Below are 288,358 nucleotides of genomic sequence, written 5' to 3' on the forward strand. Positions count from 1 at the left end.
ATTCTCAAAATTGTTTCAGTCTGGATGATAAAGTATATAGTCACCCTACTTAGGGTGGCTTCTTTTTCTCAGTGGCATTGGAGGTGAGATGCAGCCACAGGGTTAGGAAGAATGAAAGGTATGAAGCAATAGCCATGGAAATGGGAGAGTGAACAGACCAGAGCGAAAAAAGGCTGTAGGATAATATTGCAGGCCCAATGGACTTGGAACTTTGGTTTTCTAGAAGCACCACTGTATATCTGTCACTGAACAAGAGCCCTCTAACACCTGTATTAATGTGCCTGTTCACAGGTGAGGGGCTTTCCAGGTGGCACTAGTGGTAAAGAACCTTCCTGCCTGCCTGCTGATGCAGAGACGTGGGTTTGATCCCCGAGTTAGGAAGATCCCCTGGAGGAGGGACTGGCAACCCACTCCAGTATTCTTGCCTGGAGAATCCCCAAGGACAGAGGAGCCTGGCGGGCTACAGTCCATGGAATTGAACAGAGTTGTACACGACTGAAGCAACGTAGCATGCACACAACATCACAGATGAGAAAGCTGACTCAGAGAGGTCATATAATTTGCTCAAGGTCATAGTAATAAGAGGTAGAGCTTGGGATCCAATTCAAGTCCTTTGGATCGCAAAATCTGTCAATTTAACTATAAGCCACCTTGTATTGTCATGAAACTTTTTGAGATTCCAGGGAGCATGAAGCACTTCCTGTGTTCTTGACTGCCATCCTGTATTGTGTGACCTTTCTTAATTTATGATATGAAATGTTATTGCTTTGATTATGTACATGTACTGCTTTACATACCAAGTCTCCAAGCTTTTTGAAAAATACTCCTTTTTGCTTCTTGCATAAGTTTGGAAACAAAGCTAGGAGACTGAAGACCTTAGGCTATAACTACTACTTTGCATCCTCAGCTGAAGTGTCATGATACACTGGCATGGCCCATTATGAGGAAGAGTCACTAGTGGTATGTTACTAATAATAATCATTCAGGAGTGTTTGCATATTAATTTTTTTTAAAGGGCTACAGGATATTCAGAGTCATCTTTGCATTTGTATGATGGGGCAGAGGGGAGCCATGACCTCTATGATTCCATAAACAGAGACACATTTTCTCCTTCCAACATTTATTTTAGAGTGGATTGAGAAACACTTTCTGTTTTCAGACTGCTGTTTGAATGCAAAGCAGGAGGGGAATGGAAGAGGCAGGGAACTGATCTGGATTCTTTGAAATGTTTAAGGAAAAAACCCTGGGACTTTGGAGCTTCACTCATGGTTTATATTGCTAAAGATGGATTCCCTATCAAGTTTGTGTTAGAAGGCATTTTGGCTTTTGGAGTAAATATTTACTTGAACCTTTGATTATGCAAAGGTAAGATAAAATCCTATTCTGGAATGCTGGATTTGATATGACAGAAATCCAAACTGCTCCACAAAGCAATGACCACTGTGTTTTCTGTGGTCACAATAGCATTTCTGAAAGATTATTATGGGGTTAACTGGCTTGAATTTTCCAGGGAAGCTAGAACAAAGATGGGGAGTGAGAAGAGTGATAGAGTCCTAGAAATTTAGTTTAGAGCTGGGGAATGACTGATGGGTTTTAGGAGTCATATTTCCTTCTTTTTTTTTTTTTTTTTTTTTTGCACTGTAATTACCTGTTTCCACAAACTTTTCATATATCTGACAGGGTTTCACTGGCTAGGCAATATTCTAGGTGTTTAAGATACATCAGTGAAAAAACAGATTCCAGATAGAGGATTGCTTATATCATAGTAGAATTCCTTCAGTGATGTATTTTGAAGAATAAAACCTTGTGTCAACTGTGTTTTGGAGAAAGGAAGATAGTGTCTAGTTTTGAATGAGGTTGAACAGAGATAAGTTTGCCAGCCGGGGGAGTAATTATGAGATGGTGGAATGGACAAAAATGGTGGGGAAGCCTGGCATAGACAATACCAGGAGAATATAAATTCTCTGCGAATTCCCAGGACTTGAAAGGGGTTTGGACTTTGTGTAGCCACACATAGTGGAGACCCAGACTGTAAATAATTAGGTTTTAAAGGAGGGAGAATCCAAGTAGCTTGTGGGCTTCTGTGTTATACCTATTATCACATGGATTTAATTCTCAAATTGTCAACTATATTACCTGGAGTAGGAGAAAAAGAGTGGCATCAGAAATGTTATACAGGACATTAAACTTAAATCTCATATATGTTCATCACATTAATGAATGCCATTATCTCTTATGAATGCCCACTGTGGAAGAAAGGTTGAGAATCACTTGTGCATCTGTCACCAGGAACACACATATTAACATGGAGCAAAAGTGACTTGTTAATATGGTTTATTGAAAGTAACATAGACATCCTCTGTTTAAAAGAATCCTAGATTAAGTTTCTCATTTGCTATTGCCAGATCAACACAAGGATTTTCTCCCTGTAAATATTTCTTCCACTTACCCTATAAGGTCATAGAACAATTTTGGTTAACCTGGAAAGTGGCAGAGTAGAAAGATGTGTGCTCGTCTTCTCCTGTGAGAACTCCAAAACTGCAACTCTCTGCTGAACAACCATTGACTGGAAATGTTGGGTCCCACCAAAAAAAGATACCCCACATCCAAGGGCAAAGGAGAAGCCCCAGCAAGACAATAGGAGGGGAGAAATCACATTTAGAATCAAACCCCTTACCTGCTAGAGACGCTCAGAGGGCTTAAACAAACCTTGTGCAAACCAGGACCCAGAGACCCCACAGAGACTGAGCCAGAACTGTGTTTGAGTGTCTCCTGTGAAAGTATGGATCAGCAGTAGCCTGCCACAGGGGCAGGAGCTCTGGGTGCAGTAGACCTGGGTATGGCATAAGCTCTCTTGGAAGAGGATACCATTAACCCCACCATAGAGCCACCAAACTTACACAGGACTGGGGAAACAGACTCTTGGAGGGCACAAACAGAACATTGTGTGTATCAGGACCCAGGAGAAAGCAGCAGTGACCCCACAAGAGACTGACCCAGACTTGCCTGTGAGTGTCCAGGAGTCTCCGGGGGAGGTGTGGGTCAGCAGTGGCCTGCTGCAGGGCTGGTGGCACTGAGTGCAGCACTGTTTGCATGGGACCTTTTGAAGGAGGTCACCATTATCTTCATTACCTCCACCATAGTTGGCCTCAGGTCAAACAACAGGGAGGGAAGACAGCCCCGCCCATCAACAAAAAATTGGATTAAAGATTTACTGAGCATGGCTCTGTCCATCAGAACAAGACCCAGTTTCTCCCTCAGTCAGTCTCTCCCATCAGGAAGCCTCCATAAGCCTCTTATCCTTATCCATCAGAGTGCAGACACAACAAAAACCACAATCACAGAAAACTAACCAAACTGATCACATGGATCACAGCCTTGTCTAACTCAGTGAAACCAGGAGCCATGCCGTGTAGGGTCACCCAAGATGGACGGGTCATGGTGGAGAGTTCTGACAAAATGTGGTTCACTGGCGAAGGGAATGGCAAACCACTTCAGTATTCTTGCCTTGAGAACCCCATGAACAGTATGAAAAGGCAAAATGATAGGACACTAAAAGGTGAACTCCCCAGGTCGGTAGGTGCCCAATATGCTACTGGAGATCAGTGGAGAAATAACTCCAGAAAGAATGAAGAGATGGAGCCAAAGCAAAAACAACACCCAGTTGTGGATGTGACTGGTGATAGAAGCAAGGTCCGATGCTGTAAAGAGCAATATTGCATAGGAACATGGAATGTTAGGTCCATGAATCAAGGTAAATTGGACTTCCCTGGTGACTCAGATGGTTAAGTGTCTGCCTACGATGCAGGAGACCCAGGTTTGATCCTTGGGTCGGGAAGATCCCCTGGAGAAGGAAATGGCAACCCACTCCTGTATTCTTGTCTGGAAAATCCCATGGACAGAGAAGCCTGGTTGGCTAGTGTCCATGGGGTCATAAAGAGTTGGACACGACTGAGTGATTTCACTATCTATGTATCTAAACAGGAAATGGAGAGAGTGAACATCATCATTTAGGAATCAGTGAACTAAAATAGACTCGAAGGGGTGAATTTAACTCAGATGACCATTATATCTACTACTGTGGGCAAGAATCCCTTAGAAGAAATAGAGTAGCCATCATAGTTAACAAAAGAGTCTGAAATGCAGTACTTGGATGCAATCTTAAAAACAACAGAATGATCTCTGTTCATTTCCAAAGCAAATCATTCAATATCACAGTAATCCAAGTCTATTCCCTGACCAGTAATGTTGAAGAAGCTTAAGTTGAATGGGTCTATGAAGACCTACAAGAACTTCTAGAACTAACACCCCCCAAAAATGTCCTTTTCATTATAGGGGAATGGAATGCAAAAGTAGGAGGCCAAGAGATACCCGGAGTAAGAGGTAAATTTGGCCTCAGAGTACAAAACAAAGCAGGTAAAAGGCTAACAGAATGCACTGGTCATAGCAAACACCCTCTTCCAACAATGCAAGAGAAGACTCTACACATGGACATCACCAGATGGTCAATACTGAAATCAGATTGATTCTATTCTTTGCAGCCAAAGATGGAGAAGCTCTACAGTCAGAAAACACAATATTGGGAGCTGACCTCTTGGCTCAGATCATGAAGTCCTTATTGCCAAATTCAGACTTAAATTGAAGAAAGTAGGGAAAACCACTAGATTATTCAGATTAGATCAGATCAGTCGCTCAGTCGTGTCCGACTCTTTGCGACCCCATGAATCACAGCACGCCAGGCCTCCCTGTCCATCACCATCTCCTGGAGTTCACCCAAACTCACATCCATTGAGTCAGTGATGCCATCCAGCCATCTCATCCTCTGTCGTCCCCTTCTCCTCCTGCCCCCAATCCCTCCCAGCATCAGAGTCTTTTCCAATGAGTCAACTCTTCGCATGTGGTGGCCAAAGTACTGGAGTTTCAGCTTTAGCATCAGTCCTTCCAAAGAAATCCCAGGGCTGATCTCCTTCAGAATGGACTGGTTGGATCTCCTTGCAGTCCAAGGGACTCTCAAGAGTCTTCTCCAACACCACAGTTCAAAAGCATCAATTCTTCGGTGCTCAGATTTCTTCACAGTCCAACTCTCACATCCATACATGACCACAGGAAAAACCATAGCCTTGACTAGATTATTCAGGTGTGACCTAAATCAAAGCCCTTATGATTATACAGTAGAAGTAAAAAATAGATTCAAGGGATTAGATCTGATAGAGTACCTGAAGAACTATGGACAGAGGTTCATGACATTGTACAAGAGGCAGTGAACAAGACCATCCCCAAGAAAAAGAAATGCAAAAAGGGAAAATGGTTGTCTGAGAAGACCTTACAAATAGCTAAGAAAAGAATAGAAGCAAAAGGCAAAGGAGAAAAAGAAAGATATACCCATTTGAATGGAGAGTTCCAGAGAATAGCAAGGAGAGATAAGAAAGCCTTCCTCAGTGATCAATGCAAAGAAATAGAGGAAAAAAACAGAATGGGAAAGACTAGGGGTCTCTTCAAGAAAATTAGAGATACCAAGGGAATATTTCATGCAAAGATGGGCACAATAAGGGACAGAAATGGTATGGACCTAACAGAGGCAGAATATCTTAAGAAGATTTGGCAAGAATACACAGAACTATACAAAAAAGATCTTGATGACCCAGATAACCACGATGGTGTGATCACTCACCTAGAGCCAGATATCCTGGGATGCCAAGTCAAACAGGCCTTAGGAAGTATCACTACAAACAAAGCTAGTGGAGGTGATAGGATTCCAGTTGAGCTATTTCTTTCTAAAAGATGATGCTGTGAAATTGCTGCGCTCAGTATGCCAGCAAATTTTGCAAATTCAGCAGTGGCCACAGGACTGGAAAAGGTCAGTTTTCATTCCAGTCCCAAAGAAAGGCAATGCCAAAGAATGTTCAAACTACCACACAATTGTGCCATCTCACACGCTAGTAAAGTAATGCTCAAAATTCTGCAAGCCAGGCTTCAGCAATACGTAAAGTGTGAACTTTCAGATGTTCAAACGTGATTTAGAAAAGGCAGAGGAACCAAAGATCAAATTGCCAACATTCATTGGATCGTCCAAACAGCTCAAGAGTTCCAGAAAAACATCTATTTCTGCTTTATTGACTATGCCAAAGCCTTTGACTGTGTGGATCACAATAAACTGCTAAAAATTCTTCAAGAGATGGGAATACCAGACCACCTGACCTGCCTCCTGAGAAATCTGTATGCAGGTCAAGAAGCAACAGTTAGAACAGGACATGGAACAACAGACTGGTTCCAAATGGAAAAAGAGTACGTCAGGGCTGTATATTTTCACCCTGCTATTTAACTTATATGCAGAGTACATCATGCGAAATCCTGGGCTGGATGAAGCACAAACTGTAATCAAGATTGCTGGGAAAAATATCAATAACCTCAGATATGCAGATGACACCACCCTTATGGCAGAAAGTGAAGAAGAACTAAAGAGCCTCTTGATGAAAGTGAAAGAGTAGAGTGAAAAAGTTGGCTTAAAGCTCAACTTTCAGAAAACGAAGGTCATGGCATCCGGTCCCATCACTTCATGGCAAATAGATGGGGAAACAATGGAAACAGTGTCAGACTTTATTTTTTTGGGCTCCAAAATCACTGCAGATGGTGACTGCAGCCATGAAATTAAAAGATGCTTGCTCCTTGGAAGAAAAGTTATGACCAACCTAGACAGCATATTAAAAAGCAGAGACATTATTTTACCAACAAAGGTCCACCTAGTCAAAGCTATGTTTTTTCTAGTAGTCATGTAGGGATGTGAGAGATGGACTGTAAAGAAAACTGAGCCCCATAGAATTGATGCTTTTGAACTGTGATGTTGGAGAAGACTCTTGAGAGTCCCTTGGACTGCAAGGAGATCCAACCAGTCCATCCTAAAGGAAATCAGTCCTGAATACTCATTGGAAAGACTGATGCTGAAGCTGAAAGTCCAATACTTTGGCTACCTGATGCAAAGAACTGACTCATTGGAAAAGACCCTGATGCTGGGAAAGATTGAAGGTGGGAGAAGAAGGGGACGACAGAGGATGAGATGGTTGGATGGTATCACCAACTCAATGGACATGAGTTTGAGTAAACACTGGGAGTTGGTGATGGACAGGGAGGCCTGGCCTGCTGCAGTCCTTGGGGTCACAAAGAGTCAGACACGACTGAACAACTGAACTGAACTGAATTTTGGTTATTATGGTGCTTTTCTATTCATCCTTCTATTTTCTTTCTCGAGTTTTTTCTACTAATGGAATTATATTCATTGTATTGCAGGTACATCAGTAAGTAATGCCTTTTTGTGTTCTCTGGTTACATTTATCATGTTATGATGTGCTTCTAAATTCAGTTTCGGCTTATATTTTATAGTATGTGATGCACTTGTTTGGTTTCCTAACCATACAGAACACCAAACAGACTTTTTATTCAACTTCATGCTTATGGAGTTATTGACCTAAAACAGTTATTGACTTTCTGGGTAGTATTAATGAGATAAGGAGAACATATAAGAACAAAATAAAAACACTTCAACTTTAAGTCATATATAAATAAATTTTCTTTGTTCCATGTGAAACTCCTCCTGAGCTTCATCTTTGTCTTGAATATCTCATGACCTTTAAAAATTCCTCATCAAATGCTTAAAATTAGTTGGTAAAGTCTGCTATTCTAGGTACATTAATACCCTTCTCCAGAGACATCCACATCCTAATTTCCAGAAGCTATGAATACATTGTTACAAAACAAAGGGAAATTAAGTTTGCTTATTAACTGGATTTAAAATAGAGAGATTATCTTGGATTGTCTGGATAGGCCCAAAATGATCACAAGTGTCCTTAAAAATGGAAGAAGGAAGCAGAAGAGCAGTCAGAGGGAAATGCATTTACGGACAAAAGGCACAGGGAGATGCAACGTGGCTGGCTTTGATAATGCAAGGAGAGAACCATGAGCCAAGAAGTGCTGGTGGCCTCTAGCCTCTAAAAGCTGGAAAGAGCAAGGAAAGGGATTCTCCTCTAGGGCTTTCAGAAAGGATGGCAGTCCTGCCAATACCCTTGATTTTTGGCTTCTGACTTCCAAAATGATGAAATTACACATCCTCCAAATGATGAAATATTTTAAACGACTAAGTTTATGCTATTTTGTTAGAGCAGCAATGGAAAGCTGATATACCTGCCATTTGCAAGGTTGTGATATTCATATTTTGGTTGCCTCATCTTTCTCTTTGTACCTCTCTGCTTCTTTAATAACATGAGAAGCATGGATAACACTGAGTGGATCAATTTGGGAGAATTGACATCTTTACTACATTAATTGAATCCTCCAATTAATGATCATGGTATGTCTATCCAGTTTTTTTTAAGTTCTTTGCTTTCTTTAATCAACATTTGTAGTTTTCAGCATAGGGTCTGAATCCCTTTTGTTACACTCATAACCTGTATTTCTTTTTTTTTTTAACTTATTATAAATCATAGTTTTAAAAAATTATTTTCCACTTTTTCATTGTTAGTATATATAAGTATGAGTAATATTTGTCCATTGACTGTACACTGCAACTTTGCTAAAGTCACTTACCAGTACTAGGAGTTTATTTCCCCCTTCTGTTAGATTACTAGAGATTTTCTAAATGGACAATCGTGTTTTCTGTAAATATAAAAATTTTTATTTCTTCCTTTCCAATCTATATACATTCTGTTTTTTTTCCTTGCCTTGTTGCATTGGCCAGGTCTTCCAGTGTGTTAATGAATACGAGTGGTGAGAGTCGTATCTTTGCCTTGTTCCTATTTTAGGGAAAACATTCAATCTTGTACAATTAAATATGGTTCTAGTGGTAATAAATTGAGGCAGTTGCCTTTGCATTTTAGTTTGCTGAGAAATTTTAAAAAAAAATCACGAATGAGTATTGAATTCTGTCAAACACTTTCAGAATCAGTTGATATAATTTTACATTTTCTTTTTCCTATAGATTGTTAATATGGTGGTTTGCATTGGTTGAATTTTGATATTGAAGCAGCATTGGGTTCTTGGGGTAAGCTCAACTTACTTGTGATACATTATCCTTTGTATATATTGCTGCATTCAAATTGCTAACATTTTATTGAGGATTTTTGCATCTATGTTATAAGGGTTATTAGTTTATAGTTTTCTTGTATTGTCTTTGTCTGGTCTGGTATGGAAATAGTGCTGGACTCAAAATCAGTTGGAAAGTGTTCCTTAATCTTCTAACTTTTGGAAGAGTTTGTGTAGAATTTTTGTTATTCGTTCAATGTTTTGGTGAAGTTTACCAGTGAAACAATCTGGCCCTATGGATTTCTTTACTTGAAATGTTTATATCTCTATGCTTAATTTCCTTAATACTTATGATACTATTCCAGTTTTCCATTTCATCTTGGATGAATTTAGATAGTTTGTGGTTTTGGAGCAGTCTATTTCACCTAGGTTTTCAAATTTATATGCATAGATCTCTGGCTGGTATCCCTAAATTTCCTTTCAGTGTTTGAAGAATCTGTCATGACATTTTCTCTTTCACTCCTATTTTCAAAACCCTTGCTTCCCTGTTTGGATCTGGCCTCTGTGTGTTTTATTCAGTGGCAAGTCTGATAAATAGGATCTGACTCTTAGTTCTTAGAGTCTTTCCTATGCTTACTAGGGTTAGATTGATGCATATACGACTTGGGTGTGAGCCCAGGAGTTCGTGGCCAACTTTATAGAGCTGCTTTCTGAATTCCTTCCTCTGTGATTTCCCTGTTTCTCTCCAGTTCCTCAAGGCACGCTTTTTCAGTCCTGTTGCCAGAAAGCTGGAAGTTGATTTACTCTGCTATGCCAGGTATTTTTCATGACTCCTCCAGTGTTTGTGGGTTGGTGGTTGAAAGATAGAGAGCAAAACAGTAAAGGTTTACCCTACCCTCTTAGTTCCTAGGACCATAGCTCTTGCAAGTGGGGAGGAGTTTCTCTCCCACCTTCAGAGTTTTAGATGACACCTTACTCAGGTCTCAAGCCTAAACTAAAGAGTTTTTCCAGGTATTATTTCTATTTTCACTGATACTTACTTCTGGGTTTTAGGCTGTTTGGAGTTGAGGCCAGGGGATACCAGTGGAAGAGGAAGGTAAATGCATTGCTGTATCAGTGGTATTTCAATCTTGTCCCCTTTCCTACCACAACTGCTCTGAGTCTTCAGATAGCTGCCCATGCCATCTGTCTAGGTTCTTAGCTACATTTAGGGACAGAGACAGGATAGAATGTGTTTGTTCTATCTTACTCCAAACAGGAACTCAATAGAATATTTTTATTAGATTGGAAGGTAATGCACTTGGAACTGATGATGAACCTTTGCAGTTGGTCACTAGTTCTCTGTTTTGATGGTGGTGATGATGAGGGGTTCTATGAAAATCAAAGTCAAATAGCTTCTTCTTCATAATATCACCCAGAGTTGCCTCAGCTCTCAAACTCATTTTCCTCTTCCCCTATTCTCTCTCCTGCCTCCCTATTCTGGCCTCCTTTAAAGTTACATATTAAAGGATTGGTGTCCTTTTCGACTCAGGGACACAGTTTACCATAAGCTTCTGTGTCACATTAGTGGCATCTGATCATCATAGAATTCTACCCCCATTGGCCTATTTTTCCAGTCTGATGGCTTCATTTGTTGCATTTGCTAATTTTGTCATCATTTTCAAGTGACATCTGTAGTAAAGTTGAAGACCATTGCTTATAAGATTTCTTGGATAAAGTGTGAGAATCCTTATATACTTATAGCTACACTTTAAGGTGTTAAAATTTTTGTTTTAGGTTTTTAGCTAACCAAAGTAGGAGCATACTGAAATGGTGAGAGTTCGTACTGCTCTAAAGCACACAGAAAGATGATTACATGTAATTTGCTGGAATCCTCCTTGTGTTTGTCACCAGTAAATCTCCTGTAAGCAGTTTAGTTGTTCACACACTGAAAAGTATGTGGATTAGGGAGAGTAAAAGTCTGTGTGGGAATTTATAAAGATCAGGAGCATTGGCTGGCCCAGTTGAATCCAATTTTCTCTTCTTTACGATCAGCTTAGAATCAGACTATTATTGCTGAAATGGATGATTATTGCTGAAATTAGACTGTTAGTTTAATGTATGAAAAACTCCAATTAAATGGCTTGTTCCAGGTCACACAGCTGGTAGATGCCAAGACCAGGCATAAGGTATAGGTCTTCTGACTTCCAGCCAATTGTATCATGTGTATAAAGCCATTCTACAGAACTCACCATTGATGGGGATGGCGTTCAGGGCGTCAGAGGCACACAGATGTAAGAGGCATGTAGGAAGTTGATGTCATTTTGAATCCTACATCCCGACTTTAGTTCTGGTTTGAAGTGATTGAATTCCTTTGTTCGCTCTGTATACATTCAGCTTAAAGGTCTGGAGAGGGCTAAAGATCAGGGTGTTTGTGACTCTGCACTTTGGCCCCTCAGCAGGACACTATCACAGGCTTTTGCTTTGGGAACGTGCTTGGTTGTATCATCCACGACAACAGTAACAAACATTCACTGAGAGCAGGTGTACCAAGCACCAGATGGAGCACTGATTATAAAAGAGGTAAGCCAGGTTCATTCTCTGCCCTCAGTGACTTCAGTGCAGTGTGGGCTGCGTCTGAAGAACTTGGCCTGAGCTAAAAAGTATGATTGGAGGCCAACCTTTTTTCTTCTTTACTTTTTAAATTCTATTTTGTATTCATTATTCTTTTAAAATAAGAGATATGCTTTTAAACTCTGTTTAATCTTGCTTTTGCCTTTGAACTCTCTGAGGCATCTACTGGAGAAGGAAATGGCAACCCACTCCAGTATTCTTGCCTGGAGAATTCCTTGGACAGAGGAGCCTGGTGGGTCACAGCCCATAGGGTTCCAAAGAGTTGGACATGGCTGAAGCAACTTTGCATGAGGCATCTACGATGAATAAAGAACCCAGAGCTATTGGAGAATAGATTTTCCACACTGCCTCATTAAAGGGATGACCATAGTTTTATTTTTATTTTTTTCTGGTTTCTTCAACATCCCTGGCAACCTCAGACCTTGGAGTGCCACTGTCTCATGTTCTTGTCCTCAATCATGCCAGAATCTAAAGGGTGCTAGATATTTCTAGACCCAGCTCATCTCTGGCTTTGTTTTCTCATCACCTGCTCTGACCTTGTGTGGCTGGGCTATATTCTCCACGGCATTTGCCCTGTTCTGAGCCATGTTCTCTGGCTTACCATTCTTTGTCAGCACTGATATCTTGATGGACTCACCCTGTTACACCACAGAACAAGTTAACAGGATACACCTACATTCTTGCTAAATAAACTATGTGCTAAACACGGTATTATTTTTTAAAAAGAAAGAAAAACAGAGAAATTTGTTGCAATGTAGGCTTCTTTGGAAAAAGAGATGGAGTGGGTAAAGGCACAGTTCATACTAGGAACTCAAGCTAGTTTTTGCTCTGCTTTGCACTTCAGTTGGCAGCAGTCCATGGGGTCGCTAGGAGTCGGACAGGACTGAGCGACTTCACTTTCACTTTTCACTTTCATGCATTGGAGAAGGAAATGGCAACCCACTCCAGTGTTCTTGCCTGGAGAATCCCAGGGACGGGGGAGCCTGGTGGGTTGCCGTCTCTGGGGTCGCACAGAGTCACACACGACTGAAGCGACTTAGCAGCAGCAGCCCAGCAGCACTTCAATTACAGTCAATATTGCATTCAATATTTTCAAAGTGATGATGGCTAATGAGGGCAAAGAAGCACAGTGGCTCCTAGGGATTTTATTTGTATCCATGACCCGACGTCTTTGGCCTTTTCATGTATTTTATGCCTTCAAGGATTTAAACGAATACCTAAGAGAAAATGCAGCTCTTGTCACACAATATGTAAAATAGTATTTTTATTTAGAAGTAATATAATTGATGATTATGCTAAATAATTATCAGAGCCACTTCAAGACAAACCACTTACATTGGTTTCTGCAATCTAGGTTAGGCATCTTTCAGAGTTACTGGCAACCCACTCCAGTGTTCTTGTCTGGAGAATCCTACGGATGGGGGAGCCTGGTGGGCTGCCGTCTATGGGGTCGCACAGAGTCAGACACAATTGAAGCGACTTAGCGGCAGCAGCAGCAGAAGCAGCAGCAGCAGCAGAGTTACTAGTCTTTGTAGTGCTTTGCTGAGACTGGAAGTCCGTGTTTACCTGGAGACCTTCAGATTGACTTCCCATTCTTTAAGGGGGAATCCAAAAGTCTACAGGCCACAGCTCCAGATCTGAGAGCTCTTTCAAGGAGTTTGGTGAGGAGTGATTAAAGCAAAATGCCTAGACTTTTTCAGGACTTACAGATCCAAGTCCTGGGATTTTTTGCAGCCACTTAGACTAAAGAGGATTTCGAGACGTATTTCTGGACACACATACTGTTCTATGTAGACTCTGAACATGTAAATGAGAGTCAGCCTAAAGTCATTGGCTTATACCTTCAAATATTCAGGGAAAGGTGTGGTAAGAATAATGGTCTGAGGGAGTCCAAATGCCAACCAACACAATCAGAATAATTAAAAAAAATTAATAAACAATTTCTAAAAATGACTGATTTTATTAGCTATTTTAATCACCATATCTGTTTACTCATTATAATATCCCTTGGAGGTACTCTTATTTTCTCCATTTTACAGGTGAGCAAATACAAATATTGTTAATTGCCCAAGATCTCATGGATAGAAAATGGAATTTTTCTTTCTGTCAAATGCAAACTGTTTGAACGGTTCAAGGTAGCAAAAGAGGACATTACTATTTAAAATTATCTTGCTCTTGCTAAGGTAATGATATTCAATCATAGTTTTAGATCTAGAAGATGACCTCTGATTTTATGGTAGGTAATCAGAAACCCCAAAAGGCCCATTTGTCCAAGATCATGGAAGTAATAAGAGGCAGAGCTGAATAAAACTCAATCTTTCGATGACCAAGGCCAAGTTCTTCCATGAACCTTTTGATACTAGAATTCACAATGTTAGAAAGGTTGACTTGGCTGCCTGCATTCAGAGTAACCAGGGATCTGCTACCATCTAGTGGTCAACTGAGTAATTAGTGGTTTTCAAAAAGTTTCAGGGACTTCCTGGTGGTGGAGTGACTTGTGATCTCAGTATAGGGGCCCTGAGTTCGATCCTGATCAGGGAACTAAATTCCACATGCCACAAGTAAGAGTTCACAGGTCCCAACTAAAGATCTCATGTGCTGCAGTAAAGACTGACGATTCCACATGCCGCAACTAAGACGGGGCACAGCCAAATAAATAAAAATAAATATTAAAAAAAGTTTCAGATACTGGGCATAGAATAGCATCAAACTCATATGATGTATACTGTTGTCAGAGAATATGAAGTGAATAAGGAATTGTAGAGGTTATACAGTCCATTGTTAGCATTTTACATATGCGAGTTTGAGAAGGTTGAATGAAATCTCCGAGGTCATGCAGTATGATGGTGGCAAAACTGAGATAAAACTCGGGTCTCTTTCCTTTCAATTTAGTGTTCTTTTTCTCTGGCATTCCAACAGTGGGAAAAAAGGGGTCTTTTCAGTTCACAGAATACAGAATAAAGTACTTGCCTGAAGTATTGTGAGGTTTTCAGTATATGTAATAAATTCAACTTCCCATTCTGGCAGTCCTTTCTTAGTTATATTAACAGAAGGGCAAAGTGGTATATGTAATATGGATATTCATCTATATCTCCATAACTGTATATTTGATGGCTATGTCTGTAACTCCTTCTATATAATCTTTTTTTTTTTTTTTCTAATGCTAGCACTAGAATAAGTTTCCATTTCTTGGTCCCTTGATAACTTATAATAGCCTAGAAATATGCTGGATGGAAGTAGACTGCTGGCAATTATTTTTGAAAGTTACTAAAATAAAAAAAGGTTAATAGAGTACATGTAATAGAGTACACAGCATATATTATATAAAATACAACTTCGGCTGTTACAGTCAGAGCAGTAGAGGAGTTATGTAACGAGTTTCAATGATGCTTGTTTCAAAACAGATTATGCTTTCTACTTTTGATAAATTAATTTTGCCTATTGGAAAGCATTCAAAATCTACCATGATAAACTTTTAAATATTTAAGAACTGGCTTGGAGAGGGCAATGGCAACCCACTTGCCTGCAAAATCCCATGGATGGAGGAGCCTGGTAGGCTACAGTCGTGGGGTTGCAAAGAGTCGGACCGACTGAGCGACTTCACTTTCATTTTCTTTTTCACTTGTTGAATCTATGGTTGAACTAGACAATAACTTATAATAGTGGATTCTTCTCTCTTTGTCACACTTGCTGGTTTGTTTCTTCAATTCTTTTACCTCAGACAATGTATTGAGTGTCTGGAGGAGTTTAGAACTGTTTATTTGGTGTTGCTTTCTGAAAACATAGTGGAGCTAGGAGAAAAACACAGGCTTCTACCAGGAAAAACCATTTCTAGGATTTTGGGGGATTATCTTGGCTATGTGACATTTGAGAGATTTAACAAAAAATTTTGCATCTCTTTTAACTTCTTCAAGCCATTCTCATAGGTGGAAGCCATTACCAAATGTCTTCTTTGTTATCACCTTCAATTCTGCAGTATGCTTGACACATTAAAAAAATTCCACCACATTTTCATCAATTTTATAACAATAGCAGTAAGAGAGAGAGAAAGGTGGAGGGGAAACAGGACAGGAGGGAGTGAGGAAGGGAAGGAGGTAAAACAAAAGCTTTGGACCCAGATAAAACATATTAAATGAGCCTGGCTGTTAGAATATATAGGTAGATAATGCCTTTCTGACCAAACCATGAGTAATTTTTTTCTACCATAACCCAGGGCATAACTTAGAGAATTTGCTCTTCCTTAAGTACCATGCCCAATGGGAAGAGACAGTGGTACACAAGTTGAGTACAAGGGCTCTGAGTCAGATTGCCCAGCTGTGAATCCCAGCTCCACTTTGCTATGGCCAAGGCATTTGGGTAACTCGATGACCTGTGAGCCATGCTGTGCAGAGCTACCTGAGATGGATGGGCCATAGTGAAGAGTTCTGACAAAATGTAGTCCACTGGAGGAGGAAATGGCAAACCACTCCAATGTTATTGCCAGGAGAACCCCATGAACATGAAAAGGCAAAAAGATAAGACACCAGAAGATGATCCCCCCCAGGTCAGAAGGTATTCAATATGCTACTAGGGAGGAGCGGAGGGCAAGTACTAACAGCTCCAGAAAGAATGAAGCTGCTGAACCAAAGTGGAAGCAACACTTGGTTGTGAATGTGTCTGGTGGTGAAAGTAAACTCTGATGCTGTAAAGAACAATGTTGCATATAAACCTGGAATGTTAGGCCCATGAATCAAGGTAAACTGGATGTGTTCATGTAGGACATGGCAAGAGTAGACATCGATATCTTAGGAATCAGTGAACTAAAATGGAGGGAAATGGGCAAATTTAATTCAGATGACATTGCATTTCCTACTGTGGACAAGAATCCCTTAGAAGGAATGGAGTAGCCCTCATAGTCAACAAAACAGTCCAAAATGCAGTACTTGGATGCAATCTCAAAAATGACAGAATAATCTCTGTTTATTTGCAAGGCAAACCATTCAACATCATAGTAATCCAAGTATGCCCCAACCTCTAATGCTGAAGAAGCTGAAGTTGAATGGTTCTAGGAAGACATCCAAGACTTTTTAGAACTAACACCGAAAAAAGATGCCCTTTTCATCACAGGGGATTGGAATACAGAAGTAGGAAGTTGAGAGGTACCTGGAAAAAAGGGCAAGTTAGGCCTTAGAATACAACATGAAGCGGGGCAAAGGCTAACAGAGTTTTGTCAAGAGAACACATTGGTCATAGCAAACACCCTTTTCCAACAACCTGAGAGACAGCTTTACATATGGACATCACCAAATGGTCAATACTGAAATCAAATTGATTATGGTCAATACCGAAATCAGATTAATTATGTTCTTTGCAGCTGAAGATGGAGAAGCCCTATATAGACAGCAAAAACAAGACCTGAAGCTGACTGTGGCTCAGATCATGAGTTCCTTATTGCAAAATTCAGGCTTAAATTAAAGAAAGTAGGGAAAACCACGAGACCATTTAGATATGTCCTAAATTAAACCCTTATGATTATACAGTATAAGTGATGAATAGATTCAGGGATTAGATATGGTAGACAGAGTGCCTGAAGAACTATGGACAGAGGTTTGTAACATTATACAGGAGGTGATGACCAAAACCATCCTAAAGAAAAAGAAATGCAAAAGCGGTTGTCCGAAGAGTCTTTACCAATAGCTGAGAAAAGAAGAGAAGCAAAAGGCAAAGGAGAAAGGGAAAGATATACCCAACTGAATGGAGAGTTCCAGAGAATAGCAAGGAGAAATAAGAAAGCCTTCCTCAGTGATCAATGCAAAGAAATAGAGGAAAAAGACAGAAAGGGAAAGACTAGAGATCTCTTCAAGAAAATTGGAAATATCAAGGGAATATTTGATGCAAGGATGGGCATGGTAAAGGACAGAAATAGTAAAGATCTAACAGAAGCAAAAGAGTTAAGAAGAAGTGGCAAAATACACAGAAGAATATACAAAAAGATCTTAATGATCCAGATAACCATGATGGTGTGATCACTCACCTAGAGCCAGACATCCTGGAGTGTGAAGTCAAGTGGGCCTTAGGAAGCAACACTACCAACAAAACTAGTGGAGGTGATGGAATTCCAGCTGAGCTATTTTAAATCCTGAAATATGGTGCTGTTAAAGTGCTGAATTCAATATGTCAGCAAATTTGGAAAACTCAGCAGTGGCTACAGGACGGGAAAAGGTCAGCTTTCATCCCAGTCCCAAAGAAAGGCAATGCCAAAGAATGTTCAAACTACCATACAATTGCACTTATTTCACATACTAGCAAGGTTATTCTCAAAATCCTTCAAGCTAGGCTTCAGTTGTATGTGAACTGAGAAATTCCAGATGTACAAGCTGGGTTTTGAAGAGGCAAAAGAATAAGAAATCAAATTGCCAACATTCATTGGATCATGGAGAAAGGAATGGAGTTTCAGCAAAATATCTACTTCTGCTTCATTGACTATTCAAAAGCCTCTGACTGTGTGGATCATAAACTATGGAAAATTCTTAAATAGATGGGAAAACCAGACCACTTTATCTGCCTCCTGAGAAACCTATATACAAGTCAAGAAGCAACAGTTAAAACTGGACATACAACTGACTGGTTCAAAAAATTTGGAAGGAGTACAACAAGGCTGTATATTGTCACCCTGCTTATTTAACTTATATGCAGAGTATATTATGTGAAATGCCAGACTGGATGAATCCCAAGCTGGAATCAAGGTTGCTAGGAAATACATCAACAACCTCAGATATGTAGCTAGTACCACTTTAATGGCAGAAAGTGAGGAGGAACAAAAGAGTCTCTTGATGAGGGTGAAAGAGGAGAGTGATAAGACCAGCTTGAAACTCAACATTAAAAAAACTAAGATCATGGCGTCCAGTCCCATTACTTCTTGTCAAATAGAAGGGGAAGAAGTGGAAGCAGTGACATCTCATCTGTCTCCTCTGCAATCTGTATGCAGGTCAGGAAGCAACAGTTAGAACTGGACATGGAACAACAGACTGGTTCTAAATTGGGAAAGGAGAATGTCAAGGTTGTATATAGTCACCCTGCTTATTTAACTTATATGCAGAGTACATTTTGCAAAATGCCAAGCTGGATAAAGCACAAGCTGGAATCAAGATTTCCGGGAAAAATATCAATAACCTCAGATATGCAGATGACACCACCCTTATGGCAGAAAGCAAAGAAGTAAATAGCCTCTTGCTGAAAGGGAAAGAGAAGAATGAAAAAGTCAGCTTAAAACTCAACATTGAGAAAACTAAGATCGTGGCATCTGATTTCATCACTTCATGGCAAATAAGTGGGGAAACAATGAAAACAGTGAGAGACTTTATTTTCTTGGGCTCCAAAATCACTGCAGATGGTGACTGCAGCCATAAAATTAAAAAGACACTTGCTTCATAGAAGAAAAGCTATGACCAATCTAGACAGCATATTAAAAAACAGAGACATTACTTTACCATCAAAGTTCCATCTAGTCAAAGCTATGGTTTTTTCAGTAGTCATGTATGGATTTGAGAGTTGGACTATAAAGAAAGCTGAACGTTGAAGAATTGATGCTTTTAAACTGTGGTGTTGGAGAAGACCCTTGAGAGTCACTTGGATTGCAAGGAGATCCAACCAGTCCATCCTAAAGGAATCAGTCCTGAATATTCATTGGAAGGACTGATGCTGAAGCTGTTGCTCCAGTACTTTGGCCACTTGATGTGAAGAACTGACTCATTGGAAAAGACCCTGATGCTGGGAAAGATTGAAGGTGGGAGGAGAAGGGGACTACGGAGGATGAAATTGTTGGATGGCATCGCCAACTCGATGGACATGAATTTGAGTAAGTTTGAGAGTTGGGGATGGACAGGGAGGCCTGGCTTGATGCAGTCCATGACGTCACAAAGAGTGAGACACGAATGAGCGACTGAACTGAACTGAGTGACAGATTTTCTTTCCTTTGGCTCCAGAATCACTGTGGACAGTGACTTCAGCCATGAAATTAAAAGACACTTGTTTCTTGAAAGGAAAGCTATGATAAACCTAGACAGCATATTAAAAAGCACAGACATCCCTTTGCTAACAAAGGTCCATATAGTCAAAGCTATAGTTTTTCCAGTAGTCATGTACTAATGTTGGAGAAGGCAATGGCAACCCACTCCAGTAGCCTGGTGGGCTGCAGTCCACGGGGTCTCAAAGAGTCAGACACAACTGAGCGACTTTACTTCACTCACTTCATACTTTATCACTGGAGAAGGGAATGGCAACCCACTCCAGTATTCTTGCCTGGGGAATCCCATGGACAGAGGACCCTGGCAGGCCATGGTCCATGGGGTCGCAGAGAGCTAGCTGGACATGACTGAAGTGACTGAGCATGCACGCATGTACTGATGTGGGAGTTGGACCATAAAGAAGGCTGAGTGCTGAAGAATTGATAGTTTCAATTTGTGGTGCTGGAGGAGACTCTTGAGAGCCCCTCGGAGAGCAAGGAGATCAAACCAGTCGATCCTAAGGAAATCAACCCTGAATATTCATTGGAAGGACTTGATGTGAAGAGTCAACTAATTGGAAAAGACACCTGATGCTGGGGAAGATTGAGGGTAGTAGGAGAAGGGAGTGGCAGAGAATGAGATCATTAGATAGCATCACTGACTCAATGGATACGAATTTGAGAAAACTCCAAGAGACAGCATAAGACAGAGGAACCCGGTGTGCTGCAGTCCATGGGGCTGCAGAGAGTCAGACTCGACTTAGTGACTGAACAACAACAGCCTTCACCCCGGTGGTGCAGTGGTAAAGAATCCTGTCAGTGCAGGAAATGCAGGAGATGTGGTTTTGATCCCTGGATTGGGAAGATTCCTGGAGTAAGAAATGGCAGTCTACTCCAGTGTTCTTGCCTGGAACATCCCATAGATAGAGGACCCTGGTGGGCTCCAGTCCAAGGGGCAAAGAGTTGGATGCAACTGAATGACTGAGCACACGCACACACACAGCCTTTACCCAGTCACTTAATTTCTCTGTGTGTCAGTTTTATCATTTATAAAATTTGCATAATTATTGAACCTATCTCATAGAGGTATCTGTGTGTTTGTGTGTGTAATTTTGGGATAGTGCTGATAAAGTGTTGTGAACAATGCCTGGCACATAGTAAACATAATTTTCAGCTATTGAAATAATCCTTCCTAATGGACCCTAGTTAGAGATCTTAAGTAACCTAAGCCCAGGCTTAGCTCAATGGGATCATGAATCAGGTAACATTTCTCTTGAACCAATCCCCATCCTAACCATTTAGAACTAATTCTGCTTCTTGGAGAAGAGTTCTTCAAGGCCTTGTAAAGAACAGGGTTTTCTCTGAATGTGTTGGATCTGACTCTGCTCTGCACTGTGTGGGGGCCATGCTACCACAGCAGGACCCAAATCAGTCTAATGCTGGGGGAAACATTATCTTTTTTCTTACTATACTTGTTAGAATTTTGTTGGCATCACAAGAGTAAGTGACAATGCAGGTTACTTTTCAACAGCATACAGACAATGCTAAGTTCTGGCTTAGTCCTTGGCTAACTGATTCCTGGGCAAGAGACTATAGGCACTACTGGTCCCTGGGAAGGAGCTCTTAATGACAGGTTGGGCCTCTGCCATGAAGACCTGAGTACTGGAGCCCTGGATGACTTACACTGTAGAATTCCTTAGGAAGCCACGTAGTATCCTTCTCTCTCTCAACTGTTGTCACAGACCATGGGAGAGGTCTTGGGAAAAGCCACAGACAGCGTGGACCTGAACAGTATCTAAAGTATGGGAGTGAACTCATCTGAGATTTCAGACTTCATTTCCATATCTGAGTTAGAATATATTTTCCTTCTTGTTGGGCCTCAAGGGCAGAAATTTAGTTAATAATGTTACTCACATGCAGTTAATACATGTTATCTTCTATGGTTCATGGAAGGCTCATCTCTTGTCCAATTTATCCCCATTCCTCATATCCCACTTCCCTTTGCCTATAAGTAACCATTCCATGTACTTCCTACAGATAATTTCATTGTGCCTGTTCTTATTAAATACAAAATTTTGTTTTGCATGTATGCATTTTTAATTTATGTAGATAGTAATGTGTAAAAAAGTCATTGTGTTTCTTTTAATTTTTGGTCAGCACTGTGACTTTAAGGACCACTCATATCTCCAAATGTATATCTTCTGATGTTTTAACATCTGTATAATATTCCATGGTATGCATCCCTCATGTTCTACCTGTTTATTCTTCCAGGCTAGGGCTGGATATGCAGTTTTTGTTTGACTCTGTTTCCACAAAAGCATCCTTCTACATGTTCTCCTATGCACCTTTGTGAGATCTACCTATTTCTTTTTATCTATCTATCCATCATCTAGTATGTATCTATCTATCCACCTACCTATCATCCATCTCCTAGTGTGGAATGTGGAGTCAGAATTTGTACCTGTATTTAAGTGACTAAAGGCTTCTTAGAACATGTACACCAGACTGCGCTCCAGCCAGCAGAACACCGAGGGTTCTTTTATCTACTAATAAGAAACTCCAAAGCTGGCATTATCCAGATTTCCAAGTTCATTGAATCTCACAGAGGCAAAGTGATATCTCACTAATGTTTTAATTAGCATTTCTCTGATAACGCATGAGTGTGATTATCTCTTTATATGCTCACAAGCTTTCCCGGCTTCCTCACTGATAAGCTGAACTTTTATTAATAGCCTTTATATTTTAGAAGGGTTTTAGATTTAGAGAAAATTGACCCAATAATACAGAGTGCCCATATTCCCTCCCCACCTCGATAGTTTCTCCTAACAATATTTTACATTAGTGTGTTACATTTGTTACAATTAACAAACTACAGTTTATTCAGATTTCCTTAGTTTTTACCTAATATACTTTTCCTTGCCCAGGATCCCATTCAGGGCACCACATTACACTCAGTCTTCATGTCTCCTTAGGCTCCTCTTGGCTGTGATAGTTTCTCAAACTTTTCTAGTTTTTGATGACCTTGACAGTTTTGAGGAGTACTGGCCCAAGATATTTTGTAAATGTTCCTTTGTTGGGACTTATGTGATATTTTTCTCATGAACTGTGGATTTTTAGGAGGAAGACACCAGAAGTAGAATTTTGTTTTCATTCCATCACATCAAGTGTACATACTATCTACATGATTTATCACTGTTGATGTTGACTTTGATCATCTGGCTAAAGAGAATTTTTCAGGCTTCTCGACTGTGAAGTTTATTTTTCCCCCTTCCTTTTCCATATTGTGCTTTTTGGAAGGAAGTCACTAGGCAAAGTCTACACTTAAAGAATGGAGAGTTATGCTCCCTCTTCCTTTAAGGAGGAATATCTTCATAATTTATTTAAAATGCTTTTGCAGGGGAGTTTTATTTCTTCTCTCTCATTTGTTAGTTTATGTAATCATTTATTTATATTAGAATGAACTAGTTTATAGACATTTAGTTTACACTTTGGGTTATAATCCAATACCAGTGTATCTATTTTGTTTCAGATATAACCACTGGAAACTCTTTACATTGGTTCCTGTGTCCCTTTGACTTTACCCCAATTTTTGTGGGTCTTTTCCTTTTTTTGTTTTTTTTTTTTAGCATTTTCATTCTTCCTGGCATTACAAGAGTCTCTACGTTCATTTTCAATACTTCCTCCCTTAGTCCTAGAACAGCCATTTCTCCAAAAACTGTTAGATCCCTTTGTTGGAGAATGGTATTAGAAACCAAAATCTGAGTGTTGGGTGTGTTCATTGCTCCTAGACTATTGTTTCCTTTAGGCCTTCTCAGAGCAAACAAACATAGGAGTTTATACTACCCCCTGTACAGACACACATGTATAAATATTTCTGTGTGTAACCATCTGTTGTTGTTTAGTTGCTAAATCATGTCTGACTCTTTGCAACCCCCTAGACTGTAGTCCTACAGGCTCCCCTGTCCATGGGATTTCCCAGGCAAGAATACTGGAGTGGGTTGCCATTTCTTTCTCCAGGGGATCTTCCCAACTCAGGGATCAAACTTGCGTCTCCTGCATTGGCAGGTAGATTCTTTACTGCTGAGCCACCCGTGTGTGAGCTTAGTTGCTCAGTTATGTCCGATTCTTTGTGACCCCATGGACCCCATGTGTAGCCCACCAGTCTTCTCTGTGGGATTCTCCAGGCCAGAATACTGGAGTGGGTAGCCTTTCCCTTCTCCAGCGGATCTTCCCAACCCAGGGATTGAACCCAGGTCTCCTACATTGCAGATGGATTCTTTATAATCTGAGGCACCAGGGAAGTCCCTAAATTAAACATGTGTCCTACTGGTATCTTCAACTCTAATCCAACACTCATCATTTCAGCTTCCTCCTCATTTGCTTGTAAACTTTCACTCCAATGGTGAGAAACCTCATTCCTGCTAACCTCCATCTACTTATTTAATTGTTCACTTTCAGAACACCTGTATTGCAGTATCAGAATTGTTAACTCATTGGTATATCCCCATGGGAAATAACTTTATCAATGCAACTACAGTGCTTATGTGAAATTCCTTTTGCCTTTAGTCCTAAAGACTTCATTAATTCTAAAGTTATGTAGGTGAGTATCTTTTCCCCTTATCCTTTAAAGTGGAGTTGTTTCATACACGTGTAATACAGTCAGATTCTCTAGTCACAGTCCTTATTCTTTCTCATGATCCTTGACCTCCTAAGTGATGACTTTAGAATTGTATATGTTATGGTTCATTATTTGTATTTTACAGTTTTATGAGTTTTGAAAAATATATTAATACATCATTTATTCACCACCACAGTATCACACAGTAAAACACTTTCACCACCCTAAAATTTCCCTGTGCTTCAACTATTCAATTGATGTATTTTTATTCTCTGTGGATTTTGTCATATTTTCTAGATTTTAATGCCTTTTTGGTTATAATTTAATTTAATAATTTAATGATTTTTTTGATGGTAGATCATTTTTAAAGTCTTTATTGAATCTGTTAAAATATTACTTCTGTTTTATGTTTTGGTTTTTTGACCATGAGGCATGTGGGATCTTACCTCCCTGACCAGGGATTGAACCTGCAACTCCTGCCCTGGAAGGCGAAGTCTTAACCACTGGATCACTGGGGAAATCCTCACCTTGTTGGTTTTAGATTTGCAGATATATTATTCATCTGCATATGTCTGTGAAATTTATCCTTTGTTGAACAGAACTCCTTAACACTGATGTAGTAAAATACATCAGTATTTTGCCTATGATTTGTTTTTTTGAATCTTTATTAGGTAGTTCCTGACCCCATTTTACAAATATATTTCCCTACATTTTTATTGACTCCAGAGAATTATCTTTTACTTTAAAGCCTTTAGACCATTTGCATGCAGTCTATCTTTGTGTGTCTAATTGGTAGGGTTTCAATTCAATTTTTCCTACACAACTTAAAAATTCTAAGCCATTTACAAAACAATCCAACTTTTTCACATGGATTTCTGGTGTCATTACCATCATGTTTTAGGTTTCCATATACATCCTGGATTCCTATTTTATTCTTTTTAACTCTTTGTATGTTATTACACTGTTAATTATTTGTATGGTTTTGTACTATGTCTTTGGAGAAGGCAACGGCAACCCACTCCAGTACTCTTGCCAGGACAATCCCATGGATGGAGGAGCCTCGTGGGCTGCAGTCCGTGGGGTCGCTGAGGGTTGGACACGACTGAGCGACTTCACTTTCACTTTCATGCATTGGAGAAGGAAATGGCAACCCACTCCAGTGTTCTTGCCTGGAGAATCCCAGGGATGGGGGAGTCTGGTGGGCTGCCGTCTATGGGGTTGCACATGACTGAAGTGACTTAGCAGCAGCAGCAGCAGCACTATGTCTTAACATCTGGTTATGCACATTCCCATGCACTACGCTTTAGTTTTTAGACTTCTTTGTTGTAGACTTTATATTTCTACATCCATTTTCTTTTTTTAATATCATTTTCTCTAATATTTATTTTTGGCTGCACTGGGCCTTCCTTGCGAATATGGGCTAATCTCGTTGCGGTGCCTGGACTTCTCATTGTGGTGCCTGGACTTCTCAGTGTGGTGGCTTCTCTTGTTGCAGAACATGGGCTCTAGGTGTATGGTCTCCAGTGGTTGCAGCATGTGGGCCCTAGAGTGCACAGCTTCAGTAGTTGTGGTGCTCAGGCTTAGTTGCTTTGGGATCTTCCCAGACCAGGGATTGAACCCATATCCCCTGCTTTGGCATGTGGATTCTTTACCACTGGGCCATCAGGGAAGTCCACCATTTTCAAATAAGGATTTGGAATGACTGATAAAAAATTCATTGGGAATTTTAATGGTGATTGCATTTAATTTATAGATAAATTTGAAGAGAATTGATATTTTTATGATAGCAAGTCATTGACTCTGGGAGCATAGACTGTCTTTTCATTCATTCAGGCTTTCTTTTATGATATTCTTAGAGTTTTAAACTTTTCTGAGTGCATGAGCTGAGTTTAGAAGCTTTCCTCTGGCTTTCTCTGCCCAGGGTTGAAACCATTACAATTCAACCTCCCTCTCCTCTCTGTCCCCAAGTTCAAGATAGCCTTTAGGGGATCCTCCAGCCTTCAGACTCTCCAGGATTCTCATAATTATCATTATGGTTGTTAGTCCCTCAAATCATTTTCATTTTCTTTCACAATTTCCAGGCTTGATTCTGGAAGAGAGAGAGCCAGTAGCTTGCTTTAAGTCACCATCCTGATAAGCCTGGGTGTAACTTGTTGTTAAACCTGTTTGGATGAGACAGCTGGAAACTGCTTTTAGGTGGTGGGGGAGAAAGGGAAGAAATCATTTAATTGACTCATTTTAGTACCTGCAAAATACAGAGTGGACCCAAAACTGCAGGCCCAGGTGTAAGAATCCAAATGGAGGCCCACATAGCATATGTCCAAATATTTAAAAGTTTGAAATTAAGCTAACAAACTGTTAAATAAATAAAATATGTTCTATCCTCCTAGTTTGGCAAATATGTCTTCATAACAACCTGAACATCCGGGTTTAAGTTTAAAATCCTTAGAGTCCTCTGAACTCTATGATTGAACTTGGCAGAAGGCAGAAAGCCAGCCTCCAGCCCATGACCTGTCACTGTTTCCTTGCCAGGTCCAATCTGTCCAGGTCTCTGATGATCTCATTTACACGCATGTTCAGTCCTCAGCCCACGTGTCTGAACCCTGTCCACATCTTCTGCAAACAACTCCCTCTTGGCCCGCTGACAGTGCGGTCAGCCTGCAGAAGATGCCTGTGTAGGTGCTGGAATTTTGCAAGTCATTCTGCACCCTGTGTCCTAGAGCAAGGTCTGGAAGGAGGAAAAATGGATTCTTGGGTGTGCATGTCCCTTTGGCCCTGTGAATGGCTGGCCCCATGGGGAGGGTCCAGGCTAGACGAAGGACAGATACATTGAAAAGTGTCAAATATATATAAAGTATTATTATCACTGTGATTTGAACACTGGAAACCCTGTGGAGAGTTGAGTAAAAAGGAGAATTAAGTAACAAGTACAAAAGAAAGTCCAGAGCTGGTTATTGATGACCTTGGAAGACATATTCTGTCTCATTTCTGTTTATCCAGAGCCTGATTGTAGGTGTGGCAGCATGACTTATTTTAATTACTATTTTTGGTGTGTCATCTTCCTACCTATCACTAAGGTAAACAAACTAACAAAATAAAACCAAACAATTTATGGTGATTTTTCAACTAAAGGCTGATGATTGATCTATCATTCTCATTGTCCTTCTGAACTTCAATTGCCAGCTGGAATTTTCAGGAAAGATGACTTGGCTGGTGAGATGCAAGAGAAGAAAAGACAGATAGCATGCTTCTTGCATGGGCAAGGGGTATTACAAGGTAACCTGCCCTTGAGCTGACTTAATTGCAGAGAGCAGCATCACCTTCAAGAAACTGAAAAGAAAGAGAAAGTGTTAGTTGCTCAGTCATGTCAACTCTTTGCGACCCCATGGACTGTAAACTGCCAGGCTCCTCTGTCCATGGGATTCTCCAGGCAAGAATACTGGAGTGGGTTGCCATTTCTTTCTTCAGGGGATCTTCATGACCTGGGGATCGAACCCAGGTCTCCTGCATTACAGGCAGATTCTTTACCATCTGAGCCACCAGGGAAGCCTTCAAGAACCTGTGCTGATGCTCAGATGTGGAGACTCGCCACTGACCAACCCTTACCTCTGCGATTTCCTTTCTTTTGGGGATGTCATTTACTCTCTAGTTTATGGGTATAGATGCCGATCTTTCCTCTAGAGTGGAAATTCCTCTGACAGTGGGGAATGTCCTTTGTAAATGCTGGCCAGATGCTCAATAAATGTTTATTTAAAAAGTAATATATTCTGCAAAATGTAGCCTGGGTAGATCTGATTTCCTTGTGGAAATGGGATAAAGAGAAATATAAATACAGGCTTTTCCACTTTTTAACTTGATAATTATGGTTGAGAATACCCTTTGGGATATCCTTTGGAATTGTCAGTGTATATCTAACTACCAATTTCAGTGTCAATAAGATATGTATATAGGTTAAGAGTATAGAATCTGGAGTCAAACTATGTGGATTCAAATTCTAACACTGTAAACTAGTCGCCGACCTTGAGAGCAGTTATTTAACCACTCTGTGCCTCAGTTTCTCCATCTGTAAAATGCGGATAATAGTGGTTCCTAGCTCATGGAGGTCAATGAAACTAACAGTGGTTTTAAATATCTACAAATTATGTGATACTCATTCAATTAAAAAAAAAAATGCTATTTCACCTTCCCTGGTAACCGAATGAGTCTTTTCACTGACTGTAGAATAGAATGTGGTAGCAAGGATGCTGCCTGATTCCTGAGGATCGATTACATGTGCCATCATATCTCGGGAAACTCACTATGAGAACTTTCAGCCCCCTGGTGCGAAGTCTGGCTCCGTGGAGGCTGCCAGGTGCTGCTGTGCTCAGCCGCTCAGTTGTGTCTGACTCTTTGCAACCCTATGGACCATACCCGCCAGGCTCCTTTGTTCATGGGGTTTTCCAGGCAAGAATACTGGAGTGGGTTGCCATTTCCTCCTCCAGGGGAACTTCCCCACCCAGGGATCAAGCCCCCATCTCCTGTGTCTCCTGCATTGGCAGGCAGATTCTTTACCACTAGCGCCACCGTGTGGAGAATACCTGAATAGACCACCTAGAGAGAGAGGCCCAAGGAGTTCCACTATTCAGACTCCAGCTGTTGGATTCCTTTCAGCCCAGGCTAGTTTATATGAATGAAAAACTTGCAAGATGGCCCCAGCCCCAACCACTGCCTGACTGTCACTGTCTGAGAAACTCTGGGTCCAGTCAAACCCCAGATTTGTAAGCATTAATAATGATTGCTATTGTTTTAAGCTGCTTTTTCAGGGTGGCATGTTACTAAGCAATAGAGAAGTGGCACAATTACAAAGCAGTATGTGCCCTAACTGATTTAAGGAAGGTGCTAAGTAAATTTTGTTACTGTTAGATCAGTGTTCGTGATCACTGTTAGATCACCGTTGTTAGCTTGATATTAGTGCATTCATTATCTGTAAACTGGATGTATTAGGACCTGGATTATCTGCTGCATGTGACTATGATGAAGACTGGATGAGGTAATGTAGGAAAGTCCTTTGAAAAGCAATACAGTATGTAAAGAGTGAAGTTTTGTTTTTTGTTTTTTACTATTTTTAACATCTTTTAACCAATCTTGGTGGGAGTTTAATATTGAGAAGATATACTTTATCAATAATGCTATCTTGTAAGAGACAAAATGGGTCAATTTTTTCCCTAAAATTTAAAAAATTTGAGGGAACAAAATGAAAAATCTAGATGAATCATTTGGTGTGTGTGCACAAAGTGGCCAAACTGACACAGTTAAAATCTCTGAGACTAAAAGTTGAAAGTTTTGCATGTCTTTAACTTGCTTCCAAGCTTTTCATGTTGTTCTATAAAGAGCTGTAGCACAAAGTAAGCTCATTCCAGGTGATGGTTGTTCGGTTGCTAAGTCCCATCTGACTCTCTGTGACCCCACGGACTTCAGCATGCCAGGCCTCTCTGTCCTTCACTGTCTCTAGGAGTTTGCTCAAATTCATGTCCATTGAGTCAGTGACGCTATCTAACTATCTCATCCTCGACCGCCCTCTTCTCTTTTTGCCTTCAATCTTTCCCAGCCTCAGAGTCTTTTCCAATGAGTCAGTTCTTTGCATCAGGTGGCCAAAGTATTGCAGCTTCAACTTCAGCATCAGTCCTTCCAATGAATATTCAGGACTGATTTTATGTACTGTTAATATCAATTTTATTAGTATCTGATTTTAGGATAGATTTCAGCACAGTCATCTGAATTTATACCTGTCGTCCACACGGTGGCAGTAAAGATTTTGATTTGAAATGGACAAGCCCTCCTGAGACTTTTCAGGGTGCAATATACAAGGGATATGAAGATCCATGCTTTTGATATTAAAAGGGGCTTCCCAAGTAGTGTAGTGGTAAAGAATCCACCTGCCAATGCAGGAGATGAAAGAGAAACAGTTTCGATTCCTGGATCGGGAAGATGGCAATCCATTCCAGTATTCTTGCCTGGAAAGTGAGGACACAGAAACATGATCGACTGATAGAAACTTTCTTACTGGGGTAGAAGCAATAAAGGAATCCCAGCCCCCTGACCTATGGATGAGTAAGTAGGTCCTATCTCTAATTGTAAACCAGAACTTGCCAAAAAAGGCTAAAGTCGTGAAACTAAGAGCTTTGTGATGATGGGTGTCATGGAAAGAACAATTAGGTATTCTTTTGGCCTAATGAGAAGAAGAGTATTTTAGGTCCTGGAAAAAATGGACAAGATAGAAATCGCCTCTGGGAGAGGTCATCTTTTTTTCTTTTTTTGGTTGTTCTGGGTCTTCTTTTCCACTCTCAGGCTTTTTCTACTTATGCGGAATGGGTTTCTCATTGTGGTGGCTTCTCTTTTTGCAGAGCACAGGCTCTAGGTGTGAGACCCTTAGCAGTTGCAGCACACGGGCTTAGGTGCTTTATGGTATGTGGAATCTTCCCAGACCAGGGATCAATCCCGTGTCCCCTGCATTGGCAGGCAGATTCCTATCCATTGTACTACCAGCAAAGCCCTGAAAGGTCATCTTTTGACTTGACTCTCTATGACTGGATTTTCTACAACGGGAGACAAAAATTTCATTCCATACTCAACAGAATTTTTGAAATGCAGTGGCAGATTGAGATAAAGCAGCATTGGAAATTTTCCCTTCTCCAGTACAATCACTTAGCCAAGAGAGGCCCAACAGGTTGGTCTCTGAGGCTTTCCTTTTCCTAATTGGGGAAGGTGCCATGCTGCTGGAGTAGGACTTGCAAGCTTGGTAGCACCATGGCTTCTATCAAGACTGATTAAATCTGAATCTCTGAGAGGGGGCCCTGGGCACTGTTCTGTTTCATTATTTTTCCCCTTCGAAATGCTTTAGATGATTCTAATGTGTAGCTTTGCTTGAGAATCACTTGGTCTATAGGATGGATGGGGGTGAGACTTCTGTGGTGGGGTTGTTGTGAAGTCACTCAGGCATGTCCAGCTCTTTGCCACCCCATGGACTACAGCATGCCAGGCTTCCCTGTACTTCACTATCTGGTGGGGAGAGGTACATAAAAGGGAACTCAGAGACCTAAAACTGAAACTCCAATACTTTGCTGAAACTTGAATACCTTGGCCACCTGATGCGAAGAACTGACTTATTGGAAAAGACCCTGATGCTGGGAAAGATTGAAGGTGGGAGGAGAAGGGGACGACAGAGGATGAGATGGTTGGATGGCATCACCGACTCAACAGACATGAGTTTGAGCAAACTCCGGGAGTTGGTGATGGACAGGGAAGCCTGGCGTGCTGCAGTCCAGGGGTCGCAAAGAGTCAGACATGACTGAGCGGCTGAACTGAACTGAGAGGCCTAAAAGAACAACCTTCTAAGCCTTCTTGTTTATTGTTAGCTGCCTGTTGGTGCATGCTCAGTCGTGTCCAACTCTTTACAACCCCATGGACTGTAGCCCACCAGGCTCCTCTGTCCATGGGATTTCCCAGGTGAGAATACTGGAATGGGTTGCCATTTCCTCCTCCAGGGGAATCTTCCCGACCCAGGGATCGAACCTGAATATCCTGCATTTGCCAGCAAATTCTTTACCACTTGAGCTACTTGGGAAGTCTTTATTGTTAGCTATTTATCACCAAATGGAAATAAACAGTTAAGTTGATTTAATTCTTGCTTCCATAGAGTGTATGACTGTTGAATCAAATGACATAATTAGATAGCTTTTTCCTTGTTATGTTTTTATATTCTAATCTCCACATAAAGCACCTTGGGCTTCCCTGATAGCTCAGTTGGTAAATAATCTGCCTGCAATGCAGCAGACCCTCTTTTAATTCCTGAGCGGGGAAGATCCCTGGAGAAGGGATAGGCTAAACTCACCAGTGTTCTTGGGCTTCCCTTGTGGCTCAGCTGATAAAGAATCTGCCTGCAATGCGGGAGATCTGGGTTTGATCCCTGGGTTGTGAAGGTCTCCTGGAGAAGGGAAAGGCAACCCACTCCAGTATTGTGGCCTGGAGAGTCCCATGGACTGATAGTCCATGGGGTCGAAAAGAGTAGGACACGACTAAGAGACTCTCACTCACTGATTGCATGAGGCCCGCACACATTATCAAGGGTAATCTTTTTTACTTAAAGTCAGCTGGTGGGAGAGTTCATCACATCTACAAAATACCTATAGAAACATCTAGACTAATGTTTGACTAAACAAATAGGCACTATAGTCTAGACAAGTTGACACCTAAAATTTAACCATCACACAAGCCTTCTGTTATTGCTGCTGCTCTTTACAAAGTTTAAAGTCTTTCAAACTGCAGGACTAATGTTCTGTGTTTTCCTGCCTAAAGTATCCCACAGGCAATTCTTAAACCCTTGCCTGAGAACCATTACCGCTAATGGTCTGCACAGGATTCCTGTACTAACACATTATTGACTGGGGTGGGGGGTGATTTTTGTAGAAACTAGTGCCTGTGGTGTTAATACATCTCAGGTCAAGAAGGTGTCAATACCTCACCTGGAAATTCTTGAGAAACAAAAGTGCTTCAGTGAAAGTCGCTCAGTCGTGTCCGACTCTTTGCGACCCCATGGACTATCAATCAACCGCAGGTCTTAAAAGCAAAGACAGATTTCTCAGGGGAGAATTCCACCTTAAGAGGGCAACACACGTGAGTTTCTAGACCGTTGGCTTGCCTCACGGACTTTGGACTTGCCAGCTCCAGGACTGTGTGAGTCAGTTTTAATCATAAATCAGTCTATCTCCTATTAGTTTTATTTCCTTGGAGAATGCCCGGCTGATAGTTTGTGAACTTCATGCTCAGAAACAAAGCATTGTTTGGTTTGTTTCTCTCATGATGATCAGTGTTTTTGAAGGAAGGTGATTTGGAAGGTATAAAAAGTTGAGGCCTACTTATATTATAGACATTAACCAGTAAAATCAGCCATGGTTGATCGTAGGTGGAAATTCAGAAGTGTTCCTAATATTGGGAAGCACTTGGGATATAAGCATAAATTATGGCAAGTCTTCTCAAAGGCCTGTTTTTTCCTACCAAATGGAACAAATACAGGCATAATTATATCTATAGAGTCTAAACTTGGAAACTCTTGTACAAAAATGATGGACTATCTGGGTCCATGATTCTTAATATTAAAAAATGGGGAAAGGTGTTGAGAGTTTGCTAGAAAATATATACAGGGGAACCATAAAAACACTACTTCAACCAATCATGTAATATTTACTTGAATACTTAGTGGTAAAAAGATGCCCATTTCTACCTGGTCGGGCATAAAAATACTTCGCCTAAAGGGACCAGTTTGTAAGCAGTTCGCGAATAATTTGTAAATGCAACTTCTCAAATAAGAGCAGAGCAGTATTTTTCAAAATTATTTTCAGATTTTTGAATTTTTGAATAAGTCTGGGTCATATTTGAAGGAAAAGAGGTCAGTGGTTGAATGTAGACAGAATAAATTTTATATTGTAAGTTGTGGTTCTTCATGGGACAAATATTGTATTGTAATTCCAAAACTAATTGGATCAGGGAATATATTCTTCAGGTAGACCCATGAATCTTGCATGGCATGTTGGAAATAGAATTTAAGTTTTATTATTTTTTTAATACTAACTCTGCTTGCTACCTTGGGCTGCTCACCCACCTTTATGGAGTCTCATTTCTCTCATGTTGTTTGTTTTGTTGAACTCATTTATGGAGTCTCATTCTTCTCATTCTTTATATCAGTGCTATTTTCTTCTCAGAGTTTGTTTTGAAGCTACAAGCTAATTTTAGAAGTGAAAAAATAACTTTAAAAAGTAAAAAATACTGCCTATGTATGTAGTGGGTAGGTTTTTTTTTTTTTTAATTTTTATTTCATGGCATCATCTAAACAACTTCCCTGTTTGAGGTTAATTTCTCCTTTTGGAATCTGTGTGAGGTAGAACTCCACATTCTACTGTAGGAGCCAGAAGGGGCAGGCATTTGCTGTCTCAGTTCATAGGCACCTGATCTTCCTCTAGCTAATGCAGTGCAGCCTGCTGGGACTTAGTATCTCGAGAGGGGACCAGGGATGGTTTTGGTTACTATGACTCCAGTTATATTTGCTATAACATATGCTTCATCTGTACCATAAAACTCTACATCTACCATGAGATGAATTCCAATTCCTTGAAGCAGTTAACTATAAATATAGAAGACTTTCCTTGGCTTGTATTGGTTTCCAAGGAGTCTTTATTCTGAAAATATGATCTTTTTTTCAAAGCAAAATCTGTTAGAACACTTTCAGTTTCCCTGGGCAAAGTAAGCATGTAGAAAGAATATCATATAGGGTATATATGGTAAATGGAATTAAGCAGAAATTATTATTTTTAGAACTTTGACTTAATCAATTGCTCCAAGGAGTTTTCTTTAGCAACAATAAACTTGTTTAGGTCACAAAGTTTTTTTTTTTTTTTGCAAGGCAGATACTGCCTAACTAAAGCTGTACGTACAGCTTATGGCTAGAAGCAAGAAAGTATCCACAGGAGGTTATATTTTCTTTAATTAAAAACACATTTTTTTTTCTTTAAGAAGTGAGCTATTCCAGGCTCTTTATGGTAGAAGGCTATTAACTTTTTCTTAATGGTACATATTAAGACTGAGATGCAATCAAGCCACGGAGCTCAGTGTGCTGGGAACTGTAAAGTGGATGCTTCTGCTGTGAATCTTTTAGAAGGCCACTGTAGATCTAGAAGAAAGCAAGGGCTGGTGGGCTGGAGTTGCCTCCTATCGTGTCTTTGTGGAGGTCAGAGAAACAGTGCTGGAGACTGACACTGTATCATCAGGCAAAGTAGCATTTATGGTTTGCATTATATTTCAATTTATTTTGGTAACAAATCATCATGCTTAACATCAGACGAGGATATTGTAGCTGAAAACAAGCAGGGAGTATCCTAGCTGTGTCCCCAGGAGCTCTGGTGTTGCTGAGTTTAGGCCAGCAGTTGTCATTCCCAGAGTGCTTCCAGCTTGAGGTCTGTGAGAACCATGGAAATACATATTAGGAAAACAGAGCTAATGGATACCAATCATCTTCCAGTTCAACAGATGCACATAAAGTCAGGTTATTATGTATAGACGTAAACTTGTCTAGTGTGACCTGTATATCCTCTATGGCCCACTTGATGGGTCTTGAGTAAATGTTAAGAAATTCCCAAGACCTCAATATAAAGCCATCACTGTTTGGCTAAGTACATCATACAGTGTTTTTTTTTTTTTTTTTTTTTAATTTGAACTAATTTATGTATGTAATTTTCTGATGTATGAATATGAATAATCACTGTCAGAGGGAAAAGTAGCAGCAGCCAATGGCACATGAGGCCCCTCAGTCATGGGGCTGAGATAAAAATTCAGTAGTTATTTTAATAACTCACTGAGTGTGATGTTTAGTTAATAAATTGTTTCCAACTCTGTGACCCCATGAACTATAGCCTGCCAGGCTCCTCTGTCCACAGGATTTCCCAGGCAAGAATACTGGAGTGGGTTGCCATTTCCTTCTCCAGGGGATCTTCCCCACCCAGGGATTGAACCTGCATCTCCTGCATTTCAGGCAAATTCTTTACCAGTGAGTCACCATTGATATGAGTTTTTATCCAATCACCTTTTACTTTGTAATTAGGCAAGAGTGTCTCCTCCATGTCTATTTTCTTTTCCTAGACACTACAGCAGAGTTGTATCATAATTCTCTGCATGGTGCAAGAAATGCCATCTTTCATTGTCCTCAGTGAGTGTGTGCCTTGGAAGGAGGATGAGAAGGGAGGCCCCTCTGTGCTCCTTTCTCACATTTCTCTCATTGTGTCAGCACCGGACGTTGCTGAGTGTCATTCTAGTTGTAGTTTCCCTCCCCCCGGATTTTGCAGCATGAGCCGACTCCTTTACCAGTTGGCAACCCAAGGCACACTAATTGTTCCCAAAACTGGAGGGAAAAGATAACTGACTTTTTGGGACTTATTAAAAGACAGCAAATCCCTCTCCAATGGGGCATGCAAATGTGATCACAGTCCATTTGGAGGCTTGAAGAAACTGACTAAGGGGACCAATAACTGTCAGGATGATGAGTCAAGTTTATAAAGACTTTAGTTAAGATAAAATAGCATCAAACTATCGAGTGGAAGACATGAATTGTACATGTACCTAAGGAGAAGAACACCTTGAGACAAAAGCTTCAGCTTCTACATGTTTTTCAGGTTTCTAGAGAGGAGTAGGTTCTTACTGAAAAATACATAGCCAGCCAAAGTTAAACAGTTTTAGGAACTGCTTTGCACTAAATAACATGCCACCGCTGTCACCCAGAGCATACTTGTTTTAGTAAGAAAAACTGTAGAAGGAAATGGATGTGTTCTAGAAGAAATTGACTAAGGGGACCGATAACTGTCAAGATGACAAGTCAGGTTTAAAACATGAAGAAAAGGCTGGTCTATGGGGAGGGAGAGAGATCTGACAAGTGCTCACTACTTGGTTTGGAATCAAAGTTGAGTGCTGGATTCAGAGCAGCTCACAATGGGAACTGTTGTTTTTGGGCAATGCTGGTGATAGTTGAATGTCTCCTGGTGGCTCAGTGGTAAAGAATTTGCCTGCACTGCAAGAGACATGGGCTTGATTCCTGGATGGGGAAGATCCCCTGGAGAAGGAAATGGCAACCCACTCCAGTATCCTTACCCTGGAAATCCTAAGGACAGAGGAGCTTGGCAGGCTATAGCCTGTGGGGTTGCAAAGAGCTGGACTTAGCAACTAACAACAACTATTGTCCTACAGAGTTACAGAATTCTCCCTGAAACCCAAGAACCACAATCTGCTGGCTGTGTTCTGGAAACTAATAGAACTTTTAGAGTGTGGCATCATTATTTTTAGACATCAAGTGCTCTAGTCTCACAACCTTATGAGCAAGTTATAATTTGCTCTTTCAAGGCCACATAACTGCTCCTAATATAACCCTATATAATTGCAGATTGTGATTATAATAAATATGCATTAAGTAAATAGAGCCCGAAAGAATCAATACACGTTGTGGAAGCAAATGAAGGAACATGTGAGTGATTTTTTTTTTTTTTTTTAGGGCTTCCTTCTATATGATCAAATGGTAGCTGGGTGGCCAGTTGGATGACACAGAAATCGTAGGGCTAATCAAAGGCAATAATAGAAAAAATACTAGTATGAGAGAAATGATTGAAAAATTTTTTTGTAGACTATCGAGTTAATGACTAGAACCAGAGTAATCAGTATACTAGAACCTTCATCAATCTGTCACTGAAAAAACTTACCCTGTTGATTTAGCTAGCATTAAGTGTATTTTGGAAAGTTGTCAGGTTAAAAAAACACAAAACTCTTAATTCTTCAAATTAGGGTTCCCTCTCTTTTCCTTAGAATACCCTCTTTTTCAATTTGTGCTCCCGGAGACTGAAAGAATGTGAATATACATGAGACACCAAGAAAATGCACTGTGTTCTTACAGAAAAATAATTCAGTTAAAACAAACTCAAAGGCAAAGCTTTCATATACAATAGCTAGAGGTACCTTGAAGGGTGGGAGTTGAGGTGGCTGTTGTGTACTGGGATTTTTAACTCTATTGAGATTACGTGTGGGTTGAAATAAAGGGATACTGCTGCTGCTGCTGCTAAATCGCTTCAGTCGTGTCCAACTCTGTGCGACCCCATAGACGGCAGCCCACCAGGCTCCCCCGTCCCTGGGATTCTCCAGGCAAGAACACTGGAGTGGGTTGCCATTTCCTTCTCCAATGCATGAAAGTGGAAAGTGAAAACTGAAAGTGAAGTCGCTCAGTTGTGTCCAACTCTTCGCGACCCCATGGACTGCAGCCCACCAGGCTCCTCCATCCATGGGATTTTCCAGGCAAGAGTACTGGAGGGGGTGCCATTGCCTTCTCCAAAAGGGATACTGGATTAATTTAAATGAGGGAAAAAGATTAGTTTAGCAGCAATAGAGACCATATACTATTTTTAACTCTAGAATATTTACACTCAGGTAACCTGGATTTTTCTTTTTTTTCATTGAGGTATAAGTGAAATTGAGTTGATTGATTCAATGGACATGAATTTGAGCAAACTCCAGGAGATAGTGAGGGGTAATGAAGGATGGTATGCTGCCGTGCACGGACTGCAAAGAGTTGGACATGACTGAGCGACTGAACAATGTAAGTGACATAACACATTAGTTTCAGGTATGGCTTTTAGCCTTTTTCTCAGAAATTATTCAGTGAACTTACTTTCCCTTTAGGACATAATATTCATATGCTAGAGCACAAAGAATATATAGAGAGGGAAACTTGCTTTAGTTTCGATTCATATTTTAGACAAAGAATGTTGCCTGCTATTCTAGGAAACAATAAATATTGCCCACCATCAGACACTTTAGCTGTGCTAACGGTGTGCCCTGAAAAGGATTTAGAATGGAGAATAACCGAAAACTTTCAGTGTTTTGGATTCCAGCCATTGGTCATGGAGAGTTAAGATGTATATCTAAAGGGAAAACTTCAATGATCCCAGATTGTTGCATCTTCTCATACAATAGAGAGAACTAAAATCATTAACTTGAGATGTCTATTCTTTGTAAATAGCAGTCATCTTTGATGTTCTACTATATATTTGCTTTTTCAGCAAAAAAAAAAAAAAGCCTATGCCTATATATTCTGGCTCTTCCCTTACCCCTTCAGAGAAGTTCCTTTTAGCTATCTGAGAGGCTATCTTCCTGGACTATAGTCCTTAGTAAAGTCCCCAAATAAAACATAACTCACAACTTTGTCAGGTCGTGTGTTTTTCTTTAGTCAACAGTTTTATCAGCAGTAGAAGCAACAGCAGTAACTTTTGCTAGTATTTATGCTACTATTTGCTAGGACTTACATAATACATCATCATTTCAGTTAATCATTACGACAAGGCTGAAAGGTACATATTACACTTTTCTTCTTATGGAAAATGGAACTTAGCTTTAGGGATTGTAACTTGCTCAAGTTTACAAAGACAGAATTCTAAACCAGATTGGATGAGTCCAAAAATGAGTTCCCTTGATTAATCTCATTGCACCACCTCTCAGAATGTTAATTTTCTTTTTTGCTTTTTCTAATGATTCAAATTGTTGAGAGTTGGAAGCTTGGATTTCATTAGTTGATGGCTTTTCCTTCCATAAGCATTTTAGGAAACAGTGTCAGGAAATCAGAAAAATTAAAATTTTATATAATTGAAAAGCCTCAGTTTAATTAAGATCTGAGATAAACCATTGTTTTTAGCCATTTTAAAAAAGTCTAAGAAGCAATATCTTTAAAATGAATACAATTAAATTTGAAGAGAAAATGTGTTTTGTAAAAATGCAGAGTTAAGGTCACCTCAGTTTAAGGTATTGGGTTCTATCTAAATTATTTTATACTCAATATCTTCATCAGACATTTTTTTAATGGTTGAGAATGTACTATCTGAAAAAGGCAAGTGGCAGTATTTCAACAGTGTTGCTTTAGCTTGAGGAATGTCGTTTTCCTCCTGAGAATACTGCCATGTTATTGAAGACTTGATGGATTCTGTCTTCAAACTCAGCTTTTTCTGCTGAATGCATCAAGACCCCTGATCTCTATGAGGTCATTATCTTAGTTGTGGGGTTATAATGGATAAAGTAATGGGCTGGGGACTAGGACTCTAGTCCTAAATATGTCAGAAGTTGGTTGTATATTCTTGTTTAAGTTCCTTGACTTCTCCATATGCTTAATATTCTCATCTATAAAATGAGTTTGACTAGATAATTGTTAGAATAAATAATTTGAACAAATAGTCTCCTTCCTATTATGATTAAAAAAATATATAGTACAAAGCTAGGTTCTTGGCTGCCTTTAACAACTATACTTACTTAAGATGGTACACATGCATCAGGACTGTAGGGTATTAATTTCAGCATCAATCTGAAATGAAAAATATTATTTAAATCATGGAGTATTTTGTTGCAAGATAACATCATTCAGAAGGAATAAAAATTTTTTGAACCTTGCTTATATGAAATGATTCTTGTCAAAATACAGTTTTATATTAAATTCTTAATTGACCATCCTTCATATTTATTTGGAGAAGGCAATGGCACCCCACCCCAGTACTCTTGCCTGGAAAATCCCATGGATGGAGGAGCCTGGTAGGCTGCAGTCCATGGGGTCGCTGAGGGTCGGACACGACTTCACTTTCACTTTTCACTTTCATGCATTGGAGAAGGAAATGGCAACCCAACTCCAGTGCTCTTGCCTGGAGAATCCCAGGGACGGGGGAGCCTGGTGGCCTGCCGTCTATGGGGTCGCACAGAGTCGGACAGGACTGACGCGACTTAGCATAGCATGCTGCTGCTGCTAAGTCGCGTCAGTCGCCATGCTGCTGCTGCTAAGTAGGGTCAGTCGTGTCTGACTCTGTGCGACCCCATAGACGGCAGGCCACCAGGCTCCCCCGTCCCTGGGATTCTCCAGGCAAGAGCACTGGAGTGGGTTGTCATTTCCTTCTCCAATGCATGAAAGTGAAAAGTGAAAGTGAAGTCGTGCCCGACCCTCAGCGACCCCATGGACTGCAGCCTACCAGGCTCCTCCATCCATGGGATTTTCCAGGCAAGAGTACTGGGGTGGGGTGCCATTGCCTTCTCGGAGCAGCAGCATATTTATTTAGTTTTATATTACAGTATTCCAGGAAAAAAGACAAGAAACAATGACATGAGTTAATAGGTGCTAATTATTGGGTGTGCACAGAATATTAATTCATAGCAGATGAGCTTGGGTGTCAGGGAAGGATTCCCAGGGGAGCTGATGTTTAATTTGAATCCTGAAGCTTGTGGAAGGATTGAGCCAGTTATAGTGTGTGAATAGGGCAATCTGGGTTGAGTTAGTAGGTGCAAAAGCCTTGAGGTAAGAGCAAGTTTTATGTACTTAGGAAACTGCAAGTAGTTTAGGAGAGCCAAAGCAATAAGTCACGACCAGTTTGGAGAAGAAACCAACGGTCCAAATTCTTTTGATTAGAAAAAAAAAATTGGACATAATTTAGAAGTGATGGAGAGCAATTAAAATGTATTTACTATTTTGTGCATCACAAAGGTTATTTTGACCTCAGTATAGAGAGGGGATTGGGTGTGAGACACTGGAGGAAAACTAGAGATGAGAGACCAATGGGCAGCTTGTAATCTAGATATAATGTTGCCTAAATTGTGCTGTGCTTAGTTGCTCAGTTGTGTCTGACTCTTTGCGACCCTATGGACTGTAGTCCACTAGGCTCCACTGTCTATAGGGATTCTCCAGGCGAGAATACTGGAGTGGGTTGCCATGCCTGCCTCCAGGGGATCTTCCCAATCCAGGGATCAAACCTAGGTCTTCCACATTGCAGGCAGATTCTTTACCCTCTGAGCTATCAGGGAAGCCATTGAGTATGAGTTTTTATCCAGTCATTTTCTACTTTGTAATTAGGCAAATGTGTCTCCCCCTTGTCTATTTTTCTTTTCTGAGACACTACAGCAGAGTTGTATCATAATTCTCTTTGCATGGTGCAAGAAATGCCATCTTTCATTGTCCTCACTAAGTACTGATAATATAGAAGAAGGTATTTACTGAGAGATATTGAAGAGTTAGAACTCATAGGATTTGGAACTGAGTTGAATGTATGTAGAAGTCAAAGATTACTGTTTCTATTTTAGACAATGGGTGAATGGCGATGGTATTTATAAATGTAGGGAAATAGGAGTATTTTAGGGGAAGACTTTGGGCATGTTGAGTTTGAATTTCTTGTGAGATGAGAGCCCCCATGGACAGTTGGATGAAAATCTTGGTCCTGAGGGGAGAGATTCTGCCTGGAGGTGGAGGTTTGAATATTAAATACATGTCCAAGGACAAGAACGCTCAGGGAAAACGTAATGTCATGAAAATTGAAGATCAAGGAAAAAAGTCTGGAAGAAAAGAAGTTTAAATTGTAGGTAGAAGAAGGGGACAAATAGGAGAAAAAGGTAGAATATCATAAGATGAGAATTGTTGCAAGAAGAAAGAAATCATTGTGGGTATCAAGTGTTTTACAGAGAAGGCCGGTAAGGACTGAAAAACTGTTAGATTTACCAAGAAATTTTCAATGTGACTTTGTCATTAGTGGTATAGTAGCTTCGGATACCATACTGCAAAGGGTAGAGGAATTCATAGGAGGTGTGATGAATCAGAGCGTATACTATTCTTTCAAGAATCTTGGCTTTAAGGGAAGGAGAAAGAAAAGTAGCTAGGGAGTAGTGTCTGAATTACCTTATTTAAGATCAGGAGATAAAAAACTTTAAATTAGAATCATTCAAAAGGTATTGTTGAAACAGAAGCGTATAACTAGTGAAAAAAGAGTCCAAGGAACTGGGATGAATGGAATTCAGAGTGATACTATTAACCTGGTATCAATTTTACTATTTTAACAATCATTTTGGACTTCCAGTCAGTAATTAATAGTTTTCTGGTATTGATAATTTATTTTCACCATTATTAGGTAAATTAGGGCTAAATTCTGACAATCTCATGGAATAACAGACTCATGTGAAATAAACTTATGGTTTTTTCTAACATCATCTAACCTCCATATATCTACTCAACCCACTCATAAAAGGGGAATTAAAATGGTACACAACATTTTAGAATTGCTTTAGATCACTCCACAAATACATACATGTAAAGCTATTAATATTCTGCTTAACAAATAGTAATGGCTTAATAAATGATAGCTTTGACATTGAGGATTATAAAAACTACTTATACTGAGAGATTAACACTTTTCCTGAAGTGTGAGAGAAAAGGAAAGAGGAGGCAGAAGGGGAAAGGGATGGGAAGAGAAGAATTGGTCTCCTCTTTGCCCAGCTGTTCATGAAGATTTGAAATTGATTTTTTTAAAAAATTTTAATGATCAAATCCAGTATATGACAGTGGCTTTCTGAAAACTTGGGAAATCTGTTGGGACATCTTAGGCATAATATAGTGATGAGTTTTCAGAAGCTATATTATCAGGTCATGAATAGGAATGACCTGCTTGAATGATGGAGAGAAAAAATCAAGCCTAATTTTGCAACTGTAAGTTTTTCTGCAGTCAATGGGCCTCTATAGAATAAAAAGGAATGACTTCTGAGAGTTGTGATAAAGCTGAAAGAAAGCTACACTGACTGTTCTATTTCTTGGTCATTTCAAGATCAAGGTGAGGGAGTAGATAGAGGTAGATGACATAATTAAACACTAATTTAGTATGGTTCAGAGGCCCTTTCTGCCACTCCTCTAGCCACTGTGCCATGCATGTGTAGAATGGCAGATAGAGGTGGATCCTTGGATATAAATGACTCAGTGTGCATGTAATGCACAGGCACCGCTTTTAAGGAGAAAACTTTCAGGCAAATATAGGACAAGGAGATTTGATGATAAACTGTAATCCAAATTATAGGGTGAGTGGGACAAATACTTACACTAAGCATTGAGAATTAAAGTCTGTTCTAACAGATTTTGCCTTAACTTGAAGTCAGAGGTAAGCTCATTTACCTAGCTATGATATTAACATTAATGTAGAGACCATCAAAAGGCTAACAGAAATACCAGAGAGTCTAACCTCCCAGGGCTCTAAAAAATCATTTATCCATGAGTTGCTCAACTTCATTCATCTCACTGTCCTTTAGCAATTTCTGAAAGTTTGGCTATTCAGCTGCAGCACTGCTATAAATTTACTGATTATAAAGCAAGAAAATAGAACATCACAAAACTGTGTTCTCACCATGGTTGTTGAAAATATGAAAAAAAAGTCTTAAAATGGCAATGTATTATAATTAAATATACTGAGAAGCAAGTTAAAGAAATGAAAAGGAACAGGCTTGAAGGAAGTATGTGCTTCATGCATACAGCTCTAGTTGCCTTGTACAAGGTCAAAAAGGAAAGTGGGTGTGGATGAAGAGGTAAAGGGACAGGGGAGAATGTAAAAAAAAAAAAAGGAGTTAGGCTTTTTTCTTTTTTTTTTCTTAGTGACTGAATGAGACCCTCATAGCAAATTCTCCTGGTAGAAAATAGCTTCTAGGAAAGGTAATTTTTTTTTACTTCGGGTAAAGGCAACCTAAATTCAATTGTCGTATTACCCAAAGTCAGTTGTTAGTAAAGGAAGAAAAACTGTTGGATTTAGTTTCTTTATGATAGATGTTTTAATGCCAGTAACGATCAAAATTTCCTAATAATCCACGTTTTTTAGAACCTTGTTTTGAACTTTAATGAAAGATGAACATGATATGTTTCTCAGCAGAATTTTAAGAATAGGCTTCTTTTTATTTTATTGTACCCTTTTCATTCCAGAATTCTGGCTTTACAAATTATTACTAGGAAGATTGACAGATAGGTTTGGGATTTGAAGAGTATGCATTGAAACTGGAGGAGAAATTATAATTTCCAAGGGTATTGAGCACAAAAATGATTAATGTGATGTAGCTCAACTTGTTAAATTGATAAGGTAAAAAGGCTCAGATGGTGAAGAATCTGCCTGCAATGCAGGAGATCCAGTTAGATCCCTGGGTGGGAAAGATCCCCTGGGGGAGGAAATGGCAACCCACTCTAGTGTTCTTGTCTGGAAGATTCCATGGACAGAGGAGCCTAGCGGGCTACAGTCCATGGGGTCACACAGAGTCGGACACAACTGAGCAACTAACACACCACACACACACACAGAATAATAAAAAATAAAACCACCAAAATATGTAAAAGAATTAGTATGTATAACCAAGACTTAAATACAAACAAAACTTTTCACAGCCTAACTTTCAGAAAACCAGTTGAAATATAAAAGAACCTCTACCAGAGAACTGAGAAAATAACATTTTCTAGTTGGTAAAGAAAGCCAGACCAGACTCAGCAGAAATTATGAGGGGAATATCATGTTTTAGAGAAAAAAAATGTTATCATAAATCAAGCTACTAGGCAGTGAAATAGGCTGCCTCTAGGAGAAAACAAATTTCAGATATTTAAATGGAGGCCGAATGACCTCTGGCAGGGATGAACTGAGTGAAAAATTACACTAAACGACCTTTATAGTTTTCTTCATATAAACATTTCATTTCTTATTAAGTTATTAGGTATCTTCAGATGTGCTCTACTAGTATAATAATAGAAAAATGAAGTGAAAGTGTTAGTCACTCAGTTGTATCTGACTCTGCCACCCCATGGACTGTAACTTGCCAGGCTCCTCTGTCCATGGAATTCTCCAGGCAAGAATACTGGAGTGGGTAGCCATTCCCTTCTCCAGGGGATCTTCTTGATCCATAAAATTAAATCAGGCTTTGTTGCTTTCATGGTTTAATTGCATACAAATTCATATAAATTCTTAAAAAATCCTTTAATTTATAGAAAAAGACTTCTAATTGACCTGAAATCCCTGGCATAAGTAGTATTAACTTTAACACTATAGTAAAATTATTTTTATGTATAGACACAGAAATGATGGGTCCAAAACGGGCCATAAGTATTTCCTTCCCAATTGACTACAAAATAAACAATAGTATAATCCAGTCAAAAGGAATACAACTTAATATCATGAACTTTAGAAAGGTGAGCCAAGGAAGAATCTGTTTTAGCATGGCATAGAGCTGTTCTTAACCCTGCCTCTATATTCCAGAAATATAACAGGTGAGACATCAAAATCCTTGGAATTGGCATTACTACTTCTGAATTAGCCATAAAGTGAAATGAAATGACCTCCTTATCTTTTTTGACTATTCTAATATAGCATTCTGAAATGACTGCTGGAAAATAAAGAGTCAAATGGAGGATATGAACAAATAGGATACCTGCATCTGAAAAGACCAACAAGACATTTCCCATGAATAGGACAGGCAATCAATAACAAATGAGCAATTATGACCATACAGGTTCTTCATACTATGCAGTGATAAGTAGTACATTAAATTTTCTTACCTCTGAATTGCAGTAGAGAGGAGGTGAGTTTACAGAACAGCACTTGGAGGCAAAGTCTGAACGCTTGGCAATCAGCTCTTGGAGATCTGTCTCCGTGGCATCAGGAAATTTTCCTCTTAGTCGCTCTGCCAGTCTGAAAGGCCAATTTTATGTAAAGTTGTAATAGATGTACTCTATAATCATGTCCAGTGCAAAATGGTAGCCACTTCAGATCTTTTGCAACAGCAACAACAAAAAAGGAAAATACTGACCCTTAAGAAAACTTAGTATCTGTGGAATGATTTTTGATGCCTCAGTTGAAGAATAGGAAGTGAAATCTATGTCTTTTTAGATCATGAAAGTAAACATACAACCTGCTGCTGAATTTGAATTCCTATTATTTCCCTTTCATTCACTCAGTTACATCAATCACATGGATGACCTCCTCCTCTTTGCTCCCTAATCTTTCATCTTCTCTCCAGTTCTAGATTTCAAACTCCTCAAAGAGTACGTCCCTTATAGGACTTTGTCACCTTAATGTACTTTCTCTCATATATAATCTCTTCTGTTTGCCTACTAATCAACTAGCTATGCTGGAAGGCACAACAAGGTCTTTGTGTTTTTTAAGCCCTGCTTTTTATGAACTCTCCATCTCCATTTAAGATGGTGCTAGGATCTGACTTTGCTGATTCCCTCCTGGTTTGAATGGTCCCTCCCAGTTTAAATTAACTCTCTCTTCTCATAATGGATAACTCAGCCTGGTTTATGACTTTTCCAAGAAATATTGATACTTGCCAGCCCAGTAGTGGGCATTGGGACATAATGGAGACCCAAGTTTATCTAGAGTTGGGATTAGTATAATGGATGCTGGGAAAGGACAGAAGGGTGAGGGGGATTAGCTTGGTTATTAAAGAGTTATTGAAAATAGTAGGTCCCAGCTGGGAGGGAAAGGAAGTCAGACTAGATGCAACTCAGAGGATAGGGAGAAAATGAGGGTGCATGGGATTTTAAAAAGCTAGATTCAGTAGTTTCAATCTTCTCTACTTTCAAAATCCCAAATATCAATTCCACTGCATTAACACTTCTAATGTACTGAGATTATATAAATTATCACAGAATTATCCCATGTAACCCCAGAGTTCAAAACAAAACTGTTGACAGGGAATATAATTTTGTATTATCCATAATATTCTATGCCACTTCCATAATTTATTAATTATATAATCTCCTGATAAATGGGAAACAACCATTTTGAATTTAAGGCTTTCACATTTATTTTTCTTTTAGACTTTGTTAAGGTCTACATAGGGGTCACTGAAGGTTTCCTCCTTTTGGGATTCTTTAAAAGGTTTTTTTTTGTGAGGTTGTATTTGTGCTTATTTGAGGGCTGTGTTGTTGATGGTTTGAAATAGATCTAAGAAATTTGCTTAATGAAATTGAGAATGACATAATCTCACAGAGATATTTTCTAGGAAGCCAGTAAAACTTTTGTTATGACCTGTTATTTTAGTATTAACGGCTATTTATAAAGACATGCTTCCTTCTTTGACTTGAGAAAAACGGCTATTGTACCTTATTGATTAACATTTCTGTTTCCAGTTTATAGAGAATATATACCGGTAATGGATGACACTGTATTTGATTGAAAGTTTGGGTTGTCTTATCAGACAATATGCCATGAAGTTAGATAATATTTTTCAGCAGTTTTAGTTTCTCAGTTATGTATAGCAACAACTACAGATAACTTTATGGTAAGAGTGTTGATATGAGTTAATTATATATTTTTTAAATCATGTCCTTGTGGATCTTGGAATTTATGTTTCTGTGACTGTGTTCTAACTGACCTCTCATCTGATATACATGACATCTCCCCAGAAAAGAACTGTTTTTTCTTATATAGGTATTAGATTGACTATTCTTTACAACTCTTAAATTGCATATCCTCTTTTAACTGCTCACTTAACACATCTGAAGTCTTCAACCCTGCTTCAAATCACAATACCAGGCTATTATTATTGATAAATTTGAAGGAATCAGTCAGAACAAGACCCTTACTTTTTCTTGTACTCAGTAAATGTGTTTTCTGAATAATCGGCACATAGTTCTTGTCCTTTTTGAATGAAAGATGATAATTCCCTTGTCAATTGAGGGCCCTGTAAGAAAATAATGATTACATAACAATTACTTGTCTTGAAACGCTCTTCAGAGAGATGTTAAATCAGAATTCCAGGCAATGTATCAATGTAAGTGTCTAACCTATGGACACCTTATCTTTGACAAAGGAGGCAAGAATATACAAAGGAGAAGAGACAATCTCTAATAAGTGGTGCTGGGAAAACTGGTCAACTGCTTGTAAAAGAATGAAACTAGAACACTTTCTAACACCATACACAAAAATAAACTCAAAATGGATTAAAGATCTAAACGTAAGACCAGAAACTATAAACCTCCTAGAGGAAAACATAGGCAAAACACTCTCTGACATAAATCACAGCAGGATCCTCTATGACCCACCTCCTAGAGTAATGGAAATAAAGGCAAAAATAAACAAATGGGACCTAATTAAACTTAAAAGCTTTTGCACAATGAAAGAAACTATTAGCAAGGTGAAAAGACAGCCTTCAGAATGGGAGAAAATAATAGCAAATGAAGGAATTGACAAAGAATTAATCTCAAAAATATACAAGCAACTCCTGCAGCTCAATTCCAGAAAAATAAACGACCCAATCAAAAAATGGGTCAAACAACTAAACAGACATTTCTCCAAAGAAGACATACAGACGGCTAACAAAAACATGAAAAGATGCTCAACATCACTCATTATCAGAGAAATGCAAATCAAAACCACAGTGAGGTACCATTTCATGTCAGTCAGAATGGCTGCTATCAAAAAGTTTACAAACAATAAATGCTGGAGAGGGTGTAGAGAAAAGGGAACCCTCTTACGCTGTTGGCGGGAATGCAAACTAGTATAGCCACTATGGAGAACAGTGTGGAGATTCCTTGAAAAACTGGAAATAGAACTGCCATACGACCCAGCAATCCCACTGCTGGGCATACACACTGAGGAAACCAGAGGTGAAAGAGACACGTGTACCCCAATGTTCATCGCAGCACTGTTTACAATAGCCAGGACATGGAAGCAACCTAGATGTCCATCGGCAGATGAATGGATAAAAAAGCTGTGGTACATATACACACATGATGGAATATTACTCAGCCATTAAAAAGAATGCATTTGAATCAGTCCTAATGAGGTAGATGAAACTGGAGCCTATCATACAGAGTAAAGTAAGTTAGAAAGAAAAACACCACTATAGAATATTAACGCATATATATGGAATTTAGAAAGATGGTAACGATGACCCTATAATGCGAGACAGCAAGAGACACAGATGTAAAGAACAGTCTTTTGGACTCTGTGGGAGAAGGCGAGGGTGGGATGATTTGAGAGGGTAGTGTTGAAACGTGTATATTATCCTATGTGAAGTGGGTCGCCGGTCCAGGTTCGATGCATACGACAGGGTGCTCAGGGCTGGTGCACTGGGATGACCCTGAGGGTTGGGATGAGGAGGGAGGTGGGAGGGGGCTTCTGGATGAGGAACACATGTGCGCCCATGACTGATTCATGTCGATGTATGGCAAAGACCACTACAATATTGTAAAGTAATTAGCTTCCAATTAAAATAAATAAATTAATTAAAAAATTATGAGTGTCTATTATCTACATTGGATATTGGATAACATTTTCTACATAAGGCCAGATTGTAAACATTTCAAGCTGTGGAAGTGTCATACAGTCTCTGCTGTAACTAATCAACTGCCAACATGGCACAAAAGCAACTGTGAACAATGAGCAGGACTGTCTTATGATGAAACGTTATGAACACTGAAGTTGGAGTTTTATGTAATTTTCATGTATAATGAAATACTATTTTTAAACCATTTAAAAGTGTAAGCCTATTCTTAGATCACAGGCACCAGGGCAGACTTGCTTTGTTAACCCTTGAGCTATACCAACATAAATATAGAAAATTGTACCTTTGCATTTAAACAGGCAGTAGAAGATTCAGAGTGGCAGCATTCATCAAGGCTTTTCAGAGTTGACTCAAGTATTTTAGTGAGGAATACTTCTGGAATCTGAGTCTTCCTGCTTAGTTCAAATATATACCTGGCAGAAGAGAGAAAGGAGATAACACTCTTTAACATGGGTAGATTTGCATATATACGTCATGTTCGGAAATTTAATATCTATTATCTGGCTTAGTTAAAAATAAAAGATTGAACTAAAAATGACTCCAACACATTTTAAGTTAAAATTCTCATTGAAATACAAGTTATTGATAGTTGCTTTGAAGCTATTGTGACTAGTTAAATTAAAATTCGATATGTACCAAATATACATTTGTTTATAAATTTATGCATTAACAGATCTATCAATACTTAAAATATATATGGAACTGCATTTGTGCAAAGATAATACAATAAATCCAATATAATGCATCAAGTGGGTACCTTAATGTGAAAGCTTTTCTGTGAAAGTAATTTGTGTAAACGCTTCCATTGTCTCATCCCAATATTTATGTATTTTTAAAAATGATGAGTATTTAGACAAATGTAAATTAGAGTTTCAGTCCAAGTTCAGTCTAAATTCTAATCTCTAATATGAGTAATTGATTTTTTGGGCCTGTTAATTCAAACTGAGATATTTTGAGGCCTTAAGTATGCACATACTTGTAGCGTATGCAACTCAATGTAGCCCATGGTGTATCTCAATTCTTAGTGGGAGGAAAACAGATAAAGGCTTACCATCTCTTTCAGTTTTAATTTCTTTTGTCACTTAATGCTAGTGAATGTCAATATTGTCAAATTAAATCAACCCTACTTACTGATCCAGCACCTTGGTGTTTCCTTTATCACACACGTCTTTGTTAATGGGCAACTTGACATCTGGCAGTTCAGGGTTTGGGGAAGCTGGCATGAAGTAAGTGCACACAAATATCTCCATGGGCGTTTTTTCTTGACAACAGTCCTTAAATTTCGAATTTTTAGTGGATAAGTTGTCACAGAGTTTTACTGCGTATTCAGGAAGCTACAAGAGAAATTGTGTTTGTGCATTGTTAGTTTCTAGTTAGTCTCATTAAAAATAAGGAAAGCTTAAAAAAGTCAGCATGAATGCTCTTACAAGGTACTGCTGCTGCTGCTGCTGCTAAGTCACTTCAGTCGTGTCTGACTCTGTGTGACCCCAGAGACGGCAGCCCACCAGGCTCCCCCGTCCCTGGGATTCTCCAGGCAAGAACACTGGAGTGGGTTGCCATTTCCTTCTCCAGTGCATGAAAGTGAAAGGTGAAAGTGAAGTCACTCAGTCGTGTCTGACTCTTAGCGACCCCATGGACTGCAGCCTACCAGGCTCCTCCGTCCATGGGATTTTCCAGGCAAGAGTACTGGAGTGGGGTGCCATTGCCTTCTCCGTTTACAAGGTACAGCGGTAGACTATTCGTGAAGTGCAATTTGTCAATATGTTATTGTTGTTCAATCGCTGTGTCTGACTCTTTTGTGACCCTATGGACTGTAGCCTGCCTGGTTCTTCTGTCCACGGGATTTTTCAGGGAAGAAGACTGGAGTAGGTTGCCATTTTCTCCTCCAGGGGATCTTCCCAACCAGAGATTGAACCCACACCTCCTGCACTGGCAGGCAGATTCTTAACCACTGAGCCAGTAGGGAAGCCCTTGTCAGTATGTACTAAAAGCCATGAAGTATAACAGTATGATTTCCAAGAATTTACTCTCAGAACATAATTATGAATGAAGGGAAGATCTAGCTAAAAACGATTAAGGGCAGCACTGCTTACCATGTTAAACTGAAACACCCTAAATCCAATAAAAGGGAACTAGTTTAAAACATGGGATATCTAGGTAGCTAAATGTCTCTGAAGAAGGAAATGGCAACCCACATCAGTATTCTTCCCTGGAAAATCCCACGGACAGAGGAAGCCTGGCGGGGTACAGTCCATGGAATCTCAAGAGTCGGACATGACTTAGCGACTAAACCACCACCACCCAGATAGCTAAATGTAGTATATGCAGTAGATATAAACAGTAAAGTCCCACTTAGCCATTATAAGTCAGGTTATAGAGAAACACCTATCACTGAGATGTATCCTTAAAGAAAGACCGGATGTCAAAATATCTGTTTCTAAAGAGGTCCACAGACATGGAGTGACTTCTATCTAAAGTAACAGTACAAATTTGTATGTACTTGAATGGATGATATAAATGAAAAATGGTGAAAAAGTTGGATGACTATCAAATTTTAACAAGTATAACAAAACATTAGAAGCTTTTAATAATGAGTTCAGATATAATAGAACAGGTGAATGATATAACAGGTGATGATGAAATATTCTCTATCTGTATTGTCCAATACTGAGCACTTGAAATGAGGCTAGTGTTTTCAAAGAACTGAAGTTTAATTTAAATGTAACCATCTATGGCTAGTGGATATGCTCTGGGCTCTGTAGGTAGAGTAAGGTCTTCGGAATCAGAATCTTGGCTTTGTGTGGACTTTGCCACTTACTAGTTGTAGGACTTCAGTTTATTATTCCTTGATAATCTTGTTTCCTCATCTGTAAAATTGAGTTAACAGTGTATTTAAATTTCATAGGACACATAGGAGAATTCACTGAGATGATGCATGTAGAAAGCGGCTTAGGAGAGTGCCGGCCATTCAGTAAGTGGTCTACGATGATGAAGATTTTCTTACCTCCTTGATGCAGTCCTCAGAGACAGAGTCACAGCACTTGGAGAGGATTGTTGTAATATCTTCAGCAAGTGGCAAAACATCTTCCAGATGTGCAGTAGGCACTTTCTGGGCAAATTTGATGAGATGGCTGAACAGTTAAAAATGAATGATTAGTTTACCTATATTTTCAGTTTTCTTGGTTTCATTATGAACATGGTCTGGAGGAGTAATACCCAAGTTTTACTTCTTTGTCCTCAACATTTGCATAGAGCATATCTGTCATGTAGCAGATCCTTTGTGCAAAAGTCACTATTGAAAATTCAGCCATTCCCAATGAATCTCTTCATGTTTTCAGTACTGATAAAGAGCTTCTCTTCTGGCCAGATTTTTGTAGCTGAAGCAAGCCTTTAAAATGTTAGATCTAGGGACATCCCTAGTGGTCCAATGGCTAAGACTCTGTGCTCCCAGTGGTTCTGGGTTCAATCTGTGGTCAGGGAGCTTCATGCCACAATGAAAAGATGCTGCACACCACAACTAAGAGCTGGCCAATAAATACAGCCAAATAAATACATTTTAAAAATTAAAATGTTAGACCTAAAATGGTCTAAAGTAAAGAAATGTCTAACATCTATTCATAAGGCCAATGTTGTGTTTTGTGGCCCCTCCTAGTCTTTAGAATTGTTCATAAATTTACTTAGAAACTACAGATAAAAGAAATAATGAAGACTTGTAGCCCTAGATCACAAGTTAATGTTGATGTATTACCCTGAAGTATATTACAAGGTTTACAAGGTATATTGTAAGGGATTTTACTCTGCTATACTATTTACCTATTTGCCTTTTCCACTTTCTATATCAGGAATAGGTTCTATATCTTTCTTTTAAAATTATGGCAAAAAACATAAAAAATTAAATTGGCTATCTTAGCCATTTTTAACTGTATAATTCAGTAATGTTAAGTATATTTGCTTTTATGTAACAGTACCATAGTATTTTTTATTACTGTTGCTTTGTAATATCTTTGAAGTCCTTTGATATTCCATAAGAATTTTAGGGTGCATTTTTATTTCAGCAAAAAAAAAAAAAAAAAGCCAATGGGTATTGACAGAAATTGCATTGAATCTGTAGATTGCTTTGGATATTGTGGCTATTTTTACAGTTAATTCTTCTAATCCATAAGAATGGAATTTTTTCTATTGTAGCTTTGATTTCTTTTAGTGATGTTTTCATTAAATATTCTTTTGAAATATAATTCTAACTGTATGGCATTCTCTCATATGGATACATTATAATTGATTTAAACATGCTCTATTCTAGGCATATTAGGAAATGTTTTTCCTATTTAAAAAAATGTGGCAGCAATATTTTTAGCTAAACTTTTGTTCACACTCAGCTCTTCAGAGTAAATTTCTACACACTAATGCAAGTATAAGTTTATGATATATAAATTATATCTTATATATTATTTATGTTATATATTTAAGATATATAAAGCCATTTATATATGTACATCTTTATAGGATGTTTTATTCTATGAATTACTGTGCTCTACACACCTAATACTCTTAACACAGAAAAACTAAAGGGAATTTCAAAAGAAAACACAATTTAGTTTTTCAGTAGTTCTAATGGAAGATTATCTTTAAAGAATTCAAGAAAGTAGCTTCTATGCCCTTTGGGGGAACCTTAAGATCTGGTGCCAGCATGAGTTATTTCATTATCATTAGAGGAAAGAATTTGTGAATCAGAGTAAGAAGAATTAAAGAGACTGTAAATACTAAAGATATAAAGCTGGCAAATATAGATGTCTGATAAGCTATGAGAGAATTGTAAACATAGAAACTGTCAAAATTAAAGTGTGACTTTAACAAAGCCATACAAAAATCAAAGTGAAGGTTAGAACAAAGTAAATAATTAAAATAAATTCATGGAGCTTAAGAGATATATAAAAAGAATTCAGGAAGTTTTCTTCCCAAGGAAAAAATGGGCAAAGCAAGTAATGGGTGGTGAATAAGAAAATGATTGATTTTGCTTGTGTGTTTGCAATATACAGCATTATGAATATTGAGGAAATAATTTCTAGTGGTCTACCAGTCTTATGATGAGTATATGGAAAATGTTGATTAAAAGCAAATTAGGTTTTATAATAGTCTTGTTCCTTTGGTTCATGTTCTGTGTAGAGAAAATAAAAAGTAGCTGAGTACTATTTTTGAGGATTGTAGAAACTTAACACTATAGTTTGTATTTTCTATTGCAAACATTTTCTTACAGACTTCTAATACAGATTGATAGCACAGAAATAGCTACACATACTGATTGTGCTTAATTTTTACCTGAGCCTTGACTTCTCCTTCCCATAAACAACGTATTGTGAGCAGATTCTGTTTGTCATAATGGTGAGAAGTGAAAAATGTTTAAGCTGAAGTCTCTAGAAAATAAATGACAAATATTTCATTAGATGGTCAGGATACATTGAAAGCAGTGTGCAGAGTAGCAGAAAAAAGGGACATTCTGACTCCTTTAATGACTAGAAAACTGAATTCTGACCAAAGGAACATTTCCCCCAGAGTTGCTTATGTGTGTTTTTCCATTAACAAAATTAAAAAGAGGCATTTAAAAAATATTTTCAGATTCCAGAATCTGAATCTAACATTATTTAAAAGGAATGGCATTAATAGAAGAAAAAAGTACATTAGCTCTGTGATGAAATGACACCTACCTCTTTCAAAAAGCATACTGTTGGGTTTGGTGAAGTACAGCAGGACCCTACCATAGAGAGATAACTCTTGGTATAACCGACTAAAAGTGTCAGAGGAGCTTGTCCATAATTAATGGAATATTCATACATAAATCTGTAGGGGAAAAATAGTAGGATTAATGAAAATATTTGTGGGAAACAAATCACTTTTTCAAAAGTGTTTTGATGGGGAAAAAAAAAGGATGCATGTTACTTTACAGTTTTAATATCTAAAAAGCACCCGGGATATAGAGCAGGGGTTATAATACTAGTCACTTTTTTTTTAATTGTATGATTTTATTTGGAGAAGGTAATGGCACTCCACTCCAGGACTCTTGCCTGGAGAATCCCATGGACGGAGGAGCCTGGTAGGCTACAGTCCATGGAGTCGCTAAGAGTTGGACATGACTAAGCGACTTCACTTTCACTTTTCACTTTCATGCATTGGAGAAGGAAATGGCAACCCACTCCAGTATTCTTGCCTGGAGAATCCCACAGACTGGTTGGAACTCAAATCTGCAAGTCAAGAAAAATTAAGTAAATGAAAAAAGAATGTGGCAAAAAATGTGCTCCAGGTACAACAAACCAACTTTTTTCTTCAAGAAAGAAAATGTGGTCACTACTTGAATTTTAAAAAGGAAACAAAGCACATAAACAAAGCACATAAAAAAGTTACTGTACATGAAATGAGACAGTCTAATTTTTTACCTTCTATCACACATGTTCCTATAAAATAAGGGATGAGGCTAAATTCCTTCCAGATAGACAGTTGAGAACAGCAACAGATTAACTATCCAGAAGGGCCAAGTCTCAAGTATTTCTCCTTGGCTGCCCAGTCTGATCCATTCTGAAGGGTTTTAAGTTCATGAGAAACTGGCTACATGATCAGGTTATAAATGGATATTAAGGCAATTTACTTATCACCATCTTAAGACATTCGGGATTGTCTTGAATAAGTGGTTCAGCTTGTACTGTTTTACTTAAGAAATTCTTTGATATAAGAGGAAACCTGACTTTAGCAAGGATGTCAACCATAAAAGGTTATTTCAACCATCTGACTGTAGCATATAAACCTGACCCTCTCTCCGACAGAGGGTCCTGGTTGAGGAGATGTGTAACTTGCTTGACAAGTTGTAGAAATTCATCAGTTTTAGAAACATCAGTAAAATGCTGATGAATAAAGTCATCTGCAGTTGCTTTCCATTCAGGACAGTCTAGACACTCTGCTAATACAGTTATGTCAAGACAGTTTGAAGCATCAATTTGTTTTTCCAAAAAATCAACACACATTTGCTTCACAGGTTCAATCTGGTATTAGTTTGCTGCATCTAACAAGGACTGAACACTGTTGCTATTCACTGAAATTCTAGCGGTATAAGCGAATTCCACAAGTTGTTCAATAATGTCAGGTTCGGCATCTTTGAGTTCCATTTGAAAGGACTTTGATTCAAGCATGTTAGTTGTGAACTCTAGGTTAAAAAAAATGACTGGCTGCAGCAAGACAACACGATGAGCAGGTATCTTTCTTTCCTGGACCGTAAGGATCACATCACACAGTATTTTCTGTTTCTGCATGTTATTCATGACACCCATGAAACTTGCCAACAATTTGGCTTCCTCTCCAGTAGCAAGTTTCTTCTTGGTCGTCTTCTTGCTGCTCTTCTCCACCCCAGAGGCTGCCACTCTCCCTCCGTCAGCGCGGTTCACGCCCGGGACTCGCCGGGCTCGGCGAGAAGTTGCACACTCCAGGCACGCTGGGGCTTGTGTTCACCAAACACCAAGGCTGGGACGGTAGCTGCAGCACTCTGCTTTGGAACGCGCGGGCAGTGCCACTGCCGTAAGGCAGGGCCGGACAACCCGCTCAGAAGCTCGCTGTAAGGCAATGTAGTCTCTGGGCTGTGTCTCCAGCAGAACTGGAGCTGGAAGGAGGTTCCTGTGGCACTATATACTAGTCACTTTTAATCAATATTTTCCTTAAAAAAATCTTTCCTAAATTTCCATGTAGATTACTTGAGAGAGGTCATTTGTCCCTTTATTCATTTAGCTTCTACCATATGCATGGCCTGGGGTGGCTGCTTATTAACGTTAATGAAACAAACTAAAATGAATGTAATGCAATTACCTTTCATTATCTGTTTAGTTTAGATAATTGTTATGTATTGGCTTGTTTATTTGTTGAAATTCATTTTTAGGAGTATAAGCCCCTAAGGGTCTAAAGAGACTCTCAAATCCTGGGCAAAATCTTCTCTGACAATTTACAGGCATCGGCAAACCAACCAATTTTTATAAAATTATCACCTTGACTTATTTCTAAAGCCAGTTTTAATGACATTTCTTTTGACTTCTCTCTGTGTGGGTGTGTGTGTGTATTCTATTATCACAAATAAATATTTTCAATTTTTCATTTATATGGTCTTCTAAGTCTAAAGAATCAACATTTAACCTCCTCAAGAATATTAAACAATGAGAAGAGAAATGTAATATGTTTGCTTATGGGGTGCAATATGTATCTTGTTCACAGCTGTTTCTGGGGATGTACTGTAGGAATGAGAAAAAGCTATTTATTTCTTATGCTCTAAAAATGAAAGTGAAAGTGAAGTCGTTCAGTTGTGTCCGACTCTTTGCGACCCCATGGACTGTAGCCTACCAGGCTCCTCCATCTATGGGATTCTCCAGGCAACAGTACTGGAGTGGGTTGCCATTTCCTTCTCCAGGGGATCTTCCCAACCCAGGGATTGAACCCAGAGTCTCCTGCATTGCAGGCAGATGCTTTACCCTCTGAGCCACCAGGGAAGTCTTATGCTCTTTTGCACAGCAATAAAATCCTATCGGATGGAGTATGCAAAGATTCCTAACATAAGAGTGATCATAATAGCTGCTGTTAAATATTTGAAAATGTCACAAGGATGGGGGTGTTCCAGGTGATTCCGCTTCAGATACTAGAACTAGGCTGACAGAAGGTGGGGGTTTGGGAAAGTTGCTTTCATCTTCATCTGAGAAAAGGCATTTATAATAATCAGCACTGACAAAGATGGGCTGTCTTGGGTTACAGCCAGTGTTCTGTTATTGGAAATTGTCTGGGTTATGGTATGGTATAAAAAGTGTCTGTACACAGTAGGGAGTTAGCTTAAACATGTTTGTTATTTTGTACCCTGAAGTTTTACATGTGATGAAAGCTGCTTACCGATCAGCAAACTCCTTGGGATCTTTCCTGAATGCCTCACAGATCTCGTCATTTGTTGGCTCTACGTAAGTTGGAAATTCTTGTGGCTGGTGCTTCAGGGCAGCCATACAGAGCTTCTTTTCAAGGCCCTCGTGGGTGCAGCACTCAGGAGTTCCGGGGTGCACTGGGAATGGAGAGTTGCTTTCACAGGACTTGTCAGACAATGCTGAAGTCTAGGATGAGAAAAGAAAAACAAGTAAACTCACATACATACAATTTCTAGGCTTGTAGTTCTCCACCTGGTATAGCATCTTAGCTCTAAATTTGAAAACTCTCATTGGAAACAAAGTTGTCTATGACAAGTTGCATAATTCTAGTTACAGGCAAGTACAGAGTCTTATGTTAAGACTCAGAGTAGGACCTAAAGAAAACCTTCATTAATGAGTGGATGGTGTGTGACTACAGCCTTTAGAGGTTGGATCCTCTAGTTTAGTGTTTCTCCATGGGGATATTAACATCTCTGAAGATGAGGGAGGTCCTTTTAAAAAACTCCATTGATTCTGATATGATCTGCCATCTGCATTCTGTTCTAAATACTATGCTGAGAATGGTTACCTCCCTCTGCTTTCCTCCCTTCCCTTTGTAACTTGAACACACTCTTAATTCTTGACTGCCTTGGTCTTCAACATTGATCTGTGTTCTTGAACACAGTGGTTCTTGAACCTGCTTTTGCATCATATCACAGATTGTATAAAAATTGGAACTGCCTAGGCTGCATAACACAGAAATTCTGATTCAGTAGGTCAAAGATGAGGCCTGAGGTTCTGTTTTTTCCCCAAGCCCCAAAGTTTATTTTCCTGTGTATCATAGCTGAAGCAGTGCTACAACTTAATTTACTGCCTCAACAATGGTAGACTGATTCATGTGGGCAGATTAAGCCCATGGTAATACCACCAAACAATTGTATCAACAAACTGTTCTTTTTGGGAAGAATTTGATATCTGGAATAATTTGATGCATGGAATAGAAATAGTCATCATGGAAAAAATTATTTGAGGATTTACATGGGAAAAAGACTTTGACATCTTTACACTTACTTTATAAGTTATCTTTTTAGGACAAAACTTCTGAAGATCTTTCCTGTCAGTGAAGGGAACCAATGTGATATTAGTTTTGTAAACCAGAAGTAAACAGTGAAACTTTCACCATTTCTTTGTCTGGCAACTTCCCTATTTTTCCTTTATTACTTTCTTCCAAATAAGAAAAGTTTACAAAGAAAGTAACATATTTATAGAAGAAAATTGCTTTGAACAACAGGAGAAAGAAAATGTAATCCAAAAAACATTAATGCCATTTCTGTACTTAGGATCTGTCTCTAACAATATTGGAGCCCATCTTTGGTCAATGGATGGGTTAGCAAATATATAAAATAAAATGGAAATTAAAAATGTGCTCTGTTTTGATTACAATTTGTAGCTTGCTTGTTTATTTTAACATAGTGCAGAAGGTAGGGTTGAAATAATGTGCTTTTGTGGTTTATGGGAGAAAATGTTAAAATTCTTAGAAAGTAGATAAGGGCCAAATAAAGCAATTAATGGGTAAGAGTCACTGTGTAGAATATATTCTAATCAGATCTTTGGAACATTGCTTCTGTTGGCTAACTGCCACAGCTTTGAACAGGGAGATATTTGCCTGTAGAGGCATTTATCAAGATGCAGTTAAATGCCATTTTTATTTGGCCTGATGACAGTACCAGTAAATTGCTAGAAACACATGTAGTCCCACCTCTTTTAGCTACTGTCTATATTTTGAAAACTGCCATTTCAGCATTTTAAATTTCTGCAGATATACTCTAATGGAGAACATGCAGAACTTATTTGTGTATATATAGGGCAATTTTTGAACCTCAAAATAGTTTGAAACCAGTGCTAAGTTTTTCCAGGGCAGCTGGTACCAGTCTTGGCGTGATACAGGTATGCGTATTGGTAGGCTTCTAAGATATACAGAATGTTAGAATTATTTCAGGAGGTTCATGAACTACACCCCAGTTTTCTCATTTGAAACTTGTAGGACCAACGGGCAAAATTGATTCACTATACTAGAATAAATTTTAGTTCTGAGATAATAGGTTTCAATTTCCCCTAAACTTGGAGTAGGTGGGTTGGTGTCTAAGATTTCCCCAAGATATGATGTAAAGGCCTATTTCGACTGTGTTCTATGGGCCACAACAGATGAGGCCAACCACATATCCCTACCCTGTTGTCATAGCAGTTAGGATCGGCCCCTTCTGCACAGCAGGTTACTGTTAAGGAAACAACTTCGTTCACAAGATGGCTGATCTGTTCAAAGGTGCCACTGGGAAATTTTCTGCTGTATAGGACCATTGACCTGAGGAGAAAAATGAACATACTCAGAATTTTTAAAAGTCTTCATGTTTGTGCATATTTTAATATGAAGTCTCTTCCGTTGTCTTCTTAGTGGAATTTTGCACACATGTTCTTGACCAATAAAAATAGGACATTGACTTTAAAAATAGGTTCACTTAGAACAAAACCTCATCTTGTAAAGCAGTAGAAGATGGAGTTGAGGGGTTCCATCAAACCAGCCTCATGTTCTTTGCTCTCTCAAGCTTCTCTGAATGAACCTGTTCTTGCCCTTGTTATGCTGTTTGCCATGTACTGCTGCCTTTTAATTCACCTTAGAAAACTATGCTTGCTCTCAACTCATTGGTAAACTTATAACAAATTCTCAGACCATGGTAGTGGTAGGTCAGCTTGAATCTTTGGATGGCCTCCATATGCCTAACGTCTCTGCCTACTTTGACCCTGGGACTCTATCCTCTTAATCTCAGTGGAGCTCAGGTTAGCCCCTGAAGCTGAATTGAAGTTACCTCACACTGAGCTTCATTCTAGGTCAGGTAACCAGGAAGAGTGAATGAATTCATCATACTTACAAAGATGTGAAGTCATCTCTTCCCAGGCTGGCAAGTTCCTTGCAGACTTTATCTTTCTCATAATCTCGGCCTAACAATCAGAAATAGAAAAATTGAATCTTTCCTCTTTAAATGAATGGTCCATTAAATGTGTATATACAAAGGGACATGATTCATTGATACAAAACTAGCATTTTCTTAATATCTTTGTACAGCTTCATTTTGGGGGTGCCTTCCTGTTTCTCACAATGGATCAGAATTTGATAACATACTATTTGATGGCATTCTATAAACTTTAATGACAATTAAGTTAAGAAAAAGAATGAAATAATACTTAGAGTAGGTGAATCAAAATATATATGCTAACTAGTAAATTGGAAGTGTTCTTTTTGATATTAGGTCACTCAGTCATGTCTGACTCTTTGCGACCCCCTGGACTGCAGCATGCCAGGCCTCCCTGTCCTTCACTATCTCCTGGAGCTTGCTCAAACCCATGTCCATTGGGTTGATGATGCCATTCAACCATCTCATCCTCTGTCGTCCCCTTCTCCTCCCGCCTTCATTCTTTTCCAGCATCAGGATCTTTTCTAATGAGTCAGCTCTTCACATCAGGTGACCAAAGTATTGGAGCTTCAGCTTCAACATCAGTCCTTCCAATGAATATTCAGGGTTGATTTCTTTTAGGATGGACTGGTTGGATCTCCTTGCAGTCCAAGGGACTCTCAAGAGTCTTCTCCAACACCACAGTTCCAAAGCATGAATTCTTCAGCATTCAGCCTTTTTTATGATAATGTTAAAAGAAAAGCTTTTTATCCCTCCCTCTTTTCTTTGCTTCAGATTCATCCAAGGGCTCAAATGAACCAAGAAGAAAATAAATGGAGAGCATGTCTACATTCCAAAGTGAAGCACTGGGCAGAGGCATGCAGGCCTTTCAGGGAGGGGTGTGAGACCTGGTGTTGCCACTCTTGCTTCATTCACACCTCCAGACTCTCTAACAGAAGGCTGGGTAAGCTGAGGGAAAAATTGGAAATTAGGCAAAATAATTTTTTGGGAAAGTTGTCAGTCCATGTGATGAGTTCAGGAGAGTGGTAAGAGAGCACTTCTCTTCACTTCAAGAATCGTAAGAGGGGCTTCAAAGAACACATTCAGACCTTGATAGGTGATCCTTGGAAGATGCGGTGGCATGGTCAGGTATCTGATTCAGCCTTGAGAAAACTGTACATTTAGAAGGGCAGGTTAAGTGGCCTGGGGCAACAGAGGTTGGGCTGTGAGTGGGAGACTCTGCTGTGGCCTGTGTACCTGATGCTGATTGGGCAGGAGAGCAAAACTGGCCTGGAATCATCCTATCTCTTTTTTTTTTTTTTTTGGAGTGGGGAGACATTTATGTAGAAGGCAGTAGGCTACCAAGAGTAGGATGCCTTTGTGCAGATGCAGACAATTTGAAAATCAAAGGGCCAGAGGGAGCTCTTAAGTTGCCAGATGATGCGAGTGATCACCAGGGATGATGGGGAAAGAGATCTCCGAAGAACCCACAAAAAGAATGTGTTAACTCTGAACATCTGTAACCAGAGAAAGGAACGCTACCTCACCAAGCTGCCCACTGAGTGAGATTTGTTGCTGCTTATCTTTCCTGCTGGCTTCTTTTTTCCTTGTGTTAGCCCTGGAGGAACTAAAAGCAGCCTAGAGAGTAGGATGAAGGAGAAGAGAACAGGCAGAGGAATGTATATGATCCCCTTTGCCACTAAAGGCAACAAGACTGAAATAAAAATGACCTGGGGGAATCAAACTTCCCACTTTAAATGAATTTACAATTTTTAAAAAATTTATTTTTAATTGAAGGGTAAGTGCTTTACAATATTGGTTTGGGTTCTGCCATATGTCAACATGAATCAGCCATAGGTATACGTATGTCCCCTCCCTCTTGAACCTCCCTCCCACCTTTCACCCTTTCCTACTCCTTGATGGATGAATGAATAAAGCTGTGGTACATATATCCCATGGAATACTACTCATCCGTAAAAAGGAACACATTTGAATTTACAAATTTTTGATGATTAAACTAACCAGAAATTTCCATGACTGTTATAAGGTGGTTATTTTGAGGTTTAAAAGGACCATAAGACCTTATTTGTGTGATCAGAAAAATAAAAGCCCTACTTTCAAGTCCCTCGACATGGTTGGGAAGAGCTTGTTCCCACAGGGAATGAGTACTTTGTTGATGGTGAGACCCATGTTTTCAACATACCTATTATATACACAGTAGGAGAACACAGGAAAGGCAGTCAGTATTTGTCCCTGATTCATCGTTCATTCAAGTAAGTCTAGGAAATTTCCCAATATTTTGATACTATATTTAAAAAATTAAGTATATAAATGGCCCAGTTCCTATTATAAATTGTTTTGATGTTGAATAACTCATCCTTCTGGATTTAAATATTGGGAAATCCATCTTGGGTGATATGATGGCAACTACTGGCGTGCCTTTTACCACCTAGATGGCCTTGCCTCAACTCCATGGAAGAATAAATATATATAACACAGGGTAGAAATTCTTCTTATTTTTAAATTGGAATATAGTTGATTTACAATGATGTGTTAGTTTCAGGTGTACACAAAGTAAATCAGTTATACATCTATTTACTCTATTTTTAGATCATTTTCCCATATAGGCCATTACAGAGTATTGAGTTCTCTGTGCTATACAGTAAGTTCTTATTAGTTATCTATTTTACATCATATATTGCTTATATGTAGGCATTCTTGTTTTATGATTTGGAGTGGAGGTGGTAGTGGTTGGATACTGACCAGGGAAGATTGTTTTTTTCCCTTTTAAAAAATCTCTCTTTAGGATTTGTTTGAATTACTGGTGAAAATGCCTGATTTCGGTGAAAACTGCTCATAGAGGAAACTGTTGTACCCTAAGTCTTTCAGGTGAACTGTTTAAAGTATATATCCAAGATGAGAAGTCAGAATTGAGGGACAAAAGCTTTCTTAAGTGTCATTTTGTAATAAGGGATTAACTCAATACCATCAACATGACAAAGTGGATAAAACCCTACATAATCAAATATCACATTATCTTGGAAACTAGGATGAGACAGTAGGATTGACAACAGCTTTTTGTACTCTATTGACTATCTGAGAACCTTCATGTCTAGTACATTTCCTGTAATTTATTAACTCATTTACAAGGTTGGATATTGTCAGTTTCAAAAGGTCAAAATAAAGCAGGAATTTTCTTTTAATCATTAATGGTATCTGGTGGGACTGAAGATTAGGGCACAGAGGGAAAGATTTTAAGATACAGCTATCCTCCTGTAAGGACAGAACAGGTAGTATGAGGATGTCAGCGACATTTGTTACTTCTGGGTAGAGCTGAGAGAAATGGTGGACAGTAGATTTTAGTTCAGTGTGAGAGAATTTTATAGCTGTGGCTAATTAATAACTGAAATGATGAACAGCTTTTTGAAGCAAGTTTGTTTTGTCCTAGAAATATTCAAATAGAGTTTAAATAACAGTATATTGGGGGCTTCCTTGATAACTTTGTGGGTAAATAATCCACCTGCAATGCAGGAAACACAGGAGACTCAGGTTCGATCCCTGGGTTGGGAAGATCCCCTGGAGGAGGAAATGGCAACCCACTCCAGTATTCTTGCCTGAAAAATCCCATGGATAGAGGAGCCAGGTGGGCTACAGTTCATGGGGTCACAAAGAGTCGGACCCAACCAAGTGACCAAGTATGTGTGCATACATACATTATAGATTCCTGGATTTAGTACACAATTGTATCCTCATGATCTTCCAGGTCACTTCTAAAAGTTACAAAGTCACCCTTTTTGAAATAGTAAGAGCAAGAAATTATATAGAATCTTTTTTCCAAAGCTTATCGTTTGAAGCTACTCAAAAACATAGCTGGAATAAGAACTCATTTATTCTCAATGCAAATGGGCTAACTTTAATAAACTCTTCCTATAAAACTTCAGAGGTCACTTTTATTTTATTGTGACCAGTCAACAAAATGCAAAATGAGAGCCTGCATTAAGTGGGGACACCTCTGAATATTTAAGGAACTATTTTGTTTCTAGCTTTCCAGGTTTCTCACTTCACTAAGGAAGCAGAGTTTCACTCAGTGTGTTGAGAATGTGATTGTATGTGAATGTAGTGCAAGAGGACATTACTGTTTAAACAGTCGTTTAAACAGCTTTAATTAAATCAACTGTGCCTGTACAGAAGCACATTGAAATCCATGTGTATTTTTAGTTGGAATGATAACTATTATTAGTTAGAATGACAGAAAACTGAGAAGCTAGATCAACTACACAAGACTTAAAATGGTTTTGGAAGCATGTTTTCTTGGAATATTCAGCCTTGGGCAAGACAGAAGCAAGGGAAAAAGCCCAAAAGAGGCACTGAAGAAATTTAGAATTAAAATATAAGATAAAACTGTTCTTACAAAAGTAGCCCGTAGAGGAAGCTGTTATACCGTGTATCTTTTAGGTGGATTACTTTAAATATTTCTGACCAGAAAAAATTCATTTATTCAAAGAGAAGATCTGGAGCTTAACTGGCTAAGTGAGTATGCTAATCACTTTTTCATCTTCTAAAAAGTAACAAATACTGAAGTTAATTTGAAATGCAATTTATTAGAAATCGATTCCTTATTCCATGGAATACTGCATAATGTTTTCACAGCAGTTGAGCTCACTTTGATTCATATGATTAAACCCTATATCAAGTGAATTTCAAATGACATACTCTGTTCTTTCATGTGTCATGTGGCTGGGAAGAGGACAGTGTGGACTTTGAGGCAGCTTTGGTAAATATTGGCATAATCCTGGTTGACACTGGAAAATCATTTTCACATCCTGGTTCCTCAGCACTCAATGTTTACAAATGTCCTTAACGGAATTGCTTTTTGCAGTAGCATGCCCCCTTTCTATCTGTATTGCAAAACATTTTGGTAACTTGTGCCTCATTCTGGGATTCTGAAAACATTTAGTTTACTTTTGAGAAATCTTTACTGCTTCATGCATCTCTCACTTCTTGCAACACAGCTGACAGTACTTGTTCATACATGGGACAGACATGTCTTGAGGACTTACTCTGTGCCAGGCATTGGGTTCAGTACTAAATATACAATAAAGAGCAAAATAGACATGACCTTGCCCTTGTGGAACTTTTACTCTAGTGGGGATAGACAACATGATACTTACTGTGGTGATACAAACTTTAGGGTATTTTGAATGTTTTAACTATTGTTATAATCTTTCTCTAAAACCATATTGATCCTCTAGAGAAGCTGTATAGCAGTAGCTATGGTTAGAGCCTAAATAATACTAAATTGAATTAAAAAAAAAAAAACAAGCAGGATGCTAAGAACTGTCTTAAGTTGCTATTTTCCTGTTATGTTCTGGAGAATCATGGGCTTCCAGAGCTGTTGGGTATTTACATTTTTGCAGTTTTATTTGTTTGACATTTTTATTTCCATCCTGCACTGACAGACTCATCTATGTCAGAAAAGGTCAGTATACTCATGCTTTTATTTTATTCTTTTAGACTTAAAGAATAAGGTTTGTACTATTCGTTTGGACCAGTAGGGCTAGATATTCAGAGTAGTGGTTTTAGTTGAGAGATTAAACATTGTTGGGCTAATTTAGGAAGTTGCCCTGTTAATCGAAACTAAAGGAAAAAAAAAATCACAAAAAACTGAGATGTCACTAAAAACACTGTCAATGAAGAAGTGGTAATCAAATTAGTACTTTTATTTCATTTTTTCCCCAGTTTTCCTGGGGGGGGGGCTAATTTCCATTGACATTTTAAATCATTGTTATCTAACCCATTGATCTGGTTTCATACTGGTATCTGCTGGCAGGTATGTGGTTTTGAGTTTAAGTCAATGGGCAGAAATTAAATTCTTTTTAATATTGAGTTCTTTTTAATATAGAGTTCTACATGACTTCTACTGACTAATCTAAAAGAAATTAACTGTACCTCTTAGGCTGCCATCAATGGAACATTTCAGATGTTGAAAATTCACGAATAGTAGAAGATAGGATAGCAATGGGTCAGTTGCCCAGATATTACAATTGCAGTAGAGGATGGCCTCATAGACTCACTCAAATGTGATGTCTTTGGGTTCAACATGGGTGGTAGCCCATATAGATGCTACACTCACCAAAGTCCCAAAGGAGGCATTCTTCCTCCATGCATCTCATTTCACCTCTCCTTCGCTTCACAAATTGAGCACCTTGTCATCTACAAAGCCTTTTGCAGAGGTGAAGATAAAGGAGCAAGTTTCCTTCTCCCACCTTTGGCATGAGTGACAGTGTTGTCTTTGGTATCCTGACTTGGAAACTTAGAATGCATTACAGGTCTTGGTTTTTAAAACAGCATAAGAATAAATAACATGATAAAGCACCATATAAGAAATTTGAAAGCCACCAATACTTAAGGAACTGAGGTCTGATAGATAAGAATAAGACCACAACACCAATAGCAACAATGGTGATCATTGCCATAGAAGACATTGAAACAAAACATATGAACTCCTAGAATGGAAGACAGCCTTTAGAAAGACTTGTGGAAGGAACTACCACTTGAAGTGGACCACGAATGATGGGCAGGATGTTAACAGGGATAAATGAATTGGGAGAGGAATTTTAAGTAGAGAGAACAACATGAAAAAAATATATGAAGTTAGAAAATCAGTCATATCTGGAGAATGAATAATCCAATAAAACTGAAGTGAGGGACTTAAATACTAGAAAAGGTGATCACCAAAGTTTTACTTATTTTTTTAAGGTAATTGGGTATTTATTGAAATAACATTCATGTACAGGCATGAACAACTTGGAGTTGTATTCAAGGAAGAGTAATTTTAGAATCTAAGTGAAACAGTACCTTGTTATTGAGGCTGTTCTATGAAATATGTTGATCTATGTAAAAATATATAGCACATCTCCTGCCCAATATGGACTGCCAGGGCATCAAACCAGTAAATCCTAAAGGAAATCAACCCTGAATATTCATTGGAAGGACTGATGCTGATGCTGAAGCTGAAGCTACAATACTTTGGCCACCTAATGCAAAAAGCCGACACATTGGAAAAGATCCTGATGCTGGGAAAGATTGAAGGCAGGAGGAGAAGCGGGCAACAGAGATTGAGATAGTTGGATGGCATCACCGACTCAATGAATATGACTTTGAGCAAACTCTTGGAGATAGTGAAGGGCAAGAGAGGCCTGGCATGCTGCAGTCCATGGGGTTGCAAAGAGTCGGAGATAACTGAGCAACTGAACCATAACAACAAAACGTGGTTAAAACTCAATGAATGTTAGCAGTTCTTCTCATGGTAAAAATCTACTGACAGTACATAGTAGGAAATAGAATTTATATGCCTTGTGATCAGGATCCCATGTAACTTGCTGCAGTCCTTCTCTCGGGTGGTAGGCTACATTACTTTCTGGTCAGAGGAAAATGGTAGAGAAGGTTAAACCCAAACTCCTAGGAATCAGGGAATTGAGTTAACATGTATCCCAGTTACCTCCTGGCCAACTCCCCCTGGATCTGGTCAATAAAACTGTAATCTATCAAAAGTGAGATGATTTCACTCATTGACTCTTTCCTTTGGGAAGTCCCAGCCTGTCACAGGGCCCGGAAACCTACAGTGCTGTATTTCTATTGCTATGGTAATAAATTCCCACACATTTAATGGCTTACACTTACTACCTAATATTTCGGTTGGGTAGTCTGACACAGATCTCACGGGGCTAAAATCAAGGTGTCAGCAGGGCTCTGTTCTTCTGGAGGCTCTAGTTTAGTTCAGTTGCTCAGTTGTGTCCGACTCTTTGCAACCCCATGGACTGCAGCATGCCAGGCTTCCCTGTCCATCACCAACTCCCAGAGCTTGGTCAAACTCATGTCTATCGAGTCAGTGATGCCATCCAACCATCTCATCCTCTGTCGTCCCCTTTTCCTCCTGCCCTCAATCTTTCCCAGCATCAGGGTCTTTTCAAATGAGTCAGTTCTTCACATCAGGTGGCCAAAGTATTGGAGTTTCAGTGTCAGCATCAGTCCTTTCAATGAATATTCAGGGTTGATTTCCTTTAGGATGGACTGGTTGGATCTCCTTGCAGTCCAATGGACCCTCAAGAGTCTTCTCCAACACTACACTTCAAAAGCATCAATTCTTCAGTGCTCAGCTTTCTTTATGGTCCAACACTCACATCCATACATGACTACTGGAAAAACCATAGCTTTGACTAGATGAACCTTTGTCAGCAAAGTAATGTCTCTGCTTTTTAATATGCTATCTAGGTTGGTCATAGCTTTTCTTCCAAGGAGCAAGCATCTTTTAATTTCATGGCTGTAGTCACCATCTACAAATAATTTTGGAGCTCCCCAAAATAAAGTCTGTCACTGTTTCCATTGTTTCCCCATCTATCTGCCATGAAGTGATGGGACCGGATGTCATGATCTTAGTTTTCTGACTGCTGAGTTTTAAGCCATCTTTTTCACTCTCTTCTTTCACCAAGAGTCTCTTTAGTTCTTCTTCGCTTTCTGCCATAAGGGTGGTGTCATCTGCATGTCTGAAGTTATTGATATTTCTCCCAGCAGTCTTGATTCCAGCTTGTACTTCATCCATCCTGGCATTTCACACAATGTACTCTGCATATAAGTTAAATAAGCAGGGTGACAATATACAGCCTTGACATGCTCCTTTCCTGATTTGGAACCAGTCTGTTGTTCCGTGTCCAGTTCTGTCACTTCTTTTTTTTTTTTAATTTTATTTTATTTTTAAACTTTACATATTGTATTAGTTTTGCCAAATATCAAAATGAATCCGCCACAGTTCTGTCACTTCTTGACCTGCCTACAGATTTCTCAGGAGGCAGGTCAGGTGGTCTGGTATTCCCACCTCTTTAAGAATTCTCTGTGCTTTGGAGGCTCTAGGGGAGAATCCATTTCCTTGCCTGCTCCAGTCTCTAGATACCTAGGCTTCTGGGCTCAAGAGCTCCTTCCTCCATTTTCAAAACTGGCAACTTTGTACCTCTCTGTGCCTTTTCTCCTTAGCACATCTTCCTCTGACTGATTCTCTTCTGCTTCTCTCTTGTGATTGCATTGGCCCTACTCAGGTAATACTTTCTGTATTTTTCTGTTTTAAGAACAGCTGAACCTGCAACCTTAATTCCCCTTTGTGACGTAAGCTAGAGTTTTTTCAGGTTCCAGGCATTCTGACATTGACATTTTTGGAGGACTCTCTTTCTGCCTACCATACATGTTAATATTTAAGCCTGAGATTGTACCCACCATTAGGTGACTCCAAATAGAGACCAGAATTGGTGTGGATTCATATAAGACAGTCTGATTCCTAGAATCCCACTAGCTGGCTATGCATGTTCACCCCTATTGTTTCATTGTTGTTTTTCATTTGGTAAGTTGTGTCCAACTCTTTGTGACCCCCATGGACTATAGCACTCCAGGCTCCTCTGTCCTCAACTATCTCCTGGAGTTTGCTCAAATTTATGTCCAGTCCATCAGTATCATTTCATTAGCTGCTGGGAACCACCACAGGAGATCCCACCCATGACAAAGGTCATGCGGAGAGAACCTGACAGGCAAAGGCAGATCAGGCCTCAAGGGACCCCCTGGATCTGCTCCAGCATCTACCCCAAAACCAGAATCTGTCTGTCTTACTATTTTGTGCCTTTCACCAACTCTTCTGACATTAACAGGGGGCTATCCCTGACCACCTTTCTCTTGAAAAAGTCAACTTAGGGCTTTAGTTAATAAGTCTCCTGGGAATGAAAGGAATATTTCTATTTTAACCCCTCTGTTGGCATTCTAGCTTGCCTGACAGGTTTATCCATACTCTTGCAATTAACACACATGATTGTTCACAACTCCCCAACCTTGAAAGGCACAGGAAGCCAAAACATTCTAAAAGTCCTTTAAGGGATGAAAAATTATTAGAATAGATAGTACTGGTAACTGCTACTGCCGCTAAGTCACTTCAGTCGTGTCCGACTCTGTGCGACCCCATGGACCGCAGCCTACCAGGCTTCCCTGTCCCTGGGACTCTCCAGGCAAGAACGCTGGAGTGGGCTGCCATTTCCTTCTCCAACGCATGAAAGTGAAAAGTGAAAGTCAAGTCGCTCAGTCGTGTCCGACTCTTAGTGACCCTATGGACTGCAGCCCACCAGGCTCCTCTGAGTACTGGTAAAGGGCTTCATTATTGGGCCAATGCTTGCTGCCAAGTACCCATATCCCTTATCCATTGTGCATCTGGGAGTGCTTTAGTTAACATAGTTGGAATGTAAGAAAAACAAGTAGCAGCCTTGGAATTAACCACATCAGACCTCTGAGCTAAGTGTTTCTTTCTTTGTTGTAACTCACTGCACCTTTGCTCCGTGAGAATGTAACTCTGTTTAGCACTTTCTGAGGCTGACATAGATTAGAAATATAAAGAAAAAACACTTCAAGGGAAAATAAGTTTTCTGGTTGAGCAGCCTTTATCAAAAAAGGGTCATAAAATGTCCACAGGCCTCCAAGGCCAGAAGATAATGTACACAACATTGTTTATGGGAAAGGTATGCAGAAAAAATCCTGGTTTTGATAAAGACGTAATGTTTGGGCTGACTCTGTATGACTTTGCATCTTTAATTTCTCTCTATGTACAACTCAAGGTATAAAAGTTCCTTTTGAAAATAGGGCCTCGCTCACCGAAGCTTGGTCTCCCCATGTCATTCTTTTTTTCTTTTCTCTCCTTTTCTCTCTCTGTTCTTCTTTCAGGATGCCTCCTTGGAACACAGGATCTTTATTGGTTTTCTGTGTAAACCAGGGAAGATCAAGCCTCTTTCTCTTCCCTTTTTACTTTCCTTATCGCCTATGCCATCATCCTGAGGGTACCCCTGGATCCTGCTGGGGCTGGACGCCAGCAATTAACCTCTCAGTAGTGATTCTACTTTGGATATAATTCAGTTTTGAATTCTACTTACCACATTATGCCAAATTTTGCACTGTTTTTAAGTTTGAATTGTTTGGGGAAGTGATGGGAGGTAGGGTTTTGATTAGGGAAGCCTACAATAGCTGGATGAAGGGGAGCAAGAACCTGCACAAGGAGAGTATAAGGAAATGGAACTGTACTGGTAAAGAAGCTGCCTGCCAATACAGGAGATGTAAGAGATGCGGGTTTGATCCCTGGGTTGGGAAGATCCCCTGGAGGAGGGCATGGCAACCTACTCCAGTGTTCTTGCCTGGAGAATCCCATGGACAGAGAAACCTGGTGGGCTACAGTCCATTGAGTCACAAAGAGTTGGACATGACTGGGAAGCAACTTAGCATGCAGATAGGAGTGTTCTCAGGTGTTAAGAACTAGAGCTATGCAGAGGGCAAGGGCTACAGACAAAAGGGAACACTGAAGAGGCTCTGTGCAAGGCTGATGTGTTTCAGGGCTAAAATATTAGAATATAGAAGTGATTGAGTATAGATTAACAAATGGATAGAATAAAATCCAACAATGCTCTATAAGACTGAACATAGATGGCTTAGAGGTGATAGTGCCCTAAAAATAGGGAAGTTTAGAAGACAGAGCTGGTTTCATGGGATAGGGATGAACTGAGGTTTGGATCAGTTGTGGATGACCTTGGAGAACAGAATGAATTTAACTTACTTCCCTCTAAATCAGTGGTAATAACTGGTTCTCTTTTATACTTGTCCCAAGATTAGTTAAAGACTGTTTCAGCTTTGTGTCTCATGAGAGGCAGAGAAGCAATGATTGTGAGCATTGCCTTTGTAAACCCAATGAATTAATGTAAAATTCCGATTCTGCCAATTACTAGCTCAGTTATTTTGGATAAGTTACTTAGCCACTCTTCTCCTCAATTTTCCCATTTATAAAATGGGTATAATAGTACTGAGCTCATCATGGTGTTGAAAGGATGAAGTGAATGTATCTAAAAGATTTTAAAAGAATATATCTAAAAGATTTAAGCTGGCACATTGTAAATTATTAGCTATTTTATTCAGTGCATAAAATCTAGTGTCAGTGCTTTATAATGAAAATAACAAGAGACTTAAAATTTACTCCTTCCAGGATATCTGTGATGTGTCTTAGTTGACATTTCTTGTTGTTGCTGTTTAGTCTCTAAATCATTTCTGACTCTTTTACTATCCCATGGACTGTAGCCCACAGGCTCCTTTGTCCATGGAGTTCTCCAGGCAAGAATACTGGTTTGGGAGACCATGTCCTTCTCCAGGGGATCTTCCTGGCCCAGGGATTAAGCCTACATCTCCTGCATTGGCAGGTGGATTCTTTACCACTGAGCCATCAGGAAAGCCTCTTAATTTTCCTTAAATACTCAAAACTGTCTTATGAGGTAGGTACTCTAATAAACTTAATTTTGCGATTTTACACACAAAAAAGTCTACTAACTGTACTATGTGGCAAGTACTGTTCTAAAACTGAGGATTCCAGCCGGGAACAAAAAGTCCTTGATTTCATGGAATTTGCCTTTTACATCTTACTTTCATTACAAAAAAAATAAATGAACAGCGGGTGATAATATGACGAGTGCTAAAAACAAAAGCAAAATGAGACTAAGATGGGGTAAGGGAATAGAGAAAAATGTAGTAGGTGCTATTGGTAGGTAGGTTGGTCAGGGAGGCCTTCTCTATATGTGAACTTGGAGCAGACAGAGGGGGATCCATACGAAGTGACCATAGATACTAGAGGGAGGCCAAGCAGTTCCTTTTTAATGATTTCAACTTCTTCCTATAGAGATCAACCTTGTGACCTTTTAACGTGTGTGTACACACCCCCATAGCCCAGCTGTGACGGTGAGTGCATACCTGACATTGGACTTGACAGCAATGAAGCATAACTTGGCTATTGATTTCCACGGAGGTTAGCATTGCTTTCGATGATCGAGTTTAGATTCTTCTCTGACTTCAGTTCTTCCTCCTTTCCCTTATCATCTAAGCCTCTTTAAGCTTTTACTTGGGCTGCTTTGTGAACTTAGATCAGGTCCTATTTGTTCCTAGCCTAGGACATTTGCGCCTGGCTTCCTTCTGCTTGAAACATACTTCTGGATATTTACACAGCCGTCTTCTTTTCATCATGTAGATCTCAAATCCTGTGTCATCTCCTCAGTCACCATTATGTTTGCTTTGCAGAGATAATATATAGACATATCTGGGAAATTAGAATATCTATTTGCTCTAAATTACTTCTCTTTAGCATTCAGTATAGCTATGTTCCTTAATCAAACTTAGGACAACTTTGATTTTCACATGGCTACTGAAGAAGTGGTGGTCAACTTGTAGAAAAGAGAAACAGAATGATTCAGCAGTGGATAAACCATGTTGTTTAACCATATTGTCTGAGGACTGTTCTGACAGCTAACTGGGAGAAAGGAAAATACAGCTTACCCAGCAACCTGAGGGAAATTTACTTTCTTCTTGCTGTTTGATATCATGTTTAATAAAATTGACTTCCCTGGTGGCTCAGACAGTAAAGCATCTGCCTGCAGTGTGGGAGACCTGGGTTCAATTCCTGGGTCAGGAAGATCTCCTAAGAGAAGGGAATGGCAACCCACTGCATGATTCTTTGGATTTCTCTGGTGGTTTAGACGGTAAAGCATCTGCCTACAATGTGGGAGACCCAGGTTCGAGCCCTGGGTTGGGAAGATCCCTTGGAGAAGGAAATGGCAATCCACTCCAGTACTATTGCCTGGAAAATCCCATGGACAGAGGAGCCTGGTAGGCTACAGTCTATGGGGTCGCAAAGAGTCAGACATGACTGAGCGACTTCACTTTCACTTTAATAAAATTATGCTGAGAATGAAATGCTTAAAGCAAAAGGAAAATGTTCTTGCCAACAGCGCTTATAAACAGCAGTGGTTTATTTCTTGTAGCGTTATTTCTGTGGTGATTGTGAGGCTGTGTCAGTAGCCTTCTTGCCTGTTTCTTAGAAGAGGGAAAGATACAATTTGGGTTAGTGCTTTTATCGAGTTTTGAATACAGAAGCCAAGTGGAGGCAATTGGTGGACATAATTTTCTTGTCATTCACAGGGTAGCTAAAGAGGATATTATATCATTTAGATTTAGCATATTTGGTAAGCCCTTCTCTCACAAGATGTATACAAGGGCTTATGAACTGAATCCTCAGTACCATTTGATATTCGAGTATGGGCCTGACTGGAGCTAATGTTTATACTGTATACATTTTAGAGCTGATGTTTTCCAGAGACTGTTTCTACAGGATATAGGCATTTTAGGAAAGAGCCCATATGTCTGGGAAACTCTGGCTTAAATCTTCTTGTTTTGTTGTCCTATGAGTTCTGAGAAATCAAAAACATTGATCATAAACCAGCCAAGAAGGACTAATGTATGGCTTATTTCTTAAATATATTTGGATATAGAAACTTATTTATAAAATGAGTGTTGAGGGACATACACTTTGGAAAAGGGGTTCTTTTCTGGGTGGGTGATCAGTCAACTCTCAAGAACTAGACAGAACTGTAACCTAACCAATCCTCCAGCATCCAAAATTCCTTTCAATTACTTTAATATGTGCACTTCCTGCCAGGAGTGAGCACACCTCGCTTTCAGGTAAATCAGTGACTTGGTATTTGGGTCATGCTCAGGTGTTATAGAACCAAGGACTGATGGCTCAGAACTGCAGTCACCAAATATTGGACATTTATTAGGTAATTGTATTTTATGTCTCAGGTGTCATCCTCTGAGCTATGGCACATTGTTAACCAAGTTCATTGTGAAGTTCAGTTCAAGGGAGCTGGCTTGAAGCTTTTAGCATCCGTTACATCACGGGCTGAGAGAATGCTAAAGGATGTCAAAAAAGAGGTCGCCAAATACTGGTATTCTCCAAAGCACTATAACTGTTTGAAGTTAATCCAGTGTACACTTACTGAGTCAGTAGAACAAAATGGCACATTCTGGCATTCACATGTAGTCCCAGAACTTAACCATTACTGGAGTTTCTGTGTTGTGAAGATCCAGATCTGAAACTAGTTCAGGAGGACTTTCCACGCTCAGATCTGCCCCAGGGAAACCCTGGGAAAAGCAATAGGCTTTCAGGGTTCCTTGGGACCTGGGCTATTCAGAGGTCTTGTAACAGACATGAATAAGACAAAATTTAAAAATAATTTGAATGAGAAATGAAGATTATTTTCTTAAAAAGTGAATGTAAAAGAATAAGAAAGGCAGGAGTAAGATTATTCTTGTCACAGTTAATAACTGATTCCTGGGGTACACACATTTTATTCCACTGGTTAAATGTTGTTCATATGAATTCTAATATATGACTTGGGTAAAGCTGTTAACTGGCAGCACTACATGAAAATTTTAACTTTTCAAAGCAGGATGAATGCAGATTCCTTTTATAAGCATTAAAGAATCACCCAGAAAGTAAACTGAGACAGATTATGAATTTTGCAGCTTGGGAACTTGCCACAAAGTTGTATATTGCTCAAAGATGAAGACACTAGTTGATAAATGAACTCAATGAGAAATATAGCTCAAGGATCTTAATAGTCATATTTCATAGCTGTTAAGTTCTTTTTTTCTTTTATTTTTTTAAAATTTAAATTTATTTATTTTAATTGGAGGCTAATTACTTTACAATATTATATTGGTTCTGCCACACATCAACACTGGGATGACCCAGAGGGATGGTACGGAGAGGGAGGTGGGAGGGGGGGTTCAGGATGGGGAACACGTGTTAAGTTCTTTTATGTGAGATATTTTAGAAACTATAAAGTGGTTTCAAATATTACATATAGAGGATTCCTTGAAGAAGTTAAAAAAAAACTCACTTGACTTCATGCATCATTGATATGGTACATCGTGCTCTCAATGGCAGTGAAAAACAAAGCTTAGTGATGGATCACAGCCTCCCTCTGCATTCTCTTCTAACAAATAAAAACATTCTAATTTTGAATCATTTTCTTAGATCTTGGTTATTAAGAAAGTAGGGAAAGATAAATGACAAATCATATAGCTTTTCTTTCTTTCATGAGATTCTTCTTGGCTATTCTATTAGAAAACTGTAAGTCACATCTGAGTTTAAGGTTAACCCACTTTTATTCTTCCCTTTCTCCCTCTTTTAAATGGTAACAAAATTAAACTAGTGAAAGTTCTTGCAAATGGTCACAGCACTGGAAATCTTACCTCTCTCTAGAGCATTCACAAAGGCTACAGCAAGGAGGAAAACCAGGATCCTCTTCATTTTTCTGCCACCACGTCCTGTATCACCTCCTTCTCCTGCAGGTTACCCAGTTGAAAAAAATGGCAGCCCAAAGTAACCAATTCCCTTTTACTAAAATTCCAGGCTATGCACTAATCAATTATTAATCTCTGCGCAGATGCAAGGGCAGTCATCCTTGGGCCACAAGAGATAAAGTATCATCAATCAAAGCAAATAGACAAGCTGGAGAAAATGTAGTGGAAAATCTAGGAGAGTTCAATCATTAACTTTGTCAAACTGCAAAAGAATCAAGATATATATAGATACCCCCCACCCCTGCCATTGCTGCTTTTCACTGAAGCTTATCTAGTGTATTTATGGGTACATTTTCCCTCCCTCTTTATGTGTTGTCTTTGAACATTCCCTACTCTTCTCATGTGTACAAATGGAAACTTGAGGTCTCTCTTTGTTTAAACCTACTTCAAGTAAAGAGTATCTTAAAATAGTGCTGACTAGATGTTTAAGTAATAAGTGGGAAAAGTGAGAACCCAATTTATCACAATTGCTCAAATCCATAATCTTAACGCTATGAATTTTATTGAGGATGATAGGATGGTACTTTATATTTATGTGCTATATTACACATATATTTCGAAAGCACTGAGATACATATTGAAATAACCCTTGAAGTGAGGTAGATAATAACTGAGGAGGTTAAATGGTTTGCCCTAAATCACAGTGGCAAAGCTTGGATTCCTTAGAGCTAATTTAAAGTTCTTGTTACTAATACTATACAACTAGTATATTTTAGGATAACATAACGAGAGTTCATTATTGGCCTTGTAAATGCAGAATCCACTATCTTCATTTTGCAGGTAACAGAACTAAACCTCCAGCTCTGTGACTTGCCCAGAGAGGCACAGGCAGTTACTGTTCATGCCATCATTGGAATCAGGTCAGCGTTTGGTTCTTGCAATAGTCCTCTTTTCAGGAAATGGGGTCAGATAAGGTTTGGGTGGACTTCCCTGGTGGCTCAGACTGTAAAAGCATCTGCCTACAATGTGGGAAACCCGGGTTCGATCCCTGGGTTGGGAAGATCCCCTGGAGAAGGCAATGGCAACCCACTCCAGTATTCTTGCCTGGAAAATTCCATGGACAGAGGAGCCTGGCAGGCTGCAGTCCATGGGGTTGCAAAAAGTCGGATATGACTGAGCGACTTCACTTCACTTCACTTCAAGGTTTGGGTACACCAGCTCTGGAATAAAATCCCTACTCAGCTCTCATTTGGCTGTATAACCTTGGGAAATCATTTTGTCTCTCTAAGCCTTACCTCTCACCTATGTACGTAGTGATAACTCTTAGCACTTTTGTTACAAGAGTGTTGTGAGTTTAATAAAATGATGTGCAGTAATAACCATACCAACAAACACAAGTAGCATGCATTAATGCTGAAGTGAAGGTGCTCAGTCGTGTCCGACTCTTTGTGACCCCACGGACTGCAGCCTGCCAGGTTCCTCTGTCCATGGGATTTTCCAGCAAGAATACTGGAGTGGGGTGCCATTGCCTTCTCCAGGGGATCTTCCTAACCCAGGGATTGAACCCGGGTCTCCCACATTGTAGGCAGATGCTTTTACCATATGAGCCACCAGGGAAGTCTGTTAACCACTTAGCATTAATGTTAACCACTGCTATTATTCTAGCTATTCTCTTCAATGGCTCTCTAAATTTATAATAACTGAGAAGGCTAATGAAACTAATGTGGCCTGGAACTCAGTAGAAAATCTTAAAGCCAGCTTATATCCTGGACTTAGGACCATCACAGATAAGTAGTAGAGAATTTTGATACCAACTTAGTAACTAAGGATGAACTGCATGGGTATATTTCATGAAAATCTCAAACTGCATAACTAGTTACATTTTTAGTCAGCTTCTCCATCTATATTGAAAATTGTGGAGTGTTAAGTTCAGAAAAGGGAATCCAGAAAGTTCAGAAAATGGAAAAGATAACTAAGCAAGATTAAAGTTGAGATATCTCAATAAAGCCAATGGAAATCCACGTTCTAGAGGATACTGAAAGATACTCATTAAATATTTCTAGAGGCCAGATGGGAAGATTGTCTTACTGGTCAATGAACAATTATATGCTTTTCAAAGATCGACCGCCTGCCTACCACAAGTCTTCTAAACTTTTCCCTTGGCTAAACTCTTCATTTCATGGCTTCCAGTCCCATAACTTTATGGCAAATAGAAGGGAAAAATGTGAAAACAGTGACAGATTTTATTTTCTTGGGCTTCAAAATCACTGCAGATGGTAATTGCAGCTGTGAAGTTAAAAGACACTTGCTCCTTGGAAGGAAAACTATTACAAACGTAGACAACATATTAAAAAGCAGAGATATCCCTTTGCCAACAAAAGTCCATATGGTCAAAGCTATGGTTTGACTAGTTATGTATGGATGTGACCATAGTTATGTATGGATGTGACAGTTGAACCATAAAAAATGCTGGGCACTGAAGAACTGATGCTTTAGAATTGTGGTGATGGAGAAAACTCTTGAGAGTCCCTTGGACTGCAAGGAGATCAAACCAGTCTATCCTAAAGGAAATCAGTCCTGAATATTCATTGGAAGGACTGATACTGAAGCTGAAGTTCCAATATTTTGACCACCTGGTGCAAAGAGCTGGCTCACTGGATAAAATCCTGATCCTGGGGAAGATTGAGGGCAGGAGGAGAAGGGGTCGACAGAGGATGAGATGGTTGGATAGCATCACTGACTCAAGGGACTTGAATTTGAGCAAAATCTGGGAGACAGGTAAATCTGGCCTGTTGCAGTCTATGGGATTGCAAAGAGTCAGATATGACTAGTGACTAAACAACAACAAACTCAGTTTATTTTGCAAGTTAATTTACAAGTGTGTTTTTGTCTTACTATAGATTATTTGGAAACAGAAAATAAACAAGTACCGAAGCACTTAAAAATAATTAAGAGGGACTTCCTTTCTAGTTCAGTGGCTGGGACTCTGTGCTCCCTATGCAGGAAGTCTGGGTTCAATCCCTGGTCAAGGAACTATGTCCCACATGCAAAGAACTGGTGCAGCCAAAGTAAATAAATATTTTTTTAAAAAATTACTAAGAATCCTAGAACTCAGAATGACTATTAACATAGTTTCCATTTTTAGGATAATATCCATGTCAAGCGTGACTGCCTCAGTGGTAAAGAATCTGCCTGTAAATGAAGGAGACACGGGTTTGATCCCTGGATTGGGAAGATCCCACATGTAGCAAAGCAATTAAGCCCATGCACTACATTTATTGAACCAGTACTCTGCAGCAAGAGAAGTCACTGCAATGAGAAACCCATGTACCACTAGAGAGTACCCCGCACTCTCTGCAACTAGAGAAAAGACTGAGCAGCAATGAAGATCCAGCATAGCCAGTAAATAAATAATTTTTAAAAAGATAATACACATATCTACTTTTATAGAGTTTTTTATTTAACAGTATTTCATCTTCTGATGAGTTTACTCAAAGGTACATTAGGTTGTTTCCCATTTATGTTGTTACAAGATAAGATCAGCCTGTCATTTCATTTTAAAAAATTTATAACTTTATCTCTGCTTTTGCAATAATATCTACCACTTTTGTCTAATGATAAACTACATGGAGCAAGAGTTGCAAAACCCCATTTAGGTGTCCTCTTGAGAAATCTCTACGCAAGCTGCCAAATACATTCTCTTGTCTAAGTTTATTTTTCCAACTGAAAATTGGCACTCATGTGCTAATAGAAAAATACATGAAACTTTTCTCAGTCTTATTTATATAACTCTCCTTAATTCTTTTAAATGGTGATGGCTTATGGTGATTCTGCTGGGAAGAAATAATTGGCTTCAATGAGACATTTCAAGTTGCCATGACTACTCTATTAATTGAGGGCTGGGGGAGGATAAAAAAGACCAAGTGAAATCTTCTGCCACTGTTGCAGCAACTCAAAATCATAATAAAAATTATTATTAAAGAATTATTTATTAAATATTTAAGCAGTAGAATTTCAGAGGAATTTTTTGCCCATTAAGAATAGAATATACAAGAGTTGAAATAAATTGTTGTATGCATGACATTGATGTAATATTATAACCAGTTAAAAAGCCTATTTGAAGAAATCTCCTGCCTCTTTATCTTAACACTGGCTTAAGAAGAAATGTAAGTTTTTCCCTAAACAGAGCTAGTTCTAGGCAAAATTGTGAGTTAAAGCCCATCTTTAGTTCTTTTGCTATCATATTTTCTTTTTTTAGTGAACTCTTAGATCTTATGCACTTAACTAAAGAGAATTTTTAACATTTTATGCTGTGATAGTCTGCTTAAAACTCTCACATTATAGTATTCCAGAAGAAATGAACTTCTTCAAATTTATTTCATTTGCAAGGAAGTTTTCATGTGGATTCTCTTAATACTGTTGAAGTGCATTGTCACTATTTTTCCCTGATAAATGACCTGATGAAATGGATGTTGGTCAAGTGATGTCCTTAAAGCTAATGTGCAGAGTTGGCACAGAGCACAGTCTTGATTGCAGGGTACTCTTAAAACCCAACCATCTTGCTTTTTTCAACTCCCATGAGAAATTCCAATACCCTGATAAGTCCCTTCTTTAAGCTTACTCAAGCAGTATTTATTTGCAATTAAAAGCATCTTAACTAACATACTTTTAGACCAATCTTTCCTCTGTTGCTGTCATTATTTATCTGAAATGCAAAGCGATCCATGCTATTGCTTTCCCTACTTAAAACGCTTCAGCTAAATGCCTGTGTTTAAAGTTGGTGACTTCATCCTACTTACCTCTGTAGGGTACTTTTCACATATTAAAATTTAATGCAGCTGACCTGCTTGTGGTTCATGGAACACATTGTGCTGCTGGGCTCCCAAAGGTCTTGTTCACAGCCTTTTCCTTGGACGACTCCCCTATGGCATTTTGTGTGTTTGCTTTTAATAGAAGAAGGTTTTCACTTATTTATTTAACATATGTTTAATTGACACCACTCTGCACCGGCTGTTATGCAAATAGTTGGTGTTACAGTGGCATACACACCTACCTGGTCCTCATGAACCTTCTAACCCAGCTAGGAAGGCAGATGATAAAAACAACAAATGGAGAGTGTGTGAAGGATGGAAGGGGGCTGCAGAGAGACCAGTCTGAAGGCTGCTTTGAAGTTCAGTCGAGGAATGACAGTGGCTCAGCCTATGGTACTGGCAATGGACGAAGAGACTCTACTTAGAAGACAGAATTAGGGGGTGATAGCTAGAAGTTGTGGAGAAGGAAATGGCAACCCATTCCAGTGTTCTTGCCTGGAGAATCCCAGAGACGGGGGAGCCCGGTGGGCTGCCGTCTCTGGGGTCGCGCAGAGTCGGACACTACTGAAGCGAAAGCAGCAGCAGCAGCAGCTGGAAGTTGGGAGGGAGGAGTCACAGGTGATTCCCCAGGTTTCTGGCTTAAGCAGGTGGGTGAGTATTAGTGCCATGTTCCGGGCTAGAACACACTGGAGGAGACACATAGTTTGGGGGAAGGTGTGTTAGGGAGAATTTTAATTAGGTGCATGAATATTACAATTGGTTCTCTGTACCTGCAGGTTCCACATCCTTGGATTCAACCAACCTTGAGTTGAAAACATTAGAAAAAAATTCCAAGAAACAAAACTTGAATTTGCTGTATATGGCAACTATTTACACAGCATTTGTGATGTATTTACAACTCTTGACATAGCATTGCACAGTGTTTACAGCTATTTAAATAGCATTTACACTTCATTAAAAGATTTGAAGTATACCAGAGGGTATGTGTAGTTCATATGCAAGTACTGTACCATCTTATATAAGGGACTTGAGCATCCTTGGATTTTAGTTTCTCTGGAGATTGTGGAACCAATGCCCTCAGGATATTGAGGGATGACTACTACCCTTGAGTGCAGAAGAGACCTGAATTTCCAGGCTATACTGAGGCCTCCTTTTCTGAACTGTGTTTTTTGTTTTTTGTTTTTTTCAAAGTATTTTATGTTTTCTTGAGTTTTAAAAATAACTTTATTGATTTATATTTTAGTTTTGGCTGTGCTGTGTTTTTGTTGCCGTGTGGGCTCTTCTCTAGTTGTGATGTGTGAGTGTGTCACTGCGGTGACTCTCCTGGTGCAGAGTACGGCCTCTAGAGTGTGGGGCTTCAGCAGTTGCGTCTCCTGGGCTTCAGAGCATAGGCTCATAGGCTCAGTAGTTATGGCTCACGGGCCTAGCTGCTCCACAGCATGTGGGGTCTTCCTGAGCCAAGAATTGAAGCCTTGACCCCTGCATTGGCAGGCGGGTTCTTTACCACTTGGGATGCCCCTGAGCTGAACTCTTATTCTAGCTGAAACTTGTTCATCTAGGTATTCCCAACAGTTTGCACAAAACCTCAACATGATAAATCCTGAGTAATAATCTGCTTAATGGAGGAATTTATATATCTAGTGAGTTTGTCAATCCTGTTTTAAAAATTTAAGACTATGATAGAAGTCTCTCTCTCTATATATGTATATTTGCTCATTGAAATCCAGGTAAAATTTGAACAAATAATTGTTTTGATGAAAAAGCTAGTTCATTTATAATTTTACTTTGGTTTTTATGCAAATCTGTGAATGATTTTTGTACTTAAAACAAAGAGGCTATTACATAAATATTTTCAACAGAGTGCAGAAGTTAGAAAGTTTCACAAACATAAATGGTTTATTAAACAAGATGGCTTCATTTATTTTAAGAGGAAAATTTGAGCTGACATTAGAGAAAATTGTGCTTTCCTATGGCTCCATCTACCAAGACAACAGAGTTTAAGAGGTCTTATGTGATAAACTGGCAAATCATCAGTTTCCCAAGAACATTTTCATGAAGAAATACACAACACTAAAAAGAGCCATAGATATTTAAAAGAAATGCTTGTTCAGACTAGAAGAAAACTATTTTATATTCAGCTTAGAAAGACACAGAAAGAATGAAAAAGAAAATAGAGGAATTCGGGAACAAGGTATATCTGAGCTTTCATCAATAACCTTAGACAAACAGCTCCATCTTTCTGTCTCTGTTGTTTGATGGAATGAAATGCTCCATAGTCACCCTTGTTATAACTAATAAACTGTCAGCTAAGTATTCTCAGTACTGTTGGGGAAAAAAATGTCTAGTTTCAGTTAAAAAGAAATTACTTTATAGCAATTTCTTCAACTATTTTTGACTCTGAAACCAAGTAATCTGTGAAAACAGGACTGGATATTAAAACTGAAGTTATTTTCTAGATCATTGCCAATGGTGGTATATTTTTTGTATCACTTATAGAGAAAAAGACAGAGGTTGATAAAGACAAAATGAGACAATGGGGAAAATAAACTATGAAAGAAAATGAGAATGTGAAAATGAGTCTTCTTATAGTAAAATATCTTCTATGTGTAGTAACAGATTGTTGTGTCCCAAATGAACATATTTCTCTTCCGCATTTTAAAATACTTTCTCAGAATAGAATAGGAACCACAAAGATAGAATGTGTTAATATTCATAGCCTATGTGAAACTTCATTAAGAGTTTCTCATAATGCTGTTTCCTATGTATTCTCTAATAAGCAGGACTCTAAAGAAGGAAGACTGGCAATTTAAATAAAAAGTGATATTTAAATCAGATTATATGGGTTTGAAGTTTTCAGGGACATACTATGACACTAGTTAATATTAGATTATCAAACAGAATCTACCTGGGGGGAGTTGTACTATTTTGGTTTTCATGAATTTCTATTCAAGTGAATCTAGAAAGTCAAGAATTAGTGAAATTAATTGTGATAGGCAGAACAATTCCCCGCAGGCCTCTCTGAGCCCTCTGTACCCCAGCTCCCAAATGCCCATATCATAATCCCTGAAAGTTGTGAACATTATGCTCTGTAGCAAGGGGAAATTAAATTGCTAATTGGATTTCTATAAAATATGAAACTTTTCCTGTATTATCCTGGTAGGCCCAGTATAATCACAAGGCTCTCTTAAATGTGAAAGAATAAGGCAGAAAATTGGAATCAGAGAAAGATATGAGGTGGAAAGCAGAGATGGAAGTGATATGATTACTGACTTTGAAGATAGAAAGGGGCCAAGAGATGCAGGCAGCCTCTAGAAGCTTGAAAGTGCAAGAAAACAGGGGTGTTAAGATTTTCAAATTTTGAGGATTTTTCCATTTTTTCTTGTATTCCTGTACTGTAGTTTTTTGAATTTTTAAACTATGTTATTATATACATATAGAGTTTTGTTATCTTTCTAATACACTTCCCCTTTTACTCCTCTTTATGTAATAGTTTGTCTTGAAGTCTCTTTTGTCTAATATTAATGTAGCCAAGACAGCTTTGTTATACTTTTTACATAGTATATCTTTTTCCATGTTTTTATTTTGAAACTATTTGTGTCTTTGTAAAGTAAATCTGTTGATAAAGGCATATATAGGTGCATCTTTCCAACTAAGACTTATCTCTTTATGTTTAATGTTATTGAAATAATTGAATATATCATCTTGTTTTATGTGCTTGAATGTTTTCCATTCTTCTCTTCCATATTTTGTTCCTTTGTTCTTTTCTTGCCTCTTTTGTATCAGCTTATTAATCTTATTAATAATCTTCTTAATTTTTGGCAACTTCTTAGCTTTTATTTTTTATTAATTGCTCTAGGACTAATAATACTCATCTTTAATCAAAGTTTACTGGGTTTATATCTGAAACTTTCCACTTTCTATTTCACCCTTCTCACTTTACATCTGATAGTTTTCATTTCCTACTTTCCACCTCGTATTTTTATTCCCATTTCACGCATTTTAGAAGCTTAGACAGTATAAAACCATTTATACACCTCATCCTTTGTACATTGTTATACTTTGTATTTATTTGTTTTATAAACCTTTCTTTCAAAGCTATTCTTTTTGCCTTATATATAAGTCTCTGGTGTTTTTTTTTTTTCCTTCCAGTTGCTTTCAAGATTAGCACTTCACTTTTGGTTTTCAATATTTATCCTCTCATGTGCATGGTGTGGTTTCTTCCCTATGTATCTTGATAAGGATTTATAGACCTTCTTGTTTCTGTAATTCAGTATTTTTCATCAAATTTGTGAAAGGTTCACATATTATTTTTGAAGGACATTTCTGCTTCATTCTCATCCTCTTTAGCACTATAATTGTATGTGCTCCCAGTGGTGTTTTAGACTATTTGATATTATCTCCCATCCCTGAGCTTCTACTCTGCTTCTCTAACCTTTGCTATCTCTGCTAGTCAGTTTGGAAAATTACTATTTATTAGTCTCAAGTTCATTACTCTTGTATCTCCAATCTCATTCAATAAATTTAGCATTTTTCAGTTTTAGAATTTCTCTTTGGTTTTCTTGTTTCTATTTTGCTGCTGAGTTTGTTTACTCAAGACCATATTTGCTTTTAATTCTTTAAACATGTTATCCTTTAAATCTTTCTCCATATTAATAAAAGCTGCTTTGTGTGCAGACTTTGTCTACTAAATATTATGTTTGAGCCATATTACCTGTTTATAGTATAAAACTGAGTGACTTTGGGGACTTCCCTGGTGGCTCAGATGGTAAACTGTCTGTCTACAATGCGAGAGACCTGGGTTCGATCCCTGGGTTGGGAAGATTCCCTGGAAAAGGAAATGGCAACCCACTCTAGTACTCTTGCCTTGAAAATCCCATGGATGGAGGAGCTTGGTGCAGGCTACTGTCCATGGGGTCGCAAAGAGTCGGGCACGACTGAGAGACTTCATTTTCTAAACAACCAACACCCTAATCTTAGAACATTTTCATTACCCCAAGGGGAAGCTCTATAGTTTCCCTTTTGGTATGATAGTATGAGGAGCTTTATGAACTTACTCCCCAGAGAGACTGGTAGAAGTCTCTGGAAATAGTTTTAAGGGCACAGAGCAAATGAAACTTAATCAAGAAAATCAACTAAAGTTAGTAAGAAAAGTGACAATCTGTGGTATCTGAGCTAAGACCTACTCACTCCCAGCTCCAGCTCAGCAAGACAAGTATAACTCAGTACTCAAGGGTCCCTCTCACCCCAACTTCCAGTTAGAGGTCTGTCTTCTTGAGAGGGTAGGATGCCAGCATTTCTCCTCCGACCTTTGCCTACACTGGAGCTTAATTCCAGGCAAGTTCAGCCCCAAAGTAGATGCTCTTTTTCCTTTCATACCCCACTTGTGGGATGTAGACTCCACCGTGGACCTGGCATTACTGACTGCTCTTGCTTCAGCTTATGGGCAGGAGCTCTAAGACAAGAGAGGCAAGCCAAGGAGGAGCTGGGATTGATGCCTACTCCCTCCACTGGGTGCTCAACTCAGCTGACACTCTGCACTTCTATTTTGCTATTAATTTCCAAGAAAAAAGTATGAGGATAATTTTCCATGATCTTAAATTTGGCAGTGGATTCTTATATAGGACTCCAGAAGGATGAACCACAAAAGAAAACATAGATAAATGGACTTTGTCAAAATTAGTATCCTTTTGAAGTGTGATTTTCTTTTCTTTTCTTTTTTATTAAGAAAGTGAAAAGACAACCCACAGAGTAGGAAAAAAAATATTTACAAGTCATATCTGTTGAGCGTCTTGTATCCAGGGAATTCCACAGTGGTCCAGTGGTTAGGACTCAGTGCTTTCACTGCTGAGGACCTGGCTTCAATCCCTGGTCAGGGAACTAAGATCCCACACGCTACACGGCAAGGCTAGAAAACAAAAAGTCTTTGTATCCAAAATACATACAGAACTCTTACAACTCAACAACAATGACAATCCAATTACAAATGGTAAAGGATCTGATTAGACATCTCTCCAAGGACGGTATACGCATGGCTACTAAGCGCACGAAAGGTGCTTAACCTAACTAGTCATCAGGGAAATGTATATCAAAACAGACATAAGGCACCACTTCATACCCACAAGAATGACTATATTCTCAGTCAGATAATAATGTGTTCTTGAGGATGTAGGGAAATCTTCACCTTCATAAACTGCTTGTGGGGGTGTGAAATGATGCATCCACTTTGAAAAATCATCTGTAAGTTCCTTAAATGGGTAAGCTTAGTTATTGTTTGAGCCAGCAATTCTTCTCCTAGATTTCTACCCAAGAGAAACAAAGCCATATGTCCATATGAAAATATAAATGAATGTTAGTAGTACCATTCATAATAGCCAAATAGTGGAAAAACTCCAGTCCATCAGCCTATGAATGGGTAAACAAAATGTGGTGTATCTTTACAGAATACTAAGTGTAGATACATGCTTAATATGGACAAACCTGAAAACCATTATGCTAAGTGAAAGAAGAAAGTCATGAAAGATAACATGTGATGTGATTCTGTTTATATTAAATATTCAGAATAGGCAAGTCTATGGAAACATAATAGATTAGTGGTTGTCTAGGTTTGGGGGAATAGGAGAAGGCAATGGCACCCCACTCCAGTACTCTTGCCTGGGAAATCCCATGGACAGAGGAGCCTGGTAGGCTGCAGTCCATGGGGTTGCTAAGAGTCAGACACGACTGAGTGACTTCACTTTCACTTTTCACTTTCATGCATTGGAGAAGGAAATGGCAACCCACTCCAGTGTTCTTGCCTGGAGAATCCCAGGGACGCAGAGCCTGGTGGGCTGCCGTCTATGGGGTTACACAGAGTCGGACATGACTGAAGTGACTTAGCAGCAGCAGCAGCAGGTTTGGGGGAATAGGGGATTGGTGTGGTGATAGCTAAAGGCATTTCTTTTGAGGTGATGAAAATGTTTTAAAATTAATTATGTGATGATTGTGTGTATCTGTGAACATAGGTAACACTTTAAATGAGTGAATTATATAATATGTGAATTATTTCAATAAAGCAGAAATTACTTAAAAAAAAAATGCTTAACTTATTAGCAAACCTCATGTATCTTTGCCCTGTGAATGCATAGCCCAGTCTTCGGTGTAGATCCTATGGGGAAGCTGTGTCCTCTTGAGTATATTTTCTCCCCCTGCACACATTCTTCTCCTCTGGTATCCTACCCTGAAAATTCCACTTGTTTAAGCTGCCCTAAATTCTAGTCTCTGCCTCCCCAGGTCCTTGTGCTCTGCTTTTGGATTTCAACTTTGTACACTGAAGTCAAGACATTTTCCACAAAGAGAGGATCAAGTTTACCTTGGGGCTCACCTTTGTAAGGTTCCTTACTTAAGGGGATCTCAAACTAATCTATTGTCCAATGTCTGAAAGCAGGTACTTCAATAATGTTTTATTACAGCATGAACTCTAGTGTGGTACTTGACTTTCCTGTTATTGCTTTATACCCATAAGAGAAAATACTCTAAATGTGTAGATACAATTACATTCACCTAAAATATAAAATTTAAATGTTAATGATAATGAATAATTACTTAAGTACTTTACTAGCACATTCCAAAAATTTTAAATTACTAGACTTTAGTTTTTAAACTTTCTGTAACTTCTCGACTTTCCTGTAACTTCATGTAATTTTCCTTTTTATCTATTCTGAAAGTCTATTTTAATTCTAAGATGGAAATTAGTCTTAGTTCTGGAAATATCAAGTGTTTGAAAAAACCAACCTAAATGTTCTGTAATATTGTGGAAGTGAACAAAATAACTTTGTGAACTAACTGACTTTAGTATAGTCTTAAATAATGTCTTTCTTTGCTTTGCTTGAACAGCTGTCTTGACTCTAAGTATTGGATATAAGCCTTTAGTCTAATACCTTCATATATTCACCATCTTAAATATTTTTATTAACTATTCCAATGAACATTTCATTAATAGTCTTAGTTTCCCCAGTGTTTATTTGAAGTTTAAGCTTAATATTATGTTTTTACACACATATATATGTGTGTATGCATATATTTCAATAATATATATATAAATATGTATAAATAATAATATATATATGTAAATAATATGGCTTTCCAGGTGGCTCAGTGGTAAAGAATCTGCCTTCCAAGTAGGAGACCTGGGTTCGATCCCTGGGTGGGAAAAATCCCCTGGAGTAGGAAATGGCAACTCACTCCGATATTCTTGCCTGGAACATCCCATGGATAGAGGAGCCTCATGGGCTACAGTCTTGGGGTCACAAAGGATCAGACATGACTTAGCGACTACACAGGCACACATGTATTTTATATATATATATATATATATTTTTTTTTTTTTTTTGACATTTACCTTCCAGGAGTATTCACATGCAAAGTCATTAGGTGAAGTCAAGATGATCTTTCACAAGAAAATAAGACCCTTAGGATGGAGAAACTAATTAGTATCTGTAGTTTTTGTGATATAAATAGATTAGTATTTGTTGAATCTTAAACTCAACATTCAAAAAATTAAGATCAGGGCATCCAGTCCAGTCCCATCACTTCATGCAAATAGATGGGGAAACAATAGAAACAGTGAGAGACTATTTTCTTGGGCTCCAAAATCACTGCAGATGGTGAATGCAGCCATGAAATTAAAAGATGCTTGCTCCTTGGAAGAAAAGCTATGACCAAACTAGACAACATATTAAAAAGCAGAGACATTACTTTGCCAACAAAGGTTTATCTATTCAAAGCTATGGTTTTTCCAGTAGTCATGTATGGATGTGAGAGTTGGACCATAAAGCTGAGTGCCAAAGAATTGATGCTTTTGAACTGTGGTGTTGGAGAAGACTCTTGAGAGTCCCTTGGACTGCAAGGATCCAACCAGTCCATCCTAAAGGAAATCAGTCCTGAATATTCATTGGAAAGACTGATGCTGAAGCTGAAGCTCCAATACTTTGGCCACCTGATGCTAAGAACTGACTCACTGGATAAGACTCTGATGCTGGGAAAGATTGAAGGCTAGAGGAGAAGGGGATGACAAGATGAGATGGTTGGATAGAATCACCAACTTGATTGACATGAGTTTGAGCAAGTTCAGGGAGATGGTAGTGGACAGAGAAGTCTGGCGTGCTGCAGTCCATGAGGGTCACAAAGAGTCAGACATTACTGAGAGACTGAACTGATGTTAATAGGAAATTAAAAAAAAATTAAACCATACAAAATTGTCAAATTGTTTTTACATTGCCCTTCTCATTCTCGATATCTCAGAGTTTAATTAGTTCTTTTCAGACATCATTTTGATTGAATTAATTGGATAACAGTCAAATTGCTGCTTGATTCAGTCAAACCACTATTTGAAACGCTTAAATCTGTGACGAGGACAGAAAGGGGTCTGATGAACTCAGTTTGATATCATACTCAAACTCTAACTGGGATGGAGATAAAAAGTACTAGCAAAGAAAAGTTGTTTTCTGGTAACAGAAAAAATCTGATTCTTTTTTTTTTTAAATTAATTAATTATTTATTTATTTTTAAATTATTTGTTTATTTATTTATTTTTAAATTTTATTTTATTTTTAAAATTTACAATATTGTATTAGTTTTGCCAAATATTGAAACGAATCCGCCACAGGTATACATGTGTTCCCCATCCTGAACCCTCCTCCCTCCTCCCACCCCATACCATCCCTCTGGGTCATCCCATTGCACCAGCCCCAAGCATCCAGTATCGTGCATCGAACCTGGACTGGCGACTCGTTTCATACATGATATTATTCATGTTTCAATGCCATTCTCCCAAATCTTCCCACCCTCCCCCTCACCCACAGAGTCCATAAGACTGTTCTATACATCAGTGTCTCTTTTGCTGTCTCATATACAGGGTTATTGTTACCATCTTTCTAAATCTGATTCTTATTCTGTATCTAATCCAGTGTCTTTTTAAAAAATGAAGTCTCTGACTACCTACTAGAAAGTTCACTCTAACTTCAAATGTGAAAACTTTAAACAGGAGCTTACTGTGTGATGAAAATTTTACCTATTTCTCTATTTCCTGTTTTAAAATACTGCCATGTGAATTCTGTATGAAGATTCACTCTGAAAAATGAGTCCAGTTAAATGTAATAGGGTACAGTACAGTCTAAACAGTGGCTATTTCTGTTATTCTATTTATTTTTTGTCCTCTTGCTTCAGATATCTGTGATTCTACTGAATTCTCACAAAGAAAATTTGGTGTAAAGTCACAGCTCTTAAAAAGTCTTTTTGAAAACAGAAATGAATATAGATATGTGCTATGTGAGCAATATCACAGGCACTTCAGTACTGCTTTACAATTCTTAAGCATTAGATGAAACAACTCTTTTTTTTTTTTTGTGGGGGGGTGTTGCTAAAAGCAGAAAAACAAAGCGATAACCAATGATTACCACTTTCTTTTATTATATTTTCTCCTCATCTCTTGTATTGCCTTCATGATATATCACCTAACATGTACACAAACACTTAAGGATTTAAATTAGGCTTTCCAAGGTTATCTGAAAGAAGGGTGGTGGTTGTTCTTACATATGTATTGGTATACCGAATATTATAAATTTTATAAATAAGAAACCTGAAATTCTAATTACGAAGATTAACATTTTATAGTATAATTGGAGACATGGTAAGGATTATTTTCAAGGAAAAATTTCCTTTTCATTATCAACTCATGTTTTGGGTCATTCTTAAATTTACACTAAGGTCTATTTATAGAATTTATTGAATTACTCCAAATTCAATAAAATATATTGGTATTTAAATAAAATTCTCACTGAACTACTAAAAACTTCCCAGTGCTCTCTGGACACTTAATAGTAATATCTCTCTTTCTGTCCTATAGCTCTTGTGGCCTGTATGTGCTCTGCAACATGGACTGGCTAGATTAATTAATACGAGTGGTTTTCCCAGTCTTTTTGGTGGGAGAGGATCAATGTTATAACAAATAGTCAGTAGGTCCCTATGTATTTTATTAAAAAACATTACCATGGAGTGAGCTTAACATTTGCTATGCACCATGCTGAATGCTTTACATGGATTTCCTCATTTAGTCTTTATGATAACACATAAAATGCATATCATCACCTCTTTATAGATGAGAAATCTGAGCCTTGGATATTTCTAGAAGGTAACTTAGAATCTGAATTGAAATCAAGCATTTTGATCCAGAGCTACCCCTAAGCCAGCACTCTACTATCAGCAAGAACATATATTTTCCATGCTACTCTTTTTCAGTTATATTCAGTACTCTTTTGGCTATTGAAATGCAATTTTATTTAAAAGAACTAAATTAAGAATAGTATTTGGGTCTTTTTTCCATCGCTAAGTTGTGTCTGACTTTGCAACCCCATAGACTGCAGCACACTAGGCTTCCCTGTCCTTCACTATCACCCAGAGTTTGCTCAAACTCATGTCCATTGAGTTGGTGATGCTATCTAACTGTCTCATCTTTTGACACCCCCTTCTCCTCCTGCCCTCAATCTTTCCCATCATCAGGGTCTTTTCCAGTGAGTTGGCTCTTCACATCAGGTAGTCAAAGTATTAGAGCTTTAGCTTCAGCGTCAGTCCTTCCAGTGAATATTCAGGACTGATATCCTTTAGGATTGACAGGTTTCATCTCCTTGCAGTCCAAGGGACTCTCAAGAGTCTTCTCCAAGACCACAGTTTGAAAGCACAGTTCTTCAGCACTCAGCCTTCTTTCTGGTCCAAATGTCACATCCGTACGTGACTACTGGAATAAACCCTAGCTTGACTGTATAGACCGTTGTTGCCAAAGGGTTGGGAGGCTTTTGTCCTTTCTTTTTTCTTTTGGGCAGAGAAGTCTTTGGTACATTTTGAGTTAACTTTTGCACATGATGTTAGATAAAGCTCTGACTTAGTTCTGTTGCACGTGGATATCCAGTTTTCCCAGTACCATTTATTGAAAAGACTGTGTTTTTCCCATCGAATAGTCTCAGCACCCTTGTTGGAAATCTTTTGACCAAACCTGTGAGGGTTTATTTCAGGGCTGTCTTTTCTGTTGCATTGGTCCATATGTTTGTCTGTAAGCCAAAACCACTGTTTTGATCACTGTAGCTTTGCAGTAAGTTTTGAAGTCAGAGTGTGTGTTATTCATCTTTGTTCTTTTTCAAGATTGTTTTGGCTATTCTGGATCCCTTGCAATTCCATGTAAATTTTACAACGTTTTTCTGCAAAAAGAATCATTGGGATTTTGGTAGGGTGTACACTGATTCTTTAGATCACCGAGGATAGTGTTGGGGTTTCCCTGGTGACTCAGATAGTAAAAAATCCACCTGCAGTACAGGAGACCCAGGTTTGACCCCTGGGTGGGGAAGATCCCCTGGAAAAGGGAATGGCTACCCACTCCAGTACTCTTGACTAGAGAATCCCATGGACGAAGGAGCCTGGTGGGCTATAGTCCATGGGGTCACAAACAGTCAGACACAACTGAGGGTGGGCTATAGACCATGGGGTCACAAACAGTCAGACACAACTGAGTGACTAACACACTATACTTGAAAAAGTTGGGAGCCATAAAATTAGAAGCTTGCAATATTGATTTTGGGGTCCTTGGCTTAGGACTTGAGCCTATTAAGTACTAGTCTGTAAAAATTCTTAATGGCTATAGTTTCACCATCGTTATAGTCACTTAGTCATGTCTGACACTTTGCAACTCTGTGAACTGCAATTTCACCATAACGCCATTTTTTATGCATTAGGGTTTCTCTGCTACATTTGCATGGGAGACCTGCAAAACCTCTCCTGTCATTCTGATGAATGTTCAAAGCTGGCAGTATGTGAGTTATGACTGTACTGCAGAAAGATTTATGGTCTGCTGAAAGACTTACTTTCGGTTTTAGGTTCGGAGGATTTATTGACAAAACCACTCTACACTTAGTAAGGAAGAAACAAGGCAGTTTATTATGTTAATAGTAAGTTACAGTATGAGGACGAGTAATATTATATACATAGTTATCACCGAATTGGGAAAACGGTTCCCAATACACAAGTAGTTATGTGTTATTGTTTAGTTACTAAGTTGTGTCCAACTCTTGTGTAACCCCATGGACTGGGGCCCACCAGGCTCCTCTGTCCAGGAGACTTCCCAGGCAGGGACACTGAAGTGGGTTGTCATTTCCTTTTCCAGGGGATCTTCCCAACCCAGGGATTGAACCTCATCTCCTACATTGACAGGCAGATTCTTTACCACTGAACCATCTGGGAAGCCTGCACATGGTATAGCAAGAAGCAAATGCATATACATCACCAACCTGGAGAAACACATCCAGACTCAACCAGTGCTAGGAGATACCTTGATAGCAATCTGGAGTTCCCATTTGGAAGACCCCAGGAGTGTATCTGTCCCACTGGTGAAACCTCAGAATGCCTTCCAAAGGAGTACTGCTTTTATTGCCAACTCTAAGCCAATAATCAGCTTATGTGTAAAGATGCAGCTGTGGCTAGTATTATAAATGCTTATGTTTCTAATCATAAATCTCAGAATGTTCTCTGATCCCTGGGAACTGGCCAGATTCTCAAGGCTCAGGAAGCTTCTCAACTTACTACCTTCCTTACCTGTAAGTTCCCAAGACCTACTTTAGCTGTTTCTGCTGGTCACTGGGTACCTGGCATATAACTCCTTTCAGGGTCTCTGTTCAGTCAAAGGCCTATTGTTACCTCTGAAACCTAAACAAGACTATGTCTATTAACATTAATTCCCCCAACAATCACCCTATGAGATAAGCCTAGACAGTAGAGGTAGGAGTTTATAGATAAATGCTACTCTTTTTAATCAACAGGCAGAGAATTTTGAGGTTCAAAATGGTTCCTTTGAGGGAACCATTCTAGAGTGTGAGCACATCCCTAAATAAAATGCCCATATACAAACTTTGTCTCGGTCTTTGCTCATAGGGGAAACGCAGGCAAAGATATTTGGTAATATTATAGCTCTAGTAGTACTTTTCTAACAAACCTTAAGATGGGATTCTGGAAGTGATTATTATTTGTTGGTCACAGTGATCAGACCCCATTGCTGGTTGTTGTCCAGTCACCAGGTTGTGTTTGACTCTCTGCGACCCTATGAACTGCAGCACGCCAGGCTTCCCTGTCCTTCACTATAACATTCCTGAGTTTGCTCAAACTCATGTCCATTGAGTCAGTGATACCATCCAACCATCTCATCCTCTGCCTGGTGGTAGTATACCCCTTGGCATGTAGCAGTATCAGTATGGTGAGGACTTCTGTGATTAAGAAGTACAGCAGATAGTAAATCATTGATTTATACAGTAACAGTATGGACTAATATTGGGCCAATAACTGTGGAGTTGGCTGGGTTATGTTAACTGTTGAAAAACTTTGAAAAATAAATCAGACTGTTTGGCTCCCTATCAATTCAAACCATGCTCTGAAATTCAGAGAGCCTTCATGGCAGTGTTTAGAGCTGTAACTCCTGCAGTCATTGTACAATCACTATCTTGCCCCAGGGCTATGTTAACTTTCTTGTTCTTTGTAACATTATAGTCTGAAGACCATGAATTTCTTGAGCTGCAGAATATCATACTAGTTCACTGATTTATTGCCATCAAACTAATTGGACACATTCAATAGGAATCCGGTTGTACTCTGATATCTCAGTAGGACACATGAGTTGTAGAGGGTGAGAGAAATTCCAAGAAGGTTCAGGGGTCTCTCATATAGGTAAAATGTTTAGATGTCCTGTGAAAAATGGGACTCTGCATTGGGTAATCTTCTTTTGGATTTTGGAACAGGCACATAAAGTACTTTGGGAATACTTCTCTCACCCATTTAGGAGTGACTTGAAAGTTGGCTGTGTTTGAATGGGGCCAGAGCATGAATTGAGTTTGAAAAGAGCGGCTTACCAGCACATCACTAGTTTGGGCTTGTCCTTCAGAACACATCATGTGCACTTGTTGACTAAAAAAGATGAAAAAAGTAAGTTGAGAATTAAGTTTTATTTGGGGGCAAAACAAGAACTGCAGCATGGGAGACAGCACCTCATATAGCTCTGAGAGACTGCTCCAAAGAGGCAGGGGGAAAAGTAAGATATATATAAGATTTTGGTGAAGGGGGATTTCAATGCAATCAAGTGCTTACTTTACAAAAGGCTTTCTGCTAGTCACAAGGAGCTGATGTCACCATGAAGGGATTTAGTGCTTTTCTGGATATGAGGAGATGCAAAGATTGGCATCATGAAATCAGTTCCTGAAAGTATCTAACTATCAGTGAAACCATGAGCCATGCTGTGTAGGTGACTGGTGATGGAAGTAAAGTCCAATGCTGTAAGAATGATATTGTGTAGGAATCTGGAATGTTAGGTCCATGAATCAAGGCAAATTGGAAGTGGTCAAATAGGTGGTGGCAAGAGTGAGCATCGACATTTTAGGTATCAGCAAACTAAAGTGGACTGGAATGGGTGAATTTAACTCAGATGACGATTATATTTACTACTCTGGGCAAGAATCCCTTAGAAGAAATGGAGTAGCCCTCATGGTAACAATAGAGTCTGAAATGCAGTACTTGGGTGCAATCTCAAAAATGACAGGATGATCTCTGTTCATTTCCAAGGCAAACCATTCAGTATCACAGCAAACTAAGTCTATGCCCCAACCAGTGATGCTGAAGAAGTTGAACAGTTCTATGAAGACCTCCAAGACCTTCTAGAACTAACACCCAAAAAAGATGTCCTTTTCATTAAAGGGGACTGGAATGCAAAAGTAGGAAGTCAAGAAACACCTGGAGTAACAGGCAAATTTGGCCTTGGAGTACAGAATGAAGCAGAGCAAAGACTAACAGAGTTTTGCCTTTGAGAAAAAGGCACTGGTCATAGCAAACACCTTCTTCCAACAACACAAGAGAAGATGCTACACATGGACATCACCAGATGGTCAATGCCAAAATCTGATTATATTCTTTGCAGTCAGAGAAGGAGAAGCTCTATACAGGTCAGCAAAAACAAGACCAGGAGCTGACTGTGGCTCAGATTATGAACTCAGACTGAAATTGAAGAAAGTAGGGAAAACCACTAGACCATTCAGATATAACCTAAATCAAATCCCTTATGATTATACAGTGGAAGTGAGACATAGATTCAAGGGGTTAGATCTGATAGAGTGCCTGAAGAAATTTGGATGGAGGTTTGTGACATTGTACAGGAGGCAGTGATCAAGACCATCTCCAAGAAAAAGAAATACAAAAGGGCAAAATGGTAGTCTGAGGAGGCCTTACAAATTGCTGTGAAAAGGAGAGAAGCAAAAGGCAAAGGAGAAAAGGAAAGATATACCCATTTAAATGCAAAGTTCCAAAGAATAACAAGGAGAGATAAGAAAGCCTTCCTCAGTGATCAATGCAAAGAAATAGAGGAAAACAACAGAATGGGAAGATTAGAGATCTCTTTAAGAAAATTAGAGATACCAAGGAATTATTTCATGCAAATATGGGCATAATAAAGGACAGAAATGGTCTGGACCTAACAGAAGCAGAAGATATTAAGAAAAGGTGGCAAGAATACACAAAAGAACTGTACAAAAAAGACCGTCATGACCCAGATAACCATGATGGTGTGATCACTCATCTAGAGCCATATATCCTGGAATGTGAAGGCAAGTGGGCCTTAGGAAGCATCACTATGAACAAAATTGATGGAGGTGATGGAATTCCAGTTGAGCTATTTCAAATACTATAAGATGATGCTGTGAAAGTGCTGCATTCAATATGTCAGCAAATTTGGAAAACTCAGCAGTGATCACAGGACTGGAAAAGGTCAGTTTTCATTCCAATCCCAAAGAAAGGCAATGCCAAAGAATCTTCAAACTACCGCACGATTGCACTCATGTCATATACTTGCAAGTTCAGTTCAGTCACAGTTGTGTCTGACTCTTTGCAACCCCATGAATCGCAGCACACCAGGCCTCCCTGTCAATCACCAACTCCTGGAGTTCACTCAAACTCATGTCCATCAAGTTGGTGATGCCATCCAGCCATCTCATCCTCTGTCGTCCCCTTCTCCTCCTGCCTCCAATCCCTCCCAGCATCAGGGTCTTTTCCAATGAGTCAACTCTTCACATGAGGTGGCCAAAGTATTGGAGTTTCAGCTTCAGCATCAGTCCTTCCAATGAACACCCAGGACTGATCTTCTTTAGGATGGACTGGTTGGATCTCCTTGCAGTCCAAGGGACTCTCAAGAGTCTTCTCCAACACCACAGTTCAAAAGCATCAATTCTTCAGTGCTCAGCTTTCTTTACAGTCCAACTCTCACATCCATACATGACCACTGGAAAAACCATAGCCTTGACTAGACAGACCTTTGTTGGCAAAGTAATGTCTCTGCTTTTGAATATGCTATCTAGGTTGGTCATAACTTTCCTTCCAAGGAGTAAGCGTCTTTTAATTTCATGGCTGCAGTCACCATCTGCAGTGATTTTGGAGCCTCAAAAAATAAAGTCCGCCACTGTTTCCATTGTTTCCCCATCTATTTCCCATGAAGTGATGAGACAAGATGCCATGATCTTCGTTTTCTGAATGTTGAGCTTTAAGCCAAAATTTTCACTCTTCTCTTTCACTTTCATCAAGAGGCTTTTTAGTTCCTCTTCACTTTCTGCCATAAAGGTGGTGTCATCTGCATGTCTGAGGTTATTGATATTTCTCCCGGCAATCTTGACTCCAGCTTGTGCTTCTTCCAGCCCAGCATTTTCTCATGATGTACTCTGCATAGAAGTTAAATAAGCAGGGTGACAATATGCAGCCTTGACGTATTCCTTTTCCTATTTGGAACCATTCTGTTGTTCCATGTCCAGTTCTAACTGTTGCTTCCTGAACTGCATATAGGTTTCTCAAGAGTAATGCTCAAAATTCTCCAGCCCAGGCTTCAACAGTATGTGATCTTCCAGATGTTTAAGCTGGATTTAGAAAAGGCAGAGGTACCAGAGATCAAATTGCCAAATTTCGTTGGATCAGCAAAAAAGCAAGAGAATTCCAGAGAAACATCTGTTGTCCCTTGGTCAGCAAGGGGATCAAACCAGTCCATCCTAAAGGAAATCAGTGCTGAATATTCATTGGAAGTACTGATGCTGAAGCTGAAACTACAGTACTTTGGCTACCTGGTGCAAAAACCTGACTCATCGGAAAAGACCCTGATGCTGGGAAAGATTGAAGGTGGGAGGAGAAGGGAACAACAGAGGATGAGCTGGTTGGATGGCATCATCAACTCGATGGACGTGAGTTTGAGTAAGCTCCAGTAGTTGGTATGCAGTGACAGATGGCAAATGCCCTTGTTGTTGGTCAGTCACTGGCAAATGCTCTTCACAAGTGCCAATTTGTAGTTGACACACTGAAACACTGGTTTACCTAGTGTGAGACATGGTGCTGTTTCCTCAGTAACTAGAACATATGGACATGCATGTCCTACTCTTTGCGACCCTATGGATCATAGCTGCCAGGCTCCTCTGTCCATGGGATTCTCCAGGCAAGAACACTGGAGTGGGTTGCCTTGCCCGCCTCCAGGGGATCTTCCTGACCCAGAACACATGGGAATAGGAACCTATGTTTACAGAGAGAATCCCTGTCACCTCTCCAAGTGAACTTCTTTAGGAATTTGTGCTTCCTCTATTCCTGGAATTTGCTGAAATAGAGGGAAAGTATTTCTTATCATGGAATTACTTCTGCCAGAGATAAGAATTCAAATGGCTTGAAGCTCCATTACTATCCATCATTTAACTCCTAATTCTTTTGAACCGTTAGACAAATATGAGTTGCTATGCAGCTGGGGATAATTGCCCTTGATTACCTGTGATGGTGCTGTTAACAGTGGGCACAAGGAGTACATCAGAATCCAGGAAACTATCCTGGTGCTTCTATGCCCAGCATGACTATAGATGGGTAATTGCAGCAACCATGGTTAAACCACAGAAAAGTGACTCAAGGCTCTGACTTCTCACAGAGATCTATAAAATCCCAGTAAGAAAGAAATCTAGAGCTATTGAGTCACTGCCCAAGAATTATGGAAATCTACAGTGCGAGGTGGAGGAGAGAAATCATAAATACTTGGGATAGTCTTGGGATGAGTGGCAGCAGTGGGAACTTTGGTTTGTTCCTCTGTGACATATTGGATTAAATATGAACAGAAGCATAGAGCAGAGTGGTACAAGTTTTAGACTGCATGAGGTGATCCTTGTGCTCTGCTCTCAATGTCTCAGTCTACCTTCCTATTCCAAATATTGCAATGGGAGTCCACTGCTTGACAGCAACTTGTCTCAGCTGGATGGTTTATCTCTTGCTTTTTGCCCTGGTGTTTTTCTACATATCAGTATAGAACATTGGTAAGAAACAGCTCAACCATTTCATACACCAACCAGGGAGTGTAAGAGAGTTATTACTCGGGGGTGATTCTTGGCTAATGAAATTGGAAGAAGGTGTATATGTGTGCTTAGTCGCTGTCGTGTCCAACTCTTTGTGACCCCATGGCCTGTAGCCTGCCGGGCTCCTCGGTCCATGAGGATTCTCCAGGCAAGAATGCTGGAGTGGGTTGCCATTCCCTCCTCCAGGGGATCTTCCCAACCCAGGGATCGAACCCAGGTGTCCCACATTGCAGGCAGATTCTTTACCAACTGAGCCACAGTAAACACTCAGCTGGGCAATTGGGTTCCATTCTACAAGGCTCCTGTGAGGCATCCCAGAATGACAGAGAATCAGCTTGCTAACACATCTCAGAACTGCCTTTCTTTCCTTCCCTGTATTCTTCCTAGTCTCATCCTATTTCTTGGATTACTTTACAAACTAAATGATTTACAGGCATGCACTTTACTTAGGTTCTTCTTCTTTTTTTTTTTTTTTTTTTTTTGCTGGAGATGGGGGTAGGGAGGATAATACAGCCTGAGACATAATTAGCTCCTTGAAGTAAGGAATGGTTATGTGATGTCATTGGCCATGCTTGGAAGCACTTGGATCCTTTATGCAATTAATCATCCCTGCTCTTTCTTAGCTGTGGTAATTGTATAAACTTGTGTTTACATGAAACCATCTGAAATGTGGAGCCACTGTAAGGAAGCCACTCTGCAAGAGTGAAAATTGAACGTTTGTTTAGTTATGCCATAAATCTTTTGGAGTTTATTAGTGAAGCATAACCTAGCTGATGCTGGCTAGTTAGGGTTTAAACAATGAGTGAAACAGGGAACAAAAGTATGAATATCTCCTTTCCTCACCCTTTGCTCACCCCTAGGAAAGAGGGATCTAAATTTTAATTCTTCTGTTATGAGTTAGTCCAAACATGTTGAGAGGTACAGAGAATTACCTAGTTAAAATCCATATACATGTCACATAAAAAGTTATAATCAGGGAGAAGTGTTTTGTTCTCCCATCTTTGAGGTAAACAGCATCATTTTTTTTTTGCATTTTTTTTTACTTCTGTGAATATTAATATTTTTATTCTGAATGATTCACTGAGTAATATTGTTTTGCATGCTTCTGTACTTAAATACTATCAATACTGCAGGCTACTTTGTGCAACATGACTTTTGTTCCTGCAAAAACAATGCTTTGGGGATTCCTGAGTTGACATTAGTAACTCTACTTCATTTTTGTAGCTATGTAACAGTTAAAGGGATATGCCATATTTTATTTACCCATCCTTCTGTCAAGAGATATTTAGGTTGTTTACAGAATTGAGTGGAAGCTTAAGCTATTCTTATATATATATTTTTATTTTCCCCCCAGAGAAAGTAAAGAGCTTTGTAGTTTATGTCCGTTAAGGAGGGTTAAACTATTAATATTTACCTCTGTAAGAGCTGGTCACATGACCTACTGGGGCAGAGGCCAAAGTACTGTTGAAGGCTGGGTTTTCAGGAGGTGAGGAAGAGAAAACGGTCTGATAAGAACCATTAAAAGTCTTTCAGAGTTAACTGGTTTGTGGGGTTTGAAAATGGTTGTATGTTTTAGGAGAACCCTAGGCTGAATATCAAGGGAAGCTCTTTTCTGTTATTTTCATAATGTACAAGCCATATATTTAGAAGGTTCAGAACTCTAAGAGCCATCTGTCAAATGGGTTTGTAACAGTGTTTTTATTTTACAGTTAAGATAGATTAAATAATCATCCAGCATTATTTCCACTGAATTCTCATGGCTCTGTTTTAAGGTCTCTTTGAACTGTATTAATGATTTTAGCATAAATGGAAATTCCTAACCCCCTTTGCCAGTCTTAGAACAGTAGAATAGAAATAAATTTGTATTTCATCAAACTTTGTGGACATGGCCTGGCCAGTAATCCTCAGGACATGACCAGTTTTATGTCCACTTTGTCTGAAATGATTTCTGTGACATCCTTTTTTTTTTTTTCCCACTTATCTAGGACACTTAAGGTGGACTTCATTTGCTTAATAATGTATTTGATAAGGGAGAAAACATAGAGATAGTCCCATGATACAGTGCAAAATATAAAGACTGGAGACTACCTCATGTACTTTCTACCTCTTTTTGGTAAATCTACATAAATGATCTCCTGGGAGTGAAAAGTAAGGCTTATTAGAATCAACACACTTGTTACCAAATCTGTAAGTTCATAGATGAAGCTATTTGTCACATGGTGAATGGTCAAGAAACCTGCATTTCCTGCCCCATAGTATTCTCCTGAATTTCTGGACACTGAGGAATTACTTTTTTTTCTTTACATACAAGGTAAATGTAAGTAAACAGAACAGTAATATCTTTTGTACAGTAAGGAAAGGGAGAAGGTGATTATAATCATCGTGGTGATTATAACAGAGGAGGTAGAAAGGGCTAGAAAATATCAGTGAATATTTTCCCTCAGAAACTGAGAAAAATTCTCAGATTATATGGGAAATTGAATTGTGCTTCCCTGAATATTTGGTTGTTAAAACTCTAATGAAGAAACTTTTCAAGAGACTGTACAGAGGACAGCTTTCATATTAATTGTTTGGCTAAGAGAAAGACAGCCATTTAGGTGTTAACAGAAAGTACTCTTTTTCATTTTATTTTTTTAAAGAGAAGAAAATATGTGTTTAATTTGATTGCATTTATTTCACACATTTCATGAAGACTTGTTTACCCTCTGTCTCTAAAGAGGCATTACAAATAATTGAAGAGAGTGATCCAGCAAATGGAGTTATTAAAAATTTTATTGTATGTCCCACATTTTGTCATGTAAACTATTCAGGTGAAATATTTTTAGTTTTACTTCTTATTCTGGAGTACTAAGGGTTGATTGAAATTCAACAAAACTTGATTGTAAAAGGGATATCTAAAAGCCCAACAGAGTTAAAGTCTCAGCTTCAGATGGAAGGTGCAGGTATCAAGAGAAAGGAATAATGCTCTAGACTTTCTTAGATCTATCACTGCCTAACTGCAGATTTCCTTCCATTTTCTGTGTGTGTGTGTGTGTGTGTGTGTTAGTCACTCAATCATGTCCGACTCTTTGTGACCCCATGAACTGTAGCCCACCAGACTCTTCTGTCCATGGAATTCTCCAGGCAAGAATACTGGAATGGGTTGCCATTCCCTTCTCCAAGGGATCTTTCCAACCCAGGGATTGAACCAAGGTCTCCTGCATTGCAGACAGATTCTTTGCCATCTGAGCCACCAGGGAAACCCCAACCTTCCCAAATCTATACCTACAATTTTATACATAAACAGTTCTTTCCAGAATCTTGGAAGTCATGAAAGACAAACATGCTAGTTATGGAGGTAGTTTTATTCAAATTATTTCAATAAAGTGTATGTTTGTTAATGAGTAATGTTCAAGAGAAATTACACCAGATGGAATTAAACAGGCAGAAAAGACTTTTAGACTATTGTGGTAGGGAATAGAGATTGAACTCGAGTCCACTGAGACAAGAAATGGGAGTTTTTTTTTTTTTATTGTGATAAAAGTCACATAATATAAAACATACTGTTTAAATCACATTTAACTCTACAGTTCGCTTAGTGTACAGGCAGTAAGTATATTCACATTGTGATGTAACTCTCACCATCATCCATCTCCCAATTTCTCACTTTTCTAAACTGAAACTCTGTCCCCATTAAACACTAAGTCCCTGTTCCCCTTTCCCATCGCTGCCCAATGTGCCCCCTGCCCCAACTCTAGCCCTGGCAGCCACGAATATACTTTCTGACTCTATGAATTTGACTATTCTAGGTACCTCATATAACTGGAATCAAACAGTATTTTTCCACTAAAAGATGGGAGGTGTTTTTTTTTTTTTTAACACTGGAGTGACATTAGTAGAAAAGGACTGTGGAAGAGCTTAGAAGGAGGTTGATGAATGTGATCAGATCAACTCTTTACAAATTGGCACTTACCAAAGTTAGGCTCCTACTTCCCACAGAGACTGGGAGATAAAGGCACTATCTTTCTTGATGGTTACATTTCAAGGGGATGACTGACCACCAGGTCATTGAAAAAGATTTTCTAGGTCATGAAGTTAGCAAGAGGCTGCAGGAAAGTTTATAGTTCAAATGAGCACAGAAAGGTCTTACAATTGAAAGTTTTGTAAAATAAATGCCCTGAGAAAAAGGAAATCAGAGGCCTATAGTTGGGAATAAAAATGTCTAAACTTAGTCAATTTGAGGGTCAACTTGACCAGAAAAGTCTCAAAGAAGAGGGATAAAACTTGGGGTTTTATATAACAACAAACTCACGGAGGAAGAGTAGAGGTGGGTTTAATTGAGGAAAGGAATCAATACATCTAAGAACCATTTCTCAGGACACACAAAGATGAGGGAATTTTTTAACCGTCACTTTCTAAACCATCCTATTGAGAAAGCCCAGGGGTCAGGTCAAATTCAACATTGTCAAACCAATACAAGATCCTCATTCATCAAAAGTGGGTGGTTCTCTTTATAATACTGCTTTCTAGGCCAGAGATTTTTTAGCAGGATTTCAATCATAGTGGTAACCTTATTGATTGACATGTTACAGAGTCAGTCTAATCTAGGAAAAATATTTTGTTCTCAAATTATTTTATTAATTAAAATACCATCAATTTTACTGCAAGGCACAAAAAGTTCTTCTGTTTATGATATTTTCTCTGCTTTTTAACTGTTAAGTCATTTTCATTATTGGCTCTTTTCTGTTTGTTACAATTCTCTGCTTATTCCTCAGAATACTAATCTTTCAAATTTGTGCTCTACAGATTGCAAAGCTTTTTGTTTATATTATCTCATTTGATAATGACATCAACACCCTGTGAAATAGCCAACAGCAGAAATCTGCAAATTTTTCCTGAAAATAACCAGATAATGTATATTGTAGGATTTACACGCTATAATGTCTCTGAGACAGCAGCTATTCAACTCTGCTTTTGTTGGATGAAAATAGCCAAAGACAAAATGTAAATGAACGAACACAATTGTGTTTCAATAGTTGTTCATGGACATTAACATTTGAGTTTAATATATCTTTTCCTGTGTCATATTATTTTTGTGGTAGTTTTCAATTATCCTTAACCTGTGAGCCATATAAAAACAGGTGACAGGCCAGATTGGGCCTCAGGACTGTAGTCTGCTGACCAGTGGCTTGCTGCTGCTGCTGCTGCTAAGTTGCTTCAGTCGTGTCCGACTCTGTGCGACCCCATAGACGGCAGCCCAACAGGCTCCCCCGTCCCTGGGATTCTCCAGGCAAGAACACTGGAGTGGGTTGCCATTTCCTTCTCCAATGTATGAAAGTGAAAAGTGAAAGTGAAGTCGCTCAGTCTTGTCTGACTTAGCGACCCCACGGACTGCAGCCTACCAGGCTCCTCCATCCATGGGATTTTCCAGGCAAGAGTACTGGAATGGGGTGCCAGTGGCTTAGAGGGTAATATATTATGAAGGCTTGAAAATCATCTCTACTACTTAATAACACAGGGCTTCCCAGCTGGTACGGTGGTAAACGATCTGCCTGCCAATGTAGGAGACACAAGAGATGCTGGCTTGATCCTTGGGTTGGGAATATTCCCTGGAGAAGGAAAATGCAACCCACTTCAGGATTCTTACCTGCAAAATTCTGTGGACAGAGGAGTCTGGTGGGCTACAGTACATGGTGTCACAAAGAGTCAGACGTGACTGAGCACTTACTAACACTGAAGTCTTGGGTAATTTTTATTTTGAGCTGTCATTATTAGAATAACTTCATAGTTCTACTCTGAGAGTGAAGTTAAATGAGATGTAAAGTTTCTGTTATCAGTAGGTTCTCAAGTGGTTTTTCTCTTTATGATACCAGATAAGGAATTTACAAGGACTTCCCTAATAGCTCAGTTGGTAAAGAATCCACCTGCAATTCAGGAGACCCTAGTTCTATTCCTGGGTTGGGAAGATTCACTGGAGAAGGGACAGGATACCCACTCCAGTGCTCTTGGGCTTCCCTTGTAGCTCAGCTGGTAAAGAATCACCTGCAATGTGGGAGACCTGGGTTTGATTCCCGGGTCGGGAAGATCCCCTGGGGAAGGGAAAGGCTATCCACTCCAGTATTCTGGTGTGGAGAATTCCATGGACTGTATAGTCTATGGGGTCTCAAAGAGTTGGACACGACTAAGTGACTTTCACTTTCAAGGAATCTACATCTCAGAAGTTGTGATCTGCCTAGGATCATAGTGGTGAATTTCAAGAGAAATGAGACTTTCAAGTCTTTCAAAATTCTGAACAAGGGGACTTCCCTGGTGGTTCAGTGCTGTGCTCCCGCTGCGGGGGTGCAGCTTTGATCCCTGGTAGAGGAACTAAGATCCACACACTGTGAGACATGCCCCCCCAAACAAACAAACAAACAAAAAACTCTGACCAAGTTTCCTTCCTTTCGGATGGCAATTGTGTACAATAGACCTCTTTCCTATTGGAGAGAGGGTCTTTTCAGACGTGACCTATATAACTTGCTTTCTTCCATGCCCTCTATTTTCTTCAGTACTCAGTTCTTAGTAAATATTCTAAATGAAAAGATTAAAAAAAAATCTAAGCAAATACCACAAAACTTAGAAATAGGGCTTGTAAATTCAACCACTGTTCCCCTAGACTTCTACTCCCTAGAGACCACCAGGTTGCTTGGCGTAAAAAGACTCATTTGTATCACTTCACATTGTGCTTTTTGTTTTATAAGACTTGAGGATTCTCCTCTGGGTTTTATAATGGACAGCTGGCAGTGGAAAATTTGAAAGGATTCAGGCAAATATCATAGTAGAGTGTGAAATGACACATTGTATTTAAAAATACTAGCTCAATTTCTTTTAGCAAACTTTTCACTAAAATATGAAAAAGCAGTTGGTTACATCCACTCTGCAACTCAATGTAATGTCAAACAGGGCTAGATGTATAACCTAGTGTTGAGTATATTCTCACTTTTTTTGCTCAAGTCCAGATGATTTAATTGGTTTTATTGACTTCAGCCATGAAATTAAAAGACGCTTACTCCTTGGGAGGAAAGTTATGACCAACCTAGATAGCATATTCAAAAGCAGAGACATTACTTTGCCAATAAAGGTCTATCTAGTCAAGGCTATGGTTTTTCCTGTGGTCATGTATGGGTGTGAGAGTTGGACTGTGAAGAAGTATGAGTGCCGAAGAATTGATGCTTTTGAACTGTGGTGTTGTAGAAGACCTTGAGAGTCCCTTGGACTGCAAGGAGATCCAACCAGTCCATTCTGAAGGAGATCAGCCCTGGGATTTCTTTGGAGGGAATGATGCTGAAGAGTTGACTCATTGGAAAAGACTCTGATGCTGGGAGGGATTGGGGGCAAGAGGAAAAGGGGACGACAGAGGATGAGATGGCTGGATGGTATCACTGACTCGATGGATGTGAGTCTGAGTGAACTCCAGGAGTTGGTGATGGACAGGGAGGCCTGGTGTGCTGCGATTCATGGGGTCGCAAAGAGTTGGACACGACTGAGCGACTGATCTGATCTGATCTGATTGCAGAAATATCTGATGAGTAAATATTCAGAACTGAATAGCAATATTTGGTGTTTATAGAAAGAAATTGAAACTGAGTATGGTTTTGATTGTTACCCTTATAGCTTAGTCAGTAAAGAAAAAGAATCTGCCTGCAGTGGAGGAAACCTGAATTCGATTCCTGGGTCAGCAAGATCCCCTGGAGAAGGAAATGGCAAACCACACCAGTATTCTTGCCTGGAGAATCCCATGGACAGAGGAGTCTGGTGAGTTACAGTCCATGGAGTCCCAAGAGTTGGACATGACTTAAGAATTAAATCACCACCACCACCATTGCTGAATTCTTGTGAGAATGAAATGTTAGCATGAATGTTGATAGCTTATTTCCCATACTTTCCTCCCTTTCCCCTCTCTTTGGTCCAGATTGAACTCTCATAAATGGCAGGAGAATATGGGCTGAGATACTGCAGATACAGATTAGCTGAGTCTAGCTTCTTTATTGGAGAAGGCAATGGCACCCCACTCCAGTACTCTTGCCTGGAAAATCCCATGGATGGAGGAGCCTGGTAGGCTGCAGACCATGGTGTCGCGAAGAGTCGGACACGACTGAGCGACTTCACTTTCACTTTTCCCTTTCATGCATTGGAGAAGGAAATGGCTACCCACTCCAGTGTTCTTGCCTGGAGAATCCCAGGGACGGGGGAGCCTGGTGGGCTCTATGGGTACGGCCCCATACCCCGTCTATGGGGTCGCACAGAGTCAGACATGACTGAAGCAACTTAGCAGCAGTAGCAGCAGCAGTTTCTTTATAGGAGTAAAAATGATCATTTCTATTTACAACCAATCCAGATTTGGATGGCAATTCTAAAATTGGTTCCCCAGTGTATGTCCTATGAATACTAATTTAGCCAAAGATTATTAGGTGTTACATGAACAATGTGCTCTGAGGTCACTTGTATGAAAGGAATCATGGTTTAAATAAGTTAAATACATATGCTCTTAAAACTTATAATATGTGTTTGTGAATTTCTAGGACAAAAGCATCACAGGTAAATTCCTGTTTATAGGAATTGATATTTGGAAGGGCCATCAGGATGGTGCTATGCTCAAGACAATTTTTAGAAGGTGATTAAGAGCATGTACATCTCATTTTCTGGTATTTTATTATAGACAAAATTAAACTTGTACTTATTCAAGTACATATGCATGCTCTCTCTGTGTGTGCGTGTGTGTGTGTGATTGGAGAGGCAGCCCTACCAACTCTCAGTTTAAGAGGTGTTTGGGGTCCTTTGTAACACTTGTTGAGCAGTACCACTATTGTCTTGTCTTTGCTTTGAATCATGGTTTTTCTGCTTTTAATAGCACTGACTCCTTTTTAAGTCCTTGTGCTAAGAGTAATCTTTCAGATTCAGTGTATCCTAAGATGGTGGAATCCAAATATCAACCCAAATGCATGTCATTTCTCCCCAGTTATATTCTGTTCTGAATTTTAATTTGTAGTTAAGATGTAGTCAGTATTTCAAATATTTAAAATCTATCAGAACCTTTAATGCAAAGGAAGTGTCTCACAGATGTTTCATGTGTGTTTGGAAAAAAATATATGTTCTTTATGGATTGTTATGTTCCATGTATAACCATTCTGTGAAAATTTTATTTATCTATTTTTTAATTTTTAATTTTATTTTTTAACTTTATATCTTTACTGTTTTCATCTTCTGTCAATGAAATCAATTGGTTAAAATTCTTCCTAGCTTTGCTTTATAGAATTTGAATCTCTATTATAAATTTATAACCATATATTCCTGATAAAACTTCTTTGAAACACACTGAACTTTTTACTTATAAGAAAGCTTTGGTTAAAATATTTCACCTGATATTGATATAGCTTTAATGTTTTCCTGGTATATATTTCTCTATTAACCTACTTACAAATTTTCTTTGTTCTTATGTCACATTTAAACAATATATTGCTGGACTTTTTGACTAGTATTACATTTAACAGCCGAGTTTAATCCATATTCAAGTAACTGTGGTTTTTTATAATTAAAATGTAATTTTAGTTTTACTTGTTTTCTATTTGGCTTATCATTTTTTTCTGTTTATACCCTATTTTTATAACAACTTATTGAGGTATAATTGCGATACAATAAGCTGAACATATTTGAACTGGTGTAATTAGGTAAGTATTAACTTCTGTATGTGTACTTAATATTGAAATTATAAACTTTTTTTTTTCCAAAAATCTTTGCCAGCTCTTTTGTAATCTTTTCCTCTTGCTCCTTCCTCCACACTCTTTCTTCATGCAACCAACTGATATAATTTCTATAACCATAGATTAATAGGGACTTTCTAGATTTTATATACATGGAATTACTCAGTATGTCCTTTCTTTGTCTAACTTCTTTCACTGAGCACAATTAATTTGAGATACATCCATATTGCATTAGTTTATCGCATTTTAATGCTGATCAGTATTTCATTGTGTGGATATACCAAAGCCTTTTCATTCCTCTACCTTTTGATAGACATTCAGGTTTGTCTTAAGTTTTGAACTATTGCAAATGAAGTGATTATGAATATTCATGTACAAATCTTGGTATGAATATAGATTTAGTTTTTGTTTGGGAAATACCTAAAAGTGTAATGGTTGCAACATATAGTGCCTGTATGTTTAACTTTTTTTTTTTAAATTTTATTTTATTTTTAAACTTAACATAACTGTATTAGATTTGCCAAATATCAAAATGAATCCGCCACAGGTATACATGTGTTCCCCATCCTGAACCCTCCTCCCTCCTCCCTCCCCATTCCATCCCTCTGGGTCGTCCCAGTGCACCAGCCCCAAGCATCCAGTATCATGCATTGAACCTGGACTGGCAACTCATTTCATACATGATATTTTACATGTTTCAATGCCATTCTCCCAAATCTTCCCACCCTCTCCCTCTCCCACAGAGTCCATAAGACTGTTCTATACATCAGTGTCTCTTTTGCTGTCTCGTACACAGGGTTATTGTTACCATCTTTCTAAATTCCATATATATGCGTTAGTATACTGTATTGGTGTTTTTCTTTCTGGCTTACTTCACTCTGTATAATAGGCTCCAGTTTCATCCACCTCATTAGAACTGATTCAAATGTATTCTTTTTAATGGCTGAATAATACTCCATTGTGTATATGTACCACTGCTTTCTTATCCATTCATCTGCTGATGGACATCTAGGTTGCTTCCATGTCCTGGCTATTATAAACAGTGCTGCGATGAACATTGGGGTACTCGTGTCTCTTTCCCTTCTGGTTTTCTCAGTGTGTATGCCCAGCAGTGGGATTGCTGGATCATAAGGCATGTCTATTTCCAGTTTTTTAAGGAATCTCCACACTGTTCTCCATAGTGGCTGTACTAGTTTGCATTCCCACCAACAGTGTAAGAGGGTTCCCTTTTCTCCACACCCTCTCCAGCATTTATTACTTGTAGACTTTTGGATCGCAGCCATTCTGACTGGTGTGAAATGGTACCTCATAGTGGTTTTGATTTGCATTTCTCTGATAATGAGTGATGTTGAGCATCTTTTCATGTGTTTGTTAGCCATCTGGATGTCTTCTTTGGAGAAATGTCTATTTAGTTCTTTGGCCCATTTTTTGATTGGGTCATTTATTTTTCTGGAGTTGAGCTGTAGGAGTTGCTTGTATATTCTCGAGATTAGTTGTTTGTCAGTTGCTTCACTTGCTATTATCTTCTCCCATTCTGAAGGCTGTCTTTTCACCTTGCTAATAGTTTCCTTTGATGTGCAGAAGCTTTTAAGGTTAATTAGGTCCCATTTGTTTATTTTTGCTTTTATTTCCAATATTCTGGGAGGTGGGTCATAGAGGATCCTGCTGTGATGTATGTCAGAGAGTGTTTTGCCTATGTTCTCCTCTAGGAGTTTTATAGTTTCTGGTCTTACGTTGAGATCTTTAATCCATTTTGAGTTTATTTTTGTGTATGGTGTTAGAAAGTGTTCTAGTTTCATTCTTTTACAAGTGGTTGACCAGAGTTCCCAGCACCACTTGTTAAAGAGATTGTCTTTAATCCATTGTATATTCTTGCCTCCTTTGTCGAAGATAAGGTATCCATATGTGTGTGGATTTATCTCTGGGCTTTCTATTTTGTTCCATTGATCTATATTTCTGTCTTTGTGCCAGTACCATACTGTCTTGATAACTGTGGCTTTGTAGTAGAGCCTGAAGTCAGGTAGGTTGATTCCTCCAGTTCCATTCTTCTTTCTCAAGATCGCTTTGGCTATTCGAGGTTTTTTTGTATTTCCATACAAATTGTGAAATTATTTGTTCTAGCTCTGTGAAGAATGCTGTTGGTAGCTTGATAGGGATTGCATTGAATCTATAGATTGCTTTGGGTAGTATACTCATTTTCACTACATTGATTCTTCCAATCCATGAACATGGTATATTTCTCCATCTGTTAGTGTCCTCTTTGATTTCTTTCACCAGTGTTTTATAGTTTTCTATATATAGGTCTTTAGATTCTTTAGGTAGATATATTCCTAAGTATTTTATTCTTTCTGTTGCAATGGTGAATGGAATTGTTTACTTAATTTCTCTTTCTGTTTTCTCATTATTAGTGTATAGGAATGCAAGGGATTTCTGTGTGTTGATTTTATATCCTGCAACTTTACTATAGTCATTGATTAGTTCTAGTAATTTTCTGGTGGAGTCTTTAGGGTTTTCTATGTAGAGGATCATGTCATCTGCAAACAGTGAGAGCTTTACTTCTTCTTTTCCAATTTGGATTCCTTTTATTTCTTTTTCTGCTCTGATTGCTGTGGCCAAAACTTCCAAAACTATGTTGAATAGTAATGGTGAAAGTGGGCACCCTTGTCTTGTTCCTGACTTTAGAGGAAATGCTTTCAATTTTTCACCATTGAGGATAATGTTTGCTGTGGGTTTGTCATATATAGCTTTGATTATGTTGAGGTATGTTCCTTCTATTCCTGCTTTCTGCAGAGTTTTGATCATAAATGGATGTTGAATTTTGTCAAAGGCTTTCTCTGCATCTATTGAGATAATCATATGGTTTTTATTTTTCAATTTGTTAATGTGGTGTATTACATTGATTGATTTGCAGATATTGAAGAATCCTTGCATCCCTGGGATAAAGCCCACTTGGTCATGCTGTATGATCTTTTTAATGTGTTGTTGGATTCTGATTGCTAGAATTTTGTTAAGGATTTTTGCATCTATGTTCATCAGTGATATTGGCCTGTAGTTTTCTTTTTTTGTGGGATCTTTGTCAGGTTTTGGTATTAGGGTGATGGTGGCCTCATAGAATGAGTTTGGAAGTTTACCATCCTCTGCAATTTTCTGGAAGAGTTTGAGCAGGATAGGTGTTAGCTCTTCTCTAAATTTTTGGTAGAATTCAGCTGTGAAACCGTCTGGACCTGGGCTTTTGTTTGCTGGAAGATTTTTTATTACAGTTTCAATTTCTGTGCTTGTGATGGGTCTGTTAAGATTTTCTATTTCTTCCTGGTCGAGTTTTGGAAAGTTGTACTTTTCTAAGAATTTGTCCAGTTCTTCCACGTTGTCCATTTTATTGGCATATAATTGTTGATAGTAGTCTCTTATGATCCTTTGTATTTCTGTGTTGTCTGTTGTGATCTCTCCATTTTCATTTCTAATTTTATTGATTTGATTTTTCTCCCTTTGTTTCTTGATGAGTCTGGCTAATGGTTTGTCAATTTTATTTATCCTTTCAAAGAACCAGCTTTTGGTTTTGTTGATTTTTGCTATGATCTCTTTTGTTTCTTTAGCGTTTATTTTTGCTCTAATTTTTAAGATTTCTTTCCTTCTACTAACCCTGGGGTTCTTCATTTCTTCCTTTTCTAGTTGCTTTAGGTGTAGAGTTAGGTTATTTATTTGACTTTTTTCTTGTTTCTTGAGGTGTGCCTGTATTGCTATGAACTTTCCCCTTAGGACTGCTTTTACCGTGTCCCACAAGTTTTGGGTTGTTGTGTTTTCATTTTCATTCGTGTCTATGCAAATTTTGATTTCTTTTTTGATTTCTTCTGTGATTTGTTGGTTATTCAGCAGCGTGTTGTTCAGCCTCCATATGTTGGAATTTTTAATAGTTTTTCTCCTGTAATTGAGATCTAATCTTACTGCATTGTGGTCAGAAAAGATGCTTGGAATGATTTCTATTTTTTTGAATTTACCAAGGCTAGCTTTATGGCCCAGAATGTGATCTATCCTGGAGAAGGTTCCATGTGCGCTTGAGAAGAAGGTGAAATTCATTGTTTTGGGATGAAATGTCCTATAGATATCAATTAGGTCTAACTGGTCTATTGTATCGTTTAAAGTTTGTGTTTCCTTGTTAATTTTCTGTTTAGTTGATCTATCCATAGGTGTGAGTGGGGTATTAAAGTCTCCCACTATTATTGTGTTATTGTTAATTTCTTCTTTCATACTTGTTAGCATTTGTCTTACATACTGCGGTGCTCCCGTGTTGGGTGCATATATATTTATAATTGTTATATCTTCTTCTTGGATTGATCCTTTGATCATTATGTAGTGACCATCTTTGTCTCTTTTCACAGCCTTTGTTTTAAAGTCTATTTTTTCTGATATGAGTATTGCTACTCCTGCTTTCTTTTGGTCCCTATTCGCATGGAAAATCTTTTTCCAGCCCTTCACTTTCAGTCTGTATGTGTCCCCTGTTTTGAGGTGGGTCTCTTGTAGACAACATATGCAGGGGTCTTGTTTTTGTATCCATTCAGCCAGTCTTTGTCTTTTGGTTGGGGCATTCAACCCATTTACGTTTAAGGTAATTACTGATAAGTATGACCCCGTTGCCATTTACTTTATTGTTTTGGGTTCGAATTTATACACAATTTTTGTGTTTCCTGTCTAGAGAATATCCTTTAGTATTTGTTGGAGAGCTGGTTTGGTGGTGCAGAATTCTCTCAGCTTTTGCTTGTCTGAAAAGCTTTTGATTTCTCCTTCATACTTGAATGAGATCCTTGCTGGGTACAATAATCTGGGCTGTAGGTTATTTTCTTTCATCATTTTAAGTATGTCTTGCCATTCCCTCCTGGCTTGAAGAGTTTCTATTGAAAGATCAGCTGTTATCCTTATGGGAATTCCCTTGTGTGTTATTTGTTGTTTTTCCCTTGCTGCTTTTAATATTTGTTCTTTGTGTTTGATCTTTGTTAATTTGATTACTATGTGTCTTGGGGTGTTTCGCCTTGGGTTTATCCTGTTTGGGACTCTCTGGGTTTCTTGGACTTGGGTGATTATTTCCTTCCCCATTTTAGGGAAGTTTTCAACTATTATCTCCTCAAGTATTTTCTCATGGTCTTTCTTTTTGTCTTCTTCTTCTGGGACCCCTATGATTCGAATGTTGTAGCGTTTAATATTGTCCTGGAGGTCTCTGAGATTGTCCTCATTTCTTTTAATTCGTTTTTCTTTTATCCTCTCTGATTCATTTATTTCTACCATTCTATCTTCTAATTCACTAATCCTATTTTCTGCCTCTGTTATTCTACTATTTGTTGCCTCCAGAGTGTTTTTAATTTCACTTATTGCATTATTCATTATATATTGACTCTTTTTTATTTCTTCTAAGTCCTTGTTAAACCTTTCTTGCATCTTCTCAATCCTTGCCTCCAGGCTATTTATCTGTGATTCCATTTTAATTTCAAGATTTTGGATCAATTTCACTATCATTATTCGGAATTCTTTATCAGGTAGATTCCCTATCTCTTCCTCTTTTGTTTGGTTTGGTGGGCATTTATCCTGTTCCTTTATCTGCTGGCTATTCCTCTGTCTCTTCATCTTGTTTAAATTGCTGAGTTTGGGGTGTCCTTTCTGTATTCTGGCAGTTTGTGGAGTTCTCTTTATTGTGGTGTTTCCTCGCTGTGTGTGGGTTTGTACAGGTGGCTTGTCAAGGTTTCCTGGTTAGGGAAGCTTGTGTCGATGTTCTGGTGGATGGAGCTGTATTTCTTCTCTCTGGAGTGTAATGAAATGTCCAGTAATGAGTTATGAGATGTCTATGGTTTTGGGGTGACTTTGGGAAGCCTGTATCTTGAAGCTCAGGGCTGTGTTCCTTTGTTGCTGGAGAATTTGCTTGGTATGTCTTTCCCTGGAACTTGTTGGCCCTTGTGTGGTGCTTGGTTTCAGTGTCGGTATGGAGGCGTTTGATGAGCTCCTGTCAATTAATGTTCCTTGGAGTCAGGAGTTCCCTGGAGTCAGGGTTTGGACTTAAGCCTCCTACTTCCAGTTATCGGTCTTAATTTTACAGTAGTTTCAAAACTTCTCCTTCTATACAGCACCACTGATAAAACATCTACGTTAAAGATGAAAAGTTTCTCTACTGTGAGGGTCACTCAGAGAGGTTCACAGCATTACATGGAGAAGAGAAGAGGGAGGAGGGAGTTAGAGGTGACCCAAATGAGATGAGGTGGAATCAATAGTGGAGAGAGTGGGCTAGCCAGTAGTCACTTCCTTATGTGCACTCCACAACTGGACCGCTCAGAGATGTTCACGGAGTTATACAGGGAAGAGAAGAAGGAGGCAGGAGACAGAGGTGGCCAGAAGGATAAAAGGGGGAAATGAAAAGGAGGGAGACAGATCCAGCCAGTAATCAGTTCCTTAAGTGTTCTCCACCATCTGGAACACACAGAAATTCACAGAGTTGGGTAGAGTAGAGAGGGGTTAGGGAGGAGATACAGGTGACCTGGTGGAGAAAATGGAGAGTCCAAAGGGAGAGAGAGCAGTCAAGCCAGTAATCTCGTACACTAGTGAAAAATGGGTCCTGAAGATTGGGTTCTTAAAGGTATAAAATTGGTAACAAATACATAAAAACAAAAATTAGAAATCTAGAGTAGGGTTTGGAATTTCAAAAATGCGATGTTAATGAAAAGAAGAAGGAAAAGAAAGAGAGAAAAAACGAACAAAGAAAAACAAACAAGGTCGTGAAAGTAATAAAGAAACTACAGGTACAAAATTGATAACTAATACCAAAAAGCAAAAATTAAAAATCTAGAGTAGAGTTTGGAATTTCAAAAATACAACGTTAAAAAAAAAAAAAAGAAGAAGAAGAAAAATAAAGAGAGAAAACAAACAAACCAACAAAACAATGTCGCAAAAATTATAAAGAAAATACAGGTACAAAATTGATATCAAATACCAAAAAGCATAAATTAAAAATCTTGAGTAGAGTTTGGAATTGCAGATATACGATGTTATATAAAAGAAGAAGAGAAAGAAACAGAGGAAAAAAAAAGTCACAGAAATTATGAAAAAAACTATAGGTACAAAATTGATAACATATATCAAAAGGCTAAAATCAAAAAATCTAGAGTAGAGTTTGGAATTTCAAAAATACAATGTTAAAGAAAAGAAGAAAAAGAAAAAAGAAAAAAAAAAAACCACGGTCAAAGAATTATAAAATATATATATGAAGTTTGCTGAAGAAGAAAAAAAAAATAGGGTCTTTTTTTTTTTTTTTTTGCAAAGTAATAGTTATAAAAGTGAAAATTAAAGGACAATAGAGGACTTAAAAAAATTTTTTTTTTAATTAAAAAAAAAAAAGAAAGAAAGATTGATCGTAAAAATAGTAAAAATATATCTAGGTCTTTCTCTGGTTTTGTTGTGAGTATTGTGGGTTCAGTTCATTTTTGGCAGCTCCTTAGTCCGACTTATATTTCTCAAGATCTATAGGCCCCTTCCTATGTAATCCGTAGTAACCACAGGGTTTTAATCTATGGCCTGTAGCTTCCAAGGCGTTTCCCTCTGTTATAGCTTCTTCTGTTTGCTGGTCTCTTCAGTGTCTGGTTCCCGCCCTGACACAAAGGGGATGGTTGAGGACACTATTTTTTTTTTTTTTTAATTTAGGCTCACTTGTTCAGCCGCGCTGTGGGGAGGGAGGGAGGGATGCTGCAAACAGATAACACTGGCATGCGCTCGTAGTGCCTCAGCCACACTGGGTCTGCCCCCGCTCACGGCACGTGTAGCCTCCCTGCCCACATTGCTCGGGCTCTAGGTTGTTCCGCCGGGAACAATCAGAGGCCGGCCCTGGGCTGAGCTCCCAGGTCCAAGCCGCTCAGGTTCAGGCACTCGGGTAGTCCTCAGAGGCGCAGACTCGGTTGGGCCTGCGTTTTGTGTTCTTCCCAGATCCGAGCAGCTCAGGTGATGAGGTGTTTGGCAGGCGCCAATGCTGCGACTTATCGCCTCCCCGTCACTCGGTTATCTGGGTGTAAAACCGGCGCACCTTCTCAGGCAGATGTTTACCGTCCAGACCCCCAAGAAGTTTTAGTTAGCAAAGAAGCCTGCTTACAGTTTTATAGATAGTGTCTCTCTGGGGCTGCGATGTCCCCCTTCTGGCTCTGGCTGCCTGTCACCGGAGGGGGAAGGTCTGCAGCCGGCTATCTCTGTTCAGTCCTTTGTTCTGTGCGCGGGCCTGGCGGTGTCTTAGGTTAGGGCTGGCTTTTTGCGTGGTAGATATCCCACAGTCTGGTTTGCTAGCCCAAATTATTTCGCTCAGATAGCGCTCAGGACATTCGGCCTGATTCTTACTCTAAGGGACACAGCCCGCGCCGCACTTCCCTGCCCAGCCCCCGCTTGCTAATGCCGTGTGCAGGCGTCTGCGCTGCTTCTCCGCTGGGGGAGTTCCCGTAGGGCTCACAATCCGCGATTTTTAATTGTTTATTTTTTTCCCCTCCCTTTTATGTTGCCCTCTGTGCTTCCAAAGCTCAGCACAGATTCGGCAGTGAGAGGGTTTCCTGGTGTTTGGAAACTTCTCTCTTTTTAAGACTCCCTTCCCGGGACGGAACTCCCTCTTTTGTCTCTTTTTTTGTCTTTTATATTTTTTCCTACCTCCTTTCGAAGAGTTGGGCTGCTTTTCTGGGTGCCTGATGTCCTCTGCCGGCATTCAGAAGTTGTTTTGTGGAATTTACTCGACGTTTAAATGCTCTTTTGATGAATTTGTGGGGGAGAAAGTGTTCTCCCCGTCCTACTCCTCCGCCATCTTGGCTCCTCCTCTCCTGTATGTTTAACTTTTGAACAAACTGCCGAACTGCCTTTCAATGGTTGTACCATTTTCTATTTCCATCAGCGCTGTGTGAGAGTTCCTGCTGGTCTACATTAGCACCAGTATTTGTATAGCTAGTCTTTTAAATTTTACATTCTAATAGTCATATGTGATATCTCATTGTGGATTTATTTTGGATTCCCCTAAAGATTGAGATTGCTGTATTTTCATGGGCTTATTTGATACCTGTATCTTTTCTTTGAAATGTCTGCTCAAATATTTACCTTATTCAAGATAACAAAGGTTTTCGGTTAAGTGATAGAGTTTTAGGTTTTACATTTAATTCTGTGATTAGGGTCAACTTTTACGTCACATAAATTGAAGGTGTTTTTACACGTTTCCTATCAAATTGTTCAGAGCAATATGTAACACTATTTGTTTCCCATTCAGTTGCCTTTGCACTTTCTATGTTCATGGCAAAAGCTGTCTTGGTTTCTAGTTCTCCAGCTTTGAAAGAAAACAAAGTTGATTTGGCTATTCTGGTTCCTTTGCATTTCTATTTTAATTTTATAGTTAATTTCTTTAAAAAATTCTCAGATTGGTGTTGAGGTTGCATATAACCTATAGCTATAGGAGGACTTGATAGTCTTAACTGTATTGTGTATTCCACTCCATAAACATGAAATATCTTTTTTTAAAGCAATTTTCCAATTATTCTAATGTTTTATGCTTTTCAGTGTATAGGTCTTATATTTTAATAGATTTATCTTTATTTCATATTTCCATTCAACTGTTAACGGCATTGCCATTAATTTCAATGCCTGATCATTATAGCAAATTAAAATGGATTTAAAAAATTGACTTTATCCTACAAAGTTGCTAAACTCACTTATTAGTTCTAGTAGCATTTTCAATATTCTATGAGTTTTTCTATATAGATAATCATGCTGTCTGCAAATATGATCTTACTTCTTCCTTACCATGTCTGAAAGCCTTTTATTTATTGCCTTGTAATTTACGGGATCTATAAAATTTTCTCTAAAATAATTTTCATCTTTATCAAGATCTTCAACTGATTCTTGGGTGCACCTGTATTAGAGAATCTTTGCCTCATCCAGCCAGTCATTCTGAACTGTTGCTGTGCACCAAAATCCTCTGGAGGTTTTAAAAATATACTAGTTCCTAGGCACTCTCTTTTCATACTGTTTCTGGAGTTCTCATATTTTCATACTGTTTAGTTTCATACTATTCATGGGGAAAGATTGAAGGCAGGAGGAGAAGGGGACAACAGAGGATGAGATGATTGGATGGTATAGCCAACTTGATGGACATGAGTTTGAGCAAGCTTTGGCAGTTGGTGATGGACAGGGAAGCCGGGTGTGCTGCAGTCTATGGAGTGACTGAACTGAACTGAAACCCCCTCTAGAGAGATTTTGATTTAAACAAGTGGGTTTGGGACCTGGGCATCTTTATTTTAGGTCTTTCAAATAATTCAAATGTGTAGCTAGAAATAAGAACCATCATGTTGGGTAAAGTCTGAAGACATGAAGCTGAGGCTGGAATATGCTGTCATGGTCTCAAAGGATTTGTACACAGGTGCCAAATCTGAAATGTCATAGTATCCTAGTGAATAAGTAAGATCTTACTGCTGATTTTAAGCTAGGGTTTTTCTTTTAATCCTATAATGTTTGCGTGTGAGTGGCTCAGGACTCAGAGATCTATCTTTATACCAGCGAATGTCAAAGCTCTTACTCACTCTAAGACAGAAATAAATGTACATAGATTTATGTCAGTGAACACAATTCCCAACTGTTTGAAGTTTCCTTTTCTCTCTTTTTAATATTTTTCTTGACTGAATATATTCCCTTTATGTACTGAATTTTTAAAGCTGTATTCATGAAAAGATTTGATCCTGAAAAAGGCTTATTTCTTTGATGTTATTTTTACTTTTTATCAAATAAACATCTCAAAAAGCAGGAAGATCAGGAACTTATAAAGTATTAGGTGTTTTCTTGGTGTCTGTGATATCATATTATACAGCATCTGTAGACAGTTTCTGAAGTGAAGTGAAGTTACTCAGTCATGTCCAACTCTTTGCGACCCCATGGACTGTAGCCTACCAGGCTTCTCTGTCCATGGGATTTTCCAGGCAAGGGTACTAGAGTGGGTTGCCATTTCCTTCTCCAGGGGATCTTTCTGACCTAGGAATCAAGCCCGGGTCTCCTGCATTGCAGGCAAACACTGTACCCTCTGAGCCACCAGGGAAGTCCCCCCAAATTCATATTGAAATACTAACCCCCAAGATGATGGTCATAAGGAGTGGAGCCTTTGGGAGATAATAAGGGCAATAGCATTACGCCCTTGTAAAACTCACCAGAGAGCTTGTTTTCCCTCTCTCCATGTGAAGACACAATGAGAAGCTTGCAGTCTATAACCCAGAAGAGGGCTATCACCAGAACCTGATTTTCAACTTTCAACCTCCAGAACTGAGAGAAATCTGTTGTTTATAAGCCATCTGCTGCTGCTGCTGCTAAGTCGCTTCAGTCGTGTCCAACTCTGGGCGACCCCATAGACGGCAGCCCACCAGGCTCTGCCGTCCCTGGGATTCTCCAGGCAAGAACACTGGAGTGGGTTGCCATGTCCTTCTCCAATGCATGAAAGGGAAAAGTGAAAGTGAAGTCGCTCAGTCGTGTCTGACTCTTAGCGACCCCATGGACTGCAGCCTACCAGGCTCCTCCGTCCATGGATTTTCCAGGCAAGAGTACTGGAGTGGGGTGCCATTGCCTTCCCCGTTATAAGCCATCATAATTTGTTATAGTACCCAAAAAGGTCAAGACAGCATCCATCTACTTTAATTACATGTATGACCATCTCTTCATTCACATACTGTATTTATACACACTGTATATTTAGCCTTGAAGGATTATTAACTAGATACATGAATCTCAGTTTCTTCTGGGCTCTGTGGTAGCCTGATTATTTACCTCTGAACTTCATGGTCTGTGGTGTAGCTTACTTCAGTACAGAGCTCTCACATCTGGCAGCTTTAGCTGTCATCAACCTGTGTTTTGATTATGACTCACATTCTGAAATGTCTTTTGCAGTGTTCTTGTTTAAGAGATAAGCAGAAAAAAAAGTTCAATTTTTTTTTTCATCTTGAAGATGTCAATTGCTATGCATAAACCAGCCCAGTTGAGTTAAATTTTTTTTGTGCAGTGACTCCATTGTCTTTGAAACAATTGTACTTTAGAAACAACTGGATTCCAGATCATCCAACTCTGCTAGTTGGAAGGAATGTTGACAAGTAGGCAGCACTGATGAAATGGTTTCACAAAAAAAATGCATTTCACAAAATAAAAGCTGAAAGCATTCCATGTAGGACTTCATTTATGCAATTGCAATTTGAAAAAGATGTCCATTAGCAAAAGGTCACTCTGTTGTCAGAAAATAAAATATAGCAAAATCTCAGATAAAGATTGTAATGACAGAACTGTAAATGATCAATGTGAGTTTCAAAGGAGAATTTGGCACTGTGATATTCAATGATCTTGCAGGCACAAAATTATATTTTTACTTGACTGCTTCAAAGAGATAGGGGTAAGCTTTTTTTCTGTTTTCTGAAGACTTAATTTTATTGTTCTACTTCCTTTTGCAATTTGCATCTTATGCAATCTTCAAAGTTTGATTCCATTAGACAATTTGAGAAAAGAATAAAAGATGTTACCATTTATGTTTTAGATTATGTTTCATTTATTCACCTATGATTCTTTTTCAGTTCAGACTTGTTTCTTTTTCAGTTCAGTTCAGTTCAGTCGTTCAGTCTGACTCTTTGCGACTCCATGAACTGCAGCACGCCAGGCCTCCCTGTCCATCACCAACTCCCGGAGTCCACCCAAACCCATGTCCACAGAGTTGGTGATGCCATCCAGCCATCTCATCCTCTGTCATCCCTTTATCCTCCTGTCCTCAATCTTTCCCAGCATCAGGGTGTTTTCAAATGAGTCAGCTCTTCGCATCAGGTGGCCAAAGTATTGGAGTTTCAGCTTCAACCTCAGTCCTTCCAATGAACACCCAGGACTTATCTCCTTTAGGATGGACTGGTTGGATCTCCTTGCAGTCCAAGGGTCTCTCAAGAGTCTTTTCCAACACCACAGTTCAAAAGCATCAATTCTTCAGCATTCAGCTTTCTTAATAGTCCAACTCTCACATCCATACCTGACTACTGGAAAAACCATAGCCTTGACTAGACGGACCTTTGTTGGCAAAGTAATGTCTCTGCTTTTGAATATGCTATCTAGGTTGGTCATAAGGAGTAAGCTTCTTTTAATTTCATGGCTGCAATCACTATCTGCAGTGATTTTGGAAACCAGAAAACCAAAGTCAGCCACTGTTTCCACTGTTTCCCCTTCTATTTGCCATGAAGTGATGGAACTGGATGCCATGATCTTAGTTTTCTGAAAGTTGAGCTTTAAGCCAACTTTTTCACTCTCCTCTTTCACTTTTATCAAGAGGCCCTTTAGTTCCTCTTCACTTTCTGCCATAAGAGTGGTGTCATCTGCATATCTGAGGTTATTGATATTTCTCCTGGCAGTCTTGATTCCAGCTTGTGCTTCATCCAGCCCAGTGTTTCTCATGATGTACTCTGCATATAAGTTAAATAAGCAGGGTGACAATATACAGCCTTGACATCCTCCTTTTCCTATTTGGAACCAGTCTGTTGTTTCATGTCCAGTTCTAACTGTTGCTTCCTGTCCTGTATACAAGTTTCTAAAGAGGCAGGTGAGGTGGTCTGGTAGTCCTATCTCCTTCAGAATTTTCCACAGTTTATTGTGATCCACACAGTCAAAGGCTTTGTCATAGTCAATAAAGCAGAAGTAGATGTTTTTCTGTAATTCTCATGCTTTTTTGATGATCCAGCGAATGTTGGCAATTTGATATCTGTTTCCTCTGCCTTTTCTAAAACCAGCTTGAACATCTGGAAGTTCATGGTTCATGTATTGCTGAAGCCTGGCTTGGAGAGTTTTTCTTTTTTGTGTGTTATTTTTGTCTGGTTTTGGTATCAGGGTGATGGTGGCCTTGTAGAAGGAGTTTGGAAGTGTTCCTTCCTCTGCAATATTTTGAGAGTTTTAGAATGATAGGCATTAGCTGTTCTCTAAATGTTTGATAGAATTCTTCTGTGAAGCCATCCAGTCCTGGGCTTTTGTTTTTTGGGAGATTTTTGATCACAGCTTCAATTTTAGTGCCTGTAATTGTGTTGTTTATGATTTTTATTTCTTCCTGGTTCAGTCTTGGGAGATTGAACTTTTCTAAGAATCTGTCCATTTCTTCCAGTTTATCCATTTTACTGCTATGTCATTGCTCATAATAGTCTCTTTGTATTTCTGCATCATCTGTTGCAACCTCTCCTTTTTCATTTCTAATTTTGTTGATTTGATACTTCTCTCTTTTTTTCTTGATGAGTCTGGCTAAAGACTTGTCAATTTTGTTTATCTTCTCAAAGAAGCAGCTTTTAGTTTTATTAATCTTTACTATTGTATCTTTCATTTCTTTTTCATTTATTTCTGCTCAGATCTTTATGATTTCTTTCCTTCTGCTAATTTTTTTTTTGTTTGTTCTTTTTCCAGTTGCTTTAGGTGTAAAGCCAGGTTGTCTATTTGACGTTTTTCTTGTTCCTTGAGGTAGGATTGCATTGCTACAAACCTCCTTCCCAGAACTGCCCCTGCTGCATCTCACAGGTTTTGAGTTTTCATGTTTACATTGTAATTTGTTTCTGGAAATTTTTTCATTTCCCTTTTAATTTCTTCAGTAACCTGTTGGTTATTTAGAAACGTATTGCTTAATCTCCTTGTGTTTGTGTTTCTTACAGTTTTTTCTTGTAATTGAATTCTAGTCTTATAGCATTGTGGTCAGAGAAGATGTTTGATACAATTTTAATTTTCTTAAATTTATTGAGGTTTGATGTTACTCAGTATATGGTCTATCCTGGAGAATGTTCCATGTGCACTTGAGAAGAGGGTGTAGTCTACTGCAACTGGATGGAATGTCCTGAAGATATCAATGAGATCCACCTCATCTAAAGTATTATTTAAGACTTGTGTCTCCTTATTAATTTTCTGTTTTGATGATCTGTCCATTGTTATGGATGGGATGTTAAAGTCTCCTACTATTATTGTGTTACTGTCAGTTTCTCCTTTTATGTCTGTTAGTATTTGATGGGCTGCCGTTTATGGGGTCGCACAGAGTCTGACACGACTGAAGCGACTTACGGTAGCAGCAGCAGTATTTGTCTTATGTATTGAGGTGCTCCTATGTTGGGTGCATAGATATTTACAGTTGCTTTGTCTTCCCCTTGGATTGATCCCTTGATCATTATGTAGTGTTCCCTCCTTATCTCTTGTAATCTTTTTTATTTTAAGGTCTATTTTGTCTGATATGAGGATTGCTACTCCAGCTTTCTTTTGCTTTGCATTAGCATCAAATATATTTTTCCATTCTCTCAGTTTCAGTCTATATGTGTCGTTAGGTCTGAAGTGGATTTCCTGTTCAATTCAGTTCAGTTCAGTCACTCAGTCGTGTCCAACTCTTTGCAACCCCAAGCACTGCAGCATTGGATGCCATGATCTTCATTTTCTGAATGTTGAGCTTTAAGCCAACTTTTTCACTCTCCTCTTTCACTTTTATCAAGAGGCTCTTTAGTTCTTCTTCACTTTCTGCCATAAGGGTGGTGTCATCTGCGTATCTGAGGTTATTGATATTTCTCCCAGCAATCTTGATTCCAGCTTGTGCTTCATCCAGCCCAGCGTTTCTCATGATGTACTCTGCATATAAGTTAAATAACCAGGGTGACAATATACAGCCTTGATGTACTCCTTTTCCTATTTGGAACCAGTCTGTTGTTTCATGTCCGGTTATAACTGTTGCTTCCTGACCTGCATATACATTTCTCAAGAGGTAGGTCAGGTGGTCTGGTATTTCTATGTCTTTCAGAATTTTCCACAGTTTATTATGATCCACACAGTTAAAGGCTTTGGCTTAGTCAGTAAAGCAGAAATAGATGTTTTTCTGGAACTCTCTTGCTTTTTTGATGATCCAGTGGATGTTGGCAATTTGATCTCTGGTTCCTCTGCCTTTTCTAAAACCAGCTTGAACATCTGGAAGTTCACCGTTCATGTACTGCTGAAACCTGGGTTGGAGAATTTTGAGCATTACTTTACTAGCGTGTGAGATGAGTGCAATTGTGTGGTAGTTTGAGCATTCTTTGGCATTGCCTGTCTTTGGGATTGGGTTTCTTGTAGGCAGCATATATATGGGTTTTCTTCTTGTATCCGTTCAGCCAGTCTGTGTCTTTTGGTTGGAGCATTTAATCCGTTTACATTTAAAGTAATTATTGATATATATGTTCCTATTGCCATTTTTCTTAATTGTTTAGGGTTGATTTTGTAGATCTTTTTTCTTCTCTTGTATTTCTTGACTATATAAGTCCCTTTAACATTTGTTGTAAAACTGGTTTGGTGGTACTGAATTTTTTTAACTTTTGCCTGTCTGAAAAGCTTTTGATTTCTCCACCACTTTTGAATGAGATCTTTGCCAGGTACAATAATCTCGGTTGTAGATCTTTCCCTTTCAGTACTTTAAATATATCCTGCCATTCCCTTGTAGCCTGTAGAGTTTCTGCTGAAAGATCAGCTGTTAAACATATGGGTTCCCTTGTATGTTACTTGTTGCTTTTAATATTCTTTCTTTGTGTTTAGTCTTTTTAGTTTGATTAGTATGTGTCTTGGTTTGTTTCTCCTTGCCTATAGCCTGTATGGGACTCTTTGTGCCTCTTGAACTTGATTGACTATTTCCTTTTCCATATTGGGGAAATTTTCAACTAGAATCTCGTCTAAAATTTTCTCTTACCTTTTATTTTTCTCTTCTTCTTCTGGGACCCCTATAATTTGAATGTTGGTGCATTTGAAATTGTCCCAGAGGTCTCTGAGACTTTCCTCAGTTCTTTTCATTCTTTTTACTTTATTCTGCTCTTCAGAAGTTATTTCCACCATTTTATCTTCCAGCTCACTGATTTGTTCTTCTGCTTCAAATATTCTGGTTTTGCTTCCTTCCAGAGTATTTTTAATTTCAGTTATTGTGTCATTTATCTCTGTACGTTTATTCTTTAATTCTTCTAGGTCTTTGTTAATTGATTCTTGCATTTTCTCCATTTTGTTTTGAAGGTTTTTGATCATCTTTACTATCATTATTCTGAATTATTTTTCAGGTAGTTTGCCTATTTCCTATTCATTTATTTGGACTTCTGTGTTTCTAATTTGTTCTTTCATTTGTGTAGTATTTCTCTGCCTTTTCATTATTATTTTTTTAACTTATTGTGTTTGAGGTCTCCTTTTCCCAGGCTTCAAGGTTGAATTCTTTCTTCCTTTTGGTTTTTGCCCTCCTAAGGTTGGTCTATTGGTTTATGTAAGCTTCCTATAGGGTGAGATTTGTGCTGAGTTTTTTGTTGTTGTTCTTTTTTGTTTGTTTGTTTGTTTTTCCTCTGATGGGTGAGGCTGAGTGAGGTGGTAATCCTGTCTGCTGATCATTTGTTTTGTATTTTTCTTTTGTTTGTTGTTTAGATGAGGCGTCCTGCACAGGGTGCTAGTGGTGGTTGGGTGATGCCAGGTCTTATATTCAAGTGGTTTCCTTTGGGTGAGTTCTTACTATTTGATACTCCCTAGGGTTAGTTCTTGGCAAAACTCTATAGTCTTTGCCCTGCTTCATTCCGTATTCCAAGGCCTGTTACTCCAGGTGTTTCTTGACTTCCTACTTTTGCATTCCAGTCCCCTATAATGAAAAGGACATCTTTTTTGGGTGTTAGTTCTAAAAGGTCTTGGAGGTCTTCATAGGACCGTTCAACTTCAGCTTCTTCAGCATTACTGGTTGGGGCATAGACTTGGATTACTGTGATATTAAATGGTTTGCCTTGGAAACAGAGATCATTCTGTCGTTTTTGAGATTGCATCCAAGTACTGCATTTCGGACTCTTTTGTTGACCATGATGGCCACTCCATTTCTTCTGAGGGATTCCTGCCCACAGTAGTAGATATAATGGTCATCAGAGTTAAATTCACCCATTCCAGTCCATTTTAGTTCACTGATTCCTAGAATGTCACATTCACTCTTGTCATCTCTTGTTTGACCACTTCCAATTTGCCTTGATTCATGGACCTGACATTCCAGGTTCCTATGCAATATTGCTCTTTACAGCATCAGACCTTGCTTCTATCACCATTCACATCCACAGCTGGGTATTGTTTTTGCTTGGCTCCATCCCTTTATTCTTTCCGGAGTTATTTCTCCACTGATCTCCAGTAGCATATTGGGCACCTACTGACCTGGGGAGTTCCTCTTTCAGCATCCTATCATTTTGCCTTTTCATACTGTTCATGGGGTTCTCAAGGCAAGAATACTGAAGTGGTTTGCCATTCCTTTCTCCAGTGGACCACATTCTGTCAGATCTCTCCACCATGACCCGCCCATCTTGGGTTGCCCCACTGGCATGACTTAGTTTCATTGAGTTAGACAAGGCTGTGGTCCTAGTGTGATTAGATTGACTAGTTTTCTTTGAGTATGGTTTCAGTGTGTCTGCCCTCTGATGCCCTCTTGCAACACCTACCATCTTACGTGGCTTTCTCTTACCTTGGATGTGGGGTATCTCTTCATGGCTGCTCCAGCAAAGTGCAGCCACTGCTCTTTACCTTGGACGAGGGGTATCTCCTCACCGCCACCCTTCCTGACCTTCAGTGTGGGATAGCTCCTCTAGGCCCTCCTGCACTCATGCAGCCAAGGCTCCTTGGATGTGGGGTTGGTCCTCCCGGCCACCGCCCCTGGCCTTGGGCATGGGGGTGTGGGGGCATGGGATAGCTTCTCCCGGCTGCCAACACTGATCTCGAACATGGGGTAACTCCTCTCATTGCCGCCCCTAACCTCGGTCGTGGGGTAGCTCCTCCAGGCAGTTCCTGTGCCCTCACAGTCTGGCACTCTCAGCCCCTGCCTTGACCTCAGACGTGGGCTAACTGCACTGGTCATAACAAACACCCTCTTCCAACAACAGAAGAGAAGACTATACAAGGACGTCACCAGATGGTCAACACCGAAATCAGATTGATTATATTCTTTGCAGCCAAAGATGGAGAAGCTCTATACAGGCAGCAAAAACAAGACCAGGAGCTGACTGTGGCTCAGATCATGAACTCCTTATTGCCAAATTCAGACTTAAATTGAAGAAAGTAGGGAAAACCACTAGACCATTCAGGGATGACCTAAATCAAATCCCTTATGATTATACAGTGGAAGTGAGAAATAGATTTAAGGGCATAGATCTGATAGATAGAGTGCCTGATGAACTATGTAATGAGGTTCATGACATTGTAGAGGGGACAGGGATCAAGACCATCCCCTTGGAAAAGAAATGCAAAAAAGCAAAATGGCTGTCTAGGGAGGCCTTAAAAATAGCTGTGAAAGGAAGAGAAGTGAAAAACAAAGGAGAAAAGGAAAGATATAAGCATCTGAATGCAGAGTTCCAAAGAATAGCAAGAAGAGATAAGAAAGCCATCTTCAGCGATCAATGCAAAGAAATAGAGGAAAACAACAGAATGGGAAAGACTAGAGATCTCTTCAAGAAGATTAGAGATACCAAGGGAACATTTCATGCAAAGATGGGCTCGATAAAGGACAGAAATGGTATGGACCTAACAGAAGCAGACGATATTAAGAAGAGATGGCAAGAATACACAGAAGAACTGTACAAAAAAGATCTTCGTGACCCAGATAATCACGATGGTGTGATCATTGACCTAGAGCCAGACATCCTGGAATGTGAAGTCAAGTGGGCTGTAGAAAGCATCACTACGAACAAAGCTAGTGGAGGTGATGGAATTCCAGTTAAGCTATTCCAAATCCTGAAAGATGATGCTGTGAAAGTGCTGCACTCAATATACCTGCAAATTTGGAAAACTCAGCAGTGGCCACAGGACTGGAAAAGGTCGGTTTTCATTCCAATCCCAAAGACAGGCAATGCCAAAGAATGCTCAACTACCACACAATTGCACTCATCTCACATGCTAGTAAAGTAATGCTCAAAATTCTCCAAGCCAGGCTTCAGCAATATGTGAACCGTGAACTTCCTGATGTTCAAGCTGGTTTTAGAAAAAGGCAGAGGAACCAGAGATCAAATTACCAACATCCGCTGGATCATTGAAAAGGCAAGAGAGTTCCAGAAAAACATCTATTTCTGCTTTATTGACTATGCCAAAGCCTTTGACTGTGTGGATCACAATAAACTGTGGAAAATTCTGAAAGAGATGGGAATACCAGACCACCTGACCTGCCTCTTGAGAAATGTATATGCAGGTCAGGAAGCAACAGTTAGAACTGGACATGGAACAACAGACTGGTTCCAAATAGGAAAAGGAATACGTCAAGGCTATATATTGTCACCCTGCTTATTTAACTTATATGCAGAGTACATCATGAGAAACGCTGGACTGGAAGAAACACAAGCTGGAATCAAGATTGCCGGGAGAAATATCAATAACCTCAGGTATGCAGATGACACCACCCTTATGGCAGAAATTGAAGAGGAACTCAATAGCCTCTTGATGAAAGTAAAAGAGGAGAGTGAAAAAGTTGGGTTAAAGCTCAACATTCAGAAAACGAAGATCATGGCATCTGGTCCCATCGCTTCATGGGAAATAGATGGAGAAACAGTGGAAACAGTGTCAGACTTTATTTTTCTGGGCTCCAAAATCACTGCAGATGGTGACTGCAGCCATGAAATTAAAAGGCGCTTACTCCTTGGTAGGAAAGTTATGACCAACCTAGATAGCATATTGAAAAGCAGAGACATTACTTTGCCAACAAAGGTCCAACTAGTCAAGGCTATGGTTTTTCCAGTGGTCATGTATGGATGTGAGAGTTGGACTGTGAAGAAGGCTGAGTGCCGAAGAATTGATGATTTTGAACTGTGGTGTTGGAGAAGACTCTTGAGAGCCCCTTGGACTGCAAGGAGATGCAATCAGTCCATTCTGAAGGAGATCAGCCCTGGGAATAATGCTAAAGCTGAAAGTCCAGTACTTTGGCCACCTCATGTGAAGGGTTGACTCATTGGAAAAGACTCTGATGCTGGGAGGGATTGGGGGCAGGAGGAGAAGGGGACAACAGAGGATGAGATGGCTGGATGCCATCACTGACTCGATGGACGTGAGTCTGAGTGAACTCCGGGAGTTGGTGATGGACAGGGAGGCCTGGTGTGCTGCGATTCATGGTGTTGCAAAAAGTCGGACACGACTGAGCGGCTGAACTGAACTGAGGGTTAGTTCTCTGGTAGTCTAGGGTCCTGGAGTCAGTTCTCCCACTCCAAAGGCTAAGGGCTTGATGTATGATTGTGGAGGCTTTCAGTCTTTGGTAAGTCTCAAATCTTTAATCTGGCAGGCTGGAGACCAGAGATAAGTTGCAGCCTGAGTCCAAAGGCAGTGTTTTGGTAGAATGCCTTCTTGGTGAGGGAGGTCAGTCTTGTTCTATTAAGGCCTTCAACTGACTTCATGAGGCTGACCTTCTGGAATCAGTTCTTTCCATATGGCTCCAAAGAGTCTTATACTTTTGTCATCAAAACAGCATGCAGAAGAAAACAGTGACCTTTTTTCCCTTTGTGCTTAGTTTCAGTTGCTCATAAGGTGCTGCATGCAGAGGCCTTGCCCTCAACAAATATAAAACATGGGGATGATGGAATAACTTCGTTAAGTGTTATTTCCTATAGCCATTTGTTACAACAGGTAGTAAGGCTGTACTGTCTAAAACTGTCCAGGCTCTCCTGGGGGAGTCACCTCCCTTGTGCCCTGTGGCTCTGGCTCCTGGGAGTGAGGCACATTCAGGCAGCTAGAGACACTTTGCTCCCCGGGCTCTGCTGCATTCCGCCTGTGTGGGAGATCCAACCAGCGAGTGTGTGTTTGTGCGAGTGTGTGTGTGTGTGAGAGAGAGAGTGTGTGCATGTGTGGGGTGCGGGGGAGCCTGGGATCACTGATCCCCCTTGGCAGTGCCCATCCCCCTTATACATTTTTAAAAGTGTTCTTTTGTTTTCCCTATGTTGTTTCTGTTTATTCCACATTCATGTTTTTCTTGTTTGAGTCTCTCCAAATCATATTAGAGACTTCTCCTAAGATCTTATGATCCATGGCACTTTATTTATATTTAAGAACCAGGATTTAAAAAGCTGTATGAATATCCCAGGTATATGTATGTCTTGTCTCATGTGCTTCAGTTTTATAAGAACTGCAAAGTATATATAGGTTCTCTTTCGGGAGTATCAGGTTCCCTGGGGAGAAATCCGATTTCTTGTTGGGTGGTATTCTAATTGCTGAGTGGGGGAAAACATTGAAATTGTTAGTTAGTTGTTAATACTCCAGTTTTGGCTGGCGACTGGCTTCTGCCTGCTGCAGTGTCTGATGGCCGGGATTCCACAATCTCACTGTTGCTGGGGAGGAAAGATAAGGTTCCTGATTGCACAGGCTTAAGGAGGGGATACCAAGGTCCACCTGCTCCTCATACCAATGTTCAGACAAGCCTGTTTTCAGACAATATTGCATCCTGTCTTTAGACATATGCGATGCTTTCAGTTTCTGAGCCTTTCCAGACATCTGCTTGCTGAGGCTAGTTTCTTCTCCATAGGCAGTGAAATTTCAATTCTTTTTATCTTGAGAAGTAAGTCTGGAAGTCTCTCATCTGGTTTTACATCTTGCAATAATTGCTGCCATCTTATCTTGTGAAACTGTCTCTCCTAGTGTATTTGTCCTTTGACATTTATAAAATTTTGATCCCTTTCTTAGTGAATAAAGGATGAATCACTACCCACTAGTGGTAATTTATGAGGTCAAGGGGTTGACGCTTTTGAACTGTGGTGCTGTAGACAACTCTTGAGAGTCCCCTTGACAGCAAGGACATCAAACCAGTCAATCCTAAAGGAAATCAAGACTGAACATTCATTGGAAGGACTGATGCTGAAGCTACAATCTGTTGGCCACCTGATATGAAGAGTCAACTTATTGGAAAAGACCCTTATACTGGGAAGATTGAAGGGAAAAGGAGAAGGGGGTGGCAGAGGATGAGATGGTTAGATGGCATCACCAACTCAATAGACATGAATTTGAGCAAACTCCTAGAGATAATGGAGGACAGAGGAGCCTGGTGTACCATAGTCCATGGGGTTGCAAAGAGTCAGACATGACTTAGGGACTGAACAACAACACCATGGGGTCTATGCATTCTACCTCTCATGTAACTGGAAAACACTCTCCAGACAGACAAGTGTACCACAGCAGCTAGAGCTGCCTAATAAGAGGATAACTTCATTAAGCAGCAACCTATTCTAGAGTAATTTTATAAAATATTTAAGTGAGAGTATAATCAGACTTAAGTCTCATAATGTGGTCTGCTAATAATGAAGCCCAACTTGTTTTTTTAACTTTCTCTCCAGTAGCCCAAAGCAATACAGCCTTATGGAGTTTTGTCTTAACACGTTATTGACTTGGGGGTTTTTGCAGAAACTGATGCCTGTGGCTGGCGATTTGTTATATAAGTGAATATTGAAATGTCTCTGGTCAATACCATTCAAGTAACAAAAGGCATATAAATACATCTTTGGTTAATAAGTTGTTGAATACAGAAGAGACATGCAATTCTAAATGTCTGAATCTGTAATACAGCTAAATAAAAATCATTGGTGGACAAAGCATGAAAATTACTTAACAAATGCCAGATATATTCTACATTTTATTAACTCATATCCTACAGGTGGGTACAGTCATTACCCCTATTTTACAGATAAGGAATCTGTAGTAGTCACCTAGCACCTGGCGTGTGCATGCTCAGTTGTTTCCAAATCTTTGTGACCTCATGGATTGTAGCCTGCCAGGCTCCTCTGTCCATGGGCTTCTCCAGGCAAGAATACTGGAGTCGGTTGCCATTTCCTTTTCCAGGGGACATTCCCAACCCAGGGATTGTAACTGCATCTGTTAAGATCTCTGCATTGCATGGTAAAATTCTTTACCACCAGAGCCACCTGGATTGCATTTGGAGTCAACTAGGGCTGCCATAACAAAATACAAAATATCACAGACTGAATATTAAACAACAGAAACCTACTTTTTCACAGTTCTGGGGGTTGAAAGTAACAAAGTGAGGTGCTGGTCATTTGATTTCCAGTGAGACTCTTTGGCTGATTTTCAATTGGCCTTCTCACTGTCCTCACATGGCCTTTTCTCTCCTCATATGTGGAGAGAGAAATCTGTCTCTTCTTCTATAAAGATACCAGTCCTATGGGGTTAGGATCCTGTCTTTGGGTTCCACTAACCTCAGTTGCCTCCCTAAAGGCCCAGTTTCCACATACAGACCCTATGGGGTTAGGACTTCAATATGTAAATTTTAGGGGGAAACAATTTAGTCCATGTAGTTGAAGCAAAGAGGGGAATCCCACAGAGGTAGAGGGCCATTTGGCTTCAGAGTTCAAATATTAGACTGTAGTGCTTTAATAAAGACTTGATTGGTCAATTATTTTTTCAATCCTGAAGTGATTGAATTACTACCAATGGTGTTTTCCTATCTCAGTGTACAGGCTGCGGAGGAAGTTTCTTAATAACCAGCCCTGCAATTTCCTCCTTTGCTTTGTGAAAATAGAGCACATCTAAGGTCTTTTATCATAATGATGTGAAAATGTTGAGTTTTGGCAACAAGCAGTATTAAGCAGAAGGGCTCAGGCATAAAATAAATCTTTTTTGTGTTTTATATATCTGTTGGGAAATTGAGTACCTGACTGGATTAATTACATAATACTGTTTAATATTTTAGGAGAATAGGAGAATATTTTTACTTCCCTTCCAGTATTATGAATTGCTTAAAGGATTGCTTATGTTGGAAAGGGGAATGTTCAAATTGAATCTTTTTAAAATAAAATTACCGTTTTTTGGAATAGGTTATATGTCCATGGTGGAAAAAAAACCCCAAAAGATATAAAAAGATATACAGTGAAAAACAAAATTGCAACCGATCCCCATTCCCCAATTAGTATGTTTTCTTCTCCAGAAGCAATCGGGGTTATAGTTTCTTATTAATTGCTCTAATTTTTAATTGGATAATTTTTCAAGCTGTTATGTCATGGTCCTAACTTAAAAAATGTGAATTTAGTTAAATGGAATGCAAAACAAAGAACATAATCACTCTGTCTCTATTAGGAAGTGCTTGGTTTAAGAAATAATGATCATAAAACTAAAAGTGAAAAAACCCTCAGAGCTAGGGGATGTGTAATCCATACATGATTGATTATAGTTGTTAGTCATGCTTCCTTGATAAGATTATCTTCTGAGCTATATATTTTCCTAGTTAATGTGTTAGAATACATACCTTTTTATATATAAAAAGACAAGAGCTTAAGTCTTGTTACTTTCACAAGGAATTATTTAAATGTTTCTAATAAAAAAAAGGGTGACTTATTTCCTTGATTCTTAGAGAATGGAATAGAGAAACGTCACTAAGCCATTTTTGTTCATATGATTCTGTTTTGTTCAGCAATCTTTGGAAAATAAAAGAAATTTCAATCAAAACATTTATGCAAGTAAGTAACTGGAAAATCTTTAAAAAAGTGTGTTTTTTTAAGGCATCACAGTGTGGTTCAACAAGGTCTCCAAAGATTTGTCAGTCCTTCAAAAGCTTCTGCAATGTTGTGACTGTGATTTAAGGGGGAATCATTGCTGGGTATTAAACAATGCTTATAACAGGTTCATATAGGATATTGCTGTTTTCCTATTTAGTGGTGAGTGAGCTAGATTGAGTCTGATATAGAAATACTTTGGATAGATGTGTGGGTTCAATGCTACTAAGATTCTCTGCTTTTGCCCCATTTATTAGAAATGATCTGGGTCCAGAATTTAGTAACTATTGTCAAAATGGTTGTAAGAAAAAAATGAATTTTAACACTATTTCCTACTGTTGATGTGATATTAAATGAGATACTGGATATAAAGTGCTTAACACAGAATATGAATCGTATTAAACTCTCAACAACTATGACTAATACTGTTATCTGTACAGTTGTTTTACTTTCATGGTAGGCCCCAGGATCTTATCCTTTAAACTCTTCTTTTCTTGTCATGTACTCCTTCTCTGCTTAATGAAGTCCAAGTTTATATCTGTAACTTTCTCTCAGGTCAAAACCTTTTCAATTTTTCTTGACTTCACTTTATTAAATGCCACTTTAATCCATCAGCAAATATTGTTGGTCCCACCTTCAAGATAGATCCAGAATCTAAACTGATTCTCCTCCCTTCATGGCTGTCACCATGGACAAGCCAGTATCATCTTGCACTAGATTGTTGGCATGGAGCCATGGACTTCTACTCCTCACGTCTCCCTGTAGGTGATTCTCTGCACCTCTGCTCCAAACCTTCTAATAGCTTTCCATCTCCGAGTCCTTCTTGTGGTTATACCAGCCCACCAGCATTCCTGAGAGCTCCTTCTACTCTGATTGCATTCTTCACTCTATTCCAACCACACCAGTCTCCTTACTGTTATCAAGCACAGAAAGCACGTTTTCACTTCAGAGTTTCTGTACTTATTTTATTTTATTCAAGTATAGTTGGTTTATAATGTGCTGATTTCTGCTGTAGAGCAAAGTGACTCAGTTATATGTGTATATACATTCTTTTCTATATTCTTTTCCATTATGGTTTGTCACAGGATATTCAATGTAGCTCCCTGTGCTAGACATTAGGACCTTCTTGTTTATCCATTGTGAATGTAATTGTTTACATCTACCAACCTCAAACTCCTAGTCCATCTGTCTCCTTCCCTCTATACTGGCAATCACAGGTCTGTTGTCTATGTCTATGTGTCTGTTTCTGTTTTGTAGTTTTATTTGTGCCATGTTTTAGATTCCACATGTAAATGACATCACTGATTCAATGGACATGAATTTGGGCAAACTCTGGGAGATCGTGAGGGACAGGGAGGCCTGGCATGCTGCAGTCCATGGGATCACAAAGAGTTGGACATGACTTAGTGACTGAACAACAGCAACGTAAGTGATATCATATGATATGTCTTTCTGACCTACTTTGCTTAGTATAATATTCTCTAGTTGCATCCATGACGCTGCAAATGGCATTATTATCGTTGTGTAGTATTTCATTCTTTTTATGGTTGAATAGTATTCCATTATAATTATGCACCACATCTTTATCTATTCATCTGTTGAGGAACATTTAGGTTGTTTCCATGTTTTCGCTATTGTGAACAGCACTGCTATGAACATAGGGGTGCATGCATCTTTGTGAGTTACAGTTTTGTCTGGGTATATTTCCAGGAGTGGGTTTGCTGGATCATATAGTAATTCTGCTTTTAGTTTTCTGATGAATCTCCATACTCTTCCATAGTTGCTGTATCAACTTACATTCCCACCAATAGCGTAGGGAGGTTCTCTTTTCTCCACATCCTCTCCAGCATTTGTTATTTGTGTACTTACTCTTCTTTTTGCATGGGACGCTATATGTGGGGTTTACTCTCCAATTTCTTATAGTTTTCTCCTCAACTATCACCGTAACAGAGTGGCCTCCATGTCCCCCTACCTAAAATATCTGTCCTTTATCCATTACCACCTATGATCTTGCTTTTTATCTGTTTTCTTAATACCACTATGTGGCAATTTATACATTTGTGTGTATTTTTTTTAATAATCTATTTTCTCTACTATAAACAAGCTGTGTGAGAGAAAGGACTTTTTGTTAATTGGGGTTTAGCAAATACTTAGAAATGGGCCCTCTACATAGTATATGCTCACAAAATGAGTGCATGTGAATATTTGGGGCCCAAGTGCATCTCTGGCCTTTGACCTGTAGAGAGAGCTCAATAGGCTCTGTTACGTGAGTCAAGTCTATCAATTCCCACACACAGTTATTTGATTATAACTAGAATTTAGCATTCTATCCGAAGATACTAGTGTAAAAAACATGGGAACTGAAGAGATGTGATCAGAACTCTGAGCACTGCCCCACTTTCATCACCTACAAAAGGGAGGTGGAAAGGGTAATAAGTTCTTTCATATCACAGAAAGAATAAAGCCAAAAAAAGGTGATTTCCTGGAATTGCATCTCAATCTATGTTCAGGATCCTTCGTTGTCAGTTGTTTTTAACTGTTTCTTGGGAATCCTAGGACAACATCTGTTTTCAAAGCTCTTTTAAATTTTATATAGGACAGGGTTGCACAGAAATGGCTCAACTATTTTATAAGCTGCTTACAGTAAGCATATCTTATTTTTATTTCCCCTAATCACATACATCAGAAAATGTATGTAAGAGTATTGCTATGGTTAGAATGTTTGTGTCCGCATCCCCAAAATTCATGTTGAAATCCTAACTCCATTGTGATGGTATTAGGGAAGGGTCCTTTGGGAGGTGTTCAGGTCATCAGGATGGGGCCCTCATGAATAAGATTAATAACTTGTTAAACAGACCCCATGGAGACCTCTAGCCCTTTGTACAAGGTGAAGATAAAGTCTGCAACCCAAGAGTGCCCTCTCTTGACCATGCTGGCAATCAGATATCATATGTACAGCCTTCAAACTGTGAGCGATGACTGTGTTTATAATTGGGAAATCCCTTAGTCTGTGGTATTTTGTTACAGAAGCCAGAACAGACTAACACAAATGTCTAGGGTTCTGATGTATTACACAGAGACACCCCACAACCACATAAAAGTGATGTAGTAGTATGGACTTAGAGTTCGTAATCTTTTCAAAGAAACCATTAATTTCAAGCTATTTTTTGAGTCTCATTTCATCCTGCTCTCAGTTATTTTTACTATTGATATTGCTACATGGTCTTTTCATTTTTTCTTTGCTCTTCAGAGTTTGAAGGCATTCTCTTTCAAGAAGAGCCTTGAAGTTTCCCTGAAGTGAAAGTAAAAATGTAAGTCATATCCAACTCTTTGCAACCCCATGGACCGTAGCCTGCCAGGCTCCTCTGTCCATGGAATTCTCCAGGCAATTATACTGAAGTGGGTTGCCATTCACTTCTCCAGGGGTTCTTCCCCAACCAGGGATTGAACCCAGGTCACCTGCATGACAGGCAGATTTTTTTTTTTTTTTTACCATCTGAGCCACCAGGAAGTTACCCTGCTGCTGCTGCTGCTGCTAAGTCGCTTCAGTCGTGTCTGACTCTGTGTGACCCCGTAGATGGCAGCCCATACCCTACTTCAGCCTAAACACTGCTTCAGAAGGTGTTTGAGACCCTCCCACTCCAGGGTGGTTTAATTTCAATGTTCCTTAGCACCTGTGAGCAGACCTATGTATTCAAGTTTCCTTTACTTAGAGCACAGTACTGAATGTAGTTTTTCATACACTACCTACTTACTCATGTGATATTTTCCCCAGCTTTTACAGTGTCTACATTCCAGCTACTTTTTAATAGCTTCTAAATAGTTCTAAGTAGTAGATGTCCTTTGTTATGAATTGCTCTTTTTTAAAAAATGATTTGTTTATTTATTTATTTTTGGCTGTGCTGGGTCTTTGTTGCTGCACAGGCTTTTCTCTAGTTGTGGAGAGTGGGGGCTAGTCTAGTTGTGGTGTGTGAGCTTTCTCATTGCTGTGACTCCTCTAGTTCTGGAGCTCAGGCTCTAGGGTGCGAGGTCTTCAGTAGTTGGAACTCTCTGGCTCTACAGTGCGGGCTCAATGTGGTGTGGCTCTTCCCCGACCAGGGACTGAAGCCATGTATGCATTGACAGGCAGATTCTTTACTCCTGAGCCACCAGGGAAGTCCCTGAATTGCCCTTTTATTAGAAGGTGTTACCAGTCATTTTTACCTACTGAGCCCTAGAGCCAGGGTTTTCCTGCTGGTTCAGATGGTAAAGAATCTGCCTCCAATGCAGTAGGCCCATGCTTGATCCCTGGGTAGGGAAGATACCCTGGAGAAGGAAGTGGCAACCCATTCCAGTATTCTTGTCTGGGAAATCCCATGGACAGAGGAGCCTGGTAGGTTACAGTCCCTGGAGTCCAAAGAGTCAGACATGACTGAGCAGCTAACAGCCAGCCCTAGAACCAGTAGTGACTGACCGACCATTCTGTCATCATTCAGAATATCATGAGTTTCTGGATCTTTATTTCTGTGGCACTCAAAACGCTCTACTCCTGCCCTCAACACTCCTCATTTCCCCAACCCTAAATCACCCAACCAGTTCACAAAATAGCTTCATGCCAAATACAAGGGTAGAGTTTATTCTTGATGCCAAGGCCAGAATGGTTACCTTCTATCTTAGTCTGTTCAGACTGCTATAGCAAAAACACAATATGCTGGATTGCTTACACAGCAAATATTTATTTCTCAGTTCTGAAGCCTGGGGAATCTAAGATTAAGATGCCAGCAGATTTGGTTTCTTGTGTGTGTCCATTTCATTGTGTGTAGAAGGCTATCATCTCACTATATCTTTACATGGTGGAAGGGACCTCTACCTTCATGAACTTGTCACCTTCCAGAAGCCCCACCTCCTAATACCATCACACTAGGGGTTAGGATTTCAATGTAAGACTTTTTAGGTAACAGAAATATTCAACCCATAATACTTATTTCTAAAATCCCTGACCAGTACTATCAATATAATGAGAGACAGAATAGAATAGTGATTCAGGGTGCATGTCCCCAGAACCAGACTACCCAGTTCAAATACTGGCCACTGTCTAGTTATTTGACCTTGGTTTAGTTACTCAGCACTTCTACCTGTTGGTTTCTTCATTTTAAAATTATAAGATCTACTGCAAACAGTTTTTAAGGATTAAATGAGTTAATACATACAGAACACATTCAAAAACATTTGGACACCCAATAAGTTACAGCTATTTGTATTGCTTGTTATTATATTTTGTATTTCTGATACAGTTTCAGTTTTTCCATTTATACTGTAAATAGCCATCTAACAAATTATTCAACCTACTACATACTGGTCATCTTTGCTGTAAATACAGAAAAAATTACTTTTTCATTGACACCCTAAGGATCTTAGACAAAGTTAAAAAAAGTCCATTCTCCCATTAATTCAAGTTGTTTGTTATGTTCTAATAATTAATGCTTAAAATTGATTATATTCAACTAAATTTTTTGAAATAGTCTAGAATTTTAAAAAATTATGTTAATAGTTGTTTTGTACTCAGCAATTTGAAAATCGGCATCTGATTACAATTTGCTTTTTTGATGCTACTTGAGATTCTTAACCAACCAGCATGTAACAGTTTTCAGGGTTAAACCAGACTTTGTTAGGTAATAAAAAAATATAATATTCACATAATGGTTGCAGGATTCAACACTTGCATAATTAAGGAATTTCCCTGGCAATCCAGTGGTTAAGAGCCTGTACTTCCATTTTCATAGGCAGCACAGGTTTCATCCTTGGTGGGGAAACTGAGATTCCTTATACCATGTGGCATGGCAAAAAAAAAAAAAAAATTGCATAATTGAAATTGCATAAGATTTAAGATTAATCATAAGGAAGAATAATCAGTATTTGTGTTTTTCAGTTAAGTTGGCACTGCCATATGTTGAACATAAACACAGCTGGGAATTAAAATTCATAATATAATTTGAGGGAATTTGCATTATCTCAAATATTGTGTATAAAACAAAATTGTATTAATATTTTCATAGCTTGTTGTTACTGCTTAGTCACTCAATTGTGTCCAACTCTTATGACTCCATGGAACGTAGCCCACTAGACTCCTCTGTCCATAGTATTTTCCAGGCAGAAATACCAGAGTGGATTGCCATTTTCTTCTTCGTGGGAACTTCCTAACCCAAGGATTGAACCCACATCTCCTGAATTGCGGGTAGATTCTTTTTATTGCTGAGCCACCAGGGAAACCACCTATATCAAATTTTAAAAATTAAATAAATATAAAATGCAATTTTGTTTTAAATTTTATTGTCATCTAAGTTATTTTTCTTCTGTTCTTTTGCTAATCCTTAAAAACTACTAAAACAATTTCTAGTTTTTCTTGTTACCTGTGCAATGATTCTAAGAAGGAGAATATTTGACTGGCACCTACATATTCCTTTATATTGAAGTTCTTTTGGTAGGTGTATCAGAAATTCAACTTGAAATTGGTAAAAAGGAAAATTTATTGCATGTGTATAAGAGTATCTCACTAACAGAAATCACTGAAGCTGATGGGTTCCAAGGACAACTAGAAATGAGCACTTGAACCTACTCTAAGACCCTCTGTCTCTTTGGCATTGATTCATAAAAAATATTCTGTGTGCACTTTATTCTTTTGCATTCTAGATTTTTTCTTTTAATAGGATAGTAGGAAATAGAATCACACATAGCTCCCAAGTCTTCTATTTCATGAACATAAAAATTTGATTGGCACTAGCTCTTATCATTAACTTGATCTAAAAAAAGAAGAAATAGCTGTAATTGGATTGGCTTTCATAAGATTCTTACCTCTGCATCACTTTGCTTGGCCAAGAGAGGAGAATCTTCTTATTATAAATATACCATGCCCCTGGATTATAGAAAGAAAAGAGAAATGGCTGTTTTTTTAGGGTCTGCTGTGTATCAGTTATTATATAAAAATTATTTTTTGATCCTCAAGACAATATTTTGGATATGTCACAAGATATTGAGACTTATTGTAGTTGGTTAGCCCAAGGAATGATGACTTTCCCATATTTTGATGACATTGATGGCCCCAAATAAAGGTTGTCTTATACCCGTGTCTGTTGCCCTGTAATTTTGTAGTTCCCCGCTTCTCTGACTCTGGGATGGTCTTGTAACTCACTTTGTCCAACAGAATATGGTAGAAGTGGCATATGTTCATTCTGAACCTTGGTGTGCTTCTGTTTGCTCTCTGACTCTGATGGGCTTGCTTGCTGGTTGTACCTCGACTTGGCCACAACAGCAGCCTTATCTAGCTTGCTTGAGTGCTGTGAGGGACAAAAGGAGTCCAGTCTATGGCCTGGACCCAACTGTGCCCCAGTTGTCTCAACTCCAATTTAAGTTATGATTAATTTGGGGCTCAGGGAACATCCCTGTTACCACTGGTCATGGGTCTTAACCAGGAACTAAGTCTCCATTTTGTACAGTGTTCAAGGAAAGAGTGACACTCTGTATCATTCAGGTTCTTTGGTTGGTCCCTCATATGGAGGAGAGTGGTTACTCTGTGTCACACTGAGGTCCACACACCTAAGCAGATGGCTCACTAGGACCCTACAGAATACTTCTACTGCTGCTACTGCCTGTGCCTCTGTTGCCAAAAAAGATTTTAATCTTAAAAGTTACAGGGAAAAATGCCCAAACACTCATGATACACCCATGACTCAGCCAAGAGGTTAATTTTAACCTGATTTAAGTCTGAGATCTTTGAAACTATCAAGGCCACTATTGCCATGGGAGACATGGCAATGTCTGATACTGATTTGAGGTTCTCTGTAAAAATAAACTTATAAATATGAGCAAGGTGGAGAGTACCTCCTTCCCCATCTTGGGTCTAACCAGTAACTACCAAATAAGTGAAGTGGAGTTGCTCAGTCATGTCCAACTCTTTGTGACCCCATGGACTGTAGCCTACCCGGCTCCTCCATCCATGGAATTTTCCAAGCAAGAGTACTGGAGTGGGTTGCTATTCCCTCCTCCAGGGGATCTTCCCAACCCAGGTATTGAACCTGGGTCTCCCACATTGCAGGCAGATGCTTTACTATCTGAGCCACCAGGGAAGCCAACTACCAAATAAACAAACAAGCAATAAAACAAAAACCAAAAAATTTAAACCCAACCTGATATTGATAGAGGAAACAAAAACTGAAACAGGGGTTTAAAACTTGATCCAATTGGAAAGCAAAAATTTGCTAAATGAATTTGTATGACAAAAATATAATGGGTGCAAAATGTTCTTTGCACCACTAGCCCATTTATTCTGCATGAACTTTATTATCTGCTTAAATATATCAGTTAGCAAACCTTCATTGATACTGGTACCCAAATTATGATTATAACTTGGGATCCCACTAAACTTAAGCTATTCTGTATGGTTTACAGGCAGATTCTTTACCATCTGAGCCACCAGGGAAGCCCCTTTAGGGTAGTTAACAAACATAAAATAGTTAAGGTAAGCTAAACCTATATATTTTCCATCAGAATTATTTCTTTGCCTGATTGACCCTGGTAGCTCAGCTGGTAAAGAATCTGCCTGCAGTGAGGAGACCCTAGTTTGATTCTTGAGTTGGGAGGATCCCCTGGAGAAGGGATAGGCTACCCACTCCAGTATTTCTTGGGCTTCCCTTCTATCTCAGCTGGTAAAGAATCCTGCTGCAATGCGGGAGACCTGGGTTCACTCCCTGGGTTGGGAAGATTCCCTGGAAAAGGGCATGGCAACCCACTCCAGTGTTCTTGCCTGGAGAATCTCCATAGACAGAGGAGCCTTGCAGGCTACAGTCAATGGGGTATCACAGAGATGGACACAACTGAGTGACTAAACATGCTGCAAACCTATCTGTCCTCCATCCGAACTCTTGCTTTGCCTGGTTTACCCACATTCATAGCATCTGTTGCCCTAAAATATACCATAGTAGACATTGAATCTCTGAACCAATAGAGTAAATATCACTTTAGATATTTGTGCCTAAAACTGACTCGACAAACAGGACTCCATGGATATTCCTTAACAGTTAATAGAGCTGAATAGAAAGTAAAACAAGACTTCAGAGATTAAAGTCCATTATATAGAACTTATAGAGAGAAGAAATGACTATTCCCTGTGCTGTATATAACAGCCTAATTTGGCCTGCTAGTAACCTAAAATCCAGTGAATGGTACCTCACAGTGTATTACCACAATCTTAATGATGTGGTCCCACCTATTAAGGACCCCATATCTAATATTATTGAAATTGCTGATTCTGCACAACCTACAACCAGTAAATACCCTGCAGTCATATGTTTTAACTAATATGATTCACTGTCGATTTCAACAGCCTCTCAGTTGCAGTTAACTTTGACTTTAGAAGGAAGACAATACACCTTTACCTGGCTATTCATGGTGTATCTCAATAGCCAAAACATCATACACAATATTTGCAGCATTTTACCCTGTCCAACTTTCTCTAGGAGCACAGTTATAGCATAACACAGTTAAACATCCTCTTCTAAGAACACTCATTTGACACACTCATTAAGATATAAACATTCACAAAGGAGCTGACCAAAAGGACTGGACCATTGTCACACAGTAAGAGATCATTGTTAACTTAGTAAAATTTCTTGACATTATTTGATTAGTCAAGGGTCTCTTCATTCCTAATGCTGTCAAAACAAACAAACAGACAACCTATTGACTTCGGTACCAGCAATGTTAGAATAATTCCAGCATCTTTTAGTTCTTTTGGATTCTGGAGGCAACCTAGTTCTTATTTATAAATTGTGCTCAAACCCTTTGTTTTTTCTTGCAAACTGGTCAATCTTGAATGGGGTCCCTACAACAGAAGCCTCAAGTATCTGACTAAATTGCAATCTGACAACAGTACCTTCCAGAGACTCCTGAATTGTAGAGGTTTTAGCAACACTCTATGCCTCCTGGAGTTTCTGGACCACCTGTAACAGCCAAAAGTTGTCCCCAAGCTTGCAGGGCAAGAAATTATCCTTCTTGGCTTGGATGCTGTAAGCCAGTAGAGTTAAAGCTGCTATTGGCATACTGAGCTTTTCTGGGAACAACTCTCACAGTTTCTGAGTCCATGACCTGCTCACTCTTCCAGGTTGCCCATTAGTCCTTGGCTCATAGAACTAGCACCTTGAAAGCTAAAAATAGCTGCTGACACCCCTAAGCTAAAGCAGAAATGTTATTTGTGGGTCAGAACTAAGCCTGGGTCCTTGGCCTTATCTCACCTGCAGAAGAGCTGGATTCCTGAGTCTACTCTGTTGAGAGGTGTCATGATTTTTTAGGAGGCCCCTCCTTTTCCACATCATTTTGGCCACATGGGAAGCCTCTTGAGATCAATTGAGTAAAAGTGTTTATACATTTTATGGGTGACATAGCCCCTATCATGTGAAGAAACTAGATGGAGCATGCCTGCTTTTAATCCCCAATAATGGATGGGCCCCCAAGGTTTAGCAAGGTTAACTAAACTTCATGCAGTCCTACCTTAGTACCTGATGCCCTGGCTCACAAGTAGTCCCTTCTGCACAGTTCGACAAACTCTTGAGCCACTACCTATGGTCTCCCTAGGCAGATGGCCTGGCCAATGGTAGCAATGATTCCTTGTCCAAGGTTGGCTCCTTTTGGGTAGAGAACTCTGAGAATTTCTTGCTTCACAGATACCCAATATATTAATCAAGGTCATACATATCTTTAAACCACTAAAGCCACAATGTAAGACCTTACCAAAGCACTCCTTATACCTCTCATTTCCAGACATTATTAATAGTGACCAGGGCATTCATTTCACTTCTGAAAATATATCATTCTGGGCTCTTGGAGTCAGTCATCCAAAAACTCTTACCACCCTTAATGGTCTCAGGCTACAGACCTCATGAAGTACCATAATGGTTTACTTAAGTTCAAATCAATGAAGTTGAACATGGCACATTTTGGTTATTATTAATCAAGGGTGAATTATAATACAGAGTCCAACTCCATTTTTGATGATTGTCTGCTGACAGTTTTAAAGCCTCATTACTCTCCCTTTTTTTGACCCATAGCTGAACAAGCAGATAAGAAATCTGGAGTATTGCCTCATTTGATGTTGCCAGCAAGTTCAAACCATATTTGTAGTAACCTAAACCTGTGTTGCAGAGAAGGCCAATGGCACTCCCCTCCAGGACTCTTGCCTGGAAAATCCCATGGATGGAGGAGCCTGGTGGGCTGCAGTCCATGGGGTCGCTAAGAGTCGGACACAACTGAGTGACTTCACTTTCACTTTTCACTTTCATGCATTGGAGAAGGAAATGACAACCCACTCCAGTGTTCTTGCCTGGAGAATCCCAGGGACGGGGGAGCCTGGTGGGCTGCCGTCTCTGGGGTCGCACAGAGTCAGACACGACTGAAGCGACTTAGCGGCAAACCTGTGTTGCACCTTCTGACCACCACAAAAATTCAAGCCCAAGCCAGTGTCCTCTCACTGATCTTTTAAGCCATTTTTTGCATAGTCTTGGGAGGCTACTCTATCCTCCCCAGAAAGTGTCCTTATATGAATAATAAGCTTTTCATACTCTCATAGTATCTGTATGGTGTTATTAGCCTCATTATCCAAACTAAATTTGTGTGTGTGAAAATATCCATCTTTTGCTTGGTGACAACATATACATATTTAAGTAATTTCTGCCTAGGATATAAAACCCATTCTGTGGTTTCTTGGTTATTTTAAAACTAAAACAAATATTTTCGCCCTTTAACTGAGATATCTTTAATAAAGTATGGACCCTAAGTATTAGCACAATTTGCTGAACTTCATATATAGTCATCTGAGCACTGAGCACCCTGACAGTTGTTTAACTTGTATATCATAGGGAATTTTATTTATAGAGGAATATACTGGCTGATTCTTATCTATTTCTTTTTTGGAAGAGTCAGATTTTGTCTTAAACCAAGCAGCTGTTTACTTCATCTTTTATGGATAAAGCATGTTCTCATCCAAATAAGGCAATCACAGGTATTATTGCAAATGCTAATGCAAATGCTATCATTCATGACAGATGAAATATAGTAGATTAGGTGAAAATTGTATGAAGAAATGTGACTGTTTTATCAAATTATCATAGTTTAAAAAAATCAACCCATGTCATTGTTGATTTTATGTGGGAAAAGTGATTTTGTATAATGAAAATTAGATTAAGAGTACACATTAGTTTTGCTTAGGTGATTTTCCTTGAGTACATTGTTACTGAAAAATTACCTTCCTCTAAAATTCAGGCATCCAATGAGCACAGAAGAGTGAACATGAAAACCTTTGCCTGTTAGTATATTTTAGTATTTGTCAAACTAAAATAATTGCCAAACTACAATTTGAAAATGAATGCTTTACTCCTGAGTTTTGCTTTAAAAGCACAATATACTGTAAGAAAACATTGGTGCTCCTACTCTAGACTCTAATGGGAGCTTGGATGGAGATGTTGGTAAAAGGAAATCTGAGGGAGTTTTCTGAACTATTACTATTTCAGGCCAAGGGTATTTTGGTTACTGCAATGTCAGACTTTAGGGAAGATATTCACAATGCTATGTAAGCCTTGAACAGAAAAAGGCTGTTTCATAGTAATGGAACTTTTTCTCTAGTACACAGGAAACTGGAAAACACATGGAATTCATTGCTTTATGCATTTTGGAAGAGCTTAAAAAAGGAAAATGGAACAGAAATCTTTTATCTCTACCACACACAAGATAATTTCTTTTACCTTTAAATAGTTTTTCTTATAATTTCTATCAAGTCTTCCATATTGATTTGTCTGATTTTTCAATCAGACTTATCTGTTCAACTTCAAATTATTTCGAGTTTCCCCAGGTCCCATTTTTTGTGGCAGTTCTCATTTTATGTCTGACTGCAGCCATTCCCATATGAGTCATCTTTCATAGATTTATGTACCTGTATGATTCTTTGAAGAGCTTCAGAAGCCTCCATATACTATTGATTATGTCATGGCTGATAAACTATTGTAAATTCCTAGAACAGGTGGACAAGTTATCTTTCTGTTCAGGACTTATGAACATAATAGAATTCTTTTTCTCAACCTTTTTTTTTTTTTAGCTTGAGGCTTATACAATTTTGGTAGAATATTTTCATATATCGTTTTCTTAACTACATTGATTTCCTGTGGTGATCTTATAAGAAGCTTATATTTTATCATTTTGAAGTGAGGTTTGAATGAAAAAAGAAAATTACAGTATTTTAGGCATCATTGAGTTCTAGTCTCTTAAGCAATGATAATTTTCAAACAAGAAGTTCTCATAAAATACTTTTTTAACTTTAAAATAAGTTGTTTGGGATATAGATTACTAGAAAACATTTAGATTTAATGTGATATAGATCCTTGGAATAAACAAAAATATAACCCTGAACTTAAAATCAATTTCATAATCTTTCAAAGATACATTCAACTTCATATTTTGAAATCTCTTCTTTTCATGGGTTAGATTATGATTTGAGAATTTGTCTGAAAGCTTATTTCATTTGAAAATTTCCCCACCATATTCCAATAATTAAACATGTCTGTCAAGCAAATATACTTACCCATAAAAGCAATTTCCATGTCAATGGTATATTCTCAGTAAATAAAATGTATGAAGTATTTGGTTATAAAGAATATTTTACAGCTTTCAGATACAAAGTTAGCAGTATAAAGACTTCCTAGATATAAGTTCCAGTAAATCATAGAATAAGGCTAGAAAATCTCTAGAAATGCAGCCTTTCTGACCTGTGTACTATTTGTGATGGCCAGTGATGTGAAGCCAACTCTGTTTCCAGAGCACATTCACTGATAAACTCATGTGAACATAGAAGGAACTATGGATTAAAGGACTATAATCTCTGAAGTGTTTCCTGTGCTGGTTTGAGAGTTTTCAAGTCTGAGGGTATGTGTTAATCTGTGGTGCCTCTTCCTCTCTGCAATTTAAACCTTAGTGTCTCACAAGGATTACAATTTATTTGTTACCTTTGGGAATTTTCCTATATAAGTAGAAGAAACCTACATTATGGGCTACTGTCAATAGGCACAATATGGGAGTTGATTATGGGAGTAGAATTTAATCTAGTTTTTAAAGGGAAGATCTCATCTTTGGAAGTCTTCCTATTGCAGAATATATTTCCTAAGTGCTCTGTTCTCTCTCTGGGCTTTTGTATCTATAATTTTATTAATTCATATATCTTAATGATGATTATGACTTTCTAGACTTTGTTGTTGTTGTTCAGGCACTCAGTCGTGTCTGACTATTTGTAACCTCATGGACTGCAACACACCAGGCTTCCCTGTCCTTCACCATCTCCCAGAGCTCGCTCAAACTCATGTCCATTGAGTCAGTGATGCCATCCAACCATCTCATCCTCTGTCATCCCCCTTCTCCTCCTGTCTTCAGTCTTTCCGAGCACCAGGGTCTTTTCTAATGAGTCAGCTTTTTGCATCAGGTGGCCAAAGTATTGGAGCTTCATCTCCAATTCTAGACTTAATTAAATTCTAGACTTTAATTCTAGGGTTTAATACACACACAAATATATACACACATCCCAGGAGACTGGGTATTAATAGACCAAATCTACCTATTTGTACCAAATCAAATTCAGATTTTTTTTTTTTAATAACTGATTGGAATTTTTTCCTGAGAAACTCATTTTTGTAATATTATTTTGTTGGCTCTATAGAGAATCATACATATCAATTTTATTTAAAGTAACAATTATCAAACATCAATCACTTTGAAATCACAGATGGTACTTGTTGCTACATGCAGTCCTGAACTCTGAGAAAATCTGAAGTTATGGAGGATGTTAGGTGTTCAGTTGTGTCTGACTCTGAGCTGGTGGTCACCAGGCTTTGAGAACATACTAGCTTCTCAAGACTTAATGTGAATACTCATTACCTAAATTGCAGTTTTGGATTGAGTGGATCTGGGGTGGAGCCTGAAATTCTGCAATCACATCCAGGCATTTTGGGTAGCAAAGCTTTTAAGAAATAGATTCAAAGGGTCATTTGTTTTGAGTGACAGCTGAAGTTTCCTTTATAAACTGTGTTCCTTAAGAGGTAATTCAGGAAATTGATTTTATATATAGTTCTGTCTTTTGTATAATCTTTTTGTATTTCACATATATTCACTTTTTAAGCATTTTTCATTCATATACTAAGTATTTATTAAGTGTGTACTGTGGGGGAGGCAGCTAATATATGGGGTGAAGGATATGCCCGTCTCCTGAGATAGTAAAGAGTAAAACAGACCATTTTTGTTGTTGTTCTTCAGTCACTATGTCCAGCTCTTTGTGACCCCATGGACTGCAGCATGTCAGGCTTCCCTGTCCCTCACTGTCTCCTGGAATTTGCCCAAGTTCATGTCCATTGAGTTTATGATGCTATCCAACTATCTCATCCTCTGCTGCCCTCTCCTCCTTTTGCCTTCCATCTTTCCCAGCATCAAGGTCTTCTCCAATGAGTTAGCTGTTTTTGTTGTTGTTGTTGTACTAACTTTATTTTTCAGTTCTGAGATAAATTTTTGGTGCCTTGAAGAGAGGTAAAAACATCTTGAAAAATGCTAAGGACTCTGTAGATCTGGGTCATATTGAGGACCTGGTGAGAAGAAAGGTCAGGCTCTCAAAGGGTTCAGATGAGCCAAGGAAACAGTCTGATTAGAGCCCGAGGCAGTTGCATTTATGTGCTCGGTGGGCACCCTGCCTTGCAGACATTGACTCAAATGGTTTTTTCAGCACTGCATGCAGGCATGCTCAGTTGTTGCTGACTCTTTGCAAACCTATGGACTGTGGCCTGCCAGACAACACTAGTCATCTACAGATGCCTTAAAAATCAGAAAAGATTCTGACTTTACATTCTTTTTGATCCCCTTGCTGCTATCCCAAGTTCTTTTGTTTTACTAATTTTTGTTTTAGGCATTTCTGACAGATCACATAGCTGTATAGTAATAAAAGTTCATTGTGAAATCATTTCCTTGTTATGTTTTCTTTTCAGCTTAAATCTCTGCAATGTAAATATCCATAGGCTGTCCTCTCAACATTGAAGAGTGATGGTGGCCTCTGAAGAGGGGAAATTTGGAAAGGAAAGGTTTGTCTTTGAGTTAACATTCCATTCTCTTCTTCTCTGGGGAGCTGGCTATGATCCGGATCCTTTGCAGTGGGCCTTCTGGTTTGAGGGAAATGCCAGACTAGCTTTAGCTCGCTGTCCACTGGCCATGTGGCATTGGGCGAACTCCTTTCGACCTTGAAGCTCATTGTATCTTAGACTTTGAATTCAGAAGTCTAATTCCTGGATCCATGTCTTAATTGTTGGTGATCATGGGCAGTTTCCTTGTTATGATTCAGATTCCTCATCCATAAAAAAGGTGAGAAATGACTATCCTATTGCAGAATATGTAATTGTTAATAAATAACATCTGAAAATTAAATGTTTATAAAGGAACTTGACTTTACCTGGCACGTAAAATATGCTTAGTAAATGACAGGAGTCCAGATAGTGTGGTAGTGGTGATGGTTGTTATACTATTTTTATTATAAATATGAGACAATGCATGTAAAATGCCTAGCTTATAGAGGTAAGTTTATAGTTTTCTATATGAGATGGGGCTTTTCAACTCTCACATTTCTTTCCTAAATATCTGGTTGCATGCTCAGTTGCTCAGTCATATCTGATTCTTTGCAACCACAGGGGCTGTAATCCTCAAGTACCCTCTGTCCATGGGATTTCCCAGGCAAGAATAAGTAAGTAAGTGTTAGTTGCTCACTCGTGCCCAACTCTCTGCGACCCCATGGACTGCAGCCCACCAGGCTCCTCTGTCCATGAGATTTTCCAGGCAAGGATACTGGAGTGGGTTTCTATTTCCTTCTCCAGGGGGGTCTTCCCAACCCAGGGATCAAACCCAGGTCTCCTGCACTGCAGGCAGATTCTTTACCAGTTGAGCTTCAAGGGAAGCCCAATTCCAGGCGAGAATACTGGAGTAGATTATCATTTCCTTCTCCAGGTGATCTTCGTGACCCAGGGAATGAACCCACATCTCCTGCATTGGCAGGCGGATTCTTTACCACTAAGTTACCTGGGAAACCCAAATTCATAATAACTCTTAAAGGGAATTTAAAAAGTCCTATTTAAATAGAAAATTTTTATGGATACTTTAAAATTCTAGTGTGTTCAAATATAATTAGTGAGTGGATATCTATAAAATAATAATACAGATTTCTACTTGATTATATTATTATGTTTCTATTCAAATCTGTACAAACATAAAACTAGGCATAAATCCCTTATATTTACATGACTATAAAGTCTTGTTAATTAACAAAATAAAAATTTTAAACATATATAAATGTAAAGCTAATAAAATTAAAAGCAGTTTTGGTTTAATTTGATGGATGATATTGGTTTGTTGAAACAAAATATTTAATGGGAGATTGCAAGGCAAATATTCTAACTAGTATTGCATAGGTTCTTTTGAATTTGGCTTGTTTTATCCTTACATGATATATGTTGATTTTAGTTGACTCTCTTACGTATATTTTTCTAACTATTGTTTACCTTTATTTGTGATAACAATTGATTTTTTCTCTTGGCATGAATAATTATTTGCTAATTAAACTTAAAAGAATTTATCTTGAAGGGTAAGAAATTTTATAAAAGGGTATAATAAAAACTGGACCCTGACATATTATGAGCATAATTATATTGCTCCCTGAAGAACTGATTTGTATATGTATATGTATATGGGCATATTGTGTCAACTAAAAAGATGCACAACGTGAGATTTAAGTTTTATTTGGGACAAAATGAAGACTGCAGCCCGGGAGACAGCACCTCAGATAGCTCTGAGAGACTTCTCCAAAGAAGTAGTGAGGAAGGTCAATAGGTAAGATTTTGGTGAGGGGGGAGGCCAATGCAATCAAGCACTTACTCTACAAAAGTTTTCCTGGTAGTCACAAGGAGCCGATGTCACCATGAAGGGATTTAGTGATTTTTTAGATATGAAGAGATACAAGGATGGGATCATGAAATCAGTTCCTGAAAATATCTAACTATCTAAAGACCTGTTCCATCAGTTTCCCTGGAGCAGAGTGCCTCTCTCTCCACTTTGAATTCCCCTCAGGGGGTGTTGAAGGTCAGCAGCTGCAACAGCAGAGGGTTCAATCTCCACAGAGGCCGATGGCAAATGCCCTTGTTGTTGTTCAGTCGCTGGCAAATGCTCTTGGCAAGTGTCAATTTGTAGTTAACATGTGGGTATATATTTATATGTATATTCATGTATACAGTCCATACCTGCTTCTACTATCTACTTCCCCTCTCCCTATATCCCTGTTTGTGCTGAGATAAAAGTAGGGTAAATATACAGACTATGAATTTATGCTACTTCCTTTGTCCCACAGTGGCACTTGGATATTTAACTAATGAATACTTACCAAAGTGTTGCCTGGTCTGATTTTAAATTCCTGATCACAGATTTCAATTAGGTCTTGAGGGAAGCTAGCAGTACTGTTACTTTTCTCTAGTCAGCGTATTTTCTCTACATTCCAATCTCTTCTCTCCTGGCAAACTTGAAAGACTTCCTTTTCTTGATATCTGCTGATGAAAGTATTTCTTTTTTCACTGAGAAAATAGGAGAAACACAGAAAGAGTGTTCATGTGTTTTTACCAAAAAGCCTCTGCACTGAGTCTTTGTTATCTTCCTGTTACATTGGATGAAGCTGCAATCCTATCTAAGGCCAACTACTCTCCTTGTGCTCTATTCTGACCTTTCCCAGCCTCCTCAAAGTCATTGTCCCTGCAATTTTCCACCCTTATTTCCTACTTCTTCAAAATTTGCTCTGTTGTATTGTTCCCATTGTCTACAAGATGATATAATTATTTTCATCTTAAAATGTCTCTTTTTACCCACCTCCTCTTTCAGATAATGCCCCATTTCTCTGCTCCCTCTTGTAGCAAAATACCTTGAATGAGTTGCCTTGACTTACTTTCTGAGTTCTTTTCTTCTATTCTCTTGTGTATCTGCTCCAATCAGGCTTTTATCTCCTACACTCCACCTAAAGGCTTTGATCAAAAACATTACTAATTTAAGTGAGACAAAGACTCTCTTTGTTTGAAGGACTTTAGCAGAGTCCTGAGATGAGTTTTTTTCTTTAGCAGTAAAGGGAGGATAAAGAAATTTTATAGTTCTTTTGGCTTAAGAGAGAGAACCCCAATTTTGTGTAAGATTTTGGAAAATAGATATGATATTTTTAATGTTATTACCATGGCAGAAAATTATCAGAATAATGAAAAAAGGGCTGTAGAATGTAGGTTTTAAAGATATTTCTCAGAATATTAGAAATCATCTCTTCAATATATTTGTATACTTCTTATATAGTTTTATAAATAATACTTCAAGGGCAATTTTATAACATCAGGAAAAGACACAATTATTCATACAAGACTCCACTTAGGACAGGAAAGTAAGATGCATCCTTTCGTGAATATTTTCAAGTAACTACCTTAGTTTTATGATGCAGAATACTGTTTGCTTTCCTGCTCGTCTAGGGAAAAAGAACATTCTCTCATCATCTTTGGTATTGTTTTCACCACAATTTGAGAGGACTCAGTTTCAAGGGTAAACACTAAAATTAACATAATTTGAGCTAAAGGAAAAAGCAGGCCTAAGGATATTTAAATGTATAATATTAAAGAATAGGGAGTAAAAGAGAATTTTATTACAGTCATTGAAGAAGTGTTAGTCACTCAGTCGAGTCTGACTCTTTTTGACCCCATGGACTGTAGCCTGCCAGGTTCCTCTGTTGATGGAATTTTCCAGGCAAGAATGCTGGAGTGGGTTGCATTTCCTTCTCCAGGGGATCTTCCCAACCCAGGGATTGAACCCAGGTCTCCTGCACTGGAGGCAGATTCTTTACCATCTGAGCCACCAGGGAAGCTTCGCTGATATAGTCACTTAGAGGCTTTAAATGTCAGCCTAGGGTCAGTTACTAGTCCCTTCCCGATCCATCAGCAGCATCCTGGGTAGGAAAGATCCCCTGGAGAAGGAAATGGTAACCCACTCCAGGATTTTTGCCTGGGAAATCCCATGGACAGAGGACCTGGTGGACAATACCCCATAGAATCTTAAAAGATACACAACTTAGTGACTAAACAACTTTAATTTTCTTCCTTTTTGTGGTTCTCATTTTAGTATATGGCAACTTCACTTTCCATTTTTGCTCTTCCCCTGTCTTCCTCTCATAACCTGAATCCAACCCATGAAGAAATTCTTTCATGTATACTATCTACATGTGTCCAGAATCATGTCTGGACACATAATCTCACCACTTCCATTACAAACTACCCTAGTCAAAGACATCTTATTTCCAGTTTTATTGAGACATAATACATAAGTTTAATACATATGGCAAGATGGGTTGACTTACATATATTATGTTGCTCATTAGGTTGTACATTATATCATAATTATTTATGATACTTGTTTATCTTATAATTGGAAATTTATACCTTTTGGCCATCTTCCTCCAAATATCCCTCATCCTTCCTCTGTTAATCACAAGTCTGATTTCTTATATAAGTTTTTGGTTTTTTGTTTTTTAGATTCCATATATAAGGGAGATCATATAGTCTTGGTCTATTTGGCTTATTTCATTTACAGTAATGCCTTCAAGGTCCATTTGTGTTGTTGCAAATGGTGGGAGTTTCCTCATGTTTTATGGCTAAATAATGCTCCATTTTGTGTGTATGTATGTATACATATATGTGTGTATACACACATATATATATTTGTGTACATACATACATATATATATCTCCCCACAACTTCTTTACTCATTCATCCATTGGTGGACACTTACATCATTTCCATGTCTTGGCTATTATAATAATGCTACTATTTTTACCAAGTCCAAGCTTGCTCTGCTCGCTGCATGATAGACCAATAAATCCAGGAGATGAGGTGTAGAGGCAAGGAATATGACTTTATTTTCTCACCTCCCCCATATTTGATCCACAAAAGAACCTTGCATCCAGGCCCTGACAAGATGGTCTTATTGAGACATTAGTCTTCCATCTTCTAGGTCAGCCAGCTTTCGAAATAAAGTAAAAAGACCATTTAATTCTTGCAAATATCTCCTAGAATAGCAAGACTCAGGCAGGGGGATATGTTAATTTCTTTCTTCCTACAATCTACAGGTGCAAAAGAGTTATGAACAGAGGCACTTTAGTTTAACTGGCAGAGAGGGACAGGCTTCCCTAAGGTGAGCCATTATGCTTATGATAACAAAAGGGGCTTCCCTGGTAGCTCAGATGGTTAAGAATCTTCCAGCAATGCAGCAGAAACAAGGGTTAAAGCTAGAGGAATAGATTCAGCATGGCGTCAGAGTTAACCCTTCCTGGTTACACTATGAACATGAGGATGAAGATATGTTTTCAAGTTAGTGTTTTTGTTTCTTTTGGATATATTCCCAGAAATTGAATTGCTAGATCATATAATAGTTCTAGTTTAGTTAAATTCTTTGAGGACCCTCCTTAGGGTTGTTGCACAGTGGCTGTACCATCAACAGTGCATAAGAGTACTCTTTTCCCCACATTCATGCCAGCACTTGTTAGCTCTTGTCTTTTTTTTGATGAAGGCCATTCTAACAGGTGTGAAATATTGACTAAAAAGATGTACAATGTGAGAGTTATGAGTTAAGTTTTATTTGGGGCAAAATGAGGACTGCAGCCCAAAAGACAGCAACTCAGATAGCTCTGAGAGACTACTCCAAAGAGGCAATTGGAAAAAGTCAATATATAAGATTTTGGTGAGGGGGAGTTCAACACAATAAAGCACTTGCTGCTAGTCATGAGGAGCTGATGTTACCATGAAGGGATTTAGTGCTATTCTAGATATGAGGAGATGCAAGGATTGGGATCAGGAAATCAGTTCCTGAAAATATCTAACTATCTAAAGACCTATTCCACCAGTTTCCCTGGAGCACAGAGTGCCTCACTCTCAACCCTGAATTCCCTTCAAGGAGTGTTAAAGGTAAGCAGCTGTAGCAGCACAGGCAGATGGCAAAGGCCTTTGTTGTCGTTCAGTCACTGGCAAATGCTTTTGGCAATTGCCAATTTGTACTTGACAGAGGTGATAACTCGTTGTGGTTTTAATTTTCATTTAACTAATAACTAGTGATGATGAACATCTTTTCATGTACCTGCTGGCCTTTCATGTATCTTCATTAACGAAACATCTATTTGAGTCTTTTGATTATTTTTAAATTGGGTTATTACTGGTTTTTGTTATTGAATTGTATGAATTCTTTATATATTTTGGTTATTAATCTCTTATCAGATATCTGGTTTGCAAATATTTTCCCTATTCTGCAAGTTGTCTTTTTACTTTGATAGTTTGTTTTGATATGCAGAAGTTTTTTGGTTTGCTGTGGCCTCACTTATTTATTTCTGATTTTGTTGTTTGCGCTTTGTGTTATATCTACATCTTCATTACCAGATCCATGTCAAGGAACTTTATTAGTAAGTTTTTCTAGGAGTTTCAGGGTTTCAGGTTTTACATTTAAGTATTTAATACATTTTGAGTTAATTTTTGTGAATGGTGTAAGACGTGGACCTAGTTTCCACTCTTCATGTTATTATCCAATTATCCAGTGCCATCTATTGAAGAGATTCTCTTTTCTCCATTGAGTATTCTTGGCTCCCTTGCCAAATATGAATTGACTGTATATGCTTGAGTGTATTTATGGCTCTTAAATCTGTTCCACTGGTCTATTTGTTCAGTTTTCTGCCAGTAACATACTGTTTTGATGACTATAGTTTTACAGTATAGCTTGAAATCAGGAGGTGTGATGCTTCCTGCTTGTTTTTCTTAAAATTTATTTGGATATTCCTTCATGAATGCTGAGTCCCTTCAGTCATGTCCAGCTATTTACAACTGTATGGACCATAGCCTGCCAGGCTCCTCTGTCCGTGGGATTCTCCAGGCAAAAATACTAGAGTTGGTTGCCATGTCCTCCTCCAGGGGATCTTCCTGACTCAGGGCAAAACCTGCATCTCCTATGTCTCCTGCATCAGGAGACAGGTTCTTTACCACTTAGTACCAGCTGGGAAGCCCATTCCTTCATGGCTCCATATAAATTCTAGTAGTGTATTTTCAACTTCATTTAAAAAAACTCCATTGGAATCTTGATATAAATTGCATTGCCTCTATAGGTGGCTTTTGTTAGTATTGACATTTTAACAATATAAATTTTTCCAGTCCATGGATGCAGCTACCTTTTCATTTATTTGTATCTTCAATTTATCTCATTAATCTCTTACAGTTTTCAGGGCAGAGATCTTTTACCTCCTTAGTCAAATTTATTCCAAAGTATTTTATTGCTTTTGGTACTATTGTAAATAGGATCAATATCTTTATTTCCTTTTTAGAAAATTTGTTGTGTGTAGAAATGGTACTGATTTTTGTATCAACCTTCCTGAACTCACTGATTAAACCTAACCTATATATATATGTATATATATATATATATATATTTTAATGAGTCTTTATGATTTTCTATATACAAAATCATGTCTGCAAATAGAGACTATTTTGCTTCTTCCTTTCTAATTCTGTTTAATTTCTCTAGTTAGGACTTCCATTACTATGGTAATAGGCATAGAGACAAGGGCCTTTGACGTGCAGATAACTGCACCCTTGTTTTATTCCTTTTCATTCCTCTGTCAAGCTTTTCCTTGATAGAGGAAAAGCCTTTCACCTGTCTTTACTGACTATGATGTTAGCTGAAGATTTGTCATTAATAGCCTCCATTATGTTCAGATATATTTCTTCTATGCCAAATTTAAGGTCTTTTTTTTTTTTAATCATGAATAGATGCAGAAATTAGTCAAATGCTTTTTCTATACCTATTGAGGTGATCATATGATTTTTTTTCTTTCACTTTATTAATGTATCACATTGATTTGTGTATATTAAACCATCCTTGCATCCCAGGGATAACTGCATCTTGATTATGAAGAATGATGTGTGCTACTGAATTCCGTTTTTTAGTATTTCGTTGAGAACTTTTGCACCAGGGATACTGGCATTTAGTTTTCTTTGCTAGTAGTGTCCTTTTCTGGTTTTTGCATCAGGATAATGCTGATCTTGTAAAATGGATTTAGTAGTGTTCCTTCATGTTCAATCGTTTGGAAGACTAAGAAAAATTGATATTAATTCTTTTCCAAACGTTTGGTAAAATTCACTACTGAAACCATCTATCTTTTCCTGGACTATTCCTCATTGGGAGATTTTTGATTATAGGTTTCACACTTTCTACTTCTTCCTTATTTAGTCTTGGTAAGTTTTATATTTCTAATAATTTTAAAATTTCTTCTAGATTGTCCATTTGGTTAGTGTATAGTTTTTCATCATAGTCTGTTATGATTCTTTCAATTTCTGTGTTATCAGTTTTAATGTCTATATTTTTAAAACTTGTTTGCTCATGTAAGACCTTTCTTTTTTTACCCCTTGGTTAGTCTAACTAAGGGTTTGTCAATCTTGTTTATCTTTTTGGATAATCAACTCTTAGTTTGGCTAATATTTTCTATTATTTTACTGTTCTGTTCCATTTATTTCTGCTCCAATTTTGATTTCTTCTGCTAGCTTTGGACTCAGTTTGGTCATTTTTTAGTTCCTTAAAGCATAGTTAGGTTGCTTAGTTGCTAGCTTCTTAATGTAGGTATTTATTGTTATGAGCTTTCCTCTAATAATTGCTTTTGACATCAAAATCCACATGTTCTGATACGTGTATTTTCATTTTCATGTCTCGAGAAACTTTTGAATTTCCCCTTAATTTCTTCTTTTATACTTTGGTTGTTCAGGAGAGTGGTATTTAATTTGCATGTGTTCATAGATTTTTTGGTTGTTCAGGAGAGTGGTATTTAATTTGCACATGTTCATAGGTTTTTTGGTTGTTCAGGAGAGTGGTATTTAATTTGCACGTGTTCATAGATTTTCCAGGTTTCCTGTTACTGATTTATAGTTGCATGTCACTGTGGTCAGAGAAGATCCTTGTTGTTATTTTAACTTTTTGAGTTTGCTAAGACTTGTTTCATGGCCTAACATATGGTCTATTTTAGAAAACGTTCCCTGTGTGCTTGAGAAGAAGGTATATTCTGCTGTTACTGGGTAGAATGTCTTTTATGTGTCTGTGGGGACCATTCTGTCTGTAGTAGTGCTCAAGTCCACTGTTTCCTTATTGATTCTCTGCCTGGATGATGCATCCATTGTTGAGAGTAGGGTATTAAGTCCCCACTTATGTCTGTATTACTATTTATTTCTCCTTTTAGCTCTGTTATTTTTTGCTTTCTGCATTTAGGTGCTCCGATGTTGGGTGTATAAACACATAAAATTTGTATCTTCTTGATGTATTGGTACTTTACTGTACAGTGTATCTTTGCACAGTACTTTACTGTATCTTTTTACCATTTTTATTTGTCTGGTACAAGTATATTCACCCCTACTTTTTTGGTTAACATTGCTTGAAATGTCTTTGAAATCTCCATCTTTTCACCCTCAGGCTGTGTATGTTTTTCAGGCTAAAGCGAATATCTTTTAGGCAGCATATTATTGGATTTTTTAAAAATATAAATTTATTTATTTTAATTGGAGGTTAATTACTTTACAATATTGTATTGGTTTTGCCATACATCAACATGAATCTGCCACAGCTATATACGTGTTCCCCATCCTGAACCCGTCTCCCTCCTCCCTCCCCGTACCATACCTCTGGGTCGTCCCAGTTGGATCTTGATCTTTAATTCATTCAGCCATTCTGTGTCTTTAATCTGTTTGTTGAAAGTAATTACTGATTGGTAAGAACTTTCTGTTGCCATTCTGTTGTTTTCTGGTTGCTTTATAATTTTGCTTATTATTTCATATCCTTGTTATATTTTTTTGTGTTTTTATATCTTTTGATAGTAGGTTTTACTTCCTTATCAAGTTCTTTTGTGTAAGTACTACAGAATTTTCCCTTGTGGTTACTGTGAGGATTACATAAAATATATAAAAACTTATAACTTTCTACTTAAAACTGACAACTTGAACAGAATTTTACAATTTTATACATCTACTTCTCCTCCACCTCACAATTTAGATTATTGAAGGTACAATTTATATGACATAAAAATATGTAATTAATAACAGGTTATTATAGCTACGGTTATTTTTGCTGTTCTTTTTTTGACTTTTAAACTAGAGTTGTAAGTGAATTATTCACCACTATTAGCATATTGCAGTATCTAACTATGACAGTTTTTACCATTACAAGTAAATTTACAGTACATTTTTATATTTTTATAATGCTAATTAGCATTCTTTTACTTCCACTCAGAGAAATTCCTTTAAAATTTCTTATAAGTTATGCCTGGTGGTAATGAACTTCATCAGCGTTTGTTTGTTTGGGAAAGTCTTCATTCCTCCCTTGTTTCTGAAGGACAGCTTCAGTGGGTTTGGAATTCTTGGTGGCTATTATTTTCTTTCAATATTTTAAATATGTCAAAATTTCATCCCATTCTCTCTGGGCCTGAAAACTTTTTGTTGAAAAATCTGCTTGTAGTCTTATAGAAGTTCTCTTGTATGTGAAGTGAAGTGAAGAAGTGAAGAGAAGTCACTCAGTCGTGTCCGACTCTTTGCGACCCCATGGACTGTAGCTCACCAGGCTCTTCTGTCCATGGGATTTTCCAGGCATGAATGGAGGGGGTTGCCATTTCCTTCTTCCCTCGTGGCTCAGATGGTAAAGCGTCTGTCTACAGTGCGAGAGACCCAGGTTTGAGCCCTGGGTTGGGAAGATCCCCTGGAGAAGGAAATGGCAACCCACTCCAGTACTACTGCCTGGAAAATCCCATGGACCGAGGAGCCTGGTAGGCTACAGCCTATGGGGTCGCAAAGAGTCGGACATGACTGAGCGACTTCACTTTCACTTTTCTTCCCGACCCAGGGATCGAACCCAGGTCTCCCCCATTGTAGGCAGACGCTTTACCGTCCAAGCTACCAGGGAAGCCCTCTCTTGTATGTAGCTTCTCTCTTTTCTCTTGTTTCTCTTAATAGTCTAGGTGTCTTTGACTTATGACAATTTAATTATAATGTGTCTCAGTGTAGCCCTACTCAGGTTCAACCTATTTGGGGTCCTCTGGGCCTCATGGATCTATCTCTCTCCAGGTTTGTGGAAATTACAGCCATTATTTCTTTAAACAGGCCTTCTGACCCTTTCTCTTTTGCTTCTTCTCTTGAAATTCTTATTATGTCAAAACTGTTTTTCATTTTGCCTTATTCCCCAAAGACTTTCTATACTCTTTTTCATTCTTTGTCCTTTTGCTTCTTTGACTAGGTAATTTCCAATATCCTGGCTTAGTTATGACAGATTCTTTCTTTTGCATGGCCAAGTCTCCTTTTGAAGCTCTTTACTGACTTCTTCAACTCCCATATTGTATTTTCATGTCTAGATTTTTAGATTTTACTTTTTTATGGTTGCTATTTACTTGTCAAACTTCTCATTTTGTTTATACATTTTTCCCCTTAATTTTTTGTTTGTGTTTTGTTATTGTTCACAAAACTTAAGAGAATTATTCTGACTTCTTTGTCTGATAATACATATCTCTATTTCTTCAGGGTCAGTTATTGGAGCTCTATTAGCATCCTATGGTGGTGTCATATTTCCCTGAATTTTTTGTGATCCTTGAGTCTTTATATTGGTATCTATGCACTTCAGTAATTGGGTTCCTCTTCCATACTCGACAGGTTTGCTTTAGCAGAGACAGTTCTTTACCAGTCAACTCAGTTTGGATTTCTGGATGTGTCCATTGCAAATGTCTTCGGCATGTGGAGTCACTATTATGGTCTATTTTGGGGCAAGGCAACTGTTTGAACTCTGAAAATGGGCATAAGGATGCTTGCCACAGGCTGAGAATGGTTGGATAGGATTGCTGACTCAAGTGAGGCTGAGAGTCTGCAATTGCCTGGATCCTCTGGTCAGGCTTACTGTGTGTTCTGAATTGGGTACTACGTTCAGTATTAAATGGAGCTATGAATTTACTCTCCTTCCTTGACAGGGCAACAACACAGGACCCAAGGAGTATATAGCTCATTATTTGGGCATCTGGATCAGGCCAGAGTGTGCACTGAATTCCCTGGTCAAATGAGATCACCAGTTTTATTCTGTGGATGGGAGAAGCCATGGACTATGCTCAAGTTTTATGATACATAGATCTGTTCAATCGGCTATGCAGCTTTTTGTGTTCTCTGGTTAAGTTCCCTGGCCAGAAAGGCTTAAGCAATGTTTTTTCAGCAATGAGTGAGATTTCCTGTTTAAGTGTAGCAAGATAAGCAGTTCTAAAACTGAGAAAGCTTTCTTTCTTGTCTTACTCTAGCTGGCTATTGGCTCTGCCTACCCAGATTCAAGCCTGCTCTATACAATTCCCCTTATATAATTCAGAATGCAATTTATTACCTGAAGTCCTATATTTACTTAGTTTTTATTTTGATGTAAAACTTGTGCATAATTAAATGTATAAATCTGAAGTACACATCAATTAAATTTTGACCTATGTAACTCAAACTCCTATTAGGATATAGAATATTACCATAATTCCAGAAAATTCTTTTATACTCTTCCCAGTCAATTCTCCATTTTCTATCCTGAGGCTACTAATGTTAGGATTATGTTTTCCACTGTAGATTGCTTTTAGAATTTCAAGTAAAAGGAATTGTAGATGTACTGTTTTCTGTAAGACCTCTCTCAGTCATATTTTGAGACTCATTTATATTATATGTATCAATAATGCTTTACTTTTTATTGCCAGTAGTATGAATACATGAGTGTTTACTCATTCTCATTCAGTTGAACACCTGGGTCTTTTAACATTCAGATCTTGACTATTATGAATAAGGTTTCTATGCATATTGGAGTGAGTCTTTTTGTAAATATGTCTTTCTATTTTTCTTCAATAGATACCTAATAATGGAATTGCTAGGTCCTATGATATGTGAATGTTTTATTTTTATAAGAAAATTACAAATAATTTTCCAAAGTGGTGGTGTCGTGTACACTCCCATAAACAATATATGAGAGTTCCATTTTTCTATATCCTTGTGATTCTCTGTTATTTTCACTCTCTTAAATTTTAGCCATTTTGCTGAGGTTGTAATGGTGTATCATGGTTTCAGTTTTTATTTTCCTGATGAGTAATGATGTTGAATCCTGTTTTCATGTGCACATTGGTTATTCATATTTTTTGTCAGGTGTCTATTTCAGATCTTTTGCCTATTTTGTATTGTTTATCTTTTTATTATTCTAATCCATATATTATCCATTAAATCTCTCTCTTCCAACAAAGGAAAACTTGATGTTTTTCTTTTTTTAGGAAGTACATGAAAGGCCAGTTTTCTCCTTTATCTCCAGGGACATATTTATACTTGCTCTTAAAATAGAGGCATCTTCTTTTCTTTTGTATTTATTTGTATAAATATAAAATAAGATGATTATTAAAAGGTTATACATCTTGTGATAACCTACTTCCTGAGAATATATCTACCATGTTATAAAATCATATGAAATAAAAGGAAAGCATGTTACTAAGAACTAAAGATCTTTGAGAACAATGTAGAACTACATTGGAGAAATACACATATGTGAGATTTTAGGCTAGTGTGCGTGTAGTCAGCGCTTCCTGTAGCTGGGTTATGTATGTTAATGGCCTGAAGTGCTAGGCTGTAGCCACATTCCTCCACTCCACAGTGTTAAAAAAATATTTAAAAATCATATATAACATTGAATCAAAATACTTGTCAACTATTTTAAGCTTTCTGAAAAATGGCAAATGTTAACTTCTCTGAAAATTGTTATTTGGAGGGAACTCCCTGCTTTGCAGGCAACTTAAGCATATCTTAGTTTACCTAATGGTATTTAATACTGATACTGCCTGATTCCAGAATAATTAAAAGAAATGGGAGAGAAACCTAGTAAGGGATGTTTTAGAATTTAAAAAATATTTCAGCTTTGATATATGCATAAATTCTTATACCTTAGAAGATGTCACCCTCTCTATTAAGGGCTACATACTTAACAGGTGGTCAGCTAGCATTAGAACTAAGACCTCTTGAGGCTACTACAAGGATTTTAGCTATTTCCATCCATGATACTCACCAAAGGGTTTGTTGTTAGCTTAGCAGATAGTAGACAAGGCTTATGATAGATGAAATTCACAGAATTATGATAGGTAGATTGTCCAGAACTAATGTAAGGACACTCTAACCCTTGAAGAGGTGAAATATAAGGATGTTGTAAACTCAGTCATTGATTCTCAAATACATTTGGGTTCAACCCTAATTCAGCATTTTCCTGGGACTTCTGCCCTTGACTAGGAGACTGTGTTTATAGTATCAAAGTCTGTGTCTAGAGTATTGTCACAATTACTGTGCACATACCATTCATGCAAAATGCAGCTGCAGCAGTGAAAGAACAAAGGGCTGGGCTACATTGTGTGGTTGCTTTGTTCTTATTGATAATAAATGCCCATTTATGTGACATAGTTTTGTCAGACTTGCCTTGAATGTAACCTGGTAGGGAGACTGTGAGGAAGTGATCTGTAGTTATTAGTTGCCTTTAAATAGTAACATTTACCAAAAAGAACCCAAGATATACATGTGACTAAATTGACTTTGTCAGTTTTATTGCACTTATTCTCTAACACTGATATTCAAAATATGATCCTTGGTGTCTCTATCAAATACAGAATATTTTAGTGCAGAGCTTAAGAGTATAGAAGGACTGGGTTCCCAGCTTCATCATTTACTAAGTGTTTACTCTTAAGCAAGTTATTTGACTCTAATTTCTTTAATTTTCCCCTCAGTTGTAAAACAACTGGTGGTGGTACCTACCAGAGTTGATGTGGAAATTAAATGAATGATTCCTTAAAATCACTTTAAAAAGAATTTGTTAAAATGCAAATATATATGACATTGGAGAGGTGAAGTGAGAAGTTATTACTTGCCCCAATGTATTGTGAGTTTTCACTTGAGTTCAGCTGCTCAGTTGTATCTGACCGTGACCACATGGACTGCAGCATGCCTGGCTTCCCTGTCTGTCACCAACTCCTGGAGCTTGCTCAGATTCATGTCTATCAAGTCAGTGATGCCATCCAACCATCTAATCCTCTGTTGTACCCTTTTCTTCCTGCCTTCAATCTTTCCCAGTATCAGGGTCTTTTCCAGTGAGTCATTTCTTTGCATCAGGTGGCCAAAGTATTGGAGTGTCAGCTACAGAATCAGTCCTTCCAATGAGTATTCAGGACTGATTTCCTTTAGGATTGACTGGTTTGATCTCCTTGGTATCCAAGGGACTCTCAAGGGTCTTCTCCAACACCACAGTTCAAAAGCATCAATTCTTTGGTGCTCAGCTTTCTTTATAGTCAAACTCTCACATCCATACATGACTACTGGAAAAACAATAACTTTGACTAGATGGACCTTTGTTGGCAAAGTAATGTCTCTGCTTTTTAATATGCTGTCTAGATTGGTCATAACTTTTCTTCCAAAAAGCAGGCATCTCTTAATTTCATGGCAGCAGTCACCATCTGTAGTGATTTTGGAGCCCAAGAAAATCGTTTCTCACTGTTTCCATTGTTTCTCCACCTATTTACCATGAAATGATGGGACTGGATGCCATGATATTAGTTTTCTGAATGTTGAGCTTTAAGTCCACTTTTTCACTCTCCTCTTTCACTTTCATCAAGAGGCTCTTTAGTTCTTCATTTTCTGTCATAAGGGTGGTGTCATCTGCATATCTGAGGTTATTGATATTCCCCCAGCAATCTTGATTAAAGCTTGTGCTTCATTCACCCTGGCATTTCGCATGATGTACTCTGCATATAAGCTAAATAATCAGGGTGACAATATACAGCCTTGATGTAGTCCTTTCCCGATTTGGAACCAGTCTGTCATTCCATGTCCAGTTCTATGTGCTGCCTCTTGACCTGCATACAGATTTCTCAGAAGGCAGGTAAGATGGTCTGGTATTTCCATCTCTTGAAGAATTTTCCACAGTTTGTTTTGATCCACACAGTCAAAGGCTTTGGCATAGTCAATAAAGCAGAAGTAGATGTCTTTCTGGAACTCTCTTGCTTTTTCAATGATGCAACGGATGTTGGCAATTTGATCTCTGGTTCCTCCTTTTCTAAATCCAGCTTGAACATCTGGAAGTTCATGGCTCACCTACTGTTGAAGCCTGACTTGGAGAATTTTGAGCATTACTTTGCTAGCATGTGAGATGAATTCAACTGTGCAGTAGTTTGAACATTCTTTGGCATTGTCTTTCTTTGGGATTTGAATGAAAACTGACCTTTTCCAGTCCTGTGGCCAATGCTAAGTTTTCCAAATTTGCTAGCATATTGAGTGCAGCACTTTCACAGCATCATCTTTGAGAATTTGAAATAGTTCAACTGGAATTCCATCGCCTCCTCTAGCTTTGTTCGTAGTGATGCTTCCTAGGCCCACTTGACTTTGCATTCAGGATGTCTGGCTCTAGGTGAGTGATCATACCATTGTGGTTATCTGGGTCATGAAGATCTTTTTTGTATAATTCTTCTGTTTAAACTTGCCACCTCTTCTTAATATTTTCTCCTTCTGTTAGGTCCATACCATTTCTATCCTATATTGAGCCCATATTTGCACAAAATATTCCCTTAATATCTCTAATTTTCTTGAAGAGATCTCTAGTCTTTCCCATTTTTCTGTTTTCCTCTATTTCTTTGCATTGATCAATGAGGAAGGCTTTTTTATCTCTCCTTACTATTCTTTGGAACCCTACATTCTGATGGGTATATCTTTCCTTTTCTCCTTTGTCTTTTGCTTCTCTTCTTTTTTCAGCTATTTGTAAAGCCTCCTCAGACAGCCATTTTGCTTTTTGTTTTTTCATTTCTTTTTCTTGGGGTGATCTTGATCATTACCTCCTGTACAATGTCATGGACCTCCATCCATAGTTCTTCAGGTACTGTCTATCAGATCTAATCCCTTTAATCCATTTGTCACTTCCACTGTATAATCATAAGGGATTTGATTTAGATCATACCTGAATGGTCTAGTGGTTTTCCCTACTTTCTTTAATTTAAGTCTGTATTTTGCAATGAGGAGTTCATGATCTGAGCCACGGTCAACTTCTGGTCTTGTTTTTGCTGACTATATAGAGCTTCTCCATCTCTGCAAAGAATGTAATCAATCCAATTTCAGTATTGATCATTTGGTGATGTCCAGGTGTAGAGTCTTCTCTTGTGTTGTTGGAAGAAGGTGTTTGCTATGACCAGTGTGTTCTCTTGGCAAAATTCTATTTGCCTTTGCCCTGCTTCGTTCTGTACTCCAAGGCCAGATTTGCCTGTTACTCCAGGTATCTCTTGACTTCCTACTTTTGCATTCTAGTCCTCTATAATGAAAAAGACATATTTTTTGGGTGTTCTAGAAGGTCTTGTAGGTCTTCATGGAATCATTCAACTTCAGCCTCTTCAGCATTATTGGTCAGGGTATAGACTTGGATTACTGTGATATTGAATGGTTTACCTTGGAAAAGAACAGAGATCATTGTGTCATTTTTTATATTGCATCCAAGTACTGCATTTCGGACTCTTTTGTTGACAATGATGGCTACTCCGTTTCTTCTAAGGGATTCTTGCCCATAGTAGTAGATACAGTGGTCATCTGAGTTAAATTCACCCATTCCAGTCCATTTTAGTTTGCCAATACCTAAAATGTCAATGCCCATTCTTGCCATCTCCTGTTTGACCACTTCCAATTTACCTTGATTCATGGACCTAACATTCCAGGTTCCTATGTAATATTGTTCTTCACAGCAGCAGAGTTTTCTTCCATCACCAGTAACATCCACAACTGGGCATTGTTTCCACTTTCGCTCTGTCTCTTCATTCTTTCTGGAGTTATTTTTCCACTCTTCTCCAGTAGTATATTGGGCACCCACTGACCTGGGGAGTTCATCTTTCAGTGTTATATCTTTTTGCCTTTTCATACTGTTCCTGGGGTTCTCAAGGAAGTACTGAATTGGTTTGCCATTCCCTTCTCCAGTGGACTACATTTTGTCAGAACTCTCCACCATGACCCATCCATCTTTGTAGGGGACAGGATACTTGTCGAGTTGGTCTCAACATATCTTGGATGGCCCTACATGGCATGGCTTATGGTTTTGTTGAGTTAGACAAGGCTGTGGTCCATGAGATCAATTTGATTAGTTTCCTGTGATTGTGGTTTTCAGTCTATCTGCCCTCTGATGGATAAGGATAAGGGGCTTATGGAAGCTTCCTGATGGGAGAGACTGCCTGGAGGGGAGAGACTGCCCGGTCTTGTTCTGATGAAGAGCCATGCTCAGTAAATCTTTAATCCAATTTTCTATTGATGAGCAGGACTATGTTCCCTCCATGTTGTTTGACCTGAGACTAAACTATGGTGGAGGTAATGAAGATAATGGTGACCTCCTTCAAAGGTCCCATGTGTACACTGCCACACTCAGTGTCCCTGACCCTGTAGCAGGGCACCTCCAACCCATGTCTCTGCCAGAGACTCCTGGACACTCACAGGCAAGTCTGGGGAAACATAAATAGAATATATGGGATTTCTTTCTTAAAGCTTTCATAGAATGAAATAGAAACATATTTCTTGACCTTAACAAATGGTAAAAGATGTCTATATTTGAAATAATTGAAAGTTCTCAGTATGCTGTATATCTGAAACAAATACAGTGTTGTTTAATTTAAATAAGTGCTCTAGATTCTATGGCCCACAAGCTAGAGAGCGAAACAAAAATGAATGATAGTGAAACATAGTTTCCCCTCCCTGACATTTAAAAGTTATTTTCATCTCTGCTTATAAGCAGAGTCAACAAAAGGGGGAGTTGAATGGAAATATTTCTAGCTGGTTATTAATTGTATTAGTTGAAGGAAATGTATTGAATTTGAAAATAATACAATCCAAAATGTTAACGCTCTGTCAAACTGCCGGCTTAGATTGTATATATCTATTTGTTAGCACTTCATCTCATATCCAAGAGAATTTTCAGTCATACAAGCAGCTACTAAGGGACTAGGTTAAATATTTTGAGGTTAAGATAGCTAAAAGCTTTGTAGAATTTTCATATAACATTTTGGGAGACATATCAAAAGGATGCCTTCATTCCCTTTTTTTTTTCTTTTTCTTTTTTTAGTATTTATTTATCTGGCTGCTCCTGGTATTAGTTGTGGCATGCAAACTCTTACTTGTGGCATGTTGGGATATAGTTCCCTAATAAGGGATCAAATTTGAGCCCCCTACATTCAGAGCACAGAGTCTTAGCCACTGGGCCACCAGGGAAGTCCCTTTTCTTTCTTTCTTGAGACTTAAATATGCACTTTTTTGGGGGAAATTAAAGTACATAACCCTTAGTCTGATTTATATTGGTGGAAGTTCATACATTTCTGGGGCTTCCTAGGTGATGCAGTGGTAAACAATACATCTGCCAATGCAGGAGATGCGGGTTTGATCCCTGGCAGGGAAGATCCCCTAGGGTAGGAAATGGCAACCGACTCTAGTATTCTTGCTTTAAAAAATTCCATGGACAGAGGAGCCTGGCGAGCTACAGTCCATGGGGTCGCAAAGAGTCAGACACTGCTGAGCGACTGAGCACATACATTCCTAGATTTAGAACTTAACAAATATTTTAGTGTTCAAAGCTGAACCTGGAATATGAGGCTGTGATGCAATGAAGATGTAAACAGCTGTGTAAATCCTTTAATTTCCCATAGCACACAGTTTTATCGTTTTCTTCTAATCCATTTGGGTAATAACTTTTGCAGGTTTTATGCTTCCTTTTATAGATGAGGAAAATAAGGTTCATGGGCATTTTATAGCTTATGCGGCATCTTAGGACTCGCTTGTAGTGGAGTAGGTTGTATGCATTTGTTACTGGAGACATAACCTGAGCTTTCAGTGATATTTCTGTGGTGCTGAGAGAATATGAAGAACATTTAGTCTCTTTCAGGGTCAGTCATCTGAAGGCTTGCTCTCTGGCAGGAATTTGTTACAGGTTAGGAAATGAGTTAAGCAGATAGCCGCATAAAGGGTGAGTCCATGTTCTTTAGTGAGAGGACAAAATACACAACTATGAAAGCAACCAGGTCGTGGCCCTGCTGGACTTTCTGCCACACTTACAAAAATATATATAAACCCTGTGATATCCTGTGAGAGCTCAGATGATTTGGCCCTGCTTATTTGTAACCCCATTCGTACTACTCTTCCCCTGATTCATTTCCCTTTAGCCATATGAGCCTCTAATAATTTCAAAGGGGCCAGGTCTGTTCCTGCTTTAGATCCATTGCAGTAGTTGTTCCTTTACTAGGATTGTTCTTTCCTGAGTCATTTGCATGGCAGATTCCCTTTTGTCACTCAGGATTCATCCTGAATGTAACCCCTTTAAAGAGGCCTTGGTTTTCCAACTGTAGAAAGTGCCGCAACCCTTTCCTAATGCCTCCACTAGTCGCTCCACATTACATCCTCCTATTTCATTTGCTATGTAGTACTTTCTGTCAAACCCGTGGTTTATTTGGTTGCTTGAATTTTTCTTTACTTTTCCCTTCCTCTAGAAGGTAGAAGTATAAGGGCAGAGAACTTGACTTTCTTATTCACTACTTTATGTCTCAAATTTAGAATAGCACATGGCACATAATAGGTACCCTCAAAATAGTTTTGATTGGATAAATTAATATAGAAAACTATGGCCATAGGGAGAAGGGAAGTATGCTATTGGTTATTTTGTAGTTCAGCTCTGTTAGTTGAATTTTGAACTCCAAGACAGTGCACTTCAAAAGAAATTTGTAATGATACAGATGATCTAAAATATATGCTGTCCCCCAAACTTGGAAAAGGCCAAGATACTTTGAGTAATGAAAGCATAAAAAACAATTGTGGTACATATAGACATGGGAATATTAATCATCAGTGCTAAAAAGAAATATGCTATCAAGACATAAAAAAGACATGAAGGAAAAATGCATGTCACTAAGTGAAAGAAGCCAATCTAAAAAGGCTACATACTATAAAATGCCAAGTATATGAAAATGTAGAAAAGGCAGGTTGCCAGGGGTTGGGAGTGGTGATAAAGTTGAAGTGATAAATAGACAGGAACAGAAGATTTATAGGGTAGTGAAAATACTCTGTATGGTGGATTCATGTTATACATTTGTCCAAATTCATCACACATAGCACCAAGAGTGAATCCTATATTAAGCTATGGATTGTACATGATTATCATATTTCAGTGTAGGTCCATCAGCTCTAACAACCATCCCATTCTGTTGGGGGGATGTTGAGAATGAGGAAGGTTGTGCATGTATGAGGTCAAGGGATATATGGGAAATCTCTGTACCTTCCTCTCAATTTTGCTATGAACATAAAACAGCTCTAAAAAATGAAGCGTTTAAACAAACAAAATCCTCAAAAATTGGGGGAAAAAATACAATACTTGTTATCTAGTACTGTAGCCAATAACCACATGTGGTTTGTGTTGTTCTGTTGCTAAGTTGTGTCCGATTCATCACGACCTCATGGACTGCAGCGCGCCAAGCTTCCCTGTCCTTCACTATCTCCCAGAGTTTGCTCAAATACATGTCCATCGAGTTGGTGATGCTATCTAACCATCTCATCCTCTGCCACCCACTTCCCCTTTTGCCTTCTATCTTTCCTTGCATCCAGGTCTTTCCCAATGAATTGGGTCTTTGCATCAAGTGACCAAAGTTTTAGAGCTTCAGTTTCAGCACCAGTCCTTCCAAAGAATATTCAGGATTGATTTCCTTTAGGATTGACTTTTTTAGATTCCACACCTAAGTGTTATCATATAGTGTTTGTTTTTCTTTGTCTGACTTATCTCACTTAGCATAATGCCCTCAAGGCCTATGTGTGTTCCACTGTGTTGTTGCAAATGGCAGAATTTCCTTCTTTCTCAAGGCTCAATAATAATATAGGTGTGTATATGTGTATGTGCATGCACATGTATGTATTATATATATATACACATACATATATAAAAAACATCTTTATCTATTTATTCAGTAAATAGATTATTTCATTTATCCATTCCATAAATGGATTATTTCCATTTATTTATGAAGACTTATTTTGTTTTCATTTCTTGGTTGTTATGAACAAAGCTACACTCAACATAGAGGTGCAGATGTCTTTTTGATGTCATGTTTTAAGTGTCTTTGGCTATATATCCATAAGTGGGATTGCTGGATCATAGGGTAGTTCTACTTTTAATTTTTTGAGGAACCTCCATATTGTTTTCCATAGTGCCTGTACCAATTTACATTTGTACCAACTGTCTAGGAGGGTTCTCTTTTCTCCCCATTCTTGTCAACACTTGTTATCTACTATCTTTTTGATGATAGTCATTCTAACAAGTATTTAACCATGGTTTTGATTTGCATTTCCCTGACAGTTCCTTATATTAAAAAAAACTTTTATGTACCTGTTGGTCATCTGTATCACGTCTTTGAAAAAGTGTATATTCAGTTTCTTTGCCCATTTTTAAATTGTATCCTTTGTGTTTGTTACTGTATGAGTTTTAACATATTTTTGATATTAACTCTTTATCAGATACATGATTTGCAGATGTTTTCTTCCATTTTATTGATTCGTTTTTATTTTGTTGTATATTTTTCTGTAAAGGAACTTTTAGTTTGAGGAAGCCCCATTTGTTGATTTTTGCTTTGTTTTTGCTTTTGGTGTCATATCCAAAAAAAAAAAACTTTGCCTAGACCAGTGTCAAGAAGCTTTTTCCCTATTTGACTTTTTTCCAGAAGTTTTTTGGTTTCAGATTTTATGTTTAAGCCTTTAAATCATTTTGAGCTAATTTTTGTCAATTGTATGAAATAGGGTTGAAATTTCATTTTTTTGTATGTGGCTATCCTGTTTTCCCAACACTGTCTATTAAAGTTATCCTTTCCCAATTGAGTATTCTTGGTTTTCTTGTTAAATATTAGTTAACCATATATGTGGAGGTATATTTCTGGATTTACTGATCTATGTGTTTATTATATCAGTACTATACTATTTAAAATGACAGAATGATCTCTGTTCGTTTCCAAGGCAAACCATTCAGTATCACATTAAACCATGTCTATGCCCCAACCAGTAACACTGAGGAAGCTGAAGTTGAACAGTTCTATGAAGACCTACAAGACCTTTTAGAACTAACAGCCAAAAAAGATGTCCTTTTCCTTATAGGGGACTGGAATGCAAAAGTAGGAAGTCAAGAAACACCTGGAGTAACAGGCAAATTTGGTCTTGGAATACAGAATGAAGCAGGGCAAAGACTAATAGAGTTTTGCCAAGAAAATGCACTGGTCATAGCAAACACCTTCTTCCAACAACACAAGAGAAGACTCTATACATGGACATTGCCAGATGGTCAACACCGAAATCAGATTGATTATATTCTTTGCAGCCAAAGATGGAGAAGCTCTATACAGTTGGCAAAAACAAGACCAGGAGCTGACTGTGGCTCAGACCATGAACTCCTTATTGCCAAATTCAGTCTTAAATTGAAGAAAGCAGGGAAAACCACTAGACCATTCAGGTATGACCTAAATCAAATCCCTTATGATTATACAGTGGAAGTGAGAAATAGATTTAAGGGCCTAGATCTGATAGATAGAGTGCCTGATGGACTATGGAATGAGGTTTGTGCAATTGTACAGGAGACAGGGATCAAGGCCATCCCCATGGAAAAGAAATGCAAAAAAGCAAAATGGCTGTCTGGGGAGGGCTTACAAGTAGCTGTGAAGAGAAGAGAAGCAAAAAGCAAAGGAGAAAAGGAAAGATATAAACATCTAAATGCAGAGTTCCAAAGAATAGCAAGAAGAGATAAGAAAGCCTTCTTCAGCGATCAATGCAAAGAAATAGAGGAAAATAACAGAATGGGAAAGACTAGGGATCTCTTCAAGAAAATCAGAGATACCAAAGGAAAATTTCATGCAAAGATGGGCTCGATAAAAGACAGAAATGGTATGGACCTAACAGAAGCAGAAGATATTAAGAAGAGATGGCAAGAATACACAGAAGAACTGTACCAAAAAGATCTTCATGACCCAGATAATCACGATGGTGTGATCACTGACCTAGAGCCAGACATCCTGGAATGTGAAGTCAAGTGGGCCTTTGAAAGCATCACTACAAACAAAGCTAGTGGAGGTGATGGAATTCCAGTTGAGCTATTCAAATCCTGAAACATGATGCCGTGAAAGTGCTGCACTCAATACGTCAGCAAATTTGGAAAACTCAGCAGTGGCCACAGGACTGGAAAAGGTCAGTTTTCATTCCAATCCCAAAGAAAGGCAATGCCAAAGAATGCTCAAACTACCGCACAATTGCATTCATCTCACATGCTAGTAAAGTAATGCTCAAAATTCTCCAAGCCAGGCTTCAGCAATATGTGAACTGTGAACTTCCAAATGTTTAAGCTGGTTTTAGAAAAGGCAGAGGAACCAGAGATCAAATTGCCAACATCCGCTGGATCATGGAAAAAGCAAGAGAGTTCCAGAAAAACCTCTATTTCTGCTTTATTGACTATGCCAAAGCCTTTGACTGTGTGGATCACAATAAACTGTGGAAAATTCTGAAAGAGATGGGAATATCAGACCACCTGACCTGCCTCTTGAGAAATTTATATGAAGGTCAGGAAGCAACAGTTAGAACTGGACATGGAACAACAGACTGGTTCCAAATAGGAAAAGGAGTCCGTCAAGGCTGTATATTGTCACCCTGCTTATTTAACTTCTATGCAGAGTACATCATGAGAAACACTGGGCTGGATGAGGCACAAGCTGGAATCAAGATCACTGGGAGAAATATCAATAACCTCAGATATGCAGATGACACCACCCTTATGGCAGAAAGTGAAGAGGAACAAAAAGCCTATTGATGCAAGTGAAAGAGGAGAGTGAAAAAGTTGGCTTAAAGCTCAACATTCAGAAAACGAAGATCATGGCATCTGGTCCCATCACTTCATGGGAAATAGATGGGGAAACAGTGGAAACAGTATCAGACATTGTTTCTTGGGGCTCCAAAATCACTGCAGATGGTGACTGCAGCCATGAAATTAAAAGACGCTTACTCCTTGGAAGGAAAGTTATGACCAACCTAGATAGCATATTCAAAAACAGAGACATTACTTTGCCGACAAAGGTTCGTCTAGTCAAGGCTATGGTTTTTCCTGTGGTCATGTATGGATGTGAGAGTTGGACTGTGAAGAAGGCTGAGCGCCGAAGAATTGATGCTTTGAACTGTTGGAGAAGACTCTTGAGAGTCCCTTGGACTGCAAGGAGATCCAACCAGTCCATTCTGAAGGAGATCAGCCCTGGGATTTCTTTAGAAGGAATGATGGTAAAGTTGAAACTCCAGTACTTTGGCCACCTCATGCGAAGAGTTGACTCATTGGAAAAGACTCTGATGCTGGGAGGGATTGGGGGCAGGAGGAGAAGGGGATGACAGAGGATGAGATGGCTGGATGGCATCACCGAATCTATGGACCTAAGTCTGAGTGAACTCTGGGAGTTGGTGATGGACAGGGAGGCCTGGCGTGCTGCAATTTATGGTGTTGCAATGAGTCGGACACGACTGAGTGAACTGAACTGATACAACATCTAACCTGCTAGACTCTTTGAGTTAATTACCTCACTTAATTCTAACAACTGTCTTATGAAGCTGGTACAATTTTTAGTGACCAACTAATCAAAGAAGAAATTTAAGATTAAGATAACAGTAAAATTTAGAATCAGGATTTGTCTCCTGTGATCTGACTCCAATGTTCATGCTCTTAATCATTACCACATTTTTGTAGCTGAAATTTTATTGAGATCATTGTAGACTGACATGCAGCTTTAAGAAATTATTAATATTCACCCACTTATACTCACTGTGTGTATTTGTGCACACGTGTGTGTGTGTGTGTTACATAATACCACAAATGTCTTTGTCATTTTGGGCTGCTATAATGAAAATACTCCAGAATGGATGGCTTAAGGAACAAATATTTCTCAGATTTTTGGGCTGAGAAGTCCAAGAGATTGAGGTGCTGGGAGATTTTGTGTCTGCTGAGAACCTGTGTCTTAATTTATAGATGGCCATCTTCTGCTTCATCTTCACATGGCAGATAGAATGAGTGCTTTGCTTTTTAATCCTCCTGGAAGGGCACCAGGGGCTTCTCCCAGTAGCTCAGCAGTAAAAAATTTGCCTGCAATGCAGAACATGTGGGTTTGATCCTTGGGTGGGGAATATCCCCTGGAGGAGGACTTGGCAACCCTTGCCAGTATTCCTGCTGGAGAATCCCATGGATAGAGGAGCCTCGTGGGCTATAGTCCCTGAGGTTGCAAAGAGTCAGACATGACTCAAGCAACTGAGCACAGAAGGGCAGCAATCCCATCATGAAGGCTCCACCCCCATGATCTCATCTAAACATAATTAGTTCCTAAAAGCCCCATCACTGAATACTATGAATACTGAGGATTAAGCATTAACTGTGGATTTGGGTTAAGAACATATTCAGTCGATACCAATAAAGATCTTGATATAGTGATATCTCACTGTGGTTTTACTCTGCATCTTTTTATTAGATAGTGATATGGATATGCTACTTGCTTTCTGTATATCCTTTTTAGTGAAATGTCTGTTCATGTCCTTTTCCAGTTTTCTAGTTGGAATTAACATTGAATTTTGGCAGATTTTATATTTTTAAATATTAATTGTTTGTGGTTTATAAATATTTTCTCTCAGTCTGTAGCTTTTCTTTCATTATCTTCATGTGAACTTTTAAAGTCAAATTTTTCAATTTGGAAAAGATTTGTTAGTTTTTCCTTTTATGGATTGTCCTTTTGCAATCAAAAACCATGAGCTATTTGCATAGCACAAGGTACTTAAGATTTTCTCCTGTGCTTTTTCCTTATAGTTTACTTTTTGCATTTAAGTCTATGTTCATCTTGTGTTAATTATTTTGAGTTGTGACATTTAGGTCAGAAGTTTATTTTTTGCCTGTGGAAATCCAGTAATTACAGCACCATTTGGTAAAATAAACAACTACATTTTAAAATAATTGTGTTATAAATTCAATAGTACTATGCTAGGCTCAATAAAGGAAATACATATACTCTTTGAATGTTGGAAAGCCTTTCTTCCTTTTTTTTTTTTTTTAATTCTCTTTATTTACTTATTTATGGTCATACCATGTGGCATGTGGAATCTTAATTCCCCAACCAGGGATCAAACCAGAACCACCCACATTGGAAGGTGGAGTCTTAACCACTGTACCACTGGGGAAATTCACAGAGGTCCTTCCTTTGATGTCACCTTTAGAATGACTGCTGAGTGTGGGGCCGGCATGACACAGGGACAAATCATTCTTGGAGTTACTGAACCCTGATCCATGCTGTTCATGTCACTACATCTTTTGTTTCTGGACCAAAGTAATCAAGATTCATCTTCCCCTATGCTCGTTTCTCTAGTGCTTTCCCCACTCCTTTGGTAAACCTGCTTAGATCAAACACCTGCTTAAATCATGTGATTTATCTGGTGACTGCAGCCATGAAATTAAAAGACGCTTACTCCTTGGAAGGAAGGTTATGCCCAACCTAGACAGCATATTCAAAAGCAGAGACATTACTTTGCCAACAAAGGTTCGTCTAGTCAAGGCTATGGTTTTTCCTGTGGTCATGTATGGATGTGAGAGTTGGACTGTGAAGAAGGCTGAGCACCGAAGAATTGATGCTTTTGAACTGTGGTGTTGGAGAAGACTCTTGAGAGTCCCTTGGACTGCAAGGAGATCCAACCAGTCCATTCTGAAGGAGATCAGCCCTGGGATTTCTTTGGAAGGAATGATGCTAAAGCTGAAACTCCAGTACTTTGGCCACCTCATGCGAAGAGTTGACTCATTGGAAAAGACTCTGATGCTGGGAGGGATTGGGGGCAGGAGGAGAAGGGGACGACAGAGGATGAGATGGCTGGATGGCATCACTGACTCGATGGACTTGAGTCTCAGTGAACTCCGGGAGTTGGTGATGGACAGGGAGGCCTGGCGTGCTGCGATTCATGGGGTCGCAAAGAGTTGGACACGACTGAGTGACTGATTTGATCTTAGACTGGAGAACATATATACAGCAGCCATTTTACTTTATTTGCTTTAAGTTTATAGCATGTAGTCTTGTCTGTTTTTAAGTATAGTACTTGTCTTTAGACAGAAGAAGTTATTTTGAATATTTTTGCCATGATCATAAAGTTTCATGGTATCAGAATATAAAGAGAAGGATCTGTTTTACAAGCTTTGAGTAAGAGGGAGAAATAATTCCCTACATCTTATTTATATTCCCTGTATAACTGCATGGCTAACAAAAGCCTTCACCCGTAACTGTATTGGTTAAGCTTTGGTGGATGAGCTCTGTTGGTAAGGGAATCAGTTAATTTTGATTCTCATTCGAAAGCATAAATAATTCATGTGAATGAAAATGTGAAATTCTTCTGGCAATCTGACAAAAAGCAGATTACAATGAACTGTTATTCTTTGTTATAACTCTCTAAACATGGGAGTTCTTTGCCTGTGGAACTATCAATATCATAGCTAAATTGCTAACATCTTTGTGAATTTGCCTCTGTTAGGATTTTTGGCCATGGGCCTAAATTAGAAGCAGATTTGTTTTCACTTATTTCCCATGCTCAGTTTACTTACAATCTGATTCACTTGTTAATTTTCCTTTTCACCCTTGACTTGTCTGGGTAAAACAATCTCTGAAGAGGAAACAAATAGCCAAAAATTAAAAGCTGAACTTCAGAATCGGTGACTTGTCTTTTAGACTTGGGAAAGGCCTGGGCAAGGCACTTCAAGTCACTGTGTTATTATCTCTGCATCTAATCTGCCTTGATATCACACATTATCCCTCCACCTGCAGAATGGGGTTCTTTGTCTACAAAGATTAGCCTGCATGTGGTTGTGCGGCATTCTTCTTGGTTCTCTTCTCTGTAGTGACACTTTCTACAAAACTCTTGGATATTCTCAATCAAAAGAAAGTTCTTATTTTCAGGAAACATGGAGGTTTCAGTGACAAGAAGATCCCTGCTTATCACAGATACCTGGGACAGAATTTCTCTCTGTTTTATGAATAAATCAACCAAGTATATTTGTCTAACAGAGTCTGGTCAAGGTAGTCTCAATTTTCACTCACTAAACTCTTTTTGGTCTTCTCTTACTTTTCTCTCTGCCTTAAAAAAAAAAAAAAAAAAGAATTTATAGATTCAGTCCTGTATAGGGACATCTTGACAAGGAAATTTTGAGATGATTTTCCCCTTATAACATAAATTCCTGATTCCACTTTTCACCCTTCTCAGCTTCAGTGTAAATGACAGATGAAAACATCTAATTACACCCTATCTAGTTTCTAATGGGTAACTTTAAACTTGTAATCATGTTTAATAGAATATGGTGTCAGGTATAATAAAATGCAGTAGGATCTTCCATTAGAAACTGAGTTTGGCAGTTTTTCAAATGACACACAATCCAAAAGAAATTAAAAGAAAATATACTATTTAAAGGAAACCAAGTAAACCTAACTTTAATCAGACATTGTGATTGTAAACCCACTTTATTTTAAATATAATTTAGCAATGAATAGAATTAGAAGGAATAGTTGGAGATGGGTTGTATTTCAACAACCAGTATAGTGAAAAGGGCATACAGTATTCAACTAAAAAGAATAGACCACTAACCTTTTATAGATGAGGGAATAAGGCTAAGAGAACACAGGAAGGGAGATTTAAATTCAGAGTCACATTCCTGGTTTTCTGGCTCCAGATCAACTGAATTTTAATTTTATCCGACTTTATAGTTGTTCTACTGGTTGACTGAATGTTGGAAGTATCTATGGATGTCCTAATCATTTCTATGCTCATCATCTCTAAATCCACTGTTGGTTTTTAGGCTAAGAAAGTCATATTTTTATTTTATTTTTTAAGAGAAAAGAGAGAGGATGAGAGGGGAGGAAAAGAAAATGAGGATCTTTGTTCCATTTGTTTTAATACTGAATTTTAGAAGAAAATTTCCCATGTTATAAGGGCATAAGAACATTAGAGACAGTAAAGTATATAGCTTCTGAGGATGAGAGAAATAGATGGAATTTATCCTGTATAAAAAGATTTTCATATTTAATTAATAGCTAAATGCTTTAGGAAAAAACATTTCGGTGTTAAAAATTAAAACAGATTAAAAACAGTCCTGAAGAGTTGGAAACAGCTTCCTTATGTTGTATTTGCTTCTTCCATTAAAAATTACAGAGCACAGAGCAGATGTCAAGAAAAACTTTTTGGATAAGCTCCTGGATTTGAATTTGCACATAACCAGCAAACTGAGCAGTAAACTGTCTTGTTGACTTTTAAAAGTCCTTAATACGATAATAAATCCACAACAAAATATGGTCTATAAGAAAAATAGAAGTCTCTTTCTATTTAGGGTTTGTGCTGATTTCTTTTCTTGTGTTTTGATTTTAGGGTTTTTTAAATCTTTCAGCATGTGTTCAGAGATGTTTTAGTCCCAGAATATTTTGTAAGATTTCTATCTCAATAAAATTAAAATAACGCCACAGCTAAAATGGTCAATTTATCACCAGTTTAGTACCAAAAGACACAAATATCCTAGAGCCGCATTTGAATATGAATCCCAACTGATTCATTAAAACTCCTGAGCTACTTGAGGATAGTCACATAAAGTAAGGTATCTTCTTTTTTTTCCAAAACAGTTGTAAAAACAACAACAACAACAACAACAACAACTTTTTTTTTTTTTTCGTATTTATCTCAAGGAAAGTAAGTTCTGTAAGTAAACTTGGAAAACCTCAGCTTTAGTCCAGCTCCTCTCCTTAGGAAATAAATATGTGACCTCAGCAAGTAGTTGAGCATAGCTGAGCCCTAGATATTTTCTTCAGCTTCGAATCAAAATAATGGTATAAAGTTTATAGTTAGGAATAACATGTGTTGAAAGACATTTACAAATTACACTAGATAGAAAGAGCACGGGGGTTGAAATTAGAATGCCTGGGATCAGGCCCTGAATTCTCCATATACTGATTGAAAAATCAAACAACTTGAACTTAAGTATTACTTAATTTTACTTAGGATAAATTTTGTAGGATTGCTGTGCGGAAGATATATATATATATACACACACACACACACACACACATATATATGTTAAGTGTCATGTGAATATAAATTTCTTTTATTATGAAGTGCCGAGACTTTATGAACACTACGCACACACACACACACACACACAAAGAGGTCTCATAAATGTTATATAATATGCTCACCAGGAAGTCTTACATTCTTAGCACTTATTCAGTTCCTCAAACTACCCTTGATGTTCCTTGAATTGAATTTACAGTCACTGTGCAAGGCAAGCAAGAAAATTAATCTTCTTGCTTTATAGTCATGAACAGTGAAAACCAACAAACTAAGTGCAAAATATTAGATTCTTCCCATATAAATTTTCCAAGCTCATCCTTGGAAATGAAGCCATAAAAAATATGATTATTCATGATTTGTGGTGGTACATTGAAAATCATTTACCCTGAAAGCTGAGTCCATTAAGGAAGGAACATATTTAATTTTAATAAAGTATATTTCTGATAGAGGCAGGGAAGGAAGGAAGGGCAATGAGGAGTAAATTACAAATGAATTAGTGTATCAGACATGACCAAGGTAGAGACAAAAGACCAATACATAAAGGGACAAAATTTGTATTCATTAATGTCTTTGGCACTAACTCTAGAATAAAAATTTTGTTTGAGAGTTAATTCAGGTTATGCCAGGCATGCTGTGATTGCTATGTTGTACTTTATCAATTGTGAAACTTTTGCTCAGAGAGTTCAAGACAATTAATGTGAATTTCACAGTCAGGAGGTAGTTAGACTAGGATTCAAATGAACACTTTCTGACCTCAAATTCTCTACTGTAGACACATATGCCTACTGTTTTAGTAGATACATTAGTGAATCTATGTAAAAATAGAGTGGACTGTGAATAGTGTTGTTGGGGGCCAGTGTGAGGCACTCCACCCATGGCAAAGGTCATGAGGAAGGAGGCTCGACATACGCAAAGGCGGGATCGAGCCTCAGGAGTCCCCCTGGAAATCCTCGAGCATCTACCCCCATAACCAGAGCCTGCCTGCTTTACTACTTTGTGCTCTCACCTACACCTCTGACTTTACGGGCGGCTGTCGCCCACCACCTCTTTCGGAGAAGGAGTTAACTTAGAGCTCCAGTTAATAAAAACTCCTGGGCGTGACAAGAATGTTTTAACCTACAAACTCCTCTGAAGGTTCTCTAGCCTGCCTGACAGGCTTGTCCGGCCACATGTGATTGCTCACAGCCTCCCAACCGTGAGAGGCACGAGATGCTTTAAACCTTCTAAAAACAGGTTCCTTAGAAAAGTTAGAAAACCATTAGTATAAGTATAGTGGGCTGATTAGAAATTGTATTGGTGAAAAGTTTTTCATTTGTTGAGCCAATGTTTGTTGCTAAGTCTCCACATCCCCTGCCCTTACACACATTAATGAATATATAGAAGAAATAAGTATTAACCTTTGATATTAATCACGTTAGACCTTAGGCTAAGTAAATTCTTTAATTAAAACCCACTACACCCTCACCCTATAGGAATGTAACTTTATCTGGTGCCTTCGGAAGGTAGAGTCTTTTTTAAGAATAATCACCCCTGGAGAAATAAGTGTCCTGGTTGACTGACTGCTGTCACAAGGAGAGGGTCATAAATTGTCAGCAGGCCCCCTGGCCAGAAGATGATGTAACACTCCTAAGACCTCTGTATACATTTGTATGAAGCACCTGACTTTGATAAAAGTCAGGACTGCTGACCCCGCATGACTTTTGCATAACATCTCAGTGTATAAAAGTAGACCATGGAAAATAAAGAATTGGGATCAGTTTATCGAAATACTGGTCTCCCCATGTCGCTCTCTCTCTCAAACTCTGGCTGAGTCTCCATCTGGAGCGTGGAACTCACCAAGCTTACTAATTTTGCGTGGGCTTCTAAGATCCGACCAGGGAGGCCTCAGTGTCTCCTCTCCTTCGGGAGAAGAGAAGGATGCCTGCAGCCTACGTAAGTGGTGCAAACTTCTTGTCTTGAAGTTTTATTGGTCTCCCACGTAAACCAAGCTACTCAGCTTCTTTTCTCCACTGAATTTTCCTACTGAGCTATCCTCATTCTATTACTCTTTATATCTCTAATTAATATCTAATTGAAGCTATTGTATCCTGATCTTCACCGATGCTGTCCCTGCTTCGAACTCCCTGGATCAGCCGGGGCTGGACCTCGGCACAGTGTGTCAGGGTATGCCATGTACAGTTACCAAAATCATACTTATGTACACAGTATTGTCAGGGGGGTGTGTAATTTCCTCAGTTCTGTGTCACCACAGTAAAAATTTAAAGGGATGGATGTTAAAGCTTGGTTACAGCTCAGTTTAAATGGCAGACCCGTGTTACAGCTCAGTTATAGCTCATTTTAAACTGTGGGCCAGTGTTACAGCTCAGTTACAGCTCAGTTTTATTTGGCAAGCAAAGGAGAATACATTGAGGCATGAGGGTGGGGCGACCCAAAAGACCCAAAGAGAAGAGAAGAAGGAGGCTCAATTTTGGCTCCTCTTTATATATGTTTTTTCTCTTCCCCTGTGCCTGCCCTATGCAAGCTGGGCTGGCCAGGAGTGCTGTTTGTTTCACCTGATGTTCTCATTCTGGTCCTTGGACATTCCTCTGTTCTATGTTCACAGGGTTTTCACTTATTTGTCTTTTCAGTTCAGTTCAGTCACTCAGTCGTGTCCGACTCTTTGTGACCCCATGAATCGCAGCACACCAGGCCTCCCTGTCTATCACCAACTCCCAAAGATCACTCAAACTCATGTCCATTGAGTCGGTGATGCCATCCAGCCATCTCATCCTCTGTTGTCCCCTTATCCTCCTGCCCCCAAACCCTCCCAGTATCAGGGTCTTTTCCAATGAGTCAACTCTTCACATGAGGTGGCCAAAGTATTGCAGTTTCAGCTTCAGCATCAGTCCTTCCAATGAACACCCAGGGCTGATCTCCTTTAGAACGGACTGGTTGGATCTCCTTGCCACTGCTCCTTACCTTGGAGGAGGGGTACCTCCTCATAGCTGCCCCTCCTGACCTTGAACGTGGAGTAGCTCCTCTTGGCCCTCCTCCGCCCGCGCAGCCACCACTCCTTGGACGTGGCTTCTTCTGCTTTAGCTCCTCTCTAAAGTACCTATATAACAGAGTCTGATGCATACAATTTCTGAGTTGTTTTACAGATGTGAACTGCCACCTCCCCCCTCCCTAGCGCCCAATAAAAGAACTACTTGATGACCATTAGACATGAGCACACCCTCTCCCTCAGCTGGCCTTTAAAAATGCTTTGCTGAAAGCCTTTGGGGTGTTTGGCATTTTTTTGGCATGAGATCCCCAATTTCTTGCATGGCCATGCAATAAACCTTTCTCTGTGCCACGCTCCGAGTATTGGTGTGTTTGACCTCACTGTGTGGGGCACATGAATTTGCATTTGGTAACAAGCTCTGTCCTAAAGCACAATTGTTATATATCACCATTCTCATCAAAACCAACTCACTGTTACCATACAATAAAAAATTTAAACTACATAAGATATATGCAGAACAGCTACCCAAGTCCGAGTCTGCTGCGACCGGAGCACTAAGCACGACTGAGAGGAGCTACCCCACATCCAAGGTCAGGGGCAGAAGCCGGGAGGACCCCATACCTGACTGGCAGTGGCCAATAGGAGTCACCCCACGTCCAAGGTCAGGGGCAGCGGCCTAGAATGCCAGGTTGTGACAGCGCAGGAACGGCTGAGAAGAGCTACCCTGCGTCCGAGGTCAGGGGCGACGGCTGAAAGGAGCTACCCCACGTCCAAGATCGGGGTGGCGGCTGGGTGGACCAACCCCATGTCTAAGGAGCGGTGGCTGCATGGGCACAGGAGGACCTAGAGGAGCTATCCCACATTGAAGGTCAGGAAGGGCAGCGGTGAGGAGATACCCCTCGTCCAAGGTAAGGAGCAGCAGCTGTGCTTTGCTGGAGCAGCCGTGAAGAGATACCCCACGTCCAAGGTAAGAGAAACCCAAGTAAGATGGTAGGTGTTGCAAGAGGGCATCAGAGGGCAGACACACTGAAACCATACTCACAGAAAACTAGTCAATCTAATCACACTAGGACCACAGCCTTGTCTAACTCAATGAAACTAAGCCATGCCCATGGGGCAACCCAAGATGGGCGGGTCATGGTGGAGAGGTCTGACAGAATGTGGTCCACTGGAGAAGGGAATGGCAAACCACTTCAGTATTCTTGCCTTGAAAACCCCATGAACACAGGAGACAGGGATCAAGGCCATCTCCATGGAAAAGAAATGCAAAAAAGCGAAGTAGCTGTCTGGGGAGGCCTTACAAATAGCTGTGAAAAGAAGAGAAGCGAAAAGCAAAGGAGAAAAGGAAAGATATAAACATCTGAATGCAGAGTTCCAAAGAATAGCAAGAAGAGATAAGAAAGCCTTCCTCAGTGATTAATGCAAAGAAATAGAGGAAAACAACAGAATGGGAAAGACTAGAGATCTCTTCAAGAAGATTAGAGATACCAAGGGAACATTTCATGCAAAGATGGGCTCGATAAAAGACAGAAATGGTATGGACCTAACAGAAGCAGAAGATATTAAGAGGTGGCAAGAATACACAGAAGAACTGTACAAAAAAGATCTTCACGACCCAGATAATCACGATGGTGTGATCACTGACCTAGAGCCAGACATCCTGGAATGTGAAGTCAAGTGGGCCTTAGAAAGCATCACTACGAACAAAGCTAGTGGAGGTGATGGAATTCCAGTTGAGCTATTTCAAATCCTGAATGATGATGCTGTGAAAGTGCTGCCCTCAATATGCCAGCAAATTTGGAAAACTCAGCAGTGGCCACAGGACTGGAAAAGGTCAGTTTTCATCCCAATCCCAAAGAAAGGCAATGCCAAAGAATGCTCAAACTACCGCACAATTGCACTCATCTCACACGCTAGTAAAGTAATGCTCAAAATTCTCCAAGCCAGGCTTCAGCAATATGTGAACTGTGAACTTCCAGATGTTCAAGCTCTTTTTAGAAAAGGCAGAGGAACCAGAGATCGAATTGCCAACATCCGCTGGATCATAGAAAAAGCAAGAGAGTTCCAGAAAAACCTCTATTTCTGCTTTATTGACTATGCCAAAGCCTTTGACTGTGTGGATCACTATAAACTGTGGAAAATTCTTCAAGAGATGGGAATACCAGACCACCTGATCTGCCTCTTGAGAAATCTGTATGCAGGTCAGGAAGCAACAGTTAGAACTGGACATGAAACAACAGACTGGTTCCAAATAGGAAAAGGAGTCCGTCAAGGCTGTATATTGTCACCCTGCTTATTTAACTTATATGCAGAGTACATCATGAGGAACGCTGGGCTGAAGGAAGCACAAGCTTGAATCAAGATTGCCAGGAGAAATATCGATAACCTCGGATATGCAGATGACACCACCCTTATGGCAGAAAGTGAAGAGGAACTAAAAAGCCTCTTGATGAAAGTGAAAGTGGAGAGTGAAAAAGTTGGCTTAAAGCTCAACATTCAGAAAATAAAGATCATGGCAGATGGTCCCATCACTTCATGGGAAATAGATGGGGAAACAGTGGAAACAGTGTCAGACTTTATTTTGGGGGCTCCAAAATCACTGCAGATGATGACTGCAGCCATGAAATTAAAAGACACTTAGTCCTTGGAAGAAAAGTTATGGCTAACCTAGATAGCATATTGAAAAGCAGAGACATTACTTTGCCAACAAAGGTCTGTCTGTTGCAAGGACATCCAACCAGTCCATTCTGAAGGAGATTAGCCCTGGATGTTCTTTGGAAGGAATGATGATAAAGCTGAAACTCCAGTACTTTGGGCACCTCATGCAAAGAGTTGACTCATTGGAAAAGACTCTGATGCTGGGAGGGATTGTAGGCAGGAGGAGAAGGGGACGACAGAGGATGAGATGGCTGGATGGCATCACTGACTTGATGGACGTGAGTCTGAGTGAACTCTGGGAGTTGGTAATGGGCAGGGAGGCCTGGTGTGCTGTGATTCATGGGGTCGCAGAGAGTCGGACACGACTGAGTGACTGAACTGAACTGAACTAAAATGACATAAGATATTAAGTAATTTCTATTATTTGATTCACCATCTTCCCAAGTGTCTAATTTTCTTGATGGGAGGGTAAAGAGCAATGCCCCAAACATAGTTAGGAGTTAAAGAAGTATTTGTTATTACCAACTCCCCTCTCTCAACATTACTCCTTCCTCTCTACATTTGCTTTTTTGATTGTATGAGTCCTTCTTCCTGCAATGTCTTTTTCTGCATTTTTGTTTGGGGATGTTCTACTGAGTATTCAAAACCTTTCCTCACTCTTATCATCCACGTATATGTCCCTTTTGATCCTCCCACTCTTTGGTTATTCTGTTGTTATTAGAAACCTACCCACATTCTACTTGTATTATGGCTAGTTGTGTATATATTTAGGTGGATGGAGAAAGGGAGTTTTACACTGTCACTTCTGTGCTGGGGAAATCATACCTTGTTTCACATAGAATACAGTATATAACAAATGCTCAATATATGTTAGATGGGTTGCAAAGATCATATTGCTAAGGCATAAAGTAACATATGTAAGGGGTGATTTGGGGCAATTTTATTCATTTTCTCAATTAGGATTATGGACCAAGGTGGCAATACACACTTGGAAGCATTTGTTGCTATTTATTTGAAAGAATTAAAGTGTGTTTTGTATAAAACAATGTTTTACTTGTCTCATTCACTTCATACAGATGTGTGGAAGCAACATATGAAAACCAGTGTCAGGAAATTTTTAAGTCACTAAAAGTCACTCAGATAGTGAAAATGCAAAGACCAGAAGTTTGAGGTCCTGACTCCTAGGTCAGCTCTACTTTCATTTCTCTTCCTGCCAAATCCAGAGGCAAGCTGACTCAGGAGGGAGATGAGCAGTTTTGTGGGCCAATAGCTTAGATTCCAGAGCAGAACACTGTGAACATACTATTCTTGTGCTTCTTCTTTTTTTTTTTAATCCCCCACAGAACAATTCCTAGATTATTAGTCAACAAGTTTAGCTCCTGAATTTAGCTTCTTATTCACACCCAGATTTACACATCCTTTTGTGGAAGTGACTGACTTTATGTCCTTCTGCTTTATTTCTATCAGACCTTCCCACAGAGGTGCTAGTAAGCAGTGCATTGAAGTGAGAGTTACAGTTTGATGACCAGAGGAAAGAATCAACATGTGCATTTCTCTTTTGGATTAATAAAACTGATTCCAACTAATTATTTCAAACTTGGCATTCTGAGTCTGTAGTGGCAACACAAAAGTTCAGGTTTGGTTTTTTTTTTTTTTTGATAGTAAAGAATTGTTATTTTGTTACGCTTGGTATCAAAATATTTATAATCAATACTTAAAAGTGATGCTGGGACATCACCAAACAGTATGCTATTTCTTTCTAAGTTCATGTAGTAAATGAGATTTGATTTTGTACTTTTCAAGTGATGTACCTGAAAATATTGCCTATGGAGTACAGATATTTTTATTACTGACTGTGTACTCAAAGCACTTCAATTTTTTCAGCATAGTTCATTCCTCAAGCACAAGAAAATAATAAGAAAAAGCATGAAGAGTTATTAAGAAATATGTCCGTAGGCATTTAGATAGTGATTTTATGTAAAGAGCGGCACTTCTGCCTAACCCTCTGAGTCGGGGCCCAGATCTCCTGACCAAAGGAGGAGTCAGCATTCTTCATCTTCCCAGCAACTGCTAGGTTATTCCAATCTCCTAAAACTTTATTAAAATTGACAACTGTCTCATTTCAGTTAAGATCTCAGTATTACTGGGACAGTATTTTTCTTAATCATACTTATCTTCATTTTTCATATCATTTTGTTTATGTTATTGAAAATGTACCACTCACCTCCAACCCCAAGCACATCCCACATCATCATTCTTAATGACTGATCTTGAAACCCTCTTCAAGAAAAATAAACATTCTCTGGTACAGCTCTCTCAAAATCTACATCTGTCTCAGAATGTACCCATAACTTCCTTCAGTACTATTTTTCCCTCTGTGGAAAAAAATATTTTTCAAAGCCAACTGAGTTTTTTTCCCCTTGCACCCATCTTCTCCTGCTTTTTCTGGAAAATAGTTTCATCAACTTCCTGTCTGTACTTTGGATTTCCCTACCTTTTACAAATGCTTAACCATTTTCATTCTAAATCGACACATTTCTTTACCCTAATTTTAGCTCCAGTTATTATCTAATCTTACTTTGCTTAACTACACACTCTATCAAAAAGTAGCTTCCAGTCCAAGTCTCTGTGCAACACCTATTCATTCACCACTGGAACACAGTATAATTTCTCTTCTCACCATTGTTAAAAACACCCTCTTGAAGTTAATTTCCTTCTCAGTTTGGTCTCAATTTCTCAAACTTTGCAATCTGAGTAAACATTGACTTCTTTTAGAATATCTCTTCTGTTGGTTTTCTTACTCTGTTCCTTGGAGGGTTCTTTTACCTGAGCCCTTGATTCTTCCCTCTTCATCTTTCACATCTAGTTATCAAGTCCAATTGCTTTCCCCCTTGCAGGAATTCACCTTTTGATGACCAGTCTTATTCTCCTGGTTGAGATTATTATCTCTTGTCTAGATGGCTAGCTTCCTAACTGGTCTCCCTGAATTTCGCTTGTCTTCTATAAATATGTTCTTCACAATAGTCACACTGTTGTTTTAATTTTTAAATAGTTTTATTATCTTAGTAAAAAGAACACATGATAATACATTTTATTATAAAAGTAATCAAACAGCACTGAATATTAATAATACCAAACAAATAAAAAGAAAACACCGCAGGAAATAGAACCACTAACACTGCCACCAGTTGTTTATTGAACACCTATTAGGATGATTCCTGTAAAGATTCAGGTGATTAGGTGCTCAGTTAACAGGTATGTGTATATCTATACATACACACACACACACACACACACACATTTAACATAAATGCTAATATACCCATGTTATTTTTTAAAGCACACAAAAATATAATCAAACCATTCCCTCAGTGAAGCAACCTCACTTATTTACCATCATTGAAAGGCAAATTTAAAATCTCAGGCAATCCGGTACCCTGCAGAATCTAATCCAGTCCCAGTTTACCTGTCAAAGTTTGCCACTTCCATCTGGACTGCCCGTCTTTTGCTGGACAGACTTTGCGCTACCACGTCTTTGAGTATTTTGTTTCCCGTTTCCATGGAATAACCTCTTTCTTTCTCCATTTGTTGAAATTTTACTTTTCTTTTTCTCAGATGCCAGTTTGGATGGAATCTTCTCTTATAAAGCACAAAGGATGGAATAATGCAAACTGGGGATATAACAGTATATCAACATTTCTATTATAGCTATTAATATGAGTATTTATTACTTGTCTATTTCTTATCCTAAAATATAAGTATCTAGAGGGCAAAAGTCTTATTTATCCTTAATTCATTAGACACTAATGAATTTCACTTAGATATCAACAAATATTTGCTGAATTGAATTACACAAATTTAAAATTTATGGCATTTTGTCTGCTTGGTATAATTGATTGAATTGAGTGAGTTTGTACTTAATGTAGTAATACCAAATGGGTTTGACTACATTATTCCACGTTCTCCAGAACTTTTGTTTTCCCAAATATATTTCTAGAATCTCTAGGAGTGCTTATATTCCTATCCCAAATGTCTCCCAGGATGGACCAATTTGTAGATCCTCATTGAAGACACTTTATTAACTGGCCAACGGAGCCAATGAAAGAAAAACTTTCCCTTGCCAACTGGAAGAATCTTAACTCTCTTCTAAAAGTCCCCTAGTGTCAGGGAAGGTGGTGACGCACAGAATCTGAACCTCTGTCCAGAGTTTTACACAACTTTTTTGATTCACTTAGGTATGCTGACATCCTCACTGCTGTCCTGCTGTTGTTCTTGACCCCTTTTACTCTCAGATACACTTATTTGTGTCTGGTCTTGCTACCTAGAGTTTCCTTCCAACTTCTGTTTATATTTAGGGTTCATCTTCTCCTTAAGCTGTACCAGGATCCCCTTTTCTCTGTTAGCTTTTTGTTGCTGGAGAAGTTACAGTAGAGACAAGTCTCCTAGTGATTTTTTTTTCACCACTAAGTGCTTTTAGATGGGTGAGAGTCTTCAATACAATGCCCCAACTGGGTCTCTCTGCAACTGAGCTCCTAATCACATACCCTTTAAAGAGTTCCGAAGTCATGTCTGTGTATATCTGAAACCAATTTGTTGACAAGATTCAAGTTCTTTTGCGTCGAGCTTTTGACTTCTGATGGAATGATGACCAAAGGCTCAGATCAGTTCAGTCACTCAGTCGTGTCTGACTCTCTGCGAACCCATGAACTACAGCACGCAGGCTTCCCTGTCCACTACCAACTCCAAGAGCTTACTCAAACTCATGTCCGTTGAGTTGGTGATGTCATCCAACCATCTCATCCTCTGTTTTCCCCTTTTCCTCCTGTCTTCAATCTTTCCCATATCAGGTTCTTTTCCAATGTGTCAGTTCTTTGCATCAGGTGGTCCATGTATTGGAGTTTCAGCATCAGTCATTCCGATGAATATTCAGGGTTGATTACCTTTGGGATTGACTGGTTGGATCTCTTTCAAGTCCAAGCGACTCACAAGAGTCTTCTCCAACAGCACAGTTCAAAAGCATCAATTCTTCAGTGCTTAGCTTTCTTTATGGTCCAACTCTCACATCCATACATGACTACTGGAAAAGCCATAGCTTTGATTATATGGATGTTTGTCAGAAAAGTAATGTCTCTGCTTTTTAATATGCTGGCTAGGTTGGTCATAGCTTTTATTCCAAGGAGCAAGCATCTTTTAATTTCATGGCTGCAATCACCATCTGCAGTCGAGCCCCCAAAATAAAGTCTGTCACTGTTTCCACTGTTTCCCCATCTATTTGCAAAGAAGTGGTGGGACCAGAGCCATGATCTTAGTTTTTGAATGCTGAGTTTTAAGCCAACTTTTTTCACTCTCCTCTTTCTCTTTCATCAAGAGGCTCTTTAGTTCCTCTTCACTTTCTGCCGTAAGTGTGGTGTCAACGGCATATGTGAGGTTATTGATATTTCTCCCTGCAATCTTGATTCCAGCTTGTGCTTCATTCAGCCCAACATTACATATGATGTACTCTGAATATAAGTTAAATAAGCAGGGTGACAATATACAGCCTTGACATAATCCTTTCCCAATTTGGAACCAATCCATTTTTCCATGTCCAGCTCTAATTGTTGCTTCTTGACCTGCATACAGATTGCTCAGGGGGCAGGTAAGGTGGTCTGGTATTCCTGTAGCTTTAAAAATTTTTTCACAGTTTGTTGTAATCTACATAGTCAAAAGCTTTGGCATAGTCAATAAAGCAGCAGCAGATGTTTTTCTGGAACTCTCTTGCATTTCCTATGATCCAACAGATGTTGGCAATTTGATCTCTGGTTCCTCTGCATTTTCTAAATCCAGATTGAACATTTAGAAGTTCATGATTCATATACTGTTGAAGCCCATCTTGGAGAATTTTGAGCATTACTTTGCTAGCGTGTGAGATGAGTGCAATTTTGCAGTAGTTTGAATATTCTTTAGCATTGTCTTTCTTTGGGATTGGAATGAAAATGACCTTTTCCAGTCCTGTGGCCACTGTTGTGTTTTCCAAATTTGTTGGCATATTGAGTGCAACACTTTAACAGCATAATTTTTAGCTATTTCATGTTAGGATTTGAAATAGCTCAGCTGCAATTCCATCACCTCCACTAGTTTTTTTCATAGTGATGCTTCCTAAGACCCACTTGACTTCTCATTCCAGGATGTCTGGCTCTAGGTGAGTGATCACACCATTGTGGTTATCTGGGTCATTAAGACCTTTTTTGTATAGTTCATCTTTGTATTCTTGCTACCTCTTCTTAATATTTTCTGCTTCTGTTACATCCATATAGTTTCTGTACTTTATTGTGCCCATCTCTGCATGGAATTTCCCCTTGGTATCTCTAATTTTCTTGAAGAGATCTCTAGTCTTTCCCATTCTATTGTTTTCCTCTATTTCTTTGCATCAATCGCTGAGGAAGGCTTTCTTATCTCTCTCCTTGCTATCCTTTGGAACTCTGCATTAAGATATGTATATATTTCCTTTTCTTTTTTGCCTTTTGTTTCTCTTCTTTCCTCAGCTATTTGTAAGTCCTCCTCAGACAGCCATTTTGCCTTTTTGTATTTCTTTTTCTTGGGGATGGTCTTGATCACTGCCTCCTGAACAATGTCATGAACCTCCATCCTAGTTCTTCAGGCACTCTATCAGTTCTAAACCCTTGAATCTGCAGTCACTTCCTCTGTATAATTGTAAGGGATTTGATTTAGGTCATACCTGAATGGTCTAGTGGTTTTCCCTACTTTCTTCAATTTAAGTCTGAATTTTATAATAAGGTGTTCATGATCTGCGAGGGCTAGACACACATATCCAGGTATCCTGTGACAGTTTGGGAGGCTTCATCTAGAGAAACTCTTATGAGGTGTTGTCTACTTCTACATGTCATTGCATCAAAGACTCAGTGCTGTTCCAGCTAAAATACTTTATCATATATAAATTCAGAGTTATAAAGCATCCTTTAGGTCGACCAAATATATTTTCTTAGAATTGCCTATATAAGTTTTTATGCTGTGTAAGCCTATAAACCTTTACTTACAACACAGTACTTTTTGATAGCTTCTTCTTTCATGTAATAGCTTTTACTTTTTATTATGTTACTTTCTATATATTTAACTTGGAAAAAATAAAATCCTAGTTGATAATAAAGCATAATGGAAAAGAATATGAAGAAGATTATATATATATATTTTTTTAATTTATACAGACACACACATATCTATCTGTTTGAATTATTTTATACCAGAAAGGAATACAACATTGTAAATCAACTATACTTCAATAAAAAATTTTTTTCAAAAGTAAACCCTATTTGAATGGAGTTTCCACATCAGTAAATCTTCTAAATATGTCACCTTTATGGGTTTTTGGAGAGAGCTAAGTTATGTCTATACACAGTGAAGTGAAGTGAAGTCGCTCAGTTGTGTCCGACTCTTTGCGACCCCATGGACTGTAGCCCGCCAGGCTCCTCCATTCATGGGATTCTCCAGGCAAGAGTACTGTAGTGGGTTGCCATTTCCTTCTCCAGGTAATCTTCCCGACGAGAGATTGAACCCAGGTCTCCTGCATTGCAGGCAGACGCTTTAACCTCTGAGCCCTCAAAACAATTATAACTACTATACTATTATGGTGATGATTTGGAGAGTTCTGATTTTTCAGAAAAGCCTGTTTCAAATATTCTATTTTTTAAAAGTCTCTTTTAAATTGTTGTTCTTCTCATTTCCTACACTTAAATATCAGTTTGAAATCTGTCTTAGAATAATTCTTTCCCACATGCTGCTACCCTTTCCCACAGACTTTAAAGTTCAATTTTCCCTCAGAGATTATAAAAAAAAAAAAAAATCATGTCTGAAATTTTTAATGGTAAGATTAAATTTGTTTGTTACTTATTTCTTAAGCACTATATAAAAGTTTTTACCTGCTCAGATAAATTTAGCTTTTTGGCAGGAAAGTTCCTCTTGATAAGAAAATGTTACTTGTAATCTTAAGATTTTGATGAAATTTCACTTGAGATTGCCTCTTCTTATAAAAATATTTTCCTTTATTATGCCAAGAACAATTTGTATATTAAATACCAGAAATATCTTCTGACTACATAAATTAAAAAAAACACTGGTATTACCTAGGACAACAGTGGAAAAATGGAGTGCTTTTATGAGCATAGACAAGTTTGTTTGAAGCTGTTTCTTCTTTGTGTTTACATGAAGTCTGGTGATGTGGTGGTAGAAATCCTTTGTAGTCACCTCAAGGATGTGATCTCTCTTCCTCACTCCTGTCTTGTTCTCATTTCTTTACTTTCAACCTCAAATTCTATGGCCAAACATTAAAGTCCCTCTTTTAAACTAATCTTCCAATCTTCTGTTTCTTATCTAAGCTTATTCTACCTCACTGTATTAATGTTTTTTTCCCCTTAACTCTGATAGCTAATAGCAGATAGTCAATCAACAATTCATCACTTCATGTAATATGTATACATACTAGGAATGTGCGCTGTGTGCCATATAATCTAATTATTTGACATAGATAAGTAGATGTTACTATAACTCTTATTTTTGAAAAGGAATAAACAATTTCAAAAAACTTAGCTAGTTCAAAGTCACTATAATTACTAGGTGAACTATTTGCAATAAAGGAAATGGGGCAAATGGATTGGTATCTGGTTCTTCATGTATCTTTTAAATTGCTCCCAGGTAGAATTAAAAAAGTAATTTTCTTCTTCACTTACTCTGCAGTAGAGCAGCCTCATTTCATCCCCAGTGGTCCAATTTCAGCAGTGCTGTGCTGTAAACTGTACTGGCAGAAGTGAGTCGTTTATCAGTGACCCTCCCTTTCTTTATCCTTTTCTCAAGGAGTAGCCCTCATTTACTTGCTTCTTACAACCTTTTGTATGTATTCTATGTGGAAAAGGAAATGGGACCCCACTGCAGTATTCTTGCCTGGGAAATCCCATAGACAGTGGAGCGTGGCGGGCTATGGTCCATGGGGTCGCAAAAAAAATCTGTGACACCCAGTCTTGGCAAAACCACCTCCTTTGAAAGAGTTTGTTGACTTTCTTCATACTCCAATGTAGGAGGCTGTGAGTTCATTGCAATTAACTCCATAACAACGTTTGTTTTTTAGAGAGGACAATGTCTCTTTTGAATTAAGTCAAAGGGGATATATTTCAAATCGTGAGTTCCAGTTTCAGCAAGCTGCTTGAGATAGTAAATGGGAAAACTAGAAACTTTTCAATTAAGAGAAATCACCATATTTGTGGTCTTTATTAGATCTATGGTTCAGTTCAGTTTAGTCGCTCAGTCATGTCCGACTCTTTGCGACCCCATGAATCGCAGCACGCCAGGCCTCCCTGTCCATCACCAACTCCCAGAGTTCACTCAGACTCATGTCCATCAAGTCAGTGATGCCATCCAGCCATCTCATCCTCTGTCGTCCCCTTCTCCTCCTGCCCCCAATCCCTCCCAGCATCAGAGTCTTTTCCAATGAGTCAACTCTTCACATGAGGTGGCCAAAGTTCTGGAGTTTCAGCTTTAGCATCATTCCTTCCAAAGAAATCCCAGGGCTGATCTCCTTCAGAATGGACTGGTTGGATCTCCTTGCAGTCCAAGGGACTCGGAAGAGTCTTCTCCAACACCACAGTTCAAAAGCATCAATTCTTTGGTGCTCAGCTTTCTTCACAGTCCAACTCTCACATCCATGCATGACCATTGGAAAAACCATAGCCTTGACTAGACGGACCTTTGTTGGCAAAGTAATGTCTCTGCTTTTCAATATGCTATCTAGGTTGGTCATAACTTTTCTTCCAAGGAGTAAGCGTCTTTTAACTTCATGGCTGCAGTCACCATCTGCAGTAATTTTGGAGCCCCCCCAAAATAAAGTCAGCCACTGTTTCCACTGTTTCCCCATCTATTTCCCATGAAGTGATGGGACTGGATGCCATGATCTTCGTTTTCTGAATGTTGAGCTTTAAGCCAACTTTTTCACTCTCCACTTTCATTTTCATCAAGAGGCTTTTTAGTTCCTCTTCACTTTCTGCCATCAGATTGGTGTCATCTGCATATCTGAGGTTATTGATATTTCTCCCGGCAATCTTGATTCCAGCTTGTGTTTCTTCCAGTCCAGCGTTTCTCATGATGTACTCTGCATAGAAGTTAAATAAACAGGTGACAATATACAGCCTTGATGTACTACTTTTCCTATTTGGAACCAGTCTGTTGTTTCATGTCCAGTTCTAACTGTTGCTTCCTGATCTGCATATAGGTCCTATGGTTAGCCTTGTCCAAATAAAATTATACTCCCAAAGATGTAACAATCTATAGAGACTCAAAGTTTGTCTGCTTCTTAGCTATTGACAAATGTAACATGCATTCCTCAGTAACATTGCTCATTACACACAGTGGTTGTCAACTGGGGTCTCTACCTGCCATAGGTTACTGTGGTTTAGAATTTTTAGGGTACCTTTAGTTTAAAAAGTACTTAAAGATTGCAATTTCCCCACCCTTTTTCCCCACCTTGTTTTACAATCACTGACAAGGAACAAATTGCCAAGAACATTTCATACCTGACATTTTAATCTTTTGGGAGCTGTGTTTAAAAGTGCCAGTTTTCTTCTAACTATGTTTGCAAAAAATGTCATTAGGATTCTGATAGAGATTTTATTGATTCTATAGATTACTTTGAGTAGTAGCAACATTTTAAAACTTAACAATATGTTATGGTAAGTGAAATTTTTTTTTAATTTCCTTTTCAGATTGTTTTATTTTTTAGATTTTAGATGTGAGATCTTACAGTATTTGTCTCTTTCTAATATTTCACTTGATGTTACCAGACCCACTCCCATAATATACATTTTAAGATGACAGTATTAGTCAAAAGTTTCTTGTTAAGGAGAAATGTATCCTTGAGCAAGATACATTGTTATATTGACTAAGACAAAGCAATGTAGAAAAGAATTGATGCTTTTGAACTGTGGTGTTGGAGAAGACTCTTCCGAGTCCCTTGGACTGCAAGGAGATCCAACCAGTCCATTCTAAAGGAGATCAGTCCTGGGTGTTGTTTGAAGGACTGATGCTAAAGCTGAAACTCCAGAACTTTGGCCACCTCATGCGAAGAGTTGACTCATTGGAAAAGACTCTGATGCTGGGAGGGATTGGGGGCAGGAGGAGAAGGGGACGACAGAGGATGAGATGGCTGGATGGCATCACCGACTCGATGGACATGAATTTGGGTGAACTCTGGGAGTTGGTGATCAACAGGGAGGCCTGGCGTGCTGTGATTCATGGGGTCTCAAAGAGTCGGACACAACTGAGTGACTGAACTGAACTGAAAGGGAAAGTAACCAGTAACATGATATAATGTATAAATTAACTAAAATGACCAATAAATTTAACATCAAATGTAATGAGGAGCAATAATATTTTGAGTACTATCTAGAGACCACCAGTTTCTCTCTGGAGACATTCATGTTTTCTGAATAATTAAAGGTAGCCTAAAAAAGTGAAATCAGATTCAAATTCTTCCTTGTCCAAGCTGCCATTTTTATTGACAGGCTGAAACAGAATATACTAAACATATCGTTTTGAAAAATTATAGTCTATCACAAAATATAAAGGCAACTTCTTCAGAAAATAATTTTTCCAACTATATTGTGATATTATTGACATATAACATGTGCTTTTAAGTGTACAACAGTGAGGACTTGATACGTATTCATATTGCAAAGTAATTGCCACAACAAGGTGGCTTAGCAGTTTGATCCTGTTACATAATTAATATTTGTATGTGTGTCTGTGTTGATAACATTTAAGTTGTACTTGTTTAACAACTTTCTAGTATCTAGTACAGTGCTGTTAATCACAGTCACTATGCTGTATGTTAGATCCCCAGAATTTATTAATATTATAAGTGGATATTTATACCTTTTGACCAGCATCTTGCCATCCTCTCTTGCCTGCTTCCATCCCCACCCCCAGCCTCTATCAATCACCATTCTATTCTACTTTCATGAGTTTGCTTTTTTAGATTCTATAAGTGAATGGTTCGGATACTTTCTCATGGACCTGGTAACTTTGCTCATTTTGTTTCTTATTCTCCATGCATTTCTTCTCTTACCTGATGTATAAAGATATATTCTTTAGAGAAGCATTTCCTGAAATCTCAAAACTCCTCTATCACTTTCACATGAGACTGTGATTTCTCATTTACTGATAGTTACGTGTGTCTACTAATAAACTGTAAATGCCACCACGTTCTACAGCTCTAGTGATGAGCACAGCGTGTTATATAGAGCAGTGTATTGAATGAATTAATTTATGTTGCCACCTCAGAATGTACAGTGTAATTCTGAATACTCTAGAGAGAAGTCTTGCTTATTTGGTAAACTTACTTTGGGTTATCAGTATGGGGTTTGATATGGAAAGAAGAGCAAAAGAAATTGGCAGAGCAAGGGTTCATTTGTTAGCTGATGCCCCAGCAGAGTGCTTCTCCAAGGTGGCTTGGCAGAGCAAGCCTCTAAATCAGCACACATGTCCATTTCCAGGGCGTCATGGCTGCTCCATCCCTGTGTAAATCAGAAGTATTGGAAGACACTGATACCTGCGCTTCCATAGCTTTCTTTTGTTTATAAATTGATTCTGATTAAGGCTCAAAATGAGATGTAATTTATATTACTTATAAATAAAATGTTTATTGATATATGCTGTGCTGTGCTTAGTTGCTCAGTCTTGTCTGACTGTTCGCAACCTCATGGACTGTAGTCCACCAGGCTCCTACATCAATGGGATTTCTCCATGCAAGAATACTGGAGTGGGTTGCCATGCCCTTCTTTAGGCGATTTTCCCGACCCAGAGATGGAAGCCAGGTCTCCCGCATTACTTTATTGATACATGCATAGGTTCAAAATGACCAGTAAAACTGATAAGAACATGCAGGACTATAGTGAATTGTAGAGACATCTATTTGTATTCCATGACTTTGTTTTAAAACCTATGGCTACAAGAACCTCTACCTAAAGATTTGAACCTGTTTTTATAGTATAAGAAGTATTGGGGGAAAGTTGGAATGATAAAAAAATATACTCATTTGACTAATATAAATTCAAAGAGACTTTTAAAATGGTGAATTTTTGAAAGAATTTGTAACATAAATTATGTTACAAATATATATAAATATCAGATCAGATCAGTCACTCAGTCGTGTCCAACTCTTTGCGACCCCATGAATCGCAGCACGCCAGGCCTCCCTGTCCATCACCAACTCCCAGAGTTCACTCAGACTCACGTCCATCAAGTCAGTGATGCCATCCAGCCATCTCATCCTCTGTTGTCCCCTTCTCCTCTTGCCCCCAATCCCTCCCAGCATCAGAGTCTTTTCCAATGAGTCAACTCTTCGCATAAGGTGGCCAAAGTACTGGAGTTTCAGCTTTAGCACCATTCCTTCCAAAGAATTCCCAGGGCTGATCTCCTTCAGAATGGACTGGTTGCATCTCCTTGCAACTCTCAAGAGTCTTCTCCAACACCACAGTTCAAAAGCATCAATTCTTTGGCGCTCAGCCTTCTTCACAGTCCAACTCTCACATCCATACATGACCACAGGAAAAACCATAGCTTTGACTAGACGAACCTTTGTTGGCAAAGTAATGTCTCTGCTTTTGAACATGCTATCTAGGCTGGTCATAACTTTTCTTCCAAGGAGTAAGCGTCTTTTAATTTCATGGCTGCAGTCATCATCTGCAGTGATTTTGGAGCCCAGAAAAATAAAGTCTGACACTGTTTCCACTGTTTTCCCATCTATTTCCATTGAAGTGATAGGACCAGATGCCATGATCTTCGTTTTCTGAATGTTGAGCTTTAAGCCAACTTTTTCACTCTCCACTTTCACTTTCATCAAGAGGCTATTGAGTTCCTCTTCACTCTCTGCCATAAGGGTGGTGTCATCTGCATATCTGAGGTTATTGATATTTCTCCCGGCAATCTTGATTCCAGCTTGTGCCTCTTCCAGTCCAGCATTTCTCATGATATACTCTGAATATAAGTTAAATAAACAGGATGACAATATACAGCCTTGCCGTACTCCTTTCCCTATTTGGAACCAGTCTGTTGTTCCATGTCCAGTTCTAACTGTTGCTTCCTGACCTGCATACAAATTTCTCAAGAGGCAGATCAGGTGGTCTGGTATTCCCATCTCTTGAAGAATTTTCCAAAGTTTATTGTGATCCACACAGTCAAAGGCTTTGGCATAGTCAATAAAGCAGAAATAGATGTTTTTCTGGAACTCTCTTGCTTTTTCCATGATCCAGCGGATATTGGCAATTTGATCTCTGGTTCCTCTGCCTTTTCTAAAACGAGCTTGAACATCTGGAAGTTCACGGTTCACATATTGCTGAAGCCTGGCTTGGAGAATTTTGAGCATTACTTTACTAGCGTGTGAGATGAGTGCAATTGTGTGGTAGTTTGAGCATTCTTTGGCATTGCCTTTCTTTGGGATTGGGATGAAAACTGACCTTTTCCAGTCCTGTGGCCACTGCTGAGTTTTCCAAATTTGCTGGCATATTGAGGGCAGCACTTTCACAGCATCGTCTTTCAGGATTTGGAATAGCTCAACTTGAATTCTATCACCTCCACTAGCTTTGTTCATAGTGATGCTTTCTAAGCCCCACTTGACTTCACATTCCAGGATGTCTGGCTCTAGGTGAGTGATCACACCATCATGATTATCTGGGTCGTGAAGATCTTTTTTGTACAGTTCTTCTGTGTATTCTTGCCATCTCTTCTTAATACCTTCTGCTTCTGTTAGGTCCATACCATTTCTGTCCTTTATCAAGCCCATCTTTGCATGAAATGTTCCTTTGGTGCAGCAGAGAAGTACTAAATTCTCCAGTAAAAGGAAGTGAAATATTTTGCTGCAATATGACAGCAATCAAGTTCATTTGTCTAATTTTATATATATTGTTTAATTTTATATTATTTAATTTCATATATTTATAAATATATATTTGTTTATAATATATATATTTGTGTATATATATCTTATATACAAATGTTATATTTGTATATATTTGTTGTTATATATTTATAAATATATATGTATTTATATATATAAAATCAAACAAATATATATAAAATTAAACAATGTATATAAAATTATATATAAAATTAAACAAATGAACTTAATTCCTGTCATATTGCAGTAAGATATTTCAATTCCTTTCTCTGGAGAATTCAGTACTTCTCTGCTGCATTTCAATTATGCAGTTAAATACTATAGTAAAATAAAATCGTTACCCAGAAATTGACTTTGTAAAACTGTCATTGACCACTTTAAAAGTGGTTGCTTTGAAATATCAGAAGATATTCCTTATATGAGATAAACACTTAACTATTTGGAGTATAACCATTCAGTAGCCATTAGCTGAGCAGAAATTCAAGGCAAAGAAACAAAAAATGGGCATGACATTCACTCATGGTCTAGTGAAGAGAGAAACTAGAAGTTACAGTTCAGAAATCTTGGTACTTGACACAGAGGATGAGGTGACTAGTGTATTTGGGGGAATATGTTGGTGTTTATTTCCCCTCCTCTTCTGTCCCCACACATGACTGCAAAACTTGTAACCTATTTTTTTTTTCTTCTCCCATTACTACACCATACCTGAAATTCAAATTCTCAATGTCCATTTACTAGGTTCATGATCTTGGACAAGCTACTTAATTCTAAGTCTTGGTCTCCTCACTTATTAAATAAGAAAACTTCTTTATTAAATAAGGATGATGATCTCTGTCAATGTTGCCATAGTTTTAACTGAAATACTGTATTTAAAACGCTTATCATAGCTCTTAGCATGGAGCATTTTTTTCAGTTTTTATTTTTTTCTGATCCTTTTAATCTTTTTCTCTGCTGGGATTCAGAAAGAAACTTTATTTATATGTTTACAATATGGTTTGCATTGGAAAAATACTATGATCACTTTCCTCTTCTTGTTCAATCCACTCTGTGAAGCTAAGAGTAACTTGAGGGCAAGGATTGTGGCTTTATTAATTTTTGCAGTTACAGAGCCTAATACTATGTCAGTACAAATGCTCAGTAATTTGTTTAGGGATTGGAAAACACCTAAATTTTATTTATTTTTAAAACAGGAATAAAAGCTGAGCGAAGCTGAGGTTGATCTCATAATGTAAGCAATATAAAATCTATTCAATTTCAATTTCTGATTCTTCCAAGAATAGCTTACTGACAAAAATTATTACAGATAATTGCTATCAAGTCAGAATCAATGTCAGCACACAGTAACAAGACAATTTCTGATTTGATTTAATCAACAAACTTATCCAAGAGGCTCTGATCCTAGAAGCTTTGGTACAGTGATATAAAGCTAACTCAATTTAATTTCCAGAAACTAGTTCAAGGGGAAGAAAAGCACATTTCTGGTGAGCAAATGCAATAAAAGAGGCAATAACAATGGGTTTATGACCAAAATGAAAAACATAGCCTTTCTTCAGAAATTCTAAATCACTTTTGAACATTCTATTCTATTTAAGACCAAGATTTTTTTCTGGTCAGTAATGGAGTCTTTTTTAGATCTTTCTGTGTATGCAATGGATATAGCAGCTATATTTATAAATTTGCTTGAGTGTCTTAAATATGACTTTATAAGTCATTTGTGCAGTCACTTAATAAATATGGTTTAAGAGACAGAAATGTTGTAGACATCCTTATTCACCAGAGATAAATTGGGAAAAAACAATTAAAACTTAATTTTATTACCTATGTACCTGAAAAAAAAAAGCTAATGCCATATATTGGAAATCATTGTCTCTGAAAAAGAAACTTGCAACTTCTAAGTATTATTCTTTTTTTTTTTTTAGTTCAGAGGAACAGGTTTTAGTTGTTTTTTTTTTTTTAAACTTTACATAATTGTATTAAGTAGTATTCTTTAATCAAGGTAAATATTAACAGATTGAAATAGCACATCATCTTTGCCTTAATAGATGCCACCAAGAACATTTTGCTGCTGCTGCTGCTGCTAAGTCACTTCAGTCGTGTCCGACTCCCAGCGACCCCGTGGATTGCAGCCTACCAGGCTCCTCTGTCCGTGGGATTTTCCAAGCAAGAATACTGGAGTGGGGTGCCATTGCCTTCTCCTAAGAACATTTTACAGCCTATTAATAAAAAATTATTTTTGTTAGTAATACATAGATAATATTTATTGTGAACTTAGTCTGTTTTTGGTACCATGATAGCTATGTTATGTATTTTATGTTAATATTTTCAAATCAGTGAAACAGATAAGTAACTTTTTGTAGCTTGTAAGGTAAACAGCCAGAGGACTTGAATCCAAATCTGTTTGATGTCATCATGGAGACTATATGTAGAAAAGTCCATGCACTTCCAAACAGTATTAAAAATTCCAGTCCCATGCTGCTGCTGCTGCTAAGTCGCTTCAGTCATGTCTGACTCTGTGCGACCCCATAGACGGCAGCCCACCAGGCTCCCCCGTCCCTGGGATTCTCCAGGCAAGAACACTGGAGTCGGTTGCCATTTCCTTCTCCAAAGCATGAAAGTGAAAAGTGAAAGTGAAGTCGCTCAGTCGTGTCCGACTCTTCCCGTGACCCCATGGACTGCAGCTTACCAGGCTCCTCCATCCATGGGATTTTCCAGGCAAGCGTACTGGAGTGGGGTGCCATTGCCTTCTCTGTCCAGTCTCATAAGTAAACTCAAATTCCCTCTCATTTCTCATACACACACACACACACACACACACACACAAATATACACAACACAATAATTAATGGAAAGAATTTAACTGGCTAAAATCTATCTTACTCATTTAACTGGCTTTCGCTAGAGTTTCACCAAAAGTTTACATGTGTTGATGATAAAAATTAATCAATAGTCAATCTGAGAATGAAATGGAAAGCTTTCTTTGAGCCAGACTAAAGATTATAGCCTGGCAGACAGACTCTCAGAGAGTGCTGAGAACTGCTGTGCAGAGGTGAAGGGGGAGGCCTGTATTTTGATAGAGGGGGTGAGTGCAATCAAGCACTCGTTTCAGTGGCAGGTTGCTTCTAATCATGAGCAACAGACACTTTAGTTAGTGTCTGTAGTGCTTTTCTAAGTATGGAAATATGCAAGAGTCCAGGTTCACAAAAAATTTCTCCTGAAAATGTCTGTCTGAAGGGCTGCTCTGCCAGTGTTCCTCAGAGCACAGAGTGCCTCATCCTGACCTTCACCCTGAATTCTCTTCAAGGTTACTGGAGGTCAGTGACCGCAGTGGCTAGTGACTTGATTCTTGTATAATGGGATGTGGGCAACATTGTTTGTTTTACAATCCCTCACCTTTTGGTCTTAATTTTGACCAGGGTTTGGGAAGCCTTTCATGGCTAGTCTGTCCCACCAGGTCAGGTGAAGATTTCATTGATAGGCCACTCAATGTTCTATTACAGGGCTGTTAACAGTAGTCAAAAACCTTTAGACTGCCTGTGTTTCTAGTCTGTTATGCTCCAGGAAATAGTTCCCTCTTGTTGCTTCTTCCCATATCTAGAGTTGCACTGTTACAATCACTTATCTTACAGAATTATAAATTTGGTCAGTTTTTCAAACCATCATTAATTTTATCTGAGGCTCAGTCACAGATAATGTGAGCTTTAATGTGAGAATTTATGTGATTTAATGTGAGAAACAATAATAATAAAATAGAATATAAGAAATATACCTAGTAACATTAATAAAATCTCAGTATTGAAGCTGAGAACTTCCATTAGGTGTGGCCCAGCATCTCCCCAGGTCATCTGACTAATGTGTTTTGTACCAAACACTGTTTTTAAGGGAAATGATATATTGGCATTTCGTATAAAGCTCACCAAAGACATTTAAATGCAAAGGACTAGTGGTGAGTCATCATGACCTCTTAGAGGATTGAGAAAGGGATGTTCTCTTCTGAGGAGCTACATGCCTGTAGCCAGAAGAAAAAAAGCGATCTTTATGGTTGAGTATGTATTTCTGCCATTGAAGAAGTCTGGTTAACTCATAATGCAGGTATTCAATGCACGCTAGAGGGGAGAGAGGAGGCCAGTGGGCAGAGAAAAAGCTTTATGTTTAAATTTTTCTTGTTTTGCCTTAAAATGTAAATTTTTATTTCATTGGATGGATATTTGGGAATCTTTTCAGGGGTGCAGAATTTAATGTTAAAGTTTGAAAGTTGAATAAAGCTAGCTGAGTGTGGAAAGAACAAAATATTTTTCTTAAACATTTAAGAAGGTATAGTTGACTTTTGAATAACATGGGTTTGAACTGCACAGGTGCGCTTCCGTGCAGATTGCTTTCAACAAACAACTACTCCAGTACTACTTAATCCAAGGTTGCTTGAATCCATGGATGTGGACCATGAGATCCACATGGTCCACAGACTGGAACCACAGACTGGGAGGGCTGACAGTGAAGCTATACTTTGGTTTTTCAACTGTGTGGAAGATGGGCACCCTTAACTCCAAGTTTGTTCAAGGGGTCAACTGTACATGATTTTCTAGGAAATTAGTACATTGTGTTCTGTATATCAGAATAAGACTCTTTTTAGCAAGCTCATATGTTACATTGTTACATTACAAGCTCATATGTTACACACAATTTCCAAAGTCGTCCTACAGAATGGGCATTTGAGTCAATGAAAATCCCTACTATTTATAGTTCAATTAGTAATTAAAGGAAAAAAATCTGTAAATCCAGATTTTAATATAACAGTGTTAATTACTCATTAAGCAACAGTCGGTAGATAACATGCAATTTCCATTCAAATGTAAGATATTAGCTCAATTTCTTTTTAGTTGTTCTCAATTTTTACTATGAATTAATTGTATTTATTAAGCTTAATGTTTCTCCTGAGCTCATATCAATTGAAATTTCAATTATAAATGCCTTCTGTGTACTTGAAATAGAGGAAAATACTTTTCTTTCAAACATTCATTGTGTGTAATGGTGACTAATATTTAACTGGAAGTGAATTTTTATTATTTTTATTGATCACTTGATTGCTTTTGACTCTATGTCTGAGGGGCTTCCTCTACTCCACATTCACCCAGTAGTTAAATTTTATTAAAGTTAGGATGAGGAGAAAAATGGAGACATATGTAGGAAAACTTAACACTCAATTTCACTATCAATTTTCCTATTATTTTTGTTTTAACTTTATTTTAAAAAATAATGTACTTATTATATATACACATGTATATAATATATACAGTGGACTATTACTCAGCCATAAAAAGAATGGAATGATATTCTGCTATTTACAACAATGTGGATGGACCTAGAGGATATTATGCTTAGTGAAATAAGTCAGACAGAGAAAGACAAATAGTAATGTTATCAATTACATGTGGAATCTAAAAAAATAATTGTATGCAAATAACAAAACAGAAACAAACTCACAGAGAACAAATTAATGATTAGTACTGGGGAGAAGGGCAATGGCACCCCACTCCAGTACTCTTGCCTGGAAAATCCCATGGATGGAGGAGCCTGATAGGCTGCAGTCCACGGGGTCGCTAAGAGTCGGACACGACTGAGCGACTTCACTTTCTCTTTTCACTCTCATGCATTGGAGAAGGAAATGGCAACCCACTCCAGTGTTCTTGCCTGGAGAATCCCAGGGACGGGGGAGCCTGTTGGGCTGCCATCTATGGGGTCGCACAGAGTCGAAAATGACTGAAGTGACTTAGCAGCAGCAGCAGCAACTGGGAAGAAAGTAGATAGAGGATATCAAATAAGAGTATGGGATTATGAGACACAAGCTACCAGGTACAAAATAAGTAACCAGAATGTACTGTATGTACAGGGAAATATAGATATTATTTTGTAATGTCTTTAAATGGTGTACAACTTATAAAATTGAATCACTATGTCACATACTGAAACTAACATAATACTGTAATCAACTATACTTCAATTAAAAAAAAAATGGGAGTAGAATGCTTTCTATCACCCTTTCTGTTAAATAATTGCACTGAAGATCTAACCAATGCAATAAGTCCGGAAATTAAAAGGAATAATACACAAAAAGGACAAAATAAAACTTAATATGCAAAGATATAATTTTGTAGTAGTAGTTTAGTAGCTCAGTTGTGTCTGACTGTTTGTGACCCCATGGACTGTAGCCCACCAGACTCCTCTGTCCATGGGATTCTCCAGGCAAGAATACTGGAGTGGATTGCTATTCCCTTCTCCAGGGGATCTTCCTGACCCAGGGATTGAACCCAGGTCTTCTGCACTGCAGGCAAATTCTTTACCATCTAAGCTGCAGGGAGTTGTGGGTGTCTGTACTCAGTTGTGTCTGACTCTTTGCAACCCTATGGACTGTAGCCCACTAGGTTCTCTGTCCATGGGGTTTTCCAGGCAAGGATACTGGAGTGGGTTGCCATCTCCTTCTCCAGGGGATCTTCCCAACCCAAGGATTGAACTTGTATCTCTTGCATCTCCTGCATTTCCTGCATTGGCAGGCAGACTCTTTCACCACTGTGTCACCTGGGAAGCCCCATAAAAGCAGGGAGCCAGAGCGAAGTCCTGTAGAAACATGAACATGTGAATTATTATATGTGCATTCTTAGAATGAATCTAACAAAGATACTTTGATACAGGTCAACATGCAAAAAATCCATTGTACTTTAACATACCAGCAACAAACCTTTAGAAATCAACACTATTACAGTGTCTTAAAAATATCAATATCCTATAATTGAGAGAAAGATGATCTATATAAATTAATGAATGCTTATGAATTAGAACATTTAAGAGTCTAAATATGTTTATATATGGAATTTAAGCAATACATTCACTGTAGTCTCAATCAAAATGCTAGGAGAAGATATGGCAAAATCAGAAAAGAATTAAAGTGTGTAGAATACTTAGTAGAATTTGAGTGTGTGGAGTTAGTGAGTTTAAGGAACATGGAAAAATTAGGAAGACCTTATGGGAAAAAAATAAGGAGAAGACTGCAGAATATTTGCATTCTTACCACTCCAAGGGCAGAACTAACAAAAAACACAATCTGAGTCTGATCTAACAGAGTAGAAGGTACAACTCAGTGGCCTTGACCATAGAATTAATTTTCATAATAAATGTAGAATGTAAAAAGCATGTGAATATGAAAGCATTTGAGATTAGTGCAGATGTTCTTCTATATTTCCCATGAAGTTCATGGGAATGGTATATGAGATAAAAGATGAGTTAATTAGGAGATTCTTAGCTAACAGTAAAATAATTACATTGAGCCTAGGCTTTTATGAGTTTACTGATTAATAAATATGCAATAGCAAAGTTGTTTCATTATTTGTGAACTTTAGACATTGATATTGTAGAAAAGAGATTAAATATTTACTTATGTACTTTGCCTCCTCTGTGCTGTCTGATGCATGGTTTCATAGAAGGAAACTTAAAGAGAGCAGATTTAAAATAAAATTTAACTTGAATTATATTAAGCAAGTAGTTTTCTAAACTAATAAAACTTACTATTTTTTTTCTTTTATGGGTCATGCTTTCGATGTTGTATCTAAGAACTTTTTTTGCAATCCAAAGTAAAAAGTTTTCTCCTATGTTTTCTTAAGACAGTTTTTAAATATTTCATTTCTGCTTTTAGATCTATGATCCATTTGGGGTTACTATTTGTATTTGGTGCTACTATTTGTATTTGGTGCTGAATATCAAAGTCCTTTTTTAATACATTGACATTTAATTTTTTAAAAGCGTTTGTTAGAAAGAACATTATTCCTCCACTGAATTTACTTCTCACTTTTTGTCAAAAATCAGTTGATCATTTATTTGTGGGCTTGTTTATCTTGTTTTCATTGATATACTTGTCTTTATATTAATATCACATTTCTTGATTACTATAGATTCATAATGTTTTCAAATTAGATAGTATTAGTTTTCCAAATTTGTTCTTTGCTCAGTTGTTTTGGTTATATTAGGCTCTTTGCATTTCTATCTGAATTTTAGAATCAATTTATTGTCTACCAAAAATAGTGCTTGCTAGGATTTTTAATTAGGATTTAGTTGACTCTATAGATAAATTTAGGGACAATTGACATTTTCACATTATCCACTCATGAACACAGCATATTTCTCCATTTCAGTACTTTTAAATTTCTTTTTAAACAATGTTTTGTAGTTTTCAGTGTGCATATATTATACATTTTAGTTGCTAAGTCATGTCCGACTCTTTTGCAACCCCATGGATGGTAGCCGGCAAAGTTCCTCAGTCCATGGGATTTCCTAGGCAAAAATACTGGAGTGGCTGCCATTTCCTTCTCCAGGGGTTTTTCCCAGCCTAGGCATCTAACCCATGTCTCCCACATTGGGAAGCAGGTTCTTTATCGCTGAGCCACCAAGGAAGCCCTCATTAAATTTAGGAGCTTTTTTATAGATTCCATTGGATTTTGTATACATACAATCATGTTGTCTTTAAAGAGCTTTTTTACTATTTTCTTTCCAAAATGAGTATCTTTTTTCCCTCTCCTTTGTCTTGGCTAATTGCATTGGGGAGATCTTCCAGTATAATGTTGAATAGAACTTGCCTTGTTCCTCATATTAGGGACAAACATTCAGTCAATGACATGAACTATTAACATTAAGTGATGGCAATTTTTCATGTTGAGAATCTTCCTTTGCATTCCTAGTATGCTGAAGAGTTTTTAAATCCAAGAATGTGTAAATGGATTTTGTCAAATGCTTTTTCTTCTTCTATTAAGATGATCATATTGTTTTCTTTAAAAGTTTGTTTATATGGCAAACTGCATTGATTTTCAGTTAAACCATTCCTCAGATAAGACCCATAGAGGCATTTGGATATATTACTCTTTATTATTAAATATTTTTGCATTTATAATAGATGCTGTTCTATAGTTTTCCTGTAATTACTTTGTCTAATTACTAAAGTGGCCTTGTAGAATGAGTTAGGAAGTGTTACTTCCTCTTAATTTTCTGCAAGAGTTTTTGTAGAATTGGTATCACTTTTTTCTTAAGTATTTTGTGTAATTCATGAGTGAAGTCACCTGAAGTTTTCTTTGTGGGGATGTTTCTAAGTAGAACTTCAATTCCTTTTAGAGATATAGAATTATTCAAGTTATTCTTATTTAAGGTTGGGTAGTTTATGTCTTTAAAGAGATTTTCCCATTACATCTAATTGTCAAAATTATTGGCATTAACTTTTTCATAATAATTTCTTGTTAAATGTTTCATGCCTGTGGATATATAGTGTTGTCCCCTCTCTAACTGATATTGCTGATCTTTGTCTTCTCTTTTTCTTTATCCCTCTGATTAGAAATATATGAATTTTATTGATTTACAAGCCAGTATTTGATTTCATTGAGTTTCTCTATTTTTACTGTCTTTTAAATGTAATCAGTTACTGCTCTTACTTCCTTTCTTCTCCTTACTTTGGTTTTAATTTGTTTTCCTTTCTCAAAATTTTAAAGATAGAAGTGTTAATCATTGATTTTTTTCAGTCTTTCTTCTTTTCTAATAATAAAAGCACTAATGCAATCATTTTTCTCTCTGAACACTGATTTTGGAGCATCTGCCAACTTTTGTTAGAAATAAAATCAAGTCTGCTTACCTCTGATTTCCTCATGGACTTGTGGGTTATTTAGAAGTGTGTTTAATTGATAAATATTGAGGGCTTTTCTGAATACCTTTTCTAAAATTTGGATTTCTAGTTTAATTCTGCTGTGTTTATGATTTCAGTACTTTGAGATCTATTGAATTATTTTATGGCTTAGAATATGTGTTATCATAGTAAATGTTTTGTGTGTAGTTGAAAATAATGCCTGTTCTGCTCTTGTTGGCTTGAGAGTTCTTTGATTGTTAATCAGATCCAGCTAGTTGATAGTATTGTTCATAAAAATAAGATGAGAAATTCTATTGTCATCCTTATATTTGTTTCTCTGTACCTGGATCATCAAAAAAGCAAGAGAGTTTCAGAAAAACATCTATTTCTGCTTTATTGACTATGCCAAAGCCTTTGACTGTGTGAATCACAATAAACTGTGGAAAATTCTGAAAGAGATGGAAATACCAGACCACCTGACCTGACTCTTGAGAAACCTGTATGCAGGTCAGGAAGCAACAGTTAGAACTGGACATGAAACAACAGACTGGTTCCAAATAGAAAAAGGAGTCCGTCAAGACTGTATATTGTCACCATGCTTATTTAACTTCTATGCAGAGTACATCATGAGAAATGCTGGGCTGAAGGAAGCACAAGCTGAAATCAAGATTGCCAGGAGAAATATCAATAACCTCAGATATGCAGATGACACCACCCTTATGGCAGAAAGTGAAGAACTAAAAAGCCTCTTGATGAAAGTGAAAGTGGAGAGTGAAAAAGTTGGCTTAAAGCTCAAGATTCAGAAAACTAAGATCATGGCATCCAGTCCCGCCACTTCATGGCAAATAGATGGGGAAACAATGGAAACAGTGTCAGACTGTATTTTGGGTACTCCAAAATCACTGCAGATGGTGATTGTAGCCATAAAATTAAAAGATTCTTACTCCTTGGAAGGCAAGTTATGACCAACCTAGATAGCATATTAAAAAGCAGAGACATTACTTTGTCAACAAAGGCCTGTCTAGTCAAGGCTATGGTTTTTCCATAGTCATGTATGGATGTGAGAGTTGGACTATAAAAAAGCTGAGCACCTAAGAATTGATGCTTTTGAACTGTGGTGTTAGAGAAGACTCTTCAGAGTCCCTTGGACTGCAAGGAGATCCAACCAGTCCATCTTAAAGGAAATCAGTCCTAAGTGTTCATTTGAAGGACTGATGCTGAAGCTGTAACTCCAATACTTTGGCCACCTGATGCGAGGAACTGACTCATTTGAAAAGATCCTGATGCTGGGAGAGATTGAGGGCAGGAAGAGAAGGGGACAACAGAGGATGAGATGGTTGGATGGCATCACCAACTTAATGGACATGGGTTTGGGTAGACTCTGGCAGTTGGTGATGGATAAGGAGGCCTGGTGTGCTGCAGTTCATGGGATTGCAAAGAGTCAGGCATGACTGAGGACTGCACTGAAAATTGACTATGTTTGACTGCTTTTAAGATGTTTGCATTTTTAATTTCTTCCAGCAATCTGTCATGTGCCCTAATATGATTTACATTTATCCTTTATGTAGTTTGACCAGTTTTTGGCCTGTGGGTTTATCCTTTTCATAAAGTTTTGAACTTTTTTGAAATTTTTAAAATATTTATCCTGTCCATCCACTGTCTCTCCTCCTGGGATCCCATTTATATGTACATTATTCTATTTAATATTGTCAAACATGTCACTAAACTCTGCTCATTTTTCTTTTTCTCATTCTGCTACATTTTTGAGTGGTTTCTGTTATTACATATTCAAGTTCAGTGATTTTTCTTTTTCTTTTCTAATATGTTGTATTCAGTTGCTCAGTTGTGTACGACTCTGCGGATCCATGGACTGTACGTAGCCTGCCAAGCTTCTCTGCCCAGGGAATTTTCTAGGCAAGGATACTTGAGTGGGGTGACATTTTTACCCCAATATGTTGTTAACCCCATATATTTCTTATTTCAGATATTTTTTCTTTCTAGAAATTCTTTTTGTGTATTTACAATTTTTTTCATTTCTATATTATGCTCATAATTTCTTCATGTTCCTAAATATAGGAAGTATATTTTTCAAAGGATTTTTCAATGTTCTTCTTATCCTTTTTTCTTTATATTTGTTTATTAAGGATAAATATCAATTCATAGATTAGAATAGAGAGTTGAAGGTCAAAGTTCCTTCTTATCCCTCTATTCTGAGTCTTGTTTTGTATTATTGATATTGGTTTTATTTTTTAGAATGTGTTATAATGAATAATACAAGATACACCTGCATAACAAATTTTTAAGTGTACAGTACAGTATTATCTATAAGCACAATGTAGGAAAGCAGATCTCTCTAGAACTTTTTCATCTTGCATAACTGAAATTCTATATGCATTCAACAGCAACTCTTAACTTCCCCCTCTCCCAACTCTTGGCATCCAGCATTGTACTTTATACTTCTATACATTTGACTACTTAATTACTTAATATAAGTGTATAAGTGGTTTATGTCATATTTGTCTTTCTGGGACTGGCTTATTTCAAGTAACATAGTGTTCTAAAGTTTCATCCACACTGTTGAATATGACACAATTTCCTTTCTATAAGGCTGAAAAATATTACATTTTATATATATATAACATTTTCTCTATCCATTCATCTGTCAATGGACATTTAGTTGCTTCTATGTCTTAACTACTGTAAATAATGGTTCAATAAACACAGGAGGGCAAATGTCTCTTTGAGAGCCTGATTTAAATTCTATTGTATAAATATCCAGAAGTAAGGTTGCTGACTCATATAATAATTCTTTAATTTTTGAGGAAACTTCATACTATTTTCCATAACAACTGCACTATTTGCATTCCTACCAACAATGCACAAGAGTCTCAATTTCTCCAAATATTTGTTATATTAAATTTACTTATTTAATTCTTTTGATTCTGGCTACCCAAATTTGTATGAGGTAATATCTCATTGTGGTTTTGATTTGCATCCCTCTGCTGATTAGTGGGAGAAGGCAATGGTACCCCACTCCAGTACTCTTGCCTGGAAAATCCCATGGACGGAGGAGCCGGGTGGGCTGCAGTCCATGGGGTCGCTAAGAGTCGGACACGACTGAGCAACTTCAGTTTCACTCTTCACTTTCATGTATTGGAGAAAGAAATGGCAACCCACTCCAGTGTTCTTGCCTGGGGAATCCCGGGGATGGGGGAGCCTGGTGGGCTGCTGTCTATGGGGTCGCACAGAGTTGGACACGACTGAAGTGACTTAGCAGCAGCAGCTGATTAGTGATAAATATCTTTTCTGGTATATGTAGGCTATTTGCATGCCTTTTTTGTAGAAGTGTCCATCCAAGTCCTGTGCCCATTTTCAAAATTAATTTATTAATTTTAACTATTGAAATGTTTAAGTTCCTTATTTATCTTGGCTACTAACCCTTTATTAGATATGTGGTTTGAAAATACTTTCATTCTATTGGTTGCCTTTTTATTGTGTTGTTTGTGGTACAGCTTTTTGAGATGAAATAAACATACAGTTTACCTCACAGATTCCCAAAGAATCATTGCCTATTATATATTTTTATTGTCAAGAAACATAGAACACAAATATGACAATAATAACAAAAAATCTAGAAGAATCATTAATGGTCTTTGGTCAACAACAGTAACAAACCAGAGCTCAATGTTGCAGGTGGTGTCAACCTACCACTTATTTGTTCCTAGTACATGGCAAGATAAGTGCAGAAACTGACCATAGCATTTAGAAACTTTTATAGAAACTTGACTTTTCTGTGATATAAAAGCTTGTGATCACTTTTTCTAGAAATCTGTTTTTATTGTGTTTTACTAAGGTGTTCTTGAGATAGATTAGAAATTAAAGAAATTGGTCTTTTTCAGCATAGTTTAAGACATACTCATTTCTGTCAGTAACATAGAGCTGATACTCTTATTTTGAAATCAATTATAAATAATTATTTTCTTATTTGGGGAAAATTGTATGACTCTAGGATTACATCACATTCTTGAACTATTATCAAATCCCATTTTGGGACAGCACTTTATCAGAGCAATTCTCCTTTTATCTACATAGATGTTCAGATTCTAGGAGTTCTGGTGTTATGGCCTATGTTTTATATTTACATATTCACATATAACTTTACATCTATGATTGTAATATAGACTTAAAGGACTGTGATTAAACAAGGAAACTAAGAATCTAAAATCATGACATTTCCTTTATTCACTGAATTCTATGGGCAAAACTGTTAAAAGTTGTGTCAGCTTTAGGACACATTTTCTTTTCCATTTTTAAGTTTCTAATATAAAGACACATCCTTTGTTTTATATTAAAGAAAAGTCTTCAGACACTTGGCAGAGGGGTTCACTGTGACATAATTGTCATTGTTTATGTAATACGAACCGTCATTTTAGATACTTGTATTAAATTTCTGTCATATTTTTCTTAAATGTGACACCTTAATTTGTACTTGAAATATCTTTAAAATTATTCTCTGATGCAGAGAAATGAAAAGATATTGTGTACACAAGGGTTATGTATCACAGAAATTGCAGTTAAAGACAGTGAAACTTGTCAAATCTATCAGAAAAAAATCTGGGATTTTCAATAGTAAATTGTTCATTATGCCTTAAAATTATGCTACCAGCTTGAATAGAAATACAGCACAGATTACAAAAAGAGTATTTAAAAATTTTATTCAGAATAACTGGAACTGTGCTACTTTAAGTAGCCAGCCTGCTACTGGCTGTTACCAGTTTCAAAATTATAAGGAGTTTGCGCTAAAATGTAAATCAAAACACTTGCTATGTATAAATGAAAACAGTGTGCTTAAGGACACAGATACTTTACACTCTGACACAGCTTATTATTTGCTTGTAAGCTGATCAGACTTTAAGTAGGATGGGTTTAGATTCCTATCTGTTAGGAATGTTTTAAACTCTAACAGACTCTCTGATTAACATATCTCCTCCGGCAAGGGAAACAAAAGCAAAAATAAATAAATGGGACTATATTGAACTAAAAAGCTTTTGCACAGAGAGGAAACTATCAAAATGAAAAGGCTGGCTGCTTCACAGGAGAAGATATTTGCAAATGATATATCCAGTAAGGGGCTAAAATCCAAAATATATGAAGAATTCACATGACTCAACATCTAAAAAACAAACAACCTGATTAAAAAATGGACAGAGAATGTGACAAACATTTCTCCAGAGAAGACATATATTTAGGCAACAGGCACATGAAAAGATGCTCAGTGGCACTAATCATCAGGGAAATGAAAGAACACACTCATATATCACCTCACACCTGTCAGAACTGTTATAAAAAACAGCAGCATATAACAAGTGTTGATGCAGTTGTGGAGAAAAGGGGACTCACACACTGTTGGTGGGAATGTAATTTGGTACAGCCACTATAGAAAAAAGTATTCAGTTCAGTTCAGTTCATTTCAGTCGCTCAGTTGTGTCGAACTCTTTGCGACCCCATGAATTGCAGCACACCAGGCCTCCCTGTCCATCTACCATATGACCCTGCAATTCCATTCCTGGATATTTACCTAAAAAAACAAAAACACTAATTAGAAAAGATATATGTCTATACCTCTATTCCTTCCCTGCAAATAGGTTCATCAGTACCATTTTTCTAGATTTCATCCATATGTGTTAATATACGATATTTGTTTTACTCTCTCTGACTTACTTTACTCTATATGACAGGCTCTAGGTTCATCCACCTCACTAAAACTGACTCACATTTGTTCCTTTTTAAGGCTGAGTAATACTCCATTGTATATATTCCATCTTCTTTATCCATTTATCTGTCAGTGGACATCTGGGCTTCTTCCATGTCCTCATTGTTGTAATTAATGCTTCAGTGAACATCGGGGTACATGTGTCTTTTTGAGTTATGGTTTAGACTTGTGGACACAGCGTGGGGAGGAAACTGGGGTATGGATTGAGAGATTAGCATTGATATATATATACTACCATGTGTAAAACAGATAGCTTGCAGGATACTGTTGTACAGCACAGGAAGCTCAGCTTGGTGCTCTGTCATGACTTAAATGGATGCAATGGGGGTGAAGGTGGGAGGGAGACTCAAGGGGGAGCAGATATATGTATACATATGGCTGAATTATGACGATGTACTACAGAAACTAATGTAACATTGTAAACAATTATATTCCAATAAAAAAGAAAAGATACATGTACCTCTGTTGATTGTAGCATTATTTACAACAGCTAAGATATGGAAGCAACATATGTACCATCAACAGAGGAATGGATAAAGAAGACATGGCAGGTATATTTATATATTATAATATATATTACTCAACTTTAATTTATCAAATAGTCTGTTCAAAAAATATCCTTTCTGCACATAACAAGAAATCCAGAAGTAGGTAGATAATTGTTTGTGGTATTGGTATCAACGAAACTACTCAACAAATCCAAGCTGTTTTTTTCTTCTTTATCATCCTTAGTATGTGGACCTTCTGTCCTCATATTGTCATCTATGATCATAAGATGTTTACAGTCAAGTAAGTAAAATACAGTCAATTGCATTTGTCCTTTTAATGAGGAAAGTGAAATTTTTTTTTTTTCCAGAATACTCCTACAGATATCATCTTGACTCTCATTGGACAGAGCTTGAAACATGACAGAGTTAGCTGCAAGAGTAGATGAAAACTCTAATATATGGCAGACATAAGAGTTTTCAGGATTGGTATAATAATTAGGTTATGCTGAATTAGCATATAACTCCAACCTCTCAATGACTTGATATAACATAAATTTACTTGGTGCCTACACAAAATGTGATAACTCAGTGCAGCTCTTTTCCATGTGGTGACTTCATGATCTAGGCTGGTCTGATTTTAGGGCTAATGGCTAAAGGGTACTGTTCTAGCGTCTCTTTGCTCTCCTGCTCTCCTAAGCTGCTTTGTGTGTTCACTAAAGTCAGTGTGTTTGTATGCAGATCTGTTTATGTAGCTTATATTTTTATTTATCTGGTAATTTAGTTAAAATTCTATGTAAAATAATATTTAAAAAGGTTGTTTATTGAAACTCAATTGAATGTTTTTGGAAGAAGTGATAAGGGGGAAATCACTAACAATTACTCTAAATTAGGTGTAAGAAGCCAAAGAAATTGAAAAGGATTCTGAACTCAGGTTTTTTCATAAGTGTCATCAATTTGTTGCTCCACTTAAAAAAATGAAATTTGAAATTATAGACAATATATTGCAAAGTTAAATTATTCAATATAGACGCATCAACATGGATCGCCAGAGTTAAGCTTAAGGAAATGCTATGGGCTTATATTTAAAGAAAAGACTTCTATTTTATTTGCCAAATATTCATCACAATTCAATTCGAGATTCTTGACCTTTGCAATGGAAAAAATTTTTTTTCTGTTTTTCAGTCTTTGCATTGATTCCGTTTGGTTTCATAATGGAGTGGAGTAAAAATAGATTTTACCACCACTGTTAACTGAATACTTGGCTGCATTTTAAAGGTATTAAAAAAAAGTCAAATTGATTGTGATACCTGATTTGCTTTCCCTTGAGAGGTAGAAAATTAGAATGAGAAATGAGATTTTATCAATGATTGCAGAAACCAAACAAAATAATAAAATATAAACTGTGGCTACCATTTTCTAATATCGTGATTTTTTTCCCCTATTTATCTCTTTGCCCACTTAATTCAATATGTTAGTTGAATATCCAGATCTTGACTTTTTTACCAACAGTCTTCAGTTCTTCTGGTCTCTGTCTATTCTACAAATCATTTTGAGTTCTATGTACTGTACTCTGAATACCTAGCTCAAGAAAGCTTGCCTTAAGGGAATACATAATCAAAACATTGAGAAAAATATTAACTATAAGGATAAAACTATAAGCTCTTTATTTATTGCAGAGAATACTTTTCTAGGTCAAAGCCCTTATAATTGCTTTCTCCCTGTCTGTTTTGTTCACAGAGGTGTACTGTGTTTCTCTGATTCCTGTCCACTGCTGCATGTTCATATTTCTTATTTTTCAGCTTTTGGATGAGACTGCTTCCTTCAGACATCTCTCATACTAACGTTTATCCTGCAGTTCAGTTCAGTTCAGTCGCTCAGTCATGTCCGACTCTTTGCAACCCAATGAATCGCAGCACGCCAGGCCTCCCTGTCCATCACCAACTCCTGGAGTTCACTCAAACTCACGTCCAAGGAGTCGGTGATGCCATCTAGCCATCTCATCCTCTGTCGTCCCCTTTTCCTCTTGCCCCCAATCCCTCCCAGAATCAGAGTCTTTTCCAATGAGTCAACTCTTCACATGAGGTGGCCAAAGTACTGGAGTTTCAGCTTTAGCATCATTCCTTCCAAAGAAATCCCAGGGATGGACTCCTTTAGAATGGACTGGTTGGATCTCCTTGCAGTCCAAGGGACTCTCAAGAGTCTTCTCCAACACCACAGTTCAAAGGCATCAATTCTTCGGTGCTCAGCTTTCTTCACAGTCCAACTCTCACATCCATACATGACCATTGGAAAAACCACAGCCTTGACTAGACGGACCTTTGTTGCCAAAGTAATGTCTCTGCTTTTGAATATGCTGTCTAGGTTGGTCATAACTTTTCTTCCAAGGAGTAAGCATCTTTTAATTTCATGGCTGCAGTCACCATCTGCAGTGATTTTGGAGCCCAGAAAAATAAAGTCTGCCACTGTTTCCACTGTTTCCCCATCTATTTGCCATGAAGTGATGGGACCAGATGCCATGATCTTTATTTTCTGAATGTTGAGCTTTAAGCCAACTTTTTCACTCTCCACTTTCACTTTCATCAAGAGTCTTTTTAGTTCCTCTTCACTTTCAGCCATAAGGGTGGTGTCATCTGCATATCTGAGGTTATTGATATTTTTCCTGGCAATCTTGATTCCAGCTTGTGCTTCTTCCAGCCCAGCATTCCTCATGATATACTCTGCATAGAAGTTAAATAAGCAGGGTGACAATATACAGCCTTGACGTACTCCTTTTCCTATTTGGAACCAGTCTGTTGTGTCATGTCCAGTTCTAACTGTTGCTTCCTGACCTGCATATAGGTTTCTCAAGAGGCAGGTCAGGTGGTCTGCTATTCCCATCTTTTTCAGAATTTTTCACAGTTTATTGTGATCCACACAGTCGAAGGCTTTGGCATAGTCAATAAAGCAGAAATAGATGTGTTTCTGGAACTCTCTTGCTTTTTCCATGATCCAGCGGATATTGGCAATTTGATCTCTGGTTCCTCTGCCTTTTCTAAAACCAGCTTGAACATCTGGAAGTTCACGGTTCACGTATTGCTGAAGCCTGGCTTGGAGAATTTTGAGCATTACTTTACTAGCGTATGAGATGAGTGCAATTGTGCAGTAGTTTGAGCATTCTTTGGCATTGCCTTTCTTTGGGATTGGAATGAAAACTGACCTTTTCCAGTCCTGTGGCCACTGCTGAGTTTTCCAAATTTGCTGGCATATTGAGTGCAGCACTTTCACAGCATTATCTTTCAGGATTTGAAATAGCTCAACTGGAATTCTATCACCTCCACTAGCTTTATTCATAGTGATGCTTTCTAAGGGCCACTTGACTTCACATTCCAGGATGTCTGGCTCTAAGTGAGTGATCATACCATCGTGACTATCTGGGTCGTGAAGATCTTTTTGTACAGTTCTTCTGTGTATTCTTGCCATCTCTTCTTAATATCTTCTGCTTCTGTTAGGTCCATACCATTTCTGTCCTTTATCGAGCCCATCTTTGCATGAAATGTTCCCTTGGTATCTCTAATCTTCTTGAAGAGATCTCTAGTCTTTCCCATTCTGTTGTTTTCCTCTATCTCTTTGCATTGATTGCTAAGGAAGGCTTTCTTATCTCTTCTTGCTATTCTTTGGAACTCTGCATTCAGATGCTTGTATCTTTCCTTTTCTCCTTTGCTTTTTGCTTCTCTTCTTTTCACAGATATTTGTAAGGCCTCCTCAGACAGCCATTTTGCTTTTTTGCATTTCTTTTCCATGGGGATGGTCTTGATCCCTGTCTCCTCTACAATGTCGCAAACCTCCATCCATAGTTCATCACGCACTCTATCTATGAGATCTAGTCCCTTAAATCTATTTCTCACTTCCACTGTATAATCATAAGGGATTTTATTTAGGTCATCCCTGAATGGTCTAGTGGTTTTCCCTACTTTCTTCAATTTAAGTCTGAATTTGGCAATAAGGAGTTCATGATCTGAGCCACAGTCAGCTCCTGGTCTTGTTTTTGTTGACTGTATAGAGCTTCTCCATCTTAGGCTGCAAAGAATATAATCAATCTGATTTCGGTGTTGACCATCTGATGATGTCCATGTGTAGTCTTCTCTTGTGTTGTTGGAAGAGGGTGTTTGCTATGACCAGTGCATTTTCTTGGCAAAACTCTATTAGTCTTTGCCCTGCTTCATTCTGTATTCCAAGGCCAAATTTGCTTATTACTCCAGGTGTTTCTTGACTTCCTACTTTTGCATTCCAGTCCCCTATAATGAAAAGGACATCTTTTTGGGGTGTTAGTTCTAAAAGGTCTTGGAGGTCTTCATAGAACCGTTCAACTTCAGCTTCTTCAGCGTTACTGGTTGGGGCATAGACTTGGATTACTGTGATATTGAATGGTTTGCCTTGGAAACGAACAGAGATCATTCTGTCATTTTTGAGATTGCATCCAAGTACTGCATTTTGGACTCTTTTGTTGACCATGATGGCCACTCCATTTCTTCTGAGGGATTCCTGCCCACAGTAGTAGATATAATGGTCATCTGAGTTAAATTCACCCATTCCAGTCCATTTTAGTTCGCTGTTTCCTAGAATGTTGACGTTCACTCTTGCCATCTTAAATTGTATATATTACCATTTATCAATTGTATTGATAAATTATACATATTACCATTTATCAATTTTTTCACTGTTACTATTTTGAACATTATGCCCTCTTTCTATTCATTATTAGGCTTACCTAGAAATTCTAAGGTACATCCTCTACTTATTGTTGTTGTTGAGTCATTCAGCCTTGTCTGACTCTTCTTGACCTCTTGGACTGCAGAATGCCAAGCTTTTCTGTCCTTCACTATCTTCTGGAATTTGCTTAAGCTCATTTCCATTAATTTGGTGATTCCATCCATCCACCCATCTCATCCTCTGTCACCCACTTCTCCTCCTACCTTCGATATTTCCCAGCAGCAGGGTCTTTTCCAATCAGTTGGCTCTTTGCATCAGGTGGCCAAAGATTGGAGCTTCAGTTTCAGCATCAGTCCTTCCAATGAATATTCAGGGTTGATTTCCTTTAGAATTGACTGGTTTAATCTCCTTGCTATCCAAGGGACCCTCAAGAGTGTTCTCCAGCACCACAGTTCAAAAACCAATTCTTCAGCGATCAGCCTTATTTATGGTCCAACTCTGACATCCATACATGACTACTGGAAAAGCCATAGCTTTGAGTTTATGGACTTTTGTTTGCAAAGTGATGTCTCTGCTTTTTAATACACGGTCTAGGTTTTCTTTCAAGAAGCAAATGTCTTTTAATTTCATGACTGCAGTCACCATCTGCAGTATTTTGGAGCCTAAGAAAATAAAATCTACCACCATTTCCATTTTTTTCCCCATCTATTTGCCATGAAGCAATGGGATTGGATGCCATGATCTTAGCTTACTGAATATTAAGTTTTAAGACAGCTTTTTTTAAAAAAGCCACCTTTACTTATTAAAATATAATAATAATTTTACCCTTATTAAAGAATAAAAAGACCATAGCACATTAATTACATTTATTCCTCTACTGATTTGCATGATATCTTCGACCTGTATTTTATAAACTTCCAAATATGTCATTCATCATTGCTGTTTAAGGTTCATGTCCTTTTAGTTTAGCCACATATACAACAATGTTGGAGGCTTTTTGTTTTTTCCTGAATCTCTGAATTTCCAGTTGATTTTTTCCCCTTGCTTGTGGTATCCTTTATGAATTACTCTAGACTGTGTTTGCTGATGGCAAATCCAAATTTTCTTATAAAAAAGTTTATTTTACTTAGTCATTAAAGGATATTTTTTGCAATTCATATAATTCTAGGTTGTTAGAATTTTGTTTTGCTGCAGAAAATTTGATGATATAATTTCACTATTTGCTGGTTTCTTTTGTTTCAGTTGAGAAGTCAACTGTCAATATGTCACAGTTTTTTAAAATTAGTTTTTCTGTTAGTCTTGCAGCTTTTTCTTCTGCTTCATCTTTGATTTCTTGTAGTTTCACTGTGATGCTTCTATGCTTAAATTTCTTGTTATTTATGCTGCAAGTTCCAGAATTCTGTACTGACATTTTTCACCACTCTAAAATATTTTTCAAAATTTTTATTACCAAATATGCTCTATTTTTCTTTTTTAAAGTAGGATTTAAGTTAAAACATTATAGAACTTCTATTTAATTTTATGTCATTTTAACTTAGCTTTTTGCATTTTCTATTTTTGTGGTTCTTAATTTCATGTTCACAAATTCTCTTCAGTTGTTTTTTAATATTTTTTTATATTTTATATATATATATATTTTTATTTTTTAACTTTACAATATTGTATTGGTTTAGCCTTGCATGAGTAATTAATTTCAATCATATTCTCAGTCTTACAATTTATATTATTTTTCTTAATATTTGTCACTTAAAATATTAAAGAATAGTTAATTTATAATATTTGTTAGTTTCAGCTATACAGAAAAGTGATTCAGTGATATATATATATATATTCAGATTATTTTCCATTATAAGTAGTTAAAAGATATTGAATATAGCTCCCTGTGCTATACAGTAAATCCTTGTTGTTTATCTATTTTATATGTAGTAGTTTGTATCTGTTAACCCATACTTCTAATTTATCCCAGCTCCCCTCTTCTTCCCTTCAGTAACCACTAGTGTGTGTGTTCTGTCTGTGAGTCTGTTTCTGTTTTGCATAGAGATTCATTTGTATTATTTTTTAGATGCCATATTTAAGTGATATCATGTAATATTTGTCTTTCTTTGACTTACTTGACTTAGTATGATATTCTCTGTATCCATCCATGTTGCTGCAGATGGCAATATTTCATTCTTTTTTATGCCTGAATAACATTCCATTGTATTTAAATATCACATTTTCTTTTTTGGTCTGTTTATGGACACTCAGGTTGCTTCTTGTCTTGGCTATTATAAAATATTGCTGCTATGAACATTGGGGTGCATGCATCTTTTTGCATTACTGTTTTCATTTTTTCTGGATATATACCCAGGAGTGGAATTGGTGGGTCATACAGTAGTTCTATTTTTAGGTTTTTAAGGAACTTCCATACTGTTCTTCATAGTAGGGGCACCAATTTACGTTCCCACCAACAGTGTACAAGAATTCCCTTTTTTCCACATCTTCTCCAGCATTTATTATTTACAAACTTTTTGATGATAGCCATCCTGACAGGTGTGAGGTGATACCTCATTGTAGTTTTGACTTGCATTTCTCTAATAATTAGTGGTGCCAAGGATTGTTTCATGTGCCTGTTGGCCATTTGTAGGTTCTTTGGAGAAATGTCTATTTAGGTCTCCTGCCTATTTTTTGATTGGGTTGTTTGTTTCTTTTTGATATTAAGTTGTATGAGCTGTATATATATTTTGGATATTACCATTTATCATTGCATCATTTGCATATTTTCTCCCATTCCTTAGAAGCTCTTTTCATTTTGGTGATAGTTTCCTTCCCTGTGCAAAAGCTTTAAGCTTGATTAGGTCGCATTTGCTTAGTTTTGCTTTTCTTTTACTTTGGAAGATTAAGAATATATTGCTATGATTTATGTCCAAGAATGTTTTACGTTATCTTCTAGGAGTTTTATGGTGTCAAATCTTATATTTTTAAGTCTTTAAACTAACTTGAGTTTATTTTTGTATATGGTGTGAGAGAGTACTCTAATTTCATTGATTTACATGTGTCTATTGAGCTTTCCCCCCTGTTTATTTAACTTATATGAAGAGTACATCATGAGAAACGCTGGACTGGAAGAAACACAAGCTGGAATCAAGATTGCCGGGAGAAATATCAATAACCTCAGATATGCAGATAACACCAGCCTTATGGCAGAAAGTGAAGAGGAACTCAAAAGCCTCTTGATGAAAGTGAAAGTGGAGAGTGAAAAAGTTGGTTTCAAGCTCAACATTCAGAAAACGAAGATCATGGCATCCGGTCCCACCACTTCATGGGAAATAGATGGGGAAACAGTGGAAACAGTGGCAGACTTTATTTTTCTGGGCTGCAAAATCACTGCAGATGGTGACTGCAGCCATGAAATTAAAAGATGCTTACTCCTTGGAAGGAAAGTTATGACCAACCTAGATAGCATATTCAAAAGCAGAGACATTACTTTGCCAACAAAGTTTCGTCTAGTCAAGGCTATGGTTTTTCCTGTGGTCATGTAAGATGTGAGTTGGACTGTGAAGAAGGCTGAGCACCAAAGAATTTTTGCTTTTGAACTGTGGTGTTGGAGAAAACTCTTGAGAGTCCCTTGAACTGCAAGGAGATCCAACCAGTCCATTCTGAAGGAGATCAGCCCTGGGATTTCTTTGGAAGGAATGATGCTAAAGCTGAAACTCCAGTACTTGGGCCACCTCATGCAAAGAGTTGACTTATTGGAAAAGACTCTGATTCTGGGAGGGATTGGGGGCAGGAGGAGAAGGGGACGACAGAGGATGAGATGGCTGGATGGCATCACTGAGTCGATGGACGTGCGTCTGAGTGAACTCCAGGAGTTGGTGATGGACAGGGAGGCCTGGCGTGCTGTGATTCATGGGGTCGCAAAGAGTCGGACACGACTGAGCTTCTGATCTAATCTGATCCGATCTGATTGAGCTTTCCCAGTACCACTAGCTGAAGAGACTGTCTTTTCTCCATTGCATATTTTTGCTTTATTTGTTAAAGATTAATTGATGGTATGAGTGTAGGTTTATAATTTCTGTGCTGTCTATTCTGTTCCATTCATTGATCTATAAATCTGTTTCTGTGCAAGTGCCAAAAATTCTCTTTAGTTGTTAAACCTTGCATTGAGTAATTAATTTCAATCACTATATTCCTCAGTGTTATTATTTATATAATTAAAAAAATTTTATGTCACTTTTTATACTTTCCTGCCAAACTTTTATGTCTCTGGTTCTTTTTTTGTTGTCTCTGGTTTGTTTTCTGATGTCTATGCTGTTATTTTCTTATCATGTCTTGTTTCCTTGCATTTCAATATATCTTTGTTTGTAAAACTTTGCGTTTTTTGGAAAAATCAGTAAAACTTAGGATTTTTATTGGCTATTGCCAGGTACTGGAGAGGCTTTATATTCATATCCATCATATCATCTTTAAATAACATTTTAGGCTTGAGGTTCCTTGGACCACACAATAATTACAAGTGGACTGAAAGTCCTTAAGAGACTGTTTTACTTTCAGATTATCATCACTCTCTGGTGTTCAGAGTCTTATCTAAAATGGCTCATGGTTTATCAAAATCTCCCTTTTAACTTGATACTGGACTTTGATGGATTCCCCTATCCTCCTGAGACTGACTAAAATCTGGCTCAGTTGTATAGCAATTTTTTCTGGATATGCAAATACTGTCAGGACAAATGAAGTTTGGAGCCATGTTTACCTTTCTGAATCTATTCTCTTTTAAGATTTTAGCTTCTTGATTGCTTGCAATCTTGTTAACAATTGAAGAGGATGTATTTCTTATACTGCTTAACAGAAAGGGAATTTAAATTATTAATATCTTTTCTTTAATTCATTCATGTTAGAATCTTTGTCTTGGTTCTAACAACTCTAGCTATGTGTTACATCAATTAAGATATTTTTGATCAATTTTTTAATGTTTCCCAATTTTATTGTTTCAATTTTTGTGTTTATTGAATCTTGGCATTGAATCCATTGTATTGTTGAATGGACTGAATCCATTGCTTATTGAATCCATTGAATCTTTATTTTCTATTGCACCAATTTCTGCTGTTTTCCATAGTTTCTTTATTTATATATTTTAGAGATTTATTTTCAAATTATTTAGCCTTTTCTAATTTATGAATTTAAAGTAATAATTTGTTGCTTTAGTTGCTTTAAAGCCATTAGTTTATAAATGATTTATTTTTGTCATTCAGTTCTAAAAAATTATAGTTCTCTTAAGATTTATTTAGTGGCATGGTTTTATTTAGTAGTATCTTTGTAACATATTGCTATAGTCCATGGGGTCACAAAGTCAGACATGACTGAGTGACTAACACACATACTTGTAACATACATGAAATAGAATAGTATAGTGAATCCCCATGGACCATCACCCAGATTCAATAATTACCAACTTTGTCAATCATGTTCAAATACCCCTTAGTTTTTCACTTTCACTGGATTATTTTGAAGCAAACATAAGATTTGAACTCACTTCATTCTTAAATACTTCTGTCTGAAATTCAAAAGATACAGACTCTTTTTTAATAACAATCAGAATGTTATTATCACAGCTAAAAGTTTAACGAAAGTATCTTAAATTATCAAATAGTGCTGAATCTTCCCTATTGTCTCACATTTTCCCTTACAAATTGCCTTGCTTGAATCAATATTCAAACATAGTTCACACGTTGTGTTTGGTTGATGAGACTCATATCTCTTAATCTATTTATTCTCTCCCCTTTTTCTTCCTTTCAACACATTTGTAAAAAGAAATAGGTATTTGTCCAGTGTAACTCCCCATGTTCTGTATTTTGCTAATTGCAAAATCTGTGTCTGGTATTAATATTTCCAATAAGCTGGTAATTAGTTCTGGAGGCTTTATAAGATTTAATTTACTTCAGAGTACATCAACTATGGTGTGTATTTCATGTTTCATCACATTAGGAAGTACATAAAGTGTGATTATCTCTTGAAAACATTAAAAATGATCAAAGAATTCATTTTCATAAAGTCTTTCATCTGCTTTTCAATGGTTTTTAGCAGCCACTGACCATCATTACATAGGTCTCATATTTCACTAGATCTTACAAAATGGTAGTTTTCTAAATATAACACTTCTTTTAGCACTTTCTAGCACTCCTTCTAGCCTTCTAGCACTTTTTATATTGTAATTCTATCAATTATTTGGTGACCCTGTTACAATTTGTAGGATAGACAGCACAAATGCTTAATATTTTCCTTTTATTTATCAGTTTTAGAATAATAATTTGATTCCTTATCACCCCCAAAGGTGAATGGTAAACTTTAAAAATGGATCATTTTGAACTTGTGAATTTTAATATATCTGATGTGCTACAATTCACTGTAGCTATTCTTTTTTCCCTAGCTGATTTTGGTGAAACTGCTGCTCTGTTGCAAACTGCCTCATTTCACCTAGCAGTGGAAGTTCTGATTCTTTTTTAATGTAAACTCTACTTTGAAAAATAACATATGCATATAAGTCTACAAATCATAAGTATATATTTTAGTTATTTCAAGCAGCATCTCTTACATTTGGTAGTAGTATTTCTAGGGGAACTTGTCCTGCCTTCTAACACCATAGCTTACTTTTGAGGATTTCTTACATTAGTATAAATGGCTGCATATAGTATGTACTCTTTGTACTTCCTTTATTCTACATTAAGTTTGTGAAATTCATCTCTGTTACTTTACATAAAAAGTTTGTTCATCCTTATTTTTGTATAATATTCCATGTATGGATTAAGCCACTTTTTATTTACCCATTCTATCTTGATGAGTTTTTGGGTTATCCTCAGGTTTTGGTTATAAGAATAGTGTTTCTATGGACATTCTTGTACAAGTCTTAATGAGCATATGTACTCATTGGAGACATCCCTATGAGTGGAATTTCTGATTTATAGGATATGTGTATATATATATGTGTGTGTGTGTGTGTGTGTGTGTGTGTGTGTGTATAGTATAATAGATACGTATGCATATGTACATATATTAATATATATTTTAGTCATAGTACATATTGCAGTTTTCCAGAATAGTCATGCCAGTTTTATTCTTTTTGATACTTAAATTGTCTCATCTTTGTCTAGGGGAAGCTCCTACATTGGAACACACACACACAATATTTTCAGGAAAATAGTACCAGTTTTGCTTTTAGCAATATGATTATTGAACTCAACTTAAGATTTTCTTTTCCACAAAATATATCACAGTGGAGATACACAGTTTTAAACTAACTTGAGATATTTCTCTCTGTCATTATGCTATCAACTAGGCACACTGATCCGTTTGTTTCATCTTTTCGTTTCAAATTCACTTCTTTCATTATGATTTAACTTTATTTTTAATCTTATAAGAATATTTTCAAAATTTCTGCAGCTATGGCTTTTAAAGTATTTTGTTAGTGACTTCTAAAGTAAGTTGCACTTGAGCAGAAAATGAGTTGTGTGTAACATGTAAAAGTTCGTCCATTTAGAAAATGTTTCTCGCATTTTAAACATTTTCTAAATGGACAAACTTTTACATGTTACACACAACTTATTTTCTGCTCAAGTGCAACTTACTTTAGAAGTCACTAACAAAATACTTTAAAAGCCATATTCTGATTCTTTGGAGTAGTATTTTACAGTTGTTCATTAGATCAAACTTATAAATGGTATTGTTCAAATTTTCTCTATCGTTTCTAAGAAGTGAGAGATTTTCCCAGACTGATTCCCTTCAGCTGACCAACTACAGAGGACTTTGCCTCTATGCAAAGCTTCTCATAAACCAAGTAAAGCCAACTGCTTAAGGCAACAGATCCCAGCTAACCACAAAACATGGAGCCCAGCTCCCTGTTAATGCCAAGAAGGAGACTCGTACATACCTAACCATGAACACTAGTGTGGTGAATCCAGCAACTTGCTTCCATTACATAGAGCACTGTCTACTAGTCTTGGATGCTAGCCTCTGATCATACCAAGGGTGTGCTGATTTTCCTCTCAACTGCTTATGCGGGATGTCGGGAGGAACAGCCAGATCCACATCTTCTCCCACTCTATCACTGTTATATCCACCCCACATTTATATCAAAGAAATAATTAAGGCTTCTTTAATGAGCTAGCTTGAAGCCCCATGGCCAAATCATCAGGATCCCTCTGCTGGAGTCTAATATCTGTCAGGTTGCTCTGTGCCATCATCGTGTGACAGGCAATGAGGGCCATGCAAGCCTGCCTTCCTGAGTTTTCTCCCAACGAATGCAACAGAAAACCTTATGTGTCTGCCATCTGGTCATTTGCCCTTGTTCGTGTGACATTACTAATTTATTGCTACCTTATCAATCAATTAACTAAAAATGTTAAGTAAAATATCCTATTAAGACATTGATTAATAAACTCATCTTTAGAGGACATAATCAGGCCAGACCATCATGTCTTAGAGTTCTGGCTCTAAGCCTTTGACAAAGGCAGTCGTAGAGACAGCAGGGGGTTTGGCTCAGTTCCTAGAAGTGAGATTGTTTTCTGCCAGTCTAGCCCCAGAGATTTGCAGAGGTTTTTCAACTGTCTTTCACAAGTCTGGTAGCTTGATGGCTCCAGCTTCAAGTAGTGATCTTTCTCAGATCCACCATTTCCTGCCATACCATTCTGTTCCCCTTTCCCCTCTAGGAATCAAATTCCTTACTGCCTGCTTCTGTATGAACACTCTAGGAGACATACAGACATTCTAAGAAACCCACAGATGAGCTCTTGCCAAGCAATGCTGCTATGGTTTTCTTTTTTATCTCATTTAGCCAACATTTTCATTTCTTTAGAACAGGTTTTTGAAGCAAAATCCCCAAACTCCACATTGCTCTCTCTGAGGATCTTTGGAATACCTATTTTAAAGTTCCTTTTACTTTTCTATTATTTTAAATGTATTAGCTCCAGTATATTTAAAGCCTTGTCATCGGATTTCTTTATATGATTTAGAATTGTAGTTTGGTCTTGAGCGGAATCTGACTGCCAATGCAGGAGACACAAGAGATGTGGGTTCAATTCCTGGGTCAGGAAGAGTCCCCTGGAGTAGGAAATGGTAACCCACTCTGGTATTCTTGCCTGGAAAATTCATGGACAGAGAAGCTGGGTGGGCTATAGTCCATGGGGTCACAAAGAGTTGGACACGACTGAGCACACACACACACTTGAGTGGGAAGTTGTCTGCTTACCTATTTGACTTTATGTTCACCCTTCCTTGTCTGGCAGTTCTGTGGCTGTTTTCTCCAGGCCTCTGAGGTCCTGGTCTGGAAGCAGGTCCTACAGTAGTAGCTCAGCACTTCTATCCCACAGTTATCTTCTAGATCCAGGAACTGAGTCAGTGGACTTTTACACCCAGCCCTAATTGACATTACCTTTGTTAGATGATATACAACTCAGCCTTGAGTAGGTATCAAATATTCTTCACTTATTATATGTATGAGTGGGGAAATTCTGCTACAATCCTTACACTTATGGAGTGACAGCTAATTTAATTGCTGTGATAGTCTCTATTATGCTGTACAAACTCATATCTCCCTCTACTGGTTTTCTGATTCAAGTCCATCAAGGCTTTGACATCAGTCTTAATTTATTGCTCTGTATGTCTAGTCCAAAGAGATGTTTCTCTTGATTTGAATGTAGAGATTAAAAAAAAAAAATTAGGCATATCTATCATTATTTCGTATTTGGGGTAGTTTGTGCCACACAATAAGTGGGTGCTCAAAAATCGGAGACTTTTACATAGGACAGGTAAGACAGCTTAAAGACACTCACACTGGCCAAAGCTGGAGCAAATTTAGCTTTGAAGTAAAGATTGATAGTACTGGATTCAAATCCATTGAGTGAAATAAAAGTTGTGAAATTATTCTTCTATCAGTAAATGAACAAATGGTAGAATATCAGCTAGTATAGTGTAAAGGGAATAATGGAATTTGAAAATTACCGTATTGGAAAGAGAGAAAGAAAATAAATACAGTAAATGTTAGCAAGTGTGGAATTTGGGTGATATTCTTTGTATTATTCTTGAACATTGAGTTTCTTTTAAAATGAGACTATAAAAACAGCAATATGTTGAAATTCAAAAATTGTATGACATAGGGAATGAAAACACTTTGAAATTAGGAAATGTAAGCAAATAAGTTTACATCAAAAAAATATTTAAAAGTGGAAAAATATATTTAAACATATTGGATCCAGTTAACAGTGTTAGACAATATTAAGCATCCATTTGTTAAAAAAAAACAACACTTCGTTATCTGGAATAGAAGTCAGATACTTTTTATGACAGAAGCACCATTTCAAAGTAAAATTTAGCCTTATGAATATATTAAAATAAAAAGATCTTCCCATTAAAGTTAATAAAAATACTTGAGTCTCTGCTTTTATCATAAGTTTTTATAGTTTGAAAATATTGTCTTTTCAATATTACAAGAAAAACAAGAGACTTTGAAAACTATTTTTACAGCATATGACTATTCAGGGAAGCAGATATAGGCAATTAGGTAGTCATTTGTTAAATACCAATATAAAAATCAGTCTCATTCTAAGTATCCATGTAACCATTTTGAAAACACATTGAAAAATAAACCCATGGTACAAATGGGATAAAGCCTTTAAGTTTTTAAGGAATTTTAACCAATTTTTGAAAGGTGGAAAACATGAAAATTTATTTCACAAATTAGATAAACTGAGTTGAGGGAGCCACAGATATGAGTACATATAGAAGTGTAATGGAATTCATCTTCAGTCTGCCTGAAAGTACAGTTGAGACTAACAGCTCAGAGTGGGTAGAAAGAGAATGAGAAAGAGTGCTAAAACTTGCAGGAATTAGAAGATAATGTTACAGTGACCTCTCTCCTCCTAGAGAGGAGGGGTTTATTATGAATAAGGCCTGGGTATATTTAAAAATGATTACATTTCTTCTGCCCTTGCCAGACACATAAGATCAACCTGTCTATTCACTGTGAGAAGCTGTTGGGATTTCTGAAGGTAAAAATCACCAAAAAATGTCCCTCTCCCAAGAGTATAGATTAGATGTAAGAGACGTGAGTTTGATCCCTGGGTCTGGAAGACTCCCTGGAGGAGGCCACAGCATCCCACTCCAGTATACTTGCATGGAGAATCCCATGGACAGAGGAACCTGGAGGGCTACGGTCCATGGGGTCACACAGTGTTGGACATCATTGAAGCAACTTAGCACACCTGCATGAATATGAAGTAAAATCTATTTCAAATGATCATATTTTATTTTTTTTAAATGACCATATTTTAAAGCAAGTTGAGTTTTCATTGTTTATAACTGAATCACATTTTGGCTTTAACTAAATATCCTATTGAAATTTTATTAAACATATTTCCTCTATTTTAAAATAAGAAAAATATTAAATGCAATCATAACAAATAGTTCTCCAAACCAAAAGCTTTTGAGAAAACCTACTCCTGAATTTATCTTTATATTAAATATTACTTTCACATTTCATATATGAAATTGATGTTTGTAAAGAAATTTATGTTTCAGGTGGTTTATATTTTATTTATTTTTTTAAATATATATTTATGTATTTTAATTGAGGGAGAAAATTATTTTTCAAATAACAGTATAGACAAGTTGTAATAAAGGATATATCTAAATTATTTGGGAATATTAACTGAAGCATAGTTTAATTCCACTGACAGAATAGCTTTTTCTTTTTAACATGTGTTTGATACTTGTTTATTCCAAAGAAACCGTAATTTAAAAATTATGATAAAATCACATTGTTACCTGCTTGTTTTGGTCAGGTAAAGAAAAATGGAATCATAGAGGTTGATAAAAATACAGGAAATTTAATAGTAAACCCAAGAAACTTGTATATAGACTTCATAAACTTTGTTGTACAAACATATCGCATCACTAGATCATTTGATCATCTTAGGTAATTTTTAATCCAGAATGGCTCAAGAGCTGTTTCAACAGTACTATAAGGAAATAGGCTGAATAAATGAGCTCAGCGAACTGAGCTTTCTGTCTTCATCTATATCGACGGATCTAATCATGGGCAAATATAAGAATGCTTTAAATATGAAGTCAAATTCAAAATGAAATTTAGTTTAGTGTAATCTAGATAGTGGACAGGGAAGCCTGACATGTTGCAGTTCATGGGGTTGCAAAGAGTCGGACATAACTTAGTGACTGAACAACAACGTCAGAAGGTTTTAATGCTGTCACGCGAGTGTATGTTCCTCGGTTCTTTGTCTCATCACAACAAAGATTTGGAACAACGGACATTAAAGCCCTTGGCGCATCACAGCTCTCGGGTCTTGGACAAACCGTGTTATAGCTCTTAGGCAAATCAGTGTTACAGCTCCATTTTATTTAGAAGATAGCAGGAGAACCCAAGACTCGAAGAGAAGAGAGTGGAGGAGTGCGTGGGGAGGGAGAAAGAGAAAGAGAGAAAGAGAGAGAGAGAGTGCACGCATGCACGCGGGAGAGAGAGTCCATGAGAAAGCACTTTGGCTCCTCCTTTTATATGTTTTTTCCTCCACCTGGGCCTGCCCTATGCAAACTGGGCTTAGCCAGGAGTGCTGTTTGTTCTGTCTGAAGTTTTCACTCTGGTCCTCGGACCTTCCTTTGACCTTCCTTGTCTTTTAGCCACCGCCATTTTGGACTCGTTTTCCCTATTCTACCTACCTAACAATGCCAATTTAAAAAATGCAATTATCATTATTATTTGTGTAAAAGTGCCCTTTGATTGCAAGCTTTTTATTTGGATTCCTTATATCCATACCTTGTAACAGCAAGATTATTCTTTTGTTCTTGTTGTTGTTTAGTCACTAAGACATGTCTGACTCTGGAATCCCATGGACTATAACTCACCATTGGGTTTTTCTGTCCATGGGATTTCCCAGGCAAGAATATTGGAGTAGGTTGCCATTTCCTTCCCCAGAGGATCTTTCCGACTCAGAGAGTGAACCCTGGGTTGCCGGGAGCCAGCCTGAGGAACTCCACCCGTGGCAAAGTTCATGAAGAAGGAGGCTTGGCATACGCAAAGGCGGGATCGAGCCTCAGGAGTCTCCTTGGAAGTTCTCGAGCATCTACCCCCAAAACCAGAGTCTGCCTACTTTACTGCTTTGTGCTCTCACCTACACCTCTGACTTTACAGGGGGCTGTCCTAGGCGTGACAAGAGTGTTTTAGTTCACAACCGTGAGAGGCATGAGATGTTCTAAACTGTCTGAATACAGATTCCTTTGAGCAGTTAAAAGATTGATTAGAAATTGTATTGGTGAAGGGTTTTTCTCTTGTTGGGCCAATGTTTGCTGCTAAGTTTCCATATCCCTTACCTGCTGTGCCCCTAGCAGTATATTGATTAATATAATTGGTGTAAGTAGTAGCTTTAATGTTTGTAACCTTGGACCCTTGAGTTAATTCTTTTTCTTGTTATAGCCCACCACACCTTTGCCCTATAGGAATGCAACTTTATCTAATGCTTTTGGAGGGTGGTGCCTGACTAATCACTTTTAGAGAAAAATAAGTTTTCTGAAGAAAGGTTCTTAAAATGTTAACAGGCCTCCGGGCCAGAAGATGATGCAAATCACCTAAACTTTTGCATATGATAAGTTTGCAGGAAGAAAGCCTGGCTTACTGAATGACTCTACCCCTTCCCCCATTATCCTCTACGCATAACTTAAGGTATAAAAACTACTTTGGAAAATAAAGTGTGGTCCTTGTTCACTGAAGCTTGGTCTCCCCATGTCGTTCTTTCTATCACCTTCTGGCTGAATTATTCAGCCTCTTTTCTCCACTAAATTTTCTCACTGAGCTATCCGTATTCTATTACTCTTTATATCCTTAATTAACGTTTAATTAAGCAATTGTTTCCTGATCCTCACCGACGCAGTCCCCGCTTCGAATTCCCTGGATCCACCGGGGCTGGACCCTGGCACTGGGTCAATTGGTAGTAGATTCTTTACCACTGAGCCACTCAGGGAAGCAAGATTATCCCTTAGTTGGGCTTCTCTGGTAGCTCAGCTAGGACAGAATCCACCTGCAATGTGGGAGACCTGGGTTCAATCCCTGGGTTGGGAAGATTCCCTGGAGAAGGGACCAGTTACCCACTCCAGTATTCTGGACTGGAGAGTTCTATGGACTGTATAGTCTATGGGGTTGCAAAGAGTCAGACACTACTGAGCGACTTTCACTTCACTTCACTTCAACACTATGATACAGGTTTATCTTTAACTTCATTTTTTTCTGACCTTTCCCCCAGAATTCAACTACATTCTCTTTGCTTATTACAATCTGTCACTGGAAATAAAACTTGGGTGTAAGGAGAAAGGGGAAGTTTAATGTCTTAACACTGTGCTGAGACAATATTTGCTTTGAGATAAGTCATGAGAAACAGATGCCTTAAGTTACAGTAATGTTCATAAGAACTATTAAGGCAAGAAGGGAATGTTTGTTATATATGACATTGGCTATTTATGTTTTTGGCAGCATAATAATTGTAGAAAGGCCACTAGACAAGGGATCAAAGCTTATAGTTGGGTTACCAACTAGACTTGCCAAATTAGAAAAATCACTGGAAAGACTTTGGGATTTTGTTTATTTAATCTTTATATTATTAGAGTTTTCATACAAAATTTGTCTAGTTATTAGCCCCATTAAATATTTACAAAGTTAAAACCAGAAAACCTCATAACATTGAAAAATAGTGATTAGATTGTTGATATTTAGATTTCTTTCAAAGCAATTTTTCTCATATAAATATTAATGATCAATGACATTGCAGTTTCCTAGGGCTGCATTTAACATATGTTCCATTGTGATCCATCTAAAAAATTTCAGGGGCTCATATTTTGTTGACTTACATATCCATTTGATTAGGTTGTTGTCTTAAAAAGTCTAATATATATCTTTAAAAGATATCAATATATATGTATGATTTTAGGCATTTATGTGTCTTTTAAGCCTGTGGATACTATCAGATACATTAACTAAATAACAGGATACACCCAAACAACTTTCAATAACAAAATGATTTGTGTGTCCTAGTTTATTATAATGTTTATCTAATTCTTAGCTTATGGATAAGAAATATTTTAGAGTTTCTTTGCCTTTTCCTTTGAATCAAAGCAACCAAAGTTAGACTTAATTGGGTATTTCACTCTGTACTATAATTTGAGTGCATTAGGCATAAATGATTTCTGAGGAAACATTAAATACATTATTTAAAGTTCACTGGATTTCTGTTTCCAACCTAGTAGCAATAACTGGAATGGAAATTATTCTTCCATGTAAAACAACTGAAAAACTGACCAAATACATGAAACAGCTATTTGCAGACATTGATCATCAAGTAATGCAAGACTGGAATCGCTGAAAGAAGGCGAATGAATGAAGGGAGTTTTATACTTACTGGCTAAAGGCAATTTGTGATCTGTAGCTGAGAGGATATGGAAGGTGCTACAGCTGGAGAATAACTATGCTCATCACAGAAAGTGCTGTCTCGAAAAGATGTGTGAGTGGCACACCTCCATGGCTAGCATAGTCCATAACTTGTGCAGCGTAATTCCACTTTTCACATGGAACAGATCTTCATGGATCTTTCTTCTTGAGGAAAAACTTAGAAGACTGAGTGAACTTAGAAGCCTTAGTGAACTAACTGTGGATACAGTCATTGCAGTTAGCTTTGGACCTGATACTAGTTTTCCTTCCATTAGCATCTGATCCTTCCTCATCTTGCGCTTTTACCTTTGTATGTCTTGTTAACTTACCTAGTGGTGTGATCCAAACAGTCATTCGTGAAGCATCTGAGCCCTTTGAAGCCATACATTTAAAAAAATATTATTTATTTATTTTTGTTTTTTACTGCACTGGGTCTTCATTGCTTTGCATGGGCTTTCTCTAATTCCAGCAAGTGGGGGTTACTCTTTGTTGCAGTGCATGAGTTTCTCATTGCAGTGGCTTCTCTTGTTGCAGAGCATAGGCTCTAGTCATGTGGGCTTCATTAGTTGCAGTGTGCAGGATCTAGGGTGCAGGGGCTTCAGTAGTTGCTGTGCACGGGCTCTAGAGTGTGGGCTCAGGAGTTGTGGTGCATGTGGAGTCTTCCAGGACCAGGAATGGAACTTGTATTCCCTGCAGTGGCAGGCACATTCTTATCTACTGTGCCACAAGGAAAGTCTAAAGTCATACATTTTTAAGGCTTGTGTTCATTCACAGTTATAATTGAGATAGGAAGTCATAAGAGAATCCCAACTGGAGCACCTGAATTATATTCTCCTACTTTGATAAAAGCAGTCCTATGACCTTTCAGTGATCAGAGTACATTATGCATATCTAGATTCTGACTCCTCACTTACTGGTTTCCAGACAGCCTTACCTTATAGTTCAAAAAGACCCTCACTATATCTCCTGGCAAGAGTGCACCTCACTTTGGGATTAGGACCTCTAATCCTACAGAACCTAAAGTTTCATGGATGAGGAGCATAAATTTCCCCAGGGAGTCACTGGAATGATGGGCATTGGGACTACTTACCTATATAAAACTCCTACCCATATAACTATAGACAGGAGCTAAATGCAGGACTCTGGTGCAACTCTAGGGAGCAAAGTAGAGTCTGGGCTGTCTGCTCAGGCAGTTAGCTCTTCTACTACTGCTTAAAGTCACTCTACATGTACATTTGACCTTAGAATGATATGATTTGAACTGCACAGGTCTACTTACAGATATTTTTCAGTATATATACTGTCTTCCTTATTCATGAGTTTTGCATTAAGTGACCCTGAATTTTGGTAATCATGTGGCTAAACTGAACTGATGTGACTAAAACAGCCTTACTACCCAAGGCAATCTATAAGTTCAATACAAATTCCTATAAAGCAAATCAAGGGCACCTTTCACAGATCTAGAATAAGTTTAAAATTGTTATGGAAACAAAAAGACCCAGAATGGTCAAAACAATCTTGAGAAGGAAGAAAAGAGCAAGAGAAATCACCCTTCCTGGCCTCAGACTGTATTAGAAAGCTACAGCAATCAACACAGTGTGATACTGGTAAAAAACCAACCAACCAAACAAAAAAACCAAACACATAGCAGCATTATTTACTGTAGCCAAGATAGAAGCAACCTAAGTGTCCATCAACAGATGAATGCATAAAGAAGTAGTTGTATATATACACAATGGAATACTACTTGGTCATAAAAAATAGAACTTTGCTATTTGCAAGACCATGGATGTACTTGGAGGGTGAAATCATACAGAGAAAGAAAAATACTGTATGGTATCACTTATATATAGAATCTAAAAAGTAAAATGAATGACTATAACAAAACAGAAACAGACTCATAGATATAGAGAACAAATTAGTGATACCATTAGAGAGACTGTAGGGGGATGGGCAATATATAAGGCATTAAACCTATAGGTTTACAGAAAGGTGCAAACTAATATCTACTATATATAAAATGAATAGACTACAAGGATATATCATACAGCATAGGGAATATAGACTGTATTTCATAATAATTTTAAATGTATACTCAATAAAAAATTCATATCACTATGTTGTATACCTAAAACTAATTTAATATTGTAAAATGTTCTTCAATTTAAAAAAATCCAATTGACCATAAATATGTATGCCAATTTCTGGACTCTATTGTCCAGAATAGACAGGTGACTCCATTGTCACCCTGCCATCTGCCTGCCAATATCATATTATCTTAGTAATTAAAGCTTTATAATTTTTCACAAAATTTCAGATCCATGAGTAAATTCCTTTTAAATGAAGAAATGTATATAAAATTTGGAAATCCTAAGTATCTGTCAGCTTACTTCTATTGTGACCTAGTACCTAAATTGACCCATTGTATTTGAATTCCTAAATTCACTTGTTTTCCTTCATAGTGATACTCTGTTCAAGAGCACGTTTATGCTTTGGTTTACTCTATATTTTCTCCTAGAATTCTATTCTCTAGTTTTGTTCCAATAAAGATCAATGATGCTTTTTAATACTTTTTGCTAATGCTTTCTAAGTGTTCAGCAGAGTAGGTACACAATAAACACTTGTCAAATGACTGTTTCTTACAACTGCATTCAGAAGTCTGTTAGCCATTTTTTGGATGTCTCTTTTTTTAGGAGCAATTTCCCCCCCCCCCCCCAGAATATCTGGTAAATTAGAAAAGCTATTTCATCAACTGTAATATAAGCCCAGTTATTACTTTAGAATGTAAAGATATTTTCGTTTTGTATGGATATACTGGTGGGTATTATGTGGTACCATTCTTTCCAAATGACAATTTCAGTAAGAGTATTATTGAGTTTAATTAATGTATAAATTATCTGGTCTTCTCAGAAGCACATTTGAGATAATAGTTATCCTAAGCTTGAAAAATATATACTCTATTTCAGGATGACAGTGTTAATGTATTTGGTCTCACTCTAGTGGTTTCCTAAGGGCTGAGAACATGTTGAACATTTTAAACATTTTAACTTCCTAACCTGTGAACAAATAAAAAACGCTCAGTTCCCTAGGGAGACATTTTGTTTGCGACAGCTCATGAACTTCTGTTTTCTCCTCCAGGCCAACAGCACTTAAGTGGCTAGTTTTATATAATGTATAATATGTGGAAATTACTAGATAAGGAGATTCAAAGTAATTATTCATTCAATCATTGCACACTCACACAATTTCACACTTGGTGTTGAAAGTACATACATTGAACTTGCTTTCTGGGAGCTAACAACTTGTAACAGATGAGAGACATTTCATTAATTAGATCAAAACTAGGGATTTAAATCACATGGGACTGATACCAGGACAGAATACTGAAGTGGGTAGCCTTTCTCTTCACAGGGGATCTTCCCAACCCAGGGATCAAACCCAGGTCTCCCACATTGCAGGCAGATTCTTTACCAGATGAGGATGATGGTTGGATGGCATCACCGACTCAATGGACATGAGTTTGAGTAAAATCCGGGAGTTGGTGATGGACAGTGAGGCCTAGCATGCCACAGTCCATGGGGTCACAAAGAGTTGGGCATGACTGAGTGACTGAACTGAACTGAATTGACTGATGTAAAAATTCCATCGAGGTTGTGATTATTTCTAGCTTTATTTATCACTGAAGACTTAACGACGGGCTCTTGGGAACTGGCTAAAATGTTCATAAATGTAGAGAAAAAGAATACTTCTTTCAGAGCTTGAACTGCACAAAGGCATGACATGGTAAACAGACACTTTAGTGGTATTGAGAAAGTGAAAGAAAGTGAAAGTGAAGTCCCTCAGTCAGTCGTGTCCAACTCTGTGACCCCACGGACTGTAGCCTACCATGTTCCTCCGTCCATGGGATTTTCCAGGCAAGAATACTGGAGTGGGTTGCCATTTCCTTCTCCAGGAGATCTTCCCAACCCAGGGATTGAACCTGGGTCTCCCACATTGTAGGTAGATGCTTTTTACCATCTGAGCCACCAGAGAAGTCTCTCAATGGTATTTAACTGGTGCAAATTGTAGTAGCAAACACAACTGTTGTGTCAAATAAAGATAGTGGCAGCAGAAATAGAAATGAGCGACGGAGTTAGAATCCACAATTAGAATTTACAATTTAATGGATAAAACTGTTGACAGAGAAGGTAGAGTTAAAGTAACATTGAATCTTGAGTATCTGGGAGTGTGGTTGTATTATCAATAAAAAAACATAATCAGGGAACATATAGTGGAAATAAGATGAGTCCAAATATACCAAATACCAACAGGGAGAACATCTCAGAGACAGGAGTAAAGGAAAAGTGAAATTCTGACAGCTCAAAGAGGAGGAAATGTGATGGAGGTTAGATCAGATGAATTCAGTCTTACTGGTAGAATTATGGCAAGATCATCTGACAGTGGGTGGAGAACAAAAAGGTTTAACCTTGAATCAGTATTACTGATTGTTCCATTTGCCCCAGGCCCCAGTATAGCTTGACATGACACTTTTGCTGATCTGGTCTGTATTTAAATTTTGATATTTTGTTCCTCATGGAATTTTGATTTTTAAAAATAATGCATTAAAATATTATTTATCTTGACTATTAAGTTTTTTGGCACCTCCTTAAAATCTGCATCTGAGGTACTGCCCTTATCCAGTCTGGATAAAAAGTATAAATTCAATATTGGAAAACTGCATAGAATTTCAAGCATAATAGAGTAGCATTTCATAATGAATACAAGTTTGAAATGAACTAAGAGAATAACTGTGAGTAAACTTAACCATCTTAATCATTTATAAGTGTCCAGTTCAGAAGTGTAGGGTGTATTCATGTTGCTGTACAATCGATTTCCAGAGCTTTTCTGTCTCCTCTTGCAAACTGAAACTCTATACCCATTGAACAATGACTCCCCATTTCCTCTCTCTTAATCTCTGGTAACTATCATTTTATTTTTTGTTTCTATGAATTTGAGTACTTTAGGTACCTAATATAAGTAGAATCATACAAGATTTCTTTTTGTCACTGACTTATTTCACTTAGCATAATGCCCTTAAGTTCATTTATGTTGTAGCATGTGGAAAGATTTTGATTCCTTTTAATATTAAATAATACTCAAGCATAGATATATACTACATTTTGTTTATTCATTTTGTAGTGGACATTTGGGTTGCTTGCACTTCTTGGCTATCATGAATAATGCTATGAGCATGCTGCTATCTTTTCCAGACTCTGCTTTCAATTCTTTTGGATATGTATATAGAGAGAAGTGGGACTGTTGGATCATATGGCAGTTTTGATTTTTGAGGAACTTCTATACTGTTTCCATAGAAGCTTCATCATTTCACAGTCCCACTAAAAGTTCACAAGTGTTCCAAATTCTCCACGTCCTTACCACCAGAGTTTCTTCTTTTCTGTTTTGACAGTAGTCATCCTAATGGGTATCTGGTGACATCTCATTGTTCTGATATGCATTTCTCTGCTTACTAGTGATGTTGAGCACCTTTTCATATGCTTGTTTGTCTTTTGTATATCATCTATGGAGAAATGTTTATTCAAGTCCTTGGCCCACTTTTTACTCAATTTATTTTTGCTATTCTTGAAGTTGTAGTTCTTTTATATTCTGGATATTAATACCTTATCAGATATATAATTTGCAAATATCTTCTCCCACTCCATATATTGCCTTTCACTCTATTGACTGTGTCCTCTGATGCACAGAAAAACAGTTTGATGTAGTCTGATTTATCTATTTTTTTGCTTTGGTCTCTTGTGATTTTATAGTCATATTCAAGAAATTGCCACATCCAGTGTTGTGAAGCTTTTCTCATATGTTTTCTTCTAGGAGTTTTATGTTTTGGGGTCTTTTATTTCAGTCTTTAATCCATTTTGAGATAATTTTGACATATTCTAAGAGTCCAGCCTCATCCTTTGGCATGTGGATATACAGTTTCCCAGCATCATTTGTTGAGGAGACACTCTTTTTCCCATTTAATGATCTTGGCACATTATCCAGAGATCAACTGACATAAGGATTTGTTTTCTTGGCTCTCTATTCTATTCCATTAGTCTGTATGTCTGTTTTTATGCCAGTATCACACTGTTTTGTTACTGCAGTCTTGTAATATATTTTGAAACCAAGAAATGTGAGACCTCTAACTTTGTTCTTTTTAGAGCTATTTTGGTTACTCATGGCCCCTTGAAATTCCATATGAATTTTAGAATGGAGTTTTCTATTTCTGCAAAAAATGCCATTGGGATTTTAATAGGGATAGATCACTTTGGGTATATTGGCATTTTAACAATATTAAGTTGTCCAACCAGTGATCACAGGATGACTGTTCAATTATTTTTGTCCTTAACTTTTTTTTGCCGATGAATGTACAAGTCTTTCAGCTCCTTGGTTAGGTTTATTCATAAGTATTTCATTCTTTTTAATGATACTGTAAATGGTATCATTTTCTTAATTTCCTTTTTGGTCTGTTTGTTACTACTGTAATAGAAACTCTACTGATCATTGTGTTGATTTTTATCCTTTAATTTTGCTAAATTCATTTATTATTGTAGCAGAGTTTTTTAAAGTTTGTATTTTGGCTCAAGGGATGATGAGAATAGTTCTGTTGAACTCTGCACTGTTGAGAATACACATGAAGAATTATATCCAGTTATGCTTCCAATTTAAGAGGGACTTTGGAAAACTAAATGATGTCTTAGAATGTTAGGATTAAATTATTTGCCTTTATTAAATTTGTGATAGACAAAGGAGATTTAACATTTGTTTTATAGATAACAGGTGTCAGGTCACTAAGTGGATGTTTACCAGAAACAGTTTCTATTTAAGGAATTTTTTTCATTATAAGAATTGTCAGAGAATGCAATGACCTGAGTGGAAAAACTAGCAAGCATCTCATTCCTATAAGCTTTCAAGCAGTGGTCATAAAACCATTTAATATTAGAATATCATGAAGATATTAATTTTTATCAATAATAATGTATATAAACATATCAGTGTAACCTAAATTAGGTATCTGTGTAACATACTGGGCTTCCCTGGTGGCTCAGATGGTAAAGCGCGTGTCTGCAATGCAGGAGACCGGGTTCAATCCCTGGATTGGGAAGATCCCCTGGAGAAAGAAATGGCAGCCCATTATCACTATATGCAAATTAGTGCTTAAATAAGAATATGAAAATTCCTAATCTCTTAATAACTGAAGTCTATAATGTAAAGTTTTATTTTAGACTGATTAGAGAACAATCAGATTTTATTTTATTGTTACATAGTTTTCAAAGTCAAAGTGTTAGTCTCTCAGCTGTGTCTGATTCTTTGTGACCCCATGGACTGTAGCCCACCAGGCTCCTCTGTCCATGGGAGTTCCCAGGCAAGAATACTGGAGTGGGTTGCCATTTCCTTCTCCAGGAGATCTTTCCCTCCTAAGGATCTAACCCAGGTCTTCTGCATTGCAGGAGGATTCTTAGACTTTCAAATTGTCAGCTAAAGTTAACGTGTTCATTAGGGTAGTAGTGTGTTCTGAATATGGTAAAACTACATGTTTAAAAGTCAAAGACAAAAGGAAATAGCGCTTGGCAATTGCTGTGTGATAGCACTCTGACAACAGACTATGGGTTTATTACAATCACAGTTCGGAGTTATTTAGCTTACAAAATACAGATGGTCCCTTCTGTATGGCAGATGAGTAATGATGTATAATGAAACTCAGCCACTATAATGTTTTCATTCCTTCCACTATTTCTGGTTAAAATAATATGTTATGGCTTACTGATTATGCCTGAAGAGTATTTACTCTTCCATCTAACTTCATCCTCTGTTCCTTGGCATCATGACAACAACTATGTTGCATTTTTAGTTGATGATTTTAAATATATGCAAGTGAGGGGAATTTTGGAATAAATGAGGAAATTTCTGTTCAACTGTGGTAAATGCACTCTGTGCCCAGTGAGTGTGTACTTAGTAAGAGGGACATAGCTCATCAAGAAGCTCAGTTTGTATCACAAGTTTAATAGTTCCCAAGGGAAAAAAAAATCTACATATTCCTCTTCTCTACTTCCCCATTGAGTTCCAGGCTTACAGCAGCCTGTTGGAATGCTGAGAATGGGCTCCACTGGTCACAAAGTCCACATTGTCTCCTGTGATCTTTTTCTGTCCCCTGACCCAGGGGCAAAATGGGATCCTCTGCCGCAAGATAGCTTACCTGTGAAAACCACTCCCTTGAAAAGACTTCCTCCCCAGTCCTGTATTTCTGTCAGAGAGCTTCACAAGCCTCACAAGAATCCTCAACTGCATCTACATTGAGAAGTCTGAGGACAATAACTTTGCCATATTCTTCTCACAACACTGCTTCTGGATGTTTTTATAGTCCAGGTCTTCATTTTGTTGTGATTACAGCTTTTCCCCCACTGATTTACTTGTGTTTTTGTGTCATTTTTATCAACAATAACATATATAAACATATCAGTGTTTTCTTCTGCTATTCCCCCATTATTTGTGAGGAGGCCCAATTGAGTTCTTAATACTTGACATGCTTCTTAATTTCATTACTTTTATTTTCTAATACTCAGTTCAGTTCAGTTGCTCAGTTGTGTCCAACTCTTTGCAACCCCATGAACCACAGCACACCAGGCCTCCCTGTCCATCACCAACTCCCAGAGTCCACCAAACCCATGTCCATTGAGTCGGTGATGCCATCCAACCATCTCACCTTCTGCCGTCCTCTTCTCCTCCTGCCCTCAATCTTTCCCAGAATCAGGGTCTTTTCCAATGAGTCAGCTCTTAGCATCAGGTGGCCAAAGTATTGGAGGTTCAGCTTCAACATCAGTCCTTCCAATGAACACCCAGGACTGATCTCCTTTAGGATGGACTGGTTGGATCTCCTTGCAGTCCAAGGGACTCTCAAAAGTCTTCTCCAGCACCACAGTTCAAACGCATCAATTTTTCTGGGCTCCAAAATCACTGCAGATGGTGATTGCAGCCATGAAATTAAAAGACTCTTACTCCTTGGAAGGAAAGTTATGACCAACGTAGACAGCATATTAAAAAGCAGAGACATTACTTTGTCAACAAAGGTTCGTCAAGTCAAGGCTATGGTTTTTTCAGTGGTCATGTATGGATGTGAGAATTGGACTATAAAGAAAGCTGAGTGCCGAAGAATTTCCTAATACTAGTATAGATGGATGGGAGAAGGCAACGGCACCCCACTCCAGTACTCTTGCCTGGAAAATCCCATGGACAGAGGAGCCTGGTAGGCTGCAGTCCATGGGGTCGCTAAGAGTCGGACACGACTGAGCGACTTCACTTTCACTTTCCACTTTCTTGCATTGGAGAAGGAAATGGCAACCCACTCCAGTGTTCTTACCTGGAGAATCCCAGGGACGGAGGAGCCTGGTAGGCTGCCGTCTATGGGGTCGCACAGAGTCGGACATGACTGAAGCGACTTAGCCGCAGCAGTATAGATGGATATTTGTGTCTTTTTCCTGTTTAGGGCTATTAGCAATGCTATGGATATTCTTACACATTTTTGTACACATTTTTGTTGTTCGTTATACACCTAAAAGTGGAACAGTTGGGTCGAAGATGTTTTGTCTTTTGCAGATATTGCTAAACTCACACTTCCTCCTACATATGTACAAGAGTTACAGTACTAGTTGGAGGGTTTTGAGCACAAGATATTCTGTTTTGAAAGTTACATGCTGGCTACTCTATGAGGATGAATTATGTGGGTGTAAGGGAAAAAGAGCTGTAGTTATCTAGATGAGGAGTGGTTAGATTCTGGACATATTTTTAAAGACTTAGTTGATAGGTCCTGCTGTCGGATTGGATATGGGGTATAAAAGAAAGAGCTAAGTCTAAATTTATTTATTGTAAATTTATTGCTTCTGATGAACTAACAGCAATGAAGACTGAGGATAAGATCATAGGTATGGCATGTATGATCGGATGTTCTATTTAGGGTGTGTTAAGTTTGGGCTGCCTATTTGATGTCAAAGGGAAATGTCAGCTGTTCCTTTGATAAGAATCCAGATTTCAAGGAAGAGATTCAGACTAAAAACATAAATTCTACTTACAATGATTATATTACTTTGAAAACTTACCTAGTAATACTTTGAGAATGTTATGCTGGTTTTGTCTTCCACTCACAAATTTGCCTGATGTTTCGTAACCACTTGTTATAACAGCCTCAGTTTTTGAAGGGTGGTTTCTCCAAAAACTATTACTGTGAGCTCTACTTGTAATTTTAAGAGCGCACTTTCCATTGTGTTCTTGATTCTTACTGCACTGGGAGAGGTGTTCCAGGCTGCTGCTCTTAGAGACTTTGTTTCTTCTGTTAAGATTTATTTAGTCTTCAAACTCATTACTGATCTAGATGTAGGAAGAAATATTCCCCTTTCCTAAAAGCTTCTTTAACATCTGCTTCTTTTTGTGCGTTTCCTCTTCCCTGTTATATTTGCCTCAGGTTTACCTTGGCATTCCACGTCATTGCCTTTAGTCTTATTTGTCCCCTAAGATTTCAACCTTTCTCCTGAAGAGATTTTTTCCTCCTTTAATTTTTTTATTTCACTTTGCTTATTCTAATATTCTGATAGTAAAACAGAAGCATGTTTTTAAAAACTATCAAAGAGAAGTCATTTTAAGGAAAGGTTTTGTAAACTACCTTCTTAGATTCTCTATTTATAAGGAAATTACATGCTGTGTTCAAAACAAGGGACTTCACTCTCAGAATCCTAGAGTCATGTTCAGAAATTTTCTAATTAGTAAGCCAAGAGCCAGTGTGAAGCTATGCGATAGGCAATAGCTCTTAAATCACTGAAATCTATAGGGTTAGACAGTCTACTGTCTCCTGCTTCAGACCAGAATATACTTTCAAAATATTTACAAAGAGAGTTTGAGCAGCTTGTCTGTACCTACTGCCAAGGTATGTCATAGTAAGGCTCATATTTGCTAAAGTTTCAATAGTCCTGCTATTTTTCAAAGACTAGCATGTTCAGTTCTGACTCTAGAAAAATAGCTGTTGGTGGGCTGTTTAAAGCTTCCTGATAAGAATACAACAGATAAAAGCCAGGGTCACACCTGTGAAAAACAGGCACCAGAAACTATAAGCCTTTGCAAACAGCACAAGTGAAAATCTGTCCCACTTATTAAACTGTTACCCACCAGGATAACAGTTTAATCAATAAAATTTGATCATAGGCCAGACAAGAAATTCAGGCAAGGGTTTGGTTGGGACCCTGCTTTTTTACGGGGTAGTAATAACAAACAACAGATGCCCTTGCTCACTCACTCACTAAGGTGGGGCAAGTTTATTCTTTACATGGGGTGAGGGTATGGTTATGTCCAGGGGCTGGGCTTGAGGGGTGGCTTAAGTGGTTTGCATGCAGGAGGTATGTGCACTACCCAGTTTTTGCACCCAACCCCCTGGTTTTGCTCTAGGCCTTTCCAAAGTGGCCGTTGGGTTTTTTGGTCTCTTTGTGTCTTTTGTCCAGAAGTTGTCCTAACTGTGTGTGCATGCAGTGATTTTTAATCCCATGCAGTTTCTTTATATTTTGTTGCTTGAGGAGAGGTGTGTCCAGGTGCAAGCATTGCAGGACTGCAGCAAAGGGGCCCAGTTCCCAGCTTGTCTCAAAGTCACCACAGAAAACAATAGGGCCCTGTCAGGGATCCCAATCTGTTATTTTTTCTCAATGCATTCATGGCCAGTGTCTTAATTTTACTGACTAAGACAGCAGATGTTGGGGCTTGAGGAGACCAATAAATAGCTAAACTTATCCCATTGGAACTCTGAACTCCCTGAGATATAGAATATGGATTAAGACAAATCAAAAATAAATTATCCCCCTTATTACTGAATGGCTAAGCTTCGGTATGCACACAGACATAATATGCTTCCCTGTTCAGAATCCCAGACCCAAGGCTGTGCTAGAAAATCAAAGTCTTTGTAGAGGGCAAGGGTAGAGATTCCTATCAAATGCACCTCTGGTCTATCAAAACATCAAAGTTGTGTTTGATGGGAGTATGAACCTCAAGAGGACTAGAAAGGAAGCATCGGAGTCACAATGAGCAGTAATTCTTCCAAAGTCACCAATGAAATTAACTGTGTCCATATTGGGTTAAGTGATTACCACAGTGTAACTCTTGAGTTCAGTGTTGACTTGGAATAATTCTTTTACATGGCAATCAGAGGAGTGATAAATAAATTCTGTCTTCCACTGAAATGCATCCCCCCAAATGGCATGACTCACGCAGAATTCAAATTTTAGAATTTTAGAGTGACCACTCTGAGGTAGCATGAAGAATTGGCTACAGGCGTCCAAGGTCAGGGGTGGCGACGAGAGAAGCTACCCTGCGTCCGAGGCCAGGGGCGGCTGGCAGGAGGAGCTACCCCATGCCCTTAAGCCCAAGGCCAAGGGCGGCGGTGGGGAGGAGCAACCCCACGACCGAGGCCAGGGGCGGTGGCCAGGAGGACCAACCCCACGTCCAAGGAGCCATGGCTGCACGGGCGCAGGAGGGCCTAGAGGTGCTATCCCACATTGAAGGTCAGGAAGGGAGGCAGTGAGGAGGTACCCCTCGTCCAAGGTAAGGAGCAATGGCTGCGCTTTGCTGGAGCAGCCCTGAAGAGATATCCCACGCCCAAGGTAAGAGAAACCCAAGTAAGACGGTAGGTGTTGCAAGAGGGCATCAGAGGGCAGACACACTGAAACCATACTCACAGAAAACTATTCAGTCTAATCATACTAGGACCACAGATCAGATCAGGCTCTCAGTTGTGTTCGACTCTTTGCGACCCCATGAATCGCAGCACGCCAGGCCTCCCTGTCCATCACCAACTCCCAGAGTTCACTCAGACTCACGTCCATCGAGTCAGTGATGCCATCCAGCCATCTCATCCTCTGTCGTCCCCTTCTCCTCCTGCCCCCAATCCCTCCCAGCATCAGAGTCTTTTCCAATGAGTCAACCCTTCACATGAGGTGGCCAAAGTACTGGAGTTTCAGCTTTAGCATCATTCCTTCCAAAGAAATCCCAGGGCTGATCTCCTTCAGAATGGACTGGTTGGATCTCCTTGCAGTCCAAGGGACTCTCAAGAGTCTTCTCCAACACCACAGTTCAAAAGCATCAATTCTTCGGTGCTCAGCCTTCTTCACAGTCCAACTCTCACATCCATACATGACCACAGGAAGAACCATAGCCTTGACTAGAAGAACCTTTTTTGGCAAAGTAATGTCTCTGCTTTTGAACATACTATCTAGGTTGGTCATAACTTTCCTTCCAAGGAGTAAGCGTCTTTTAATTTCATGGCTGTAGTCACCATCTGCAGTGATTTTGGAGCCCAGAAAAATAAAGTCTGACACTGTTTCCACTGTTTCCCCATCTATTTCCCATGAAGTGGTGGGATCGGATGCCATGATCTTCATTTTCTGAATGTTGAGCTTTAAGCCAACTTTTTCACTCTCCACTTTCACTTTCATCAAGAGGCTTTTCAGTTCCTCTTCACTTTCTGCCATAAGGGTGGTGTCATCTGCATATCTGAGGTTATTGATATTTTCCCCAACAATCTTGATTCCAGCTTGTCTTCTTCCAGTCCAGCGTTTCTCATGATGTACTCTGCATATAAGTTAAACAAACAGGGTGACAATATACAGCCTTGACATACTCCTTTTCCTATTTGGAACCAGTCTGTTGTTCCATGTCCAGTTCTAACTGTTGCTTCCTGACCTGCATACAAATTTCTCAAGAGGCAGGTCAGGTGGTCTGGTATTCCCATCTCTTTCAGAATTTCCCACAGTTCATTGTGATCCACACAGTCAAAGGCTTTGGCATAGTCAATAAAGCAGAAATAGATGTTTTTCTGGAACTCTCTTGCTTTTTCCATGATCCAGCGGATATTGGCAATTTGATCTCTGGTTCCTCTGCCTTTTCTAAAACCAGCTTGAACATCAGGAAGTTCACGATTCACATATTGCTGGAGCCTGGCTTGGAGAATTTTGAGCATTACTTTACTAGTGTGTGAGATGAGTGTGACTGTGCGGTAGTTTGAACATTCTTTGGCATTGCCTTTCTTTGGGATTGGAATGAAAACTGACCTTTTCCAGTCCTGTGGCCACTGCTGAGTTTTCCAAATTTGCTGGCATATAGAGTGCAGCACTTTCACAGCATCATCTTTCAGGATTTGGAATAGCTCAACTGGAATTCCATCATCTCCACTAGCTTTTTTCGTAGTGATGCCTTCTAAGGCCCACTTGACTTCACATTCCAGGATGTCTGGCTCTAGGTCAGTGATCACACCATCGTGATTATCTGGGGCGTGAAGATCTTTTTTGTACAGTTCTTCTGTGTATTCTTGCCATCTCTTCTTAATATCTTCTGCTTCTGTTAGGTCCATACCATTTCTGTCCTTTATCGAGCTCATCTTTGCATGAAATGTTCCTTTGGTATCTATGATTTTCTTGAAGAGATCCCTAGTCTTTCTCATTCTGTTGTTTTCCTCTATTTCTTTGCATTGATCGCTGAAGAAGGCTTTCTTATCTCTTCTTGTTATTCTTTGGAACTCTGCATTCAGATGTTTATATCTTTACTTTTCTCCTTTGCTTTTCGCTTCTCTTCTTTTCACAGATATTTGTAAGGCCCCCCCAGACAGCCATTTTGTTTTTGTGCATTTCTTTTCCATGGGGATGGTCTTAATCCCTGTCTCCTGTACAATGTCAAGAACCTCATTCCATAGTTCATCAGGCACTCTATCTATCAGATCTCGGCCCTTAAATCTATTTCTCACTTCCACTGTATAATCATAAGGGATTTGATTTAGGTCATCCCTGAATGGTCTAGTGGTTTTCCCTACTTTCTTCAATTTAAGTCTGACTTTGGCAATAAGGAGTTCATGGTCTGAGCCACAGTCAGCTCCTGGTCTTGTTTTTGCTGACTGTATAGAGCTTCTCCATCTTTGGCTGCAAAGAATATAATCAATCTGATTTCGGTGTTGACCATCTGGTGATGTCCATGTATAGAGTCTTCTCTTGTGTTGTTGGAAGAGGGTGTTCGTTATGACCAGTGCATTTTCTTGGCAAGACCCTATTAGTCTTTGCCCTGCTTCATTCCGTATTCCAAGGCCAAATTTTCCTGTTACTCCAGGTGTTTCTTGACTTCCTACTTTTGCATTCCAGTCCCCTATAATGAAAAGGACATCTTTTTTGGGTGTTAGTTCTGAAAGGTCTTGTAGGTCTTCACAGAACCATCCAACTTCAGCTTCTTCAGCGTTACTGGTTGGGGCATAGACTTGGATTACTGTGATATTGAATGGTTTGCCTTGGAAACAAACAGAGATCATTCTGTCGTTTTTGAGATTGCATCCAAGTACTGCATTTCGGACTGTTTTGTTGACCGTGATGGCCACTCCATTTCTTCTGAGGGATTCCTGCCCACAGTAGTAGATATAATGGTCATCTGAGGTAAAATCACCCATTCCAGTCCATTTCAGTTTGCTGATTCCTAGAATGTCGACATTCACTCTTGCCATCTCTTGTTTGACCACTTCCAATTTGCCTTGATTCAGGGACCTGACATTCCAGGTTCCTATGCAATATTGCTCTTTACAGCATCAGACCTTGCTTCGATCACCAGTCACATCCACAGCTGGGCATTGATTTTGCTTTGGCTCCATCCCTTCATTCTTTCTGGAGTTATTTCTCCAATGATCTCCAGTAGCATATTGGGCATCTACTGACCTGGGGAGATTCTCTTTCAGTATCCTATCATTTTGCCTTTTTATACTGTTCATGGAGTTCTCAAGGCAAGAATACTGAAGTGGTTTGCCATTCCCTTCTCCAGTGGACCACATTCTGTCAAATCTTTCCACCATGACCCGCCCGTCTTGGGTTGCCCCACGGGCATGGCTTAGTTTCATTGAGTTAGACAAGGCTGTGGTCCTAGTGTGATTAGATTGACTAGTTTTCTGTGAGTATGTTTTCAGTGTGTTTGCCCTCTGATGCCCTCTTGCAACACCTACCGTCTTACTTGGGTTTCTCTTACCTTGGACGTGGGGTATCTCTTCACGGCTGCTCCAGCAAAGCGCAGCCATTGCTCCTTACCTTGGACGAGGGGTATCTCCTCACCACTGCCCTTCCTGACCTTCAATGTGGGATAGCTTCTCTAGGCCCTCCTGCGCCTGCACAGCCACACTAGGGTATTGAGGGTGCCAAGGGAAGAGGTCTTTCAAGGAGAGGAATGCTTTTGATACGTCAAATGAAATAAGGCTGGTAATTGACACTGGCTGTAGTGGCAGGGCAGGAGGGTTCTCACGACCTTCTCAAGAACCATGTCCTGTGTTGTGCAGAGCTTGGACAAGTGTGTAATGCCATGTAACCATCATTATAGTAACACATGGACGAATTTCACTGCCCTAAAAAATCCTCTGTTCGCAATCAATTCTTCCTCTCTCACCACTAATGACTGGAAATCACTCATCTTTTTATTGTCTCCATGGTTTTGCCTTATCTAGAATTGTTATGTAGTTAGAATCAGGTATTACAGAGTCTTTTCATATTGGCTTCTTTCACTTAATTATATGCATTTAACTTTCCTCCGAGGCTTCCCAGGTGGTCCAGTGGTAAAAAAAAAAAAAAAAAAAAAAAAAGACAAAAAAAATCTGTCTGCCAATGCAGGAGACACAAGAGACACAAGTTCTATTTCTGGGTTGGGAAAATCCCCTAGAGGAGGGCATGGCAACTCACTCCTGTATTCTTGCCTGGAAAATTCTATAGAAAGAGAAGCCTGGCAGGTTACAGGCCATGGGGTCACAAAGAGTCAGATATGACTGAGCACACACCCACACAACTTTCTCCCATGGCCTGATAGTTCATTTCTTTTTAGTGCTTAATAATATCCCATTGTTTGGATGTACTACAGTTTATTTATCCATTCGTCTACTGAAGTATTGTTTCCAAGTTTTGGCAATTTGAATTAAGCTGCTATAAACACCACCATACAGGTTTTTATGTAGATATAAGCTTTTAATGGAGAAGGCAATGGCAACCCACTCCGTACTCTTGCCTGGAGAATCCCATGGACGCAGGAGCCTGATAGGGTGCAGTGCATGGGGTCGCTAAGAGTCGGACATGACTGAGCGACTTCACTTTGACTTTTCACTTTCATGCATTGGAGAAGGAAATGGCAGCCCACTCCAGTACTCTTGCCTGGAGAATCCCATGGACGCAGGAGTCTGGTGGGCTGCCATCTATGGGGTCACACAGAGTCAGACACGACTGAAGCGACTTAGCAGCAGCAGCAAGCTTTTAATTCCTTTGGTTAAAAACCAAGGAGCATGATTGCTGGTTCATATAGTAAGATTATATTTAGTTTTGTAAGAAAATATCAAGGTATCTTGCAAAGTGTCTATCATCATTTTGCCATTACCACTAGCAATGAATAAGACTTCTGTTGCACCACATCCTCAAAGTATTTAATGTCAATGTTTTGGATTTTGCCCATTCTAATAGGTGTGTTGCTGCTAAGTCACTTCAGTCGTGTCCGACTCTATGCGACCCCATAGACGGGAGCCCACCAGGCTCCCCCGTCCCTGGGATTCTCCAGGCAAGAACACTGGAGTGGGTTGCCATTTCCTTCTCCAAATAGGTGTGTAGTGATATCTAATTATTGTTTTAATTTGAAATTCCTAATGATATATGATGTGGAATATCTTTTTACATGGTCATCTCTCATCTATATATTTTCTTTGTTGAATTATCCTTAAGATTTAAATGAGTTGTTTTCTTATTGTTGAGTTTTAAGCATTCTTATGTATTTTTGATAAGCCATTATCAAATTGGTCTTTTAGAAATATTTTCCCGCAGTACATTGATTGTCTTATTATTCTCTTGACATTGTCTTTTGCAGAGTGACGTGTATTTAATTTTAATAAAGTATAGCATATTAATTATTTCTTTCACAAATTGTGCCTTTGATACTTTGTCTATAAAGTTAGCACCATACTTAAGTTCTTCTAGACTTTTTCTTCTGTTATTTTCTAAAAGCTTTATAGTTTTGTGTTTATATATAGATCTCTGCTACACTTTAAATTAATTTTTTGTGACAGCTTTAAGCTTGGTATTTGCCTTTATTTTTTGCATGTGGATGTCCAGTTGTTCCAACAGCCTATGTTGAATGGACTGTCTTCCTCATTGTCTTGCCTTTCCTCCTTTATCAAAGGAGTGGACTGTATTTATGTGGGTCTATTTCTGGGTTCTCTATTCTGTTTCACTGATGTATTTGTCTATTTTTCACCAAAACTCTGCTGTTTAGATTACTGTAGCTTTGTAATAGATCTTTTTTTAAAAAAATATTTTTAACTGGAGGATAATTGCTCTACAGTATTGTGCTGGTTTCTGCCATACATCAACATGAATCAGCCATAGGTATAGGCATGTACCCTCCCTCGTGAACCTTCACTCACCTCCCACCCCATCCTGCCCTTCTAGGTTGTCACAGAGCACCAGGCTAAACTCCCTATTGTCACAGAGCAAATTCCCACTGGCTACCTGTTTTGCATATAGTAATGTATATGTTTCAATGCTACTCTCTTAATTCATGTCACACTTTCTGCTGTGTCCATGGGTCTGTTCTCTTTGTCTCTGTCTCTATTGCTGCCCTGCAGATAGGTTCATTAGTAATGTCGTAAATCCTGAACTTGAGTAGTATCAAGTTGATACTGTGTTAGGAAGGAGATTTTTTATATGGGAAAAACTAGACCATTCCTATATGAGGAGAAGTTATCAATATACAGCTTAAGTTGAGCAGAAAGGGGAAGACTTTAAATCCAACATCTTTTTGTCAAAATAGGCTCCAGTATATACTTCCAGATACTATCCCTCTTGCCATTAATATTAGACCTAATTATTTGAGTTTGTATTATAAACTTAATATTTTAACATTGAGTCTAAGAAATTTTTAATAATGGAGATAATATATGTTAAAATATATATTTTAAAAATATATGTTAAAATATATATGAAATCTCTAATTGCTTTACATCAAAATTAATGTGAAATAGAACTAAAAATTGCTATCAAATTAATTTCTATTCTTGTTCATATTTTCATTATAACTCGTAGCCTTGTTGTTCTCTTCCTGTTATTATAAAAATTTTTCATGATTTGCTTTATTATATATAGGGAGAAATAAAGAGGCAATCCAACAATATTTTCCTCCTCCATTTTCTGGAGGAGTTGGAGAGAATGCAATACACAGCACACAGTGGCAAAAACAATAGTTAACTCACAGTCTCACATATAAATAAATCCTATAGTTTTTTTCTTTCTTTCCCACAGAAAGAGTGAAAATCATTCATAGTTTTTAAAAAAATAACATAAACAAATATAAGTATGTATTTTATTGTTTGATTTGCATATCAAATTTCACTGTAAATAGAGTGAAATTTATTATACTAGCCATGTAAACTTATTTAAAAGTGAGGTTCTAGGAAATCCAGATTACATAATTCTGATTATGAAACATTTTGGTGCATTTTACCATGAACCTGAACATATAGACACACACACAAATGAGGTGTATAATGCTTACCATATTCTGTGAGGTTGAGGAAACTGAAATTTTTATAGGTACTGTCAAAAGCATAAGAGTCAGGAATAGCAGGATGCCGTTCATATCATAAACTTAACTGATTCAGTGACATAGCATATTTTGAGACAGAAAGAATCATTAATAGTCATCCCCTCATATCTCTTCTCCCCAAAGATAATACAATTCTTAAAATATCAGTAATAATAAGCAAACATTTGGTAAGGGAACTTATTCTTTTTTTAAAAAGGGAAAAGGAAAAACTCAATTACACTTTTGACTAGTCTCATTAGTGATATTAGTTTTAGATGCTCTGCATTGTTAGTCAGAAAATTAGCTAATTTCTACTGCTATTATATGTCCTGCCATAGCCATGAAAATCACTATTGCTGTGAAGTTATTACTAAGTTCCAAATCCAAGCAAGTTGCTAATATGCATGAAAGTAGAAAAAATTAATAAACCTTTGAAGAAATATGTGTGAGCACATGAAATTTTAGTGAGTGTTGACTATAAGACAAGCATCATGTTAAATATTCTTACATGCCACCAAGACTATCACATTTAATTCTTATACATTGTCTTTAACCTTATAATAACCCTCCCCCATTTTATAGAAAAAGCAAGAGAGTTCCAGAAAAACATCTACTTCTGCTTTATTGACTATGCCAAAGCCTTTGACTGTGTGGATCACCATAAACTGTGGAAAATTCTGAAAGAGATGGGAATACCAGACCACCTGACTTGCCTCTTGAGAAACCTATATGCAGGTCAGGAAGCAACAGTTAGAACTGGACATGGAACAACAGACTGGTTCCAAATAGGAAAAGGAGTACGTCAAGGCTGTATATTGTCACCCTGCTTATTTAACTTATATGCAGAGTACATCATGAGAAACGCTGGACTAGAAGAAGCACAAGCTGGAGTCAAGATTGCTGGGAGAAATATCAATAACCTCAGATATGCAGATGACACCACCCTTATGGCAGAAAGTGAAGAGGAACTCAAAAGTCTCTGGATGAAAGTGAAAGAGGAGAGTGAAAAAGTGGGCTTAAAGCTCAACATTCAGAAAACAAAGATCATGGCATCTGGTCCCATGGCAAATAGATGGGGAAACAGTGGAAACAGTGTCAGAATTTATTTTTCTGGGCTCCAAAATCATGGCAGATGGTGATCGCAGCCATGAAATTAAAAGATGCTTACTCCTTGGAAGGAAAGTTATGACCAACCTAGACAGCATATTCAAAAGCAAAGACATTACTTTGCCAAAAAAGGTCCGTCTAGTCAAGGCTATGGTTTTTCCAGTGGTCATGTATGGATGTGAGAGTTGGACTATGAAGCAAGCTGAGCGCCGAAGAATTGATGCTTTTGAACTGTGGTGTTGGAGAAGACTCTTGAGAGTCCCTTGGACTGCAAGGAGATCCAACCAGTCCATTCTGAAGGAGATCAGCCCTGGGATTTCTTTGGAAGGAATGATGCTAAAGCTGAAACTCCAGTACTTTGGCCACCTCATGTGAAGAGTTGACTCATTGGAAAAGACTCTGGTGCTGGGAGGGATTGGGGGCAGGAGGAGAAGGGGACGACAGAGGATGAGATGGCTGGATGGCATCAATGACTCGATGGATGTGACTCTGAGTGAACTCCAGGAGATGGTGATGGACAGGGAGGCCTGGCGTGCTGCGATTCATGGGGTCGAAAAGAGTCGGACACGACTGAGGGACTGAACTGAACTGAAACTGAGATTCAGATCATTTAATAATCAGACATTTGAATCCAATTCTTCTGATTTAAAACATAGCCTGTATATTCTTCATTTCCCTGTGACTAATTTAAGCTTGTTAGTTATTTTGGCAGAAATAACCAATTTACCTTCACACAGTAAAGGCAATGGAAAAAAATTGATAGTGAGTTGATCACTTTCTTCTTGAAGTCTTTATACTGAGAGTAATTCAGTTTCTAAAAACAGTTTAGAAATTTTTGGGAAGTAGAAAATGTTACATCATTTTTTACCCACGTAAAAATGTTGGCTTTATATGGCTTTTAGAAAAGGATTGATTGTGCTTGGGCCTGAAATACACTTAGGTTTTCCACTGTGCTTAATCTCCCCTGAAGTAGTATCAGGTTATGTTGCTGCTAAAATAAACAATTTTGCTGCTGCAAGCAGAATTTTTAAAAAATTTCTGTAGCTGACAAACATTTTTTTACTGAACTACCAACAGAAAAAAGAGAAATATATGAGAAGATAATCCCTGTGATAAGGACTCAAAGGCAACTTCCACAGAGAAAATATCTTTAAAGTTGCTACTCTCCTTTTTTACACAGTTAATAGATTTAGAGAATTAAGAATAAAAATAGGCATGGCATTTACTGCATTCATTAAATTAATTAATCAGAGCTTTTTATGGCCAATTTAAATCAATCTTAATTCAAATGGGTGCTCATGTTATATATTTCTTCTCATTTTCCCCTAAATGTCTCTAAACTAGTGATATTTTCAGAGACACTTGACAGACAATAAGCTGAGAAGAGAATCTTAGGAACAAAAGGAATTAGATAGCTCTCAGAGTTAGCAAAATACACAATATCATCCCAAATGATTTTCTGGTGAGTTAGGACTGGGGTGTAAACTCACCAATGGTATCATAATTATCTGGATAAAAGACAAAGTACAGGAAGGTTTGGTCAGTGATGAAGCATTAGAAAATGGAAAAACAACTATATTTTGTGTGGATCCAGAAGAAGGAAGTGTCAGCTGCTAATCAACTCAGCACGAGGTAGTTTCCCTCTATGCCCACTTCCTGGAGAGTTATCATAAATGGGTGTTGAATATTGTCAAAAGCTTTTTCTGTATCTATTGAGATGATAATATGGTTCAATTTGTTAATGTGGTATATCACACTGATTTACAGATGCTTAAAAATCATTGCCTCCTTGGGATAAATCCTACTTGATCATGGTAAATGATCCTTTTAATTTATTTTTAGATTCAGTTTGCTAGTATTTTGTGGAGGATTTCTGCATTTGGGTTCACTAGTAATATTGGCTTATAATTTTCTTTTTTTGCAATATCTTTGTCTGAATTTGGTATCAAAGTATTATGGCCTCATAGAATGAGTTTCTCTGCATTTTTTTCAGATAGTTTCAAAAGGATAGTTGTTAACTATTCTCTATATGTTTAATATTTTTGTTGTTTAGTTGCTGTCATGTCTGATTCTGCCACCTCATGGACTGTAGCCCACCAAGCTCTTCTGTCCATGGGATTTTCCAGGCAAAAATACTGGAATATGTTGCCATTTCCTTCTCCAGGGGATCTTTCCAACCTAGAGACTGAAACCTCATATCCTGCACTGGCAGGAGGATTCTTTACCACATTTAACAGAATGCTTGTATGAAGCCATCCAGTCCTGGACTTTTGTTTTGGGGGGAGTTTTTCAATCACAGTTTCAATTTCAGTATTTGTGGTACACTGTTCATAGTTTCGACTTCTTTCTGATTCAATCTTGGAAGATTATACTTTTCTAAGAATTTGTCCATTTCTTCCAGGCTGTCATCCAGGTTGGCATATAGTTGCTTGCAGTAGTGTCTAATGATCCTTTGTTTTCCTCTGCTGCCAGTTATATTTCTCCTTTTTCATTTCTAGTTGTACTGTTTTTGTTTGTTTGTTTGTTTGTTTTTCTATTCAAAGAACCAGGTTTTAGTTTCATTGCTCTTTTTTTATTGTTTACTTGATCTCTTGTTTGTTTATGATTTTGATCATAAACAATCTCTTGATTATTTATGATTTTGTTCCTTCTGCTAGCTTTGGGTTTTGTTTTTCCTTCTTTCTCTAGTTGCTTAAGGCAAAATGTTAAGTTTTCTGAGATTTTCCTTGTTTCCTGAGGTAAGATGATATTGCTTTTACTGAGTCCCATAGGTTTTGGATTGTCACTTTTTTGTTTTCATTTGTCTCTAGGTATTTTTTTATTCCTCTTTAATTTCATCAGCGATCCATTGGTTGTTTAGTAACATATTGCTTAGCCTCCATGCGTTTGTGCTTTTTACAGAATTTTTTTTTTTTTTGGTAGTTGATTTCTAATCTCATAGCATTGTGGTCAGAGAAGATGCTTGATATGATTTCAATTTTCATATATTACCAAGAGTTGCTCTGATGTCCAGCATAACCTCTCCTGGAGAATGTTCCATGTTTACTTGAGAAGGAGGTGTATTCTGCTCTTTTCAGATGGAATGCTCTATAAATTAAGTCCATCTGATCCAATGTATCATTTAAGACATGTTTCCTTATTGATCTTCTATCTGGACAATCTGTCTAATGAATAAGTGGGATGTTAAAGTCCCCAACTATTATTGTGATACTGTCGGTTTTTCTTTTGCCTTATATATTGAGGTATACCTTTGTTGTGTACATCAGTTCAGTTCAGTTCAGTCACTCAGTCGTGTCCAACTCTTTGAGACCCCATGAATCGCAGCACGCCTGGCCTCCCTGTCCATCACCAACTCCCGGAGTTCACTCAGACTCACGTCCATCGAGTCAGTGATGCCATCCAGCCATCTCATCCTCTGTCGTCCCCTTCTCCTCCTGCCCCCAATCCCTGCCAGCATCAGAGTCTTTTCCAATGAATCAACTCTTCGCATGAGGTGGCCAATGTATTGGAGTTGCAGCTTTAGCATCATTCCTTCCGAAGAAATCCCAGGGCTGATCTCCTTGAGAATGGACTGGTTGGATCTCCTTGCAGTCCAAGGGACTTTCAAGAGTCTTCTCCAACACCATATGTATTTACAATTGTGATACATTCTTCTTGGATTGATCTCTTGATCATTAGGTAGTATTTGTCTCTGTCTCTTGTAACAGTCTTTATTTTATTTTATTTTTTTAATTTTAATTTTATTTTGTTTTTAAACTTTACATAATTGTATTAGTTTTGCCAAATATCAAAATGAATCCACCACAGGTATACATGTGTTCCCCATCTGTGAGAGAGGGAGAGGGTGGGAAGATTTGGGAGAATGGCATTGAAACATGTAAAATATCATGTATGAAACGAGTTGCCAGTCCAGGTTCAATGAGGGAGGAGGGTTCAGTCTTTATTTTAAAGTCTATTTTGTCTTATATGAGTATTGCTACCCTAGATTTCTTTTGATTTCTGTTTGCATGGTGTACCTTTTTCCATCCTCTCACTTTCAGTCTGTCCCTAGATCTGAAGTGGGTCTCTTGAAGACAGCATATCCAGGTCTTGTTTTGTATCCATTCAGCCAGTCTATGTCTTTTAGATTTAATCCATTCATATTTAAGGTAATTATAGATATAGACACTTACTCCTTGGAAGGAAAGTTATGACCAACCTAGATAGCATATTCAAAAGCAGAGACATTACTTTGCCAACAAAGGTCTATCTAGTCAAGGCTATGGTTTTTCCTGTGGTCATGTATGGATGTGAGAGTTGGACTGTGAGCACTGAAGAATTGATGCTTTTGAACTGTGGTGTTGGAGAAGACTCTTGAGAGTCCCTTGGACTGCAAGGAGATCCAACCAGTCCATTCTAAAGAAGATCATCCCTGGGTGTTCTTTGGAAGGAATGATGCTAAAGCTGAAACTCCAGTACTTTGGCCACCTCATGCGAAGAGTTGACTCATTGGAAAAGACTCTGATGCTGGGAGGGATTGGGGGCAGGAGGAGAAGGGGACGACAGAGGATGAGATGGCTGGATGGCATCACTGACTCAATGGACGTGAGTCTGAGTGAACTCCAGGAGTTGGTGATGGACAGGGAGGCCTGGCGTGCTGCGATTCATGGGGTCGTGAAGAGTCGGACATGACTGAGCGACTGAACTGAACTGATGTTCTTATTGCCATCTTGTTAATTGTCTTTGATTTGTTTTGTAGGTTGTTTTTCTTTCCTTCATATTTTATTCTCTTCTTGTGTGATTTGATGAGTACCATTACTGTAATTGGATTGCTTTTTCCTTTTTGTGTATCTACTGTAGATTTCGTTTGCAGTTACTATTAGGTTTTGATATAGCAGTCTCTTATACAAGATTGTTTTAAATTGTTGGTCTCTTAATTTCAAATGTATTTCCAATATCCTGCTTTTGTACTCTCCTCTAATTGCTAGTTTTGATATCTTACTTGTTTATAGATGATTTTCTACATGTAATGTGTGTTTGCCTTTACCAGTGAGCTTTCCCATTCATAATTTTGTCATTTCTAGTTATGGCCTTTTTATTTATGTCTAGAGAAGTTCCTTTAGCATTAGTTGTAAAGCTGGTTTGTTAGTGCTGAATTCTCTTAGCTATTGCTTGTCTAAAAATCTTTTGTTTTTTTGTTGAATATGAATAAGAACCTTGCTGAGTAGAATTTTCTTGGTTTCAGTTTTTCCCTTTCAGTACTTTAAATATATCACGCCCCTCCCTTCAGGCCTTTAGAGTTTCTGTTTAAAAATCCATTGATAACCTTCTGGGGATTTCCTTGCATGCTATCTGTTACTTTTCCTTTGTTGCTTTCAATATTTTGTCTTTGTCTTTAATTTTTACCAGCTTAATATGTTTCTCTGTGTGTTCTTCTTGGGTTTATCCTATATGAGACTCTCTATGCTTCCTGAACTTGAGTGAGTGTTTCCCATTTTATGGAAGTTTTTGTCTACTAGCTCTTGAAATTCTTTCTCAGGCTCTTTTTCTCTTCTCCTTCTGGGATCTCTATAATGCAAATGTTGGTGCATTTAATGTTGTACCAGAAGTCTCTTAGACTCTCATCATTTCATTCTTTCTGTATTCTGTTCTTTTATTTTTTTTTCTGTATTCTGTTCTGCAACAGTGATTTCTACTACTCTGCCTTCTAGCTCACCTATTTATTCTTCTTCCTCATTTATTCTGCTACTGATACCTTCTAGCATATTTTTCATTTCAGTTATTCTACAATTCATCTGTTTGTTCTTCAAAGATTCCAGTTCTTTATTAAACATTTCTTAGATTATCTTTACTGTCATTTCTATGATTTTTTTCCAGGTATCTCCTCTTCCCTTAGTTGTTCTTTTGGGGTTTTACCTTGTTCTGCCATCTAGCGTATATTAATACTTCTCTGTCATCTCATGTTATCTAACTTTCTAAGTCTGTGATCACCTATCTCCAGTTTGCAGGATTGTAATTCTTCTTGGTTCTGGCGTCTGTCCCTGGTGGGTGAGGTTGGTTCGGGGATTGTGCAGGCTTCCTAGTGGGATGGATGGGTGCCTGCCCACTGGTGGGTAGACCTGGGTCTTTTCCCTCTGGTGGGCAGGGTCATGGCAAGGGGTGTGTTTATAGGAGGACTCTGCCTGTCTGCTGATGGCTTGTTCCCACCCTGTAGGTTGTTTGGCCTGAGGCATTCCAACACTGAAAACTGCTGGATGGAGCCAAGTGTTGGTGCCAAAATGGCAATCCCTGGAAGACCTCATTCTGATGAATATTCCCTGGGGTGTCTGCTACTAATCTTCTTGCTCCAACTGTGAGCCACAGTGGACCTCCACTTCCCCTGGAGATCTTCCAAGACCTGCAGGCAGATCTGTTCCAGGTTTGAGTGGAGTTAATGCTTTGCTCTAGGTCCCTGAAAACTTGTATGCACTCTTCAAAAGTGGATTCTCTATTTCCTCAAAATTCAGAAGAACATTCTCTATAGAGCTTCTTTAGGTACTTCTGTTAATCACATGCATAGGTAATCAGAATTACAAATTGTTCTGGTTCAGTTGTCATATGAATTGGGTCAAACTAAAAACAGTTAAGACTATTGTTCTGTCTTTGGAAGAGAATGAAAAGGAGTCAAGGTAACTTTTATTTATTTATTTTTTATTTACAAGTTGTTTATTTTTTAAAATATAAATTTATTTTAATTGGAAGCTAATTACTTTACAATATTGTATTGGTTTTGCCATATGTCAACATGAATCCGCCATGGGTGTACACATGTTCCCCATCCTGAACCCCCCTCGCACCTCCCTCCCCACCCAACCTCCCTCCCTATCCCATCCCTCTGTCAAGATAACTAACTTTTAAAGAAAAAGATGTACTATACAATATGTGGGAGGACATACAAAAATAAATAATTAAATGATAGCTTATTGCTCTCCAAAATTTTTGGTTAAATTTTTACATCTACAGAGAAACTAAAAGACTGATACAAAGAATAGCTGCATATATTTCATGTAAATGCACTCAGTTTACCAATTTTGCCACATTCTTGTGTGCCCTCTCTCTCTCTTTCCCCAACACACATCTCTTATCTTAGTTTTTGGTTGAATCCTTTGAACTTGAGCTCATGTTCATCATGACAATTCATTTTCAGCATATTTATTTCATTCAGGTATAATTAAATGCTATTATACCAGCTGAGAGCTGGGAGCTGAGCCACCAGAGAAGCCCAGGAATATAGTGTAGGTAGCCTATCCCTTCTCCAGGGGATCTTCCCAACCCAGGAATTGAACTGGGATCTCCTGCATTTGCAGGCAGATTCTTTATCACTGAGCTACAAAGGAAACCTATCTAGTTGTATTGTGAGTCTACCTCTTCCTTGATTTTAATGCATATGAAAGAGGTAAATTTAAAGCAGGTATTTCTACTTTAAAAATATAAGATAGGAACAATTACATTTTAAAAAGTGGGGATAAAGATTGAAATTTAAAGGATACTTTATACTGGGTGACAAGGGAAGTCTTCTCTTCTAATGACATTTTAGCAGACACCAAAGAAGTGAGAAAGTAACCAAGAATTGACTTGGGGGACAGCATTTAAGACAGATGGATGGAAAAGCAAGCACAAAGGGAAAGAGAGATTGATGTAGAAAATCAAGGAGTCCAGGGTGCCAAACCAGAACAAACAAAGGCAGAATGAAGGGATATGTAATCAGGGCAGGTTAGTAAAGAACTGACATTTTATCAGAATGTGAAGGAGTACACTTAGCAGTGGTTTTCAATCAGAGACAATATGTCTGGAGTAAGTTATGGTATCACAACGGGTGTCCCGGTATTGGTGTTGGAGGATAGAATCCAGGGATACTGCCAAATATCCTACAAGGTTTGGAATAGTAGCCAAGAATCATCCAGTGTGTAATGGCAATAGTGCTGAGATAGAGAAACTTTGAAGAACAGAAGACAGAGGTCTCTCAGGCTCTTCTGTGGTCCCGGCACTGCAAGTGAAACTAAAGAAAGGAAACAAAAGTGGGTGAATAGTTGGGAGGTTTGTAGGAGAGTGGCTTGGACTTCAGGTGACAAGAATGAATGTGAACATGGTGAAAATAAGTACACTTTGAAGTTAGAAACTGCTGGTTTTACAAAAAATTACATGTACGTATGAGGAGAAGCCGAGAAGGCAAAGGCACCCCACTCCAGTACTCTTGCCTGGAAAACCCCATGGACGGAGGAGCCTGGTGGGCTGCAGTCCATAGGGTCGCTAAGAGTCGGGCACGACTGAGCGACTTCACTTGCCCTTTTCACTTTCATGCATTGGAGAAGGAAATGGCAACCCACTCCAGTTCTTGCCTGGAGAGTCTCAGGGACGGCGGAGCCTGGTGGGCCACCATCTATGGGGTCGCACAGAGTTGGACACGGCTGAAGCGACTTAGCAGCAGCAGCAGCATGAGGAGAAGAGAAAAATCAGACAAATATGCAAACATGCAAGTAGAACCATTCAAGTACTATTGGTATTGGTATTGGTGAAAATCAGCTAAAAGACCTATGTAAATCTAATCAGTATGGAATTGGGTCAATCTATGTCAGCAAAATAAAATTTCACTCAATGTGGTATATTTATGTGTAAAATTATATATATAGCTGTATACACAGTTGATTTCTTTTAATATTTGTAGATATAAATATATACATCTGTGCATTATATATTCAACAAAATATTTATCAACAATGATTTTCTCTGAGGGATGGGAGTAAGGGGGTTTTATTTTAGTAAATTGTAATCTTTTGTAACTGGTTTGAATTTCTTAAAATAATCATACTTTTGTAAAAGATCATACATATAGTGGATAAAGTCACCTGCCATATCAGTAAACAATTGTGTACATAGTTAAGTTAGAGAAAGCTGTCAAAACATCTTTTAAGAATTCTGATGTTAAACAAAAGTTGTTCTAGGAGGAACTTGCATTTCTCTCCCTGTGCCTTTGAGATGTAAATGCTCTACCTGAACTTTGTGTGTGTGTGTGTGTGTGTGTGTGTTGACAACTTGATCTCTGCCATTTGGAAGGTATACACATGGTCTACATTTCGCTGTCAATCTAATAGACTGATATTCTTAGCAGTCCTTTGTGCCAATTCTCAGGGGCTTTTTGCTATCTTAACCTTCATTGAGTCAACCTGTGCAACAATGGCCTTTACTGTCTTAGATCATTTTTCAGAATAAACTTTCTGGATCCTGTTTAGGAGGCGTGACTACAGCCATGAAATTAAAAGACGCTTACTCTTTGGAAGGAAAGTTATGACCAACCTAGATAGCATATTCAAAAGCAGAGATATTACTTTGCCAACAAAGGTCCGGCTAGTCAAGGCTATGGTTTTTCCTGTGGTCATGTATGGATGTGAGAGTTGGACTGTGAAGAAGGCTGAGCACTGAAGAATTGATGCTTTTGAACTGTGGTATTGGAGAAGACTCTTGAGAGTCCCTTGGACTTCAAGGAGATCCAACCAGTCCATTCTGAAGGAGATCAGCCCTGGGATTTCTTTGGAAGGAATGATGCTAAAGCTGAAACTCCAGTACTTTGGCCACCTCATGCGAAGAGTTGACTCATTGGAAAAGACTCTGATGCTGGGAGGGATTGGGGGCAGGAGGAGAAGGGGACGACAGAGGATGAGATGGCTGGATGGCATCACTGACTCAATGGACGTGACTCTGAGTGAACTCCGGGAGCTGGTGATGGATAGGGAGGCCTGGTGTGCTGCGATTCATGGGGTCGCAAAGAGTCGGACATGACTGAGCGACTGATCTGATCTGATCTGATCTGATTCTCACTCTCTTGTGGGAATACCTCTTGCATCTTATTGAGTCACTGTTTAGATATCTTATTAATGGCCAGATGATGAATCTTTTCAGTTAGAGAAACTTCACAATTGGTAAAATTTTAAGGAGCACTCATAGACAGCTGTCTTATTGGTACTTATGGGGATGGGGGACAAAGGTGGAAAAAATATATACATAATGGTTAAGCTAGGAACTCCCTTGTGTGTGCTTAGTTGCTCAGTTGTGTCTGACCCTTCACAACCCCATGGACTGTAGCCCACAAGGCTCCTCTGTTCATGGAATTTTCCAGGCAAGAATACTGGAGTGGGTTGCCATTTCCTCAATCCCAACCCAGGGACTGAACCCACATCTCCTGCATTGGCGGGCAGATTCTTTACCACTGTGCCACCTGGGAAAACCTTAGGAACTCCCTTAGTTTAAAATAAGCAAACAAACAAACAAACAAAAAATGGTTTTGGAAACCTTACTAGTGGTCTCTGTTTCCCCTCAATGGGCCTTACAAATGCTAATACATGTTTAAGGGTAATTAACATTACTTAGGTTGATTAACATGGAAATTAAAAAAAAAAAAAAAAAGCTGAAGAGAAAGTTGAGACTTCTTCCCAACATGGTAGAAATTTAAAGGGACTCATTCCCAAAAGATAAATCTATAGATGTTTATTAAAGAAATGGAAAGAGTGAAACAGACATTAATAGGATTAAAACAACAGGTTTTGATACAATACTACCTAAGATTAGATGGGCCAACATGAAAGGGGCCCAAACAAATCCACTCTACATTTATAGTACAGAACTAGGGTAAGTATTTAAAAGGTTATAAAAAATTGCACTGAGATATTAGACCAGCAACAGATCAATTAATCAAGTTAAAACATTATATAGGATATGTCTCTACCTCCAAATAATGTTATAAAAATTAAATTTATCCTGGGCCATAAAGCTAGCCTTGGTAAATTCAAAAAAATAGAAATCATTCCAAGCATCTTTTCTGACCACAATGCAGTAAGATTAGATCGCAATTACAACAGAAAAACTATTAAAAATTCCAACATATGGAGGCTGAACAACACGCTGCTGAATAACCAACAAATAACAGAAGAAATCAAAAAAGAAATCAAAATTTGCATAGAAACGAATGAAAATGAGAACACAACAACCCAAAACCTGTGGGATACGGTAAAAGCAGTCCTAAGGGGAAAGTTCATAGCAATACAGGCACACCTCAAGAAACAAGAAAAAAGTCAAATAAATAACCTAACTCTACACCTAAAGCAACTAGAAAAGGAAGAAATGAAGAACCCCAGGGTTAGTAGAAGGAAAGAAATCTTAAAAATTAGAGCAGAAATAAATGCAAAAGAAACACAAGAGACCATAGCAAAAATCAACAAAACCAAAAGCTGGTTTTTTGAAAGGATAAATAAAATTGACAAACCATTAGCCAGACTCATCAAGAAACATAGGGAGAAAAATCAAATCAATAAAATTAGAAATGAAAATGAAGAGATCACAACAGACAACACAGAAATACAAAGGATCATAAGAGAGTACTAGCAACAATTATATGCCAATAAAATGGACAACGTGGAAGAAATGGACAAATTCTTAGAAAAGTACAACTTTCCAAAACTCGATCAGGAAGAAATAGAAAATCTTAACAGACCCATCACAAGCACGGAAATTGAAACTGCAATCAAAAATCTTCCAGCAAACAAAAGCCGAGGTACAGACGGCTTCACAGCTGAATTCTACCAAAAATTTAGAGAAGAGCTAACACCTATCCTGCTCAAGCTCTTCCAGAAAATTGCAGAGGATGGTAAACTTCCAAACTCATTCTATGAGGCCACCATCACCCTAATACCAAAACCTGACAAAGATCCCACAGAAAAAGAAAACTATAGGCCAATATCACTGATGAACATAGATGCAAAAATCCTTAACAAAATTCTAGCAATCAGAATCCAACAACACATTAAAAAGATCATACACCATGACCAAGTGGGCTTTATCCCAGGGATGCAAGGATTCTTCAATATCCGCAAATCAATCAATGTAATACCCCACATTAACAAATTGAAAAATAAAAACCATATGATTATCTCAATAGATGCAGAGAAAGCCTTTGACAGAATTCAACATCCATTTATGATCAAAACTCTCCAGAAAGCAGGAATATAAGGAACATACCTCAACATAATAAAAGCTATATATGACAAACCCACATCAAACATTATCCTCAATGGTGAAAAATTGAAAGCATTTCCTCTAAAGTCAGGAACAAGACAAGGGTGCCCACTTTCACCATTACTATTCAACATAGTTTTGGAAGTTTTGGCCACAGCAATCAGAGCAGAAAAAGAAATAAAAGGAATCCAAATGGGAAAAGAAGAAGTAAAGCTCTCACTGTTTGCAGATGACATGATCCTCTACATAGAAAACCCTAAAGACTCCACCAGAAAATTACTAGAACTAATCAATGACTATAGTAAAGTTGCAGGATATAAAATCAACACACAGAAATCCCTTGCATTCCTATACACTAATAATGAGAAAACAGAAAGAGAAATTAAGGAAACAATTCCATTCACCATTGCAACAGAAAGAATAAAATACTTAGGAATATATCTACCTAAAGAAACTAAAGACCTATATATAGAAAACTATAAAACACTGGTGAAAGAAATCAAAGAGGACACTAACAGATGGAGAAATATACCATGTTCATGGATTGGAAGAATCAATATAGTGAAAATGAGTATACCACCCAAAGCAATCTATAGATTCAAGGCAATCCCTATCAAGCTACCAACAGCATTCTTCACAGAGCTAGAACAAATAATTTCACAATTTGTATGGAAATACAAAAAACCTCGAATAGCCAAAGCGATATTGAGAAAGAAGAATGGAACTGGAGGAATCAACCTACCTGACTTCAGGCTCTACTACAAAGCCAGTTATCAAGACAGTATGGTACTGGCACAAAGACAGGAATATAGATCAATGGAACAAAATAGAAAGCCCAGAGATAAATCCACGCACATATGGACACCTTATCTTCGACAAAGGAGGCAAGAATATACAATGGATTAAAGACAATCTCTTTAACAAGTGGTGCTGGGAAATCTGGTCAACCACTTGTAAAAGAATGAAACTAGAACACTTTCTAACACCATACACAAAAATAAACTCAAAATGGATTAAAGATCTAAACGTAAGACCAGAAACTATAAAACTCCTAGAGGAGAACATAGGCAAAACACTTTCTGACATACATCACAGCAGGATCCTCTATGACCCACCTCCCAGAATATTGGAAATAAAAGCAAAAATAAACAAATGGGACCTAATTAACCTTAAAAGCTTCTGCACATCAAAGGAAACTATTAGCAAGGTGAAAAGACAGCCTTCAGAATGGGAGAAGATAATAGCAAATGAAGCAACTGACAAACAACTAATCTCGAGAATATACAAGCAACTCCTACAGCTCAACTCCAGAAAAATAAATGACCCAATCAAAAAATGGGCCAAAGAACTAAACAGACATTTCTCCAAAGAAGACATCCAGATGGCTAACAAACACATGAAAAGATGCTCAACATCACTCATTATCAGAGAAATGCAAATCAAAACCACTATGAGGTACCATTTCACACCAGTCAGAATGGCTGCGATCCAAAAGTCTACAAGTAATAAATGCTGGAGAGGGTGTGGAGAAAAGGGAACCCTCTTACACTGTTGGTGGGAATGCAAACTAGTACAGCCATTATGGAGAACAGTGTGGAGATTCCTTAAAAAACTGGAAACAGAACTGCCTTATGATCCAGCAATCCCACTGCTGGGCATACACACTGAGGAAACCAGAAGGGAAAGAGACACATGTACCCCAATGTTCATCGCAGCACTGTTTATAATAGCCAGGACATGGAAGCAACCTAGATGTCCATCAGCAGATGAATGGATAAGAAAGCAGTGGTACATGTACACAATGGAGTATTACTCAGCCATTAAAAAGAAAACATTTGAATCAGTTCTAATGAGGTGGATGAAACTGGAGCCTATTATACAGAGTGAAGTAAGCCAGAAAGAAAAACACCAATACAGTATACTAACACATATATATGGAATTTAGAAAGATGGTAACAATAACCTTGTGTACGAGACAGCAAAAGAGACACTGATGTATAGAACAGTCTTATGGACTCTGTGAGAGAGGGAGAGAGTGGGAAGATTTGGGAGAATGGCATTGAAACATGTAAAATATCATGTATGAAATGAGTTGCCAGTCCAGGTTCGATGCACGATACTGGATGCTTGGAGCTGGTGCACTGGGACGACCCAGAGGGATGGAATGGGGAGGGAGGAGGGAGGAGGGTTCAGGATGGGGAACACATGTATACCTGTGGTGGATTCATTTTGATATTTGGCAAAACTAATACAATTATGTAAAGTTTAAAAAAAAAAGTTTTATTTAGTTGACTTAATAGTAAGCACTTGCAAATTAAATATTTCTAAAAAGTAAACTGGTCAGAATAAATTTCAAGTTCATGTGGGGCAGAAAAGAGTCAATATTAAAGAAAGAAATATTTCTGTTGGAGACCTTGTCAACAAGAAAAAGAGAACTAACTTGGTATGACTTTTATAAATTATAAAATAAAGGTAAATGACATGAATTTTTAGGTGAACTCTTTAGGAAAAATTATGTTTTGGGTTCAGTTCAGTTCAGCTGCTCAGTCGTGTCTGACTTTTTGCGACCCCATGAATTGTAGCATGCCAGGCCTCCCTGTCCATCACCAACTCTCAGAGTTTACTCAGACTCATGTCCATTGAGTCGGTGATGCCATCCAGCCATCTCATCCTATGTCATCCTCTTCTCTTCCTGCCCCCCAATCCCTCCCAGCATCAGAGTCTTTTCCAATGTTTTGGGTATATCTGTCTAAATAGTTTCTCCAGATTTTTGGTTAACTTGAATTTTGCTGAATTAAGTTAAATGATGGAAATTCATTGAATATCCAGATAATTTCAAATAATATAAAATACTGAAACATTAACTGATACACGGGTCTAATATTACCTACTTTTGTCTCCTTCCAAGAGAGAAATCAAGGACCCCCACTTGGTAGCCTGTCCCATCCCAGGGACTCTCCCGAGACCAGGGACCTGACCCTCCTCTGGCACCCCACTCTCCTGCAACAGTATAACTTCACCTTGGAATTCTTCTACATTTGCTTGGTGCTGCCTGGAACATAGGAGGGGACCAACAATTGATAACTGAGCCAAGTCAATCAATCTCTCTTCCAGGCTGGAACTTGAAACTCTTCCACAAAGATCACAGAGTTCTCACCTCCTGGGATAAGTCTACCTTCCTTCTCCTCAAAGACAGAGGTGACTCCTACCTTAAGACTCCAAATCTCTTCAGTCTTTTTATAAATTTAAATTAGATGGTTACAGGAGGAATATAAACGTAAGTGGCCCCAAGAGAATTTAGAGAATATATGTGAATTGACATTAACCTTTTTATAATATCTGCTTTCTTCTGTCTCTACATGTCTACCAGGAGAAGTTGACTGATACTAAGTTTTTAAAGTGTAAATGACATTATTTTTTAAGTTGCTTTGTATTTCAAGTACTTTGGGTTTCCCAGGTGGCTCAGATGGTAAAGTATCTGCCTGCAGTGCAGGAGTTCCAGGTTCAATCCCTGGGTCAGGAAGATCCTCTGGAGAAGGGAATGGCTACCCACTCCAATATTTTTGCCTGGAGAATTCCTTGGACAGAGGAGCTTGGCAGGCTACAATGCATGGACTTGGAAAGAGTCAGACAGGACTGAGCGACTAACACACCAAGAGAGAAACCGAAGATACTGGGTTAATTAGGCACACATCTTGTACTATATTAAGAAAAGAAATTTTGCTATGAGGCAATAGTATGTTTCTAATTCAGTTCAGTCACTCAGTCATGTCCGACTTTTGGCGACCCCTTGAACTGTAGCATGCCAATCCTCCCTGTCTATCACCAACTCCCAGAGTTCACCCAAACCCATGTCCATTGAGTCAGTGATGCCATCCAACCATCTCATCCTCTGTCATCCCCTTCTCCTCCTGCCCTCAATCTTTCCCAGCATCAGGGTCCTTTCAAATGAGTCAGCTCTTCACATCAGGTGGCCAAAGTACTGGAGCCTCAGCTTCAGCATCAGTCCTTCCAATGAACAGCCAGGACTGATCTCCTTTAGAATGGGCTGGTTGGATCTCCTTGCAGTCCAAGGGACTCTCAAGAGTCTTCTCCAACACCACAGTTCAAAAGCATCAATTCTTTGGCGCTGAGGTTTCTTTATAGTCCAACTCTCATATCCATACGTGACTACTGGAAAAACCATAGCCTTGACTAGATGGACCTTTGTTGACAAAGTAATGTCTCTGCTTTTGAATATGCTGTCTAGGTTGGTCATAACTTTTCTTCCAAGGAGTAAGTGTCTTTTAATTTCATGGCTGCAATCACCATCTGCAGTGATTTTGGAGCCCAGAAAAATAAAGTCAGCCACTGTTTCCCCTGTTTCCCCATCTATTTGCCATGACGTGATGGGACCAGATGCCATGATCTTTGTTTTCTGAATGTTGAGCTTTAAGCCAACTTTTTCACTCTCCTCTCTCACATTCATCAAGAGGCTCTTTAGTTCTTCTTCACTTTCTGCCATAAGGGTGGTGTCATCTGCATATCTGAGGTGATTGATATTTCTCCCAGCAATCTTGATTCCAGCTTGTGCTTCCTCCAGCCCAGCCTTTCTCATGATGTACTCTGCATATAAGTTAAATAAGCAGGGTGACAATATATAGCCTGGACATACTCCTTTTCCTATTTGGAACCAGTCTGTTGTTCCGTGTCCAGTTCTAACTGTTGCTTCCTGACCTGCATATAGGTTTCTCAAGAGGCAGGTTGGGTGGTCTGGTATTCCCACCTCTTTCAGAATTTTCCACAGTTTATGGTGATCCACACAGTCAAAGGCTTTGGCATAGTCAATAAAGCAGAAATAGATGTTTTTCTGTAACTCTCTTGCTTTTTCTATGATCCAGCGGATGTTGGCAATTTGATCTCTGGTTCCTCTGCCTTTTCTAAAACCAGCTTGAACATCTGGAAGTTCATGGTTTATGTATTGCTAAAACCTGGCTTGGAGAATTTTGAGCATCACTTTACTAGCATGTGAGATGAGTGCAATTGTGTGGTAGTTTGAGCATTCTTTGGCATTGCCTTTCTTTGAGATTGGAATGAAAACTGACCTTTTCCAGTCCTGTGGCCACTGCTGAGTTTTCCAAACTTGCTGGCATATTGAGTACAGCTCTTTCACATGTTTTCTAGAAGTTTCATGTTTCTAGATGTTATGGAATATTCTAATCAGAAAATGCTAGTATAACAAACAGTTCAAAAGTGCTCGCTGCTTATCAGTTTTCACTAGAGATTAAGGTTTTTAAGGGTTGAAACTATAATATTTTAAGATATTAAATTGTTAATTTAATTGTTAAATATTTTAAGCAATTTTAAATATTGTTAAAACTAAGCATAGTGCTGCTACTGCTAAGTCACTTCAGTCGTGTCCGACTCTGTGCGACCCCAGAGATGGCAGCCCACCAGGCTCCCCCGTCCCTGGAATTCTCTAGGCGAGAACACTGGAGTGGGTCGCCATTTCCTTCTCCAGTGCATGAAAGTGAATAGTGAAATCGCTCAGTCGTGTCTGCCTCTTAGCGACCCCATGGACTGCAGCTCACTAGGCTCCTCCATCCATGGGATTTTCCGGGCAAGAGTACTGGAATGGGGTGCGATTGCCTTCTCCAAAACTAAGCATACATATGTTAAAAGGACCATACATCATGACCAAGTGGGATTTACCCCAGAGATGCAAGGATTTTCAATATCTGCAAATCAATCAGTTTGATGTACCATATTAACAAATTAAAGAATAAAAACCATATGTTCATCCCAATAGATGTAGAAAAACACTCCAGAAAGTAGACATAGAGGGAACCTACCTCAACATAATAAAGGTCTTATATGAAAAACCAATAGTGAATGTCATTCTCAATGGTAAAAAGTTAAAAGCATTTCCTCTAAGGTCAGGAAGAAGATAAAGATGTCAACTCTCACCACTTTTATTCAACATAGTTTTGGAAGTCTTAGCCATGGCAATCAGATAAGAAAGAGAAATAGAAGGAATCCAAATTGGCAAAGAAAAAGTAAAATTATCACCATTTGCAGGTGACTAAAGATGCTATCAGAAGACTATTAGAGCTGATCAATGAATTTGGTAAATTACAGGATACAAAATTAATACACAGAAATCTCTTGCATTCCTATACACTAATAATGGAAGGTCAGAAAGAGAAATTAAGGAAATGCTCCCATTTACCATCACATCAAAAAATATAAAATACCTAGTAATAAACCTGTCTAAGCAGGCACAAGACCTGTTCTCTATAAACTATAAAATGCTAATGAAAACAATTGAAGATGATACATACAGATGGAAAGATATACCAAGTTCTTGGATTGGAAGAATCAGTATTGTCACAATGAGTATGCTATCCACAGAAATCTATAGATTCAATGCCATCCCTATTAAATTATGAATGGCAATTTTCACAGAACAATTTTTTTAAAAAAATTTAATGTTAACACAAAAGACCCTAAATAGATTTGCAAAGCCATCCCGAGAAAGAAAAACAGAGCTAGAGGAATCAGGTTCTCCATCTTCAGACTATTCCACAAGGCTACAGTAAGTAAAATAGTATGGTACTGGCATAAAAACAGCCACACAGATTAATGGAAGAGAACAGAGCCCAGAAATGAACCTACACTTACATGATCAATTAATCTATGACAAAGGAGGTAAGAATATACAATGGAGAAAGGACAGTCTCTTCAGTAAGTGATGCTGGGAAAACCAGACAGCTACGTGTAAAAGAAGGAAACTAGAATGTTCTCTAATATCATACACAAAAATAAACTCAAAATGGATTAAAGACCTAAACGTAAGACTGGATACTATAAAACTCTAATAGGAAAATATAGGCAGAACACTCTTTGATATAAATTGCAGCAATATCTTTTTTGGATCTACCTCCTAGAGAAGTGAAAATAAAAACAAAGATAAACAAATAGGACCTAATTAATAAAATTAAAAACTTTTTCCCAGCAAAGGAAATCAGAAACAAAATGAAATGAAAAGCCACATATGGAAGAAAATATTTGCAAACAACGTGATTGACAAGGGATTAATATCCCAAGTATACAAACAGCTCTTATAGCTCAATGTCAAAAAAACAAACAACCAAATCAAAAAATGGGCAGAATATCTAAATAGATAGTTCCTCAAAGAAGACATACAGATATTGTAAAGTAAAAAAAATAATAATAATAATAAAAGAATTTTTAAAAAATGAAATAAAAAAAGACATACAGATGGTCAAAAGCATATGAAAAGATGCTCAACATCACTAATTATTAGAGAAAAGCAAATCAAAACTATAATGAGGTATCACCTCATCTGGACAGAATGGCTATCATCAGATCATCTACAAACAATAAATGCTAGAGAGGGCGTGGAGAAAAGGAACTGTCTTACACTGTTGGTGGGAATGTAAATTGATACAACCATTATGGAAAGCAGCATAGATGTTCTTTCAAAAACTAAAAGGAGAACTACTATATGATCCAGCAATCACACTCCCTTGGCATATATCTGGGAGAAAACTATAATTTTAAAAGATACTGCACCCCAATGTTCATTTCAGCACTATTTACAATAGCCAAGACAGGGAAGCAACCTAAGTGTCTACTGACAGAAGAATGGATAAAAGAAGATGTGGCACACATATACATTGCAATATTATTCAGTTATGAAAAAGAATGAGATTATGCCATTTGTAGGAACATGGATAGACCTAGAGATTATCATACTAAGTGACAGAAGTCAGAGAAAGCCAAATATCATAACACTTATTTGTGCAATCTAGAAAATGATACAGATGAACTAACTTATAATACAGAAACAGACTCACAGACTTAGAAAACAAACTTATGGTTATCAAAGGGGAAAGGTGGGAGGGAGGGATAAATTAGGAGTTGAGATTAACATATACACACTGCTGTATATAAAATAATCAACAAGGACCTATGGTAAAGCTCAAGGAACTCTACTAAATATTATGTAATAGCCTATATGGGAAAAGAATCTGAAAAGAATGGTTATATGTATAACTTAATCTCTTTGGTTTACACCTGAAACTAACATATTGTAAATCAACTTTCTCTAATATATAATAAAAATTATATTTCAAAGGGTTAAAAATATAATAGGTAATTAAGACTACTAAAGATAAGGAAAACAATTCAGTCTGCAAGAAAAATAAAAGAAAGTATAAGGAATGTAAATCCATTTTGTTAAGTGGAAAGAATTATTTTGTCCTAGAACTCCTTGTTTCTGGAAGGGAAAATAAGGGACCAAACTAATGTGAATACTGAAAGTTGTGAAAGATTTGTAAAAAAGGAACCATTAAAAAGACTTTTGTAATATTCCATTGTATATATGTACCACAGCTTACTTATCCATTCGTCTGCTGATGGACATCTAGGTTGCTTCCATGTCCTGGCTATTATAAACAGTGCTGCAATGAACATTGGAGTACACGTGTCTCTTTCAATTCTGGTTTCCTCGGTGTGTATTCCCAGTAGTGGGACTGCTGGGTCATATGGCAATTCTGTTTCCAGTTTTTTAAGGAATCTCCGTTAAAAAGAATACATTTAAATCAGTTCTAATGAGGTGGATGAAACTGGAGTCTATTATACAGAATAAAGTAAGCCAGAAAGAAAAACACCAATACAGTATGCTAACGCATATATATGGAATTTAGAAAGATGGTAACGATAACCCTATATGTGAGACAGCAAAAGAGACACAGATGTATAGAACAGTCTTTTGGACTCTGTGGTGAGGATGGGATGATTTGGGAGAATGGCATTGAAACATGTATATTATCATATGTGAAACAAATCGCCAGTCCAGGTTCGATGCATGAGACAAGGTGCTCGGGGCTGGTGCACTGGGATGACCCAGAGGGATGGGATGGGGAGGGAAGTGGGAAGGGGGTTCAGAATGGGGAACACGTGTACACCCGTGGTGGATTCATGTTGATGTATGGCAAAACCAATATAATATTGTAAAGTAATTAGCCTCCAATTAAAATAAATAAATTTATATATTTTTTAAAAAGACTTTTGTACATGGTCAGGCTTGAATTAGAATAAATTTAATTAGGTAAATGGATTTTTTTCATTAAAAGTAGGCTGGTACAAGACTGTGTATGTTACTTCTCTCTGTTAAGAGAATACAGTTTTCTTAAAATATTGCATTTTGATAATAGATGTGTGAGTTTCTTTGCCTTTAACTGATATGTATTTGTTTTTGAAATCTTTTGTCATTTGGTTAAGTAAATAAGTGTTGTTTCACAGTGATTAATGATCTTATTTGACCAAGTATTTAAAAAATTTTAAAATATTTTTTATTAACTCCCCAAATATCAAATTCTAATTTAAGTTCTTTTGACCTCCCGCTAACTCTGGGATACTTCAAAGAAATCCCTAGAAGTCTTAGAGAAGAGATTAGGCTTATTTGGCATGTAAAATTCCTTGAGAAGCATTGTCAAGTGATTAAAGATAAATCTTTTTAGGGTATAAGTAAATTTCACAGATACATATATTCTAAAATTTATATAGAATTCCTAAAAGTCTGGTATGCAGTGATATGTTGTCAGCCATAATTCTAGGTATTATCTTAAAATGTTATATGTCACAGAAATATCAAGTTTCTGATTAATTGCATTGTAATCGGATCTTTAACCATGCCATTTTAAGTCTTGTCATTTATAGACAATCATTACTTTGATGCTTTTATGAAATGAAGATTTTCAAGAAGAATCATAAAAAAAGGAATTTTTGTCAAATTAAACAATACTGAATTGAGTAAGAAATTACAAAACTAATAAAAAACCTGATGACCACATTCAGATCAATAAAGATTAATTACATAGAACTTAATAAACTGTTAAATATGATTTATAATTTTATAACTTGAAAAGCCAATGTATGTATTTTTAAAACTTTATTTTCCAGAAAAATCTTTCCTCTTATGCTATGATCTACAACAATGGATAAAGTGAAACTTTGTAAACAAAGATGAAATATTTTTCTCTCTGCCTGATCCTTCCATGATTTGGCTTCTCCAGCTGGTTTATTGCAATCAGATTACAGCTGTTTATATTAGTAATTGTTTTAATTTGTTGTTTTGAAATTATCAATGCTTTGTATCTCTCTGCTGTACCATGACCTTAGTAATGTTACTAGCTATATTACTTATCCTGTCTATTTTGTAAGATTGCATCTTGTATTATCCAATGTGTAACCAGACAAAATTAATAATGGCTAAAATCTTGAAGCAGTTGATCATATATATATAACTTTACATAGAATAATTAGGACAACTCTAGATATGAAAAGAAGTGACAAGGAAAAATATTTCCTGCATCATAACAGACTAATACAGGTGATCCAGAGATTTTAGATTATTAGTTGGGTCTAAGCCAATATTTAACACATTGAGTGACCTATCAACAGAATAGTCACCTGATCTAGGGGTGAGTTTGCTTTGCATTGTGGGACATGAAATCCCTCCCAAAGACTGGTTAAATTTATGACCAAGAGGTGACACTGTAGAGGAAGAATGTCACTTACCATATCAGTAAACAAAGGATGTTGCAGCCATCAGCTACTGCAGCCATCCCAGCTGTGCACACTGAGGGGATTCAGGATGGAAAAGGCAGGAAAATGGCTCTAGACAGTTAAGGTGCATACCAACGAGTCCAGACTCTTGTATCTTCCCATATACAGGAAAGTGCTAAATTCATTAATTTGAGATGCTAGGTTCTTTGTAATTAAGTTATCTTTTAATGTTCTGAATACCTGGTCTTTGGTGCAAAAACTCCTATATATATCCTGGCTCCTCCCTTACCTCTTCAGGACAGTCCCTTAGGGTCATCACAGAGCCTGTTTCCCAGGCTTAAGTCCTCAGCAGGTCTTCCAAATCAACTATAATTCTCAGTTTTTAGGTTGTGCAGTTTTCAGTTTATAATATTAAATTTCAAACAGGAGATCATGTATCTTTTTATGTTCTACATTTTTATTTTTCAGATGTTATTTCAGTAGGCTCTAAAAACAAATTAGAATGTTAGAGAATAATTTTCTGTCTTCCAGCTGCTATGTTGTAATAGATTTTCTTAACATTAATTTTCACACACAATTGCCTCTCTCATTTCAAAATAATATTTTAAAGATGAAAAATAAAAGAAATACCAAAAACAAAAATGTTGTCTTTGAGTAAGCACTATGGTTAAAAGAATATGAAAAGATATATATTTAGCAATGTAACACTATGTGGGTATATATTCATTTCCTCACAATTACTTAAAATGAAGAAATAAATAAAAGTAATCGATGTGAAGACAGGCTAGAAAACCTGTACACAGAGAAGTCACTCTAAATGTCAATGCTAGAAAGAAAAACTACCCATGACAGCCAGTAGCTGGCCTGGTACTCAGAGCTAGGTCTTGGTATTCGTTTGTTGGACATGCACCATTTCCCAGAGAACTGACATTAGACATGGCAAAACCAAAGTTGTATAATCATGTCTAAACACAGGCAAAAACATGACTACTGTACAAACCACAAAAAAGATAAAATATTCCAGCTGAGTGACTACTGCTTTTTTAATTGAAGTCTTTAGCTCCATTTCATTCTTCCAACCTTCTAGGTAAGATTTATTAAGACATCCAATCACAGAATTATGCTCCACTTTCTGACAGCCTCCAAGCCAGAGAAAATCCCTCCTTTTTTAAACCCTCCCCAAGGCAGCTAACACAAAGCCCAGATCCTACTCTAAGTGTTTCTCACACCCTCTTACTAAGCTGCCCCAGGATTTGCCATGGGTAGCTTCTCACTCACAGCAACAGCAATAAAATTGAGATTTGTGCCCCTGGTAATATTTGGCTGGAAGGAACTAACAAATGTCACTGGTTCTTTGAATGAGCAAATTTGCCTCATAAATTATATTCAGTTTTTTCTGCAAAACTTACCTGAGTGCATGGATTTACAGTCTCGTGAATGTCTAAACTGCTAATTTTTACTGTATAAGTCAATATTTTTTTTAAAAAAATGAGCTCCTATTTCAATGTTATAACAATATGCTTTAAGTCTGCTAACTTGACCTTTTTGCCATATCATTTTAAATTATTTCAATTTATTTAATTTTTAAATTACGTACAACACAAATTTCAGTTTCTACATTCCCCTTTCATGTTCAGAATATAAAAATAAGCAGGACATTCCAGAAAAGAGAAAAACATCTACATTTATCTAAGATGACTGAGCTTGGCTACTAGTCTACATGGTTGACTATTTTTCCTGTAGTTCCCTGTGACTTTTAAATATATTCCTTCAGCAGCTTAGGCTATAATATGAGTTATCCTTCAGTTCAGTTCAGTTCAGTCACTCAGTCATGTCCGACTCTTTGCGACCCCATGAATTGCAGCACGCCAGGCCTCCCTGTCCATCACCAACTCCCGGAGTTCACTCAAACTCACATCAATCAAGTCGGTGATGCCATCAGCCATCTCATTCTCTGTTGTCCCCTTCTCCTCCTGCCCACAAATCCCTCCCAGCATCAGAGTGTTTTCCATAGTTCCTTTCTTTCTTTTGCGACTGATCATTTTCTTCTACTCTCTTCCTTGGGCTGCACTACAGCCCAATTCCAATTTAACAGTAAGTCTTTTAAAATAGATGAGCTGGTAATTTATCTGAATCTCCATGTAAATGAGCCAAGTTCAAATGATGTCCATATCCAACCTGCATTATCACAAATGCTTCCTAATGTATTTTTCTGTTTCCAGTACTTTTCCGTCCCCAATGTACATTTTCTACCCAATAGCTGGGATGGATCTTTATTTTTTATTTTTATTTTGCAGCATGTCTTGTTGGATCTTAGTTGCCTGACCAAGAGTTGAAAACCTTGCCCCCCTGGCATTGGAAGCACTGAGTCCTAACCCCTGGAGTTCAAGGAAAGTCTCTTGGGTGAACTTTTAAAAATGTAAGTCAAATCAAGTCATTTCCCTTCTTAAAACTTTTCAGTGGTCTTTCAGTAAACTTTAAATTCATCCTTCTTATAATGGTCTACATAATCTAGCCTTACCTGTCTCCTCTGACTCATTTCCTAATCTTATCACTTTGTCACTATTGGCTCCTCTTCAGAGTTCTGTTACTATGTCTCCTCTTCAAAAAACACTTTCCTACTACATAGGAAAGTAGTCTGTCTGTCTCCTCCTAATCACTTTCAAATCTCTTATTCTGTTCTTTTCATAGCTGTCACTAACTGATTGTGTATCATTTATTTGTTTACTTGGCTATTTCATCTTCCCAACCCATCAAATCTGAGGAAAATGGAAGCAAACACTTAAAGACAAAATCCTACACACAGAAGTGACTGGTTATTAATGCTAAAACTATCAGTTCCCAATAATGCAAACTCCAAGGCAATTCTGTCAAATAGAGCACAATTTATAAGAAATATTAGAAAACAATGGGAACCAATACCTACACCTCTCCCCAACAGGTCAGTGTTGCTGTTGCAGAAAAGGTAGTTTGGATAAAGTTCACTGAGTTTCTTTCATCTAGAGAGACAAAGACAGAGGCATGGGAGAGTGACCTAATGGGTGCTTAGTTGCTCAGGCTGTGTCTGACTCTTTGCGACCCCATGGACTGTAGCCTGCCAGGCTCCTCGGTCCATGGGGATTCTCCAGGTAAGAATACTGGAGTGGGTTGCCATGCCCTCCTCCAGGGGATCTTCCCGACCCAGGGATCAAACCCAGATCTCCCGCATTGCAGGCAGATTCTTTACTGTCTGAACCACCAGGGAATTTCAACCAGAAATTGAGGTGATTTTCCTCTCTTTAACACAGCCAAAATAAGTTATTTAAAAATAAAATAGCAACAAACTCAGATCAGTATGGTTTTTCAGTCAAGTCCCTTTATTTTCTAAGTAATAATTGGATGTTACTTTTCTTTGCTTTTGGTGAGGGCTGTTTCCTTAATGGTGATACTGTTTCAAATTTCTAGTAGAGATCTGAGACTATCTCTAAACTGCTTACTCTGTCCTAGTTTTATGAGGGGCGGAGGAAAATATGCTCCTGCATTTAAAGTGTCCTTGTCCAATCACTGCTTCTCCCTCCAAAGATACCCTGCTTTCCTCTTTATACAAGGTGACTCATCATGATGGATTCCAAATTAAACTTGTCCTTTCTCCTGCTGAGCATAGAGTGGCCAGATTCATCTATTCTCTAACAGAGCTCTTACAAAATAAGATGAAAAAGAATGATCACAATGT

At 38.2% G+C, this 288,358-nt stretch overlaps 1 protein-coding gene across 1 annotated transcript; it reads right to left on the reverse strand.

Moving 5' to 3' along the window:
• Positions 1-35,127: 35,127 nt before the first annotated feature.
• GC (GC vitamin D binding protein) lies at positions 35,128-233,957 on the reverse strand. The gene is made up of 16 exons (XM_055587417.1): positions 233,854-233,957; positions 231,370-231,448; positions 144,532-144,676; positions 77,887-77,979; positions 61,720-61,789; positions 61,022-61,154; positions 58,788-58,999; positions 55,586-55,718; positions 55,200-55,294; positions 52,888-53,014; positions 51,015-51,217; positions 50,167-50,296; positions 48,181-48,278; positions 46,147-46,279; positions 40,086-40,137; positions 35,128-35,214 (listed from the first exon to the last, which is right to left on the reverse strand). The coding sequence occupies exons 1-15, from the start codon at positions 233,955-233,957 to the stop codon at positions 40,105-40,107; spliced, it is 1,788 nt and encodes a 595-aa protein (XP_055443392.1). The 3' UTR covers positions 35,128-35,214; positions 40,086-40,104.
• Between the last annotated feature and the right edge of the window lie 54,401 nt (positions 233,958-288,358).

Source organism: Bubalus kerabau, chromosome 7 (assembly GCF_029407905.1).
Source record: "Bubalus kerabau isolate K-KA32 ecotype Philippines breed swamp buffalo chromosome 7, PCC_UOA_SB_1v2, whole genome shotgun sequence".
NCBI lineage: Eukaryota > Metazoa > Chordata > Mammalia > Artiodactyla > Bovidae > Bubalus > Bubalus kerabau.

Excerpts from the sequence above, each read along its gene's own strand:
- GC (XM_055587417.1), bottom strand. The coding sequence starts at position 233,957 with ATGTGGGGTGGATATAACAGTGATAGAGTGGGAGAAGATGTGGATCTG. Across the intron at positions 231,449-233,853 it reads GGAAAATCAGCACACCCTTG|CTGTGATAATAACATTCTGA; the intron begins GTATGATCAGAG and ends TTAAACTTTTAG. Across the intron at positions 61,790-77,886 it reads TGTGAATGCTCTAGAGAGAG|GCCGAGATTATGAGAAAGAT; the intron begins GTAAGATTTCCA and ends TCTGATTGTTAG.